We start from the raw sequence: 288,358 nt of genomic DNA, 5'->3' as shown, positions 1-288,358 counted from the left end.
CTTAAAGCTCCAGGTCTCAGACTCACTCAGATATGTGAAAACTTACATCATACAAGGAAAAGTTTCTATTCCTTATAGCTTCCAGGAAAAGCTATCAACAGAGCCCTACTGTAACCCAAAAGCCCAATACTGAAGGCCTGAAAAAAACACCAGTATCTTTTTACACTAATGAGACGTTTACGATTTGAGAGATTCAGGTCTTGGATCATGCATCTGAATTCCTTCTGCTGGCAACATTGTTCTCCCCAGCCCTCAATTTGTGAATGGGTCTCTCTTGCCTCCAGCCTGCTGCTATGCCATGCCATTCTAAATTTACATTGCTGCTTCCTAAAAAGGCTAAAATGCTAAAAAGTGCTCCACAGCAGTATGGATTCTGGGTAAAAGGAGATTGATGTTCCCTTGAACACCAAAACTCACTCCAGCTCAGGCACTAGTAGTATGCCCTTAGTACAGCCCTGAGCTTTTCCCAGGGCTGTCTCTGTTGTGTCTGTCTCCAGCTGAGCTACGTGTCTCTCTCCCTCATCTCAGGGCAGAGCACCCCCTGGCCAGGCAACAAAAGCAGCTCTCCTGTTCCTCCTAACACTCCATTCCTGGCTCCCTTGTCAGGTTAGCAGAGGTAGCCATGAGCTGGTAAAGGTTATGACCAATTTTCCACTGCTGTTGTAATTTGGCTCTTGTTTCTACAGCACCGCACAATTTTGGAGATGGGCTTTTGGAAGCCCAAAGGCTTTCTGACTGGAGTTGGAGCTGAGGGTTTGGGCATTCACAATTGACATGGGAAACAAGTTAATGCTCAAGCTCAGGCTCTGACTCAGGTTTAGCATACAGCGTGAACATGCCCACATATTAGACTTGTCCTGGGGCCAACACCTTACAGCAGCATCCTGAAGGCGAACATACACATCTCCTAAATTTGTGTAACTTGCTCAGCGAGGGGTTTCCAGTGCTTCCTGCACCCCAGTACAAGGTGTGTGAGATTTATGTCTGTGGCTGCTGCACACAGGCACAGCTTTCCAGGAAAGGTGTGTTTTCCAGCTCTTTTCTGTGCCAGTATTGCCGCCACCTGGAGATGAGAGGAATGAAGGGCTCCCAGCCATTTCCTTACCTTCATCCCTCTCCCTTTTCTCAGCCACAAAACATCCTCCTCTATTTCAGCTGGAGGGAGAGCTGGCAGCCTCCCAGCTTCTGTGGTTAGGATATCCCATGAGTGCAGCCTCTTGCGAGCCTTGCTCTGCAAAGGATGGGGCCCTTACACTCTTGGTAAAAACACAGCTCCTGGGCACTGGGGGAGGCTTTGGCAAAAGGAAGCAACCCTCACTCAGCATACTCACAGTCCTTCACCTTTTGGGAGGAGGCAATTTGCCCTGGGCTTTCCTGTCCTTGTTAATTTAGAATTCAAGCTGCAGATCTGCATGAACAAATACAGGCTTGTGTGTTCGGCAGAGTTGTGCACATAAAGGACAAGGGGTTTTGCCCATGTTTTTTATGGCAGTGCCTGTGTAAGGGAGATGGGAGGGAGCTTATACCGTGCATGTGCATGTGCACATTTTCATGTTGTCTGCACACGTGTGCATGCGTATGTGCATTTCCATATTGTGTCTAATAGTCTCTTTGTTTCTTCAGAGAAGAAGGAAAAGGAAATCCACATGTAATGAATCCATTTATTTTATGGAGCTCCCCTGGAGAGGGGCCGGGGAGCATGATTTATGCAAAAAAACAGGCAGCTGCTGTTGGGAGCAGGGCATCAATCTGGTTTTGATTTGAATTCATAAGTGGAGGTGGCCACACAAGCCAAGGCCTCATAAACTCCCCATAGAAGAGAGTGGCTCGTTGGTGTGAGGCTGTCAGAGCCTATTTGGCCATTAGTATCGAGCTGTTCTCCACTGCATCCGACTAATTCCCACCCTGTTGTTCTGCTTTCTTAGAATGTGTTTCCCTGTGTTGAGGCCTCCCATTAAAAGAGAGAGGCAGAGCTGTACTGGGGCACAGACTGAAATCTTTGTATTGAAGGGCAAAAAAGCCCTTTACAGAATATTTGCAGTTTATGTCACAATTCAGTGTACAATGTATGCTAATACAAAAAGTAACATGACTTCTATTCTACAGTCCAGTTCCTCAGTGCCATTTATAAAAACAGAGGGAGTGAGGTGGGATGGAAGGACTTCTGGGATGAGATCAATGGCCTGGAAACTACATATCATTCATCAGTCTTTTTTCCATCCCTGTCATTCTGCATAACTCAATGCATATTGTCAGGACTCTGAGTGTAAAGGGACAATGAGGAGATGCTTTAACAGGGCAGAAGTCTTCACAGATTCTGTTTTATTACATGATTCTTCATCAGAATAAGAGTCCATAGAGTTTAACCATCAGTAGTATAAGAGAGAATTGTCCATAGCGTACTCGCTCACACTGTGATTGTCCCATATGACAAGAAAGTTGCACTTGGCTTCCTGATCTCCCCCAGCTGTCTGTGCCTGGCACAGCAGATATGAAAAGAATCTAACTCAGAATCTAACTCAGGTCTGTATTCTTCACCATAATCTCATGCATGTCCAGCAGAGGTAGGCAGTTAAGTAGACAGACAGTTCCACTATATCAGTTCAGGAAACCAAGAATGAAAACTGGTCTTTCCTGAAAACTGTCCTCACATGCTACCAGCAATTAATTATTGGACCAAATAAATGATTTTTGTATTTCACTTATTCTGTGTAACTTGGGTCCCTATAAAGAACACAGATTTTCTTGTTCTCAACACTGAACGATATTTTTAGATCACTCAGATACATGTTGTCCCTACAGAGAACAGACAACACTTGTCTGTTGACATTGAACTTTAGAAGACTTATGCTTGGCAAAATTAAAGCCTAGTGATGGGACAGTAAGAAGAATTTGGAATAAGAGTTGTGGCTCACTTGCCACTTCCTAAAATGCCCAAACCACCTTGCAGAAGAAGGATTTGTTTTGAGAGCTACAAAAACGAAGGTGGCTAATTGCATGTTACACCTTTGTTGATCTTCCAGATAGTCTTTCCATGGCTTTAGCATGCACTGATGTGAAATGCTGACTTTAGGAAGCAGCCACAAGGAATGGTGCGGTTTTTTTGGAACCAGTGGGATCAGGGCCTTTCCCTGAACCATCAGTTTTTAGGCTGATGAGAAAGAGCTGCTTTTACAGACCATGCTGGAAAAAGCTCCTATAAAAGAGTCTGGTCTCCATTTCTGTGGAGAAATGGATCAGGTCACAGAACTTCCTCCAGCAGTAGCTTTCAAGCATAAAGGTGGATCCATTTCACAATTTTATTTTGGAAGAAACCTAATTGCTTACTAAGTCTCAGAACTACTACTCCTGTAGCAGAGACTAATAAAGATAAGCTGAAAGGCCTCAAATATGCAGTAAAGTGGCATTATCCACACTTGTCCCTTGATAATCTCCAATTCAATGATTTTACTGGTTGAGAGAAAAGACTGAGCACCAACAACCAAAACAATGTGAAGGACAGGTGAGTAGCTAGAAGTAAACAGATCACCTGATGTTCTTCTGTTTTGCATTTTCCTTACTTGTATACCAACAGAAGTGTCTTAGTAGCATTGCAAAGGATATTTATAATTAGGGAAATGTTTGAACTAATCTACCTTTCCACCTTCTGCCTGTTTTTACTTCCACTTATCAAGTGCATGTGTTTCAAGTCATCTTATGAATTGTACATTTTCTGAAGTCTCGACTAAATGATACTGTACCTATCCAAGTTTTTCAATGGTCCCTTCAGCTTGTGCAACTCTTATATTTAATCTGTTCATCTTCATACAGACTTCCAGGAGAGAGGCACATTTATGTCCCAATTATGGCTAAGTCCCTGACAAACCCAAAATACTAAGGCTTGTCCCACACTGCAAAGGTCATTCAGCCAAAGGGGGCTGCTGATGTAACTGTGCCAGCAAAAACTCTCATGTAGATGTCTTCAAACTGATGCAACCCTATACTGTCCTCATTCCTGTCACTGGATAAACATGGAAATGGCCGAAGGCTGGGAAAAGAAGGCAGTAAATAATGCCCAGTCAAGCTTCTAGACATGCAGACCATATTCCCCCTAGGTATCTCAGCCAATGTTGTTATACTCCTGATGATACAGTAATTAACTTATTACTCCTCCACTGAAAACACACTTTTTAAAGTACTTTCTTCTTCATGAATTCATGAAAAGTTTATTCTTGCTATTCTATTGGAGTTTGACTTCTAAAAATGTGTCCCTTAATTGCTCACAAGAAAAACATGTTGGAAAAATCACCTCATGAGTTTTCAAGGTCACACAGAAAGTATGTAGAAAAGCAGAGCATTGAGGCCATGTGGTCTGTGTCACCATGTAGTCACCTAAGAACATGGATCAGATGAGGTGTGAGAAGCAGTACAGCCTAGAAGTACCCTGAGAAATATTTGTGCCATCATCAGAATTTAACAACCCAAAAAACAGAACACAAAATAATCCTGGGAGAAAGGATGAGCTATCTCAACCAACAGACGCCAAGACATGCTCACACATGGTGCTGCAAGGCTTGCTGAATATTACACAGAATAGCACTACCCACATGGGAGTGTCATGCTAGGCTATGACACTTCATCCCCAAATGGACAGCTCTAAGGACAGGGAGAGCAAGTAGTTTCCTGCAGTATCCCTGAAGATCAATAGAAGCCTTCACACAACTGGAATGAGGACCACACACCAGGATTGAGACAGCAGCTGGGAGCAGAGAAGGTTCCAGACTGGCCTCTGGGCACCCACAAAGGGCATAGTAACTTCTGATGCTCCTTACACAACAGTTACAGGGCCATTGCTGCCTGTTTGGAAAGAGTCTTAGTATACAATGGGGAAAGTTGAAAAAAAGAAATCCTGAAGAGACTAGTCTAGCTCAGCTGGTTGAAAACAAAGACCCTCCTAGCAGCAAATAACTCAGCACAGCCCTGACTCCTTCATCTAGGAGGTGATTTTCATCCAAGAGCTCCTCACCAGGAATTACACCTTTTCAGCCAGCTCTCTGCAGTTCCTACTGATTTGGTCTAATGAAAGTCACTCCTAACCAATACCGGTTTAGTAAAGTTCCCACCAGATCAAAACTGACCTTAGTTGGCTCCTGTCACTTCCAAAGAGCTCCTGCTGATTTGGCTGACTGACTGAGCTCCAGGAAAACTCTGTGTAAGCCTTGCATTTGCAGAGGGTAAATTCTCCCTTTCTGGAACACAGAGGAGACAGGAACAAAGCCAACAGGAACAAACACAGTCAATTTGTCTGGATGAAAATGTTTGCAGCACCCCCTGCTCTAAGGCATCTGAGCCGGACCCCTAGACATCCTGGGCAGAGCAGCATCCCATGCCACAGAGACACAAACCTTCCCAGCCCCTGGCCACTTTCTTTCTAGCTTTATCTGATTGCCCGAGGCCTGGACACTGGCACAACCACATGCTGCAGCCACTTGCAGCAAGAACTATCATTACAAAAAGTTCTTTCATCTAGCAAGGGGCCAAAAGATTAGGCCCAAAACAGACACTCAAAAACACCCTGTACTTTGGAGATGAGCCCAACAGGACTTTCAGGCACTTTCCTCACCCCTCTCAAACTTTTGGCAGAACTGTGATTCAAAATTATTGCTTTAATTAGAGGCTTACAGCTACTCTAAGCATCTGACTTCCGTGCATGGCCCACCTGGCAAAGCAGGCACACCTCCCCCAAACCCATGTTGGGCCCATAACATTTGCAGGTTGTGTGGGCTGCTCTGTTTCAGGGCTGTGGAGCCTGTCGCATTCCTCTCCAGCTGCAGTGTCGGCAGCGTTACGCTGACAGGTTCAAGCCATGCAGAGATGGTTGTTTTTATAACCCACTCTCTTTTAACAAAACTTTCCCAAGCTTATTCGTCTACCTTATAGTTAAGATCACCTGCTGCTCAAGGAAATTCAGATTCTTAATGGAAAATTGAAAAAAAGACCTCAAAAAAACTGAAAAAACTGACACATAAAGGCATCCAAGGAAGGAGAAAGCACCTCAGCACTAACCAGTTAGTCCAAATACTGAGCTCTGCTAACATCTCTCATTCCTGACTGGCAACTCTCCTCCTCTCTCTGTTGTTCCCTGATGTCACCACAAAATCTCTGCTGACCTGCAACTCTCCCTACTGTTTCAGCTTTGAGCCTTGATCAGTAGCTGATCTACTCAAAAATTAATCACAGCTCAGCTCTGGGATCCCACAACCCATCTCTGCTGTATGCCTGGGTCTTTTCTCATGACATCTCAACTGCTCTCGTCCCTCATTCTTAGTACAGCTCCTTCCATGCACTTCAGTCCCAATTTACCACCTTCTTCAGCCCATAAACCAGACAGATATGGAACATGTGAGTTCCTCTGCTACATCAGTCCCAAGGTCTCCATAGTCCAGTATTTTTCCTCCTGAAACAGCTACCAGACCAGAGAGGGAAGGGTTTAAAATACACTTAGCCTGTCTACATCTGAGTTTGAAATCCACTTAGACTGTCTACCATCTGAATTTGAACTGACATTAGCTTAGAAGCCTGAAACATCATGTTTATTCTGGCTTTCAATTATGTTGTTAATAACTACAGTGATTCTCCACATACTTCCACTACTTGCCATTCACACACTGCCCAACCAAGTAAACAGTAATAATGTAAGTGCACCGAGTAGCGCTACTCAGGTCTTTTCCTAAACGAATTTAATTAAATTAGGGCAATTCAAGATGTCTGAATAAATCAGTTTTCTCTCAAACCATGCACTGGCATTCTATAGGGAACTTAATTTGCCATGGAGCCTCCTCTTCAGTATGTTTGGCTGGGTCTCTCTGAACTCTTCTCGAGTCTTGATCAACCTAAATTTGGCTAGTCCTCACATAGTAATATTTAAAGCTCACACAATACAAATGAAAAAAACATGCTATAAAAGGATTCAAAACAATACTATTTGTTTTTTGTTTTAAAATTTTGGTATTGAATTTCATGCTATTGAATCCACAGCTCTGGAGACCATAGTCCCCTTCTTAACTCAAAAGGTGCTGCCCAGGCAAGACAAGATTCTTCACAGTGTGCTGGAGAATCGACTTCTACACTCCCTAGTGAGTTTAGACTCTGAGTAACATTTAGTCCACAACTTTTTTGATTAAACAGTCAATGAGTGCAATGAAAGTCCAAGGCCTTTTAGAGAAAGAGATATTCTTGCTCACTAGAAACTGGACTACAAGAAACCCAACTTATTTGACACATTTACTGCCAAAGAGCTGTCAAATGGAAACAGCTTATTGTGAAATGTTTTTGTCATGAGAATGAATATTCAGTCAAGAACAAAACAAAACCTACCAACCTCTCTGACTTTAAAAACAAAAAGCGCTCTGGCCAAGAGTTTCAAAGCTGTTCATTAGCCTCCACTGGCCTGAGATCCAGGATCCAACAAAGTTTAAGAGCTGCTGCCCAGTAGGACAGAGAACAAGACCCCAGACAGGTGTGGACCAGGTGTGAAAAAGTAGAAGGTTAACACACCCCATCCATCACTGGACAGCACATCTGTAAAAATGGAAATAAATATTAAACTCAAGTCACTGTCTTGTCTGGAGATGAGCAGAATTCCCCCCAGTGGCAAGTACAGAATATCACATGGTAAAGACTGCAGTTGAGCTGATTTACTGCTAAACTGTGCTTGTATGTTTGTAGGAGGCTCTCATTCCCTTGCTGCTGAATTTCTTCTTCTTAATACAAGAGACAAAGAGACCTAGTGCTCTTCTGAATATCTCTCTGGTTCATTTTTCCAGTTGCAAAGCAAATGGTTTGAAGTTTGATTGTCTTGCCAGACTCATAAAAATAAACTATCAAGCGCTAGCCAAATTGTGAAGAACAGCATGTTTTATGAAAACCCAGTTAAACTATGGCCATCAGTGTCTCACTTTCATCTTTGCTGAGCACTGCCTCAACTTTCTTGCTGCGTGCCAAACTTGTATTCTTCGCTGATCTACTCAGTGAAATTACAGTTAATAGTTTTGTTTTGTTGTTAGGGGGAAAACACACACACACACACACACACACACAGATATAGACAAAAAAAATTCCTAGTTTATATACTAGATCTGCAGGGTACCAGGAACAAGTATCTTTGATGCCAGGAGGGGATTTTATTTCCATGTATTGGATGTCAAGATGGGAATTGTTTGTTATTATCACTCACACAAGCACAGAAAGTCTTTCCCAAAAACAAACTGACAGACATTAAATGAAAAGCACCACACTGCAATACACTTTAGTAATCCTCAGCAGTGGAACAGCTTTTTGAGCTGCACGACGACACATGCAGATCCCACAGTCCAATGTACCAGGAGATTTGGAAAGTGTCATAAAAGTACTCTTTTGGAAATTCTCTTTTCCCTTATCTGTCTCTAAACAGTTGAGGCATCCAGCCATCCACCCTAGAAGACAAAGGGAAATGCAACATCATATTGTGTTTTCACTTGATGGCAAGGAGGACATCACTACAGTTTTCCAGCAGCCTCCAGGTCTCTTCCAAGTTGATGATTAATAAAAGTAAAGATTTCATTAAAAATGCAATTCAACAGATTACAAAGCAGAAAGCACATATAGTTAGGGATGAAGTAAAATTGATTTTAATAGACCATTAATAATCACTTCAGCTTATATAACCTTTTTTTCCAACATACCAATCCAGGAAGTAAGCTTGATGATGACTGAAACAAAACAAAACAGAGATGTCCTACTGTCTTGCACTGTTATCACTCTTCTATTGTCTTCTATCATCTTCTCTTTAGAAGACTGTCTAATAAGACTGTCCCCTATTATTTACTACTCAGTGCAATTCTGATGTTTTTATTTGTTATTTGAGGTTTTTCGAGCTGAACAATACCAGAAAATTAAAAAAAAAACACAAAAAACAAAACAAAAAACACCCCCAAACAAATAAACAAAAAAACCACCCCAAAAACCTAGAAAGCAAATGTATTCTTTCCAGATTTACAAAATGCAAAGATAAATCAAGATTCAGATAACAGTTCTCTGTGGATTAGACAAATCTGCTGAGACTCAAAGTGGTAGCGCATATAGGTGTGTACAAGAAGTGCCATGTTTTAAAATTTCTATCCAGCTGCAAAACAGCAGCATTACAAAGAAATACCACTCTGAGAACTACATCAACAGCACAGTTGGCTAAGAGAGCACTCTTCTCAGAAATACTTGCAGGAGTTAGATGACTGAAAATCTCCAAAAGTAAAGGACTTTGAGGCGAATCCAGCTGATATATTTGTAATATGGTGCCAGCATAATTTCCCCGAATGGCTAAAGAAAAAGGAAAGCATGAAAAGGGTCAGTTGGGAATGTATGTGCATGTGGGGGAGGGGGACAAGGAAAAGGCAAAACTAGCTGGGAACAGGCTTCATTTAAATTGCATACAGACCTCACACAAAGCACACAGAATTGGTCAGTAGATTGAAGCCATCTGGCTGGAGGAGCCATAAGAGTAAAAGCCTGCTGGAGATCTCCCCATCATGTCCCATCATGGTCTAACATCAGAGCACAGCACGGGCTTCCTCCCCTCCAATCTCATGGAGTGAAATATGGGAAGATGAGCAAAAAGAGGATTGAAAAGTTCATCCCTATGACATAGCCCCTACTCTTTTCACAAAGTATGTTGTCCCAAGGCCTCTCCACTAAATCTTGTTGCTTTGGTGGCAACAAGAGAGAAACTGAGTCAAGCTCTATGTGCTGCAGCCAACAGCACGGACACCAACAGCTGTCTTCAGGCTTCCATGAATCCCCAGTGAAAGACCACCCCAGGGCTCTCCTAATGTGAATGAACCAGAGGACTCCAGTCTCCTGCTCACCCTGGCCATTTACAAGCATGTTTGTTGCAGAAGGCAGATGCAGCATTTGCTACAGTGCAGCCTGGGAACATCTGAAGAAGCAATATTTTTGTTAGAAAAACATACAAATGTATTTTAAAACTTATAAAACATATCTTGATTTATATCTCAGATAAAGCCTCTGATTTCATTTAATGCAAATTAAGACTGCTTGTGTTTCAGAACATTGGAATCTGAACACTCAAAAATGCAATGGTCTTTATACCAGCCAACCATTACAAATTTAATAGTTTTTTATTGCCTGTTTTTCTGAAGTCCCTCCTTTACCTGGGTTGGAAAATCAAGGCACTTAACATCTGGAAAAATTAAAGCTTTGGAAGTTTGCCGGTCTGATTGCCATGGTGTTGTTACAGAGTTTTTGTTCCTTATGATTCTTCCATGCAGCTCAAATATTAATTGCCAGAGATCAAATCCAGTGCAAGTGGTTTGGTTGTTTTCCGTCATTTTAACTTGCCCATATGGAACATTCCCAAATCATCAAAAGTCATCAGTATTTTTTAAGCACTGAGAAGCTCAGAACTTATCATTTCTACATCAGAAGTAATTTTGAGTGATCCTAAAGTCTTCTCCCTCTAATAAATGCCATCACTTAGGTATTTTAGCTGGTATCAGCAATGCCACAGATACTAGGTATAACAGTAGTAGTAAAAATGTATAAGGAGCTTGGTGGGGGGGGGTGAAACAGAACTGAAATGCTCTCACAAAAGGAAGTTGGATTAATTTTCCCACTGGATTTTTCTTGTTTACACTTAGCTTGAAATCTTGGAAGGAAACGTAATGAAATTATTCCTTGGTTATTTTACTTTGAAAAATAGTTATATCCACTGGGAAAATAAGAAAACCTTAAAAATATAAACAAGTTATATTCAAGTGAGTCACTTGTTCTTCTATCCCAGCACCATCTCTCTCTGCTCTCTTTGCAGCATTTCCTTCTTACCATCTCCAGCTGCCTTTACATCTCCCTTCACAATTCCAACTATTAATTTTTGTCCCCATGTCATTTTCCTCCACCCTCTAAAGTCAGTTTGAGAAGCTACCTGTCACTTCTTCAGGGACACAGGCATTTGGGGTACACTATTGTGGTGTGGAATGGGCCAGCCTTTCCTGCTGACAAGATCTGGCCACTCTTGACCAGACAGCTGATCCACGTGTGATGAACCCTGCAGGAGCCTCCATGCCCTAAAGGACTCATGACACTGGACAATCTTCAAGGACATTCCTATATCTCAGTGGCTGAGTAGGATGAACTGTATTGTGGCAGGATGATTGTTATTCTCTTCCCTTATTTAGACTTACGATAGGTTTTGTTACATTCATCTTTTATTATTACAATTTTGAATTATCCAGGCTTTTGTATACATAACTATAAAATATTATCGTAATATGTGCTTTCTAAGTATGAACAACACACCAGGATAAACCTGTGAATCTGTGTCCCTCTCATTTACAGCTGAGCATCCCCAGAACAGTTCTCAGGATCTGTAATAACATCTAATGTATGTACATATATAACAAGTAATTTTGAAGAGTTTACTAATTTTCCTCATTTAAAATCTTGGATGATCAGTTGTTGAATTTGAACACATTTCTTCAGCTTTTGATCACGCAATATCAAATTATAGACTTTAACATAAGTTCTGGATGTTTTGCAACCTACTTGTAACAAGATTCAGGTTTCCTAATTTTTCAAGAAGGGGGAAGGGCTGTTGGATGCAAAATGAGCGCTGACCTGCACTGACCCCTTCTGGAAAGCACCAAGAATGTACCATTGGAAACAAACCTGCACTGGACCTGGGGGTGCATGTGGGAACTACTTGACCTAATAGCTTTTTCCATCTTGACTCCTATGACTTTTAATCATTTTTGGTTGGAACAGCCTCAGCCTTCAGAAGCTATTTGCATGGGTAAGGCTCTGGAGCAAATATGTCATCCATTAACATCCAACAGACCAGAAAAGGCTCACAAGACCAGAAAAATTTCTTTGTAGATGGAAGCAGATACACTAATACAAGCAACAAGAAAAATAACAAAACATAGTCCATTTTCAGATAAGAACACAACACAACACAAATTAGTATGAAAAGAAAAATGGAGCCTTACAGAACATCGACAACGTGTAACCCCAAAGCTGTTCAAAGAAGAGAATACAATTTCTTTGAGAAGTGCCCCATAAAATCTCTGGAGGCTGTGAGCAGTTAGGGCATAAGTTTCTCAACTAAAATACGGTACTTCCTTGCTCCTGACCAAACCCACATTTGGGAGCAGAGGTTTAATTTTTATTCAAAAGGAAAAGGACTAATTCTTCAACTGCCAGTGACAACCTATTCTGCTCCTTGGAAACGTCCAGTTCTATCTAAACTGTATGACCCACAATAGTGCTGACAAATCACAGATGAACCAGTTTACAGAAAGAAAATCACTTTATTTTCCCTCATGTACAGGCACATCATATTCAGGGCTATATTTCTTCTTCCCTGAACACAAGGGCTTGATGAAATAAACACATTCAAAAATTATCTGCAAGAAATCAGAAATATGTCAAATTTCCAAATTTGGAAATAGACTGTGGGCTTCAACTCAAATTGGCACATGCATTGTTTTTCTCCTTGGGACTTGATGGCCTGCACTGCTAACAGTTGTAGAAATATTCACAAGAAAAAAAAATTCTCAGGAGAAAAGACAAATTGCTCAACCCAAGCATGCAGGTTTTTAAGAATGCAACAATCTTCCTTCTTTACATTAAGCTGTTTGTCACTTAAACTCCTTTAGAGACAGCATTTGTTTGAAGGTGAGGCAAGCAAGTTAGGTACTTACTGAATTTGATCTACCACCATGTCGCTGGTCTCTTTCTGTCTAACCAAAAGACACACTACTGCTTAAGTATCTACTTCAAAAGTACCATGACATAGAGAAGTTTTTGAACAGCCACTAATCTCCGGTCTACATAACTTTACCATGGTGAGCCAGTACCATGCTTATCAACTGTTGATTTCCATCCCACAAGTTAAGTTTTTACTATCACAAGAGGCAACAAAGCCAGCAGAAGAAACTGCATTTATTTTAAGCCACTGAATAAACCCTCCTGTTAGGTTGTTTCTTCCCCTAGGATAAAACTCACTTTATAAAGAAAAAAAAAAACAACAACCAACTCATAAAATTACTTCACTACACCACTGTGCCCAGCGATGTTCCTTCTCCTCATAAGGAAATAATCTCCTGACTGGATGGCAATAAATATTTTGTTTGGCTCTTACGTTTAAACTTTGGGACAAGTTGAAAATCACCCTGATTCTAGAAATCATTATATAGGATAAAGTGGCAAGAGAGGAAGAGTTTTCTTCCGGCAAGCATTCTTACTCAATTTGTTCTCTGAATAAATGGGATGGCCCTGCTTTCACTGCTTGGCATAAAGCACAAGAGTCTGGACAGAAGCCCTGCCTTCATTTCCACTTCTTTGGAAAGTCCGAGTTGAGAGCTTAGACCTGCAACAGAAAGAGATTTGCAAAGTAGACTGTAACACAAAGCCAGTGTAACACACAAGAGGAAGGAGATGGAAGGACCTCCTGTGACAGGAAGATCAAATTGTATTTTGCAATAAATATTACTTTTATGTTGCAGTTTTGCACCACATTGTAGATGCAAACTGAGAAAAACATACAGAACATCTTGGATGCGCACTCTTGACCACCGAAAAAACAGAATGGCATGAATGTCCATCAGTGTGCATGACTCACAAGTGGTTTTAATTTACTCTCTTAGTTTTCACTTTCTGGATTTTTTTAAAGAGTTGAAATGACAGAAAACAAACAAGCACTTGGAGAAACTCCATGAATGACCTTTGCTCTCAAGTACAGCTCAACTCAAGTACACTGTTTACAAAGATGCAGTATTACCATCTAAGACAAATTGTTTGTTGGATCTGAAATCCCAGTGGACTATGTGGGTCTGAGCAAGCACCTCTAGGCTACCTTGCACCAAATGCAGGTATAAGAAGTCAAGCAATGAGGTATCCTAAGAAAGATGATGGGGAAAAGTGATCTCTCAGCAGCCTGTCAAAGATAAATTATATTCAAACAAAAATGGAAAGTGTTTAAATTAGAATGACTGTTTCAAGAGTTACAGCCTGGCAACACACTGCTTCAAATAGTCACCTGCTGAAATGCACAAAATACTGCAGGAATGGGCAGGGGCCTCAGGATTCCTGGAACATACAGATATAATGGTGATTTGAAACAAACACCCTCCCCAAATCCTACAGCTGGCCTGAAACCCTCCTTGATGCAGGAGGCACTCCATAGCCCATCAAAACAGAGTAGCCATATAGTTGAAGAAAAACACCTCTCAGCCTTCCCTCACTGGAGAGCTAGGAGATTCAGGAGCTGTGGCAGGAGCTAAACATCCTCCTAAACATGAGCCAGTGTGTGCCCAGGTGGCCAAGGAGGTTGATGGCATCTTGGCCTCTATCAGCAAGAGCGGCCAGCAGGACCAGGGCAGTGATTTTCCCACTGTACTTAGCACTGGTGAAGCCACACCTTGAGAGCTGTGTCCAGTTCTGGGTCTCACATTGCAAGGATGACATTGAGTTACTGGAGAAGGTGCAGAGAAGGGACATGGAGCTAGTGAAGGGTCAGAAGCACAAGTCCTGTAAGGAATGGCTGACAGAGCTGACAGTGTTTTGGCTGGAGGAGGCTCAGGGGTGACCTTATCGCTCTCTACAACCCCCAGAAGGAGTCGTAGCCAAGCGGGGATCGGCCTCTTTCCCCCAGCAAGCACTGCCAGGACGAGGGCACAACCTCAGGCTACGCAGGGGAGGTTCAGGTTGGACAGCTGGAGGAATTCCTCCCCAGAAAGGGCGATTCGACATTGGAATGTGCTACCCGGGGGGGTGGTGGAGTCACCATCCCCGGAGGTGTTAAGGAAAGCCTGGAAGTGGCACTCCCATTGTCTAGTTCCCATGGTGGCGTTCAGTCATGGGCCGGACTCGATGACCTCAGAGATCTTTTCCAACCTAGCTGAATCTGCGATGCTGTGATCCCAAGCTGATGCGACCGCAAAATACCCAAGGCCCCAAACAACCAAACCAAACAAAGAAAAAATAAAAACCAGGAAAACTCAAGCCCAGTACCAACCACAACACACTTAAAAGAAACAAACGAAAACAATGAGAAGGACCACACCACAAAGAAGACACTGGGCAGGGCAAGCGCCACCTCCCCCCGGCCCGCCCGAGGCGAGCGACGCGCGCCCCGAAATGGCGGCGGCAGCGCCGCCCCCGCCAGCGGAAGCGCCGTGACGGCAGCGCCGCCCCGGCAAGATGGCGGCGCCCGGGCTGCTGCGCGGGGCGCTGCGGCGGATCTTCTCCGGGCTCCTGGGCAGCGGCCGGGCCGCGCCGCCCGCCCGAGCCCTCCGCCAGGGTGAGTCCGCAGGGGCTCTGCACGGCCCCGCGGCCCCTTGCCTCGCCGCTGTCCTTGAGAGATGATTGCGGTCGCTGTAATTTGCCCTCTTCTCCCGCCCCCTCCCAAATGCTGCTTCTTTCAGGCTGCATGGGTCTCATTGTGGCTTCCCGTCTCGTTTTTCTTTTGCAGTTGTGGAAGTGACTGAAGGCAACACGACCACAGTAAGTCCCTGCACCTCTTTTCCTTGGTAGCTACCTCTGCCGTGGCTCCTCTCTCTTTCAGCCGCGCGTGTGCCTGTGCCCTACCCCACAACAAGTAAAGGAAAAAAGGGGACGCTTTTCTGCTTGAAAGACCTCTCAGGGTGTGAAGGCAGAGCCAAGGTGGGGATTTGCTACGAGTGCAGGTAAGCAATGGAGGGTTTGGCTGCTGAAGGAGACAGGATTATCAGCCTGTTGTTGGTGACAGGTACCTCCAGTCAGAGCCACTCATGAGCACCAAACCCCTCGCTGCTAGCCTAGCTAAAGTTGGGATCCTTGACCAGAGGCATTTGGGATCTAAAGCGCTAGAGACCATTCTTCAGTTCATTTCTTAAACTGGTGCTATTTGGTATTGTCTTGAGTGTGGACAGACACTAGGGAGGATTGCCAGTGGCTTTGTCACTTCATCCTGTGCTGGCAGTGCAATGTAGCATTGAAGGATGTGTCTGTACTGCCTACATGCCACACACATCTCATGATCTGTGTTGTGTTTGACTGCAACGTGTGCCATACTGACTTCAGGTGATACAAAGCTTCCATCTCATAACACGTGTTAAAAAAAATTTAAGTGAAAGGGGTGTTTTCAAATTAAGATGTTAAATACTAAAGGAAAACTGCTCCTGAAAATGAAACAGACGTTCTGAACTGATAAAGAAGAGCATCTTCTTAGCTACAGTTTAAGGCAGGAATGAAAAGATTAAAACTGTAGAATTAGAACTTTGTGTAGTCAGCACCATCTAATCTGTTATACTTTTATCAAGAGAATTATAATTTTTTAGAAGCTCTGAAATTACTGAAGGGCAAAGGAGATTGCATTATTCTGCTCACATTGCATATGGCAGTAGCACTATATGTCTTGTCTGCAGAGAAATAACACAGATATTTATATATATATATATATATATATATATATATATATATATAAGATGAGAGTTGAGGAATTTGGGAATAGCTAGAAGACAGTGCACTTAAATGTTAATCTATATATACACAAATAATAAGAAGGGAATGGACTATTTTGCTTGCTAATGAAACAAAAAACTTCCTTCTTCATGCCTTTGAAGCTCTTAAGTATTTTTCTCAGAAATATATTTTGCTGTAAGTTTTTTGTATTTGTGTTAGCAGACATTGTCATGTCTGAAGCCTGCAGGGAGCAGATAACTTACTCTATTTGATATGACATATCTAAAATATATGGCAGTTAGCAAGATGTCGTAAGACTGTCAACAAAAAATAAGTTTAAGGGGTGACAGTATGTATGATGGAAAGTATCTATTTCTTGCCTTCAAGTGCCAAATTACTAATCTTTGCCCAGAAACTGAAGAGAAGAGCTTGCAAGTGTGACCTGAGGTTGTTTTAACCAAAACAAGAGGGGGGTATGCACAGCAACAAAGCACACTCAGTGGATTGCTGTAGCTTGCACTCAGTTTCAAAGGGGATGTAAATTATAGTCGCAAAAGTCCAAAACATTAACTCGGGCTTGAAGTAGAAAAAGTAAGCATTACATTACCAAGGTACTTTATGGAAATAATTCTTCCTGGAGATCTGGATATATTTGTGGTATAATATCCTAGCATGAGTCTGGAATCCATCAGTGCCCCTAGATGAGAAAAATGTTGTCAAAAAATGGTGTAAATTGACAAACTAAAGTGCTGATATGTTTCTCAGTCTATCCATTGGTCACTCCATTTTTCCTGCCAATTCTACATCAGTCTGCCTTGAATCCATATTTCCCTGTTCATCTTTCTGTGTCCTTGTTTTCAGTCAGTATTGAGGGAAGTATTTCATGTGAACCAGTAAATAAATCCCAGAGAAATACAGATTTCATCAGCATACTGAGAATGTAAAGCCCTTACACTCCCTCGTAGACATTAACAGAAATACAGCAACTGGGTGGATTAACAGTATAGAAGTCCTCAGCAGTTGGAAAAACATTGCCAAAACTTGCACACTGAAATTTACCTCAAGAAAAATTGATGTTGACATAGCATTCTGAATCTGTATTTTCGAGATGGAATTACAGCCATTATACAGTCTGAAGCCAGACTGGCAAGAATCAAGACTAGATACACCGGCTTCCCTGAAAATAACTTTACTGATTAATAGAAAATTAGGTACTGGCCTATATCTTATATTCATAGTAAAGTATTTGTTTTTGTAAAACTGGCTGTTTTACTTGTAGGGGAGGGAATCTTACTTAAAAATTGACAATTCTGTCTGAGGTACTGAGATGCTTAAACTACAAGTAACTTACTTGTTTCTATTTTATCATCAGAAAGGCAGAAATCTGGCATATGAAATAGTTATGTGAGTTCAGCTGGGTGCCAGTTTCCAGTGCACACTTACAGGAAAGGTCATGCTTTTCTCTTCCCAGGTTTTTAGGCACAGAACCTGATGTTTTCATAAAAGTAATCTTTCATTTCACCCAGGTTTTCTTTTCAAACTCTGGTGCTTGCACTCTTTGAAGCAGACAGTTGGTGTTCAGAATCTGCTTTTAATCTTAATTTGACAAGAGGAAACTCCAAAATATCCTGGAGAAAAAAATAGCTTAGTTTTACTGTCTCTTCTGTTCATTTGGGTGCAGCTTGAGATAGCTCTTGTTTCCATTAGTAAGTTCTCAAAAAAGAAAAAGAAGACAAGTGCACATGTAGATAGACTTCGTATTTCTAACACATCTACGATTAGGAAACAAATTTGTCAAGTTCTTCCTTTACACACCTCGTACATCTCTCTGCATGTTACTTGTGAGAAAATTATTATTATTAAATAAGTATTAATAATCACTTTATAGTGATATAGAAAAGATAATTTTATAATCTTGTGAAAAAATTGTTCAGAGAATTAAACTGGATGAAATATCAGTATTATAAATCTACACGCCCCACAGCCATTTCCTAACTATCCTTTCTTAAATTTAAATTTTGCTCAGAGTTTTCACTGCTGGTGATTTATAATCACCATATATATCTATATATATTTATAGCAAGCCCCTATATGTTTTCAGCTATAACATGCATCTGCTATTCTGTGACATTCTCATGTACCCAGAAAAAAAGTTATTTTAAAGCTTTTGGCTAAAAGGCCTCTCCACTTTCAAGGTATGGTGTTTTAAAAGAGTACTGCAATAAGAGGAATTCAGGTGACTATGAGATCTGCACTCTGACTGTCAACTAGTTTACATTTAGAAAAACATACACAAGAATTTGCCAAAGGATTTTCTATGCCCTTTGAATTTTTCCTTCTCCCTATAGTTTATGGCACTAGCATACCAAAGAGCTTGTTGTATCTCTACAAAAGTGAGTTGAATGATGCAGATACTGTCCCCCTTTACATCCTCACAGAACTGGTCAGTATACTGTGGACTTGATGAAAAGTATTCCTTGAGTCACAGGTGCAGGTAAAGCTGTAAGCTGTGCCTGATCATTACATGCTCTGAATTGTTTTCTAGATTGAAGGGAGAATTATAGAGGATGCTGAAGCACCACCTCCTCCAAACTCCTCTGGCCAGTGTCCCATCTGCCGCTGGAACCTGAAGCATAAGTACGATTATGTGGTAAGTTTAATGAGGGAGTTCCCCCAACTCTCATCACTAGACAGGTATTGCTCTCAGATCTACATACCCCACAAACTGCCCCTCTTGTATTTTCCTGGGTGTAGTAAAGATGCTTAACTCTAGCTCTACTTCTCTTGGGTGCAGCAAGAGCCTCCTATGCAGTAATTGTCTGCCTTGACAGATGGTGTACCTGGGAAAAAGAATGAGCTTGTATCAAATGGGAGATTTGGAATTACTCACATGGCCATCTGATCTGAAAAGGTCGTAATAGCATTTCCGTGCCCAGCTGCATTTCACCATTGCACTTCACAGAGAATCAAACTGGAATGTAGCATCTAGTCAGTGGATACAGGCCTAGCTCCAGAGAGGCCGGAAGGCTTGACTAGGTCAATTACATGACTTCAAGCATTACGATTCCTCATTTGTCATTGTTCACTCAGTCAGTAACTGCTTCATACAGCTTTTAAAACTTTTCGTGAGTATGAAGGAGCATGCATTTTTACTTACCTTGCAAGAGAAAAAACAGGTTTTATTCAAGCATTTTGTAGGAAATTATAATGAGAAGTTTACTAACTAATGAGGGGATAACTAACAGTAAACCTAGAATATGGGAAGGAAATCCTGTAGTGCTTTAAAACAAAAGTACAATAGTCACAAACACTTCAGAATAAGAAGCATGATATAGCAATAATGATAGAGAATGTAACTTTTCAAGAGGTCACTCAGAGTTTTCAAAAGGACTAAATTACCCCCTTGCATACTCAAAACCCACACTGGAATTAGAAAAGAAGAAAAGCAGACAGGAACATTTTACTGAGATAAGGCAACAGAAAACTCAGAATAGGCTAATGTCAATAGGATTAGAGAAGGGGATACAAATACATTGGAGAAAAAGAAATGTTTGTGAGAAAGTCCATTATTGAGAGGAGAAGGGGATTGAAAGCCGCTTTGGTTGCAAAATGACTGTGCTGTTTGTGTGTAGTCCTAGTGCACACATATTTTAGTATTTGTATATTGATGGCAATCTGCAAATGCAAAACAACAGGAAAAAACAAATTAAGAAATAACTTAAGCATTGAATTAGGTACAGACCAGCAGGCCTGTATTGCATGTTGCCTCAAGGTCTTGAAGGAATTAGCTAACAAATACATTACTTCACTCACAGGATTTTTTTAAAGCATAAAAAATAATCCTAGGGAATCACCATATGGTTTGAAAACTGCAAGTGACGTACCAAGTAGGTAAGAGAGGAAGGAGAACGATGCTGATGGTTACTGATTGGTAAATAAAATGTTGCAAATTCCAAATAAAAGGTGTCAGCTAGCAGTAAAAACAAATAACCTGTATTATAGGACTAATTAAGACTCATGAATTATGAATAATATGAATATGGCAATAGTACCAGACAAAATACTTGCAATTACTCGAGACAGGTGAAACAACAGATGTGAGGTGTAAATGAAATACGTTTAGTGGCTTTCAAAGCCTGTGTTGCAGAAATGGATGCATTTAGAATCTAATGTTGTCAGTGATTCTTACTCAGGCTGGGTGCAATATTAAACAGTGAAATAAGTTGGGGGAAGGGGAGTGTTTAGTGTTTCCTGGCTTGGTTTCTCAACAACATCAGAAACCTGGATATACAATGAGTTTGCAGATCATAATAAATTCGGTTAAATGACAAATACCATTAAGCTTTGTAAAGTACTACAAAACTGGGTCATGTCTGTTTTGTGTTGCCTGTGTTCAAATGCAGAGATTCCTTGCAATTCTTTTTCATGGTTGCTGAATTGTGTAGTGATCAAAAACAACTTTTTACTTACTCTGGAAGATACTTTAAGGTTCATATCATTTTATGTGACTTTTAAATGGAAGAAGTAAACAGCATCATTAAAGTCAGTAACTCTAGAGATTTACAGAAAGTATTCCATGAGTCACACATTAACAACCCTTGAGAAACTATAAACTGATGTTCAGGGATGAAATAAGTTATGGCAGTGGATTGCATCTTGGAAATTTATATGTAGACTTACATAGATTCAGTTCCTGCTGTCATGCGTGGTAAAAGACTCCAATGAATATCTGGAGAGATCATGCCGTCAGGAACCAAAAAAGTATTAGACAATATGATTCTCTAGAGTCTGAGTTCCAGGATTAGAAATTGGTCACAACAGACAGTGTGAAACATAGATTTTTACACGTGTTTGTAGGTGAACTAAGTTCTGAGTTTTCTTCCACACTTCACTTTGATTCTTAGATCCTGATTTCTACTGTGCATTAAGGAGGCAAGAGAAAACTAAATGTGAAGAGAGATTCTGTAGCCAGTCTTGAGAATCATTGCTAAGATGGTTTCTTAGAAGTTGTGGTGCTGAGACACAGTCTACGAATGTGTCCACCTCAGCTGTCACATGGATTTTGAATACATGAGCATCTAGTGTGTATATATCCAGTACTCTTTCTGGATAAAGAGCTAAAGAGAGCACTGTGAACTGGTATTTTGAAATTGCGAACGTTTCCTACCTCATACTTAGAAGCATCCTTCTGTGGGGCTAATTAGAACTAGGAGAAATCTTGAATTCTGGAGTAGATCATTTCTCTACTTGTCCTTTATGTTTTTGAATCCTTTTTACTAGTCACATATTTTCAGGATTTTCAAATGTTAAAATTTCCCTTTTCTGTACTAAAGTCAATAAAAAGGTGAATAAAAATCTTCCTTTTCTGCACTAAAGTACTCTCTGCTATTTTATTCTCTGTTGCAGCTGTCCTGAGCAGCAGAATCTTGAGATGCTTAAGTAGTGAAGTGCAGGCATTTAACTCTGTGAGCAATTAAACAGTGGGACATTTTTCTCAATGGTGGTTAATTGTCCTAATTGTCTGTAAATTGAGAGCAGCTATTTTTGTTAAAGATATAGCTTAGTTCACACAGCATAACCCAAAAGATGAGCTTGGTGAGAGATTAGAATAGATGGTGGTTCCTTTGAGATTGATAAACTGAGATCAGTCTGTTGCACAGAAAGGAAAGTGTGAGCTTTTTTGCTTGGGATGCTTGTAATTGGACTGAATGAGGCACTATGAAAAGGGAAGTGTTGAATTAGCGCCTGAGGGAGTTGCGTAATATGACCTCACAGGACTTTCCTTTTGTCATGTGCAACTAGCACAGTCTAAAGTAGTGGCATAATGAGTTACTCTGGCTGTCAGAGAACTGGGGGACCAGTGTCTCCAAAGTCATTAATCAATTGAACAGGCATTGTGATCACTAGCAGTCTGCCTCAGCTGTGGTGTAGAGGGCTGCAGTTGTCTTTCCCAGTTCTATCCTGATCCTCTGCTGTGGCTCAGGGTAACAGAACTTAATATGTAAATTCCCACAGTTTGTGGTCTGCATGTGTCTATCTGACCAGTGAAACTGAGATCTCAGCTGTTTTTTTTTTCATATCCATCAGAGATAAAAAAAATTCTTTTGGTCATTCTATGGATGCAACTGGATTGAAACCTGCAATTCTTTTACAAAATGCATGGATAATGGTGTACAGCTCTCAGGAGTAAGGGAGAAAGGAAAAACTAGACTCTTGTATAAGTGGAAATAATGACTGGCAGACTTGTCTGATACAGCCCAGTAGTAATTTGGCTGCACAGATAGAACTGTTCTTGCGGTAAATGAAAGTTTTAATGAATCACGTGTCAGTCAAGGATCCTGCTTTTCAGAGTTTCTGCAGACATTAAAATGCAGGTGCCTCTACATTTTGGTTACCATCTATTCACAAGAATATGCAGTATATAGTGCTCCATCTAGCAAGTTTGTCCAGCCCTTTTAGAAGTGGAGGCTAAACTTGTTTTTAATTTGCCCCCCTTATCCACTTCAAACATCATTAGTTTGAGAAGGCAGTAAATATGTCATCTTGCTTTGGCAACAGTTAGGAGAAACCAAACTACAGGCTTTGCCTATTAGCCCTAGATTAATTCAGTCCAAGTTGTTTTCATCAAATGCTGCAGATTACAGGGGTGGGAATCTGGGTCCAGCCTCATGGGAGCTGTCCAGTGATTAAAGCAAATCAGTGGTTACAGGCTTGGCTGTCCACTAGCACAAAATGTGAATTTCATTGAACATGACGGCACCATGAGAACTTGCCAGACATATTTTTTAATTTGACTGCTCTATGTACTTTTTCACTTCCCTCCACAGCTGCCCCATGAAGTTGGCTGTACCTGTCTGCTTTGTCCCAGTAGTAAGATACATCTGTGTGAATACTCTGGGAGAGGCACCTGGCCTGTTAACTGTGGGGAATCTTCAGAAATGGACAAACCTTTGGTCAAGTGTGCAGCATTTTAAGCCAAGCCGCATGACTGTGATTTGGAGCTGTAGCAGCTGGGACATGACTGATGATTTCAGTCAAGAAATGACTGCCACACCAGGGTGTTGATCAGTTGGTGATACTGTTGGTCAGAGATGATAACAGAGAACAGATTCTCTTGATTTTTTTTTCCCCAGAGGGAGAAAAAAAACTATTACCACCATTTGCTTCCCACCACCCCCTTTGCATGGAAACACTTGATAACGAGCCTGTGACTCCATGAGGTGGGGTGGTAATATGAGAAATCACTCGGACCACACACACACCCTTCACAAGAGTGTGTGGCCTACTTAGGCTTTCATGGCTGCAAAGACTGAAACTGCCTCAAATTTGCCATCAGCTCTCTTCTTCCTTTTCTCCACAGAGTTATGCAGCAGGCTAGTAGCAAAGTCTTTCAAGTTTTTATCTTTCTAGGCACTTGAAGCTGAACAGTCCTTTTTCACTTAGGGAAGTGTTAATGTTGTGTGCTAAATGGCATATTGAGCTGTTGGTGATTTGAAGTTGCAGACAACTAAAGAAGAGGAAAAAGGAGGATGGAGTTCTGCTCTGTTTCCCTAAATCCAATCTAGTGTATTTCAGGAGCGGTCAAAAGTCAATGCCTTTGGACATTTTGGTTGGCCTCCATCCAGTTTCTGCTAGTGCAGCTGGCACCATCTGGTGTCCTGGTTACTGTTGTCCTTGGCAGGTCCCTGTTTTAGCTGGGCTGAGGGATACTGCTTCCCCTCAACCATGACTGGCCTCCCAAGAGCCTGCTGCTAGTTGCTCAGCTAGGCTTTTCTTATTATTTGGATACAGCATTGTTCTGTAGGGTGCCTGATAAGTAATTTTGTATCAGTGAGATACTACAGTCAGTTCCTTAATGTCAGTGGGCCTACATGACATGCCATATTTTCAAAGGAGCTCGATCTGAAGATCAGTCTGAACATGTTCACTGTAGACAAGTGGATACAGAAAGAAAGCCAGATATGGGAAGAGGGAAACTGCATGTCATGGTGATATTAGTGAGGATGGTATTGATTGGGGGTGGGGGGTGGGAAGGACAAAAACAAACCAGAGAACCCCTAAACAAATAAAAACCCTCAACATTTTGTCTATAACGCTTGTAACCAGCATTTTGTCCCAGGTGACCGGAATCCATTTTTAAAAAGGGTAGAAAGGAGGAACTTGAGAACTACTGACTTACCAGCCTCACTTCTGTGCCTAGGAAGATCACAGAACATCTCCCTAGGAAGCTTTGCTAAGACGCATGGATGGCAGGAAGAAGATTTCATATAGCCAGCAAGGCTTCACCAAGGGCAAGTCCTGCCTGACCAACCCAGTGCCCTTTGGTGATGGAGTGACTCCATCAGTGAACAAGGGAAGGGCTTCAGATGTTATTTATCTGGATTTCTCTAAAACCTTTGACATGGGCCTCACAGTATCTTTCTTTCTTAATTGGGAGGAGATAGACTCAATGGCTGGACTGTTAGATGCATAAGGAGTTGGTTGGATAGTCACATCCAAAGAGTAGTGGTCAACTGCTCAGAGTCTGGTAGACATCAGTGACAAGTGGTGTACCTCAGACGTCCTTACTGGGACCAGTTCTATTTAGTACCTTCATTAATGACACGGACAAAGGGATTGAGTGCACCTTTGTCAGGTTTGCAGATGTCACAACTGAGAGGTGGGATGCCATCCAAAGGAACCTAGACAAGTTCAAGAAGTGCCTGTGGGATTTCATGCAGTTTAACAAGAACATATGCAAAGTGCTGCACCTGGGTCAATGCAGCCCCTGTTATCAAGGCAGGCTGGGAATGAACAGATGGAGAGCAGCCCTGGGAAGGACTTGAGGGTGCTGGTGGATGAGAGGTTGGACATGACCCAGCAGTGTACACTCACAGGCTAGAAACCCAATTCTCTCCTGAGCTGCATCAAACAAAGAGTGCCCACCAGGGCAAGGGAAGGGATGAACTCGATCTTTAAGGTCTCTTCCTACCCAAATAATTCTACGATTCTATGACAGCATCTGTCAGAATCCATAATTACCAGAAAGGCATTCTAAATTCCAGCAGCCTCCTTGACACCTGAGCTGGTCTTGTGCAGTGGGGGTGGGTGAATAATTTCTAGTTAGATTTCTGAATGCTCACTTTATATTACTCGGGATTATTAGCTTTTGCAAGGCCAGTAAATTAAGGTAAGAATGCTTCAGGGAGCTCTTTGTAGAACAGCAAGGGTGGGGGGTAGGAGTGGGTCTGTGAATCTGTGAGCTGGCAGTCAGGATCACCCAACATGAAAAGCAACAAGTGCTCTTTGTTCTTGCCAGTTGCCCTGGCCAAGGGGTGCAACTTTGAATGTCTCGTTTGAACTCAGTCTGTCAGGACGCTGGCTGGCTAGTCCCCTCCGCCTGCAGGCAGCCTCTGCATGGTTCTGCTGCCTCAGCTAGGAACATACTTAGAACAGCTGTGGAGAAGTAAACTCTCAACCAGCAACAAGTCTGTTGAAGGGGAAAAAACAAGTGGGAAGTCTCTGAAGGCCCTTTGGGCCAACTTATGCTGATGTCAGGATGTTAAGAATGCCTGCTTATATTGGCCTGAGGGGTATCTTTGCACTGGTGTTGTGTGTGGAAATGGAGAGCATGGATCTGAATCCTGGGCGGTTGTACTGTGTGCAGTTAATGGGACACTTGTGCAACAGCTGTTGCTGCTGTGTTTAAGAATTTGTCATTCCAGCCCTGTGATACTATCTTATCCTAGAGATCCCTTTAATTTTATCTTTATCAAAAGGACTGCTTTACATTTCTAGGGTTTTTAATTGTAAAATTCAACAGCAGTGTAGTCTAAATGGTTCTTGAATCACAGAAAAGCCCTCAGCATGCTTCAAGTGCTCCTTTTGTCCACCATAACTGTCACAGCCCCACGTAATGCACACACAGTCAAAGGACAGAGTGCAGCAATTTATCCTATTAGTCCTTATTCACCAGCACGTAAAGCTTCCTCATGCAACAACTTGGACCATTTCCCTGCATTCCACCCCTCCAGAGAGACCTGAGGGAAGGTCCACCATGGGAAACTAGATAAAAGTTTGAGGTGTAGATAGCAGAGAACAGTCCTGCTCTGAGGGAAAAAGGAGGGAGTCAGAGGTGATCTAACATATCTGTGAACTTTAGGACAGCAGCTGTGATGGCATTTCAAGTTGTGTAAACAATATCCATCTGTAGGTCTTGTGTAACTCTGAGTACCTAGGATACATTATCTTAGCAAGAATCTTGGAACAAGTAGTAAAACAGTGAAGGAGCAGGGATTGAAGCTGACATCATGTGTTTTCACTAGTGAAGTCTGGGGAAGACTCAAACCATCTGAGTGACCTTACTAAGCTAAACTGGCAGGCACTGATAGCAAGCAAAAGCCACTTGTTGCCAAGCTGCAGACAAAATGCGTTGTTTGTTTTACATTGTTTTTGGGTTCTGTACACAACACAAGGCTCAGCACAACACCTGCAATCACAGCAGTGAAGGTAGCTGGGGCACTGATGGTTTTGCCCTTCTTTCTTCCCTCAGGATGTCTTGCTGCTAAGTCAGTTTATCCGTTCAGATGGAGGGATGCTGCCACGAAGGGTCACAGGCCTCTGCTTGGAGGAGCACAAGAAGGTTGCTGTCTGTGTGCAGATGGCTCACCGTGCAGGTACGTAACTCTGCTAGAGATAACCCCTGACTGTAGGGTACCTACTGAACCCCTTGAGAGAGGTCTCCTGCCCAGTTGGTATAGATCAGTGAGATGTCATTGTCCAGTCACCCAGCAAACTTGTTATGGTCCAAGTGCTGGGACAGGGTGATGGAATATAGACTACTTGTTCTGCTTTCTCTGTATCCTGACTCCTGCCTTGACAGCAGACATTTATCACTGTAGATGAGACAAGTGTTGCAGTAACTAATGACTAAACACCTGCTTCTGAAATTACTTGATTAACCTAAGCTTGACCTACCCCATCAGTAACGTACAACTCTGCCATCTGCCATGCGATGACTTTTTTACTTTTCCCTGGGAGTAGGACCCAGGTTGACACAGTCAAGAGTATTGTGCTGATCTTTATGCCTGATACCTGAGTTGTATCCAAGTTAAATGGACTGAGAATTTTAATAGTCAGATTTTCCATCCTGGAGATGGAATCTGATTGGACACCAGTGCCCTGTGTCCTCTGTAAAAGCCTCTGTGATGAGCCCAAGCGTCTTTGGTGTACATTTCCTCCCTATACCCAGCACAACTTCCTAGCTTCTCTGGCTAGGGTGTAGGTTCAGCAGTGACTGAAAATCAAATACCCTTTCTAATGTACTTGAGTTTTTGTCGTGCTGTTGCCTGGCTTATGAGGTGTAATGTAACTTCTGAATGCGATAGAACCTCAAAATATTCTCACATCTTTTTCTGTTTCAGGTTTGTTGCCAAACCACAGGCCTCCACTTCCTGAAGGGCATGTTCTCAAGAAACCCAAGCTGAACAGGTGAATAGTCTTGTCTTTCTACATTTCTCTTATTCAGGAATAAATTAGAAAGGGAAAAGCATTTCCTTACAACTGGGTGAGAAACACCTCAGGCAGCAGGGTTCATAAAGAGTATTCAGCATTTTGGAGATCTGTCACAATATTCTCTTGGCAGTCTTTTAAGGACAAATCATACCTCATAAAAACCATTTATTCACACAAGATTAAAACTGCCACACATGTTAGAGTCTGCCGGCCCTTCCTCAGCTGTGCTTTGTGGAAAATAGCACGCTCCAGCACGGTGTAGATGAATGGAGGCAGAGATCTCTGAAGTTTGCTCTTGAGGAAAGAGGTTTATTGGGGGTGCAGAAGGTTCTGCCTCGTGCTCCCAGACTCAGCACGTGGCCGGGCCTGAGAGGGTGGGGGAGGGGAGAGACAAAAGGATGCTCTAGGAGAAGGGAAGCTCCAAGAGGACGGAGGAGGTTCCAAGAGGGGAGGAAGTTCCAAGAGACGGCGTGGCCCCTTGAAGCCTCCTTATAAAGGGGCTTCAAGGTGGGTTGGAACAAAGCATGGCCAATGGGGTTACAGACACTTGATGTTTTAGGGGAGGGATAGAGGTGTGGGGTGAACCATACATCTTTTGGGGGGTGAGATGGAACAGTCCATTTGACCCCAGGACCCATCCGAAGGCAGGGGTGTCATCTGGCCAGCTGGGAGAACTGTTCTCATCCTGGCTGTATCATTTATGAATAATCGTATTTGTCCATCCTTCCCAACAGTGCTTACCTCCTCATCACTAACAATAAGTAAGGCAGTCACAGGAGGATGCCACAGATTGAGTCGCAGCACCACAGAGTAGCTGAGGTTGGAAGAGGCCTCTGAAGATTGTCTAGTCCAAGCTCCCTGCTTAAGCCAAGCCACCTAGAGCAGCTTACTCAGAACTCTGCCCAGCCAAGTTTTGAGTACATCCTATGATAGACCTTCCCCAGACTCTTCTGAGGGCAGCTTTTTCCAGAGAACCAGCCTCATCCAAGACAGTGTTTCTTACATTCAGACAGAATTTCTTTCTTAATTTGTGCCCATTGCCTCTTGTCCTGTCACTGAGCACCAGTGACTGGGGAGAGCCTGCCCCTCTCTTCTTTACACCCTCCCTTCGGGTACTTAGGAACATTGGTATGACCTCACTGAACCTTCTTTTCTCCGGCTGAGCCGTTTTAGCCCCCAACAGCAGGAGAGTGCCCAGGCAGTGATACCAGCAATGAGGAGGGTGGACTGAGCAGCCAGCAGGGGTCCATCACAGGCCCATTACCTTCCGCCCCATCCCAGTTTCCTCCAGTCAGCAATTCACCCTCTCATTGCTCTTCCCCCTCCCCAACCTGAATGGCCCCTGGCCTTTGGTGGACAAAAGGAAAGCCTGCAGCCACCTCCAGCTCTGTGCTGGGCTCTTGGAGGTGCTAATCCCCTGTTTATAACCTCACACTTTGTTTCCATGGGGATGTCAGAGCAGTGTACCAGTCTCACATTAGCAAACCATGGGGTTACCAGAGGTCGTGGGGGGGTGTCGCTGGGAGAGCTTAGACTGCAAGGCTGAGGATAGCTGGAGACTCCTACATTTCAGGTCTGGCTCTATAGTGGAGTTTTGAGAGAGGCTCCTGGAAATGCTGGCAAGCAGCATAATGTTTGTATCAGTGAGGGTCAGATTAGAGGACTCGATGTTTGTTGTAGCCCTGTAGCCATCAGATACTTCTACTGTAATAACTTTTTCCTTGTGTCTTACAAGTCTTGAGGATTCTTTAGTACCTGTGTCTTATATGGCAGCTGTGGGGTGGAGCATATTATCTTGTTAGCATTCACATTGCAACCCTGAGTAGGTTGAGACTGGAAATGGTATATGCAGTATCTTGCTGGAATCTCAGCAGGACTCTAGATCTAATGCCCTGACTCTTACAAATTGTTCTATACACCTTTAATAAAAACAAATACCTCTGGATACATTCTACATGCAAATAGGTGTGCTACATCTCTAAATCAATTAAATTGGAGATTACTGCATTGCTAGCCCCTTCCTACACTACCCTTGTTTTTCTCTTCCCAAAGAGGGAGTGTAGCAGGCCCAGTGGAAGCAGTCTAGAAAAAGAGAGCAAAGCTGCTTGCTGACAATATGGAGTAGAATTGAAGTAGGCAGACTTTGGGGTCTGAGTGGAGACAAGAGAATACTATCAAGAAATGGGATTGAAAGTTTTAGTGGTGGGGCTGACACTATCCCAAGAGCTACTGTAAAGTGCAAGAGTACTTCAGGAGTGTTCTCCTGGTCCCTCATGATACTGTCTTATCAGCCTGTTGGAAGGGGAGAGCTCTGTGTGTTGGAGCCTTGCAAAATCTTGGCCATTCTGTAAGAATTTTGACCATGTGAACCCCCACCTGTACTTCCTTTGTTGCGCTCTGGAGCAGTAGCTGGCATGGCATAAGGCAGGAGTTACGAATTGCTTCCTTCCTTTAGCCTGAAGTGCACCCATATGCTGAATGACTGAAGTCATTTAGCTGGTACTTATTTTGGGAATTAAGCCAGAGCTCTTATCAGAAGTTTCCCACATAAATGAGTTGTCCAAGCTTACCTTGTCTTTGACTCTGTACTTGTTTCCAAAGCTTTCTGTAAGTCTGCAGTAACTTGGGAAGCACTCAGTCTGTGGTGCTGCCAAATGCAAGTGAACTGACAGGGGAGAAAAGGGGCTTGAACTTCGGAGTCAAACAAGCTGCCTTGTTCGATGCCATTAGAACATGTCTGCATCATCCTTTAAACATGTAATATCAGGGCTATTCACCTGACTTAGCTTGTTCCTTCATTGTATTTATGTCTACTGGATTTTTAAGTGCCAGTTCAAGAAGAGATCAACAAGATCTAAAGAGAGCCTATTATAGCAGGCAGTTCATTACACAGTTAAGTAATGTATTCTCCAAATCTTTGAGCTTCATCTCTTTTTAAGATCACTGTATTGGCTGTTCTGGCCATCTTTACCACTCTGCTTAGATGAGAGTAACAGTGCCTTTCTGCACTGCTGCTATGACCCTGGGAATGTCAAAAGGGAGAAACTGAGATGGCTCATAATATGTTTGCATCCCTTGTTAAAGCTTTTCTAAGACAGAAACACAGGTAATGTAAGCAATCTGTTGTCTGTCTCTTTACACTGAATGGAGAAAGTTTTCACTTTTGTAAAGGAGGGGCTTCTGAGAAGTCACTGTTTACTCCAGATGTTACCTCACACACTTCTGTGGGAATTTGTAGTGTCTGGGAACTGCCTGCCATCCTACACTGAGGTGAAGAATGTTTTGCTCATGGTAGAGCTCTTGGCATACTACACCATCAGCTGCTAGAATGACAGGACTAAAGCTTCAGATAGCCTTAGGGACTGATTCCACTCACACCACCTGAGACTGAAGAAGATTCATCACTTTAGTGTCAGTTGGGACTCAGAGCCCAGTGCCTCTGCCATGATGCAGACCTGAGCACTGTATTACTGCATGTAGACTCGGAGCAGCAACTCTGGCCTGGCTGAAGGCTGGCAGATTACTTCATTTGGATGAGCAATCCGTTTCATTTTTTTCCTGTCTTGCAAAGTTCTGGTCAGTGCTCCCTGTAGCCAGACTTCTTCCAAGGCTGTGTCAGTATTTTTGAAAGCAGCTTCATCTGTTGCCGAAAGAGGGATATATGAGCCTGATGAAAAACTGATGTGTCCCTTAGACAATGTACAGGCCAGCTACACAGGAGGAACTCTACAGCTCCTGGGAAATGTACTAAGAAAGTATATAAAGAGCTGAGGAGCTGCATTAATGTATACTTTTGAAAGCACTAAAAAAAAGCTGTTCCTCAGCTATATTTTTACTGCAGTTGTGGCTGTGTTGGCCAGAATGTTTGGCCCATGTCACTGTCGCCCTGATTAAAGTGAGCCTGCTGCAAATCCAAAGAGTCTGGCATGCACTAGCTAGCACCTAGCTGGGATTAAAAGGTATCATGCCACCATATGGAACTATCAGCAAACTGCCTTGTTTTAACAAGGGTCAGGCATGCTGAAATGCCATTGATTTAGTGTTGTGAAGTGTGGATTTATCATGTAAAACCCCTCTGCCTCTCAAGAAGGTGCTCTTCTGTTGCTTATTCAATGATGTTTTCCAAAAAGCAGAATTCCTGTTCTGTTTTCTGAACTGGTTGTACTATCTCAATTGTACAAACTTGGACATTCCCTTCTACATGCCCCAGATTTCTCTGCAAAGAGATAAGGATTTCCCTGCTTTGCACTGGGTCATTTGGCAGCTGGCCTTCCTCTACCCACTCCAACTCCTTATCCTGTTTCCACTACTGGAATTCAAGAAGAGCAGAATGCTTTGAGACTATCTGACAGGCAAATCCTGCCTTGTACTTGGTTATACAGCTGTCTAGCATAGTATGGAACATTCATCATGATGTAATGTAACACTAGTTACAGAGGAGGAGCAGGAGATTGGGAACTGCAGAAGAAGGCATAAGATGAAAGTGAAAAGCTAAGCTTTGTGGTCAGCTAAGCTGAGGGTGGTAGGAGATACATAAGAACACCTTGTGGTCAGAATTCAACTGGGGAGCATTCCAAATCTTCTTCTATCCCCGGCAGCTGGGACACTGTCCAGGTGAGACTTGCCATGATATTTCTCATTTCTTGGAATTTAGTGCCTTTTTGTTTTCTGCCTGATTTGTTTTTGACAGTGATAGCTCATGAATGTTACCACTCAACTGCTTTACTAGCTATGGTTCTTTTGAAGAAATGGCCATGGGAGTAACCCACATCATCCATGAACTCTTGAATGTTACCACTCAACTGCTTTACTAGCTATGGTTCTTTTGAAGAAATGGCCATGGGAGTAACCCACATCATCCATGAACTCTTGAGTCTCATGTCCTCACCTTCTCTTACGTATCATTTGTCTGCAAAAGTTGGAAATGGAAAACAAATTAAGATTATCCTGTCAATGCAGAATTACTCCCTACAGTTCATTTTCCTCATGTTTGGCCCAGTCTGGGGCTTTCACTCTTTCCAGGGGATCATTCCACAAGCAAATTTGTCATGCAGCCAAGAATTGTTCCCTCATCCTCAGCCTGTATTCTCCCTTTCAAAACTTCCTGCTGTTATTTCTGCATTTGTTCATGCTCCAGCCTGGCATGTTCCACTTACATGCTGCAGCAACAAAACATTTTCACTAGCTTTCGAGGCTGAGGGAACTTCTAAGCAATTTCACCAGCATTGTGTAGGGTGACAGACTGTTCCCATACTCCAGAGTCATGTGTGTGCAGGCCACCACAACCCAGAACCATTTGGGAAACAGTCAAGCTCAGCTGTAGGTCAAACGTCTTCCTTTAAGTAATAGAAACCTGAATAGCTCAGCAGTTTTCTTTTCAGCATGGAAGTTTTTGCATGGAAAATGTGGACTAATAGTCTATCCAGAACAATCCCTGAATTCAAGCCAGCATCTAGATGCTCTTTTAATATTAATATAGCACTCATGTTCTTCTGGCAGGTCCAAAGTATTGGTTAAAACACAGTGTGAAGTTGTTCCCTATCCAAAAGGACTAGGGAATGTCACAGGTTCTTGGACTGTCAGCAAGAGGTGCTGTAAGATTATGGAATACTTGATTTTGAGTTCTCAGCTGCCACTCCATTTCCAGCTTCCTACTGGAAGAGCATAATTTGGCACAGCTAGTATCCAAGTCAATCCCACCTCCATCACCTGAATTGGAGAAGCTGTTCTGTGTTAAGCAAGAGGGAGGCTCCCTACAAATTCGTCAAGAATTACAAAGTTCTCGGGCTCTGTGGACACCTCTAGTCCCTGGGAGCAGAATCCAGTTTCCCTACTATCAGCATCTCACTCCAGCAGCATGTGGTTCCTCTCATCTGCATGGGAACTGTGTTGTGCATGGCATGTGCATTCAAAAGCAAAGAGCCAGAGGGGTTGCAGGTGAGCAAAGCCAAGAGGTGTCATGGGAAGGGAGGTGGCAGGAAGAGGCAGTCTCGCCAGCATTTCATCAAGTGCTTCCTGCAATCGATAGCCCTCTGCCTTCTGCTCTTAATCCAAACAAAAGCCATATTGAAAAAATTCAGTGAGGGTTCAGAAGTTCAGACTTGAACTGTACCAACATGGCCTTTGCTTGGGCTGTGTATGTGGTTTTCCCATTTCCCTTATCCTGCACATGAAAGCCTTGTGCCTACTCCTAGGTCTAAAGTAGCAGCCTCCAAGTGGGAAGGCCTGCCCACTGAATAGAATCCATGAAAACAGACTTCCACATGCTACAGAGATTTTAGGCTATTAAAATGACTGCAGGTGAATTAACCACCATTGTTTCCATCCTGATTGTATCTTGCTGTTTTCCATTAGGGAAGTCCCACCAGGGTGTCTTATCACTTTTTTTTTTTTTTGCATAAGTTACTAATTTGTGCACTTGGAGTCTAGGAATTCTAGTTCTTGCACAGGACGCTACCATAGTCAAGGTGGCAAGCAGTGCCCTGAGGTGAGTCACAACTCCCAGGACTGGCAGTTATGTTCCCCTTTGCCTAGAGTGGGAGCTCTGCACACTGAAGTGACAGATTAGGACATTGTGGACCAGCCGTATTTGGCATCCACCTGAAGAGTCTGTCTTGACAACCTTCAGCTATTTGACAAAATTCAAACACTCTGCCAGTGTGTTTGTAGGTGAGGATAAAAACTCCCCAAGACAAACTTTATTGGATACATGAAAAGTAGGGGCACTTAGCGAGAAAAGGGTGTATCCTACCTTACATGGATGGCAGACTTTGCAGGAAAGTCCTGTATGCTCAGTTTTGAAGCTTTCCTCTGAGAGTCTTGTGGATTGTTTTTACTCAAAAAAAAAAAAAACCCAAAAAAACCACCCAAATCTGTGAAATCAGTAGGAAATGGAGTTAGTCAAAGAGGTGAAGGAACTTTCTAGACTGACTGCTCCCAGGCATCAGGCTTTTGCACTGCTGAATCAAGGTAAAAAAAAAAAAAAAAAAAAAAAAAAAAAAAAAAAAAAAAAAGGCAGCAAACAAAATAGGACAAGTTTGAGTTTTGGACAAAGCAAGTATTAAAAGCCCCAAAAGCAAATGTGCTCCAGGAAGGAAAAGCATCCAAATGTCTGTTTCAGCTAACAATGAAAAGCCCCAGCCTGCAGTCCCCAGAGGACGCCAGAAGCCTGGACCAGAGGGCTGGATTAGACCTGCTCAAAAGAGAAATAACAAAAGCTTTAAAATCAGGCCATTACTAAATCCTCCTTCCTATGCAGAACTGGGGTGTGCACTTCCAGCCCCCACACAGAAATAGAGGGATTTCTTAAAAAGCCACTGTCTGTCTAAACCTGCATACAGCATTGATGTGAATCTGACATTCACACATTCACTACTCTCCCAGTGTGATCATTTATTATCACAGGAGCACTTTCCCATAATCGTGTGGACATGTGACCAGAAGTGCACTTGGCACATTGATGCATTAAAACAATTTGGGATTTTTTCCCTCCTTTTCTGTTAGTCTTGCAATACCAAAATTTGTGCTACACCACCCCCCTTGCAGTAAGGGGAATATGAAAAGGAGGACCTAGCCCATGTGCTTATCTTCTATACAGCTTCTCCCAGAGGAGCTGCCTTGCCATGATCCTTTGCCAGATTCCAAACTGGGGACCTGCATTTGGTCTCTCTGAACTCCCCTTGCATGTGAAATTAGAGACAGGAAAGTCTCTCTTACTTCCTGTCCTGAGGCCGTTATTTAAGGGATTCCACTAATGCACTAGGATAGCATTATAGGTCAGAAGGTATGAGTTTAATGCATGTATAGGAAAACAAGTTGCTGGATCTTGCTATGTGTCATCGCCCAGATCCCTCCTGCTGGTGCTTCTAGATGTTTTAGCTGTCAAAAACTCCTCAAAGCAAAGTATTTTGAAAGTGGCTTGATTTCAGAGACAGAAAGCTCCACATGTGATTCATTTTTCAGTTTGTGCTGTTAGGGAGTACTGAGGAAGAAAAGTGCTAAATGGGCTGCTGTTCTGTAGTCTTTAGCTGCCTGGTATAGCAAGCTTTCTCTGTAGTTCTCATGAATGTGCCAAATGCCTTCAAACAAATGTCTCTGTCCAAAGTTCTTAATATCACAAATTTGCACAATGTAAATAAAAGGTAACAACGCTTTTTGTGGGGAGGATTAGTGATTGAGGTTACACTAAGATCTTGGGATTACTCAACAGATGCGTGCAAACATTGCTGGACAAAGTTTATCAGTCTGTTCCAAATTCTAATTTGTTGGAGCATTGTTTGTGCAGATTATGCTAAGGTTTTACTTTGGATCTTTATTGTGTGAAAAGACTCCTCTTTCTCTAAGTACCTCTATTCCCCTCTCTACTGGTAGCAACAGATTTAAAGCCTAACAAAACTCCAGGCCACCCAGCCACAGGGTAAGATTTCCAGTAACTGATTCTGGATCTGAAATCCCCTGTGTGTTTGTGAAGCCAAGTCTAAAACTTCAAATGGTAAAAAGCAGAGCATGTTTGCCAGACTTTGCGCTTCACAGAGATTTGTAGTTGTAATGGTAATTCCATTTTAATGCCTCTTACACTGTAGGTGCTGACTTCCTGCACTAGTAGACTCTAATAGTATTGTACAGAGAACACTAGAGCAAATATGGACATATAAAAATACAAGACTAGGCCAGAAACCCATTGCATGCAGAAGTAATAACTAATTATTCTCCCAAAGTAAATGTATTCGTATTTAGAAGCTTTCTCACAGAATTTAGCCTTTGTAATTAGTTTACCTTATTGAGACCAGCTGTTGAAATAAAACTTCCCCTAGAGGCTGGATGCATTCAGTCTTGGACTTAGCTGCAATGAAGGGATTTGGCACTCCAGTTTAGCTGCAGGTGGACAACTTGCCAGCAGCCTGGAAACTACACCTGATTTGTTTTGTGAAACTGGAAGTCAAGCAGGTGCCAGTGGGTTCAGTAGAGAGATGAGCTTAGAAATTCCAAAACAAACAAAAATTCCTTTCCAGTGGTCCCTTCTGAATTGAGGGAGCTCTGGTCATGGTTATTCATTTTATAAAGAGGCATGTTAGGGAGGCAAAGGCTATAGTGCTTTGCTTCTGCTTCAGCTGGAACATTTCTCAGTGATCAGTCTCAAAACTGAGATGTGTTTGTGTTGTTTTGACAGGTACCTGACCCGCTGGCCCGTCAGATCTGCAAAGCCCATTTGGAAGAGGGGCCCTAAGTGGTGCAAAAAGCCCTTTCCAGTCGGACACCCTTTGCTGAAGGATAATATCAAATATACACAAAAGCCTCTCTGCTTAAACCACTAGTGACCAGAACTAGCATAGTCAGTAAGCACATATTGTCCACTGTTCTGCTGGGTTTTTTTCAAGTTTGTCAACATCTCAAATTTTCTTATTCCAAAATTGTCTTTAGTACTCTATTGTGTGTGATCTTTTCCTCTAGGAGAATACAAGAGCCATCAAAACAAAGTTCAGTGTGCAGGATGATTTGATGAAAGCAAGGGTCAAAGACTTCTACCTCAAAGCCAGAAAGGATCTGTAGGCTTTTGTTTCTTTATGTTCCACAAATGGGTTTGTAAAAGGTTGTTTACTTCTCTTCCCAGGAGTGAGTGGTATTTCCCCATTAGCACATGTTTCAACTCAGATTTGCCTCATTTGGGCTTTTGTACCTGTGACACAGATGGAAGAAAAATGTCTCTGCAGCACTGTATTTTCTCAGCAGTAACAGAAATTGTTACTGTTACTGAAATTATTTTTTTTTATTATTATAATCTGTACTATCCATAATTTTCAGCAGAACACCTGTGGCAGCGGCAAACAGGTGTGTGTCTTACATGTCTCCTTAAGAATTCCTAGCTCGTGCTTCACTCCTGAATCTGACAAATACACAGTGTTGACATCCTTGATGACTGCCTGTTCTTTTTTCCCCTAGCAAATAAATTTTTCATAAATATTCTATGTCAGTGATATGATTGTTTCCTGGGATAGTTTGGAACTGATTATCCATCCTGTAACTAAAAGGTGACACCATTTCTCTCCCTGTGTAGTACACATACAAATCTCCCACCTACTAACTATTGCTAATTATGGGTCTGGTATGAAAGGCTCATTAAATTTATTATGGTCATTATTGTTTTGCTTCCATTTCTTTGGTATTTTTTGGGGGGCTACAAATCAATACATTTTTATGTACTACTACGCCAGGTAATCTTGTATTGCTTTTATCGGAGTCATCTGCTAATACGATCAGCATGGACAGGAACAAAAGGTAAGAATAAACCTGTATTATCCAGGAAATCAAATTAGATTTAAATGGTTCTTTTTAGCCTTATTTTGTGAAATAAAAGGCCTAGATTCAGCCTCTTAAGTTGGCCAAGACTTTTTGCTTTGGGAGCCAGAGCCAAGACTTCATTAACCATACTGAGATAAAATCTCTGGCTGACTGTATCTGTTTTATAAAGCTTTAAAAGCTACAGCCCTTCAGAAAGGAAAACATTTTTCTTTATTCTCATACATACAGAAGTTACTCTGTCTTCTAGCTCAGGTAGCTCTTCTCAGTGAGCTTTGCTAAAGGAAAAGCCACTGGATTAAACCATTGTCTTGAGATGAACTTAAAAAAACACATTTTTCAAGACCAGGTAATGCCTACAGCTATTTTTTTCCTACACTTTAGTGACATGAGCTGGAAAGACCCCTCTGATTTTGGTGAAATCTTAATATCTGAAAAGCAAAATACTCTCGTCAATATGCCTTTCTAGAGTTCAGGGTTTAATACAGATCCTTTACAGTATACATCAGCTTTCTGCCCTGACTCCCTCTGCTTTTGTCATTCATGGAAGACAGCAGGTATTCATTCACATTTCCAAATTAGTTCTTGTGTAAGCAAGGTGCTTTGATTTCTGACGTAGAGCTTGCCTGTCAGGGAAGAAAATGCCATTTGTTACTATCTAAAAGATCGGCAGTGACACATTACAGGGAGAGCTTGGTGCTAATAATGCCAGGGTTGTGTTCAATCCCCATATGGGCCACACTTAAGAGCTGGACTTGACGAGCCTTGTGGGTCCTTTCCAACTCAGAATGTTCTGTGATTCTCTGAATTCCATCTGGAGTTCAGGGAGGATTGCATACAATGAAGTCCTAGGAAAAGAATCAGGGCCGGCATCCAGGCACAAAAGAATCCTGCTCAAAGTGCAGAGGTTTCACATTTTTATTAGAACAAGGAGTAAACAAAATTTCATAAGTATAAAATGTAGATCTTCTCTAGTTCTTGAGTCCTTCTCCCAGACAGAGGAGTCACAGCATGAAGGGCAGATCGAGATTCTTCTCACCAGTGCCAAAATAGACGTAGCCAAATTGCTTGGTCATTGGGACATGATAGAATGTCAGTCCCAGCCACAGCAGGCTCCGCAGCACAACCACATTGCCTCCCTTCTCCAGCTGGATACTCCAGGAGCCTGTGTGAGAGATGTGCAAGTGAATAACTGGAAAAGGAAGAAAGAGGCAGGGCTCCTGCAGCAAGTTAACCTGAGAGAAAGGCTGCCATGGGTTCTCCCTGACCAGTTAACAGTACACAAGGCTGCACTGGGGTTTGTGACACCTGAAAGAAGTCTGGGAGAACAAACCTCGATGCCCTGTTTTCCTTTTGTCAGTTCAGCACTGCAGGCTGCCCTTGTTTCCAGATGTCTCTCTGGGTTCACATAGTAGCATATTCCCATGGCTGTGGTGGTAATGTCGTATGCGTCAAGCTCCAGACTGGTATAGCTGATCCCCAGGAGAGGCTGCAGCTATTCTTGGCTGTATCTGAGTGGGCAGCAGTTACTCCAACAAGCTCTGCCACCTACTTGGTGTAGCTAATAGCTATAGAGAGCCAAGATGAGCTATAGCAATCCTGCATAGGAATGAAATTGGTCCTTAAAATAAACTTCTAGCATTAGTAGTGGGAAGAGAAAGAAGGTGCTTTCCTCCTTCAGGGAAGACTGATTTCTCTGATGCAGCAACTGGAAAAAAATTAGAAAATGAAAAGTAGGGTATTTCCTATCTGAGGAATATATAGAAAAGGTTAATTCTCTTTAGTCTTTCTTGGCTCCATCACTGAAGAGGATATGCGTGGTAGGGGCAGAGGGATAAGTTTCCACATTAATTTTGTTTTGGCTCCACAGAAGAGGTTCAGAGCCAGTGTGAAAATGCAGTTTCTTCTGGATACAAGGAGCTTGGAGCCTCTGAGTATTTATTTTGCATCTGACATGACAGCTTGGGAATTGTGCCAGAGGGAGGGGGCTGAAGCATCAGCTTGGATTCAATGCTGGAGGGCACGGAGCTGCCAGGAGAAGAAAATACCAGCTTGAGCACCAAATCAGTAATACCTAGGGGCTACAATGTAGGGAAGAAAGGTCCTCCTGAAACTCCATCTTAAAAAAAAAAACAGGAGCAGGCCCAAAATTTAAAAATGTGGTTGAAACTGTCAGGCTACCATTGGCCTAGAGTCAAGCAGTCAGCCTATCTGTACCCAAAGCCAAAATCTGCCAATTCCAGAATAAGCAGAAAGCACATAAAGTGTTGGGCTATTTAGGCAGTATTCATCTTTGTAGATAATTTTAGGCTCATTAATTTTAGGCTCATCAATTTATGCCATGATTCATGCTTACTCATGTCACGGTTAGCCTGGGGAAGGACGTCGGTGATTGCTGTCAGCTGCGGGTCCTCCCGCTCCCACTCACTCATGACTCTTGGCCAATCTTAGTCACATCTGACAAAGGACTGAAGGGCTTTAACACCCCAGGTTCCTACAGCAGGTCTCCCTGGGATGTGGCCCCAAGGGCTGACTGCAGTTCCTGGAGCTTTGGCCAGCCAGCAGCTGCAAGGAAGCACAGGCTGTCAGGCTGCCTGGCAGCCATGATGCAGCAGCTAGCTGGGCAATCCACATTCATGCAGCCTGGGGCTCTTGTGTTCTCCCTTCACAGTAGACTTGTCTCACGTGCACTTCATGGCAAACTACAGTAGCTGAAGGAAGGAGGGAAGTTGAAAGGAAATGTTTATATGTTTATATGTTGGTTGCAGAATCAGAAAGAAACAATACAATTCAAAACCCTGTAAAATCAGGTGTTGAGATGTGCTGCTCACCTCTTATCTAACTCTTCATATTTCTGTACTTCTCAAAAGTTTCTTGGCCACCACTGTTTCCTTTGCCTCCTTCAGCAGCAAGTTTCACATGTTTGTTATACTATAATGTGCAAGTCTTGTGTCATCTCTGATATGCTATCTTTCAAAGTACCCTCTTCAGTCATGTGCAAATGTGGAACTCTGTGAACAGCAAGAATACCTATCTCCTTTCTGACAGACTGACTCGAGCTGCCGGACAGCAGTACAAAACAGACATTCACAGTCTTTTTTGGGAGATTTCTGCTTTGGAAAACTTACTTCTCTCCTCCACGTTTCCACTAAAGACAAACAACTGGGGTTGCAGTAAAGCAGAAGACTACTTAATATCGGACAGTCAATACAGGTGTGTGGCATCTTTTCACCTTCCTTGCACTGTGACATTCTTTACACAAGTCCTAGGTACAACATGAGCTAATATCCTCACAAGCAGTGGTTTCACATACAAGGCAACCCCAGTCTCCCATCCAGTCTCTCCAATACCACTCATACAGACACAAACTGGCCTGAATCTTTTTCATACCTGGAGTAAAAATGCCTATTATGGTTCAGCCACTGGGATTATGAACCCTGACTGAGGGGATCTGCTTGTTCTTAAGAAATTTCATCACTCAAATAGCATGGAAACCCAGATGAGAAACACTTTGCTAGAAGGCAGATCATGCAGTGACAGAAGCACTACTGCCATTTGCTGTCAAAGGAAAAGCTTTCAGTTTCTTGAACTTTGTCTCTAAAAGTTTTCAACATTTGCTAGTGACAGTAACATGACCCTGCATAGGAGTGTTGATTAACAAGTAGCAGGCAAATAAGTCTGAATGTAATAGTGACAAGTAACTCTCAATTTCTCTTTTGAATGACTGCTCCCAGCACATGGTTCTTCAACTTGAATTTGCATAAATTACCTACAAGTCTTTCCTCCAAATACTGATGGTACTTGCTGAAGTTTTACAGACTGGTTTGTGTGGCAGGGGATGGTGACATGCTGCAAACTTTTCGTAAAGTTTCTCTGACAAAAAGATGAGGAACTCTCATTGTTTTTGATTTAGGACCAGTCCTCTAAGAAACAAGTCTGTCAAGAATAGGACTATGCCTTGCCTTGCTAGGCAGTGAAAACCTTTAGGGATTATCTAATTTGTTAATGCCTCTCAACATACTGGAAGTATCTAACAACGTGGGTACATGTGATAGCTTGTTTATATATGTTTACCTACATAGATGAACCCTCTAACCCAAACTAATTACACAGAACAAAAAGAAATGCCTGGAGCATGACAACTGGGAAAGGTAAGAGGGAAAACAGGGTTTTCAATGCTCTTAGGAACTGCATCTGGATTTACACATCTTTTCATTGGATAAATTCACAGAGGAGGTAGAGTAAATCAACATAATTAAATCCCCATATCTGTGCTCTGGGGCAATAGAGTACATGGATCCATGATCTCCTCAGAACATTTACCCAATGACACACAGCTTATCAATCTCAGCAGAGTATTCATCAGCAGTTAACTCCGCTGATCAAAGGAACTTCCCATGCACCTTCACACCTGGCAGAAATGGACAGATACAATCGAAGATTGCTCCATTCACTTTCATGCTACATCTCTGAAGGCTGTAATGTGCAGTTTCTACATTTCCCTATCATCTGTCCATGCTGCCAATTCTCAAAGGGCTCAAATTTGTCATTTCATAAATGTGAGACGTTTGGGGAATATTAATTACTATTGTTATACTTTCTAGCTCTTCTCTGGCCCTTCATTCTGCATGTAATTCTACACAAATATGAACAGTAAAGTTCTGCTGATGCTGCATAAGCCTTCCTGTAAAATGAGGGCCTGAACAAAAACAAGCAGGTTACATAAGGGCAGTCCCATCTGGACTGGCACAACATAGGTTGAGAACAGGAAAAAATTACAAGAAGCGGTCTGTCATTTTCACTGGTATCCTGTATTCAGCCAGAATGATGATTTATCCTAGAGCTACTCTTTATTCTGCTGAGCCAAAGAGTAGAAGCAGTGCTACCTTCCACCTTCTACTAACTGGATCACTAGAGATATTTTTCTAACCTAATCATCAAAGGTGATTTCTTTCAATATACTTTTCCAGACTGGACTTTTCCAACACACAAAACCCATTCAGAAACTACATTTGATACACAGTGCTGGTGTATCTTCTAAGAAGAGATTACATTAAAGTTCTGGAACATCTCTGGGTTCTTTGGACTTTATTAAAGTGAAAAAATTAGAATCTGTTATTTCATTTTTTTTTCCCCCATACCTCACCATATCAGCTGTATTTGAGGAAATGCTGCATAAAACAAAATTTGAACTTGTGTGCAAATGGAGATAGTTGTTCTCTCAGAAAGATACAGGACATTTGTCTTCTATCACAGCTCAAACCTCACTATACTCAAACAATATGCTTTTTTTTGGGAGGGCCCAACTTTCTTGTAGGAGTTTGAAATATTGATGTCGTAAATCACTCGAGAAGTACTTTAAACAGTAACTAATGAACAGTATGCAATAATAGCTTAAAATAATAAGCCACCTTATTTTTCCTTAATATAAAGTCTTAGAAATGCATTTAATAATGCATTATAAAATGGAATGAGAACTATGAAAATTAAATGCTACTTTCATCCTTTTTTTTCTCTCTTTTGTTTTTTTAAACTTCTATGCTATTACAGATGCTTTTGGGGTAAAACCACCACATAGATAGCTTCAGGTCTGTATTACTATAAAAATGTAGAATTTGGGTCCAAATCCTTTCCATCACTGGCTGAGAATATTCCATGGCACTCCCTGTGTCAGACAATATGTCTTACTGAGAGACTGGGAAGCTCAAAGCCTCAGTTTGTAAGGTACACCAAGATTCCTAGATAAAAGTTGTCAAGAAAAAAAGATTTTAAAATATTATTATTTGCATTGGAACTAAAACTAAAACTAGGAGTCAGCAAGTTAAGGTTGGATTTCCTAGACTTAAATACTGATTTTAACTTGCATCTCCATGTGTGCTGTCTCTAAATCAGGCAGTGAAGTTAACTTCACACATCATGTAAAGCTCACTGAGTGCAGGGAACTGGTCATTGCTCTCACACAAGAAATTCCTACCAGTAACACTGTTCTGGTGAGGTTCCCAAAGTTCAAAACACATATCTTAAAAGAGCAAGTTAATATTTAAGCTGCACCCAGCAAACTTAAGAAAGCCAAGCAAGCTTTCTGTGCTGAAACTTTTGCCTGTTGCTGCTCCAGAAGGGAAGGGAGGGAGCTGCTGTGTGGGAGGAAAGAGCATGGGAAAAGTATATGCTGGATGAAGATCTGGAGCTTCCTATTCCCTCTTTGGATCAGGCTGCAGCCTCCACCCCTCCAAACACAGGCAGGAATTCTGAGGAGTTCCTTACATCTTTCCTAAACAAGAAAGTGCTTTGAAGATCCTGATGTTCACCCCATGTTAAACCACTGCCTTTTTTATGGCCCTTCAGCAGCTGCCAGAACACCAGGGCTGAATTTCAAAAGTCAACCTCCTTCTCAGCTTCTTCTTCCTTTCCAGTCGCCAATAGAAATCCCTGTCTCATCCCCCATGTCTGCCTCAGCTCTGGGATGAATCTTGTAATCCACAGAAGCAATAGGGTGCATGAGACATGAGCTTTAAAACAAGATCCTTCCAAGAGGGCTGTTTGCAGAAGAACTTTTCTGCTGTAACTGGTCCACTTGCAGTATGACCTCTTATAACACTGCTGCTTTGGAGGTGATTCAGCAATGCCTCATTTCAGTGCAAGCTTGAGAAAAAACAGCTTTAAGAGCTAGACAGCCTGATAGAGAGGCTCCACGTCACAAAAGCTCACAGAGGGTCATAAAAGTGACATTATCAATTCTTTTTCAAAGGAGGAAATGTCTCAAGGGAAAAGCAGCCAAACCATGGTTGCACTTACCATTAACACATTATGCTGCTGCAAGAGCAGGTTACAACATCTATTGCTGCAGTTAGTCCTGAGTGAGAGTCAAGTATGGAGTCATGGGACAAATATTAACACCCAGAGAGGGGCAACATAACCATTTTCCTCTGCAAAAGCAGCCACTGCTTGGCTGTGTGACCCCAAGCACTTAGAGCTGACAAAGCCTCACGACACCCGTGGGATTTCGCTGCCATTTCCCTCCAACAGAAAATCCTACACGAGGAAGAGCTTCCTACTTCTAATTTGTTGTCTGTAGGGAACAAAGACAAATTGCAAACCAGAGCAGCTGTGAGGAAAGGTCACCGTGCTTTGGTTGTCAATAAATTGTGCCACACAGGCATTTCACACACAGCCTACCAGCCATAAGAACACATCCAAACAGTCCTATTTGGGGGCCAAACTCCTTCGTGCCACTTACTGGCTGCAAACTAAATCTCTTCCATTTGCTTGACACACCACCTGCACCCCATATGTTAACACTGCTGTCAATATTTCCAATTCCCCATATAACTATTTAATAATAATTAAATAAAAACACAGACTGGTTGCAGGTTCAGTACTATTTTTAAAAGCCTCCAGAGCCAACAAAGCACAGCTTACAGTCAGATGCTGCCAAGTGGCTCTTGCATGGTCCTAATGTCTGCCATGTCCTTGACTCACAAATACCACCATGCCCAAAACCCAAAGTAAAATGGTCATACTTTAGAGGCTTTTTTTCTCCATTATCCTCTTCCCCTGTGGCTGTTCCTGCAGTAGAAATTATTTCAACAGGCCCAGGCCTTCTATTTACACATGAAGAACCTGTTTCCTGCTGACAAGGAAGACCCAGGGATTGCAGTGCTGTCCCAGATACACAGTATTCAGGTAACTCAAAGTAAAAATTAAATTCAGGCCATATTTAGACATCTGACAACAGTGCTGCTTAATCAGCAGCCTCTGCCCTCAAACCCTTATTCCAACCCTCATCATTTTTCCATCATAGAGACACAAAAGTGGTTATTTATTGCTTAGTGAGTCAGGTAGGGGAAATAATCTGACTGAAAATATATACTAGAGAGAAAGAACATTATTTTTCCAGCTGGAATCTGCACAGCCAGCAATGCCAACACAAAAGAAGGGACAATACACAGAAATAAATGAGCACCAGAGGATGGGAAGGACTGAAAAAACTAGCACTGAAGTAATACATATCAAATTAGAACCTCCTGTTAGTTTGCCCTTTAGTCCTAAATCCACCTGATAAAACAAAACAAAAAGATTCTAATTAAGAGAAAGATGCAGACTGCACAGAAAGCATTAGAGTAAGGACTTGGAATAGGGCCGTACACTAGAGGAAACAGCAAAACCATATGCAATCAAAACATATAAGGAGTAGGAAAAACTGATTAAAATCCATGCTATTTGTATTCTGAAGACTACAGTACAGATCACCGAATCTTGGGTTTTCTGTAGTAAATTTAGAAATCTCTCAGAGTGGCAAATCACCTCCTTCCAAAGCACAAGTTTATGCTGGGTCTCATCACACTCCATATTTCTTGTTCAGCTGGTTGCTGCAGAAACGTTTTTGGAGCGTGCCAGGAGTCACGTAGCATCTACCTGGGGAGCCCCTGCATTAATCTGTCACCTTCGTGGATTTCTCTAAGCCCATTGGTTGGTGGGAAGAAAAAGGAGTCTCTTGCCCCTCCCTGCTCTGAATGAAAGACGCTTCCTCTAAATCTTGCTACAGGATTTCAGGCTCAATTCAGCTTCTTTGGGGCTTTTGTCACCAAACAAATGTGATGTCTTTGAAAGAAAGATTAACAGTTTGATGAAAGGATGCAATGGGCAGGTTTGTTCTAGCCTGCTTCCCCTAGAGCTTTTGGTCACTGTCACTTTCTTACCCACTGGAGAATATCTGTCTGACTCTCAGAGGAGATTATGGCCACCTTGTAAGATTTTTCCTCTCCTGGTAACAAAGCACTGGCCACTTTGAGGAGGTGATAATGATTAACAGGGGCTGAATTAGGGGCAAATAACCTCACACTGATCTCTGAATTCTGAGAAAACATGAAGGAGTCGATGCTGGGATTCAAAACCCACCAAATACTTAGAGCATATCCAGTTCGCTCTCCTGCAGGAGGGGCAAGTCCACAAGCCCTGTCAGTACCCCAGTTATAGTTCTTACCTCATCATCAAATTAGCAAGGCTAGTTCAAAGAGCTTGGGATGAGGAACAGATGGCACAGATTATAAACTGTTGATGTTTTTGTACTAAACTAGATATGAATTCTGGACCAAATTACCCAAAGAGTTTACCAGTTTCTGAAAATAATGTCACACTGAGCATTTCCACATAGCACAGTGCAGTGCTAATTCTGAACACTAAAAGCTAAGAATCTTTTAATGACTGTGATAGCCTACTATTTCTGCTCAGCATAACTGCTGTACAAATATACCCGAAGATGAAATATCCCTTGTCCTTTTCCCTTTACACACTGCCACACATCCCTTCAGCATGTGTATTTTCAATCCATATGATATTTGTGTACAGTGAAACAAGATGATGATAACTGGCTTCTTCCTTTCAAAAGCCCTGTGGCCAAATGGGCAGCCAACAGCAAAGCAAAGCTATACACAGGGCTGGCACCAGTGCCAATGACTGCATAGGCAGGAGCTGCCACTCCTTGGAGCCCCTTCAGAAACAGATCACTCCTAGCAAAAGCTGACCTCGTTCTGACTTCAGTAAAACACAAACTGTCCTAGGATTTCCCCCACAAGTAATTTTTCATCATTCCCTAGAGAAAATGTTAGGCCAAGGCAGACTGATGTGGTGATAAACTTGAAGCTTCCGGTTCTATAAGGCTTTACCAGCATTTCCCATCATTTTAGCAAGAAGTTCATCTCCTTTTTATGTCCAAGGAACCAGAAGCTTAAATGGAGACAGAGTGGGTCATGATTTCTTTCACTGAGGAGGAAAAAAACCTTCAAATAAAACCCTTTTCAACCCTGGTAAGTTGCTATGAAGATTGTTTCTGTCCTCATTCTTTCCCTACAGCAGTCTGGAGGGTGAAGGACTCTACCACAGCTCTCAGTTGATGGGCAGCCCTATTCCAGTATAAACTCATCCGAGGTCTGACTAAAAAAAACCCTGAGGTGATACAGACCCAGGACCCAAAAGCTGTGAATACGCTGCTTTATTACCCACAGACAAAAAGCCCAAGGAAAACAGGCTCCTTTCCAGTAATCCAAGCAGACCATGATAAGCCAGTCAGAAGCTCTAATACTAGCTGGCCCAGGAGTTCTCCTGCCGTGCTGCCACAAGAGAGGTTCCAGTCTGATCTTGAACTCCTGAGCTGGCAGCACCCCGGCTTGTAGAAGGAACAGCATCTTATCTTGCTCCTAGGCAACTTTCTTGGGTCACTGCAGGAATGACCCTAACAGCCTCTACACATCACTGGTAAAAATTAAGAGTGACCCTACTTTTAAAGTATGTAGGGGACATGCTTATATATTGTCTACATCCATCTGCATGCATGTGATCTCTACGGATGCTGAGAAAGCCTTTGAAAAGCTCAGTGACCATTCCAGAAATTGGCTAAGCTTGAAAGGGAGAGAATATATTCTCTATACCTACAGTTCAGGAGGCTAGTATGCCACACACAGTCTGGAAACTCAGGACATACCTTTTCCTTGATTTGATGCTTCTCCTGGTGATTTTTTTCTCATTTTACTTTTTCACGGTTTCCTTTTCTGTGCTCAGCACTGACAATGCTGGCACCATAGTGCACCCTGCTGGAAGGCAACAGCTAGAGTAATCCTGGAATTATTCCTAGGGATGGCCAACTTCAGTTTGAACAGAGAAATTCAGGTACCAGTGCTTTTACTAACAATCCACTGAGCCAGCTACTGAGTTCGGTTTTCAGATCAGAAATCCTACTGTTCTGATGCACACTCATCTGGCTTTCTCGTTTTCCAACGCTGTATTTTAAAGCTTGTTTATCAAAACTACTTATATTAATGTCAGGTAACTCCATGGTATTCTGTAGCTCAGTTTCACAGATTCACCAAGTCTAAGGATCACATCTCCTAACAAGGAATGAGGATAGCTGTGAGCCATGATAGGCATTTCAGTCTACATTTTCGTTACTTTTTATCCTTGCAAACATCAAGTACTGCCTTCTCATTTATTATGGGTCTTTTAGTTTGGATTTCAGTGAGACAGCTTGAAAAGCCATGTCCCTGTGTGGCTCTTGGCAGGCTAAGGAGTAAAGTGCTCTTGCTCTCGGCTTTCACAGAGCTAGGGAGGTGCTGCTTATTGTTAAGCAATGAAAGGGGAGGGCTCAGGTCACATCTGTGAAATGTTAGTGGAGAAGGGAGGCTGGGTGAAACTAGGTGGCCAGCACAGCACTTCCCTGGATTTTGCAAGGCCACTAGGGAGATAGGCAGCCATTTGTCTTAGAGCCCTGATAAAGGGCCCTTGGTTCTGGTGGCTGGCTGGGGGCTGTAAATACCTCTGCAGACACACACTTGTCAAATGGCTGGAGACAGAGGCTGATAGGGGATTAATCGCCTTGAAGGGAGGAGGGAGGGGGATCGAAAGCAAGTTAATTAGCTGTGTTAATGTATGGAGATAAAGCAAGGTCGTGCCTCCTGGCCTTATTCCTTCCTGTACCCTGACTTTTGGGACAGCCATGATGGGGCTCCCAAAATGGCCCTTGAGAGCAGCCACGGAAACTATCATCCACTTAGAAATGCAGCCCCTCCATCTTCAAGAACCCATTAGGCACCAGCTTTCACTAACTGATAAAGACTGTGCTAATGAACCTCAGATGACAGGTTAGTGTTCTAACCGAGGCTACTGTTCAGCAAGCTTACAGAAAAGCTTGTGCTCAAAGTTTTCAGCCAAGGAAATGGCCACAAATCCCTTTGTCTGTAATGTATAAGGAGTGCTCCAAAACCACTGCACTTTTGGGTGAAGAAAAAGCTACAATCCAAATGACTGTCACTTTCTCCATAGTCAAATGGTAAAGGAGCTGGAATGATCTTCTGTCTAGGCATTTCTTCTACCCTTACTTTTATCTTGAAATGGAAAGTAGACAAGACTCACTGATTCACCCTGCCACTATATACCCATTTGGACTGATGCTATAAAATCTCTCCCAGCAATAAAGGTCCACAATAGCAGTAAGTCACAAATGTTCTCAGCCTTCTTTTGAGTCTTCACTTATCATAGTTCAGAAAGCAATGCCAGCTGAAATGAGCTGACTTACTGTTGGAACTCATTGTCACCTTTTTGTTACTGTCACTGACAATGAAGAAGTCCAAGCTGAACATCACCCTCCATGGCTGCCATCAAGTTTATGGCCAGGCATACCAGGAATCTGGACTCCAGCATACCACTGCCCATTAAACTGAAGTCACTTATGTGTATCTGGAACTATCAACTTGTCTTTGCATTTGACTGAAACACAATTCCCAGGAAGACATCCAGCATGATGTTATGATGCCAAGAGACATAGGCTCATCCATTACCCTTGCTAACTGGTAATCTTTTCACTCTTTGAAATTGTATCTCATTGTTAATTTTAGTTCTGGCTATAATTTTTAGCTGCTGATTCCTGTTATGCCTTTCTCTGCTATAATAAATAGATCTTCAGTACCTAATACTTAAACTCCACTGAGTATTTACACAGTGTAATACAGCCATTCTCACAGGCTTTTCCTGTGATAAACAGATAAACAGATTGAACTGTTTATGTCTCTCACCAGCCCTTGAATCAGTTTGTGACTCTTTTCTGCAACTCTCCAGTTTTTCAATGTGCAGTAATCAAGTTATGATTCCACTAACAGTATATGCAAAAGTAAAGTCACCCCCATGTTCCTAGTTGCTACACCCTCGTTTATGGATCTGCAGATCAAGTTACCCTTTTAAGTCCCAGAATCAGCCTGGGAGCTGATGTTCAGTGAGTTGTGCCTGGATTTCCTTTCAGAGCCACAGTTTCTAGAATACAATTCCCAAAGTCTGACTTACAGTCATTATTTCCTCACGTGACTTTGCAGGTATGTACACCAAAATGTACTGTATATAAGTAAGCCCAGTTTTCTTGATGTCTGTATCCATCCTGCCCTTACCATTATTTATCTCTCCACCAACCTCTTTATTTTTAGATCATTTATAAATAAGTTGAAGAATATCAATATTGGCACTGGTCCTTTTCTGACCTCTCCCAGAAATACACCCATTCACTGAATTCTGAATTACAACTGCTAAGAAAGATTAAATTTAGGGGAATAATTTTGCAATGCCAGGATTTATTAAAGATTATTATGCCACAAGTCTCCTGAGATAATAATTTCAGAAATAATTTATCTGACTCTGCCATTTTAATGTTTTTGATTCATGGTAAATGTTGTTTAACTCTACCCTCTCTTAGCGAACAGTCTAAAAACTGTCTGAAACAGTATTTTATTGCCTTTGCTTGATGCAAGTCCATATTCTTTCCAAAAAGAAACCAGAAAAAAAATTGAGCTCTTCTGCCCTTCCACATGCTTATCAGCAATTTACCATCACCATTTAGTGACAGTTTCCAGTACCTTTATCATGCTTTCTTTTCTTCTTGTCATTCTCTACCCATTATAAATTCCAATTTATATCAATCATTAATCATACCAAATCTTCTGCATTTCCTTTTATATGTCCTTTTTAAAATTCTAATTTCTACTCTTAATCTACAAGTGAACTGTGGTAGGTTTTCAACCAAAGGCAGCTATTTACTGACTGGGGGTCATGACTTTTGAAGAAAGTCTTCTCATATAAATACTACTTCCAGTCATATCTTTTCCTTTCTGGACATACCTCCCCCTCTACATCAGTTTTTAGCAGTGCTCTGTTGGTATGCCTTATCTCCATATCAAAGTGATCTGATTCAGTAATCTGCAACAAACTGTCAGAGTCAAGTTATTGTTTTTCTGAATTGCAGTTTGAAAGTGCCAAAGAAATGAATTCTCCATCCCTTGTCTCGCTTCCTTCCAAACTTCCAGTCTACACTCCTACCTTAGGCTTTCACTCATGTCCTTTCTTTTTCCTGGCAGAATGGGGCATAGTCTGATCTGATACCAGGGTCACAGTGAAATCAACCTTCCACCTCTATTTTCACTTCCCCCATTATTACCAGTGCCTGAAATGTGTCTATTATTTCATATCTTCACAACATTAAGTCATCAAGTGAAAATGCTGTAGGCATGCTAGGAATTATTGATATTTGCTTTGCTATTCCGTTATCTACAAGCAGATGCATAACTACCACAGCCCTAGCTCCTGAAATACTATGTCCAGGGTTCCAAACTCCCTGCAGCAGAAAGGACAACACTGGCAATGTGCCAGCAGCTGAAAGGCCACATCTAATTCTGCATAAAGTTGAGCAGATTGTCTGCTTAGACTAGAGCAAACAAGCTTATCTTTAATGCAGACATATGGCCAGCAAAACCTACAGATCCCAGCGTGCAATGTTCTGGCCAGCTGGCCATTTGGATCTGGATGAAGCATTACATGTCTGATATTGTGGTGTCAGAAGATCTGTATCACAACCCCTCCATATTCATGCTGTCGAGACAAGGTACTCATTTCTCACTTTTCTCTACAATAATTTTTAAAAATGCATTTAAAAAAAAAAAAAAAAGCTAAGTCAGTCACTTGTCTGTGGGAGCTGAGACACCAGAATGATTAAAGAAGGAACAGCAACATATTCTGAACTTTTAAATTGCACGGATAACCTGATAGACACACAGACAGAATCTGGAACCTGCAAACACCACAGATATCACTAGTAAAGATAAGAATGGCAGACAGTTTTGCTACAAAACTCCAGGATTTCCAATTTTGCACTAAACTCTGCTTTTACCATTGTTGCCTTTATTCAACCCCATTTTAACTTCCTTTCTTCCCACCTCTCAGCTGTCATATAAAATGTTCTCTCTGCCACCAACTTTCCATTCTGTAAGACACCTCTGCTCTCCTATAATGACACACCATATATCTTATGACAGTTACCCCCTTGACAGCCATCACAGATGCTAAGTATCCAATGAATAGAGAAAACTATTCTAACAGAGTTGTTACTTTTAGACAGGTTAAAACCAGCCCTTAATCTCTCAGTTCTGTTCTTTAGGTCGTTTAAGATGATAGGGGAATTTAGCCAATGCAAGCTGGGAGCTTCACTCCACTATCACTTACCCCTAGGTCACTTCTTATGTATTTATTGAGAAAAGAGACTATTCTAGCTTCAGTCACAATTCTAGATGCAATAATTTTGAGAATTCTACTTCTGCCCTGACAATAACTGTTCAAGACAGTATCTAACCACAGAAGGCAAGAAAAACTTTGGGTCAAAATGAGGGCATTTGCCAGAGCTATGAACATGTCAGTAAAAAGAAAAAGCTCGGTCAACTTCTTCTGCCCTATCAGGACCAACATGCATTGTCAGAGCTCAAGGAAAGTAATCTGAGAACCAGAGTTTGAGTATCTCACAACCAGGAGTGACTCTGGCAAAGCCATGCTGATAAAATCAGCAGAAAGCCTGTGTCCTGTTTTCTTCCCCACATTTTCACAAGCAACCAGTACTTTTAGACAAACTGAAGGCTTGTTAAAGGAGGCTGGGTTGATCTTCCTTTAATGTCATAGCGCCTATCTGCATGTGATAGAATGCAATTAGAGAGGCTACATGCCTTGCTGATCCTGTAACCAATTCCTGTCTTACTTCCCTCACCTCCTTCACCTCATCCCCGAATTCAGGACAGAGCAGGCAGAACTGCACAAGACCATGAAGAATCTTCTCTCGCCTTAAGAAGCACTCAGCTGCATTTTAGCTCAGGTAGTCTTTCAGAGGCAACTGTTTTAAGGGTACTGAAATCTACACTAACAGCAACATCCATCTGGGAAGGGGGTAAAGGTTCATGCTTACACAGACATCGATATGCCACAGGAATACAATCACAACAATGGCACAGCTGAGCCCGACTTTCTATCTGATACCAGGTAAAATGCAGCTACAAGTCGAATTTTACCTGAAGACTTTAACAAAGCCATCATCTTCATGTCTAACACATGGTCTGTCTCCCTACAATGAGGGAGGGAGGATAAAAGAGGGGGGAACAGCGGGAAGGCAACAGTAGCAAAACCCAAACTACCATAAAAAACTGCAGCTAAAATTTTCTTAGGAGATATCTGGGATCTAATCTCTCTTGCAATTCTGCTTTGAGTCAAAAGAGCCACCTCAATGAGCCCCAGTGTATGTAAAAATGTGCAGTCTGTCCAGACTACACCTCTGGAAAATGACTGCAAAAGGACACTCCCAGTAAGCTGAAGAGTGGTTTAGATTTTAGCAGTTTATGCTCTGTCAAAAATGTTCAGAATTCAGGCAGAAGCTCACATTCCCAGTTATTTTTTTGCCAAAGGGGTGACTGGGAAGAGGGGGTAAGCAGAGAGAGGAAGTGAGGGAGAGAGAATCTTGAAAAGCCATTTACAACACTGGCAATTCACTCTCCATCCACTCAATTCCATCTGACATAGGTCACCTAGTATCCTATCCTACTACTCCTGGACAGGAATAAAATAAAAAAATCTAAGTTTGAATTGTTTCCCTAGAATCTCCCTAGACAGAGGACATGATAACACTTGGTCCAATCCAAAAAATTGCAGCAAATCAGCAAAACCAGATAGAAATGAGTAACAAGCTGCTCCCATCTCTTTAGAGAAATGTTTTGCCAGAGGGATCCCCGGAAGAGACTTTAAATATCTTTGCAGCTGTCCAGCAGAACCCTAGAGATGTAAATTGAAGATACAATCCAGTATGCCTGTATTTTTTTCTCATTTCACGATGTATAATCCTGTCACAGTACAGACTATTCCAAGGCAGTTTATCCAAGGAACATTTGAATTCAGCCTCTTAGCGATATCAGCTTGGTGTTAATGAGAGCCCATTTAGATAAAGAAGAGAAATACTGGGTGGAACAAGAGGTGTGAAATACTTCAAACCACATAAATTCTCTCTATCACTGGTGGAGTTATCTCTCCCCATAGGGTCACCAGTTGTCACAAGCTTTACAGAAGTCAGGAGGGAATATGGCACTGAGGCAGAGTGTGGCCAGACCTGTTGAGAGCATATGACAAACCTGGTGCACTTACATATTTCCATTTTAAAGATTTAGAATTGCTTAAAACAGGAAGTAACTACAATATTTAGTAAAGGATAAAGTTCCTTTACAGATTCACAGAAGCTTCTCACACCACCTCTACAGTAACCCACACCAGTCCTCTTAGTGTTTCCAAGGCTACTCAAACTTCCCTATTGCCTTCCCTCTCATTGCATCTCTTGATTTTGCTACCTTTACCTCGTGGGATATCATGCTCCAGAGAGTCTAGAAAGTCAGTGGATGGGTCCAGGTCAGCCTTTTCCAGCAGGGTTTTATTCTTCAGGTTAGCAGGCTCAGTGAAATGGAAATAAGATCTTAACTTTTTTGCCTCCACCAAAGACAGACCTGCGAACAGCCATTGGTGAACATTAATACATACGTGGAAGAACTAGGGTAACATTCATTATACTGTCAAGTGCCTCTAATGCCCACAGCCCAGAACAAAATCACAATCTTTCTCCAACAGACTCACAGAAGGCTTGTCAGAAACAGGTGTCAGCACTCCCTGATGCTGGGCGTTGCAGACCATACTGACAGCAGCCCCAGATAATCAGTGGGTACTGACATGAGGACAACTGTCTGTGCCCATTTGGTCATATCCTATATATAAATGGACAATTCACTACTTCTGCAATAACTAAACACTACCATAAACTACAGTTTATACAGACAAAATACTCAGTTTAATGACTCAGAACTATTACTGACTCTTTCCCCACCTTCCAGAGTTGAATCATACACCTGAACGTTAGTGGCACTGGATTCTCTCCTCCCTGTTCATCTTATCCAAGGGGAAAAACAAACCCAACTGAAATCAAAACATCAATTAGAGAAAGTCATCTTAATTTACAGCCTTTATGATCAAAGTACTGTTGATCCTGATAAAGACAATCAGAATTTACCTTCAAAGTATCTGTTTTCATGCACAGACCCAAGAGGAGTCTTCACAAATGCCCCCCGGGGGACGATACCAACTGCTCTGTCTATCTGTTCTATTGTAGCTATGAGGCGGTCCTCCTCCTTGATCACAGGCTTTAAAGAAAAATAGGGAAATTTTAAAGGCAGGGCTTTCCTTGTTTTCATTTCTGAAAATAAACTTGAGGTGACACAATGGACTTACTGTCTTGGAGTCCAATGGCACTAAGAGGATCTCAAAAGACATTTCATAAGATAGGACATAAAACATGGTTAGGAGCAGACAGTTTAGACTCACCAGAGATCTAACTATCCATCCCTTCATCTGTTCTTTCCTCCCCCCTCTATTCACCTACTTATGACTTACTTATTCATTTATAAAGAATGTTGCCTGCAGTTACTATTAAAGCTTCAGAAACCGTGAAGGATCTATACCAGTTATGCATAATAAAGCATAAGGGATATTTACTATTTCTGAGGTCTATTGAACTCCTGAAAAAACTGAAGTAAGAGATCAATCAAAAAGCTGTTGCTACATAATGACAGCGAGGGATTACAGAGTTACAGAATATTCTCAATTGGAAAGGACCCATGAGTATCATCAAATTCAACTCTTAAGTTAACAGCCCATACAGCGATTAAAACTGCAACCTTGGTGTTATAAGCCTTATGCTCTAACCAAGAGGAAATTGTGTGTCCTTTGCCTGACCACATGCTCATGCTGTTCATTACAATTGAGGAGAAGCCACCACCTGTGCAGTGTGAGTGGAACAAATGTAGCGAACTGAGTTCGAAAACGTTTTGCTGGATTTACCTCCTTACCACTTTGAACAAGTCTCGCAGCAGCTTCTGCGTTTATCTCAGCCAAGCTGTACTCAAAAGAAGGATCCCCCTGAAAGTGGCCCTTCAGCTGCTCAGCCAGCGCAAGCATCTCCTCGGTGGCTGGCGTCAGGAGGCTCCAGTCCAAGCAGTTAAAGCTGCCAACGACAAGCACGACTCAGGGCCGAGCCCGGTAAAGAACGGGGCTCGAAGCAACTTCGCCAGGCCCCTGAGGGCGCTCCCTCAGACTCCCTCCCCAGGTGCGGCCAGCGCCCCGCGACTCGCAGGGCCCCAGCGCGGCCCGGCCGGTCCCTGCCCCGGGGCGGCCCCCGCACCTGTACAGGCGACTGCGGGGCGCGGCGCGGTCGGGGCCCAGCCCCTCGGCGATGTAGTAGGCGCCGCGCAAGCCCTGGATGCAGCCCCAGAACCAGACCCGCTCGAAGCGGTAGTCGCGCTGCACCAGCGGCAGCGAGGCGCCCAGCGCCGCCCGCCGCTCCGGGCTGAGCCCCGCGCCGCCGCCGGCCACCAGCGCCAGGGCCGCGGGCAGCGACTGCGCCTCCATCGCGCTGCCGGGCGTTGCCGGGAGACCGCGGCCCGGCCGCTCACCCCGCTTCCGCCGCAGCGGGCCGAGGGGCGCGCTCGGCCCGCCTCGTCCCGGCGCGGAGACGCTGGCGAGCCCCAGCGCGGTAGGGGTGCTGTTCTGGGTGTCTGCCCGCGCTGCGCTTCTCAGGTGTGAGAGGCCTACGTCCAAACGCAGGCGGGCATGCAATTGCATCGCGTCTTCATCGGGATACCACAAAGGGCTCCGTTTGCTTTATTTGTTACATGGGCAACAGGGAAAAAAGCTCTTCTGAAGCTCACTGCTTACAATGTCACTCTTGCAGATCCTGAGGAGGGACATAAAATTGATGAGGGCTGAAGCACCTCCCCGATGAAAGCAGGCTGAGGAAGTTAGGACTCTTCAGCTTTCAGGAGAAGGTTTTGTGGAGATTTCATAGCAACCTTCCACTAACCTTCTACTAACAGGGAAGCCAGAGAGGGACTCTTCATCTGGAGCCATAGTGATAGGATAAGGAGTGTCAGGTACAAACTGAAAGAGAGGAAATTTAGGTTAGATATTAGGAAGAAATTCTTTACTGTGAGCGTAGTGAGACACTGGAACAGGTTTCCCAGGGAGGCTGTGGATTCCCCACTCCTGACAGTGTTCAAAGCCAGGTTGGGCAAGGCCTTGAGCGACCCTGGTCTAGTGGGAGGCGTCCCTGCCCATAGCAGAGGGTGTTGGGGCTACATGATCTTTAAGGTCTGTTCCAATCCCTTAACATTCCATGATTCTGTGATCTTATCTAGCTCATGTACCTCTATAAATAAATGGCTTATTTATAAATTACAGCATTTGCATTGCTCTTTGGCAGCTTGTTTTGCTGAATCACAGACATCCAGGAAACGGCTCCTGCCCTAAAAATCTTGCAGTCTGGCTTAACACAAAATACAACAAATAAGTAATGAGATTGTGCAGCTGTTTGGACAAACAAAATTTCTGTTTGACGTCTTCAGGAAATTTGAGCTTTTATATGTGTGTTATATAAATAAATATGTGCATGCACTTACATTTAAATCCATTGTAAAGTCATAAATTCTTTCTTTTTCATCTGTTTCCTGTTCACTTCTAAGGAAAACACTGATCCTGGGACTGCTGCCTGTAACAGTTGTCACCTGATTTTTTGTCAAGTGAGATGTTTAATGGGCTGTACAGCACAAAAGCTGACCCATTAGCTTTACTTACCCTGTACAAAAGGCAACTCAGATTCCTGAAGATTAACCACCTTCTCTTTGATGGGAATCAGGCAGAACACACTGAAGTGACCGCAGACTTTTGTCCATGCTGCCACCTACCTCTGCCTGATTTGCTCAATGCAATAGGAATTTTCAGGCTTTGTAGACTCATTTAATCACTGATTTCTCTAGAAGTGTGTGTTAGTATTTTATGATAGGGCTGTGATTGTCCAGTGAGCAGTGGAACTGCAAGCCAGACTCATTTCACATGAGTCAGAGAGGCAACCCGAAATCATAATGAATTTCTGCCACTGTCAACCACAGCTGGATTCAAACCAGATGCTAACAGCTGAGAGGCTCTTTAGCCTGTTATGGATCTTCCAAGCCACCTAGTCTCTAGTCTTTGCCTGCCCTGACTGAAGTTTATCAAAAATAATATCTATAGCTTAAGGAAATGCTTCCTGGTTCAGTAAAGTCTGGTGGGTAACTCTGCTCCCCTTTGTCTTGACCCCAATTATTAAACACTGATAAGAACTGGGAAGTAAGTGGTTGCATTATTTAACAAATGAAAGGTCAAAAGTGCTGCTATTCAGTAAGGTCAAAGGTTACCATCACTGTTATTAAACAGTTCGAAAGCAGTTTCTCCCATTCCTTGCCATCCCAGGCTGAAACAAGGAGCTGCTCAGCAGTGGGCAGACAGGAGGGAAGAGAGGCACCAGGCATTATTCAGCTGTCATCTGGCTAGGTGGCATTTCTGAGACACCTGTTTCAGCAAGGGAAGGTCCACAGTCCAGCAGCTGCCATCAGAGGACTGAGTTCTCCTGCCTTTGCACAGAACATGCACATACCTGTGTGCCAAAAGGTTTCCACTTCTACCAGCTCCACCCTTTAGAGCTGGCATCCTTTTGGGGGAGAAAAGAGTCTCAGATTCCCTTCCACTCATCACAGGCAAGGTAGCAAAGCTTGCTGAGCATCTTGAAATACATGTGAGTTGTTGCTGTGTGCACAGTGTCTCCTGGATGCTTGCACACCTTTCACAAAACATTTGAAAACCTTTTTAGTGATGTAGTGAAGTGAACTCATCTTCATACATGTTCTTTAGTATACCTCATCTCCAAAGAAAGAAAAATAGCTATGTCATTTCCATTTCTGCTGGTACAAATTGATAAGGCTGTCCTCAAAATCCGCTTGCAGAACAACTATTGCACTGTCCTGGGCATCCATTGGGCTGACACTGATCACAAGGTATAGTGCCATCCATCACCTGTTTTTTTTGTGTGGTGGGGACAAATCTGCATTTGGTTCCCATGCAGCAAAAAATGGATAATGGTTATTCCTCCCAAGTGTGTTGAATATAAAATCTAACCTTCCTTCAAATCATCTCAAAATTTCAGATTGTCTCTGACTTCATAAACATTGCAGTTTTGAATAATTTTCCTGCTTTTAAGTCCTTACTGCTAAGGATAGTAAAAGATAGTAAGCAAGAGAGGAAAGTACAGGGTTTTTCTCAATAAGGAAGGAAAGATAGATGGTTGCTTGTCAGAAGGGGAGGAGACTGTGGATGACAAACAGCTGAACAAACTTCAAGAACTGCAAAGTGAAGCCTTGAGCTATGCTGAGGATAAAAAGTAAGGAACTAGAGCCAAGTGATGTTTTAACAGCAACAGAAGGGATCTGGAGTGTCCCTCCCTGATATAATACAGACACTTTCCTCTGTCTTGGAGATTGTACTAAACATGGAAAAATGCTGGGAGTACCTTGACTGCACATTGTTCAAAGGAAAAGGATGTGGGTCTTTTGTCTCATCTAGGACCAATACTGTTTTCTCCATTAGTGGGACCTGAGCTAGCTGTGTGTAGTCATGGGGAGACACAGAGAGGAAGGGGTGAAAGCGCAGTGTGTGCCATGAGCTGGACTCCTCCACTTCTGGAATGTCTGCAGTAGCACTCTTGGTAACAGCAAGAAATTTGGCTAGTAGGTCAGGATGGGAGCAGCTGTGCTGAGATACTGAAGAAATCTACAGGAGGACTGTCACAAGCCTTCCCTGGAGATTCTCTTTGGCATAATCCTGGGCAGGCAATATACCCAAAAAAAGTGGTCATCCTGCCTTACTCAGGAAAAGACAAGCACGAGAGCCAAAGAGCTTTGTCATTTCGTGACATCAAATCTTCTATGTCTTTAAGGTTTGTTTCATGCTTTTCATCACTCCCCTAATAGCCTCTATCATACTGACTGCTCTTGGCACAGGGGACAGGTAGAGTTTACTGGGGTAAGAAATACCAATGTGCTGATTACATCATCCTGCCCGGGCATCACTTGAGTTGCTGTGATACTTCTAGCTGACAGCTGAGCACACATGTCTCTCTTGGTTGTTTTTCAGGTACCCAGAGGGGTGAGATGTAGCACTGTGACTTTGCACATACCATGCTGCCAGTTGGACTGCTGATAGCCTGAGCAGGAAAGTGCTGTTGAGGAATCCTGGGAAAGACAGAATAGCACAAGGAGAAATTGCTGTGTCAATGTAGTTCTGACTGTGGTTAGGCTTCAGGAGAATTTAATGCATTGTTATAGCTGTTATCCACATTGTTGTGGGTATTATCCAGCCCATCATTTTTGTGTCTTGGCACTAGGATTTAATATATTTACAAATAGCTAACACAAGATTTTTCAGACATCCTACAAGGTCAGGCAGTGCATAGAAGACTGCTAAATTGTTTTGGTGATTCCCTGGATGTAACCTGCTGATGACATTCCCTGGTCTTTATAAATTTGATTTTTAGGACTGACACTCAACTCTACAAGCTGCAGTTGCTACAGCAAAATGCTAAGAGCATGCCTTATAATGCATGCCTTATAATAAACCTGACTGATTTAGGCTTTTCAGGGCTGTGACCAAAACTACACATCACAGAGTGGAACGAATCAGCTGCCAGTGGTAATCACAGTCTTGGTGTAATGAGGTTTAATCAACTTGTCCTTGGAAGAGAGATCAACAAGTTCTGAAGCTTTCAAGTGGCTCCAGGCAGAATCTCTCTAGTGTTTAAGCAAAAAAGCAATGAAGACTGGGGTGATGCTTGACGCATGTGGCAAGCTGCTGATGGGATGGATGTTTCTGGCCTAGCACCTGAGAGCCCAGAGCAGAAGCAAAGAAGTGCATGCAGGGGAGCTCTGAAATCAGAAGGATTGATAAGGCAGAGCTCATTAACTAAAGATAAGGTTTCCAGACAATATTCTTCTTGTAGTAGTCTTGGTTTTTATCCAGGCAGAGCTTATTCCTGTTGGAGACCTCTGCATGTCTCTCTTTGCCAGATAGTCAGAGATCACTAGCCTTTTCTCAGTGTCACTTTCTATACTGATTGCCATTTTCAATAGGGTTTTTGGTTTTTTTTCCCTCAGAAAATACCTCCCAATATGAAATTTCTACTCAGTCTAAGGCACCTACTTATGTATTTTTACCTTTAAAAATGTATAGGAGCCCAAGACCAGCTCAGGTGGGTTGTGCAGCTTCAGATAACTGTGTCCTCCAAGCATCAAACAACCAGAGAGATGTTTGCATCCCCATTTCTGGAGCACTGACTATTGCCAGAAAAGCTTAGCCATATCCTCAGCAAGCCTTTTGCCTTTGTGTGGATTCATTCTTTCACCTGCTGCTTAATTACTTTGTTTTAAAAACCTAGCTGCATTGTGCTGACATTTATATGTGGTTTCTATTCTCAGTAATAGAGATGAGCCAGGTAAATTATGTCAAAAAAGGGGAGGAAAAGAGGGTTCTTTGCACAGCATCTGCTGCAGAGGCTGTTCCTCCACATGCAGTGTGTGGCCCTCACCCAGGCAGCCTTGTAACTGCTAACAAAGGAGGGGTTTCCTCATTTTTACTGCAAGACTGAAACATATGTTCTGTCTAATTCAGGAGAAAATGTTACTCTGAAATTTCCAGCTTTTCTTTCCTGCCTCAACTCAGCTCTGGGCAGAGATTGAGGAAATCTGAGATGACCCAGGAGAGAGAGCAGCAGAGACCTCTGCCTAAACTGTTTGAATAGATACCCTTTCCAAATGCTGGCACCTGGGAATCCTTTAATGACTTGGATGGTGCTTTGGGTAGACTGAATATCTCCTTTCAGAAACAGAGGCTTATTATTATTATTTATTTATCTGCCTTAAATCCTGCAAGCAGTTGGAAAGTAACCCTTTCTTGTGTTACATTCCTACCAGTGTGCTGAATATCATGAGGCCAAAGTTTATTCTCATTTACTCTGATGTAACTGCAAGTATAAATCTGTATTAAGGCAGATACTTTACATCAAATTTTCAAAGGGCAGAATATGTCTTTATTCACTTAGTAATCTTAAACACACATCTCCCATTCATAAGGGAATTATATGTGAAAAATTCCAAATGTTAAATGGATATGTGCCTCAAACATAGCTATTATTGAAAAGCTAAGTAATAATTTGCAACTGAGAGGATAGGGTTGTCATTGAAAGAAGTAGTAGAACACCATGTAAAAAGTATTTTGTCCTCTGCATCAGGAAATTGTTATAACAACTGAATTTTATTGACATTTCTTTATTTACAGAGCTCTGGTAGGAGTAATTTTTCCTCCTTGTCTGCATAGAGGCATCTATTTGATCTAAAGAGAGAATGCAATCTTTGGTGTTACGGATATGCATGAAGACACTTCTTAATAATCTGTTCCAGAGCCCTAATCCCCTAAAATTTATTTCCTACCTCTCTTCTTCTTGTCTAGAGTTGTTTGTCATTGTCTGCATCAGTCCCCAAATCTGATCTACTCTATAAAATCATCATTTGTACGCCTGAGCCACATTCTCTTCAGACTCCTGCCTTTCTTGGCTTCATCTGTTTTCCAGATCTTTAAACAATTCATAGCAAAAACCATGAAGTGAACAAGTAAATGCTGCAGCTTTGGAGGTTTTCCTTTACCTGAGCCCAGCTTACAACTGCAAGGGTGAAGGTTGCTCTGGTTTGTTTGGCACCTTGCAGAATGAATCCTGCTCCCAGTCTGGCCTTTAGTTTTTATGGGATTACAAGTAGTGTCACAATAATAAATACCAGCTTGCTTTCCTGCAGAAACTGTTACATTTGCCATTGCTTCTACCAGCCTCTACCTCAGAATTTCCTGCAGCAGAATGACCTTGTCCAGCAAGGTCTGGAGGTCATTGCAGATCTGAGCTAAGGAAGTTTCCCCATGACAATAAGAGAAACCACATGCTCAAGTCCCCCCTGTGAGTTTGTCAGTGCAGCAGCACAGCAGTATGCCCATAAAAGATGGTGTGGGTCTCTCGCAGCTATTTATTTGGGCTTCATAGCCAGCCACAGGGTGATTTCCTGCTTAAAACAACTTGTGAGGTGTAGAGGTGCATCTGAACTGTGAGGCCTGGGGCTGTTTTCCAGCTTGGAGGCCCAGATGTGCACTGCTGCTTGTTTGTCAGGATGCAGCTGGGGTGTGTACTTGTCTGCCCTCTCTTCTCTCCCTACCATGCTTCCAGCTTTCCATTGGGAAAAAAACGGATTGAGAGCAGGAGGGTGGGTGGTGTGGTGGACTCCTGGTTTAGTCTGCCTCAGAATTTCATACAGTTCACCTCAAACTAATAACATTGCAAAGCTTGACCTGGCACAGTAGAATCACTGTGGGACAGGCTGTTTCCAGCTTCTGAGCACCTAAGACCTGCAGACTGGGACTGTGGTAGTGCTTTTGAACCAAATTTCCTTTCCCAGACAACCACCATGAGATGTCCTCAGGCATTCTTTGTTTTACAGTTACCATTACCAGTAGGGATGAGCTAAGGTATAATTTTTTTGGGAGAGGGCTGTTAGGGTCAATACTGACAAATCTGCCTAGTTCTAGGACTTCAGTGGGTCTCTGTGTGCAAATGCTTAATCAATTTTAAAATACAAAACTACCTGAAGTTTCCTTTTCATTTAACCACAGCTTTATTTTTGCCCCTATTTACCCAGAATCACATCCTTTCAGCTTGAGATCATCTGTCTTAAAAATTATGGGCTGTTAGGGTGTGTTTTTAGTTTCCCCACATTATGGTTTCTCCCTCTCCCCCTCTCTATGCTATTTGGTCCGTCCCTCCTTCTCCTCCTCCCCCTTTTGCCTGTCAATCTTCCCTTTCCCCACCCCAGTTATATAACTTGCTGCTGAGTCATTCCCCTGACTCCACCCTGGGGCTTGTCTGTCACCCTGAGGCCTCTCCCTTCCATCCATAACCATCTGGGGCCTTGGGTGATAGGCTGATCCCCAGGGACCCCTCCTTCCCCCTCTCCCTATTAGATATCTCCCTTGATTGTCATACCCTTTACCACTCCCTGGTTATTCCCCATTGGTTCATTGATGTTCCCTCCCCATGTTACCACCCACTGTTATAATCCCCTGCCAACTGTACCCTCTTGCCTTTTGGGGCATACCCTATTCGAGCTAAGGTGGTGCCCGTGGACCACCAATAAACTTGGAGCTGTGCTACCCTTGAAAGGACGACTCCTGAGTCTTTGTCATCGGCACACAGGGTCCCCTAGAAGTTTAGTGCAGCAGGACTCACAGGTAATACCCCTCGCCCGCGGTGGCCAAAGGGGGTGGCCTTTGTTGACAAGCATGCCTAGCACTGAGCTAGCTGCCGACCAAAGGAGGCACCGCATCAACTTGGCGCCCAACGTGGGCCCTGGAATTGCTGCCAGACCCCTCGCACAAAACCAGCGGGGCTGCCGCCCCTGGATTTACAAAACTCCACACGACAGCCTGCAAGAGGTCCATGGCCCTGAGTTACCCCCAGTCACAGCAGGCCTTGTTTTAGAGGTTGCTCTCCTGGGGGATGGGAGAGGCAGCTTCCTTGGAAGTCTCTCCCCAACGAAGACCCCACTTCAGATTTTATTTGCCCCCTGGACTTGGTAAGTAGGGAAAATTCCCTACATCTTTTCTTTCTTCCCCCCCTTCCTTTTTCTTCTCTCTCTTTGGGTGCGGGACAAGGGGATCCTTTCCTCTTTTATTCCCTGGGTGGGGGAAAGATTTTGGGGTTGTCCAGTTGGGGCTGTTTCAATTTCTTTTTACCTTTTTTCTGAAGTGGGAATTTTATTTGCTCTGCATTTTTTGAAACATCATAATGGTCAACAAGTTGTCTGCAGAGCAGAAGGGGGTCTTCCTCCAAGTTGTGGGTATCCTATTGGGGGGTGGGGTGTCTGTTAAGAAAGGTCAAGTTAAAGATCTAGTGAGGTGGCTCTTTCTTCATTTCCCTGAGGTGACTACCCCTGAAAAGGTGACTGATAACCAATTTTGGGATCAAGTTGGACAAAAATTAACAATTCTAGGCAAAACAGGGAGTAGTCAGATTTCTAAATTAACATTTTGGGGTTTGCAAATTCAAACAATTTTAAAAGCAAAACAGGGAATGGAGATAGAGCCATCATCCGACAGATCTTCCCCAGTTATGTTCTCCCCTAGCCCTCTTCCCTCCCTGGTTTCCCCTAGACCTGGAATTCTGAGGGGAGCAATCCACGATCCAGCGCGGGGCTGCTACTGACTCCCCGGCTCTCCTCAGAATACTGGGTCCCCCCGCCTGAGGAGTCTCGGATGTCTGACTCCCCAGGAATTTTCCAGTCCCCATCTTTCCCCAAAATGTACAGTTCTATCCAAAAAATCCCCAAAGTTTGTTAGATTTAACATCCCCGATTCCCCATCTCCCCAAGATGGCCCCCAGAGAAGCCAAGATGGCAGATACCGCATGGCTTTTCCCGCCACTTGTTCTCCTCCTCAAGATAGCACTGGCACCGAGGGGAGAAAATGGTGGGCGCCACGTGGATTTTCCCGCCTCTTGGTCTTCTTCTTCCCAAAATCCCTTTCGTTCCCCTTCCAACCCCTTCCGGTCCTTTGACCCCTCCCCCGGTTCCCGCTCCTCCCTTTCCTTGGCCCCTCCTCTTCCCTGCAATCCCGCCTCCAGCTCCGACTCCAGTTCCCACGGATTTGACCCCTCCCACCAATGTTACGCCTCTAACCCTGGTTCCTCCCTTGGCCACTCCCCCCAGGCAGAAGTCCCTCCTCCCACGGGCTCCACCCTGTCCCTTGGCCCCTCCCACCTGGAACCACCTTCCGGTTCCCACAGTCCTCCTTCCGGTTCCCACGATTGTAGGACCAGGGAGGTGGGGCCTGGGAGCAGAAGCAGCTCTCACTTACCATCAGGATCCCTCCCTGAAAACAGCAGTCCCACACAGACACTCCTGGCTGCGCCAGTCACCTACATCCCAATGGCCAAGGGTGGCACGCGCGCCCAGTGAACCCCACTGCTATTTCAAGTTACCAAAGAGTTATGCAGGGCGCAGTGGGAGTTCACTCGGGAGAGCGAGTGCTTCCGGGGGATGCGGATGGCCACTTTGTCAACAGACCTTACCCCTGCAGATGTCCGCCAGCTCTTCTCCTGCCTCTTGACTCCTACGGAGTTCTTGAGGTGGGAGACAGAGTGGTGGAAGGAGGTCTGGGCCTCCCTTTACCAACTTTGGGAGGACCTGGCCACTGCTCATGATGCAGGGGGAAGGATGCTCTCCCTTGACCACCTCTGCGGTCAAGTGGAGTGGGCCGACGGAGGGCGACAGGCCTCAGAAATCCCCCGGAATGCGTTGCGAGAATCCGTGTGGGCAGCAGAAAGGGCGTTCTTAAATCTTAAACCGAAGGGTCAGGTCTTGAATTACCTCAAGATCATGCAGGCCCCCAATGAGACCTTTTTAGATTATGTCGAGAGGCTCCGCAGGTCGGTGGAGCTCCAGATAAAAGATGAAACTGCGAGGCAGGAGGTGCTGCGGGAGATAGCGGCAGTCAACGCAAATGCCCAGTGCAAAGCAACCATCCTGAGTCTCCCTCTGGAGCCAAAGCCAACCCTACATGACATTCTAGAAGTGTGTGAGATAAAGGTCGACTTCTTGACGACGGAAGAACCACCTAATGGGGGACCTGCACCGGCCACACCACCGCCAGCCAGACCGAGACCAGCCCGACATGCCTATGCCGCCAACATCGGACCGCCGATGCCGCATCAACGCCCTCGACCCATAGAGCACAGCCAGAGACCAGGAGACCATTGCTTCCTGTGTGGGACTCCAGGACATTGGTTTGGGGACTGCACCCTAAAAAAGGGATTTCCATCAAATTAAGAAACAACAGGGCGGGACCCAGGGACCGCCAAAAAACTGACTTTTGAGCACAGCTCCCTCCTGCGCTCGGACATAAATTTGGTGGGCTCTGTGTTTTCGCAGGGAGGGGGATTCCAGCAGATGCCCACACCAACCTCAACAGCCACCAAAATGGACTCGACAATTCCTGGACTGGACATTATTCCAACGGATAGTACACGTGCACTCTACGAGCAGCAACACCGCAGGCCCATTTTAACAACAATGTCGTGTTTTTCCCCTTTCAGGCTCCAGCTGACAAAACTGCTGCACCTCCATGACTCAGACCGCCACCTAGTCTTGGTGGCGCCAGAGGGTTCAGGTACCTGGGACCAGCTGAGATGGAAGTACATCGTTGTTGGCGACACAAAATACACACCCCAGGAGATCACGGTACTGCCCGGGTTAGTGACATCAGACCCAGGGCGCTTCATGCTTCCCCTGCATTGTGTTCGCCTGCCACTGTTTCTCCCCAAGGGTCAAATAGTGGTCCAAGCCATCCCAGTCCCCGAACCACCTTGGGACCGGGAGCAGGCTGAAATTTAAGAAAAAACTTATTCCATCTGTCTATTGGGCACAGGCCCTTGGGGAGAACAAGCCAAAAATAACTTGTGGCCTTAATTTCTGGGGCAAGCGAAAGACAATGCAGGGGCTCCTGGACACTGGGGCAGATGTGACGATGATTCCCGCTTGGGAGTGGCCATCACATTGGGAATTGCAAAACGTGGCTGGACGCGTGCAAGGTGTAGGGGGTATTCAATTGGCACGACAAGCTAAGAGCATTGTACAAATTGAGGGGCCGGATGGGTAATTGGCTTCCAAACGCCTGTTCGTTTTGGATTTTATGGAACCCCTCTGGGGAAGAGACCTGATGGCCCAGTGGGGGGCAAAAATTGACATCCCTAAGCCCCCCCAGCTTTTTCGGGCAGCAGCCACTAAGGAGCGCCACCCAAAAACTGAATTGGCTAAGAGATGAACCAGTTTGGGTGGAACAGTGGCCACTCAACAAACAAAAACTAGCAGCACTCGAGGAACTCGTGAAGGAGCAACTTCAGAAAGGTAACATCGTGGAGACCACCTCTCCGTGGAACTCCCCTGTCTTTGTTATTATAAAGCCTAACAAGGACAAATGGTGGCTCCTTCACGACCTCCGTGAAATAAACAAAGTCATTGAAGATATGGGGTCTCTCCAACCAGGGATGCTGTCCCCATCAATGCTCCCCCGAAATTGGAATTTGGCCATAATAGACATAAAAGACTGTTTCTTTCAAATTCCCCTACATCCTGACGACGCCCCACGGTTCGCCTTCTCGGCTCCTACCATCAACCAAGAAGCCTCAAGGAGAAGATACCACTGGAAAGTTCTTCCTCAGGGCATGAAGAACAGCCCAGTCATCTGCCAGTGGTACATCTCCTCCTTGCTGTCCCCGTCCGTGTAGCTGTAGGAGATGCCATCATCCTGGACTACATGGACGACATACTGGTGTGCGCCCCCATGGACGATCTGCATACCTATGCACTTGGCCTAACAATGGATTCATTGATTGCTGCAGGGTTCAAGCTCCAGACCAAGAAGATTCAGAGGATGCCACCTTGGAGGTACCTGGGGCTGCAGATGAAAGCGAGGACCATTGCTCCTCAAAAACTGGAAATTCGCAATTCTGTCCAGACCCTAGCGGACCTTCAACAACTGTGTGGGTCGTTAAATTGGGTAAGACTGTGGCTGGGTATCTCCACCGAAGACCTGGCCCCCCTTTTCAATTTATTGGAAGGGGGAGAGGGGCCTAGTTCCCCACGGACCCTTACCCCAGAGGCGCAGAAGACGTTAGAAAAGGTACAAATATAAATGTCTGCCAGGCAGGCCCACCGCTACCAACTGGGTCCGCCCTTCCAGTTCATCATCCTGGGAAAATTGCCACACCTCCATGGGATGATATTTCAGTGTCACAGTAAGATCAGGGAGGAGGACCATGGCTCGAGGGACCCTCTCTTGATCATAGAGTGGGTTTTCCTCAGTCATCTTCGGTCCAAGAGAATGACCTCGCCACAGGAGCTGATGGCTGACCTCATCCGGAAAGCGTGGCTGCGCATCAGGGAGTTGGCAGGGTGCGACTTCGACATCATTCACGTCCCAATCCAATCATCCATGGGCCAATTTACAAAAGCAATGTTGGAGCACTTACTCCGTGAAAATGAGTCCCTGCAGTTTGTGTTGGACAGCTACACTGGTCAAATTTCAATTCATTGGCCGGCCCACAAAATTTTTAATTTGGATGTCCAATTTTCACTATCACTCAAAAGGGTCCAGAGTAGGCAACCTCTAAAGGCCCTGACAGTTTTCACTGATGCGTCCAGAGCATCCCACAAGTCTGTAATGACTTGGAAGGATCCTCAGACTCAGCAGTGAGAGGCAGATATTGCCAAGGTGGAAGGATCACCTCAAGTAGCTGAGTTGGCCGCTGTCGTCAAGGCTTTTGAGAGGTTCCAGGAACCCTTCAATTTGGTTACAGATTCGGCATATGTAGCTGCTGTAGTGTCCAGGGCTGAAAACGCAATCTTGCAGGAAGTGCCTAACACTGCCCCATATGAGTTGCTCTCACAACTAGTAGATCTTGTCTCCCACTGAGAACAACAATTTTATGTGATGCATGTCAGGTCGCACACTGACATGCTGGGGTTCATTGCCAAGGGCAATCGAAGAGCTGATGCCCTGGCGGCCCCGGTACACATGGTGCCACTCCCTGACCGGTTCCAACGAGCCAAGGTCAGTCATCAGAAGTTCCACCAGAATGCGCCTAGTCTGGTCTGGCAATTCCAACTGACCCGCGACCAGGCCAAGGCCATTGTGGCAACATACACCCAGTGCCAGAACCACAAGATACCCACACTCAGTGCTGGGGTGAATCCCAGAGGGCTGCACAGCTGCGAGGTGTGGCAAATGTGTGTCACCAAGATCCCTGAGTTTGGCAGGCTTAGGGACGTCCATGTATCAGTGGATACCTTTTCTGGCGCCGTCTATGCCTCTGCCCATGCAGGGGAGAAGGCAAAGGATGTCATCAACCACCTCATCGATGCCTTCTCCATGTTGGGAGTCCCTAAGGTTTTAAAAACAGACAATGCCCCTGCGTACGGATCCAAGCTTCCTGCAGCAATGGGGAGTGGAGCACACCACCGGCATTCCCCACTTCCCCACAGGTCAAGCCGTAGTTGAGAGGACCCACCAGAGCCTGAAGAAGATCATCAAACACCAATGAGCAGCTATGAAGGCAGAGTCCCCTCATGTCCAGCTGGCACAGGCATTGTTCACACACAATTTCCTAAATTGTGCGTTTGAGAACCTGAATCCTCCCCTTACGCGGCACTTTAAGACCAACCCTCAGTTGGAGCTGAAAGAGAAGCCACCGGTCCTTATAAAAGACCCTGAAACCTGGCAACTGCAAGGACCATTTGAGCTCATCACTAGGGGGCGAGGGTATGCATGTGTTGCTACCCCCTCAGGGCTGAGATGGGTGCCTGCAAAGTGGGTACGCCCATACATTACCAAGCCAGTTCAGGCCGCACTTATCAGACAAGTCGAGGACGTCTGCTGGAGGAGAAGGCAATGGACCAATTCAATCTAAGTTACCCCTTATTAACCCTCTTTTTATATTTACTTCACAGCCTCAGCCCGAGACCACCAGAAACAGCATGGACCCCAACCACCTGCTCGTTCTACTCTGCTTCACCATCCCCAGCTCTGCATGGATCGTTCCCCAGCCAACAAAGAACGTCTGGAAGACGCTGGCACAAGCCCTTGGGCAGGACAACATCTGTTTGTCCACCTCTTCCGCTGCCGACCCATTCCTGTTCTGCCTTGTAGGGATCCAATATAAATTAGATGATTTCCCCTTCACCTTCCCTAACCCCACCGCTTCTCCCAGCAAGAAAGCCTGCTCCTTCACCATCCACCAGCTGGACACGTGGAGATGGGTCAAACTGCTCCCCCTGATGGAAGATAGTCCCCAGGAATTGGACCTACTTGGATACTCTCCCTCTTGTACCTGTATTCATTTTGATGTTACCCCAGATCCCCAGGACCGGCCTAAAATTGAAGTCAGACAATCTAATCAAGCCTACACCACAAAGGAATGGTGCCAACGAGTAATCAAAATCCCTATGTTTTCCACCCCCAACAACCGTCCCCATTCCCTCCCAAAAGGCACATTCTTAATTTGTGGCACCCGGGCCTGGGCTGGCATCCCCCCTCACCTTATCGGAGGCCCTTGTATCTTCAGCCAGTTGAGCCTGTTTATCCCCAACCAGACAAAAATTTCTCATTGGAAACAGATTAATGGAACCTTCCAATTGGCTCGGCTAAAACGGGATACCGAACTCAGTAATCTGGATAAAAATTGTGACTCTGAAAGTTTTCATTGGTCCAAGCCAAAAGGCATGGACACAATTGTGTTTTTACCATGGGTGGCCATTGCCCATGCCTTCAGGGAATTGGCCGGCCTGGAGTGCTGGGTGGTGAAACAGGCCAATGTTACCTCAACTGCGCTTGCTGGTCTCCTATTAGATGAGGAGGTAACAAGGCAGGCAACCCTCCAAAATCAGGCAGCCATTGACTTCCTCCTCCTGCTCCACGACCATTCCTGTGAAGAATTTGAGGGCTTGTGCTGTATGAACTTAACATCCAAGGGTGGTGATGTCCGGAAAGCAATCAATAAATTGCAAGATATGATTAAAGACATCAAAAAGGAGACTGGGGATTGGTTGAGTGTCCTGGTTTGTAAGATAAGCTTGTATTCTATTTGCCATCTGTTGGAGGTTGGGTAGGTTTATTATCTCTTCCAAGAATGATGGTTTGCTCCGAAGAGGTAATGGTTTGTTAATGGGCCATTGACTGACTCACTGCAGGCCTGGTAACGTTACACCATCCCATTGTGAGATGCTCTACCCAGAGGGGGAAGCCAAGCACTCTTTTATGGTATAAAGTGGTACCTTTTGGGAGACAGAGCAGCTCTCTCTCTTTGTGGGATTCCCAGAGAAGCAGCTCCTTCGGCGGGATTCCCAGAGAAGCAGCTCCTTTGGCGGGATTCCCAGAGAAGTGGCCCCTTCGCTGGATTTACAGAGGAAGACCGGCCCAACTGCCACCAGATCTTCAGAGAAAATTATACCCTTCTAAAGATCACCACTTCAGCTGCAATTCATCAGCCACTGCAAGAGGAGCAGCTGTCCTTTCAACTGGACTGCTACCAACACCCCGACTCCTCAGGGTGTCAGGTTGTGGACTTTATCACTAGTTCTGTTTGTACCAATTGCATTTGCCTTTTTAAATTGTTATTTAGTTTCTCCTAGTAAAGAATTGTTACTCCCATTCCCATATCTTTTCCTGAGAGCCTTTTAATTTAAAAATCCTGGTAATTTGGAGGGAGGGGGTTTACCTTCTCCATTGCACAGGAGGCTTTTGCCCTCCTTCATAGACTCCTGTCTTGTCAAACCAAGACATTGAGCGACCTGGTGGGGTATTGGGGCATCTCAGGCTGGGCCACTTCTATCATTTGTTTGGGTCTAATGGTTGTGTTTGTTCTTATTTTAGCCCTTGTTATATTTGGAATTCTGAGACGGGTGGTGTCCAGCCTCATCACCAAAGCCCTAACAGTCCACACAGCAAACCTGGCTGCCCTCCTCCCTGCCCAGGAGCCTGATGTGGATGAAAAAGATCAACCGGTCCCAGAACTCGAGGAGGGACCCTGGGTGGAGACGGCTCCCACCTGCCAGCCGTGGTTTGCTGACACCTACCCGAATTCAGAATTCCTGCCCCAACCCGAGTTTAATTCATTTTAAGGAACTTTGAAGGACCTTTTAAAGGACTTTTCATCAGTTTTTCGTTTTGTTTAAAACAAAAAAGGGGGAGTTGTTGGGGTGTGTTTTTAGTTTCCCCACATTATGGTTTCTCCCTCTCCCCCTCTCTATGCTATTTAGTCCGTCCCTCCTTCTCCTCCTCCCCCTTTTGCCTGTCAATCTTCCCTTTCCCCATCCCAGTTATATAACTTGCTGCTGAGTCATTCCCCTGACTCCACCCTGGGGCTTGTCTGTCACCCTGAGGCCTCTCCCTCCCATCCAGAACCTTCCAGCTGGGGCCTTGGGTGATAGGCTGATCCCCAGGGACCCCTCCTTCCCCCTCTCCCTATTAGATATCTCCCACACAGGGTCCCCTAGAAGTTTAGTGCAGCAGGACTCACAAGTCATACCCCTCGCCCGCGATGGCCAAAGGGGGTGGCCTTCATTGACAAGCGTGCCTAGCTCTGAGGAGGCACCGTGTCAATGGGCCACAGCTGTATGGAGTTGGCTGAGGAAAGGTGAATGCTGCAGCCATTTTCTAAACATTATCTACTTGATGTAAAGAAAAATAGGAACTCAGGTATGCTGTTCGACATGTGCATTGCTGAGTGGTTGGAAGAATAGTGCTGTGAAAAAAACCTGAAATCAGGAATAGGTTATAATACCAGCCAGAGGCTATTGGTTGAAGCCTAGATCCAGCAGAAGTCAGTGTCAAAACCTTCACTGATTTTGCTGGATCAGGATCTCATCTGGAAAGTGCAAATGCAAAGTCAATGGAACTGCAGTTGCAGAAAGAGCAGTAATGCAGCTGTGGTCAGTGTTTCATATAGAGAAGCAAAATTACAAACCTACAGTATGAACTTGATGAAAAATTTAAAAGTGATTTTGAGGTGTCTACTTGTTCTGAAGAGAAGCTGTAAGATAATACCATGGGAGATGATTAGAGCATGGCCTGGGCTCTGGCCATGAGGAGATCCTCTCTCCCAAAGAAAACTCACAGCTGTCTCACATTACTGACTAAAGCAGACTCCTAAGGGGAGAGATTCCTCACAAATTACTTGTGAGAGCACAGCAGCATGGTTCAAACTCCCAGAGGACTTCTGGTTACAATTATATAACAATACTAAAGTCCATTGAACTTATTGCTTAAGCCAGAAGTAACCTTGGCTGATGATGAGCTCCCTTGTATGTTGTACAAATTCTACCTGGTAAATATTCACAGGCTTTGCACCCACCAGAGCAGTCCCCTTCTCCCTCAGTAGTAGGAACTTCAGATAGTTATTCCAACCCTATAGGAAGTGGTTTGGGAGAAGGCAGAATGAAAGAAATCTCTTTTTGTTTAGATTTAACAACACCTCCTTGGATACTCTAAACAATCATGAATAGTAAGTGGCATTATTACTCTTTCCCTCCACTGTTTTTAAGTAGAAAATTTAATGCTAGTACAACCTGAAGGTAGAAAGGGAAGCTTTTGCTTGTTTGTTTAGTAAGTGCTTTTTAAAGTTCCTTTTAAAATCATATTTTATAAGGTTTTTTTTTCTTTGCAAGGTTATGGCTAGAAAAGACCTGGAGTGGATGCAAAATTATCTCTCAGGTACTGTGCTCAGAAACAGATGTGAATTATGCTCTATGGGGTAACTCATTGACGTCTTTTATTATTACAGTTGTTGGATCAAAAACATAGCGGAGGTAGTGGAGACAGCAGGCCTTTTGAACAGCCTAGGAACAGGCAAACAGCAAATGGGAATTTCACTGAATGGATTTTGTACAGCAAAAGCTTGGTACACAGTGCCCTCTTTGTTCCACAGAGAAGAGTGCATCCTTCTGAACCTTGTAGCAAGAAATAAGCAAAATTCTAGCTAAGAAGTATTTTGAAGGGAAACCAGCTGTTCAACTTGGCCTCCTCCTTAATCTTTGTGTGTTTGGAAATGCTGTGCAAATCAGGGCTCCTCCAGGCCAAAGTGGAGACTGCAACAAATATCTGAGTGTGGATATTTGTGTCCCTGCAAGGACATATATCAAACATGGACACACAAACCTTTGCCAGCAGAAGAGGGGCTTTGACCCTCTGTAGGAGCACCAGAACTGTTTACTTCAAATGCTCTTTCTGTTGAAAGGCTCTTTGGGTTTGGAGCATTTGAGGGACCCAAATGCAAGGATCCAGTGAGATCCTCACTTGTTATATTCTCTGCCTCTGTTAGAGTTCAACCAGGCTTGTCACAGGCTGGAAATCTCTCTCCTCTCCTAATTTTGGTAGCAACAAGAGGATGGGTCTTTTCAGAGAGCCCTCCTCACTGAAAAAAACCACAAAATGCAGACATAGCAGAAGCTAAGAGCTTTCACACTCCAGGAAAACACAAAATTTCTGAGTTAGAAACAAATCTGCATGGGAAGAATCTGAAAGTAGCCTGTTGCCCAGTGATGTGGAAATGCGTGTGGTGGACAGACTGCACTCGGCATCTGAGGATGCAGCAGCTGCTGTGCCTGGAGCACACACAGGTGCTGCTGAGGCCTCAGCTGCTCACAGTTCCAGGAACTGGAGGAAGAGGCAGCCAGAAGGAGCAAAGAAAACACAGACTGAATAATCAGGAAAAGAAGATAAACTGTGCTGAGTGGCAGCTGGTCTTTAGAAAACAGGCTGTGTAAATACCCCAAGGGCCTTGTGCATCATCCTTGGGAAGCTAGTCCCCAGAGGGGGACTCAGCTGGGTCACCATGCCACACCACTCCACAGTGGAGGTATGTTTACTTCTGCACAGTCTTCAGTGTTTCCTGTGAGAACATTCCCCTGCTCATAATCAGTATCTGCTGACCTTTCAACGAGTGTTTCCCTTCTCTGTCTATACACATATGTTTGTGCCAGAAAAAGCCTCCAAATAAATTATTTACTGCTCATCTTCTGAAGGCAAACATGCAATCCAGGCCCGATTTTTACAGTGTTGAAGGGAGAGACCAGCGACCAAATAATAGGATTGTGCATTTTGTCTCCAATGCATAGGTGGCATACAGTGTACTTTCTCTACCTGTGCATAATGGAAGCAGTTTATAGGGAAAACTTGCATGGAATAATTTTCTGCATTGTATATACTGACAGTTTTCCTGATACTTTTGCAGTGGTAGGGATGGGTGACTTTTAGAAGAAGAATGCAGCTTGCCAGCAGTGTTTCAGTGCCTGCTGTTAATGTTGCCTCTGGCTGTAATTGTGCAAACCATCTTTCAATGAATATTTGACAAAAGGTATCACCAGTTTGTGCTTCTATTAACCCATAGCTCCATTTTGTATCTGCTATATCCCTTTCTTTTTCTGTTCATCCTTTGCTGTGTTTCTCTCTTCTCTCTCTGTCCTTCCTGTGGTTCTCCAGAAACGTGCTTTGTAATGTTTGTTCCCTGCAATTCATTTGTACTGGTGAGTTTGCCAGGCCTGGAGGCACACAGAAGTTTTGGCACTGACTTTGATCTGATCTTCAGTGATCTTGGTGAAAGAACTGACCCCAGCCTGGAGATGTGGGTTTCCTTATAGGACTCTGCAAAGGCCCCACAGAGCAGGGTTACCAAAGGAGAGGGTCAGCTGAAATGATTTGCTATGAAACATTGTCTTTGTCTAAGCTGAGGTTTGGAGCAGAAGAGCAGTGCTGACAAAGCAGCACTTAGGTGCCCTCTGGCCCTGCTTGGGGCTGCAGCTGTTGTAGCAGTGAGACATTCAGTCCTGCACCATCCAAAGCCTTGGTCTCCCTTCTGTTGTGCCTAGGCTGTGGTTTCCACCCACCTCTTCCATGCTTTTGGTACTTGCTGTCACCCAACACCTGGTTCAGCAAAGGAGCTATTTGGCAGAAAGCTTTTTGTAACCGACTTATTCAAGGAAATTAATAAACAAGAAACTCTGCCTAGTGCAGTCCACACTAATGGCCTGTCAAGCATATGGCAGTGCTATAGATACACTGTGCTTGATGCCTCACAAAGACAACATCCCCCACTCTAAGAAATTGGCAGCTTGATTTAGAAGCGAAAAATGGAAGGAAGAAGAGATGTGCTCCAGGGCAGAGACCTGTCCTCTCCCCAGCACTACCTGGACTGTTTATTTCATGCAGGGCAAAGGAGCTGGGGATTAGCTGTTGTCTTTACTCTGCAGGCAGGCAGCAGGTAGTAGTAACAAACTAGGGAATGGAAAAGGAGTGTAAAGAATTAATTCATAAAAGCTGAAAGGAGTTAAATGCACGATGACTCCTGGAATTTACTTGTGAACTTACTGTTCCACTCCTTAATCCTCTAAGATCCATACAGCGTCAGTTAAGGATCTGCGTCATCCATTTGTTTATTGGCTATCCATGGTGCCCACAGACTCCAAATGAGAGCAGATAATTATTTGCATTTATTGCCGGACTAGGGAACTTGTGCTGTGTTTCAGAATCTAATTGTTCTAGGAATACAAACAAACAGAGAACACAGAAGCAGAGAAAAAAAAGCAAAATTTCTTTCAATCTAAGAAAATTTTTTAAAAAGACCTGCAGAGAAGAAAGCATTATCACTTCCTTTTCATGTATGGGAACTAGAGGATTAAGAGATCAATTAACTTGCTCAAAGTCATGGAGAAGGGTGGGTAAGGAAATGAACCCAATCCATCACTAGCCTTTGCTTGCAATCCCATCTCTTCTTTAAATAAGGACTCTGCTCCATCTGTGCAGGCAATGTGGTCATATAGCTACCAGGCAATAGTCTGAATGGGAGTGTAAAACTCCCAATTTAGGATTAGGTTAAATTGTAGTTTTTGTAAGGGGTAAGAACTAATGCTACTAATGACTGGCTACTCAATTCCATAGATCTATGAGAAGGACTCAGATTATACTCACTCACACCTGTGACTTGCCTAAATCTGACGATTTACAGAATGTGCAATCACCTAAATACCAACAGCAGTGTTTTAGGACAGAAAAGTTGGGGAACTAAAGACTTGGAACAAAAATCTGGCTTGAGCTACCTGTTTTTTAATGAAGACTGTCTTGAACATCCTCACGAAGAAAGTCTGTCTGGAAGTTGCTGAGGGATGGAAAAGATAGCTTGTTTTTCCAGAAGCTGAAGTGGTTGCAGCCACTTGTTGTGTTGCAGGTGGGCAGTGGGCATGCAGCTGGTGGCTCCTGTGAGTCCATCAATTTGCCCCTGTCATCACAGCTGCTGGAGATCCATTCCTGTATCCTGCCCTCTGTAAACAGCAGCTCATAACCACAAAGCATCAGGCGTCTCTGGTGCAGCATCAGCTCAGGGAGCCTGAGAGCTGCTTGCTGAAAGCTGCTTTCTGTTTGCTTGCAGACGTGTCAATATTTACTGAGTGAGGCTCCACTTCTGCCCAGCTGGAGCATGACAGTTTTGCCACTCTTGCACTCAGTGGCCCTGTCTTCCAGCATTAACATCAGGAGGTGATGAGTGACCAGGCTGGCCTGATAAATGGGAAGAGATCTGCAAACAGAGAACAGCAAACACTTCCTGGGGGGCTCAGGACACCTGCTGAGAAATATGTTCCTTTTTTCAAGGATCAGGTGTCTTCTGATGGTGTATCAGGAGAGACATAGGAAAGGTGCTGAGGAAGGCCCAGCTGTGAGCAGGGGTACACAGTGAGCTGTTAAGGTGCTCTCATGGAGAAGGCACAGTGCCACCTCAGAGCTGTAGCTGTGTCACTGGGATTTCAACAGAGCCCTGTGAGTGCAATACTGAGGGGAAAATGACAGTCCAAGAGGTGCACCAGCAAGGTTGACCCCCTCTCCTGTTTCTGATGGGAATAGGGAAGGTAGGACACACTTGTGGGGAAGATGCTGTCAGGGGCTGGAAGGTGCTGGGCTCTGCTGCACAGTTACAGCTGCAGTTCCTTAGTTATCAGATGTGTTTGAGTGAGCCATTATCTGCAAATAAAAATCAAGAGGCCAGTGTTTAGTGTTCAAGCTTAATTCTCTGGGATTTCACAGCTGTTTGCGGATATTTTAGTGGTAGACACATTACAATTAATGGTTTGAATTTGGCTGGAGCTTACTGGCATGGTCTGCTCTGCATTAGGTGGACAATAGCTCCCAGTGGTGGGGACTGGCAGAAGGGAGGGATTACTAAGCAGTAGAAAAGGCTTAGAGACATTGAGGGGGAATATTCTGAAAAGGATAAGCTGCTCAGTTTGGGATTCTTCAAGGTTAGGTTTTTTTCACCCTTCTCCATCAGGACCATAGGGAAAGAAATTTAAATGACTGAAAACTGTGCCTTTTTGTACAGTTTAAGTGACAGGATGGCACAATAGGTTATCCAGATTTGGCTGATACACCTTCAAAAATCCCTCAGAGATGTCAGTGTTAGTGGCAGCATTTCCCTGAGGATTTAGGAAATGAGAGGGTCAGCAAGGGGGATATGAGGACAGGGAGTCAAAACATTATATAGAATCATAGAATAATTTATGTTGGAAAAGACCTCTAAGATTACTGAGACCAACTGTTAACCCAGCACTGCCAAGTTCACCACTGAATGGAAACAGCAGAGTGCAGAATAAGGGAGGCAGCGATAGATCAAGTATTGAAAGAAAAGCTATAAACAATGAGAGTAAGACAGGGAAAAATGATACAAAAATGGGGAATAATAGTTTATGCATTAAGTGAGAAATAGGAGTTGTGGCAGCAGAACTTTGTATACAGGCAAGCAGTGTAGTAGCCTTTTCCAGCTTTTCTAATACCACGCTTTACATCATGGCTGGTTTAATGTGGTGTGGGACTAGTGACCCAGAGGTTCAGATTTCCTTTGCCATTATGGATTTGACATTTCACCTCAGTGGGGCACAGCATCCCACAGTGATTTTGAGGGATCACTTAAATTAATTTTCATAAAAAGGATATTAAACAAGCTGCCACACCAGAAAAGGGTACCAGCAGAGCTACACTCAGTACTGTCATTCAAGGAGCAGTGCAAGCCTGCAAGGATCCCAGCCCTGCTACCTTGATCTAGCAGAGCCTGGGGCAGCCAGCAGCTGCACTGGGCTGCCTCCCAGGAGAAGGGTGGACAAGATCAGCCAATATCTGTTCCCCTTTAATCTCTTGTTCCTTTATGTTTTGGTTTTGTTCTTTTGTGCATAATAAGTTGCATGCTCTGGCACATCCCCAGCCACTGTCCTGGATGGTGGCTCCTCAGGCAGGCAGCACTGCCTGAACTTGGAGGCTGGGATGTGGTAGGGGCTGGTGCAAGCTACAGACTCCAGCGTGTTTCTGATGGCCCAGCTTCTCCTGCCCCACTGCACTTGTCAGGATTCCCAGGGCTCACCAGACCCCATCTGGAAGAGGCTGAACCATGAAAGTTGGTTCCCTTCATGTCACTGCTTCCAGTTGTTTTGATTCCAAGAGGTGCAAGTCAGGACTGTGTGCAGGGCTTCCCTTCATGCACATCCAGTTACACAGTGTCTGCACAGAGAGTGCCTGCACCTGCAAGGTCCACTCGCCTGGAGTCACTGATGCTTTTCACCTCATGCGGATGCCACTGAACACACTCAGTTGCTTTAGGAGAAATGGAAAGGGGAACAATGTCCTAACAGTACATTTTCATCTTCTACAAATGCCTTGTGCTTTCTCAGCTTCCACCATGGCTTCAGGAAGTTTACTAGGACCCTGGTAAGGGAGCTAAAGATGTTTTTTTGATGAGAAAGAGTGGTCACAGATACTCTGGCATATTTCTTCATTTAACCCCCTCCTGAAACAACTTGCAAAGCAGCATCCAGGGCAGCAGCCTAGAGGGTGATGGCTCCTTGTGAAACAAAGGGTTTAGACAGACTTTAGGAGGGGAGGCTCTTTTCCCTCCAAGCAGTGTATGAAATTCCAGATAATTTCCTTCTGCCTTGGTGTTTGGTGGTGTGCCCACAACTCCTCCATTTTGGGAAGGACATAAGGATAATATTAAACGCCTTCCACTTCTGAGCCTTTTGAAACATGAGGGATCCTTACAAATGTTTGTCATCCAGGAAGGCACCAGCAAGAGGAATATACAGAGCACTGAATTTAGCTGAAGTAGTGAGGCACCAGCTTCTGCATGACTGTACACTGCAGTCAGAAGTAGTAGTGATGGCAGTATCGCATATGGAAGAGCAGATCAGATGGTAAAGGGATGTCAGGAATACAAAGTGGGGCAGATATTGGAGGGTAGTGAACCTAGAGCAGCTCCAAAGGATTGTAAAATGACCCTTCTCCCTGTCCTGCTCTGAGACAAAGCTGGCTGGATCTATAGTCCTAAAACTCAGAGCAAGGGACGATGAATAAAGCATGAGGCCCTAAGCAGAAGGAGCTGCTGGCATCCAAGTTTTCCAAATCAACATCACTCAGCCCAGCATGTCTGCTTGGGTGGATGTATTCTCCTCTTGAAATTAGAAGGGGGAAGGAAGCAAGAAAAGACCTGGAAAGCTAAGCTGCTTGCCCTGTTGTGCTGGTTTTGGCAGGAATAGAGTTAATTTTCTTCATAGTAACTAGTATGGGGTTGTGTTTTGGATTTGTGATGGAAACGTTGTTGATAACACTGGGATATTTTCTGTATTGCTGAGGGCTTGTCCTTCCTGATTCTCAGCCCCCTACCAGCAGCAGTGAGGCTGGGGGTGTACACGAAGCTGGACAGGGACCCAGCCAGGACAGCTGACTAAAGGGACATTCCACACCATACAGCATCATGCTCAGTGTATAAAGCTGAGGGAAGAAGGAGGAAGTGGGGACATTTGGAGTTGCTGTGTTTTACTTTCCCAAGGCACCATTATGCACGATGGAGCCCTGCTTTCCTGGGGATAGCTGAGCACCTGCTTGCTCATGGGAAACAGTGAATTAATTACTTGTTTTGCTTTGCTTGTGGGTGTGGCTATTTATTTCCCTATTAAACTGTCTTTATCTTAACCCACAAGGTTTCTCACTCACATGGAGCTGAACTACGACACCTGCTCACATGTCCAAAAGGCAGGAGTCACAGTGGCTGTGACCTGTTGATGATGCATCAGTAGATATTTGGGCACCTTTTCCTGTCCCCATCTCTGCTCAGGGGGGAGGATGCTGGACTTCCTCACACCTTCTCCCTTGGGGTCTGTGCGGCAAGGAGGTTATGATGGCTGGGGAGCACATATAGCTATGGAAGCTATTGCTGTTCCACAGGTGGTATTCAAAGGCTCAACCCTTTGTTTTTTTCTTTCAAGGTTATGAGAGCTTCATTTTCTAGAAGCCAGTGAAAACAGGATATAATGACATCAAGTGAACCTCTCTGCTCCTTCCAGGAAAACAGCCTATGGACAAGGAGCCTACAAAGCCAGGAAGGAACTGCCAGGAATAACAAAAGCGTCTCTTAGCAGTGACTTCCCCTCCAGAAAGGGAAACCTCTGCCATGTCTTCCATAACAGAACAGCTTGTATCTCCTACTCCATGTCACTATACAGATCAGGTACTTGGGTGCCAGACACCCTTTGTATGTTGCTTTGCAAGAGTAGAATGTGAGAGTAGGAGAAACAAACACAGAGCAGTGAGCACTTCAGTACTGTTGTTCCTTCTCACTTCTCATTTGCCACTGAGCGATAGCCAGTTTGGGAACCTGCAGAGGATGCTGATAAAGAACAGGTGGGGCTTTAACTTACCAGAAAGGCCATGGGTTAGTTCTCTCTATTGGGAAATAATTTTGCCTTTTTCCCCTAACAATTGCTTCTAACTTTGCAGGTTAGGGACATGTAATATGGATTTATTTGCTCTGGGTCCTGGCTCCTGTGCCATGGAGGCATGAAAGCCTTTTGGGCACAGAGCTGCCCACACCAGCTATCCAAAGGACATAAAGAGAAATTTGTCCTCTTCCCTGATAATCAGTAGTTCCCAGAACAAGTGAACCTTCACTTGCTTTGCTTTTGCTTAAACAGAAGGCTCAAATCAGTATTAGAGTCAAAACAAAAGCTGTTTGTTCTTTGATTATTAATCTTTAACAGAAACCTGTAAACAGTGTGGGGATAATGCTGTACTAGAGATGGTGCATTAGTGCCTTCAGGATCTGAGATACAAGCTGATGTATTTTAGTGTTGATTTCTCAATCTCAGGGAAAGGATATTGCTTCAGACTGTAGGAAAGGTGTCTGGTTAGCTGTGTTGGCAAATAATCTCTGTGAGAGAAGACAATAGATTTTCCCTCTATTTTTCTTTTTTTTTTAAGACCTGGGATCATTGATATAGTTCTGGCCCATAATGGTACTATTAGAAGAATTAGGATTTCCTTCCTTAAATATGGGATCTAAGAAGGGAAGGAGGCATTGCTGTATTTGATTGCTTTTTGTTTGGAGGCAATTTAGTTACTTAAGCTTGCTTTGCTTCCCAAATTTTCAGGCACTGTCACACACAGGGCATGCCTACTCCAGCATCAGTGTTTAATTGCAGCATAGCAACTGCATATAAACTCTAACAGGAATGAAGTAACAGCAAGACAGACATCCAGGGAGCCTGTCAAGTCCAGTCAGGGGCTTGAGCAAGCTTGTTACACCACACTGCTGCAGCTTGATTGCTGTTGACATCCTGACTACTTGGAGTTAGATGAGTCTGCCAGTGCACCATTCTCTTCTCCAACTGCATTTTAAAAGGAACATCTTGTGGATCCCTCCACAAAGTCCTGGTATAATGTGACATTCTGCACACTGGACAGGTTTTCCAGAGCTCTCCAGTGGCTGTAGATCACCCTCTACACTTTTAAGATAATGAATACCAAATCAATGAAGGGAACTTGGCTCCCCCCCTTGCCAGAAAAATAATTCTCCAGAATCAGAGCAAATGGTGATGTGTCCTGTGGACTGCTTTTAACCAAAGGCTCTAACACAGGCATTGGAAAGTGGAAAAAGTAGCCTTTGTGTGAAATCAGTGTTGCTCTAGAACCACCCCCCTGAAATATGTCACAGGCTGGCTTTACCCACTAGTCACCTCCTGACACTATGAGCTTTTCTTCTTGACCAAGAATTTCTGTTCCTGGCCCATACTGTGCTTATTCTAACAGAGGCTTGATCTTTCATTAGAGAAGCAGAATATGAATGCCTCCCATTCATAGCCTGGTATCTCACATAGCACAGTGCAAGAGGAAAACGACACATTTTTTCCTTGCTTTGTTTCCACCAATTACTTAGTTATCTCTTCCTTTATTATGCTGAATAATTTCTCATTACTCTTCAAATACCTGAAGGCCAGGATTCTGCTCCTAATCAAACTAGACTTAGGCAAACTAGATTTTGCTTTTGAAATGTTTTTCTGTGTAGTATCTCCTGCTTCCTAATCATCTTTGTTGCTGTTCTTCGATCTGCTTCTCATTTGTAATGATTTTTCTGGTAAATGGGATTCCTCAAAATGCTGTATTCCAAGGAGTGCAATATTCCAGACATAGGAGGCCTGCATGTCCCATTGTGTGTGTGATGTTGCCCTCAGGTGGTTACTCCAGAGAGAAAATGCAGCCTAAAGAAAAACCTTTGCTATTTCAGGGCAGATTTATAACAGCACAGGATCTGTGGAAAGGGTAGCTCCATGCTCTGAAGTGGTGCATTTGTAACAGAAACCAGGACTACACTGGCTTTTTCTGCTCCTCATCCAGGTATCTGCATTTTAAGAGTATTTCCTAATGTGGATGTTGCTGTGCTTAAAGAGCATCAGGAAGAAGCTCAGCTTTGGTGAGCTACAAAGAGCTGAAATGGAATCCTAAGACAAGAGGCACCAGAATTGAGAGACTTTCACCATCAACAGCTTTATTAATACTAATTTTATCACTACAGCTTCTTGTCTTGGTGAGACTATTCAGTAATTATTTTTGTCTCAAAATTCTGTGCATCATAAAATCAGATTTCCTTTCTTTATTACACCAGATATTGTGTAATTCCTAGATTCATATAAAGTCATGGAAGGTGCCAGAAGGTGACAAGAGATGTTGCTAAAGGTCTAATTAGAAGTTAATCATGCTGTCTCTTCCCTGACTCAGTTCTTCACAAAGCTAAACCATAATTCTCACTCATTCCCTTCTTCCATCACAGCCTCCACTGTCTCATTGATTATTGATGCTATTTTTTTTTTTCCAACCTTTTCTATTCCCCTCTGCCCCTTTGTTAGGGAAGTGATCATGCCTATCACTGATTTCAACATAGAGATACACAGCTGATTTGTTTAGAGATCCTTATGGTAGTATATGACACATCTAGTAGATGACAATCTGTTCAGGTTTTATTTTGCTCTGCACTGAGCATCGTCTCTCCACACTGCACTATTCTCCAAAGAGGTGCCCAGAGCTTTTCCTTCACATCAGCTTTAACCCCAGTGTTTTTCATTTTCATTTTCATTTTCATTTTCATTTTCATTTTCATTTTTCATTTTTCAAGTATTAGGTAACTGAAATACATTTTTCCAGCTTCCCTTAACTTATACTGGCACACAGAGAGCTCCATCTGCCATCACTTTGTCCCAGTTATCTAACTTTTGGTTCATTCCCACTGAATGCAAATGACAAAACTCTCAGTTTAAAAGGAGTGGAATTTACTAGGGTCTATGGAAGGTTTTACCAATCGTTCTTATCTTACATAGATTTGGTCACCTCAATGAACACTTCAGACTTTGGATATGGTACAAAAGTAAGCTCTAATCTCCCTAATGGCACTAAGATTTTGCCATTGAAGTCAAAGGAACTGGACCACTCTTGACTACTGTGTCTCAGCCTTGATCATGGCAGTTGCCTTGCAAATCCCATCATCTCTAAGTGCTAAGAAATGGATGCTTTCATCTGTACTTTCTTTCACAACCTCACTTTAGTTCCCTGCTTCCCACAGAACCAATGCTTGTACAGTGACCTGATGTCTATAGGTGTGACCTAGTAATATCTTGATCTGTTTGCCAATTTCAACAACTTCAGCAAGCAGAGATTTCAAAAGTAGTTCTGAAAGGTGTTTCTACATGTTTCATGAAAACTGATGGTTTTGGGAGGTGCAGGGAGAATTGTATAAACACACCTAGAGAGAGCAAAGTCTTAGAACAATTCTGTTAAAAAGTTTTTGTTTTTGTACTTGCAAAATACAAAGTCTTTGTGTTTGCAAATAGTAGCTGCATTTTGCAAATACATGTAGAAAATGAGGCTTCATTAGTTCCTCTCCTTGTGGAACTGATTATTAATCTTTGGCAAGGATTCATCCTGCAAGCTGTTGTTGCCAAGTTTTCTTAAGAGCCACTTGCAAAGGGCTTTATCCTTGTACCTTTTTGGAAGGGCCAGTCAGTTATTTATGCTGGGATAAATAACTTAGCTAAGTCTTTGACTTAGCTAAGTCTTTGCAAGAATGCTGAAAAGATGAAGGGGAAAAAACTATGCTTACAGACTTGTTGATAGTGTCTTGTTTACCATATTCAGACATATATGTTAAAAAACAATTCCTAACTATTTTTCCTAGCTGTATTTTGGGTCCTCATATAGGCCTCAGGGTCCATAATCCTATTTTCTTTAGGCGAGATGTCTGCAGTGCTGTTATTACATTATACTCAAATATGCCTGGTTTTCCAGAATAGCTGTTTTTAATGAAAATGGAAAATCATATCCTTATGTTAGAAGTTCAGCTGATTCATTTTCTTATTGCCTCTGGACCTGAAGAGTTTCTTCAGATTACTGTTGTTGTTTTTGTTACACAATGTAGGCATAACAACTAATAATGGACAGCAGGGCTACCACAGAGAGAATAAATAATTACTCAGAAAGGACACCACAGAAGCATTTCCAGATAGCTAGTGCAGTTCCCAAAAGGGGAGGAAATAATGCACAGAATTGGAGCAGAAAAGTCTCCAAAATTTCCATTGAAATGAACAGATCGTAAGACCGACTTCTCAAAACACATCTCTTGTGCATTTCCTCAGGCTTGCAAAGGGAGCTCACGCTCCAGCATCCCCTTGGCTGCCTCCCAAATCAATTGTGGGAGCTCTGTGGGTGCCTTATGCTCAGCTGATATCTCTGCAAAACCGTGCTTAAATCTGGGCTTTTCCTTTTCTCTCCAAAGCCCTTCTTTGTTCTGGGGAGCTGCCTATGCGGAGCTGTGGCACAGCAACAAGACAGAGAATCTGTCTCTCCCCTGTAATGCACCTGTCCCTCACATCCCACAGATCCCACTGATGCTCGCCAAAACCACACCTGGAGTTTGCCAAGATCAAGATGGAGAAATGGAACTTGGGATCTGCCAGTGATAACAGTTACTATCAAAGAATCCTCAGCAGCAGTAATTCCCTTTGAGAAGGATGGCAGTCATTCTCTGCTACTTCTTTTTGACTAAGCCAAATATGATAACTGCTTTTTTAGACTTTATTTTGTAAATTATATAAATTATTTAGTATAGACCCCCCTATACATACTGATTTATCAACAACCCTTTGTTGAAGACACAGCCTTTGTTTCTGTCACTACAATAATGAAAAAAAATCACCCAGGATATTCTTTTCCATGAAAAAAACTTATAGCTATACTGTTGTATAGATTTTAGGATTAGGGATTAGTCCTTCCCTCAAGTGCATTTGACCAGTTGCATTTTGTGTTCTGAAGGATTTTTGCTTTCTTTGCAAGATGGTACTTTTAAATAGCTTGGAGCAATGGTTGCAGGGGATACATAGTGCCCTGCTAAGACAGTTAAACAATGAAAATTGCAAAACTGACCACAGTTTAAATTTGTTTCTCTACTGATTGGATGGAGTTTCCTTCTCTATAAGCAATTCCTTGTGTCCAGGCTGCTGTGCACCTGGGTTAGCTAGTGGACAAGCTCACAAGGCTCCACCACACTTCCCAAAATGCCAGCAATGGGTCCCGTTATGCTCCAGGATTAGCACTCTTTGTGTGCAGAATAGCAGGACCCGTGTGCTGGAGCACAGAAAGGACCTGCACACCCGGCTTGCAGTGCATGACTGCATGCACAGGCTGGGACCATCACGTTTTGCACACTCAGGCTCTGAGCCCAAGCTCCCGGTGCCTGCTGCCTGCCTCCCATCACCAATACCCCTGAGATTATCCCTGGGGTATCTCTGACCTAAATACACTGGTTTGGACTTGAAAGTTGCCTTTGTTTTTAACGATGCCACGTCTCTAAATCCAGCACACGTAACAAACCGCCTGTTTCCAAACAGCTGTTGTGTAACTCAGTTCCCCACCCCCAGAGATGTTGCCTGCCATTCATTTAATGGGCTCAGTTTCACTGCGAAGGGCCTGGGGGAACCTCTTAGCTCCCTAATTAGCAACAGAAGGGGCCAGTCCTGGAGGTAGCAGTGAAACATTTGTGAGGTCTCGTGACAATAAGGGAGGCAGAGAAGGGGCCTTTTCCAGCTGGGAAAACATAACTTTTATTCAACTTGCAGCAAAGAACAGAGGATGGAAGAGAAACTTGGAGGAAGGTACCTGTAGAAATTATGAGGCTTTCTGGGCATTAGAGAGATTATCCGAGTTGTCCATTGCTTCTGCAGCCTGAGTTTTATGTAAAACACGGTGTAAAAGCACAGAGACTTCATGGGCTAGAGGCCGGTGGAGACAGGAGCGAGGCATTGCTACGATCGGCTCTCAGATGTTTGAGCTGGCTCTTGTTAATAAGATTCAGGAATTATCAGCTTGGAAGTGCTTAGGAGCTCAGTGTTTCCTCTGAGGATGTGATCACTGAGGCTGAGGACAGAGCCTGCCATTCAGCACTGGAGTAGGCTTTGGTGCAAAACAAGTCTCCCACGAACCAGCTGAATGTCCTGTGACCTTAAAAGGAGGGGGAACACTTTTCTCCTCCATTGATGGTATGGTGTTGTGCCTGGGGCTATTCCTTAATCCCCAGGACACAGCAACATGTGGTAAACTCTGTTTTTTCCCATGCAGTTCCATTTCTGGGCAGGGCTTTTTTCATACAATACCAATTGAGAAGAGTTCTCTGAGAGTATGGACAGTCCCAGCTTGGACCCATTGGACCTTGGGGACCATTCCCCTTCAGATGTTATGCAGAGAAATGCATCATTTGCTGTCTTTGGACTGTGAGAACAAATATCCAGTGAAGCAAAGGAAAGCCTTGTCAGCTTTAAGGACCTTTCTTAAAAACAAAGAAAGAAGGTGAAGTTCAAAGACAAAGTGAAATTGTGAGGCAAGCAGGGTTGCAGAAGCTTGGAGGAACAGAGGGGAGATCTTAACTTTTCACACGTCACTGTGCTCTGCAATGTCACTTGCCAACAGCTCACTGGTAGTGGCCACTCACTGAGCACCATCTGCTCTCTACTTATATTCTTAAGAATGTGGACCTTTATGCATAAAAAATAAAATTATGCAGCAAAGCATTTGAGCTGTAAGATGAAGATCAGCACATTACAGCCAGGGCTATAACACTCAGTGAGGACATTGCAATGACTTCAAAGGTCAAAATAATTATTTCTGAGTTGCAACAGCATCTCAGGTTATAAAAGATCTGTGCTTGAAGCTTTTGTGGTCCACTTTTACCCGTGTTTTTGAGCTCATTTCATAACCAGAAACCACCAGCTTGCCTTCTTTTGTCTCAGGTTTTCGTATTAATAGTATTTATGGAGCTTTATGGATTAAGATTATATGCAACTGGAAATGAGGAAGAAGAAAAGTAACAAAAAAAAAAAAAAAAAAAAGGAATTACGCATACTGCAAGCTCCTTTCTCCCACTAGTGAGCACCCAGCATTTTGCAGAACTCCTGCTTGGCTTTTGAGTGCTTTTTCCAGCAGCAGTGAATGGTCCTGGGAGAGCTGGCAGGTTATGTTGTGCTTGGCTCCTCCTTCTCATATCCAGCTGCTAAACCAGCTGCAAAAATACTTCATGCAGTTCCATGTGTGCATTTTTTGTCGTTGCTGCAGGGGTGATCCTGCAGATCAGTGACAAGAGCGAGACAAATCGTAGGAAACAAGCTCTCTGTTAGTATGTAATTTGTGCAGTGGAAACATGTTAAACCCCGTTATAAAATTCTACCAGTTGGAAAGAGACTACAGGATGGCAACAAAGTTTAGATGGAGATGCAATTGTGAGATACAGTATATCAAATATTATTCTCTCTCCTGATTATTTTGTTCTTTTTGTTGTTGTGGTCTTCCAGTGCCAGAAAAGCAGCTACACCAGCAAAAATACTGCAGTGTGACAGAGGCAGAAAACTTTCCAATAGTGCTCCAATGAGGCTTTTTATAAATACATTTGCTAAGGCATATTTCGCTAAGGGGTCCTACTCCAGTACAGGGAGATGCCCTGAGACATTTCTGCAGATCCTTTCATGTGGGATTCCCCTTTCCACTTACAGCACATGCATCAAATTCAGCGGAAGGCAGCCTTGCTGACTCCAGCAAGTAGTTTCTGCCTGGATATGTGCATTTTGGCCACTAGAGGTTGTAAGAGAGAGGGAAAAAAAAAATACTGTTTTCCACCAGACAATCTGCTGCAGCATCACACAGCAAGATTTTTTTCTGGGACCCTTTGATCTTGTCCATCAGAGCTCCCACAAAATTCCTGCACATTCCTTGCATGTATGTAGATGGGATCCTGACACCTCAGCTATGTCAGATTTATCAGTGGCAGTTTGTTGCCTTGTAGCCCGAGGGCTTGAATGGCCTTAGTGTGATCCCTTAAATCTGAAGTAAAAGGTCTTCTGATTCTTGAAATCTTTCAGAGAGAGAGCAGCAGCCTGTGTCTTTTCTCTGCAGCATGAACTAGCTCTTTTCGTTCTTTTCACACATTCCTTGTATCGATAATTTCACTCTAAGATGTTTAAGCCAGACCTTCTTCCCCCAGCGTTTATGCTTTTTCCTAGTGCTGAGTAAGAATTAGAATTTTGCTGTGGTCTCCTGGAAACATCATAGCCTGTTGTACCTTGGCAGGTTCTTCAGCTACCTGCCACATGGGCTGTAATTCTTTCCTCTAGTTGCTAATAATTCTCTAGACTTCTAACTATAATACCTGTGCAGTCAGGGATACCATCTTGCAAGAAGGCTCAAGAGAGCTGAATTTTCTTTGGGAAATAAAGTGTTAAAGCTAAGTAATCTGAAGAGTAGCCATGATCAAAATTAGCTATAGTGTAGCAGTAAATTGAACTTCAACCAGTTGAACTTCGAGGAGATGAACTTCAACCATCATGCTGATAGATCTTTTTGATGGCCCAGTGGCTGCATATGAATTCACAGCAGTGCATGACCTAATCATCACAGAGCTCACTGGTGATGGGACTCCACTTCAAGCATTGCACACTGATAGGAATCATGTCCCTGCAATAAAAGGTAGTTATTTCTGGAGTGAAGTTCAGCGAAGACATTGCAACAATTCCATTTCCCTGGCTACAGTTTATCTCAGAATATTGGGGACAGGTTAATCAGCACAATATTTTAAACCTTCAAAAATTACTTCACAATCTTAAACTACTTATTTTTTCCCAGATATTGTATGTCAGTATTCTTAGCTTTGTCATCATGTAGTTGAAAATGAATAGTATCTTCAATCCTAACTCTTTATCATGCACAACCACCAGTAGACTGAGCTTATTTACTAGCACTGGAAAAACCCAAGAGTCTCAATTCCAGGATTTATGGATGGTAAATAGCAGCAAGCCACAGTGATGATAAATGTATTGAATTGTACCTTACAATGCACATCTTCATGTACAGCAGTGGCCTTGGTTGTGTAATTTTGTCAGTCCTCAAGTTTGAAAGACAACCACTTGTGTCATGGACCTCAAGGTCCCGAATTCAATTTCAAAAAAGAATGACTATATTCACATGCCTTAAAATATCCTTATTTACACACTTTAAAAAATTCCAAAACCGTGTAAGAAATCCCTTTTTCTTTTTCCACCTTAAAACTCACTGACTGCAAAGCAGAACCTCATACTTAGGAATTAGGCAGCACAGATCCCCCTATTACTTAGAGTTCATGGATAGAAATCTTTTCCATCTGAAGCAGTCTCATAATTTAATTTTTATGACTAAGGCTTACTATTGCCCTATCTTCTCCATAGATGGAGACAGCAAAGTGTCCTAAGAGAACCACCAAAATTACTGAAGTTAATGTTTCAAGTTTCCTTATTTTGGATGCAAATGTATCACACACATGAAATGGGTCCTTCTAGCCTGGTCCCTTTCCCGGTCAGTGGCCAGAAGGGGCAGCTCAAGAATAATTTGAGAAGAGCCACACCCGTCGTGCAATTTTCTGGGTATCCCCGGTGTCCAAGAGTGGAAAGCACAGGGCCCTTCCAAGCCAGCAAGGATTTCTTGGTGGATTTCCTTCTGGCACCTGCTGTGTAACATCCCCTGCTTCCCTGGCAGCTTCCACCCCTCAGCGCTGCCTATGGGGCCGCATAGGGCCAGAACACCTCCTCAGGTCCTTGGTTTGGGGTCAAACCCCAGCCTCCCCAGCTGGTGTGGGCTGGGGGAATGGAACAAAGCAGTGAGGTGTAGTTGCCATAGGAGCCCAAGCACAGGTGCCAAGCTGGAAGCACAGCCCTTGATTGCAGCAGCAATTGGTCAGGAGTGAGGGCAAAACCAAGCCCTGTGGCAGAGGTGAGTAAGGAACTTTGGGCACACCTGTGCTGGCCCCACAGGGCAAGGCAGGGAAATGTGGTAGCATTACAGAATCATCCATGTGGGTTCTAAACATGTCCAAAGAGGGAGACCCCCTTGAATGATTGTCGCTGTCGAGGTGGGACGGGAATGAGAAGACTCTGACCAGAAGGCTGCTGAGAGTAAAACTCTGGTTTATTCAAAATACACTGCTCTTTTATACAGAGCTTTGTGAGGACCAACTCTATTGGTCCTGAAGTGAAAACAACCTACAGCATTGGTGCAAAGTGCTTGATGCACAGTGATAGAACTGAACTATAAACAATGTGAAAAACAAGAGAGATAAAGAATTATTTACATTCTTCTCCAGCTCTTTCCCAGGGTTCTGCCTGGATAGAAACTCACGTTTCTCTCTTTGTCTGAATCTGAGTCCCACAGATGATGTCCCTTGGCAGTCTGTTCCAATGCTCTGCCACCCCTCACAGCCTCACTCTGTTGTGGAGTTGCCCGCATGGGATGCCTGGCCAGCCCTCTGGGGAGGCTCCTCTGTGCCTGGCTGGCTTTGTTGTAGCCATGGACTCCTGGCCAGAGTCTAGCAGCTGAGCAGGAATGGCTGGGACTCTGAAGAGCATCACCTGTGGTCTTGCAATACATGGCACCACCACATAATAATCACACACTGCTCCAAGTTTTACAGCCAAAAAGAACTGTAGTGGTTTGGCCTTGGCTGGGTGTCAGGTGTTAAAATCACGTACAAGTGTGTGTGTATGTAGGAGGGAGGAATGTATTGTGGGGCAAAATTATCTGTACATAATTCCTTCTCAAAGAAAGAGTAGCTTGTCCCTCCACTGTACCAGAACTTCTTTTACCTCTCAGATGCTGCATATTCCTTTTAAGTAATACCCTTCCTGTAGCATTGCCTCTTCTTACATCCTGAAACACTGAATTTTGTCTTTTGGTGCTACTCAAAGCTCAGTCCAATCTGTCATATATCAGAAAGAGAGACATGTCAGGGAATTGATGATTTTTGGAAATCACATTTTTACAACCCTTATAAGCTTGGTGCAATTCTCCTCGCCTGCAGCACGTGGTACCTGTCCCCTTGTAATCATTCATGACCTTATGACTTAGCCAAAAAATTGCTTTGAGGAGAAGGGAGAGGAAAGAAATATCAGAAATATCTCTATTCAGTTACTGTGACTGTCCTTCTGGTAAGGAGGCTGCAAATTGGGAGGTTGTGTTTCTTACCTGGTTACAGCCTGGAGAGGGGAGAGAAGGTTTTAATATCAACAGTCTGTCTTTCTCACATTGATTTGAGAACTTCGTAATCAGTTAGGAAATACTTCAGTGACACAGCATGTCACAGACACTGAAGATGAAAAATGTACCCAAAAATCCCCAGTGAAAGACCTTGCAGAAAAAGCCAGCTCTATCTCAAAGCAATAAACCATTTTTCTTACTTTTTTTTTTTTTATTTCAGTCTAATTGCCATGTCTTTGGGTTTCTGATACTTTCTGTTTTATAAGATACTGAGAAAATTTCTGTGTCAGAAGACCAGTCCTAGATTTATCATATCACAATGCCAGCTGTAGTAAAAATCTGTAAAACTAGAAGTAAAAATAAAACCTACTCATCGGATAAAGCAAAAGTTTGATTTACAATTTACTTCTATGGAAGGCCTCACTCCTATATATGCAATCAATTATTCAAATAACTTGTTGACAATTGATATAATTATTTCTGATTATTCTTGATTAAAGTCCTTGAATTATGTGATTACATCTTGATGTATGCCTCATAAATGCAGAAGGTATAGCCTAGATGAGGAGGAAATATAATTTTATTTTTCAATATATTTATTTTTACTACATAAAAGGACTCAGAAAGTTTAATTTTTATGACCCTAAACAGAGGCTCACTGAACTCATCTTTATTGTATTTCTTTTTGTAAGTTAAGTAGTAGAACTTCAGTTATGGAAACAAACTCACTGTATTCCTTAATATTTAGGAAGGCTAAAAAGCACAGTAGAGTTGTGTGATGGACATTCAAGTAATGTGAGCGTGTATGTTTTCTTTCTACAAAATCAAGTCTGTAGTGCTAAGATAAATGAGTTGTTCCTAGGAAAATATAACCATTGGAAAAGCAGCAGTTAATTCAAAGTTAATTTGTTAATTAATGATTGAAATTAAAAATTCATGTTTCCTTCTACCATAAGTTCAACTATGTTCTTATGATTGTTTAGAATTTTACAATTACTGGTGCTTAGAAGTTTTTATTATGTATCAGATAAGCATCTGAATGTGAGGCATTAATTCAGCTGGGCATGCAGCTGGAGGAGATTGCTGGCTCAAAACATCTCAGGTGGGTGGGTGTGAGGGAAAGGGGCAGGTGGGGTCTTGCTCTGGTGGCTGCCAATCCCTGGCACACTCCAGCAATGCTCCACACCTGCCTCTGGAGCTCCCACCTAGCCCCAGAATGGCCAGATGACAGCAAGTCCCACCTGAGGGAATGGCCCAGGAAAGCCAAAGGACACTTAAACTGAAGCATGAGGTAAGCACCAGTCTTGGTCCTTCCTCCTCTTGGAACTTCTCTGAGCTGAGCACTGCTGGAACTAGGAGAGGTAGCTATATTTTCTCTTTCTTCTTTCAATTCCTTCTTCTTAGACTTTTCAATAATTTAAAATCAGACAGGCTTATACTTTACTAAGTTGGACAGACTAAGTTAATGTTTGTGAAATGTTTTATGTAGATTGCTGCTTTAAACCTTTTGCTGAAGTTCTCTGATTTTCTGAAGTTAACAGTAAAGTTTTTTGCTATTTTGATCTCTTGAGATCTTGCCAGTATTTCTCCTCTGCATATAACTCAGAGTACGTAAAAAAAATGTAAATCCTTTTAAGAGCCTCATTGAGCAAGTTTTTGGGGGCCTTACAACAACCTTGCAGGGTACTAAGCAAAGTGGATGCTGAGGAAGCTCTATCTAGTGAGCCAGCATTAACCTGATCTCATTGCTTCCATGTGTCTTCACAGCTGAGCAGATTGATTACACTGAAATATCTCCTTTTAAAATTATTCTGTTTATTCCAGTCCTTTGCTGATGCATTCTACTCACTGATTTTAAAGTCCTTAAGGAGCTCGATCCTTCATGGTCACCAGCTGTGTAGTAAAGATGAGGGAATTATATCTCACAGTAGCAGACCCTTGTGTCTTTGTATGGTCCTGAACAACTGCTGGGTCACAGGAGTTACCACCAGGTTTTGATAATGGCAAGTGCAGCTTCTTGTGCTTGTGCACAACACTTCAGTGTGACTCAGTAGCAGGCAGGAGCATGGACTGAGCCAAGGACTGCTGATGTAACCTCTGTAGCTTGAATCACAGCAGCATTTTGCTCCATCTGCATGATATGGTTTCTAATCTTAGGAGTAAAGCTAGCCTTGCAGAAGTCCTGAAGACAAAGAGCTGGATCAGCAGGGAATTGGTAAAATGGAGGGAAGGGTAGATGATGATGAACTGAGTATCAGTGCTAGCAGTTGCAACAGTTCTGAGGGACTGCTGTATCTGCCTGTGATTAAACCTTTTATGTCTCAATGGCATCTGAATTCAGATGCATTTCAGAATATCAAGAGAGACAACAGTTATTATCAGCCTGTTGTACACCATGCAGGGGCTGACATGAAGATTATTCTGGCCTCAAACAGCACAAGGACATGAGCAATTCTGAAACAGAGCTAAAAGAATTAAGGTGAAAGTCGCATAAAACTTTCCTATCTCTTTCTGTCTTTGTTCCTCTATATTTGCACCCAGCTGAAATGTCACATCTTGATGCTAGACTAAGCAAAACAATGGGAGCAAGAAACAGCTAGGGATATGCCCATGCAAAGATATTTCCCCTCTGAACTTGCAGAGCAGAGGGGAAGGCAAGTGGCACCAGGGTAATGTTTCCTTGTAACATAATGCCATCTTCTGGGCCCTGCTCTGGCAGAGGAAGCAGTGCAAATGAACTTGGGATGCAAGTCCAACAGAACTAGAAAACACCTGCTGCCTCTCAGCCATGTCAGCACAGACTGAATGAGGTTACATTTGCCTTTTGTTGCCATGTATGGTTTAATAGAAGCACGTTTTAGAGATTTTTCATTCCTTATTACCATGGGGTATGACAGTGTATATATATGCTGTGCTACATTCAGACTGGCTATTACTGCTGTAAGCTTTTCCCTCTGGGGTGAAAACCAAAGATATGGTATCATTAAAGAGCAATTGAGATTTTCTAGTTTCACTGCTGTGTCACTTTTAAGTCCAGGGTACATTAAACAGTGCATTTGTCACTCCTATGTCATTCCTGCAGTGGATAGACAGTGGAAGGATAGACTTGTCCATGAAACTGATGTTCTGACTAGCAAGTAGGATTTCCTACTCACCACAGTTCTCAAAGGTATGATCCTGGAAACATGTTTGTTTGTGATACGTATTTGCTGGTTGAGTTGAGATCACTTATATGATTAGAAGTGTAAGGTGCTAGTGCTAGATTTCTCTGGGTTTAAATCGTATCCTAACACAAAACTGCCATGTAACATGAGGAATGGAAACTTTCCCAAGCTGTTCCTATGAGAATCTTTTTGGAAGAAATTCCCCTGAGTGCAGATGTTGTTATAATTTTTTTTTTTTTTTTTTTTTTGACTGAGGAGGCATGGCTTAACCTGTTGCCTCAGCTGCCTGAGTCTGTTAGGGAGGAGTAGCATAGTCATTACTGCACACCAACAAACATCTCAAATTGGGTGCTCTTCCTCCTCAGAGGCTTGATCTAGAAAGGATGTTCAGATCACACCATGTGCACACAGCTTCCCATGGAATAGTGCTCCTGCTGCTTCTGTTAACAACTGCAGGGAGGTTAATGCTGCCTCTCCCCTCACACTGGACTCCATGACCCTGATGTTCAGGGCATAAGCAGCTGAGATCTGGCTCTTCTTCTTGCCCTTGCCACAAGGATTTAAATCACAGCTCCTACCTCTCAGCTGTAGCAGGACTTTTGAGCTGATATGTGATAAATCAGCTTTCTGTTCATTATTTGCCAAGAAGGTAAGGGAGGCAATCCCCAGTAGCACACAGACCTGGCTTGCAATGAAAGCAGTAAGGTGCAGTGTTTATCCACCTGCAGCAGAAGCTTCCTGTGGCCATGGGATGTGTGGTAAGGGATTATGAGCTGCATGTCACATATGCTTTAAGGGCTCTCACTCCAGAGGTTCCAGCCATAGTGATTATATTGGATCTGAAATGGCATACAACATGCTTCTGTAGTACAACTGTGCCTGGCTGGAAATTCTCTATGACAACTTTTGGGGGGTTTTAATGTGATGCATTTTCTACCTTAGTAAAGGCCATACCTGAGACCTGTCACTAAGACATAGTTTACAAAAAATACCAACCTTTGATTGTGATTCAGGTCTGATATGCAAATTGCTCAGATACAGGGCTGGTAGCCTTCCTTAGCTGCAGCATCTATGACTTTTGGCATTTATTTCCTGCAGTTAACTGTTAAACAGCAGCTGTCCTACTTTATGAATGCTAAAAAAAAAGTACAACAGCTCAGTATTTCTCTTTCCTAACAGGCCCATTTTAGAGGCCCTCACTTGGCAGCTTCTGTAATTCATGCCAAATTGAACTAATTTCCATGACTATTAAGGGTCATTTGCAGAGAGTTACACATAACACAGCACAGGTTTGCAGTGAACACTCTGAGAGCTAATTTTTCTGCTGGCTATGGTCTGTATCACAGCAGCACTGTGACCATCTGTGTGAACAGAAGCACTGCATAAAAGCAGAAAAGGTTAAGTGAAAAGATCTACTGCCAAGGGAAGACTCTTAAATCTCATGAACAGCTTTCTTCTTTTTAATGCATTAACTCCAACGCAAAACTGCATAATGGTAGGAGCCTTTGTTTTGCCCTTTGTAGGACATGCATACACTGCAGCTAGAAAAGCCATTTCAGATGCTTGAGGAGGATGAAATATGAGTTGGCTCAGTCAGTTGGAGTGATCTTGCTCTGAAATTTAAAAATGGCACGATCTGAAGTTAGTTCAGCAAATACCTTAACACTTAGCTATATTCAAGGCCTATACATGAAAGGAAAACATTCAGGGCTTCTGGACTCCCTTCTTTGGATAGCAAAAAGGGCATCTAGCTTCATGGAGATTCTTGCATAGAGCAGAACTGTCCCCAGAGAGCTGAAGTGAATGTACAGAAAGGTTGCATTTAGTTAATAGCAATGTGTGAGGATTCAGCATTTTTGCAGCCTCATTCTTTGGTTTAAGGCATGCTCTGTGAAGGCTTGAACTTCACCTAGAGGCAAGGCACTCTGTGTATTTAAATGATAAGCAAAACAAGTAAACACAGAAATAAGAAGGTGATTAGCATCATTAAAAAGATTTGCAAACTCAGTTTGAACTTTCTGCAATTACTTAATGAAACAAATTCACTCCAGTGTCTGTTAAATCTTTCAGATTGTCTCAATCAAGACTGAGGGGTGTGAATAAGCAGGGATTAGTTTGGTCACTGTGGTGGTAAAAGAAGGGGTAGTGAGTGCTGACCTGGCACATGTGAATTAAAGGGACTTCTAATCCTAGAAAGGAGAAGAATGCCCTTGATAACCTATTAAATCACCTTCCAGGCTTACTATGATGTTATCCTCTGTGGCTTCAGGTCTGCACAGGCCATAGGTTTTTAAGAGCAAAGGACATATGGTGTCAACTTGGCCAACAAAGGATTTTTTCCCTTCAGTGTTTCTCATGTGCTTTATTCATGTTTGCTAAATTCCTCCAGAGCCTCCTGCTTATTGTAACAGACCTCACCAATGCCAGCTTTTCATTGCACTCTTTTCAATAGACTAGTTTGTTGCCCAGAGCAATAGCCTGGGCAAGTCTGGGGACTGAAAAGATCTAAAATTAAAACCCTGCAGAGAAACTCTTTGTTCATTCCTAGAGAAATGAAATACTAATATATCTTCGCCAGAAACAAAGGAACCAATCCCACAAAGAAATAACAGTGTTCTGTTGCGTTTCTTTGTTACAGTGATGTGTGCCCAGGCCAGGGGACTGCACAGGCTGCTCTTCTGCACAGCAAATAACTGTGCTGGGAGAATTGTTCATTTCCCACACAGCCCTTCTGCCAGGAAGGCCGTTTTTCAGCATCTTGGCAGAAGGGTGGCACCTGCCTACTTTTTCATTTGGCTTGAGAACCACTTCTCAGAATACCTGCATTTTTTGATAGGAAATACCTGAGAAGCTGCTAGATTCACCTGCCCCTTTTTCAGCACCCGCACGTGGTGGGACACCAGCATGGGCTGTGACTTTTTGTGTGTAGGCCCTCCTCTAAAGATTTATTTGATTTTTAAATGGGTTTGAAATCAAATGAAATGTAACACCCTTTCATGGAGACACACAAAGGCTCAGGAGAGTGATGCTACTGACTTCCAGACTTTTTTAGTTTGTAGGTGCATCCTGCCTGGTACCCTTATGTGGCAACTGCAACCAGAAAATATCTTGAATCAGAGCATGCCTTTGTTTCTTTATTGCTACTTCTCCTTGTCTCAGGAGCTAAGAGTTTTAAAATGTTGAGGAACATGGTTCATTTTGATGCTGGCCCTAGCCTCCAAGGCAGGCCAGTGGAGGTGTGCTGGGATGTGAGCTGAAAAGTACCACACAATGTTGACAAAGATGTTTTTCTTTGCTTAAGCTTGGACCTTGTGTAAAGCAAAGCAATATTAAAATATGTGGGGCTGGCTTAATTGTGAGGTAATCCTTCTCAAATTGGCAGGTTTCTTTTTTGTCAAATTCCCCATAATTTTCCATTGGTGTTTCAGGCAGGGGAAGCATTGGAGCAAGACAATATGTGTTGGAAACTGAAAGTGTTTTAGCAGATCTTGTGGGATTTGAATTGAAGCTCTGGTGACAAGTGATGTAGTTCTCTGCTATGGAATCAAGAAAAAGACCTGTAAGGAACTTCATGGTACATTAGGTCATTTATACTTCATAGCTTTATTGGCTTTGCACTTTCATCAGCTGCTCATCACCCATGATGCTGTAAGTACAAAGTAATTCTGGTTACCTGTAGGTTTGCTCATCTGGGAACACCAGCAAATTTGAGGAAAAGAACTTTACCACCTGTGTAGAAGCCTAGGACACCTGGCAGAAAATTGGTATCCCCTGCTATGGAAGTTGAGGAGAGGTTGAAATGAGATGAAACACTTTATCTAGTTCCAGGGCAAAGAAAAGTGTGTAAGAATATCTTTGTGCTGTCTGGGAGTATCTGAATACTTCAGCATGCCAGAGGAAGCTGTTAGTATCAGCCATGACATCTTGGAAATTCTTTACACACAGTGTTGCTACAAAAAAAAGTTGGTTATTTTTCTGATTATACCATTTATAATTCCCCTTTCACAGTGTACAATCATTTCTTTTTGTTATTTCAGAGAAGAAACAGTTTCTTGAAGTATTCTTGAGAGAAACTAAATAAGCAGTAAAAACCTGCTCTCTGTTTCCCTCTATCTAATTACAGTCAGAGCTTTAATGACTGGTACTCTCTGATGTCTCTAAGAATTTTTACTCTAAGAATTTTTTGTCTGGGATCTGATCTCATGCTTTTTATGACCTACCATAGCCCAGATAAATAAATTAAAGATGTGCAGTGAATTTATTCAGACTTTTGTCACTGAGTACTCAATTGATGGCAGACCAACATACAAATTCCTAATGTAAGTTGCTGTTCCTTTGCGCTGTGGCAGAACTGATCTTTGGTAATCTCTGAAGTGTTATTCTTAAGAGCAAAGAATTCCTAATCCAGCAGGATGATAGTCTCACTGGGGCTTGCAGTTACTGTGCACATTGTTTAGGTCATTGGGCAACTGGGACTTGAGTTTGATCAACAGGTACCAAAGATCTTTGGCTTGACCTCAGAGTAGGGCTAAAATGTTAAAAGGGTTTATTTTGCTACAAATTTCTAGCTATTAAAGCAGATGGGCCTAATTATGGGCACATTGCCTGTGAAGTCAGGAAGCCTGCATGCAGTTTTGAGGAAAAATATCACTACTTGAGATAAAGAGAGGGAAATTAAGTTAATGTGGAGTCCATAAATTATTTCAAATTGTTACCAGACAACTTTGCTGAGGGAGAATAAGGTTCTGCCTCTGAAAAGGCCATTACTAACTGCATTTTCTGGCTCTGCCTGTAGAGGAATGTGTCTGATGGTGCTCTGAGCATTTAAAACTGGGCTAATGGCCACTGGCCAGGCTGCAATCACATCCCTTGGGGTCCTTTGCCACCATACCTGGGGACTCTTGAGCACCCATCCAAAAGTGAACTGTGATACCTGACTCTGGCAAGTGAAACCTTTCTGGTCCTTGCAGAGAATTTCCTTCATTGCTTATAGACTTGTATGGGTCCTGTGGGAATGCTGACTTATGTCAGGATGAATCTGTGCACTTCCTTTGTCAAGTACTGGTTTTGTTACAGAATCTGCTTAATTCTAAAGGAGATTCCTGTGTACAGCAGGTGCAAAGAATCAGGTGGGCGGAAGACCAAGAGGGATCACTTGGGTAGTAGCTTAAATTAATGCTTCTCACTTCCAGATTGGAGCTCCTGATTCTCTCATTAATTTCTTTGCTGTAAATGTAACTCATGTTCAATTCCTGTACGCATTCCAGAAGCTCTAATGATAGTAAACCCCTCTCCTACGTCATTAACCTAATGAAAGGCAAAACAGTCTAACAAAACTCAGTGGAATTGCAAATAAGCAGTTCTGTAGGATATATGAATTAAACTTGTGACAACTGACTTTTCTGTTTCCTCCTTATAGAAATGGCAATGGAACAAGTTCCAATTCATTTGAACTTCTAGTCCTAGCATTTATTATTAATGTCCTGTGTCTGGCCACAGTGTGCCAAAGGCAGTAATGCGAATTCCTGACAGTACAGACTTTAAGTAACAAAGATCATAATCTTACCATTTTGTTCCTTTTTCTTTTATTTTTAGACAATTCTAATGTATTTTTACCTGAAGTCCACAGGAAAAACAGATAATTTGAAAACATTTTCCTCTAAAGCATACTATTTAGCAGCTGTTCTGAACTTTTCATTTGCCTGCTTAAAGGTAGATAAGCCAAAATCTTTAAAGGGTTCCATGCTTATCAAAATTTTAAGTCTACTTTATCTTTTGTTGAATTGCATGTAAGGTTATACTCAAAAAGTAGTTTATGTTGTTCCCTGTTTCTTACTTGGCTCATTCCATGAAATATTTTAGTTAAGGAGCTTTCAGCCTTGGAGAAGGCTTAGGGTTCCAAGCATGTTGGGACTGAAACCTCATGGCAGAGTGAATACCTAGAAGTGCTTTTTGACTTTTTCCTCAGATTTTGTTATTTTTTCCACTTTCCTATTTGTTATCCTGCCATTCCCCTTGCACCTATGGTGCAGTGTAGAATTCAGCTTATTTTCTTGGATTACTCACTCACTAGAGTGTAATGTTTCTTGCCTTGTAACCTGCAGGATTTTTACTTGTGTGAGTGACTTTTATCAAGTCACCAGAAGGAAGGCTGCATCTCAAGTAGCTCCCTCCATCATACATATACCATAACCATTGTGCAGGCTTTAATTCTGACAGGGTATTGTAACAGAAAGAAATGTGAGGCCTTGATATAAATTTCACCCTTCAGTGTGAACACTGACTTTTGCTGTACATTTAGGTCAGAGTATGGATCAGTGATGAGGTACAGACTTTGACTCCTGCACCATTTGCTTGCAAGCACTGATGTACAGAGCTAAAGAGGTCAGGAAGCTGCACTCTATCTATTTTGGGTGTCCCATGATATGGGTGAATCCACTGTACTGAGTTAGAACAACGTTTTTCTCCAAGTCAGCTGATTGAAAACATGGTATTTTTGAAAGATTATTCTGCTGAGAGTTTGGTACTTAAATCTGAGGACCAGGCTTGGGATGCTATTTTCATAGCATATGAAAAAAGCCTATATTGCCTGTTTTTTTTTTTTTTAATTAAGCTGCTGACACAGCCTTACTCATCTGTTTTCTCTGCTTGTAGATGAGATTTTTTTTTTTTTTTTTAATTGAAGGGGTTCAGGAGAGTATTCTTGGTTTGAAAATCACTGTATGTAGATGTTGCTGCTTTGGTTACCTGTAAAGTATTTGCTGTGGTTCTAATACAACAAGGGTCCATTTTGAAAGGGCCATCCCTGAGGTTTTCAGTATCGCAACTCTCTAAATTCTGTATAAATATGAGCAGAAATAAATGTGCTGATCCTTTGGTTTTAAATAAGCCTTTAAAACAGAGCTCACTGAGATGGTTCTGCTATAGAAGACATGACCTTTCTGGGAGCCTGGGGATGTGTTGGCATGCTATTGGCAGGCTGAACATAGTCTTTGGGAATATTATGTTACACCAGCAGTAAAATCTACCTAAGGCTTACTGCCATATTGATTCCTTAGTGGCTATATCCATAAAAAGGATACATGGTAGGGACTGGAACATGACTCTTTGGTACTGAGCCATGATTTGTGCTTTCATCTTTTGTGTTCTCTAGCATCATGAATGAATTTTAAACTACAGGCTGTGCAAGGCTTGAAGAATGACATCCCTTCTCTGTCTCAGAATAGGACTTGGTTCAGAGGAAAAAATTGAGACATGGGAGCTTGAAAAGTGGGTTATTGCTGTTCAACGATTTTTCTGCCCTCTGATTTCAGACTTCCTGTGCATCATTTTGATGACACTATTTCACCATTGGTTGTGGAGCAGCAGGAATGAAGTGATTTGGAAGATTTCTTGCGGTGAGCCGAACCCCTGTTCTGAATATTTTTCTTCTGTCTATAATACATAGTAAGTGAGTAATCCAAAACCTGGGTTACATTCAGCAGAATTCTCCAAGTGGGCTGGAGTTTTGTGCTGGGACAACAAGTATAGGCTGTTAAGGAGTTATTTAACCAGGGACAGTCTGTCTCAGCACACCACTAGTGTGTTATGCACTTCAGCTACATTAAAGAGCGTGCTTGTGCTGGCCAGGGTTGGGTTCATTTTCTTCCCAGGAGCTATGGTTTGGCTTGTGCTGAACACAGGGCTGATAACATAGAGATGTTTCTGTTATTGTTGAGCAGGGCTTGCATAGAGCTGAGGCCTTTTCTGCTTTCTGTGCTGCCATGGCTGACAAGGAATTTGGGTGTGCATGGGATGTTGGGAGGAGACACAGCTGGGACTGGTGACCCCAGCTGACCAAAGGAATATTCCAGCCCATATGACATCCTCCTCAGGATATAAAGTGGGGGGAAGGAGGAGGAAAGCAGGGAGACATTTGCAGTAAAGGCATTTGTCTTCCCAAGTCACTGTTATCTGTGATGGGCCCCTGCTCTTCTGGGGATGACTGAATACCTGCCTGCCCATAGGAACTGGTGAATTAATTCCCTGTTTTGCTTTGCCTGTGTGTCTTTTGCTTTCCCTTTTAAACTCTAGCTCAACCCACAAATTCTCCAGTGTTTACCCTTCCCATACTTTCTATGACCCTGCTGGTGGGGGAGTGAGTGAGCGGCTGGGTGGGGCCTGGCTCCTGGCTGGGGTTAAACCATGGCAGTACTGTTAAGAAACCTATATGTGAAAGAAAATGGCTTTTCTACTTCTTGTTACTTGGCACCAAAAGGGTTAGCAAGAGCATAGCACAGCTGATTTGGGGATGCTCCTACTGGGGTGCAGGTGCTGTCACTTGCTGCACTCTTTCAGTGCAGCATTGCATGTGACACTCCATGAGAAATGAGTATTGGTAAACAAAAAAAAAAAACAAAAACAAGGGGTAGGGGAGAGCTTTTTTTTGTAAGAAACTGTAAAGTTCTTGGAGATGTCAACATATTTGGGATCAATGCCCTACTTTAATTAATAAAATGTATGTGCTGCCTTGGAGGTGGATATCAAGTCTGAAAAGGGTGTATCCTATGAAAAACATTATAGTATTGTAAGGAAGCATTGTCTGCTTTACTTGAAAGGTGGCCTTTCTAGTGCATGTGATTCTGAATGGAGAGGGGATCCACCCATTTCACCATGATCATCTCATTCCACAGGAGCACAAATCCTTTGTGATCAATGGCAGGGAATAGGATAAAATCCCTTCTTTCTCTATGAATCAATCCAGTGGCAATGGGCTGCACTGTAGCTGTGATGTTGCAGCTGATTTCTTTTCAGCAATTGGGATGCAAATTTTTTTGTCTTCTTATGGAATGCATCTGAACATTTCCAAGCATATTTCCAGAGAAAATGCATATTTGGAAAGGAAATCTAACATGAAAATACATGTCAGCAGCTGAATTTAAATTTTGTGTATTTTGCAGACTAATTGTAGTGATGCAGTGCCCAGTAAGCAATTATAGTTGCTAATTGTCTGTAAACAGGACTAATATTTTGTTCTTGCTTCATATGATTGTTGTGAAGCTGTATATGTGAAAAGAATATTGAGTTCCTAAATGCATATTTTTGTTAAGTGTATACTTCATTTTTCATGAAAATGGGCTCTAAAATAAAAGTAGAATAATTGTCTTGCAAAAAGCATGCAAAATGTGAAAGTGAGGTGCTCTGCTATTGTCAAAAAAAAAAATACCCAAAATCAGGGTAGTTTGGGAATTAACGTAAAGCTTCTCTTCATGGGAATTGATTTCTCTCCTTGTTCTGCCCTCATCACTCCTGCTGTACCTGAAACCTGTTCAGGTGTTGTATTTGAAACTCTGTGGGTCACAGGGCAGCAGCTATTGCTTACACCACTTGGACCTGTGCAGTCAAAAGCTGCCTTCCTGGTGCAACATAAAACAGCTCTTAAAAAAGCACAAGCTACTGAGGCTGGTGTTTATCTTGAGAAATTCAGCTTCCTTCCATCCCCTCTCAGTCTTCACCTTTTTGTTTGAATATTATCTGCTGCTGAGTGTTCTCCTTTCCAAACTACTTGGAACATGAGTCTCCATAGAGCAAATTATTTAGAATTTGGTAAATTCTAAATCTGGTAGCAGCTTTTCAAATACAAATCAGAGGGTAATATATGTTCATTTAGTTAGGATTCCTGTAGTTTTAATAGAATGTGACAGCAGTCCTGGCAACAGAAAATCACAATGAGTCTGTGAGTCTCCCGAGAAATGAGAAATCTGGGGTTAATGCCTGCTTTCCCAGATTCCAACTAGAAATTTAATGCAAATCTACTAGGAAAGAGGATCCTGTGGCCTGGAAAGAAGTCCCAGTGTCTGGCACCAGTGCCAGTGCTGCTCAGGCTCTGCAGAGCCCTGCATGGAGGCACCAGGCGGTCTGTCAGTGTTATCTGGTCTGCCTTTGGGGTGGGTATGTACAGTGGACTGGGAGCTGGAGAGTAGGGGCTAATATCTGGGATTTTGTGCTCATAGAAACAAACAGACCAGAGAGAAACAGAAAATCATTATGTATTGAAACAAGATTCTTTATTTCAGTGCAGTACAAAGAAATGGGAGTTACTTTGCTTTGAATGAAAGTACTGAACCTAAAAACTGGAGCAGATAAAATATGTTTGTGTAGTACTAGGAATCCTTGGATATCAAAGCAATGAAAAATGATCTCTGATGCTGCAGCATTAAAATAAATATTTACATATCTTTAAATTAATGAATTACTACCTTGATTTGGATCATTGACAACTTAGTTTCCATCAGTTTATTACCACTCACAATGCTGTTTTTAGCCATCAGTCTTTTAGTGATTTCCTTGCACTAAAAAAAATTTCCTTGTGTTGGTACTATTTGTGTTGGTACAGAAGCAACACTCTGTACCAAGCCAGCTCTCCAAAACATCAGCAAAATCAGTCTCTTTTCTTTTTTCTCCCAAACAAATGAGTTTGATCAATTTTGTGAATTGCATTGAACTTTGGTTATGAATAGTAATACAGTAAACAGTGGGCCCAGTTCACAATCAAGTAACGAACTCATGGTATTAAAGTCATGAGTACAAACTTTAAGTATTGTTTAAAGGAAAAAAAAGATTGCTACATTGTCATCCTGCAGCACCAAAGACAGTGGCTGCTCGGGATTGGATTTTTTCAATTACAGCTTGCATCAGGACAGGTCGTCTGTTTTCCTAGTAAATGCAGATTTACATTTTCAAAGGTACAAAGCATACCAACACAGTGGCTCCCAGCAGACTCAATGGCCCAATTTACAGATTCAGGGATAATGTTTTTATTTTTTTAATAAATAAACATTAAGTACACAGGTATTGCTGTGAACCAAGCCCATTGTCTAAAGGAAGCACATTTCTTGCCAAATTAGGTCTTTACATAAGAACATGTTTTTATAATGGATCTGAATAGCTGCTGTGCAAGTTATTAAAAGCATGTGTCTTGCAGCTTGCACTTTTTACCAACACAAAAAGATGAAAAAACATGCAGTAAAATGTAGCATTGTTTAGAAAATAATGTGTAAAAAAAACCATTCAGTATCTTATATTAAAGCATTTACACTGCATAGGCATTCATATAAGGATATAGTATAATAAAACTTATCAAATATACAAGCATGCAGCAGTTGCCTTATATTCACAGTTCTGGAAATTACCACACATTGATTTCTTCAAATATAAATTGGATTATCCAAAATAGATTTTGCAGCCACTCTCCTTTGCAGTGGCAAACTATATTCTCATGTGCATTGCAGATACTGACCTATATAACAGGCCTAAGCTATGCCGCTGTATTGTACACATCTGTGATAAATACTGTGTTTTGGAATAGGAAGGATAATGAGAAGTGATTCATACTTCTCATAGCAGAACTTGGAGACTACACAGTGCTTGAACTGAACAAAATACATTACGCATATTAATTGTATTCTCCTTAGAGAGTAATACTGTAACCTTGCCATGTATCTAGCTACTGCATAAGCTGGCCATGCAGTTTTCAAAATAAGTTTAGACAGATTTTTATATTTGATATTTATTCTATCAGAAGAGGTATAGTAGGACACATAGAGTACATACCCTTTTTGCTCTGCAAACTCTACACAGGACTCCTGATACTTTTAGATTGTGTTGGGAAATACAATGCAGTGCCAAAGTCACACTCAGATATTTAAAATACATTTGCAGAGAGATGATCTTTCTTCATTTTCTCTTTTGAAGGTGGTGGTGTTATATATGATGGTGAGCTTGGACCATCTTAACTGTCACAAGGTGACAAGTACCTAGGTTAGAGCCCCTCTGTGGCCAAATGCCATCTGCAGGATAAAGTCGAGGTCATGTGGCTTGAAGTTGTTTTTAGTTTTGACTCGCTTGTTATTGCCTAGCTTGGCAGGTTAACCTGGAGTGTGACTTCAGGCCAACAGCAAATAGAATACCTGGAGACAAGGCTTGTGTTAGTTGTGAAAGGTTTGCAAAACTGAGCTCTAGATCCTGATACAGGTTTTGGGTGTGCCAAGGTGAAATTGGACTGAGGAGTATGACTTTAAACCCTTTCCCTGTCCAGGTATTTTTCCAGTAGTGCCTGCATGCTGCTTTTGCCCTGACTTCCCTTGTCTTCATACATAGTAATTTGTGTGTCTTTAAACAGTGTGTGCATGCACTTCCTTCTTCTGAGCACTTCAGGTAAAGCTAGTGGAAGTAACCTTGTAGGATGTTACAGCACCAACAATGCAAGTTGCAGGGATTTATCCTTGTTTACAAAGCAGCAGCAAGGGATTCAGAAACAGCATTCAGGAAATAGTTTGAAAACAAAAAAGAGGCAGAGATGGTGGAAACACTTGCTAATTTGCAAAGTGGAATATGGAAAGGGAAGAAAGGTGGGGCAGTGATTGCTGTTCTATCTATTAAGAAAAAAAAAAAAAGAAAGGTATAATCCTCTCTGGAATATTTCATTCAGAGATAAACACTGCCTTTTTTTTAAGTGAGCTTTGGCCCACATGCAGTGAGGAAATGATAAGATGAGTAGATGGCTTTGGTGTGTGCTATCAGAAATGGTGACACTGATGTCCCTCTTTGCTGCAGCCAGGAGTCCACTTCAGTAACTCATTATTTTGAGTCTCTTTGTGTTCATATTTTCATTTTCTAGTAAAGGATATGTGGCCCTTTCCAGAAAGCTGTACTATTTCCTGTCAGCCTTATTTAAGAGTAGGACAGCAGTGGGACAAGTGGAACACTAGAGATGTTTCAAGCTCTTCTAGCAAAGATACTAATTTTTCCTTTGAGGATATGTTTCTGATTGTATGTGTGTGAGGAGCCTCAAGTCTGTATTTGGAATATGATAAAATGATATTTGGAATCTGAGCTGGATGGGGCATCTGAATGCTTTTGTTTTATCAACTAGCATTTGGAAAATGGGCTTGCAGCCTTTTTTGGTTGGCTTACTTGCTGCCACAGATGTTGCTTTTCTGTCTTTCTCCAGATGTATTCAATAAGATCTCTGTGGTGACATGTGAAGACACAACTGCTGTGAGAAGTGACTAGTTTTCAATTATTATTTGGCAGTAAAATCTGTATAAATATACACAGAATCCCATTTTTTAGCCTACCTTTTAAGCTGTATACATTGAGAAATGTATATAAGACTTTGAATGCTGAAACCTTTGTACAGCACATCAAAGCAGTTCTCTGATTCTTCACTGCATCTCTGCATACTGAGAGCAGCAGTTCAGATGCTCTCTGAAATGTCCATAGAAGTAAGAGTTTTGGTTTATAAATTCCAGTCCCATTAATTTGAGGTACCACATGAGCCTTTCATTTGCCTTCCCAATTGTCATTTGTTGGCAAAAATGAGAATGCCTTGTGGTTTTGATCCTGATTTCTTATATATTTTAGTATTTTTACCGGGTTCTTTGGATTCTTCGCTGAACCTGCCCTTCATTTTTCCTTTTCCCAGGGAAAATTCTTACAGCTTAGTTTAGAAATGTCTTTGAAGAATATGGAGATTATTAAAAGCAGATGTCACAACTGTCTTGAGCATAGTGAGGAGGAAAAGGAGCTCTCCTGAGAAGTCGGACAGTTTGCCACAAAGAAATTGGTACAAAATCTGTGAGCACCAAGTTCCCACAGAGATGCACCATCTTGTGAGAATTAATAGAATTCAGATGAGTAAGATCTTTGCTTCTTTTAGAAACCTTATCAGCTCTATTTCTAGTAGCAACATGGTCTGTTGCCTCAGAAGAGGGAATGTTACCTGCTTCTTCCAACTCTCTTACATAGTGAAGAAATTAGTTCAATTCATAAAGACAATGGCCATTTGACCTCTCACCATTTCATGCTGAAGTTAGCCACACATTTCCATCATTGCAAATCTGGCTGTGTGGTAAAGAATGGTTTATTCTAGAATAAAGCAAGCTCACTAGAAGAGGTATTTATATCATCAGGACTTCTACCTCATTTAAAGCTTGCCAAGCATTCTCCTCACCCCTGTCCTCCATCTCTTTTTCCAGATTTTGCATATGTGTCTTTCACGGTCAATAACTATGTGAGGCATCTGGAATTATGTTCTTGTCCTCTATTATACCTTTAGTATCTTATTAGATAAGGGATCTCTCAAAGGGCAAGAACACGTCGAGCAGCCAGCAGTTTTCAAAAACAGCAGGTGACTAAAAATACTTCATTTTCTTTGCTACTCAGGCAATGACAAATAGAAGCATGGACTGGGCTGCTGAAGAAGTAGGAGACAATAAGAGAACAGGTTAGATGAGAAGTCCTCTGACCTTGAGAAAGAAACAGCTATAATTTCCAAAGTCATCTTGCTTTTTTGTCAATTTTCAAGTAAAACACTGAATACACGTACAGTGTCACTTGAAGAAATACAAATAAGGAATACTTGCAGAGTAATTTAAGATATTATTGTGAATTAATTGAACATTGAGCAAATCTACTAGCAAATATTTTTTATCAGGTCAGTCAACAAAAAGTTGGTCTACATAATTCCATTTGAAGAGCTTCTCCTTTTACTTTTAACATGCTGTTTTGCTTAGACACTACATATAACAGTGCATGCCTTCAATCTTTAATAGAAAGATTCTTTCCCCATTAAAACCCCCATTATGTCCCTCAAAGTTAGATTGGAAAATAATTCTAGCTTCTATGTGACTTATAAACTTTATACAGTTAGCTCTTCTGGGAGGATTCCTTTTCCTCATTTGAGTGTGTCAAGCTGGATTGCCTGATACTTGTGCTTAGTTTTCACCAGTTTATAAGTAGTTCAGAATGGTATCTGTCTGATAACTATCTGTACATTGAGAGAACAAACAAATCACAAGCAAATGCTGTGTGTGATGGGAAATTTGCAGGCATCTTGCTATGTTGTCAATTTTTGCTTATATTACACTAGAAACTTCTAATGTCCAAGGAGTCCCATTTCAAATAGTGCTTTACTACTTGGTACCTGTTAAACAGAAATCAATGGACTTTTATTCATGCTAATTTCTTTCTGTTAAGCATAAGTTCGTAGTTGTTAAAGGTTCCTTCTTCATTCTAAAAACAATCATGGGAGTTCACTCATAAAGATGAGCAAGGAGGATGTATAGGAAACACAGGATTTTGCAGAGAGAGGAACAAAATAAAAATGTAGTCCAGAGCTTTTATGTCAACATCCAGTCCATTAACTCAAGCTGATCCAAGTTTGCCTCTGGCTCTTTTTGCCCCTTCCTCTCTATCCTTACATTTTATGCTGTTACAAGAGGGATGGATTTTACTGTGTGAGATTCAATGTCCACCATTTGTTCATGCAACACCATTGTGATACATGTAGTTCATACTGTTCATGTTTGTGGCCATGCAACATATAATAACCTAAAATAATCCTCTGGAATGCTGCAGTTGCCAGCCATTTTATTATATTTCATTATGTTCTGTAGCCTGAATTGGCCATCAACCTTCTTTCTGTTATTAAAAGGAGAATGATCATGGTTATTTTATAGGGTTAAAAAGTTATTGAGTCTTCCTATAAAATCGCAGTGTAGAATTTGTTGTGAACAAAATAGAGCTGATTACATTACTATAGCAGAATAATTTGCAGCCAGAATTGAAGTATGTTCTTAAAATCTATTTTTAACAATATTTTCAGAAATAGGCTGCAGTAGCTTGATTTTTGTCCTACATGTTTTTGAACTGTAGAGAAAACCTGACATTAGCATGTTAATGCAGTTGTATCACATGGATATGTAATATGAATGTGTTTTCATGAAAACCCATTTTAAGTTACTGTGTTGAACCACTCAATACAGCTGGATTATTTTCAGATTCTCTGTAAATTCCTGATCACAAGGTATTCCAAACAAACAATTCTCACAGACTTTTGGAAGCCCATGCAGGATTAATCTAAACAAGAGGTACAATAGAAAGCTCCACTTTATTATAGGACTGGAGTTTATCCATTGACTTCAGCACTCTTCAGAGTGTAAAGCACATGAGTTCTTCTTTTCCTGTCTAAACTATTTTGAATGAGGTCTCTTTTACATGCTAGTTTGGCAAGCTTCTAAGGCATTTGTGCAAAGTGATGATCCAAGAGCAACCTGATTCAATACTGAGAAAATCATAAATAACATCCAGCAGTAATTAAAGTGAAAAACTACAGCTAAGAAAATCGATCTCCTACAGTATCAGTTGAGCTGCTATACCTTGCAGTGTTAGAAGTGGAGCAGTGTTAGAAATTGTACCTTCAACTCGGGAGGCATCATTGTGAATTTTAAACACTGAATGACTGAAAACCCATGAATATATGATATAGATAGAGAAAGGGTAAGAGTGGAAGAAAAACACAGCACCAGAAATTACCATCTGGAAACATACTAAACATTTAGTCAGTATATTTGTATTAAAGTGAAGAGTTAATTTTGAAGACTGGAAAGATTTGAAGATACTTAGTGCTCTCTATAAAGCCATTCTCAGGAGTCAAGTGTATAATCATCTGAGACGGGAATATTTACAACTTCAGACTGAAGAACTGGAAGAGCCCGCTGATGTCTTTACCATCTTGATGAGAGTGCGTACACTCCTTCCAGTAAGTACATGCTAAAGTCACAAAAAAACCCAATAAATTGTCTGGATTTTTTCTTAGATCAGGGTTAACTGGCAGATAACAGTTTTTATTTGCACAAATCTCAAAAATGTAGTAGAATTTAGGTAGCTGGTATTATAGCAAATAATATGTAGGTCTTAAAATAGAATTTGGAGGCTTTTCTACTTGTTTCTCAAACTCTCTTCTGAGCCACCAGCACAGCCTGGATTTATTGGAAGGAATACGTGGCCCCACATTGGGTAAATCCTAAATCTGTTCCTGTTAGGGAACAGCCATTGTGCTGTAGCACATAATCCATACCTTTCTGGTCTTCAAAAAAGAGGTGAGAGTAGCTGTGGATACTAGTTCATGCTTCAGGCAGAAAAAGTAGCTGGCCTGAAACAACTTGAGACTTAACAGGCAAGATTTGTAAAGTAGCCACTGCATGATATTTGGACTTCAACCTGTGCTACAGGAATTTCTGTGATTATGGTTTTGATAGGAGCCAGATTTTGGGGGAATTCAGATTTTATACCTTGGCAGGACATTTGATAATGAAGCCAGGAGTAAATTGTGAAATTTAGTTCTTGAACTGGGATTGGATAAAAATGTGTTTGTGGTTTGGACCAACATCTTGCAGTCAGTTTTTGTCTTTTTGTGACTCTAGTTTTAGGTACTAAACTGTAAACATCACAATGTCTTCTTACTTAGGAAGTTTGCTCTATGCCTCTGTACTAGATACAAGATTTTTAGCAGGACTTAATCTGAGGAACAGTTAAACAAAAACTTGTATGAATAAGGCACTAGTAAATGTTTGCAGCAAATAACAAGTATAGTCTATATGCTTTAAGAATAAAAACGTTCTGTTTAGGAAATCGCCTTTAATATGACAGAGTTACCAATGCCAGTTAGAAGGACCTAGAGAAAGTGCATCTTTTGGGTTATGCCTGTGAGGTCTGTGAGAAACCCCTGAATGCAAATCCCTGTTAAATTAGGAAATAGCCTGTGCAGTAGTGATACTCAGGAGACTGGAAGCAAGAGGAAACTAGTTTAGATTCTGATCCCTGCTAAACTAGTGTGAAATCAGCTATGGATTTGCTTCTGATCTATTACAGTGGTAGAAGGACCTGAAGCCAAAATTGAGGCTGTTTTAGCAAATCTAGTTAAACAGCAACAGCACTGGCCTAGGCCAAATAATTGGCGTTAATCCCCTTAGACAGTTTCAAAAAATAATCTGGCATTTTAAATTTCCCATTTGCTGAAGTTCAAGGACGCATTTTGTCTTTTGGCTAATGTAATAGGTCAAGGCCTTATGTACTACTTTGGAGCTGACGCCATTCTAAATAGTTATTACAGCATTGATCTGTACTTTATACCAAATGAAATTTGAGTCTGCCATTCCATTTATAGGATGGCTGGGCAGTATTTCGCATTGAAAGTTGTTCAAAACCACCCAAGTTCTTCCATTCATAAAACCAAAACATACTGCTACTTTTAAAAAATACATTAAAGTATCTGCTCTTTGAGGGGGGATAATTGAAGCACCAAGAATCTGTTTATCTAGCCAATAAGTAAATATTTGCAAACTAACAGATCTTGTTAGTATTCATGATCTGCATTTTCCTAGATTCTGTCCAATATAACTATTTTACCATTCATTTGTTATACTAAATCAGTCAGTGGTCAGTCTCATTTAATCACTAAATCCTGCTTTGTAAACAACTTAGCTTTATCATCTGACAAACTTGTGTTCCACTCAGATCCTCCATTTTTTATATATGATGTCTTTTAAAAAACGTAACACATTTGCAGTATCCATAATGCAAGAGGGAAAAAAAAAACCCTGCATTGACTGATTACTGTATATTATTGCCATTAGGTGCTACAATTAACAACTCCAGGCAGTTGTTTGTTGTTTTTTTTGTTTGTTTGTTTGTTTGCATAAATTATTTTGTGTTTTATGTAAGGTCATGTGGTATTAAGTTTATCTCAAACTTTAAGATCACTTATCCATAGGGACCTCAGAAACTGTAAAACCATCTCAACCAGCTTTTAAAAATGTGATGGGCTTTTTGTTTGTTCATTTTGTGGGTTTTTGGCTCACAAGACTAAAGTTATTGGTGGTATAACGCAGCTGAAATTTTCACCAATAATTAATCTGGACTAATATTCATTTCTTTAACAAAACAAAAAAATTCAAGCAAGTAAGCTAAGTGCTGGGAATCTCTCTCCCATACATGCTATGCTATACATACTGAAATACAGAAGAAAATCCAGAAATTTCTCCTCACAAAGATCTTTTTTTATAGCAACACAGGAAAACTTTTGCTTTTAAAATACTTGTTTCTTAACAGTATGTCAGAGTATATGCTTTTCTATGTGTGTGTGAGACTAATAAATGGCATGTGTTTATCTGAATATTAAAAAATGTTATTGACTATTGGAGCTGTGCAAAATATTTTCTGTAGAAGATGAAAATCTTAAAAGTTTTTCTGATTAATCATAATAATTTTCAGTAAGATGATGTAAATATTTGCAATTGCAAAATAAATGAAAATTCTTTGTCAAAAGTGTGCCTTCTGGGGTCATAATTAGTCTTGTGTGGTATCTCTAAGCTGAAAATTTGAAGTTGTGAATATGCTAATTTGTTAAAATTTCCTAAACTGTGCTCACTGTGAAATAAGTTCGAATGTTTTTACCCTATAAGTAAAAGGTACCTTTTGAAAGTCAAGGTGGATTTTTAACTTCTTTTTAAGATTAAATTAATACATTGGAATGTAGTTGGGTTTCTTTCTCTTTTTTGCCCTCTGCTTTTGAAGTGTGCCTTCAGAAGATGAGAAGAAAAGTCATCATTTTGGAGAAGGTTCTGTGAATATTTAATGAAATGCAAAATGCAGTTTGCTTTCATGGCTGTGTTTCTTCGAAGGAAGCAGAGGCATAGTAATGAAACATTTTTATTATGAAACTATGCTATTACATCTCTGTCTGGAGAAAAATCAGTCATCGAACATTTGTGTGTATTTCTTCAAAGAGTAAATTTGTACTTCTATAGAACAGTTGCTTCTTGGTGCAACTAAGTTGTGATTGTAGAGGCACACTTTTGACACCAACTAAAACTATGGTCTAAATGAAAGCATCACTTTCTGTCCATGAAGGTGTATGTACCTATATGGATGACATTTTAACAAAAAAATGTCACTTCACAATTTTTATTTCTTTTTAAAGTAGAAGTTAGGAAAGCAAATTCTTCAGGTGTAAAAATCAACAACATTACTGTATGATCATTTAACAACAATTATTGCACGATTTTGCATAACCCTTGGCCTTTCTAAAAAGCAGTATTTGATTTTGAGATGTGCATTGGTTAAGAATGAGTCATCACATATATCTGCTGACTCTCATATTTAACTTGGGTGAGAAATTTTTTTTAGATTACAAAAACATAAAAAAATCAGTTCTAGGTTTTAGCTATTAACCCAGAGATTTTCACTGTTAGATAAAATGCATGTAACTAGAAATAACTATTCTGTTGAAAGGAGTCCACAGTACTTCGATAAAAAATCTGAGACACTTTAGGAAATACCACAAACTTGATGAGGCCAACTCCAACCCCTCAATTTCTCATACTGTTAGGAGATGAAAGAACTACCAGTCCTGTAATAACTCCAATGTATTTTAAGGCTACTTAGAAGACATGGAATAGTGATACTCAAAGTAAATACTCAAAACCAGTAAGTATTTTTATGACAGGGTAGTTATTCAATGGGAATTATATATGTGGGTGAAACTTTGCTTATTTGTTTACATTTTCTCCTACAGTAAACCTACCATCTATCTGTATGTCAATAAGTGATCTTAGAATGTCATTTCATAGCTTGAATCTTCATTTTGCCTCAAGGTTTGCTCTAGCTAGGTTGGCAATTGGGGAAAATTCTAAAACAGAAACACTGACACATGCTGATAAATTCAAAAGTGGAACATTAAAATTTACATGGAAGTGGAAATGACATTCAGTGTCAGAAGTAACAAATTTGAAAGTCTTAAATAATTCATATAGAGAATATAGGTTAGACAGATTTAATGTAAGTGTGCTTTTTCCTAAAAACACCCCCCCAAACCAAACTTTTTTTTTTTTTTGCTTTTTCTTTAAGTCTTTTGTCTGTAAATATGAAAGAACGCTACACCCCAACATAACTCTTCATTGCCATACTAAATGGTAAAATAGTCTTTCTAATTCACATTGCTCATGGAAGTCTTATTTGAAGTTCCTTTATTGAGTTTGTGGTTAAAGCAGTTTGGGATTTTTGTTGGTTGTAAACTTTTGGCATAATGTGAATACCAGTCCCTTTCAAAAACAGCCTTGAGTTGCTTAATGATGCTTGTGCTGTTCCCCGCGTCTGCTTGGTTGATAACAAGGCCAGCTCCAGCATTCTGCGTAAAAGCATTTCCTACCCAATCAAAATTACCTGCAAGCAAAGGCAGGAATAAACAGTGAGTTTCTAACATTAACAAAAGAACCAATAGAAAACCAGTCTCCCTAAAGGCAATCCAGATGAAACACTACTATTTTCCCCAGTGCAGAGATGGAAATAAGTTGGTTTTTTTAAATACCAGCAGGAAAAAAAGCTCCAATACATACCATGTGTAGTGAAGATTGTTTCTGGAAGTTTTAACATCTCTAAGTCTTCAGAAGTGAAAACAGGTTATTCTATTTCTTCAAAACTAATTTGTTTTTCCGTTTACATCTATTACATTATTACTCAATTTACTTTCCTCACTGGCCTTTTCAGTGCTATGAATATTCTTTTTTTGTTTTGCTGTACAAACAATTCAGAGTTCCAAACCAGTAGATATTTTACAACTTAACTGCTGACAGATAATATTTGAGGAAAGAAAAATAGATTTTACTGGTTTATGCCAGTTATTACAATCTTTGTGGAAATCTATGGTCAAGCACTTTGAATTCTGGGGATAGCAGGACAAAAAGGTTAACTGGACTAATGGAAAACAGGTAAATTAAGTGCTTCAGCTACCTCTTTTTTAATTCCATTAAAACTGTAAGTATTTTAAATTATACACTTAAAACACATGCAGTATTTTGGACAAACAAGGCTGTTACTTCAGCAGGAAATGTTAAGAATTCTAAAGTTACCAATGATGGTAAATTGAAACCTCACCACATGGGACAATTTTTCCTATGCTTTCAAGTAAAAGTAAAAAAACTAAAAACTTTTGTAGGGTGTCACACAGTAATTTTACTTAAATACACTTTTAGCCCAAAATACCAGTTAGATATGTACCTAATCTTAGGAGGGTGTCTGAAATGTCATTATGGTAAATAGAGTAAGGTTTTGGATGATGAGGATGAACAGCATCTGTGTAGTATTTGCCAGGACTGACTACAGCTTTAGTAATAACATAGGGAAAGGAGAACACTCCATCCTCATGGGATTGCAAAACAAGAGAATATGCTAATAATTATACCTGCTTCATAAATTGTGTTCTATTTGTGCTTTCAGTCTGTGTTAGGATACTGAAAGCAGAATCTTGGTCTTGAGAAACTGATTCAGAAGGGAAGAAAAGGTTTTGAATGAGAAGAGTCTCAAAGTTCAGTCATCATCCAGGTTCCCAAAGAAATGAACTATTATCTTCACTTAAAGAACATACCAGCTGTAGATTGCTCATCTACAAAAGGTTATTTCAGGCTTCTGGATACAAACTAGAATGTCTTGAGATGCAGTAACTTACCAATATACGCAGCTCCGTCAGTCACCATGTATTTGTTACGATTCAATTTGGGAAGGGAAGTGTTCTTCTGTTCTTTAAGAAAGCAGGCACTCTCTTCCTCCAAGTCAAAGAATTTCTGCCATAAAATAGAAGGAAGCACAGGTTAATGAGAATTGCTCTGTAAGAGACAGAAAAAATACAGTCTGTTCTCTAATCTTTATTGGAAATTAGTTGGTACTACAGAACAGCTTATTGCCAAGCATTAACTTCAATAAAATGCTGCACATTGTATTTCTAATTAAATTTGCATAGTTTGCGATATTCCTGCTTTGGCATTCTGAACTATACAAAATATACGGCTACTGCATGCTAAAAGCAATACAGTGCCAGGTAGTAAAGGCTGTAAAATGAACAAGAAAAGCCCCATGTTTCTGTTCTCCATGGTAAGAGCCAGAAACTTTCCTTTAACTCATTTCCTCATTTTTCAAGGAACACTGGGGTTTGAAGTCTTGCTTCAGCATTGGGATTGGCAGACACAGCAACAGCTGAATTAATACCTCTACAATCACACATTGCATAGTTTCCAACAGGAAACTTGCCATTTCAGAAACTTAGAAGCTTCTCAAGATTAAATTTAGTATAAAGAGATCAAATTTTCCAGGCAACAAGAGGAAAATGTTTTACCCTGGAAAGTGAAGTATGAGCAAGATTTGTTTATTTATTTATTTATTTATAATTTTAAAGCTATATGCACCCCTCGTCTGATCAGTAACAAACAAAAATGAGCAAGAATACACCTGCATAACTCAAAAATAGATTAATATGGGCACTCAAGAATAACTTGGCTGTATACAGATGTTCCTTGCCACTCCTTTGTGTTTCCCAGTTGTCTACAGGCAATTTTGTTCTAGGTCATAATTTCTGTGGGCTCTTTCAAAGCACACACCTTTCTCTGTTCAGTACTGCACCCAACAGAGCTGGCTCCTTCCTGCTGCTCCTTTGAGAGTTTAGAGCAGGCATTCACACACACAGGATGGATTTTCAGGGCCAAGAACACAAAACTTAAGGAATGCAGGAATTAAGGTTCCAAGAAGCACAATGGTGAGCTCTTCACCTTGATTCTGCCCTTTCTGATTCAAGATTTAATTTCATGACCATGTGTGCATAGGACAGAACTCCCCACTTCAGCAGGAGTTTGATATTCAGGCTACTCCTTGTCCTTTGGCTGTGTGCTTATAGCATTTAGTTAGTCCTCCAACAAAGCTTTCTAGGTGCAAGTTCCTCCAGTGATCATTTTCTTCACAGTACTTGTGTTGAGTTTGCATTCTCAAAACAGTTTCAGTTGAAGCCAGTAATTATTAATGCTTCTGTGAATGGGACTCTGAGTTGCTGAAAATGCCAGGTGTAACAGGGTTGCATTGCCCTAACTCTATAGTTGCAGTAAGGCAATCCAAAACTTGCATTAGCTTGGTCAGAGACCTGGAGCAACCAGGAGGAGATTCCCATCCAACAGAGAAATTAGATCTGCATCTCCTTCTCCAAGATGACCATTGGCAAACCAGTGCACCCTGCAGCTACAGCCAGCCATTGGCACTCACTGGAAATTTTCAAGCCAAACTGGTCTTTCCAATAGGGATAAGGGGAAAAAACAAACAAACAAAACAAAAACAAAAACAAAAACAACCAACATAATCAAGGCAAGGCATATCACAAGGATCAAAAGTTAAATGGAAAATAAGACTTTACTGAGTATGCTTTGTAGGATATATTATCCCCAAAAGAACAGAACAACATGGGGATAGGAGGTCATGTAGTGCAGGCGTGTATGGCATTTTGGTCAGAACCAGATGGAGGTATTACAGCAGCCTAGCAATTTTAAGTGTCATTTCAATCAGAATTTGTAACACGTTTCTCTTAAAATTTCAGTGGTTTTGCACATAAACACACACAATACATGTCTGCAAGACAGTATTTTTTGTACTGAGGTTAGTTTATGTTTTCTCATAGCCAAAGCAAAACCAAGAGGGAAAAGGAGTGCTTTCAATAGTTCAAAAGGTAATTTAGTTTTTTGCTTTTTTAACCTGTTCTTTCACCTCCATACACACACATAGTTTTGTTTCACTTTGATCCTGGCTATAACAGATTAATACAGAAGAAATGCAGCTTTAAAAAAAAGTTGCTCATCTGCCATGCTTTTTCAATTAAAAAGAGTATTGAGATGGAGCCTATGGCACAGTTTTCAGCCAAAATCAAATTGACACCAGCAAACTCTGACCCTTGGGCTGTTTCTCATACCAAGGCTTATTTAGGGTAGTGGTTCACCCAGACTGGGATACGTGATGCACAGCACAGAGGTAACTGACTTAGTGTTGTCCCTTTACAATTCTCTACAGCTGATTTTTTTACTGAAAATTGTTTTTGTATTTTCTATCTGCAGATACTCTAGCTGGACTATTTACCTAGAAGAGATGTTTAGGAGTAGGTTTTTTTCCTTTTATCATTTAGTTCTTGACAAGATAAATTCTGTACAAAAGATTTTACCTGCTGTAAATAGAAGGCAATTGAATAAGTATTAGGTACCACTTGCAAAAAATGTCGACTACATAAATAGAATTTTGATGATAAATATGGAACAAGCTAGAAGTTACTTAAAATTGAGGTGGTTTACACAGAGTCAGCTATGTGTGGGGTTTTTTAACTTAAATCCACAATTTATGCTGCCTTTTTACTGAGGTAACTTATAATAACATACCTTATAACAAAATGCCCTATTTCTAGATATGCATAATACCACTTATTGTGTGTATAAGAAACAGTACTCCTTTTTAAGAATTGTTGTCAATTTTCAAAAAGTCAGAAGGATTTATGGGATTATCAATTTAGGAAATAAAAATAATTCATCAGATTATTTAGAACTGTACCTGAAAAAAACAAAACCAAACCAAATAAACACCCCTCCCCCCCATCCCCATCAAGATTCAAGGTGACTGATTTCCAGTGTGCCTCAACTTCCTAAAAGTGAAGTGTGTCACACTGGAAGTAGCACTTACCATACATTCTGTTCTCTAATACATTTGTGTGTTATTTTTCACTTTCCTATACTGCATGTCTAATGTGGCCCCAGAGTGGCATTTCTGGTCTTCACAATTTTGCGTTTGTAGTCTGAATTTAACGCAAAATCTTCATTATTTTTTCTTGTATTTTTCACTTGACTGAAGAAAAAGTAGGTGTTACACATCTTAACAGTAAGGTTACAAGAATGTAGACTAAATAATATTTTTGTCCTGTCAGGTTGATTCTTACCTCACAGTATAAACACGACCAGTGGCTACAGTTCACTCTGTTGGTTTTGCTGTGGAAGACCACATCTGGTGTTTTGCACAGGCTGTCCATCCCACTGGCTGCCTTTTGGCACCAATATATTTTTCTATCTTAACTTCAAATTCTGTTGCTACTAGAAGTAAATTATGTTCAATATTTTACATTTTCTGATATTTAATTGAATTTAAAGACTTTGATAATGACAGAAAAAATTCTCAGTTGTTCTATTTTCTTTATTTTTTGGGGGGGCAGTGGGGAATATCTTGTATTTTAAAGCAATATGGATTATACTTACAACTTTCAAACTACAGCTTGGGACTTCAGTGCAAATAGCTTTCAGAGATGAAACAAAGTTAAAAGTAAGGGGATCTGTGTCTCTTGAGAAACTTATAAGAAGCCGTACTTTAATACTTCGTAATACTAATGCTTCTCTTATCTTCCCATCTAAATATGGCCAGTACCTGTGGAGAAATAAGATAATATTTGCAGAAAACTTTAAAAATTTGGGAGAGGCGGTGCCGTGCCCGAGAGGCGCAGCAGAGGGCGCTGCTGGCCAGCCCAGCCACGGCCGCACGGGTGGCACAGGTCAGGGAGCTGGGACACCGCGTCCTCCCCGCCTGGCATCCCTTCTTTAGCCCCTACGCACTGGGACCCCGCAGCCTGGGGACTGGAATGCTTCTTTCATTTCTCCTTGGGAAACAGAGCTGCTGTGCAGGGTGCCTGCATCCTTCAGGAGCAGCAGATGAGAGGGGTTGCTTACAGAGGATGCTGTGTGATGAGGATTGCAGAAATTCTGGCAGAAAGGGAATGGTGGCTTCCATGGTGCTAGTCTCACAATTGACAGTTAGCTTTGTATTCCTGACATTTGGTGGGAGCAGGTCAGGGCAGGGAGAATTAAACAAGAAAACATACATGTTTTCTACATTCCAGCAGCATCAAAACATCTGGACTAATGAAATCTGAACTCTACCATGCCAGAAAATAACTTAGAAGCATGTACTGGGAGCTGGCAAAGTAAATTCCTCAAACACAAAGCCATGGTGAAGGAAAAGCAGTGAAGAATTCACCCAGGTGGCTTCCCTCCATCTCCCTAATCCAGTAGATTTCTGAATTCTTCCACCATGAGAATAAAGTAAGGAGAAGTATAGGAGGTAACATACTGCAGTGGTTCTACATGCTAAGCTGCTTTCCAACATAAAGGAGGGATATATATCATGAAACTGAGGTTCCTACAGCAGTGCCCATGATTCTTTTCCTTTGATGGAGGCTGTACATAATGAGTTTATTGGAAAAACTCTCACTCACAGACTTAAAAGAATTTATGATTGATATCAGTGATATGATAATTATTTTTTGAAAAATTTGAACAGAAGAGCTCTAAGTAGAAAAGACTACATGCTTAATTTGGCTTAACTGTGTTCAAATAAAATACATAGATGGAACAGCATGCTTTGCTAGATTCTAAATTAATTGTGAACATTATCAAGAGTAAGAGGGCCCAGTGTATACTTGGCTCCTGAGCTGTATGGTTTTGATGCACTCTGGCTCCAGTGTTGGGCCCATAAGTGCTTTTTAATGGTCCATACAAACGGGCTGTTCAAAAATTATGTGGTTTTGTCTGATTTTAGCACCTCTCAGTTAACTGAATTGTGATATTATTCAAATGTGATCTATTCTGAACTGGGAATTTTCATTTATATGTGTATGCCAGTAAGATAATGATATTTCCTACACTATAGACAAGTCATAACACATTAATTCTCTCTTAACACACCCACACACTCTGTCATGTTGAATATCTGCATGATACTCATAAAATGCCAGTAGTTGCGGTCTCACAATAGTCAATTTAATAGTGTAAAAAACAGGACTCATATATAAGCAGACTGTTATATTCCTGAGTCCCAGTCACATGCAGATGGTCAGACTAGACAATTTCTGATCTCTTTCAGCAGGCAGATCCAAAGCTTAGGACCCAGAACTGGATGTCCTCTTAGGTCCCAATTCTGCTCCCATTTAAGTCAATGGCAGGACTCTCACTGATTTCAATAAGAGCAGAATTGGGCCCCAAGAAATCAGTGCACAGTAGTAAGTAACCTCCTGTGGGTTCATTTTCTCCAGCACACCCTACTGGCATTATGGTAAGCAGCTGGGCTTGGACCTGGACACTCACCGTTTAGCATTGGTGTCGATCACAATGGGCAAGTAGTCCATGACAGCAATGTACACAAACTGTTTGGCATCATCAATAACACTGTAGATAGCTTCAATATCCAGGACTCTGTCCTTGGGGCAGAAGAGTTTAGGTGAGTTCTGTGAAAGGAAGAGTTCAAATATGGCATTAAAAACCATTTATTTTCTCCTACCCTCAGTTATCTTGAGATGAGAAGCAGTATCCATTATTTTAGCAGAGATTATTAACTAATACTTTCAGCTGTCCTGCTAGAATACTCAAAGCTAGAAAGGCAAGTTACTGGCTTATTTAACCCTCAAAAACTCACCATTTAGGTGTAACTGTGGGTAAAATGCAAAAGACACAGACTTAAAAACATCCACTGTCATGAAAGAAGCTGTAACTGAAATTACATTTCAGAGAATTTTGTTCCAAAGAGCCCCAGGACTGCTTTCCATTGCATGGAGTGTTCGTATGTTCTTGCCACATGAGTCTGATCCTTCACTTGTGAGCAGGAATTGTTTTATGTCAGTTGCAGGGAGATGCTGCAGTTTTGCAAGAAACTTATCTTTAAAATAAAGCTTCAGGTATGAATTTCCCAGTACAGAGCTGGTACCAGCCCAGATTGCAGCTTTTCTGCCTTCTGTCTGGGGCTGTCAAAGGCCAGGTGAAGCCAGTGGAAATTGCTCATCTGTGGCAGATGTGCCCAGAACTTTCTACTCTGCTGCACAAGCAGGGAGAGAAAAGTGAACCCCCCTTTCAAGTTGCTTGCTGGCAACAACTTCATTCCTGGGACAGAGGTTGTCGAAGGCACTTTAACCCAGCTGGAAGAGGTGTTTTCCTGCCACTGTAACACCTTCTCACCTTCATTACCTGCTTGGGTTGCAGCTGACATCCAGTTTGGCATCTTTAGGGAAAGATCCCAGGGGTTTTATTAGTCTTCCTTAATTTCAGTATACTGCCTGTCACAGTGGTTTCTTATTACTAACTGGTGTTCTTAAGGATTTATTTCAACTAAGTACAGAAAATACTAGAAAATTAACCACAGCAAGATTTCAATACCAATATTCTAGATGCATTCCTGAACCCTAAAAAACCAAAACCTCTTACATTTTATCCAGGCTGGAAGATGAGTTTGTTGCTAAGTAACACTAAGCTATAATTCCCAAGTATAATAAAAAAAATTCAATAACTGTGTATTTTGCTTGTTTTATATAGCACAAACATTGAAATAAGTTTTAAAAAAATTAATTTCAACTCAAGAAAAAAGTGTAAAAGGATTTAAATACGGTTAAAATATTAAGTATAACTTATTTCTATTATCTGAAACTTTTTGGAGGTTATTGCTCTGAGATGTTATTCTTAACGCTTGTATTATTTTCTTGAACTTCAAAGTTACAGAACAGCTGAAGAAAGAAATTGTCATGCACTTGTCTTCTTCGGATGTGTTCCATACAAATATCTGAAAGTGAACAACTTCCTGAAGATAATGAGGAGAAAAATCTCAGTAAAAACTCTCACTGTGCACTGTGCTTTGGCATTCCACCAGTTACTCTGTGGCACAGCTGATGCCTGCCCTGCAGCCACAGACTGGCTTAGGACTTGTCTCCATGTTGTGTAGCACTTGCTATTCTGATCAAGCACCCACTTAGTCCTCCTCTTCACCTACCAGAACAGGCCTTTATTCTGGCTGGGAACAGCAGCTTTCCATGTCCCTGCTCGGGGCTGTGCTATCCCAAACCCACAGTGAGGTAGCAGCCTGTCTCTGCCTCAGGCAGGACTGCCAGGGCAGCACGGGAACTGCCTGGCTCCTGGGAACTTCCTTCTGATCATTAGCTCAGGAACACACAGCAGCATTAACACTCTGGCCAAGTCAGTCCCAAGCAACTCCAGGACTTGCACTTCAGAGGGGCCTGCTGGCAAACACCAAGAATTTTCTAGTGGGTGAGAAATTTATTGAAGAGCCTGTTTTTCAGAAGGAAGAACGAGCCCCAGTGGTTACAAGAGGATACAAATTCAGGTAGCTCTTGGAGTTGGACTTCAGTGATCCAAGCTTCTGACTATCACTGAGTTCTTCCTTTTGTTTTCTGAAGTGAAATACCAAGAGAAGAGGCTTCCTTGCCCACAGGAAAGGAAAAAAATCACAGACAGGCAGGAAACACTCTGCAAACTGAAAAACAAGTTAGATTCCTTCCCAGATTCCTTAAACTGGGCTTAACCAGCTTTCTATTCTGTGTTCCCCTCCAGGATCAATTTTCAGCAGGATTTCTCCACTTCTTACAGATTTCTTGTAAAGGAGTAGGATTTCATTTCACAGTGCTTTAGCAAACTGTCTCTCATTTAAACTAGTCCTTAAGATTCTCCAGAATCAATGGAGGTGTCCATTATATCAAACCATGATTTATTCTGGCCGTCTTAGGCACTTCCACACTTTCACTCCAAAATAGTTCTCTGTCTGTCCACTGATTGTAGTAGTAGGAGAAATCCTGGACAGCAGAACACTGTCTGGTGCCCAGCAGGTAAAGGGGAACCCTGCCCTGTGTGACCACTCATCTGCACTGTCTGATGCCAGTGTCTGTACAACTTAACAGTGGGCTATGTGTGTTATGTTGTTTTAGACATAACATGGCTATAAAGCAATGGTGGTTTTGCCCTGTTTTATAGAGAATGGAAAATTACTCTCAGCAACTTTATTTATATTCCTGATTTTGAAGGGGTGGTTTACACTCACGTAATTACACCCAAAATGAATGACATTCCACATCTTCCATCATCTCTATCTCACTGGGTACATTTCCAGTTTTGCTACATCACTGATGAGATGGAGGCCTCAGTTTCTTTCCATTAAAAATACATGCACAGACAGTGCATGGGGATCACTGCTTTGATTTTAGAAGTCTTGAAATGTCATTTAAAAATAAAGCTGAAGTAGATGATCTTGTACAGAAGTAGGAATGCTTTGCAATAGGGTGAATCCTTATAAATTACATTGATAAAAATGCAAGCTCTGCTTATTATGTATAATTTTCTATGTCTGATTAATGGTTAATTTACACCCAAGTCATTCACATTCTACCTATTAGTATAAATAAATGAATTTAATTTGAAGAGTCTCTATATTGTTTTCTGGACATGACTGGAAAAGTGTTGAACAGTGCAGAGAAAGGGAAACTGAATACTGCTCAAATGAAATCCTGCAGCATCTAAAGCCCTGGCAAACTGCATGTTATAGAAAACAGAATTTTTTTAAAAAATAGGATTTTTCAAATTTCCAGGTCTTTCAAAGATCTTGCAGGTTAAGTACATTTCTTCCCTTCACCCCCCACTCCTGAAACTCATTTCAGAACTTACCGACACAAAAGCTTCTGATTTTGTCTCATTCAGCTGCAGCGTCAGTTTATTTTGAGTATCGTATACTCCATAGAGTCTCTTAGACCAACTCGGAGGAATTTTATTCTTATACCTTAGTGAGCTATAGAGGGCAAATATCCTTTGTAAATCCAGGACCAGGCAGCTACAGTTGTATACGATGACACCAAGTTCCTTCATCTGTGAAATTAAAAGTTGGATCATTAGTGATATTTTCGCTAATGGATCTGTGGAAGTATGCAGCAAGAACACAAAAACCTCAGTTGGGTAACCCAGTTTTCTTCACATGTTAAAAGGGAGATAATGATACTTTTCTCTCACAGAAAGTACTCTGTAAGCATCAACATAATTTATATTCACACATATAAATTATGAGGAAAAATACTCCAAGTAAATACAGACAACGGAATACAATTAAATTCTTTAACCTTCAACAGGCACAATCCCACTTCTCATTTAGGTAAAGGCACATCTCCTGATCATTGCAAATATTTTTTTGGCAGATATTTCATTAATTGTACACCCCTAGTACCTAAGTTGTTGACAATTTCATGCTGGCTTTTGTAATCAAAGTGTAACCACATGCTCACTCTCTTCCAGGACGGGTGTGGGCCTGGATGCTATTGAACTCTCATTACCTGTATTTAATAATAGTTCAGCCATCTTCTTAAACAAAGCAAGAAGAAAATCTGCATGTATCTGTTGGAAAAATATATGTAGGATAAATATTTAAAGGATCCATGCTGGCTTTCAGCAGGCAAACTCTCTTGGTAGCATGCCTGCAAAATCTGCCTAGCATCATGAAAATAACAGCATGCTTAGCCTTTCACTCCAATATATTCCTTCCCACTGATGTTATTCCCTTAGATGAGATCTCCACAGTTACACGGACTAGTTTCTGGTAAAAGAGTATCTTTCTGTAAAGCCTGAGAAACTCTGAACCCCACAATGATGATATCTCAGAGCTTGTTCAAGTGCAATTCCCTGACTGCAGATGAGAACCACTCTGCAGGAGTGGGCAGAGGGAAAGCGAGGGATAGAATTGGAACCTTGACTCCTTCTGTAGTGGGTGAGCACAATACTCCAGTGAGAAGGAAATTCTATGGGTGACACATTCTTTATGTCCCCAACCTGGAAATACCACATCCCTAAGAATACACAAGGCTGAGCTATCTCATTCCTAAATATTTGCCAAACAGTTGTAACCACAGGAACAAGACCTAATATTATTGCTATCTAAATCAGAATATTTCTGCAAGCTTCTTTAATCTGTTAGTCTGCACAACCTGAAATTTGCAGAGAGTTGGAAAAACAGACATACTGCACTGCAGCCTTTCATTTCTGGATAAGTCAGTAAATTAATTTTGATGCTAAATATAAATATGACCAACATCCTAGCTGAAGAATCTATTTGGAATAACATCTTTAATTTTTCCCCTGGATGCTGGAATCTTTGAGGATGCTTCTTTATTCATCTCTAGGCTGTCCCCATAGTCTGGGCACTATTTGTCTCAAAATATTTTTAACTATACATTAGCACTGTTTTCACTGGGTGCTGCCAGTACAGCTCTCTTAATTGCCAGGCATGCCATTGCAGTGGACTTGCTAATAGTACTCTGTTACATCTATCTGCATAATGTGGTTTAATCAGCTTTTCATGGCTGTTAGTTGATTCTGACATAATTATGTGGTTACAGTTTTCCTTTCATTTATCAGTCCCATTATTAGCATTCCACTTTATCCATTCTATTAAAAGTAGAGATGAAAGGGTCCTCACTGCACACCAGAAGCTGCCAGGATTGCATCTGCATGAGCAACTCTCCTTGCAACAGGAGTGCCTGCAGCGCGTCTGTCCCATCCCCGTGAATTAAGAGATCACCCTTCTGCCTAAGTGGTTCCTCATGTAGAGCTAGGGAGGAAGGCAGGGGCACTGATGGGTTTTGTCAAACACCACTTGCACAGATGACCACCCAGCCGGAGTGCCAAACGAAGCACCAGGTCCGCCTTAGTGGCAGCGTCTCCCTGCAAACAGGGGCGCACGGGGGGCGCAGGAGCCGGCCCGGCCCGCAGGGAACAGGCTCCAGCCACGGGCTGCACTGAAGCCACCCAGACATGTGCTTACACCGCAGCAATGAACGCTGCCTTCCCAAGCTGTTGCGTCTTGCAGTCGTTGGCTTCTCAAAGCACTGATCGAAGTTTTTGTTGCTTCTGAAGCTTTTCCTCACGGGCACTCCCTAATACATGATAGAGGCAGGGCTCCTCTCCCTCGCTAGGAAAACATGGATATCCTCTGCTGCCTGTTTTCATTAAGTTTTATAAACTTAAGTTCAAATTTAACTCAACCTGAACAGTAGATTCAAAGCTATAGGAAGAGGGCAGACAGCAACTCTGATGCTTGTTGCGCAAACCGAATTTTCTTAAGAAACCAGTTTAGATGTCAACCTGTCACTTTGTGACCCTCTCAGCCTAGGTGTGATACATCCCCTTGAAACACAAGCAACACATGTACGTAGTAAAACCCCACCTGTCTCTTTTCTTGTGTGACAGCCCCAGTCGGTTTGGAGACAAAAAAACCTGTTTCAGAAGCATCTTCTACACTGAGCGTAGTTTAACTATGAGGTGAGGAGAAACTGCTCTTCTTCCTATTAATCATGAAGCCTTATAATCCTGGACACATAAGGGACAGCAGGAATCTGGTAGTGACAGATTTAGTATGAAGTGGCATGACATCTAGATAAAAGACTTTCTCTTCTGTTTGAGAGCTGCTGTAATTACAGACTTTTTTATTTAGTAGTCTTAGAGGAGAAGCAGAAAAATATATTTATATTGTAAGAATCAAAATCTGAGTGTTGCTCTCTGACTTGTCATTATGGAAACCTTCAGCTAAGCATCATTTAAGGTATCTGTTAAGATAAAACCCTTCAGGGCAGGAGCTCTTAAGGCAAGGGAAGTATTTCTTCATCCTGCATTTTAAGAGCAATTAATACAGTAATGAAAATGTCACTAAAAATTAAAGTGAAGACGATCTCAAAAAATTAAAAGCTTAATGGAACTAAGGAAGATAAATGTGAAATGAAAATATGAAGTCACAAACTGATTACCTCAGAAGCTTAATGAAACTAAAGAAGATAAATGTGAAATGAAAATATGGAGTCACAAACTGATTACCTCAAAATGGAACAAAAGTTTTTGGAAGGTAAAGTTGTACAGTTGCTTGGGAATGACATTTCCAGGGCATGTCCCAGGGACTGGGGAAAGGAATGGTTATCTGCACAGAGAATCTTGTGTCCTCTCTTGTGCAGGTTTCTTCTCCTCTGTGTTAAGAGCTACTATGCATGCCCCAATCAAAGAATGAAAAATATGGGAGCTGGTTTTTCTTGTTTTTTCCCATGCCATTTACATTTGTGCAGAGCAACTGTCAAAGACTACTGTTTGACTTCCTTGCCAATAAGGTCTTTCTTAAAGTACCAGAAGAGTGAATAATTATGCTTGGCTTAAGAAATGTAGTTTCCTCCCACTGTACTATTATAACTACAGAACTCAGTTAAGCTATGAAAAGTAATAAATATGGCCTAGATAGAAAAATAGTAATTTTTATGACAAGAGGATAAATTCCTTGCTGAATTGGACAAAAAGCAGAATTTCACAAACAGGAGTTTTTACTTATTCTTTTTCCATGTGCATTCATAGGCATCCTATGCAAAAGAAAGAAAAAACATGGGAAAAGAACCTGAACAATCCAGGCTGTGAACACAGAGCACTGAGAAACAGAGTTAGCAGGACTTTTCGGGTATGTTTGAGTCATGGGCCAGAGAAGGCATTTGATGTGTCCTTACCCTGCACTGTGCAGACGAGACAGCTCATTTTATACTTAACCTTGAGCTTCCCTCTGAGAGACAACCCCACTGTGTAGACAAGTTACTACTTGACCTACATAAGAGTAACACAATCTGGTTCACAGCTTGCAATATCTGAGTTGTGCCAAATGTAGCAGGAAGCTTTAGAAAACCCCTTGTTTAAAGAAAAAGTTTTCAGTAGTTGTTCACACCCAACCTGATCCTATAAGCAACAGGCAGCTCTTCTCAGGCATGAATTGCCACTTGCCCAAAAGCTCTGGCCACAGGCAGATGCCAGGAGCCCACTGCCTGTGCTACAGAAACTCTGGATTAACTACAGGTAGCCTATTGCATACAAAATTTACTAAAGCAGACTTTTGGCATACAGGATAGTGTATGCATTTGTCATTTGCCTGTGTTTGAAAATTTATTTAATTATGCATTTGAGCCTCTGATTTTTTTAATGACAAGTTTCTAAATGAATGACTGAGCAAAGCCAAAATCACAACAGAGTAAATTAATGGAGTAACAAAAAGCACTCCATACTGATAAATCAATTACTAAAGCCTAAGACTTCAATACCTTCTAAATAAAAGTAATATACAACGTATTCATTATCAGCTTAAGACAAATCACAGATATTTACACCGGTACACCAATCTATTAATAAAATACGCTCTAATTATCCAGTTACCCAGAACTCCAAACGTACTTTCTTTTTCATAATCAGGCTTACCTGATCCTTACTGCAGACCTCCCTTATGTTTTCATGTGGTACCCTTTAATACTGAGTGAATATTCCCCAATCATCCACAGCACCACTGAAGGCTGCCTCTGTGCAGCTATTCTTTACCTCTCTTTACCAACATATACCAACAGATCTGCTGAGCAGATATGCATGCCCGTCCCATGCCAGGCACAAGTGATAGCCAAGGGGTGGCCTGTGGCAGCAGTGCAGGAGGAGAAGGGCATTCTGATGGGAGTGACTATCAACAGAGACAGAGTCAGAGATCTGAGGAAGGTAAAAAGTGTTTCTCTGTGCAGAGCTGTTCACTGTGACTGATGTAGCACACTTCGCTGGAAGAGGCTGACAGGAGTAGTGCTCAGCACAAATGCACTCAGTGTAATGACCCCATTCAGGCAGATCTCGTTTCGATGTAAGCCCAAAGTGCAACCTGATGCTGAACAGGCTGAAAAGGAACTGTAGCACTGCCTGGCCCCTCTCTCACAAAAACTCTGCAGGTATTACAGTCCACCACAACAGCAAAAGGATGTGCTAACAGTTCACTAGAAACTGCAAACTACCCATACATTCCTGGGACAAAAATCCTCCTATGCTTGGCTAGTGATACAGTACAGAGACTTCACATTTTGTTATGTTGAAATCAAAAGTAATTCAGTGAAATCTAAATCCAGCACAGTCCTGCATCTGCTCCAAGTTTCACTTTTTCTTTTCCCTTGCTAAGAAAATGGGACCTACATTGATATTGGGAAATACTAAAAATGAAACATTAATACAAATGGGAAAGCACTTTTTTCTCAGGCAATTAATAAAACTCTGTCTAGCTTACACAATCGGAAAGTGAATAAATCTAAATTAACAGCATCTTTGGATGTCAAAAATCATCTAGGGCACAATAAATGTTTTTACTTGAATTCCCTCTTATTTTGACAGCCACAAATTGCTTTTGAATATTACTTACAGAATTCAAACAGATTAAATTTTGAGATTAAATATTTCATTGTTTAATTGTGCAACTTCCTGCTTTCTATAGACAATTTTTTTGATCAATGGTATTTTTAAAATCCTACATTCAGCTCTCAACCATTCTCAAATTAATCACCTTGTGACTCTTGCACTTGGATCTCTCTTGTGCCTGGCCTATATCTTACAGTTTTGTAGGTTTTACACTTCTGTCATCTAAGGCTAAAAGCTAATTTTCTCTCACGTAGGTTTTAAGTAATTTGAAAATAATTGCCAGGTGGAATTTCTAATTAACTAGAAAAAAAGCCCTTCCATTGACAAAAAAAATGAAATTTCAACCTGAGCCAGGAACTCAATCTCATCACTGAAAATTGAAAACTGTCAAGCCACTGTGCTGGAAATAAATTATAGCATGTGACCAAGAAAAGGTGATGCATTTGATAGAGAGTGCACCTAGCATTGGCACTGAATGTCACTATAAAACCATGACAAGTTTTCACTAAAGGAAAGGAAGTGGTGACTGTGCCACTGAAGCTGATAAATTTGAATTGTCAGCCACCAGCAGTCCACTGGTCTTTAATTGTCACCTTTAGAAAGTACATTTGATAGATTTCGAGGTGTAGATCATGCAGAATATAAGTCCCAAGAAGTTACAGCTTCATATGTTATTTTTACTAATATTACCTATTGACAAAAAGCTGCTATGATAAGGCAGAGAAGATCTCTGATGGGCTGCTAATTTTTATATTCCCTTCTTTTTTTTCAGTGGTCCATAGGCAAAGAACACAAAACTGCATTGTGATGCTCTGCTAATTTCCACTTCACTTCAGCCACACCATTATTTTTCATTGCACCCTGATCTTAAGAAAACCATGCTGAGAAAAAAAAGATAGGCTTAGAATTTCATTTCTGCTGAAAAATACTGCTACTGAGACACAAAGAAAGTTAGGCACCCAGGCAGAAGCGGGGCTTGTTTTAAAATGGTGTGGTTTAAAAAGAATTTTGTGATGAAGAGGTAGTAATATATCTTCAAAGCGGAAAACCAGAAATCCCCCGTGTCCTCATCACATTAGAAAGAAGTCCCATTATGATTTGTCTTTTTCAGCCATCTGTTCTATTGATATGAAAAATAAAAATAAATGCAAAATAAATTTATTTAGCAAAAAAAATATAAAATATAAAAAAATATATTTATTTTAGCAAAAATAAATTTATTTGTAGAAAAAATTCAAATAGAGTTTGTTTAAACCATGGACAACTCTGTGATGATATTTACATAGACCCTACCAGAGAATCTTGAGTGCAAGTTTGGGCTTTTTACTGCTGTTGTTTAAGCTCACTAACAAACCAAGCCTGAACATGACTAATTGTCAGAGCAAGCCAGAAGGCATAACTGAATCAGTTAAAAATTCATTGCCATATAATCTATTAGCATAATTAATATCACTTGGCATAATCACAGCCTAATTTATAATTTTCAAATGAATTTTCAGTTTATAGTTTCATTACCCCTTCAAAGCAGGCACAAGTGTCTTCTTTAGGGGAAATGGAAGCTTGCAACTGCAAGAAAGTATTTTTCCCGGATCATGTTTGATTTATTTCTTGTTTTACTGCAGGAAATCTAATTAAAGTGAATTCTAATTTGATTTGATTTTGAAACAATTTTGTTCCTTTTGTCAGGAAAAGGAATAAATATGAAAATATTTCGTTTTCATAGAAAAGTGCATTTTCTAATAGAAAAGTGCATTTTCAAAGAAAAGTGCAGGCTGGAAGGAAAAGGATCATGTTTTGTTGGCCTCCCATCTCACTGCTGGCAAGCTGCATCACATTTCAGTCTTGGTGTCATTCACACAACATTAAAAAATTCCCTTCTCCAGTGGAACCATAAAAAATTAACAGGCAAAGTGCAAGACCCTGCTAACTTCTGAAAAGGGCTGGACTCTCCTTCACCATGTACGTGTGTGTACATCCCTGAAGTCTCTTTCCCTCTCCCCTGCACCAGAGCCTGTCCTTGTTGCAGAAGACAGATAAATATGATTATCCATAAATAACACAGCCAGGATGAGAACATTTCTCTCAGCTAGCCGCATGACACCCCTGCCTACAGATGGGTCCTGGGGTCAAATGGACTGTTCCATCTCACCCCCAAAAGATGTACGGTTCACCCCACACCTCTGTCCCTCCCCTAAAACATCAAGTGCCTGTAACCCCATTGGCCCGAGCCTTGTTCCAACCCACCTTGAAGCCCTCTGAAAAGGGGGCTCTGAGGGGCCACACGGTCTCTTGGAACCTCCTCCCCTCTCTTGGAGCTTCCCCTCTCCTGGAGCATCCTTTTGTCTCTCCCCTCCCCCACCCTCTCAGGCCCGGCCACGTGCTGCGTCTGGGAGCACGAGGCAGGACCTTTCTGCGTCCCCAATAAACCTCATTCCCCAAGAGCAGCCTTGAGAGATCTCTGTCTACATTCACCCAAACCGTCCTGGAGAGGCAGCAATTTTCTACATGTCCTGTCAGCCCTTATCTTGCAGTCTCTTCACACAGCAGGAAATCACAGCATGAGCCCTTAGCATTTGTTCTCATCCTATGCAATGCTGCAAAGGGCAGCCTGCACACGTCTTCTGCTGTGCAAAAGAGAGAGGAGAGTGCAAAGGGCTGATCTCTGAGTAAGGGCAGTATTTATGTCTAAACATTTCTCTCAAAGCACACAGTTTCTTTGGGGCTTTCAGATCCATGGCCTTTAGGGAAATGCAACAGCATGTAGTTGACTAATTGGATGCATTATTTATAACATTACTGACACACACAGCGGGTTTTCCTTTTGCAAACTGAATAGAGATTGGTAGCAGGCATGCTGGGGACACAATCTGGGACAATGACATTGCATATGAATTATTGCTATAACTGTTGAGCTTTGCCAGACTACCTGATCAGAATTAGAAACCTATTTTCTTTGTGTAAGCAGAGGGCCAGAGGTACCTTGAGGTAAGCTAGAAATCCAAGCAGTTTAGATACATATGGCAATTTAGCCAAATGGTACACAGGCAGCCCCAGAACAATGGCTAATCAATATGAAAATCTATTTTAGAAATCCACTCTGCTCTCTGTCCTTTTCTCTTGAGAAACCATCTTAGATATTTGTGAGGTTTCTGACTGTTTCAACATGAAAGCAATTTCTCTTGTATAGATATGATCCCAATATAGGCCCTTAGGAAGAAAACTTGTAATTAAATTACTACATCATATTTCTGCCTCCTGACTCTAACAGTACAATTGGGAGCACAGAACCACAGACTGTGTAAGGCTGGAAGGACCCACTGGAGGTCATCTAGTCTAGCCTGCCTCCTACCAGGGTCATCCTAGAGCACATTGCACAGGATGGCACACAGACAGTTCTTGAATGCGTACAGTGATGGAGGGACTGCAGTCTCTCTGAACAATCTGTTCCACTGCACAGACACCCACACAGTAAAGTTCTTCCTCATATCCAGGTGGAGCTTCCTGTGCATCGGTTTCTAGCCATTGTCTTTTGTCCTATTGCTTGGCACCACCACACAGAACCTAGCTCCATCATCAACACCCTCCCTTGAGATACTTAGAGATATTGATGAAATCCCCTCTCAATCATCCCTTCACTAGGCTACACAGGGTGAGTTTCCTCAGCTATTTCTTGTGAGGTGCTCTAGCATTACATTTGAAAGAAATATCTAGTAATTCATCTCACTGATTAGAAAAAGTTGCCTGTCCAGTATCACGATTCCTATGACTTCCACAGTTCTCTGAAGACACACTTAACAATTCTGTTTGCAGGGGCTGCCAGCCCAATACACCTCTCTCATGAAGGGATTAATAATTTTCCACTGAGCAGTTCCAGGGAAACGTCAATGACTTCACTGTTTTGATGACTGCTGTTTACTTAAAAAAGTTAAGAAAAGTGACTGCATGATGACTTTTAAACCATGCCTTGATGTTTATGATGACAGTATCAAAATCTGAAAAGGTTAGTGATGACATTAATGCTGCACATTCATATGGAAGGAATGCTTTGTCAGAATTTATTTTGTTCTGCTTGATGACTTATGGATATAGAAAGATGAGATTTTATTCTGAACTGCAGAATCATTTGTCTTTTATAAAATAACTGAAGTGATTGTCCTTCCTTACCCTGACTCAGGGAGATTTATACCATGGTATTTCAGCCTGATTTACTGTGTGTCCTTTTCACAGGACAATACCAAATCCAGTTTTCCATTAAAGGATTCAAACCTTCAAGCAGAAGGTGACTGGGGTCCATCTGGAAACCTTTTGGAGTTGAGGCAGTTCTGAATGAAGACATTTTTCCAAGGGGGAACTGTCATCTGTGCAATATCAAAGTGTGTGTGCGTGGGTGGATTCACATATTGGGAATACACTTTCATGATTATTTTAATGTTGTAATTTTAATTGTTTAGTTGAACAAGATTGATCTGATGGGGTATGCTAATAACTAAATCCCTCTGAGAGGAATCTGCCTCCATTTGTTAACATTGCTGACCAAGATTAGTTGCCAGCAAATACTTGTGGAAGATGACAGAATAGACTGTGGTGCATTCATTCCCCCATCAGAGATTCAGCTGGGGTTTAATGAACATGTTTTCTTTCAGCATAACATAAATAAAATTTTTGGGAAAGTAGTGGATTTATTGGGTTTTTTATATCCATGTAAGTTTACTAGTTATTTCAGACTACCTCTGGGTAGATTGCAGCAAACAGACTTTACATATCTGTGCCTAGAAACAATTTTCATCTCTGCAACCAGGGTCTTTTTTTATTATTTTTTTAAAGGAAAGAAAAACTACCAGGTGAGCTATTCGTGATGCAGTTGCTGGGAGATCCTCCCAAACAGTTTTTATAAATGTCAACAACTTAACTTTTAGGCTACTGAGTCTAATCCCTAGGCCATGGACTCGTGCAAGCACACCTCACCAGTGCTGTCTATTCACCAGTATTTGCTTCAAGACAGCAGAAGAGGTTTTAAAATCTGTCTCCTTTTTTGCATGCACTTTTGTGGATAACTTTCTATCCCATGTGCAGTGGTGTACAGTTTGTGTTCTGGCAGCAAATTCCTGCATGATTCCAGTTCCCTAAACACTTTTAGAGCCCTTCCAAAATTATCAAGTCTGATAACACTAGTAAACTGATAGTATTTGTCAAGTATCTGAGGGACCAATAATAAGCTAGAACCAATCACACTCTCTTTGCAACATCTATGACTCTTAATTAAGACATACTAATGGTATGGCAAGTATTAAAAGGCAAGCAAATGATTATGAGATTAGTATTATTGGAGAAAGAACCTTCTATTTTCCTTTGGGTTTTAGAGATCCAACTACCTCCATATGGCATGCTGCTTTGGAAAGAAGTCAGTCTAACAATTCAAAATGGCTTATTATTCAAAATAGGCTTATTATTTATTGATTTACAATCTATTCCTGATTACTCCAACAGCAGGTAAACCTGTTCACAGGACTTCCACAACAACTAAAAAAAAAAAAAAAGATGAGAAGAAAATACAATCATAGAATGGTTTGCATTGAAAATGTCCATAAAGATCATCTAGTTCAAACCCCTCTGCTAAAAGGCAGGGATGCCATTCACTAAACCAGATTGCTCAGGGCCCCATCCAACCTGTTCTTGAAAATTTCCACGGATGAAGTATTCAGAATTTCTCTGGGCCAACCTGTTCCAGTGCCTTGCTACCCTCACAGTGTAGCATTTCTTCCTAAAATCCAATCTAGATCTACTCAGATTAAGCCTGGCATTCAGTAATATTCAGGTACCCAGCTACCTGACTATGCCATGCTGCTTTGGAAAGAAGTCAGTTTATCTCTTCAAGCCAAATATTCCATCATTTTGCTCTGAAGGTTTATTACTTACTGATTTACAATTTCTTATTGATTATTTCAAAAGTAGACAAATCTGTCTCACAGGACTTTTAGAGCAACTGAAAAATCAACAACAAAAAAAAAAAAAATCAAAAAAAGAAGATCTGTAATTTCAGAGGCCAGAAACAGAGTGATGAGCATATTTATACAGTCAACAGAAATGCAACAAGCTATTGATGTATTTTGCCCTCTCCTACACTAAATACAGACACATAATGAAGATGATGCACTGGTGCATATGAGAATGGAGCACAACAGTGGGAGAAGTATGACAAACAGGAATAACTTCCAAGTTCCTCAGAGCTGGGAATCAGCACTGCACCCAGAGAAACTAGCCAAGCTGAGAGGACTTACTGGCTCCAACTGCAAGGTGAAGATATAGATCTTATGCTGTTTTCAGTCAGTAAATCACAAAACCAGAAGCCCACAGCAGTAAGGAGGAACCAATGGCACTACCAGGCAGCACTGAAGCACATACAAGGCACAAGTGGAGCAGACACATTACCTTGTTCCTGTCTAGTTTTAACCAGCCCTCTGTGAGTAGTGCATAGCAATGGTGAGCGAGAGACAAACAGTCCTTTTGCTTCACTGATACTTATTTGTAGATACTGGATGCATAGGTAACAAATTTCAAGCAGAGTAAGCATAATGGGCAACACTGACTGTCTTGATTTACTGGATGTAACCAAAAAAAAGACTGTCTCAGTTAAAGAATCAAACGAAGCATTGTATTTCCAAAAATGCAAACTTTACACCATGATAAATGCATGCTGTGAGATATGCACATTTATAAGAGTACCTTCTCCCGGTCCCCTAACTTTTGGGGAAAAAAAAAGAAAAAAAGGAAAGAAAATAGAAAAGCTGCAATTTTGGAGATATGTATCAGCCACTAAAGTGCTCTAGATTTGGTCAAAGATAAAAACTCTAGCTAAAAGCTCTTAGTGAAAATAATAAAAGTATTTTCAACTTGTCCTTTGAAGGACAAGCTGTAATAGCATCATGGCAGAGTTCTGACAAGACAACTAGATTTCTATGCAGTAGGAAATAGAAAAAAGTAATAAACAGTTTAAGTAATAAATGACTAAAAGGGTAACTGTCAATACAGCTCTGTAATATCTTCTTATACCTGCTTTCTTCACATATTGCCTCATTTACCCATGTCTGAAGATCTGGGTTGCACTTTTCTGTTACATTTAAAATATTAGCTAGCTCAGGAATTGATTGCATAGACAGAAAACCCATGAAGATTTTTTCTTAAGGATTGGATCACATGGATAACAGCATATAAAACTTTTTAGAATGAGATACTCTCTGTCTTATGTAAGAGAGATGTATTAACCCAGAAATACAAATTTGGATAGAATACATCAGTATTATCTTGCCTGTGCTTTCAGTCTAGTATTTACCCATCTGAGCTTGATTGAACCTCAGCGGACGACAAAGCTGAAGGAGCCTTATTTCATGTTATAGGACACTTGAGACTGTGTTCAGTTTTCTAATAGCAATATGATACTGAATAGCATTGGGATATTAAGAAAATTAAACAAATTATTAGAAGAAGATGGGAAAAACTGACAAAGCGCACATTAGGGACAAATCTGTAATTCATACTAGCACAACAAGGCAACAGATAGGAACTCTCAATATTAACTTTTGTTTGACTGAAAAGATGGAATTCTACTGTCAGACAAAATATCTTATCTCAAAAGGACCAGATGCACCATTACATAACTTCAAGAGACTTAAATAAAAGTTCAGGGAAACAACTGACTGATTATAGACTGCTTTTGCTCTATGAGTTCTGTAAAGATCATCAATAGAAATTGAAAATGTGCAGATCTTGTCTCAGTGATCAGTTTTGAGAGGTGGCTCTGCTACAGTAAGATTTTTGGGAAGCTGGAAACCACTAGGATGATCATAATGTACTTTCGAGATATATAGAAATCCAGCATTTATTACATATGGGTTTTGTTGGAGGACAATGTTTTTCCCACAAATAAATGGAAAATACAGTGTTCAATGCTATAATTTGAGGAAATCATCATTCCCTTTTCCCTGGGAGAGATACATAAAAAGAAACACAGGTTGCATTTGCTCCTGGCAGCATTGCAGAGATTCTTGAATTTTGGGAAAAATTCTGTTAGAATCCATATCCCTAGAAATGAAGACCAAGAGAAGGGATAATTCTGAGGCAAGTTTTGTCCCTCGTAAGCATGACCTTTGAGCTACATCTCCTCCTTATGAGTAGTGTCAATATAATTGGGAAGAAAGTTTTGAGTAAATAACTGTGTGGATTGCTTCCAATTGATTTTACCCACCACAATCAATGAAAAGGTTGCTCCTCTAGTATTCCCAGAAACATAAATTGCCCCAAACCTGCCCCTTCAGATGCAGCTCTTAATACCTGAAATACCATCATTTAGCAACTTTCGTCATTTCAGAGCAGGATGGGAAGGAGTTTGGGCTTTATCAGTCTTTTTGTCACAAAAGATTAGAGGAGAAGATGGTACCAATGAATTCAGACTGCTGCTTTTGTCTCCTTTTTTCTGTTTTGGGAAGGACAGCCTGAACAACTCAACTGAAACCTGCATTATTTCTCAAACCACTTCTGTCCTGTCTGGTGATAATAGGCAAGACAAACAGACACATTCCAAGCACTCTTGGAGACATCCTGCTGCAAGCCTTCCTAGAGCTTATTTCAAAAAACAGACTTATACAAAAACAAATCAAATATTGACTCATCAGTTTTTACTTAAAATGTACACACAGAAAATGTCTGTCTTTTGACCAACTGAAATTTTGGCGGTTTCCTCCCTCCCTTTTTTCCCCTGTCTTTTTGTTTGTTTTCCTAGTGAGTGTAGGCTTACTGATTTCACAAATTTCAGAATCCAATTTACTTTTGCTGTAAGTAAGCCCTGGATTAGTGATATTTATTGTAAAAGACAAAACCTGGTTTATCTACTGTATCTACAGATGCTTAATAGATCTTTTTTTGAATAATTTTCATAGCTCTCCATCTCAGCTAATTTGACTGTTGATTCAACTGAATTATTAACAGAATAAATGAACCGGGCAACTCGTTCCTCATCCTTCAAATGTAACTGAAAAAATCATAATTGCTATAACTTTCATGTGCTGTAGGACTCAATAATAATGAGACGAGTGTGTTTTAAATACTAATAACCTACTAATAACCATAAGGAAAAAACAGTTTTCACAGAGAGTTTCTCATTCATACACTGTCACATCTCACCTTCTACAGTACTTTTTTGCCCTCTTGGGTATTTATTTAACATCTTAGGTGCATCAAATAAAAACCTAACTTCTCAGATTAAACAGTCTCTGTTTCCAACCTGACAAAAATTATTGGGACAGTCTATCTAATTTTCCAGTTGCCTTAAATGATGTAGATAAAATTAGCAGTTTGTAAGTTATAGCAATAAGAGAGTAAGAGGAGGATGGAGAGTAAACTGATTGACAAGAAAATCCTAATGGATTTTTGAGATTAAGAAAAATAAAAATCAAATGCCTTCTGAAGTCTTACTTTATATTGGTGAAACAAATCACACAAAAATCCAACAGAGACATGAAATTAATGGGAGAATGAGAAAAATATTACTTGGTTATTTTTTTGTGCTTAAATAAGTATGTTTCCCAGCCTGGTTGGCTTTTTTATCCTTTAAAAGGATAAAAAAAATCCTGTGATTTATCCTGTGATTTTTACAGCCTGGCTGTTGAACCAACATGATGGGAGCTTTTGCAAGTACTTGATTATATTTCACACTTTCCATCCATATCTTCTGTTCCTGCAGGGAAGGGGCTGCTGGCCCCAGATGCTGAGCAGAAAGTTGGGTCCATCCCTGATGCATGGCTGCTCACCTGTCTCAGGCATCACCAACCAGTGGTTTTGGTGCATCCCCTGGCTTTCATCTTACCCGCAGCTCTCTAATCTCCATGATCTCTCTCATTTTAAGAACTTTTCCTCCAATCAGGAACTTCACCTTTTTCCATTCAGGTCCCCCTCCTTAGTTTCAAGACCACTTCCTCCTGGAACCCCATACAAGCCACTTCCCTTGAGTCCAGATGTTTATAGTCAAGACTCCATGATCCCAGGGAGCAAACAGCAAGCTTCTACTTGAGACCTTGAAGATTTGAATTTGATCACACATACACTCAACTACCTGATACTAGTAGTATTCATGACTTAATTATATTTTTTTTTTTTTGCCAACAAGACTAGCTAATATGAGCCTGATTTCACTTTCAGTGAAGACAACTGGATTAATTTTACTTGTTTCAGGAATTTTCAGTAATAGTATTTTGCAAGAGCTGATTATGTGTTGCACATAAATGCATTTTTCTGAAGTGGTTCAACTAATCCATTACAGTTATTTGCCCACTGGATTCAATTATTTCATGTGTGAATCAAACTTTTCCAAAAATGTTGCTAGTATAAAAAGCTCCAGAAATGTTCATATGTATTACAAATCTCATGCTCCTGAACAGAATTAAAGAGATAAATGCAATTTCAAGCTTTGCTGGAATTATTGGAGGGAATCATGGAACAAAAGAAATATATGATACGTTTTGTTAGCTTATGGACTATAATCATTTTTATATAACCAATTTCTTTTATTAAGTAATAATAAGCTACTGGGTCAAGGAACTAGAAACTAGAACACAGCACCATGGCCATCTTGATTGCTATTAGTTCAAGCCACAGGAAAAAATTAATCAGTATACATACACAATTTTAGGCATGTTTGAGTCATTCATTTTTTAGTTATTTCTCAGTATCTATAAATTGACCAGCAAGAAGCTAAATTATTTCACTGGTAAAATCTTACAGAGATTACTATATCTAAGAAAGTGGCAAAACTCTGGTTGTTCATAATCCTTAGTTTTCAATGTGTTATGTAATTAGGTAATATTTGGATATTTTGATACCAATAGAAGATGATGCAAAAAATCTTGACCTGTACAAAGAAAAATTCAAAATATTCTACTATGAACAAAAAAACCATATTATTTTTGTAAAATCCTGCATTCAGGAACTCTAAACAGTACTTAACATTTCCTTGTGGGGTTTGATTTCAGACTGATGCAGATAAGCAGACAGCTGTCATAGATGATTTCAGCCAAAATTACTACAGTTTTGACAAACTTTCAATTTAACTGAAACACAGTTTGACTTGAAAAGTAATAATGTGCTCTTAGACTTGCTCATAATTTCAAAGCCAAGACTCTGGCAAGTACTAAAACTTTGCCAGCAAAGGCACAGGATATCTGCAACTTTAAAGGCAATTCTTAAGTAATATGTGCAGCATATGAAAATCTCTCCTTGATGCAAAAAATTTACTTTTAAGAAAATACTCTTATTGTTTCTTTTCAGTGCTGGCAAGTCAAGAAAATGGCAAAACTAAATAAGCTTCATATGTGATTGATTTGTAGTATCCAGTTTATAAACACAAAACATTCCCCACAAATATTGCAAACCCAAAGCACTTAAGTCCTGATGAAGTTTCCCAAGAAGCTGTTAAAAGTTAAATTATTGTTTCAGCTTTAGATTTAGCCTCCTAAGAGACAAATGATGTTAAACAGACTTGGTTGGTGGGTTTTTTTTTTTTTTGGTATCAGGCAAATGGACAATAGGGAAGAGGGAGAAGGAGAGGGAGCTGTTCCCTCATTTACAGCTGTACTGAGACTCTGATAATGAGAAGCCATGGGAGATATATTTCCCCAGCGAGGGCTCAGCTCACTGTGGGTTTTAAGATTAGGTCCCACACATGTGCAAAGCATTTTGCTTGAGGAAACGACTCAGAATAAAATGACAGAGTTTTGTGCTTATTTTGCTTCTTATGTGAAAGGGAAAGTTCAAGACAGATTATTATTATTATTTTAGGACAGCATATCAGATTTCTTTGACAGTTGCCCTAATTTAGTAACCTGCAACTCTGGGGTAATTTCCTCTGGCTCTTCTGAAACCCCAGCATACATTTCTCAACTAACTGAAAGCAAATCCTCTTTTACCGTAATGCAGAGAGATTTCTTTTTGCATAGTACAAACATTCTTTGGAACTTCATTTACAACTACATATAAAAATATACTGTTATATGGCAATAAGATTAAAACAAGTCCAAATGCATGCAGAGAAGAGTGATAAAATTAACATCAAGAAATCACTTTTGAAACACTGGCCTACAAGTAACTGGCATCAAAGTTTAACACAAGTATGTTACAAGATTAAAGATTTACTTCAGCATGAGAAGAACAAACCTATACGGAATTGTATAATATGTGATGAAGATAAATACATAAGAAATATATAAATAATATAATAATCTGTATGGTAAATGTGCTTATTTCCCCCACATTTATTATTTTCACTGGTACTCAAACCCCCAGATAGAAGAGGCTTCAAAGACAAACTATTTATAAGCCAAATAAATCCTATGAAGAGCTATTTTGTTATGACAGAAAAGTTTAGCTCATGAGGCACAGATCATGTAAAAACATTTTCTGAGCTGTGCAAAAGCCCAAACTGTATTTTCTTGCATTGACTGAAAATAAAACATCTTCTTTTCCAAGACTTTCCCTAACAACATTGTTTTTTCTACCACTATTCCAGATTCCTTTGTAAACATACCTTTTAAGTAAATTAATATCATAAGAAGAGCAAAAATGCATTTATTCACTTTCTTTACTAAATTGGCTAATTTGCTTTTAGTCAGACTTCCAGTCTTAGCTGAAAACAAATATTAAAAAGTTCAGCAGAACCAAGACACACATTCTTCTTTGCAAAATCATGTTCAAAATTATTCCTGTGTTTCTGAGATTCTGCTCATATTTAGAAAGCAAGCTTTTTTATAGCAACTAAAAACTATCTAGGACTGCTGCTTTTCCCTCTCTCTTAATGCTTTTCAGTTATGAGATCTCAAAGTACAGGTTTCACTCCACAAGTGTGGTTGAGAGCAGCCTCACACAGTCAGTGGTATATAGCAAAAATGAACACGACAGCTACTAATGATCCTGAGTGTTGCAGAAATTTAAAAAGGACACATACCTACAAAAAGGCAAATAAGCTGTGTTACTGACCAATTCCTCAAAATGGTCACAGACTGCACAGAGTTCTTAGCACTGGCTGTTGCTTCAACTGTCATGTTTATGAGGAAGAAAAATGTGGAATTCTCTCTAATACATTCAGCCTTCAAAAGCATTATGCTATTTGACACTCTGTACCCATAAATCTGATCTTTCCCAAAGGTAGTGGGTATTCCAGTATATTACCCACTATCCATTTGGAAGTCTTACCAAATCTGGGGTTTGCTTTTTTGAATGGGAGATTAGGGAGACTACATCTTGCCCATGATATTACTATAGAGTTTCCATAGTGGTTTGTTTATCAATGGGTCTGCTCCCTTTTTTTTTTCATACATAAACTGGAACATACAATGACCATCACCAAAATCAATAAAAACAATCAAATATTTAAAATTTACGCATAACCATGGATGACAGCTGTTATAACAAAAGGAAGCAAAATTTATAGTAGTACATTCTTGCCAACAGAGAAGAGTCATCAAAACTGTGGCAGTACAGTTTTTGATGCTTTTTGCCAGTAAACTAAAAGAAAATAGAGCTGTCCAAGTGTCCTCAAAATGTTACCTTTTTTTTCTCATTACACACTCAAAAGGTATAGGATTAGTTTTTCAAATAAATTACCTGTCCCAACGATCTCCAGTCTAGGCTGGCACTTCCAATGTATACGTGCTGTTTATCAACAATCCAGAATGATGACTGAAGCCGACCTTCATTATATGCTGACATGTTCATATACAACACTTCAGCACCTAAAGATTTAAGGATAAAATAATAAATGGAATTACTTAATATGAGATAATTTACATTATTAGAAGAGGAAATTACTTTGCATTTCACGAAGTTTCCAAAATTAGTGATGGGCATAATTAAACATACCATTAAGGTTTAAAAGTAATGATAAACATTGTTACGGTCCCAATATTTAAGATTTTAATTAACATTCATTTCAGTTATATGGAGAAATATTTATGTAATGCATGTTCTAGGTATAGGGAACATTCCCATATGTTATAATGTTTACATAATTTCCTTCCACTTTAGAATCAAATAATTGATTTTTTTTCTTCCGGTATTGTATGTTCCTAAAAATAGTCCATTTCGATATTTCTATTCTGTAGAACAAACCACATGTTGCAATAATGACCTTTAAAATATGAATGCAATTAAAACCAAAAAAGTAGACTCTGCTCTGCTCCTCCTGCCCTGTGCAATGGTTTGAGCAGGTAGTTGCCATGGTTGTGGCACATAACACACCCCAAAAAAAGGAACATGAGTGGAGAATTAAGGAAGTAAGCAAAGGCCTAAATAAATTATGTTGAAACCACTCTTAATGCTGCTAATCTGTGACATTCAACCTACCACTCTGAATGACACAGTTTTATTAATGACTATAGGTCTGAAACTGAAATCAAAGGAGCTCCTTGCTGGCTCCATCGCATGACTAGGAATGTCTGAATTGGCTCCATCTGTATGTTTGCAGAACTAAATCCAGAATGTATTTAATATTAGGTAAATTTATGGGATTTCTCACACCATTACTGTTCTTTCAGTGCTCCAGTGTTTACAAAATTAGGTGATTAATCTGAATTAATCATTGCTGAAGGCATTTTACAGTAACCCACTCATCTTCACATTTCAGTCATGACTAATCAGGGAAGAGAACTGACAGCAAACAGGAGCCTGGGGGACAGTGATGGTACCAGCCATCTCCTATTAAACATTCATGGGGCCTCCAGTACCATGAATTCCAGTAATGGTTTAATATTACTCACACCTTTAAAAAAATTCCAGGATAGATAGAGAACTAAAATGTATTTCTTTTCATCAAATTTCCTATTTTTGATCTCCTAAGAAACATTTCAGTTGCAATTTTAGGTAAGAGTTACCCTTGCTAAGTATTTCTTTATTATTATGAAAACAGCAACTTTCCTTGAAAAATTTTTTCTAAAAGTTCAGACATCAAGAAAAGAAGAAAAACCAGGTAAAGGTGCCCCTTACCGTGATACACCAAATGAGCAAAATAACATTTTGAGCACATTACAGAGTTTGGTTCATTGGTCAATTGCATCTGGTGCAACCATCTACCTTTCCAATTTTTTGTATGTTTCACTCACCCATATTCATCTATGCTCAGAAACAAAGATTTTTCCAATTTCCTTGGAATGTATTGCTGCTACTTTCAATTCATGCATTAATGAGCAGAACTGTGCTAATTATTGAGAAAAAGTGCAAAATGGAAAAGAAATCAGAAAACACTATAGCAGCTGTTAATAGTTTAAATTGTCTCCTGGTGGATAAACAAAACAAAAGCAACTGCTAATAGCTAAGGGTGACCATTCTGTAAGGCACTAAATTTCCAGCTAGTGATCTGAAAATGGTGTTTAAAATCAAGTTTAACAAAGCAGTTTTCCTTGATGACATTTTCTTTCTGTACATCCAATTTGCAGCATTGAAGAGCAGTATGAATTTAACACCCACAACATACCTACACCAAACAGGTTCTAAATGAAATTATAGGATTTTTGCATAGTAAAGATAAAACAATAGGAAGCAACAAAGAGCTTCCTTCTCATAACTGACAGCCTAAAAACCCCACAATTTAAAAACATTACTGAAATATTCAATGACAAACAAAAATGTTGACTGCCAAAGCTATAACAGGAGACTCTTTAACCAGTAATATTAATATTGAAAATAGCAGTCATCATCAGTAACTTGACACAAAATTCAAAAGTTGTAAAACACCCGAATTTGTTGGCATGGGTTGTTCAGACATAGGCATAAGCAGTGGGATGGGACTATTATTCTAAAATATAATCTAGGCTTCAATTACCAAAATAGTGAATATAGCAGTACAGAAGATACTGCTATCACATATACCAGTAAGATGAAAACCTGGAACCCAATTTCCTTTCCTTTTGGAAACAGCCAACTAGTAAATGAAGAGGTGAGGAAGCAGTATTTCCCAGTTAATTTAAAAAAAAGTCATTTTTTGCCAACAGCAGCTGTTGTGCAGCCTATTAATGAGCCTTTACCTTTTGAAGAAAGGAAATGTGTATCAGCATTGATAATTGCCTCTATTCCACAAGCCCTTGAGATACTTAAAACAGGCTTATCAAGCCTTCAACACAATCCACTATCCCTAGCATGGTTCAGGTCCCATGAGGAAATTAAATTGGACTGATCAATATTTGAAGCCATAACAGAACTCTCTGTCATGCTGCAGTCTGAATTATATGAAGCTGTGAGTCTACTGAGTTCAACCAGAAGAGCACATTTGTAGGTTTGATTGCTAAAATACATGCCAAATAAATCTAACTATTTTGTTTCACTGGAGATTAAAATTTAGGATGAGTACTTGGAGAAAGCCAGTGCTGTCACTTAAAACTCAAGTGGATTTGTCTGTCCCTTAAAATTGTGCATTCTAAGGGCTGGGACAGATTACTTATTTTCTGCAGAAAAAAACCAAAACAAAACAAAAAAGAAAAAACCCAGAAAAAAAAAAAAGAGATACTGTAGTACTGTAGGGATCAAAGCATGTTGTTAGTAACAGACATTTATGAGAATATTTTTCTTCTGGGTGGGGAATTTTTTCACGCTGTATAAGGTAGATGACTGATGCAGTCTGGGATGCATGTAGGTGACCCCACCATTGAGAGCCTGGACCTTCTGCATGTGATGTGGACACAGCCCCTGGGAAGTGCCAGACAGCAACTTAGCCTCTAGCTTTGTCTCATAACAGAGGAAGAACACAGAAGGTGTCAGTAGTATTGCAAGAACAACTGACTTTTCATCCATTAAAAAAAAAAATCCAACTCCCAAAGTAATCCAAAAAAAAGGGATGGTCAAGCAAATGTCATTTACAATTTCTAGCCTGTTTGGTCTAGCTGCCTGCTCTCAGATACTTCACTAACAATGTCTGAAAGATACAGGGCAAGCTTGACTTCAAGAATAGGAATTTGAAGGGAATTGGGATTATTCAACCTGGAGACAACACTTTATGGTGACCTAACTGTGGCCTTCCAATGCCTGAAGGGAGCCTACAAGAAGGACGGAGATGGACTTTTTGCAAGAGCAGGCTGGAAAGAGGGAAGGAGAAAGGGGAATGAATTCAAACTGAAAGAGAGTAAGTTTAAATGTGGTATTAGGAGGAAGCTCCTTACTGTGAGGGTGGTGAGGCAGTGGAACAAGCTGCCCAGAGAAGTTGTGGATGTGCTGTCCCTAGAAGTATTCAAGCCCAGATTGGATGGGCCTCTAAGCAACCTGGTCTACTGAAAGCTCTCCCTGCCCATGGCAGGGGGGCTAGAACTAGCTGATCTTTAAGGTCCCTTCCTACCCAATCCATTTAATTATTCTATAAACAAAAGCTAGGATATTTTTTACTTATTTGAAGCAAAGCACTAAACTCTAAGCAGTACCTTTTGATCAAGAGCTCATCACATGCACGCTGTCAAGAAAACCTGTGTCAGACACATTCCTGGCACAGCTGTGTTGTGGCTGTGGATTTTACTGCTGCTCAAGCAAGGTCACCAGACAGCTACACAAAGTGGGAGATTCTTCTTAGTAGGAGAGACTGCAGGAGGCCAGAACTCACAGGGCTGCCACTTAGCCTCCACATCAAGTTTATACAACAGTCTAGATAAGGTGCACCTTCTTTGGAAGTCTTCAGTTTCTTGAGGCTTTGGATCCAACATCTGTGAGCAGCTTAGGATATTGTCCTTGTACTGAGGCAACATCATTATGCCAAATCCTCTTACTGGTGGATGCAGTAAATAATTTTTGTAAGGAAGACCTAGAAAGAGCAACTATTTAGGCTGCTATTACCACAGCTGCCTTAAAAGCAAACATGCAAATTCTATTTGCCACAGTTTTCAGCAGTACCACTTACAGGCTAAACTCACTCTGGAGTTAGCAAACATAACGCCCAAGAAACAGAAGTTGCATTTGCTTGTACCATGCCTAAAATTGGTCTTCTGTCTTCACAACTTTCTTACTTTAACTATAGTGTTTCTAAAATCAGAGAGAAATAAACACAAGGCGGACAACTTTAGGACTAAAAGGAGAGCCAGAGTTATCTGGGAAGTCTGTATAGATACAAATGTCTCTTTCTCTAAATTTTGCAATATATGCTTTAACTTAATTTATTTGCTTTTGATAATAACCTTTAGCACAAAGCACACCCATGAATAAACATAATTTTTATTCTATTGAGACAAAAAATCAGAGTTTTCAATACAATTGGTCACAGGTGGTGGAGTAGCTGTCTCATTTGGGGTAGACACAAGTGACCCAGGTGGAGGATCACCTTCCCATGAATTTTCAAGCTTCTTCTCAACTGACTGCAAGAAGTATGGACTTCTTCCAGAAGCCCCATTACTGTGACCTGCCACCACTCAGAAGAGGACAAGTACAAAAGCAGAAGAATGCACATCTTGAAAACAAAGTTATTTTTACTAAGTCTGTGAACGATTAAAAGACAAACTAGACTATTTACTATTTCTGTGCTCTTTATGGAATATTGGATTTGAAATGCAATTTAAAAGTTTGCCTGGCTCAGAAAGATTAATGATTCAAATTTATTTTAAAGAGAGAACACTCAAGGACTTCTAGGGAAATCTCTGGTGTTAATACCTTAACTTTGAATCAGCTGTTTTGTTTACATTGCCCTCTGCTTCTCTCTCTCTAACACACATCCCCCTGTCCTTTTTAAAAACTACCAGGACTGAATCCTGTCACTCTAGGATTATGTGCTATTCATCATTCTAAAGCCACAGTAATTTAAAAAAGAAGCAGCCTAGAATCAAAACCTTTCTGTTTTTTCTCTAGCAGCTCTATATTCAACTGTCACACATGCAAAAAATGAAATCATAATTACTCAAAGAAATCACATTCTAACACAAGTCCAAGTAATCTCCAGAAAGCTTTTGCAATAATATTTACATTCATGTCATCTTGGCCCATCTTAGACTCAAACCTACCTGCATGAGAAACACTTACTCCCAATGTGCAATGAGCCATAAGCTGTGTGCACATGTAGCTCCTCAAAACTGCCTTTAGGAAAACTGGGCTGTTTCTGATGTAGGTATTTTCACAAAAAAATTACTGTAATGCTTACTGTCTTGTTTCACAGCATCTGAGGTCACTGGCACAAAGATAATTTTGGGGAAATCAAAGCCCAGGAGAGGAATCTGACCAAAGCTCCACGAGCCCTTCTGCTCTCTCTATGGAAAGACACAGGTGCCTGCAGCACTCACTGGAATTGCAATGGATGGGCTCACATGCTTGGGGCTGTAGCGTGGGTGGTTCAGGGACAACACACAGTCACTGCCTCCTCTGTGGTGCTGCTGCTCATCTCCACTGGCACATTCCCCTGCCAGCTCACGTGTCCCTGTCTGGCTGGAGCTCAGAAGAAAGGCTGCTACAAGAGAGCTCTCCTAAGCAGACAGGCTGCAGTCAAGGATCTCCCTGTGGAGCTGAGGACGTGAGAAGGGAGGTCTCCATCATGCTGTCTGACTTCCCAGCCCCCTCTCCAGGCCCTGTGCCAGCTTCTTCCTGGCTCCCTTCCCTCTCCAGCAGACTGCAACATGCTGATGGGCTCTGCCCTGGATGATCAGGGGAGCAAATACTCTCTACGCTCACCGTTGTTTTTTTGCTTTGTTTTTCACTAAGTCAGTGGGTTGAAATAATTTCTGTGAGGTGGTACAGCTCCAGGAAACTGATCTAGCCACACAGCTGTGGAAGTTGAGAATAGAAAATGTGACAAACGGGCATTACAAAACCCAGCTCTGTAACTGAAAACAAAGTATTACAGAAATACAACTGGCATGTTTCAAAAAGGGAAAAAACCTATTCCCCCCCAAAATAGTAGCACAGACAGATCTCACGTTCAGTAACTCTTCTCCATCCCTCCACTGCCTCCTCAGCTGTGCCGAAGTAGCTTTTTCAAGGAATCAGTTGGATTAGAAAATGGGTCCAGTTTAAACATAAATAAAAACAAGGAAGTTATTTCAAATGTAGAACAGTTCACTAGTCCAGCTCACCACATGGCAGTAAACAATTTTTTCAAGCACAGCTGAAGGCACAGAGCATGTGTGGGAATGAGCAGCTGTGGCCGAGCACAAGATGCAGGAATTGCTTATGGCAGTGCTGCCATTTAAAGGTACACCCACATAGTCTCAGCCCCCATTCCTCTCAAAATCAGCCCTCAGTAATTTCAGGTGGCAAGCTCCAGAATTTCTTTGCCTTTTATCTTGCATAATCATTTGTCTTGTGCAAAGCAGATGAGAAGGCAACTCTAGCATTTTCTTGGGTTGGAATTCCCCACATGCTTACACAGGGGTCCACAGTGACACAGCAAATCAAGAAAAGACCCATCAGGGACCCTAATGTGTGCTGAGTTTGCCGACTGTATACAGGATAGGAGATTTTTGAGAACAAAGGAAAGGTCAGAATTAATTTCCTGCAATTGCTGATTTAACTTCAATGGCATCTTGGGAGCTAGTTTTTTCCCAAAGTACATTTATCTAAATATACCCTTACAGTGGCTTTGAAGACGTCAAATGCTGGCCTTTGTTGCTAGCCCAAGTAATCAAAACACTGATTTCTCAGCTAAGTACAGTATAACTCACTACACAGAACTAGACAGGAAAGGACAAGCTCAACTCTACACTTTCCAAGCTAGATGTAGCCTCTGAAACCAGGGATTTCTGTACTGTATTTGCTAAAAATCTTTTACTATTTGGGCCAAAGTTTAGGGCTACAATTTTAGTCTGTCTTTAGAAAAATTAAATTGAGTCTGTGCACAAGAATTTAGTGTCATTTTAAAAGCTCCAACAGCTTTTCATTTCCTTCTAGTAATTTTATCAAAAGTAGCAAACATTTCTGCCTCTTTTAACAAGGGTTGCTGCTTGATACAGTTAAGCTGAGAAAAACCTCATTTTTTACTGCCTTAACTCTGGTATCAGTATTTTAAAATCAATTTTTTACTTCTTTTTGAGATATTTGAATTATTTCATATCAAGTCATAGAAATTTTTGAATAAAATTTTGAATAATGAGAGCATTGATGATCAGTTCAATTCTTTCCCCTTAGAAGAACTCAGCATTCCTTTAAATAGCATTTTCTTATTACAAATCTTTTCTGAGAGTCTGATGATTCAGTAGAGTCTGTAAGAGAACTCATATACAACAAAGTTTGCTAGAATATTAAAAAAAAATGTTCCACATCTTTTTTTGCCCTTCATTATTGGAAAGTAGACTGCTCATTTACTAGACAAAGCTATAAAAGTGATTGCTTTGGAGATTGGGAAAAGTAATTTTCTTACTCAGTTGATTCAGGCAACAAAGCATATTACCACTTAAAGGAAGACTACAATCCAGTCAGTAAAAGCATTACTAACGCTGGATTATGGCTTTCTTTCTTTGCCTAAGTATAATTGCACATATTTTTACAATAAAAGAAAGCCATTTTAAATATAATAGAGAGATTAGTAAACTTGCACACTGCTTATCCCACTTCCTTGTGAAAACTCTTCTTTTCTTTGATTAGCATTATGAACCACTATATTTATTTATATACTTCTTGGATGAAACATCCAAGAATTCAGTGACATTTTTTCATCCTAACGCATGAGGAATTAGGATCACAACCTTTTATGAATGAACAAGGCTAAATTTCTACCAAGAAAAATGCAGTGACTATTTATCCCTATCTCTCTTTTTAATTTAGCAACATTATTTCATTCTGATATTTATATATTCTAAAATCATCAGTATTGGCAACAGTCTCTTCTAAATATGCTGACTAGCAGTAACAACACTTGTGCATTATTCTCAAAATGTGCTCCTCAGACATCTGGAGTTCTGCTTTGGGTTCTGTCAGCTTCCTTGTCCTGAAGGAGGAACACATCTCAGTTCTGGAAGGTGAGCTACTGCAGGGCAGGCGAAGAGTTGAGGGCAGAGTTTCCCTCCTTGGGTGGCTACTGCTTTTAATTTTTATAATACCTTCATAACAGAATCTATTTTTTCCCCCTGAAATTTCATTAGATGAGTCTCTGAGTAGCCTCTGAGATAACAGAGTATTATCTGCAGACTACCAAAAGCCAAGATCATCAGCTGACCTGGCTGTGGCCATACAAGAAAAGCAGAGGCACAGCCAGAAGTAACCTGGGTCTGCCAGTGGCACAGACATTTCCTTTCACTACTTCTTCCTTGTCTCTAAGCAATTTTATGTACCTCCTTCCTTTGATTCTATCTTGTTATCTTGCTGAGTCAGCCTTTGACTTTTCCACATTTTTTCAGGTCATTCCTATTTCAATGGCAATTATTTTTCTCTCCATGTTGTTACAAGTCCACCAATAACATGCTTCACCTTTTGACACCATTCTATTCTGATCTTTTCCTAAATTAATTACTCAGTTTTCAGTTTCTGATCTTCAGTTTTATCCGATTCATTCCTCCCTCATATTTTATTTTCCCCACTACTTTCCCCCAACATCATTCATCCTCCCTCTCCTTCACTCTCTTCCATTTCACTCTTGCCCTTGCCTACTCTTACATTTATCTTATATATCTTATTTTTTATTTATTTTTATTTTATTATTATTATTATTTCTCTTATTATCTTATCTTATATATTCAGTCCCCCTCCCTCCAGTTACTTGAGGAACATATTTTATTTTATAACTACATAAGCAGTATGGTATATTCTTCAAGCCTTTACAAATAAATTTGTGGAAAGGAAAAAATACATTTTCTTAAGAGTTCTAAGGCTAACCAGAGCTTTGGGGTACCCAGAGTGGTCCTAATTTTACTTTATTTACATGTGCTAGGACTTCTACAGTTATTAACTCATTATATACACCCTCAAAATTAACATAGATTTCTGATGGTTGTTGCAATTTAGGACTCTGAGAATTTCTTCTTGATTTCTTAGTCCAAATATCAACTGAAACTGAGCTTTTTATTACCATGAATCTAAGGTTCTTGAAAGAACAAGACACTCCTACACCCTCTTCTTTTATTAAAGTAAGCATGTACAGTAGACACTGCAGCTCTGCTGTAGCAGACTGAAGAGTCTCACACTTAATTTACTATTATTCTAACAGGTCTGTCAGATGCATTTTTGAGGGTTTCATTATTCCGGTATGGTTACCCAGATACTTCATTCATTTAAATGGAGGAATTTTAAAGAGAAAAACAGATGTTCCCTGATGTCCAAATCAGAAAAATCCAGACAGTGGACTGAGAAAAAACAAAAGGTGTATCAATTAAAAAAATGCATTGATTTGAGGAAATACCTAGGGAATACAGATCAATAGCTTTTCAGTTAGCAGATTTTTAACATGGATTGACTTTCTTCCAAACATCCTACTTCTACTTGAAATGTACAAAAGCAAAACAAAAGTCACAACTCCACAACTTATTATCTGGGTGAAGAACACGCACAATATACAGTCAATAAAAGTAACTACACACTGAAATCACAGAGGATTTTAGCACCACAGAGGTACTAGACCACAAATATTGTTTCATTCCTCTAGTAAATATCATAACTGCCTGTGAAGGACAGGAATATAGGCATATTTCTCCCCTGTGACATTTTGAACTGGTGGATAACAGGTCTGCAGGACTTCTTTTTCTACTCCAGACCACAAAGGACAACAGAATTAGCTTGAAGACAATAAGAGACAGAGATGAACCAGCTCAGTTGGGATGGCAGTAGTGGACAGGACAGAGGCTGTTAACTGGACTGTTTGCAGTTGACTACTGGGATCTCTATAAATGCAAGACCAGAAGGCAGCACAGACACTTCAAGTTCTAATATCAAATAATGGACTTGGTTAAAATCCTTCTCAGTCTTATGGCTGAGAATAGCTGCTCTGCGGTCCTTTGCTTAGGAACTGTTATTTTTGAAAGTTTCTCATTGCAATTATCACAATGTTCTTTTGTAGTGATTTTGAAGCTTATTATGTAGTCCTGTAACTGCTGGCACTTTTGTCCATCATTTTAATGCTAACAAGACTACTGAGATTAAAAGCTTCAAGAGCGGGGACCTGCTTTACTTTGAGTCACTGAAATGACTGTCAATTTCTATACTACGTACTTACACACAGTAGAAAGTTAATATTTTGTCCAAAGGATAGAAAAGGGGCTGAAATCACTCTATTCTCAAGGATAAACATTAGAGACAATTGCTCTGTAAGGACATGCAGAAAGAGATGGAAAAGATGGAGAGTAACAAAGAGATATCACTTTGAGAACTTTGTGTCCGGTTGAATCACTTCAGAAGGATCTTAATGTAATTTCCTTTCCAACCACTACGCTGTGTAAAAAATCATAACATACCAAAGTGCTTCAGAAACGAAGGTTAATTTGAAAATTGCTATAGGAGATTATCACAAAGATCAGTATCATAGTGGCAAATCCTTGTTACAAGGATCATGCTTGGTAACTAATGTTGTATAAACCAGCAAGATTTGGTTGCATAGGTTTACTTTATTCTACAGTTGTGCTGTACACAATAACCCAAGCTGAGTAACCTTTCCAAAGTGTTCGCCAAATGAAAACCAAGTCGTGTTGGTCAGAGTGCCAGTTGGGTTTGGGCATTTGTTAATGCTTCTTATATAACTTTGAGCGCACAGTATTTAATCAGGTTTGAAGCAGAAATTGAGATAGCAATGAAGGAGCTAAAAAAAACATAATACAAGTGTCTGTGTCATGTCACTTCAGGTGATGGTCTTCTCAGAGCTGTCCAGGTTTGAAGTTACACTTCAGTTTACAGATACAGAAGTTGAACAAGGTAAGAGACAAAACACTCAGCCCTGCTGAGAAGGCTGGAGCCTGCTTGCAAACCAGTAGCAATCAAAAATATACCAAATCATACCAGCAGCACCGCTTTGACTGACCAAGGTACAATTCTAAGAAAACTGTCAGGCTTCCAGTGAATATTAAGTATGTGAAAATCACATGAATGGACAAACCAAAATTGACAGAAATTAAATTGTTTTCCTTGAACCCCTTTTAGGACCATTAGCCTTCATGTCTTTGCAGGATGAGATAACATTAGTGTTTTTGCATACAAGCGAAAGCATGGGATGCCAAAATTTCTGCAAAGGGAACACAGCTACCTAATGAATGATTTCTGAGCTCAGATGGCCCTGGCAGCTCTTACCAACTCTTTCAGTAGCTGTAGGTAGGAACTTGCACACTATCCATATGTTTTAAAAATGTCACAACTAATTTCTGCTAATGCCATCCGTTACTGGTTCCTCTGTGCTAAAGTGTCAGCAATTCCAAGCAGCTAATGCCATACGGGATGAATCCATTCCAGCATGTAAACCACCAAGCAAGATTTGAAGATGATCCCTGTGGCACAAGCTGCTATGTTGGACCTTACTAGATCCTACCTGACAAGAGCACTTTGTTCACAAAATAGCTGGATTACAAATGTTCATAGTTGTGCTAGAGCTTATTAAATACGAAAGTGCCCACTGCTGCCAAATCCATGAATACACACACCTTAGTACCAGAGCGCAGTATTTGCAAACTGAAATTATGTACTAAAATACTGACCAATCTGCCATGCAAGACCTTTCCCATTACATATTTCAAATCAGAAGAATTATGGTATTTTTTCTACTGAACACCTAACATCTTAAATATGCCTCATAGTGCATTTCTTGCTAAAAAATATACCTCACAGTACATCTGTCCATGATTAAAGAAGAAAACTAATTAAATGAATGTGTAATTATTTACCTATGCACCTTTAAAATGGTGACTACAGATAGTGGAAAGCACAACTGGTATTTTATAATGCCAAAGAACATGTTACCAATGAGAGGGTACTGTCTTTGGGTACACAGCCATTTCTCTCAGCAAAGGTATACATTTCTAAGTCTACAGAGAAGCTGCTGAACTTGGAATCAGAATTTATTGCTTACATATCTGGCTCTAAAAGACAGTATTTTTGGCTTAAGTGAACCTTTTTCCCCTTCCTCTTTGCAAAACAAGCCAGTACAACCCAAGGCCCTGGACGCCTTCAGAATGTAAAGTATTGTGAACTGTGTTTTGTTTTGTTTTGTTTTGTTTTTTCCCTCTATTGGCTGTGTGTGGATGTGACAGCCTCATACTCTTAAATCTCTCCTGCTAGAGAATTCTGTAAGTCAGTCTATGCCTGAATATTTTTAAAGTTAGTGTGCTTCAGGCTCAAAGGAGAAAGTAAGCTGTTCATATTATGAACTATTATGGTGTCTAAAATGAGGATATTTCTGTATCTATAAGAAGTTTAATTCCCAGATTAGGCATCTAGTTTCCTGTAGAATTTTTTATAAAAACCAGATTATCACTAGTTTATTGCATTTTTTGTGCTAAAAGACATCCAAACTAGGCAGCAGGCAATGCTGTTGGAAAACATGTTGTTTATGCCAGTTCCTCATTTGGGATTGCACAGAAGAATGGATTCTCCAATGAGGTTTCAAAATTCTGTCCTACAATCAGAACCTTAAATCAATTCTGTTACTATTAAGGGTAAGACATTTCTTTCAAAATATATCTGGAGACCATAGAAGGAGCAGAAGCAGAGTAGGGACTGGAAGCTAGGTTTCTTCTACCCCAAAAGAATGTGTGACTACTACAGCCATCTTTAAATCCAAACAGATTAAAAGATTTTCTGCAAACTGTTAGAACTCAAATAGGAAGGACCAAAGGAGCACCACTACAAAACACCTTCTGCTCTTCCTAAATCTTTGTGATTACAAGCTCAGTTTTGAGACGTTGAAGGTGTTCAATACTAGTTTAAGTGATTTGCTTTCTCTCAGGTGCCTGGAAAGGTAGACAGATATAAGGTAAAAACTGGCAGTTTAGAAATTTTCACACAGAGCAAGAATTTCAATATCATCTTCTGCAACTCAGGCATATGTTCTGTGTTGAAGACATTTAGTTATTGACACAGAAGTAAAAAAAAAAAGTCCCCACCTGCACTTTTCAGTCATGTTTCATAAGGTTGGATGTGGCTTATTTCACATTGCAGGACTCAGCTCCCCAAGTGAAACAAATAAGAAATGCTACATATGAGTTCTCATGGGATTTAGGCATAAAACCAGTGCTGAACATTCCCTCGTGATCAAGATGTTTGTGGATGTGTGCATCATTGTGCAACATAAACTGAGGTAAGACAGTTTAAGTGCCTAAACAGAAGAATGTTTCTCGAAAAACAAACCTACTTTCTGCATGTTAGGTATGAATGCTTGAATCTCTGATGCAGAACTAGTACCTGCTACTTTCCTTTAAGATGGGATGCAGCTAGCTTTGGAAATTGAGCTTGGTAATTCTCACTACATAGAACTCTGTCAAAGTTACTATGCATACTAAGAGGCAAAGAACCTTATGAGATCTTCCATCTGATAACTGGCTTTAAGATTGCTTATCACAAGCTTAAAGTTTTTGAGAAAATATCAGGAAACATTCTCCCACAGCAACTAATAAAAGATAAATCAAATCATGCGTCTACTCATTTGTGGTACCCAAGTTGTTTAAATTAATAATAAAAACTGAAAAAGGCATGATTCATAATAAATCAAAATATAAAAATTAATTTTAAAATCAGATGTCAAAGGTGTTGTCAGGGGAATTTTTATTAGCTGCCTTTTGTACACTCTCGTATTTTCAAGTGTGACTTAGAGTTTTAGAAAAATATCAATATTTATGATTTGAAAGGAATGGAAGAGATTTCTTGCCCTCTGTTCATATGCATCTTTATTTAACTCTATGAAACTCATATCCAAATTACTTGCTTTCTTCAGGAAGTCTCACCCCTCAAAAAAATCCTGCTTACTTCTTCATGAAAAATCATAGGGGAAAAAATATTCTGGTTTTGGTATTGCTGCAGGAACTTCCTCCATCTTAACATCCTTCCATTACACACATTCTTGGAGAATGCAGCCTAGGAAATGCAGGAAGAAAGCAATGGAGCTACAGATCCATTTAAAGCCTTATGTAAAACCATCCCCTGAACATCAGCTGTCAGGAGCCCTCTTCATGCTCCAATAGAACATGCATCAGATAACATTATTCTTATGCGACATTGTACAAAAACTGGCCATCTGGACAGGCAGAAATCTCCGGATCCACCTTCAGGATTCCACCTTCCCATTATATGAACAGAATGTACTTTCTTCTTACTCTTTGCAGAGTATTTACATTGATTCCCTACATTATCTTCACATGAAGAGGAAATGAAAGACTTAATGAGAATCAGAAAATCACAGGTTAAAATAGCCCTCAGAAGATCATCTGACCCAGTTTTTTGTGGAGAAAGGAAGCCTATATGAGATTATTCAGCACCCTGTCCAGTAACATCTTGCAAACATCCAGGGATGGAGACTCCACCATGACCCTAAGGAAGGTTCTTCCAGGGAACGATTGTTCTTACTGAAAAAATATTCCATCTTATCTTGAAATAAATGTTCTTAAGCACGTAAGTTTATGTTCTCCTTCCAAATCATTACAGAATTATTAAACCCAGCTTTGAAATCAATCTAGACCTTTCCCATGCACCAGAGCTATGAGGCCATTCCTCACAGAGGCTTGTCTACTTTATTCTTAAAATTGCCAGTGATAGCTCTTGTGTAATCTCTTTACAGACCACTGCCCCATATTTTGAACATTTTTTTTAATAATACTGAAGCCAAGTATTCTGGGCTTAATATAATGATTTACCCTAGCAACGACTCCCAAAAAACTTCAGTCACCCAAACCCTAAACAGTTTTAGGCCCAAAAAAACTTATCAGGAAATGCTCCCCCTTAGTCTTATAGCTTTATTTTTTCCAGAAAAAAATGTCAGTTTCTTCTGAATGATCAATTTCACATTCCTAGGGCTTGCAGTATACAAAGGTTTTAGTACAAAAAAGCACCAAACTCAGTTTATTTAATAAGAAAAAATTGTTCTGACATTCCCAGATGATGTCCATCTTTTCTGTGACATAACAAATGTCTTTCAGTTCTTCTACAGTATGTTAAAATTTATATCTTCCCTTCCCTACAAGAAGACAGGGAAAGAGAAACATGATTGTGGTCAACCATAAAAGCTCATGCCCCACAAGCATTCCAGCTCTAAATTAGTATTTGTAACCTAAAGGGCATAACTGAGTGCATAAAAAAATCCAGAGCTTTACTAGCTACTCATTTAATTGTCATCCTGAAACAATATAATTTTTTGGTTTCTTTGTTTTGGTTGTATCTGGTTAGGAAAGACTGTAATCCTGGGCAAATGTGAATGAAATGCTCAGTGAATAACAGCTGCACATGTGATCTAGTGATTGGATCCTGCCCTATGGCAATGACTTTCTATTATTCACTGTTTTTCTTGCTAATACACAAAAGTGGTTAGTTGACTTAGATGATATTTTTTCCTAAGATCACTGTGACATGAACAGACTCCTCTTATTTGCCTCAGCCACCACTGACAAAAGAAAAAATAATCCTTGCAAATATATGAAAAATGCTTCATGAAAAGGAGTACTGGAGAAAAAAAATAAATAGAAAAGAAAGGAAGCAATGGAAACTGAAGAAGGAAAATCCATTGGTATGTCTTGAAAAGCATGAACACTGTCAACTAAAATAAGATAGTAATTAGTACGGGATTTAGATTCTGTAACTCGTGAGAAATAATACAACCACCTGCTAATTGGAGACAGTGCTATTCAAATGTTACTGATGAACAAAAACTGGTACATAATTATGTGAAAGGAAGCGGGGGGGTTACAAGAAACATTTCAGTCTAGTAGACTGAGCCACAGCTGAGGAAAGCTAAAACAATAACCATGAAAACAAGCATTAATAAGCTACTGTCACAGTACAAAGAGGATAAAGAACATGTTTGTTTACACAATGAGCCAAATTTTGTCTAAAGACAGACTTATCTTTCACAAGACAGTCATATACAGATATGCACAGTATGGATATACATATGTCCTATAAAAATATAATATTTTTAGTCTGTTTAGTCTGTTTAGTAATAATTTTGACAATGTGAGCTGGGAAAAGTTACATGTGATTATTTTTTTAATTACTAGTATGCTTTTTAAAATTTTAATTGTGACTGGTACCTGTGTAGCCATTAATAATCACTGGTTGTCCCCAAGAGATAGAAAAAGCAAGAAACCTCATGTAACAGGGATGTTGTAAAAAGAAATTCATTAATACTGTATTTGCAGAGCACTCAGATACCACAGTGAGAAACAGCACAGAAAGGCCTATGAGGAAATTAATCATTCTGCATTCAGTACAGGATCTGGCAGATGTGCAATGAAGAAAGCCTAGAGACATACATTAAATATGAAGATAAGAAAAGATTCTAGCCATTACCAGCAGAAATAATATCCCCTGAATGAATATCAACTGCCTTAGGCATGAAATGTTTGATGTATCCTCATTCAATATAAGGGGAAACCCTCTGATTAATACGGTAATATTACAACAACTACCAGCCAGGTATTCTGTGCAAAATACAGATAGTATAATTAAAGTTTACTGTGGGATTAGTATTTCCTCATTTTTGCATGCTTAGTTTTGCAACTAAATAACACTCCCACCGTCCAGCAACTATTGGTAAATGTACATTATCTCAGCAGCCAGAGAATCCTGTCACCACAGCTGACAGAGTGTGGTATGTGTTAGCACAATAAATCAATCCATGTTCCACACTTCAGCCTCTGGACTCCTGTAATCAAGCTCCCCTTCTTTACAGCTACCTCAAGTAAGTAAGGATAGCATAGAAAGGCTAAAAACAGGTTACTGGAGTGATGATAAACCTGCAGGTTCACAGCTAGCTCAGATGTCTGCACTGGCATTGCAACTGTGAATTACTAACTTTATTTTATTCCACATCAGTTCAGTTCTGCTCCCCAGTCTACGTAAGATATGTTTTATCTTACCCCATCAGCTCACATTTGAAGTCAGATTTCAACCTTCTCCTCTATTAATCAATAAGGACAACTGCAGCAGAGGAAGGATGTGTGGAGAGGACTCTAGGTAGGATGCATTGTTGTGATGGAAAAGATCTATAAAAACAGCTTTCTACAGTTCTTCAGAAATGGGGAGAAGAGGCAAGGGGACTCAATGCATGCCTGTTTAGAAAAAGGAAAGATGTACTGCAATAATCTGTCTGGCAGAAATAGTCTCAATATCTGTGTTAAGATGCAGCAGTATAGGAGCCTACCATGGTTCCTTGTACAAAAAAGCCAAAACTGCATGAAAACATGGATAACCAAGTACTGATCTTCAAGGAATCCCATGTGTTTAAATTGATTCTACTTTTTTGAGGCTACTTAAAGCAGACAGGGCATACTGCCTGAAGATTCCCTTATGGTTCCTGGGCAATACATTAACAGGTACACTCATGGCCAACAGGCAAATTATCCCTTGTCCTGAACTTAGAAATCAGTCTGCACCACATGAGGGCACAGCCCAGGGGTTCTGATAACTTGGTCTGCTGAAAAGAAAGGCAAGACTCTTCCTCTCTCTTCATACAATAGCAATTCTCTCTCATATTCAGCAGCACAGCTTGGAGACAGTCTGACTCGTGCATACAATCTGCCTTGGAAAGAAGAGCCAAACCTATGCTCACCTAGCAAGGTGAAGGCAGACTCAGAAAGCCATGAAATTCCCAGAGTCCCACTGGCTGTGTATGTGCTTTCGGTCCATACTACTATGGCTTGGGTGCCAAGCGGGTTTGCTGCTTAGGATCAATCAGAGTCTCAGAGTCGTTTATCAGGTGACGAACCTCAGAGTAGTGCTTGGTCTCTCTGCTGCCTAATTCAGACTGACACCACAAGTGGGGATTTTGGTCTGCTCAGACAAATATATTCTGGTTCTCCATACTGAGAAGCTTCATAACTTGGCTGAACTACTGATTTGTTTAATGCTTTCTTCACCAAGAGAGGAATGCATCTGTTAAAAAGGGTGCATGGCATATTTTAAAGACAAATCTGACCAGTTGCAGGAAAAAAATAATTAGTTGTCTTCATGGATATAAGTCCAAGTGATAATGCACAGTTCCCTTTCAATGATCAGTTATGACAGATTTCAGAGGATGTAGATGGCCAGCCCCTCACAAGCAAAAAGATTAATAATTTTAGTAGATAGGTTTTCCAGGATAGCATAAGAAAGATTAATGGTATCTGGGTTCTTTTAAACTAGCCTCATGCTTGGCTTCTAGTTGACACAAACAGGACATACCATAAACTGCTCATACAAGGTCTACTCATTTCAACATAAAATTAAGACAACTGAATCTGACTGAATTTAAAACTAATTTATTTCTTTTCAGGAATGCAAAACCAAAGAAAGATTTATCTAACTTCCATGGAGATAAAAACCAAACAACAAACCTAAATGAGTGAAAGAATTGCAACAGACCTGGCAATCATCTTGCCATAATCAAGACATTCTAATAAAAATATCAGTGCAGAAATTAGCAGACCAAAACATGGAGTGAGAAAAAAAAACCATAGTGAGAAAATTGTTGTAATATTGATGTTTGAGAAAGGCTGATAGTACACAATGATATATACAATTTCAGGGCACCTGATGTCAACGATGATGACAACAAAACTCAAGAACTACTAACAACTTTCTCCAATTTTTTTTTTGTAGCTTAGAGCACAAATATATTGATCATTTCATTTAAATACTGTAAGATTTCCTGTCTCAGAAATCTAGAAAAGGCATAAGGGAAACGGAAGATAGTAAAATGTAAAAGCCTGTGTTCTGTTTTTTTTTTTTTTAAGCTCACAGGTTAGATTAATTCCCACGTAAATAAAAGGAAGTGTTAAACATTTCTCCTCCTTTTCTAGCTAAAAATTTCCCCTCATCTTTTCTTGAAAGAGGATAATTTTTGGTATTGGGTATTTTTAACAAAAGATACTTAAAATATCAGTTGCCAGTACATTGATATGAATGCACAGGCCTACCTTTCCTATTCTCTGACTCATAGGAATTTGGGATATTAGAATCACAGGGAAAAGAAACAACTTTTCAAAAGTTAATTTCACTGACATTGATGTTGAAATACCTATTATTTTTGAGCACATCAGAAAAAGACACTCCACATATATCTACAAAGTATTTTACATATTCTTACTAGATATAAAAGGATCAATATGTCTTTTGGTTATGTAGCAGAAATCATCAAATCCCTGGAATAGGTAGTGTCATGAAATTATGAGAATCTATAGTTATTATTTTTTTCATTAAATTTAAGTTTATTAAATTTAAATAACATGTCAAACTTGATTAAAAGCCAATCTCCCTCAGGGATAAGGACTTCCATTAGTAACATTCTTTTACTTGTGCAGTGAGGAGATTAGAAGGAATTGAAACAAATATAGATTGATGTTTCTGGGAAGAGGGTGCTTATTCTTCACCATGGTGTTTATATTCTTCACCATGAACAGTCATGCTGTTTTTAGGGTGCTTCAATACATAACAACTCCTTTGCCTAATTAAATTTTTTAGAGTTTCCTTTGTGATCCATAAAGGTATCTTTGTCAAAAATGATCACCATCAAAACATGTAAGGTCTTTTTGATCTTTGAAAAGCGTACCTTACCCTTAAAATCATGCTTTTATCAGATATAGATAACTAAGAGGAGAAATGTGTATGAGATTGCTGGAAATCCTAAGAGAGATTAATTTCTTCCAGCAATTCTTACATTCTCTTTACTATTTTTCCACACAGTTTTACATAAAACAAGTCCATTCATGTAGTGCCAATGTGCAATCCCTCTTTGGATAGGGACTTTTGAGCCTCAGAATAGCAATTAGGAAAGCGGAGACCAAAGAAATACACATATCACAAAGAACCTTGTCAGCTGGTTAAATCTGACCAATGGTCTATTTTCCTGTGCTTCAGGATCATCAGTACCATACACATGTTGTTTTATTAATTTACTTTGCTGTTGCTCAAAAAAGGAAAAGTATCTTGTCCCACAAGGTATTAGCCCAGACTCTCAGGTTATATTGCCTACTATTAAATGGCTACAGGCAATTTAAACACCTCTCTAATGCAATTTTTATTCACTTGTGAACTGCAAACATTAGCTACAGTAACGGTTTCAGATTTCTGACACCTGCGAACCAGAGAAAGCTGACAGATTATAGGGTAATAGTGCAACAGCAGCAGTGTGCATTTTATGCACCATCCAAGCCTGCATTTTAAATAATAGGAGCATCACACAGTAGCCAATGGCAGAATGACTTAAAGACCTTGGTCTTACCCTTTGCTTTCAAGTCGTTTAATACCTTTGATTCCACGGGCAGTTTATCGCTCACTAGCTTTATCTCAATATTTCGGGATGCCAGTTCAAGCAGTTTTTCAAAAAGACGCTGACCCTGGGGAGGACATTAAAGGAAAGCAGAAGCTTTTAGACACAGAATTGATTAAACTGTATATCAACAAATTAAAAAAGCAAAACAAAATCTTTATAAACAACATCTGAGTAACTATGTTCCTAGATATTATTAAACCTACCCAAAAGGTATGCAACTCAAATTAGTTTTCTTGGAGAAATACTGCTCTGAAGGCCAAAAATGTTTCTTATTTTTCCCAGATTGTGCAATATTGACAAGGTGGCAGGTGTCAGGTAGAAAATTAAGTGTTCAGGGGTTTTATGCTAAATAAGCATATTTTGACATTAACTTTCTTCTAAATAATCACAGTCTGTTGACATAGTATTAAAAGCTCAAGGAAAACAGTTTATTACATTTTTTCTATATTGAGTGATACTTGTGCAAGTGGTTCTCATCACAGTACAACATATTCCCAAGTAGCTGAATGCTCATCCTCAGAAGAGTTATACCAAGAATGAAAATAATGATCTATAGGCATTTTATGTGCACTTAATTTTTATGCTGCTTCAAAATTTTACTATTTAAACCCTATTTCTAACACGGAACAAGAAAAGGAAAGTGAGCTGGATACATGTCAAAACATAAATTTTATATGAAAAATAGAATTCTAATTCACTATGTTTTTCCATATCCAAGAAACAAACAAGAAGTAAAACTTCTGATTGCATTGTAAATGATAAAATTTTAGGTTCAGTATCTGAAATAAAATTTTTAAAAAATTAGTAACATCCAACTAGACCATGTGAATAATATACTCTCCAGTGTAACACTCCTGTGTTGTTACCACAATTACAACCAGAGCTCACTTCCTTGGTGCTGTTCTAACCTGGTACTGCAAACACCATGTTCAATTAGCAGTCCAATACAGAAAGACTTTGGGCTTATGACACCTACATACACAGTTCACTTTAGATTCAATTTAATGTTTGCCCCAGGGTAAACTCTAAACAAAAAAGCAATAGCTACACATCAACTTTCAAACAAACAGGTAGAAGATAAAGCTCTTCATAGAAACATGTTATATAATTCTCTGTACAAACCAAGAATCTTAAAATAATCCTTCAATTCAACAAAATTGACTAAACCAAGGACAGTTTGGGTTGCTATAATGCAGCATGGACCAACAAAATCTCAGACAAAAGCCCTCCCCACACACTGAAAACCCATTAGCATCAGTGAGGGGAAGGCTTAGAAATTTGCCCTATAATTGCCTAGACAGATTGATACTTTGAGCCTTGCTGGGCTTTTAGCATTACACAGTGCTTCCCCTGTCTAAAGTACAGACCTATTTTCGATTTTCATATATTATTTTGAATATATGTGGCAAAACAAAAATACCACCACCCTGAAATATAGCTTCCTCAAAAATATCAGTCAGCCAGAGGCTGCAATGGAAACAGAACTACTGCTTGTTTTACTTTTGCAATGTATGCCACATTGCTCACTCAACTCCCTAGTACAGCCCCCTGCTCATCCCAAAGGCTCAAAAGAACTTTGCAGTGAACACAATGTTGCCATAATTAAAGCATTAAAGACTAGCTAACAGAACAGAAAAACAAAAACTTTCCTTGCAACAAATTCTAAATGCTTCTTTTACTCAGATTCAGCATTTCTCAAGGTGACTAGGTGGTTCCGTATGTAAGAAATACCATCCATGATTTTAACTCACACACCCGAGTCCCAAGTTGCTGTGTAAGTCAAGGAGTGGCTTTCCCTTACATACCTCCTAAAAAAATCCTGAATTCTTACACCAGAGATTGTGTTGGGTCTTTTTAAGAAGAAGAGCAGATATTACAGAGAATGTAAGAATTAACGAGACAGGAGTGTGGAGGAGATGGATGCTGCATATAGAGTTATGCAGCTGCTCCAGCCTGATTCTGGGGGAGCAGAGGTGCAGTGACCGGTGTTGCTGGGTACCCTCCAAGAGGGTTTTCATACAAGTTCTACTGTCTGGCACTGCTACACTCTAACCAAATCTGGGAGCAGCCATCACTGTCCTGCTGTCTGCTGAATTTCCAATCCTTGCTTTGACCTATCCCCCAGCTACCCCAAAGCATCAGGCTCCTGCCATCTCAGAGCTCAGACAGCCTTTTATGTGCTTCATATGGGTCCCCCAACTGGAAACACCTTTGCAAAAGTCAGCACAGAAATTCAAGGATTAAAAGGTTTGCATTATGCATATTAACTAATACCATGTAAGTAGAAAAAGCTATTCAGGTTCTCTGTGTTGATTCCATTTACTACATAGACAGATAAACACTGTTTTTGTTTAGGTTACCTGTAAAAATTGATTTTGACTAAAAGAACAGCAGAAAATTCTGGCATACAGAAATAAACATGGAAAATGCATTCATAAATTCATTGAAAAATTATTATCATTATCAATACAAATTAATGGGTTAACTGTTCTGACAAAGAAATGCTTAGAAAGTTAATGTCTAAAACTGATAAAATTAATTGCTTCAGGGGATGGCTCCTAATTGCATTTCCTATAACTACAATAGGTAATTATTTTTGGATATTATTGTCACTTCTACCTGCAGGAAATTATAGTCATGTATTATTTATAAAAGCTTTGATAAACAAGCCTGGACTTTCTGTATTAATTACAGTTTGGTCAAAAAAGAACCTGGCAGCACCTCCTGAGTTTTCCCTGATGCAACCAACACAGCTGTCTCCTACAGACCATGCTGCCTGCTGAACAGCCCATCCTATGTGTTCATAGATTGCCTGGAGTGTAGCCCTGCATTCCAATGAAACCATCTCCTCTGAAAATGCATCTGTTTTCCTATCAGGGACACCACAAGCTATTCAATTATGGCATTTTTTTTTCCAATTATGTTTATGAATGGTAAAATCCCAGACTGATTCAACATTTAAAACATTTCTAAATAGTGATGGTTAAAACTAGGAGTGATCTCACCACAAATATTTGTGTTTAAACAGGTACATAAAAACAACACTGGTTACAAAACTGGAAAGAATTCCCTTTGTCTCACCTGTCACTGCATCATCCCTCAGCAGGCATTCATACCCCCAAGGCTTAAGCTCTACTAAGCAAACTATGAAAAATTCACAACTAGCTTTTAAAAGCAAGTACATACGACAGTAAATAGGGTTACTAGAAATTCTTCCCACACTGCTGAAGAACCTAGACTTCTTCTCCATTAATATTAATTGGAAACTCAGTTTCTACACTTTCTGACGTTTACTTGCAATTTTACTGGTTTGTTCTATGAAAAAGAAAAAAGATGGGACAGAAGGTCTGAAATGTTTTGTTACTGCTGTCAGAACATTTGAAATGCTTCTATTGAATACAAACCCTTATGCTGTCATTCAGACCACATTCTCTTTGTGAGACAATACCAGGCTGCTGCACCACTACGTGACAGTGATCAGAAGCATTTCTATAAACCTAGCTTTTGAGGACTGAGAAATAGGAGCAGCCAAGTGCTATGAAACTGCTACCTGATAGCAAAATCTGCCTTTTAACAAATAATACCACCAGAAATCTGCTTATCCTGATAAAATATTCTTTTGCACTTTTTGCTGGGCTGTTTTAAAAACACCAAAAGTGACAAAATATAATGTAGTAAGTATTTATGACAAGAAAAAATTTTTTGCATGGTGGCTTTAAACCAATATAAATCTCAAACATCAGTCCCAAATGTATCTGCCACAGAAAACTGGTGAATTAAAATAACCCCAAAGTTATCACTAACAAAAGGTCCCGAAATTTCCCCCAATTTATTGGCAGACTCTAGGCAGGCTGATTGAAGCCTCGCTGATTTTTCTTGTCTACTCTTGTCTCTGTCAGCATAGGCTCCTCATTAGAAATAATATGGGGAGATACAAACATGAAAATGCTGTATTTACTGAAGTACTCTCAAATTGCATTATTGTATTCTCCAGTAACAGATTCCTACAGTTTAGAAAATGTTTCTCTTTTTAATCCCACAAAAAAAAAGTCTGGTTATCTCATAGACTTTTCTTCTGATTCTATACAGATATATTTCTACTATTTTTTCTCAAGTTTTCCCAAAAATCAAGCCTCTGGGCATATTTCTAAAACATCACTAAAAACCATATCATGCTGGCAGAAACCAATAAAGCAAATAAATCAAGAAATCCTAACTTTTACAACTGCTATTTAATACAGAACAAAGAAACCTTAATGCTTCCCTCTATTCTTCTCACTAAACAGCTAATGCAAAGGAAAGGAATATGCTTTCATTTTAAAAACCCTCCTTTCACTGAATTTATTTTCCATGCCTCAGCCAGTACCACGGAAACACCACCACCTGAAGAGATGTTTATGTAAAGATAAGCTTATAGATCTCTATAGCTGATCCTATCCAATTTCCACTGGGAGTTGCTAGATTTGGAAATATCCTCTTCATATTTATTTGCATTTTAAAATAATTTTCAAGGAAGGGAACTTAAGCTCTTGAACTAACATTTGTTCTACCAAACAAATCACTTAAGCTCCTTGGGAAATGCATGTGTGAGTGACTCATGACTTCTCATCAGAGATTCATTACAAAGCTGGACAGCTGCCTTATATGAGACAGAGTATCGGATGGATGGGGGACTTCTCCCACCAAGCCATATGGGAGATGCACAGTAGGTTGGTGAATAAAATCAGAAGTATCCATTTTTTATGTTATACTTGTAAAAATCAGATGCAGATCTGCCGTTGATCATCTTATGTTTATCCAAATATCCATCCAGGGACAACATACACATGGCAATACCAATAAGCCATGATGGCATTGACTCTGATCTGTGAGAAACAAACTGAAGTTTGTGAAGGACTTGCTGGAAATCTAAAAGGTCATTCTAAATTAAAGTTTCAAAACATAAGACAACCCAGAGGAAATGAACTGTGAAAACTGTGAACTGGCATGATCATGTATTCACCTCTGTCTTTTCACTGAAAACAAATCAAAAGTCATCCTCAAACAAAACAAAAAAAAAAAAAAAAAAAAATTCATTTTCCTCTACTATCTCTAAACATAGATTACCACAGGAAAAGTCACATACATTCTACAAAAACTTCAGTGCTGCTACAGGACAACTACCCTGCTATTTGAAAACACACATATGACAGTACAAACTTGCCAAAATATGTGGATTTCTTCTGAATGAGAAAAGCAGCACAGAGAGAACTCACTATTTTGCCAAGCAAATATTTGTTTATTTGACTGTTTTATCTGTTGAAGAACAGAAACACTGTCTCATCATGTGTCTGTCTTTAGAGAATCCAATTTAGCAAAACTCATCATATCAGATGACTGAGCGCAGCTGGCAATGAATGTTTATTTAGATTTATAACAACAAAATACAGACAAGCAAGATTCAAGGGCACCAGGTAATGTACACACAAACAAAAATACAGAAAAATACAGCAGGAAGTCCTGCATTTTTATATATGCAAATGTATATCTAGCTATCTATGTCTAATGTACATTTGGACAATGTGTGTGTGTGTGTACAAAGTTGTGGAATTTCCTGCTGTAGTTTTCTTCAATATGTATATTGCCCACATGTGTGTGTATACGTACGCATGCATCTATGCATATGACTACACAGAAGTATACACAGAATGTAATTAAACCTTGTAATGAATAGAGAAAAAGACATCTAGCCAACTCTGCTTTTCTTCTAAAACCTATGTCTGTTCAAGTGCTCTTCTGGAGAACCTTGCCCTACAATATGACTTGTATATTCATAAAATGGAAATTGCTAATTATATAGCAGGATGTGGGTCCATATGGAAAATGGTTATGTCCTTAATTTCTCAAAAACAAGACTCATTCAAGGAACAACTAGAACTCATCCACTAAGCACTCTACTACCTGGGAGTTTTGCATCTCATCCCCTTACCTTTCATAATGCTTCTGCTATGCTGGGCAAATTTCCCCAAACTCAAATTGTAAAGACTTGAGGGCATTTAACTTATTCTTCAAACAATTACTAGATTATAGTTATTGAAGCTTCTAAGAAATTCCACTTCACTGAGTGGTGAAAGCAGATGTAACAATACAAGTTTTCTCCCTTCCCTTTCACAGAGTGAGCTTTGTGTACATTCTCTGGGGTAGCAACTTGCTAAGAAACACTGCCTCTTGGCAATTTTTTAGCAATCAGACTGGCCAATAACAATATAGTGTTTTAGCATGAATAGACAAGCTTGACAGAAAGATCTATCAGCTGTTCTGCCCACGCTGCTGTACAAATGAGAAAATGATTGGAATATTAATTGCCTTTAAACAGAAGTAATTACTCATTTTTGTAAGACTATTAGCAGGCAGAAAAAGCTAGCTAGAATAGAGTATTATGAAATACGTTTTATTTTTCTGGCTTTAACTGTGCATTTGAGGACAAAAGACCAAATCCACTTCTTAGATATCTCTTCTTCCTTTCCCTGCTGAATGGTATCTTACAGTTTTTACTTTGCAATGTGAATGTGGAAAAGGAAATGGATTTTATGCTTAACTACTGGAATCCCAATTTAAATTTTGCTATTTTATATCCTCTGTTTGGGATTTGTTAGGCTCTGCCAGTTTTGAAGCAAATGACATGATGAATTTTTTCAGCCAAAATATTTTTGAAAGATTCATGTACATATCAATTCATGCACATCCTATAAACATCTAAGGCACTATCTCCTTGAATTCATCTGCATGAATGACAGTACATGGGTTTGAAGCTACTTAGGCAATAAATTTAAATAAAGCTTAGTTGCACAATTACATTGTGAAAAAGTCAATATTTTGATATTCCACATAAATTTATTCACAAACCACATTCCAATATTTAGAAGCATTCTAAAATGTAGGATTTGCATCACATTTTCTATTCATCTGCTCACCTTATATTTTCAGTATTTTAAATGGACATGCAGCAAATATTTTCTGAAGAAAAGTTAATGTATGCTGCTCAACTAGGCCGCAATCTATTTCAAAAGAAGCAGAATATAGTTGGTTAGAATACCAGGATTTGCCTATCATCTACCAAAAGGCATTTTTTACTGCACTGCATCAACAGAATAGAAAAGAAAGCCAAGAGTTTATGCCATGGTGAAACAGAGTCGATTCCTTACAGATACCTGGCTGTCATTTTAACACCATTTCATGTCTGCTGAGTGGCTACTTTCAGCAAACAATCTATCTAGTGGAAAAGAGAAGATACTCTCAGCCTATCCTTTCTTCCATATCATAGTTTCATAAGTGATGCTAAATGGAAACCTTTCCTAACCATATTTCTAAGAGGACTGCTCTCAAGAATGAAGTTTATTGGCACAGCATCACTGTCATGCATGTCTGCCTTATTCACTATGATTTATGGTTTTTCATGCTGTTTTTAATTGCAGAAATCTTGAACACTGCTTCCTCCCAAGACTAATTTGGAAAAGCTATGAATCATCTGATATGATATTGTTCTCTGTAAGTGTAATTTTATCTATCTATTTGGATAGAGAATTAATTCACATGCTTGCCTTTTATTTAATCAGTAGCATCAAATAGAAAATTATTGTATAGATTTATGAATATTACCAAAGAGGTGGATATGCTAATATAGATACAATTTGACAGCTTTCTTAAGGTTACACAATGTCTTTCCTAAAATGGAAGTGTTAGAAGTACATGTTGGATGTTATCTAGTCCAAGCACATCACTGCTCTTAGAAACTTTTGTATTGGGAGGAAAATCTCCATAAGAAAATGATTTTTAGACTACCCAAACAAATAGTTCTGCTGCAGGGAAGGGTTTTAGTTCTGTAAAATTAAGTTTGGCAATAAGAACAGACTGTTAAGGTCCGACTCTTTTGTTAGGCTAGAACATACCTGGCATGCTGATGGATGACTGTGATTGAGGTCCCACTGGGAAGATACTATGTCAACAGACTTTTCAGCCATATTAAGCAAATTCATCCAGCCTTGGAAAAGAGACAAATGGGATGGTGCACTGTCTGAATAGTTGATCCCTTCAGGGATATTTTCCACAAGAGCAACCCTGAGAATAGATAAGGAAAAAATAACCACTTAACAAAAGCACTTTTTTTATTAGAAGGCTCCAAATTGTAAAGAACTTCAGATTTTGGGCCTGGAGTTCAACATCTGCTCCCAGAGGCTCTCAGCCGTTTGCCATCCTATAACTCTCTCTGAAGCATCTGACTGTCATGCTCCACACTTCCCAGAACAATGAAGTGCAGAAGTGACCTATTGCTAAAGCAGCAAAGCCAATCAAGCTTTCAAAGCTCTGAAAAATTAGCTTGCACAGAGGAAAGGTTATTTCCTACAACACAGTAAGTGGGAACCAGTCCTTAAGGTGAGCATGGGAAGAATGAAACAATCTCCTCTTGCTTTGCCACTCTCATCTCTGAATATATTTTCTTCTCTCTAAAGAATGTGGCAAGATGTACACTCCTGGCATTCTCTTAGGTCTGCTTTTACAGCTAACATTTGATTACACTGAAGATTCTAAATATGAATTCTCCCTCTCCAACTGCTCTAAGCTACCCATTTTTTTTTTTGCTTTTGTTTACCTGTGTAAGGCTCTAACTGGGACCCAGTGGTTATAAAAAGAATTACAACCTTTTAGTTTCTTGCTCTTTTTGGAAAGCTCTTTGATCTTACTGTCTACAGTATTCAAAACATTTTGAAATTAGAGTACACAAATTCATATGGATACAAGCACACCCAGGAAGCTGAACAAGCATTGTAGCAAACTGTCATCTTAAAACATGCTCCTCTGCTTCAGAGAAATTATGTGTTTCATTCAGCACCTCACTGCTAGATTTCCTTAAATTGCAGCAGGTAAAGCTTCTTTCTACGCTTAGTAGAGGAATTTTAAAATGAAATAAAGTCAAAAAAGTTCTTCAATTCTGTCTTTAGGTAAAGAGAATAAATTTTCATATAAATGCCTCCAACATCTGCCACTTCTACTGTGAATGATACAAACCAGATGTAGGAAAGCTGTAACAGGAACTTGGAGAACACTCCTCTATTATATACAAGTAAATCAAGCATTTCCACACTGGTTTTATACTTGTCAATAGTGTTAATTATCTACTCTAGTAATATGAATATAATTTGTAAATGTTAAGTCAATCATTATTACAAAATTCCAGGGTAAAAGAGATTTGTACGCCTTTTGACTCTTAGAAAAACAGATTAGTGCAGTATATACTATTAATTCAGTTCATCCTAGAGGGCTCACATGGAAACTTTTAGAGCTATTTCAGAATATCAAGCTTGATATTGTAAAGTGAACCCATTAAAAGACTGAAGATTGGTACTCTTAAACAATGTTAAGACAACCCAGCAAGAATTGTGACACAGTAAACCATGGTCATTATCACATTCAATCTCCTGGCCGGGCAAAAAAATCCCACCACCCAAACCAGAGCAGGCACAGCTCCTCCTGTATGTTCTCTTATTCCCCCAAATCTGTCAAACAACGTAGGTATAAGCTGCAATTACCAATGACACTCTCCACAATTTACTTTGAACATACTATTCTATTTATAAACATTTAACTTAGCTACATTGCAGAAATGAAGTTGGAAATCAGCATATAAGCTTGTAAAATGTTAAAAACACAACTAGATTTTTATATGTCTTTAAAGTATATTTTATTCTAAAACATTCTACCTACCTTGTTTACAAAATTTGTGAAATAACTTAGAGTTCTAAAAATCAAGTGCTCTTTTTAAAGCATTTAAAAATAAACTGTTTTACTCTAACACTCAGAGGTTTAAGCTTACTTTTCCAAATAATCCTGCTACAGAACTTCATAAAACTTTGGTTAGATCCCTTGAAAGCCTGGCTTGTTCTTTTTCAATAGTTAGACTTACAAATCATATTGCATTGGCTCTTAGCATGCCCATGTTTCCAGAACTTTTTTATGGAGAGTTGTAGGACAGCCACCTTCAAAGAGGAAGAAATTGAAGCTGAGAAGATAAAGTGGTCTCTACAAGGACATTAAATCCCCCTCATAATCTAGTTGCAAAGATCAGAAATGAATGCATCTCTTTCTGAAATCTTCCATCCCCAACTCAATCACATCTAGATACAGTAAAGAGTTATTCTGAATATGCTTCAAATACATTCTTAATACCAAATAATTTTTCAAAAACAAAATTATGTCAAATGTGGTTCTGATTTAGCTAGAATTTAAAAGTGCACATCACTCTCTTGAACAAGCAGTGACCAAAATTTCCCAATGTTATAATATTGTCTGACATACAGAGTGTTTTCTAGTGGAACCCATGCAAATCAATTACACAGGAGCCTACAAAATAACTGATAGGATTAAATCTGTCACAGTCACTTCCAGTGGCTGTTAGTAGTGTTTCCTATAAACTGTACTGAACTTGTGTCTCACTGGAAAACATTAGCTTAACTTCCACTTCTCCTGTCTCTTTCTCTGGCAAGTTGAGAGCCACCAAAAACCTAACTTTGCCACAGAAGGCCTAAGACGACCGGATGAGGGCCAATCCAGCAGGTTGATCAGGACACTATCCAGTCAGGGTTTTGCATATTTCCAATATCTCCAAACCTAAAACTCATCATATTTGAGATGATGGACCTGACCCAGCCAAACACATACACGTTTATTTCTGACTTCACACTATTTAGGTGTGCATTAAGCTATAATGCAGGAAGAGTTGTGGGTCATTGCTGTTCACATACATTTTGTTACAGATACATCAAGATATACACAAAAGTTGGGTTCTTCCTCATTTGTCATAGGTTAAAATTGTTTACTTTTTAAAAGAAAGTAGCAAGGAATATTTACTGGGCAATAAGGAATTCAGCTCCTCCTAAAAGGGCCCTTGCCAAGGATAAGGTGCCTCTTGGCAAGGAAATTTGTCCTGACTATTGTTCTTCACTGGGAGAACATCTCCCAACTTCTATATCTGTGTCGCATTCACCGGGCTGTGGGACCAGCACTAAAGAGCACACATGACTGCACAGCTCCTGCCATTGTATAATTTGGGTTTGGTTGTCCAGTAGAAGCCAAATGCATTCCAGTTAACAAAACTGTTATTGAGAACAGACACTATCTGGTAATATTTTTCCTACTCTTCCATTTTACCAAATAGCAAGTATAGGGAAGTGGTCACAGCAGCAAGCCTGAGTCCAAGAAGGGCTTGGACAATGCTCTCAGGAACACAATGTGATTCTTGGGCTGTCCTATGCAGGGCCAGGATCTGGACTCAATTATCCAGATGGGGCCCTTCCAACTCATCATATTCTATGATTCTACTTTGTGTTCTTTAGCAAAAATGAAAGAAAAAAAAAAAAAGAAAAAAGAAGACATTTCATCTAGTTAGGGCACTAGTTAAAATGTTGTTTTCAGCGTGTAGATTTCTCTTTAATGATGAATTGATTCAGCCATAAAATTCTGATGTTAAAACCCAACACCAAGCTCAGAAGTAACACAAAAAGCCAACCATCAAGTTTTTAAACTAAGTGATTTTGCCTTTGAAATATTCCCTTTTCATTTGTCACAATACCAAAGTTCCAATGCTTAGTCAAGATGAGATTCATTAAAACTTCTGTGCAAAAATTTGAGTTTGCAAGCCCCAATTCCATCAAGAAAAGCTAAATTTAGCTTTCATTTTTGTTCCAATATGACCCACAAAGAGGTTCTTCAAATATGGCATTACAAAAACTTCCAAGAGAGAAGATCACTTACAGACCTTGAGGAAAGTTAGACATAATAACATAATTTATTCTGTGAAAAAGGCATATTAATGAAGCAAAACACAAATGTACCATGGTGATTAAAACAGATTTTTCCTATTCTCAAAATCATTAGCAGGTAACCTTACAACTGTTGAATGAAGATGTCCTTCTCTCTGGTTCCCTGGTGCTCTATTTCATTGGAGAATGCCAACATAGGCTTGCCTCTTCAGTCTTACAGTTGAATATCGTTAAAACTACCTCACACAGACTGAGAAAGTAATGTTACACAATTTCTGTGAAGTTAGACAGAGAGACAAGGGTCAGAGTGAGATCAAAACTCCTCTAAGCTTAAAGAAATGTGGCAATAGAACAGTATTTAACGCCTACTATAGAATAGACCATGACCTCAATAATGACTCTTCTGAGCTCAGCTATGACTTGCATTTAGCAATTCCAAATGAATTCTATACACGGTTAAGGTTTCTTGTTCATCTCTGACAGTTCTTTGGTCAGAAAGCATGAAGATTTGTTTCTGATGTCACACCAATTTGTTCCTCAGAAGGAAACAGTGGTTCTTAATTTAGCACATGGGTTAATTAAAGTAGAGAGGGCTAGGACAGTGAAAATAGATAGATGCTATATGTCTGCCTCTTGAAAAAATCTGGGGCTATCGGCAGAAATGTATAACTCTGTTGAAAAATTTAGCTCTGACAATTCTACTGTTATAAAAGGAATATTTTTTGATGGTTCATACCATATTAAAACAATAAACTCTAGAACATTATTTACTCTGGTTTGTCTCAATCCATAGTCAACCACTAAAGAAAACCCAGGTCATATGCACTTAAGCATCTCTAGTACATCTGAATTTACTCACCATTAAAGGGAAGAAACTTAGTAAGAAAATACTGCAACAATTTGTATGAGACAATAAAGAAACAAAAGATGAAAAAAGGCTTTGACATAAGGCTGCTCTATTTAAGACAAGGGAGAGAAAAATAAAGGAAGATAATTGAGAAAGGGATGTGAGTTCTGGCCCAACACTATGGTCCTATTTAAAGATACCCTCTTGTGACCCCTTTTTCTTTCTTTCTTAACCCAGAAGCCCTGGAATCACCATCCCCTGGCCTGAAGGACCACATCTACTCACAGAGCTCCAGTTCAGCTTATAACACCAGAATCTTAATGTTTATTCCAAACCTACCATCTTTCTCAGTGCTTTCAATTAAATCTTTCACCATGTCTCTTTTAAACCCTCCACATCCTTCTTCATCACATCCCTTCTACCACTCTTCCCCATCATATCTAATCATTAGCCGTCATCCTGTCCAAGAGTACCTTCTCTTCAGTTCTTAACTGAACCACAGCTCCAGCTCTTGATTCTGAAAGAGATTATGAAATCCTCTTCTAGACAGGATACAGTTCTAATTTCAGGATACAGTTACAATTTCAAAAACATGCAAAACAAACACTGTTTTTTAGGTTCACAGAGAAAATATCCTAAAAAACTAGGGAAAGTATAGCACAACTGTATTTGGATATTCTTCTTAAAGACAGTGCAATAAGTCTGCTTTGAGATCAGAACTGAAGCATAAAGGTATCTAGTATATTTGGATAATTACATGGTATATCCAGTAAAGAAAAATCAAACTGTCCATTGCATGTAATTTATTGGTTTTTTATTTATTACATCTAATACTTTCAGGATGAGAAGTTATAAAATGTGCTATCACATACTTACACTATGAATTTCAATTTTAAATATGTTTGACCCATTATAAAGAAATTTGACAGAACACCAGAGCTAAAAGTGAACTGCAAAGCAGCTGAGATTGAATTTACAAAGGACTGCAAGTGCAAGCCCAGTACTCAAAAGCACCTGGACCATTAGCATCTGAGAACATATCACAAGTTCTCTAATAGTCTCAACTGGTGAGGCACGTGTGTTTGTGCATGTTGGTATGTGTACAAGTGCCTAAGTACATGCACACTATGAAAGCTCTTTGATGGCATTTACTTGTCTGCTTTTTGAACTTTAGTCATGGAGACCTTGATGTCCAGAGACAAAATCTTGGTATGATGAATGTTTGGTTCAAGACTATTCTTTGAATTAGATCCGTGGTGAATGACGATAAATTCAGATTTATCATATTAAATATATTCTACAGACATGCAAGGTACAAAGGTTCATTTTAACATTTCCAAGTATGTGGTAGAGCAGACTAGAGTGATGTTTAAAATGAAAGGCTATGCTGTCTTAAGCCAAAGAGGACACACTGGTCCTGGGTTTCTGCTCTCCATCACAGGAATGAGTCAGTGACTCCTCACTCACACTGCTCACATGGGCTAGCATAGCACCAGGGCACCCTGACATAAGAAAGGATCCCAGCACTTTACATCACAAAAGTGACTGGACTCAGGAGACACAGGCCTCTTCAGCCAAGTGAGTGACTTGATACTTTTAAATATGCAGCTGCAGAAAGTGGCTGTGGCACAAGAGTAGGAATAAAAATCCTTCCAACTTCAAGTATTCCCTGAAGTCTAGCCTTAAGAACACCAGTTAATTCCTGTAATTAGAACTTATACCTTTCCCCTTCTACAGCTGCCTCTTCTTTGCACTTAGTTGGTTTTCATTTTTTCTTACTGGTCCACATAAGCAATTTAAGTATGATAGCTATATTTCAAAACATATTTTAACTCCTCACCACTTAGGCCTTTTTACATTGTAATCAACTTGAAGATCACTTTGTTACTGCTCTTCCCACATAATTGTTTTTGTGCCCACTCATCATGATGTCTGGAAGACAAACACAGCATGCAGACACACACAGCACATCAATTAATCTTGGCAGATTTTATGTCCCACATTCTCGGTTGGTACAATATAGAAAATAAGATCTTCAGTCAGCACTTATGTCAGTGGAACAATATTGGTTTTTACCACTTAAAGATTAGACTCAATTCTGTAACTCTGTAGAACAAATAACTAGAAGCATTCTCAGAATACCTCTTCTCTTTGGATGGTCCCATGGATTTTTTGGTACAAAAAGGATGATACCCTTCCTCTGATACCATCATCTTCAGAACAGTACATCAATAATAAAGTTCTTCTGTGATGAATAACACAGTATCTGTGTTGTAACACAGCATAAGCACAGAAGTTTTAAAAGAAGGATCCACTATACAAATTCACCAGTCATCCAAGGTTTAAACCTGTGAATGATTTCTAATTAAACACATTTTAGGTGATAAAATAAAGTTTTCACAGTTGCATTTCAGATGCAGCTTCCAGTTCCCAAAGGCAAAACTGCATGCAAAAGAGGGAAAGAATTGACCAGATGTTTCACAATGTCACTCCACCCTACTGGGGACAGTATTTCCCTGGAGTCAAAGCAAAACCAAACCTTAGCTGGAAATTCAATCTAGCCTGCCAAGATCATTTTAATACTGGAAACAAGATTGCAGTCATATAAAGTATCAAATGAAAAAGGAGCTCAAGAAAGAATGAATAGCAAACATTAAAGATATTAATTTCTTTTACTGACATGACTGATACTTGTCTCAGTTCAAAAAAACTTATATGAATAAAGTACAATGAGCACAGAGCCTTAAGTAACCTTAGGACTTTTCATATGGTTTGTGCAGACTTAGGATTTCTTGTGAATTATGCAGAACAGTCCACTCAACACTGATCCTTTTCCTACACATTCACATACCCATGTACATACCAAAATAATCCTTACCAACTGCCCTTTGCTCTCTAAATGTTGACACAAGGATGTTGAAATACGATTGTTGTTTCCATTGTATAAAACTATTTAGCATCATTAGAACTCAATAAAAAAACCCTCACAGAAGAAGGAAAAAAGATTAGAATCTAATTGAAAGGGATCAACAAAATACATATAAAGACCCTTTTGAAATAAAATACTGTGTGGTTTTGCTTCAGGTTTCTAGCTCTGTTATGCCTCAACCATAGCACTAGCATTCCTGCCTAAGAATACCTAAATAAATTAGATAATTCAAAATTATTTCAAAAGCAAATCACTTGTTAAAGTCTACATATACAAGCAAAATAAATCTGAGAACTAGTAATCACTAATAAGTATCAATGGCTGAGACTGAAATCTCTAACTGGTAGAATTATCATCACAAGAATGCAGAAAACCAAAGAAGTCTTTAGTAAACTGAATTGACTTTTAATTTATTGAGAAGACAGGATGTGGAGTTTAGTCTTCTAAACTTCAGTCTGGCATTTCTCAACAATTCAGAATAAAAGAAGTTTTTTCACAGGTCCTGACATACAAATCTCAGAAAAAATTATCATCTTTTTTATACCTTCTGTAACCATAGATATATATACAGATCAAACAGAAAGACCTAGTACACCAGAACATATAAATATTTTGTGTAATAATTATAAATATTGCATTGTTTATGACTTGGATAGAATTTTTTGATACCAGCTAAGGGAAATTACATTATGAAGCTGAGAAGCCAAGCCATTAAACCAGAAACATGCATAGCTACATTTCATAAAGACAAGTGTAAAAATATAGTAAAACTAAAACCTATATAATTGAGATCTAGTGTTGATCTTAATTTCAATTCTGTATACAAATTCATGAAGAATAAATTTAATACCTGAAATTAACAACAGATTAACCACAGACTTAGTTAAGGCTGATTTGACTGGAAAATCACTACGCTATTCCAATGCTATGCTTTATTGTCCCAGCTTTCCCATCTTCATCTATGAGAATCAATGCCTTATTCCATGAGGGAAGAATTACTTGTTATAGAGACAACTATTGCTGCAATAGTGACAACTATATTTGAATTTCCAAAACACAGAATGGATTTCCATTTTAAGAAACATTCAGTTCTGTATCAAATCATTTAACTTCAGGTGAAATATTGCAGGAACTGATGAGCACTTGATCATTACTATCTAAATCCAGCCTGTGTTGGCAGTTCTTGAAGCCCCACTGTGCTGTTTAATCAGTAATCAGAGCTGAAGCATACCACAACTTTCATACTTTGCCTAAAAGTTCAGCACAAAGGTAAGTACATTTACTAAACATCATAATCAAAAGTGGAATGTTTGATAAGGCCACAAGAAATGTCATAAAGACATTATTTGAACCAAACTGGCACAGCCACCATCACACTTTCCCCATGTTCTGATGGAAGCTGACCTTTCAAAATTCATCAAATCAATAGAAAAAGCAGCATACAGCACATTTCTAGATTCATGCAATTCTTTGGTTGCTGTCATAGCTTTGATTTGCCCTCTTTTAAAATGGAAAAATGCCTATATATTAATCAGAAAAATAATTCTTAAAGTTCAAGTAAATCTAATTTCACAATCTCCTGATTGAATTACTTGAAACTTTTTTTCAAATGAAAGACCAAGGCATTTTTATGTCAAGGAAAGCAACAGGATCTCTAGACATTAATCATCATTCATTTCAGAGCACACTGTAGGTGAATTTTACATACAAGAAGGCACAATACAGAGGTCAAACACTGCAGTGTTCTGCTCATGGCTCTCTTTATACACAACAGATATAAGCCTTGGGGATATGTGTGAAATCCATTTAATGGACACAAAGAACAGAAGCTGCCATCTGTTCCTCATGTATATTTGGGCTTTCTGTAAGACACTTCCATTAGGCTATTGTTAGGCTATGATGAATCATGACAAGAAGCTCTAAAATTTGTCTGTGATACACTCCTATCCTCATCACATCTAAAATGTGCTACAAAACTCTTCAGCAACTTATCACGTGCCAGAATAACTTCCTTTTAGACTGTGATTTCACAATAGTGTTTAAAAACAACAGAGAGGAAAACAGCTTTTGATCTTATTTAAAGAATTCATTGCCAATGAAGGCTGTTTTATCAACATTTGCATATGACTGAAATTGATTTGGGGTCACAACAGCACTTCAGGAGCTCAGATCTGCTCCGTCAAATTTCAAGTAGCTTAAGCAGCTTCTCTATGACTATTTCATTCTTTAGCTCCCCTATCAATTCCCTCATTTTTGTATCCAGATGCTTATTTACTCCAGCTCCTTATGGAGCACTTGCTGAGAGGGAACAAAGGCAATTTCTCTCATGGTTATCCTTCATTGTGATGATGTTTCATACAATGAAATTTAAACTTTGTTGGTAAGTGCTCAAAATGCATCCCTTTGAATGAACTGTTCATTCTTGTGAGATTTTCTTTCTTCTTGCTCTTGAGAAAAGAAATGCTGGGAGGAAGCCGGAATGGAATCAGTAAAATCCTTTTGTGGGGATCATTGAGTTTTCTAAAGACAATAGGCCTACTCTTGTATTTTTTTTTCCTGGCCATTCTCTGCATCAAAAAAACTTGCTCCAACCATGTGCCATCTTTTTTTTTTCCACCATCTTTTGCTCTAGATGTGCTCTGTTTTGAATTCTACCATTTCCATGGCTCCTTCTCCCACTGGCTCCCTCTTCTATGTATTAAAGCCTAGATGACCTCTGTTGTTTTGCTCCATCTAGTTGGTCTTCCTCTTAATAGATTTCTTCCAAATTATTTAAGTGGCAGAAAACATAATACTGTTACTAAAACTCCAGGACAGATCTGTGCATTCTGTTGTGTTTCTCCACTATATCTGATTTGTCCTGGTAGACAGAAAGCTCTTATTAGTGGCACTTCTTGTTATTCAAGCAGTACTGACAAAGTAGGATTAATTTTTGGCAAATTCCTAGGAATTACTACATTAGAAAGAAGCAGCATGGGCCTCTGAAAAACTCTGCTGATAATAAACATTACCCAGGGACATATTTTTAAGTACTACTACCTAAATTGTCATCATTCAATTCTTTACATAAGATGCCTCATGCAAGTCTAATCTGGCTTACTGTTTCAGGTGACAGTTTTTTGTGTATGGCTTTTTCTTTGTCTTGTTTTGGATTTTTTTTTTTAAAGAGTGTTTACAGATAACTTGGCAGCTTCCTAATTACAAGAAGCACAGTAGTAACAACTAAGACTTCAAATTACTATTTCTAATGATAACACTTTGGAAGTTTCCTGCAACTTTCCTTTAGCTGCAGCAAATACAAAATCAGATACATCACTTTAAAAATGGAACCTGTGGACAGTGTGTAGGACCTTAGGTAGGCATTCCAAACTCAAATGGAGAAGGTTTCCTGGTTGATCAAGTCTCTCCCTCCTTGCTACTTCAGGCAATGTTTCATATGTTTATATTCTTAAATTATCACAGAATCCCAGAATATTCTAAATTGTTAGGGACCCACAAGGACCACCAAGTCCAACTCTTTAAGTGAATGGCCTCTACAGGGATTGAATCCATGACCTTGGCATCCAGATGAGGAAAATATAATAGGACAAGCAAGAGTTTTTACAACCACTTGTCATACTGGAGTATTTTTATCTTGCTGCTTTCCTAGGCAGAAACCTGCCTCATTTTATATCCTTTTACCTGCTCTAGCTTTTATCCTCAATAACTGAGATCCCACCCTGTAATTTCTCTCTCCTGTGCTCTTTTCATGGATGACAATAATTTCCCTTTTTAGCTTTCACCCCACACAGCCAAGTGCTTTTAGCTTTTTGTTGCTGTTGAGGCAGGAATGGGAATGATGAGACTCCATGTTCAGAAGGCAAAGAATGAGCTTTATTAACAAGTAGCATTCCTCTTTTATAAACAGGATCACTAAGGTAAGATATGATTGCTCTTAAAGTGAAAAACTTTCACACCATTGGTGCACTATGAATAGCACACAGTGGTAGAACATATCTATAAACAATATGAACAGAAGGAGAGATAATAATTGTTTGAATTCTTTCTCCTAACTTTCCCAGGCTAGGCCTGGAAGAATTCTCTCTCTTTCCTCTTGGACTGAACTGAGAATATCCACAAACTTCTAGAACCTTTTCCTACTAAGCATGGGTTCAACTTTCTTGATTACTGATGGTCACTTACACACAACAGTCCAGATTAAAACTATCAGGATTCGTTTGTTTGTTGTTTTTTTTTTAAGCAGAAGATGTGTTAACTTACAAACCCTACCTGGGGAAGCACAAAATTTCAAGTAACCTATTCCAAGGAGACCAGACTTTCATCACAACAGATGAAATAATTTTTTCTTGATTTAATAATAAATTATAATGAGCAAATTATAATCAGTAAATTAAAGTAATACAGATGGGATGTAGAAAATTCACTTGCAACAGCAAATGAGCTGTATGAAGATGATTAATTATATTATTACAAAACAAAACCAACTGTAAGACAAGAAAGATAGATATATAAAACCAAAAATAAAACTTATTTAAAAAGAACCTAAATAGGAACACTGAGTAGTAAAACAGAAATATTCCCTAACATACTCTAGTCTAGCATTTGTGTTTATTAATTAATTTGGACATTCACAACTAGAAATCTCTACATAAAAAAGAGGTTCAAAATCAGAGAAACACAAAATGTCCTATTATGTTGCCTAATACAAAGTGATTAGATATGAAACCATCTTACCTTGATTGAAAAATAGAAAAAACCTCCACATTTATTGGTTACTCATTACTCAGGCTAATCCTTTTCCTATAAAAAACCCTCAGTATTATTTATTTTTGCCATTTCTGGTATTTTGTGGACCTAAAGTTTCTCAGTTAAGACAACTAAAGGCAAGTTCATCAGGACTGCCTGCAGTACCCATACAGTCTAAACTACCACTCATTCTCCTATTCTGTCTCTAATACTTCTCATAAACTGTGTGCTGTAGCATCTTTTAGTAAACAGTTTATCCAGGCTTACTCAAATAATAGATTGACAAATCTATATTGCTGAAATTTTACTTCCCCGCTGTAAGATAGAAACATCAGATGAAAACTCAGCATTTGGAGATAGGAATTGCCTAGCTCCATGCCAATCTTCTCAGGAGCTACATTCACTGTAGCATAATTCCTCTGGTGGATGCTTTAGAGATATAATGAAAGGTTACTACATCCAACACTCTCACAAGTTCAAGACTAAGTTCTATCAGGTATAGATAGGGTCATTCCTGGTTTTGTGCAGTATCTAACATATCCTAGACAAGAATACATTGTACACCATATTAGGACTATGTCAAAATAGAAAGGTAGATGAAAGGACAGATAAAAACAACAGGTTACAGTTAGACTAGTTTATTGTTCCTAGGCCTTACTGGTAAAAAAACCCTGGAGCCTCAACAAATAACCTACAATTTAGAGTAGATGCCTACCACCTTATCACACAATCTTTTGAATCTACTTACCCAGTCTACTACTATGAAAAAGCTGTTTTGGAAAGAGGATATTGTTCTGAAGACTTCACATCTCTGTTCCCAAATCCAGAGAAAACTCAGGGCTGAGAAGGAGCAGGGAAGTTTGTTTCTGTGAGCTGGTACTTCAGTTATAACTGATTATAAACGTTTTAATAATATCTTTCCTGCAGGAAGAGTCTGTATGACTTTATGTTTCTGTCCCATGGTCTCAGTGACTACCAGTAAATAACACAAATTACCGATAATCTGCACAGCACCTTCAAAACAAAACCCTCCTTACTGATGCTACAAAGATAGAAATAGAGACAAAACCACAGAAAACAAGAGACTCTAAAAAACTTTATAGTAATGGTGATGGGAGAAAGAAAAATGTTGACCCAATATCACCTCTTTGTCTCTCCTATTTGTCCACTGGCAAACAAAAACTTCTCACAAAAGTGATAGGTTTCCTTAATCCCTCCCAGGTAGGAGGGATTGGCTTGTACCTACAAGCCAACTGTTTCTGGAAACTGCTCACAAATCCCTCATGTGTCTCTCACCTGAGGAGGCAGATGGTGCATTGTGATGAAGCAAAACAAATTAAAATCTAGGCTCCCTAAAGTGAATAACAAAATGTCTAACACTTCATTTGGAACAGAACTTAGCTCCAATTTACTAATTTTAAATAATTTCCAGGAAATATACATAAAGAATTCTGTAGTAGTTCACCTTTCAAATCCATTAACTGTCTGTTTGATCTCATTAATAATCAACTTAAGTTAATTCCAGCCCAGCAATTTCATGTGCCTCATGATTTTATGCATACAAAAAAGAATAAATAATTAGTATGTAGAAGGATTACAAATGTTCAGTTTGCAAGGAATTAAAGTTGCAATTGAATGCTTTTGACAATCTAGTTTAAATGGTTATTGATAATCAAAAGCATTGCAGAAAAAAAAAGTCATTTGAGGCTGTGTAATATCTGCTGTAAGGGACAGGATCCACTTAGGAGCAGCCTCATCAGTGGGCCCACACACACGACACACAAAATTTAATAAATCACACACTTTTCTCTGCTCATTCTATGGGTCCTGTAAATTCTGCATTATTTCCTACCCACAGTTTCCACAGACAGCAGAAAACACACTACAATACCTGGCTATATACCTGGCTATACCCCTGATATGGTGATTAAGACACCTGTCCAAAAGGGGAGATGCAAAGAAAAGCTTACAGCTCATCTCTTCTGCTTTCCATCTACTGCTCACTCTCTAAAGGCACACACACCCTCATCTGGTAAGGTTATGAGCTCAGTGGTATGAGCTCTGCTTGGTTTTATCTGAGCATATCTCCCAGTAATCACCCAGAGGAATATTTTAATTGTGAAACCCAATTTTGCTGAAGGACAAGATGGAGAACCCTGCTAAAAAGGCAGCAGTGCTAGAAATGCAGAGTACAAGAAACCTTGCCTGGTTGGGGTACATTTTTCAATAGAGTAATTTTTTTATTAGATTAAAAAAAAACCCAAAAAACCAATATAGATTGTTGCAGAGGATAGATAGATATGATTGTTCTCTCAGCTAGCCAGATGTCACTTCTGCCCCTGGATGAATCCTGGAGTGAAATGGACTGTTCCATCCCACCCCCCAAAAGATTGTGGTTCATCCCGCACCTCTGTACCTGCCCCTAAAACATCAGAGTCTGTAACCCCATTGGCCCATGCCTTGTCCCAGCCCACCTGGGAGCCCCTGATAAGGGAGCTCCAAGGGGCCATGCGGCCTCTTGGACTTCCTCCCCGTCTTGGAACCTCTCCCCCCTCTTGGAACCTCTCCTCCTCTCTTGGACTTCCTCCCCCCCGGGGCTTCCCCTCTCCTAAACCCTCCGTTTCTCTCTCCCCTCCCCCGTCCTCTTAAACCTGGCCACGTGCTACGCCTGAGAGCACGAGGCTCAGTCCTTCCTACACCCCCAATAAACCTCTTTCCCCAAGAGCAAGCTGCAGAGATCTCTGCCTCCCTCCACCCACACCATGCTGGAGCGTGACCCCTTCCCACAATAGATTATGCTCTGTACTTCAGCTCCTAATTTCTACAAAATTTGGATTTCAGTACACAAGGTGTCTGGTTTGGCTAAGATGGACCCAACACTAGCCAAGGCAATTGTGGTAACACCTCCAGGATAACAGTTAAGAAGTGAGGCAAAAACTATTGTGCAAGAGCAATGACAGCTGGAGAGAGGAGTGAAAGTATGTGAGAAAAACAGCCTTGCAGACACCACTGTCAGTGGAGATGAAGTGGGAGGAGGTGCTCCAAGTGCCACAGGTGAGATTCCCATGCAGGCCATGATGAAGCAGCTGTCCCCCTGCAGCCCACCCTAGGAGGTGGAGAGGTGTCAGAATCCAGGGTTTCCCTCTGGCTTCCCTGGAAGGTCTGGGACCCTGGCAGGGGGTCAGGAATCCCCCGGTACAGAGTCCCCAGAGACACTGTCTCTGATCTCTGTCCATGGAAAAGAGTTTTCAATCTTACAGGATGAATTACAAGCTCTGAGTGTTTGATATAAGTAATAATTAAGTGTGGCACCGGTGCAAAAGTAACATTTTAGGATTCTAGATAAGGGGTCCAAAGGGGACAAGATGGAGGAAATTGGATGTATCTTGTCCTTTTTCTCCTTCTTCATGCCCTCCATGTTTCACTGTAGTGTTGGCATTTTTCTATTGATTTAGGCTGGGGATACACTGTTCAACGTAGGTGACAGATATTGGCACATTATTGTAAATATAGCACAGGTAGTTTCTGGTATTTAATGTTTGTAACATCCCACTGAGGGCAGAGACCCACACACTGCCCTGCAGGACAGACCTGCAGCAGGGCAGCAGAACATGTTAGAGATAAGCAAGAATAAACAACCTTGAAACCAGCACAGACGAATTATCGCTTCTTCTTTGGCAACGGGGCACAGAGACTTTCTACAATCTTGGAATCATCAATACCTCAGATTCCGACAGAGGGGGACAGCTTAGGTGCAGGAGAACCTTAGGAAAAAGCAGGTGGATGTGCCTGAAGGAGGCTGTTACCCTGTGGAGCAGGCTCCTTGCATGACCTGTGGACCTGAGGAAAGAGGAACTCCATGCTGGAGCAGATTTGCTGGCAGGACTTACGACCCCAAGGGACCCACACTAGAGCAGGGGAAGAGTGTGAGGAGTCCTCCCCTTGAGGAAGAATGAATGGCAAAGATAACGTGGGATCAGCTGGCCACAGCGCTTTCCCATTCTACAGCAGCACTGGGAAGAAGGAGGTAGAGAACCTGGGAGTGAAGGTGAGCCTGAGAAGAAGGGAGGCATGGGGGAAAGGTGTTTTTAAAATTTGGGTTTATTTCTCATTATCTTATTTTGATTTGATTCGTGATAAATTAAACTGATTCCCCCAAGTAGGGTCAGTTTTGCCCATGCCAGTAACCAGACAGTGATCTCTCCCTGCCCTTATCTTACCTATGAGTGTTACATTCTCTCTGCCCCACCCAGCTGAGGAGCCAAGCAATAAAGTAGCCTCAGTGGGCACCTGGAATCTAGCCAAGGCCAACCCACCTCAGCATATTGTCTGGTCTCATTCTGGCATTATTAAATGGTGAAAAACATCTTGGCCACAGGAGTAAAAACTTCAAAAAACGATACTGAAAAGAATATATTCTAATTTAGCTGAAAGAGTTGTTCAGGACAGGACTTACTCTTGTGCCTGGGGAAATTTATAACAATATTCCACTGACTTGTTTTAAAGTATCATGACCAAATCTTAGGTAATTAGGGTTTTCCTTGTTCTGAGTACTGCAGAGATGAGCAATAAATAATTCACAATACTCCTTTATCTGGACAGTTTCTATCCTATTTTCCCCCTCCTATCAGTTGTATTCTGACTCAATTAATCACAATTTTTATGATGAATGCTTGTCAATACTTTATTTACCTTACAAAACATTAATAAAAGAATCCTTTGAATATAAAGTTACATCTCTTTGCCAAATAATGGTTTTGCCTTTTCTCCCCAAGTATGTTGCAACATAACTTCCTTTCCTAATTTTCCTTAATCCTCCAGGTCTTGGCTGACAGAACCTCAAATACACTTTAAGTCACCAACTCAGTTTCAGAAGTTTATGTTGGCAAATTCTCACTGCTTTATTTGATTATCCAGGTTTTGAAAGTTCATTCTACAAATCCATCCTGGGCAAAAAATGCACTTGGAAAATAACACAATCATTAATGTCACTTAGAGAACAGATATAAGCAATTTAAATTGTTCTTATTTTATACTCTTTATATTTTTTTTCTTCTATCTAGCTTCAAATTATTATTAGATTAATAAAATCACTGTTTTATTTGCCACTAGCTCAAATACAATCAGAAAAATACAATTTTTACCACAAGCCTATTTATAACAGAAAGGATTTTTTTTGACACCTTACAAAAAATAGCTATCAGTCTACAAATTGCATGTCTGGAAAATAACTAAATCTTTGAGAAACTACTTTGATCCCTGGAAGAAAAAAGTTAAAGTAAATATGAAACTCAAAAGAAGGTCACCATGTAAGTATGTCTATTCGATAAGATAAATAAAACTAAAAAAATTATAAATTCTAATTAAGGTTACTAAAACAAACAGCTGGGCAAGCAGGACAGATCTGAATCAAACACTCTCAACACCCTTTCACTCCTCCAAAAATCCCACATGCAGAATGCATAAGAAGCCAGAGGTGCATTCCCAATTGCCATGGTACATTCAAAGCTTTCAAGTTTAGGACCAACCTTTTAGTTGGTGACACTTGGAAATGGATTTGGCTTACTCCTGTTACTCTCCACTCCACAGTGTCAATGAAAGCAGAGAAATATGAGATGCAGACTCAAGACAGTAGCACTGTGAACAATATGACACAGTGGGGTACATTTTGTCTAAAAATACTTTAAAAAATGCAGTAGTCTTTCAGTAGCAAACAGACTCCAGTAAAAAAAAAAAATATAGATAGTCAATTAGCATGAAATAGTAGCATGAAAGTGGTGTTGGGTCTTTTAGCTGTGCATAGCTGAGCACAGCTTGGCATGGACACTGAACATCCCTAAAGTTGCTCAGATTCCAATAAATAAACCTCTAATGATACTCCAAAGCAGGAACAACACACCTGTGCTGTGTCAAAGATAAAACTTAAGAGTGTAGCATAATACTACAAGACCTGGGAACAGCAGAATAAAACAGTGAAAAGACAGTTTAAAAATAACTTTGCTATATAAAAGAAATCTCAATAATTCTAGTCTTTGTTTCAAACAAAATGTAGCATGCTTAGCAAGATATTCTGTAGGCCTCATGATGGAGGCTAAAGAAGGATTTTATATATTTTAATCAAATTAATTCCAAATATTGTAGGTTGTGATTGGATTTAAAAAAATATGACATTTAATCTAGAAAAAATTAAGTAACAGAACCCAAGTGCAGTGCTTGTGGCAAATTATAATTAAATGAAAAAAATTATAAAGAGTTTTAGTTTGGTTTTTAAAATGTAATTTGTTTTTACATTTTAATGTATTATTCCCCTGCTCCTGATATGGAATAGTAGTTTTCAGTATCAACTAAAGCTTATAATACTATTCTACATTTATGAACTCTATATATCTTCTAGATGTCCTTCTAGATGGTTCTTCCTTAGCTCCTTCATTATTGCCGAATTTTAATTCTGTATTTAATAATAGCATTGCAATTGTAATTTGGAGAGCTTTGATGAAAGAAGTAATATGTTAGCTAATTAAAATAACAACATATTTTGCACAATATAGAGGGAAGTTTTAGCCAAGTTTTCAGCCCAAGAGAGTCTGAACTGGAATATATGCAAATCACATTGCTAAGTGTAAATCCATCTTTGTTAAAATATGGGAAAATGAAAAATTTACTCATTATTATATTTTGTCATTTCAGCTACTAAAACCAAGAAGCAACAGCCACATAACTTATAATTACATTGTTGTTATGAAGTATATCAGTGAGCCATAACAGAATGATCTCATGAAAAAGAAATTACTTCAGCTTCAAAGCATATGAAAGCCAAAAATATGCATTGATGTTTTCTCCTCGGCACATAGACTGTCCCATGAGGGTGGGACTGTATGAAAATCAAACAAGTTTGCAAGCTTTCTAGTACACATCAGATAGCTAAAAGACAACAAGCAGTTAAAATGAGGATTAGAAAAATAGTTGTCGTAAAAAACCAGACAAACAAGCCTCTATCAACAACAAAATAAACTATGAAGCCTTCCTGACATAATAGTCAATGCTGAATATCTCCCCAACATGTGCCATCCCTCAAAAAACAACCAGCTCTGTACAGATTAAAATGGCGACCTTTTATCAGTTTAATAGTTTAATTCTGTGTTGGTGACACATCAAGACTGTACTGAACTGTACTTGGTTGACTGACTGACCTAGGGTTTTTCGGTGCCTTCGCTTCCAAGCATTCAGTGAAGATTTAATTTAAAAAAAATTGCTGTAGGTAGAAGACATCAAAAGACATTTTTCTATCAAAAACTATCAAGACCCAAATCCAGAAACCGCATACACAATGCACCTTCTTGTACAAACCCCAAAAACTGAATGGCTGAATTATTAACTACCTGGAATTTGGACTTTACTGTAGAACAAGAAGCAACAAAATCATGAATGAACACACATGAATAAAAGAAAATTACTGCAATTTTTCAGGAAGATATTGCTAAGCATTAGCAGAGGCTTTTTGCTGCTAGTTAGTAGTCATACACAAAATAGCCGCATCTATAGTGAAAATCACTTTTCCCACTTTTGTCTTCAAATGCAGAGTAAAGTTTCAGCAGCTTGAAAATGCTTTCTATTTTATTATCTCAAATTGGTTCTTTTTCACTGCAAATGGGATATGTTTTTAAAAACCCATTGAATAATTAATGAAATAGGAAAATTTGAGTTATTATTGAACTACTTTAGTGCCATGCCAAAATACAGACTTCCAAGTAGTGCTGAATTTACTACAAATGCTTTGCATATTAAATAAATCCTAAATTAAACTGAATTTTAGTCTTAATGTGAAGAATGCTGTTATTAAAAATATTAATTTCACTCATATTAATTTAAAAAAACACACAAAAACCTGCAAAGTATTTGAAATAAGGTAAATTTGGGGATGCAGGGAGAAGAAGTAAATTTAAGAGATTAACTCTTCAAACAATGAAAACACTTGGTAATATAGGTGTCTTGGACTAATTTGGAAGTAGTTTGTGATGTAGACTCTCTCTTCAAATGAGAAACCAAGCAGAAACTCTTTACTCCAGTACAGACTTGCAGCAGTATTTTCAACTTACAACCCAGGAGTTACTGCATTCAAACATGGTAATTCCAAATTCAGATAATTAGCAGTACTCCAGTGGAGAGACTCAAGAGACAAAAAATAAGCACCCAAAGGGTGGAGCTGGAGGCAAGGTGCCCCAGCTCATTGCTGGTGTGAGCAGTGGACACAGCACATTTTCCTACATTCACACTCCTTTCCTACCATGGGATCTGACAGAGGGGAGCTGTGAGAAGTACTCTAGGAAAGAGGTAGCTACAGTTTCCCAAAGAAGAAAATTGCCTGGCAGTAAAATTTAAAGGCTCAACAGGGACATAAACAACCATGACTGCCTCATTATTAGCAATGTGATAAAGGATTCAGTTACTCCGTCTCTGTGCTCTGCTCTCATTGATTACTATCCTAACTACTTTCATCTAATACCAGTATGGGCCCAACATCACACCAAGCCAGAGTGAGGTGAGCAGTTCTTTGCTTTTAGAACACTTAACTTGAGCTGCTTACCCAACAGAAAAGAGCCTTCTCGGATTTTTAATGAATTATAATAGTAAAAAAATCCCTGCTGAGAATTTGTTCCTCAGAAAATAAGCAAAGGTCCTTTCTTTATCTTCTTCTCTTTCTGATACAGAGTTAGGTATTTTTTATTTAGCTACATTTCATGTAATCAGGTATTCTGCACAATTTCCAGGCTGGCCACCGTGCATGCAATGTGATGACCTTTTAATATTAGCTTTCTAAAACATAGGCACTAAACTGTAGAATGATATTTACAACACACCTCATTGTAAAAAAGAAAGATGAATAGGGGAGCTCAATGCTTTGCTACTGCTTTTGACCTTGAACAAAGCCTAACACAGAATATTTCCTGAGGACTGAGGAACAATAACCAAAGGTTAGTTGTTTCTCCACTCTAACTCCAGCTATTTTTTATTCCTAATTTGTCACTTATGTGTAGGAAGAGTATCTCACATTAGAGTCATTATTAATAAAAGGCCAATCAGCATTCTTGCCTCGCTAGATGGCAAGACACATTGGGAGTCCATTAAGCTTGAATATGTCAAACAAATGTCCCTCTTCATTGTCACATTATTAGCAACAGTATGAGTTCAAAGGATGAAATTACCTGAAACCTGGAAGATGGGAAAAAAAGGTACATGCCATCATCATGATGGATTGCTCGATCTGGAGAGCAAAGGAGAGGAAAAGAGAAGATGCAACAAAAACAAAGATTGTTATGAGGAAAATTTACTTCCTGTATGAAGTGAATTAGTTCCAAATAAAAGGCTGCATTTAGAAAATGGATGTTTACTCTGATTTTTGTTACTGTTTAAACACTGCACCTATGTGCCTCCCAAAGAAACTAAAAGCACACCATTTTGTTGTTTGTAGCTAAGTCTTTAAATTTCATTAAATGCTTTTATTATCTTTAGTATTTTTTAAAATAAACTCATCTTGGTTATAACAGTAAAATCATAATTTATGAGTTAAGGCTCTAGACATAGTAGTTCCAGTTTACTTCCAGATGAAAGATATCATAGAAACAACTAAAATCTAAGTTTCTTGTAAAGAATCTACAACTAACTCATTCTTAGAATTGGTGCACATAATAGCACTAGGTCAATATAAGTAGGGAAAACTTAAAGAGTTTTTGTTTTTATTATTGACAATGAAGATAATGCATACAACTTGAATACCCTAAGACAGCTAATTAAACTTCAATCAGACCCACTGATAATTCCTCTATCTTGCAATATGGTTTCTCAGATAAACTTAAGGATAAACAAACAACAGATTATTCAGCTGGTAGATCTTTGATTACCAAAGTATTACAAAAAAATAAGCAAGCCTGTGGTTGCTGAGATCAAAAAAGGCTAACCTACTCTTTTGTAATTTGTGCACACCTTCAGGGTACATTTATACCAACACCACTGGGCTTCTCAAACAGTGTTAAACATCCCACATTTAACATTTTTCAGTTTAATCCCCCTATGGGAGGGTATAATTTTTTTCTACTTTCTTCATATTTTGCTCATATCAATGGGACTTCCACACTGTGCGTGGAACATTGCAGACAGCTCTATGTGACCCAGATTTTTCTAAGTTACCTGTGAGAATCTTGTATGCCCCTTTCCTGACTACTCAGATTAAAATTAGACAATACTGATGTATACATATTAATCCCATATTTGTGTACTGTTGAGATCACTACAGAAACTTCACTACAAAGAGCTCCTGTTTCTTGATATTGCTAATCAAGAAATGCTCATTAAACACTTAGTATGCACCTCAGTAGTGTTATAAGAAAGTATGCAGAAAAGACATTATTTTGGCTTATTATTTACACTTGTGTAAAGCATTCTGAAGGTGGTAGCAACAATCTTCAGAAAAGTAAGTTGCTGAACTGCAAAGCAGCCCTTTCCAAATCCTACCTGTCCTTGTTATGTATTGTCTGATGTAAAACTGAGAGCTAAGATGAAATTCAGCAACATAAATACAGCAACACAGATACAGCACATCAATGCAGATGACTGCACTTCAGAGAAAATTCATCATGCACATTATGCCTGAACAGCTCATTCAGGGCAAAGGAGGACTAGCAGAAGAGGAAATTATTGTATTGTTTCAATATAAAGTACATTACCACAGTGAGAAAAAGCAGAAATATCATCAGCTCCTCCCTTTTTTTAAACCGTGGTTAAGGGAAGAAAATAACAACCATTGAAACAGTCTTGATAGTCAACTGTTACACAGCTGTTGATTGTTTCAGATGAGACATGAAGGAAAAATAATTTTAAAATTTTCTGATCTGTCATTGCCTTTTCTAAAATCTGCACAAAGCACTCACCACTCCTTTTGCAACAGAAGACATAATTATTTTAGTTAAAGTATCTTGCTTTTAAAGAAAAAATAACATCCTTGGCTCCAGTACTTTACTGACTGAGTCATGGGCACCACTGTCTGCATTTGACTTGGTCACTGCTCTACAGAGCATCAGTGGGTACAAATAACTAAAATATATGCTAAAACACAGCAGATCCTTCTATCCTGGGCTCTTCTACAGAGCCCAGGGAGGTGACCTCAAGTGCCATTTGTGAGCCTAGGAAGCAGTCCTTCAGAGTAGTGCACCAACAGAGCAGAACATCACTTCTTAGCCCATTATTTTCTCTTTAAAAATAGAACTAGAAAAAAAAAGGACATCAAGCAAACTCTTTGCAAAGTCCTCAGGTGACTGAAGATGCAAAATACTAGTGAACTTACTAATGGTAAAAGCTTCCCTCCCATTGCTTAAACTTAGCATTCCAGCTGTATCAACTACACTAAATCCTTATGCAGCAGTGAAACATTTTGAAAAGAATTTCTTGGCATCTTGCCCTTCAGCACAATAAAATTTGCATTTTTACAGCATTTCTGCCTGTCAGCACTACAACATTTTAATGGGTTTTGCAGCTGTGGGGAGAATTGAGAGCTGGTCAGCAGATTCTTATGGCAGACTGCTGAGAGACAAATGCCTGAGGGTGCTGAGGCAGGAGAAACCAGCTGACCTGACCAATCTTCACACTCCACAGAAAATTCAAACAGCACCTTTCACTTCCAATGAGTGTACCAAAACAAAGGCCCTTCCTGATCCATGGGTTATGTGTAGCAAGGAACATTAAAATCCTTACTTTTTTTTCTTGCTCTTAACAAAATAAGCAGCTTTCTATAGGAACTCATCAAAGAACAAAAACAGCCAATTGCAACTTCAACTCCCATAAACTACATCTAATATATGGGGTTTAAGTCACAGATCCCAGTAACTACTGCAAGCAAGTGCAAAATCAGAGACCCACAGGTTCCAAGTTTCTCCTGGGGATGGGGACAGCAGTGTGGCTGATTTAAAGGTGCTTCTTCAAAGGACGTTACTTAAATGTTTGAGTGAGGGGCAGAGTGAGAGGGGGCAGCAATGCCAGGCACTAATCAGCACATGGAATCTCTCTGGAAGAGCTTCACACCGAGCCACAAGAGCTGCCATTCCACAGGGGAGTTACCCAGCATCTGGATGCCCAGTTTCAAAGTGTGAATTAAGTTCAGGAATCCAAGTCTAAGTAGGGGGTTAATCACACTTCCCTCTGCTTAAAGCAGAATAGCACATCTTCACAGTGTCTCTTAGTTAAACACTAATCCTACACATTTCACCCCAAAAAACATTCCTTGGCCAGCCCAAGAAGTGTCTGCCTTGTTTCAGTCAGAACACCTTATAAAAGCCTACTAATTGCTGTCACAAAATAGAATTCTTCTCAGGTGTAAAAAGAGCTGATATATTTTGATTTCAAGTCTAATAAAACTGGCATTACATAAGCATATTCACTGGATTAACTATCCTATGACACAGTCTTCTAATAATTACACTAAACCTAATTAGCCAAATTCTTGTCTTAACATAACACTTAAAACTGTGAATTCATTTAAGATTTGCAGCACTGTGGCCAACACAGATGTATCCTCCAGACACTCTCAGTCTCCAAATATAGACTCAAGATAGCTCATCTAGGCAGGGAACACGCATGTGTGTGGGAAGGAGTCTGAAAACGTTCCAAGGAGTGGAGTTTATGCCACTTTCTAAGGCACTGGGGGATAGGGAAAGACCACAAAGAGGCCTGTAATGAAAAGCCCAAGGGAAGAGCAAGCACCATCAGAATCTCACAAAGCCAAACCCAAATAACAAGGTAAAGAAGGAGAAAAGGAAAACAAGTTACAGATGTCTTCAAGGGGAAGGAAAATGAATTTTAAAATGCTCAAGAAATGAGAAAGCAACAAGGAAACATCATTATCGCATGACAAGATTTAATCAGTGTGTAAGCCATGAAAAATGAAGTACACACAAGCAGTAAGATGAACTACTTCAAGTCAGAGTTTGTAGATAAAGTATTAACAATTTAACACACCACCATTCATTATTCAAAACATCCACACACATGTGAAAATTCTTGAAATCCATCCTGCCTCTCAGGTTTGATGTTAATGAGAGGAATGCCTGCATTAAGGCTTGCCAGTATCCTACCTATGCGACAGCCACAGTGCCTCTGTCATTTTCAAAACATCAAGGTGCTACATCACTCAGTGCTTAAAAAAAAATTAAAACCTCACCCTTTTAAAAAGCAGATCTGCAGCTCACATTGTCACACTGTAGACAGCAAGGTGCTACATTGAAGGACAAACTACAAAAACATGAGGATCCTGAAGATCTGAGGTGAATTGAACTGAAAAAAGATAAGGTACATTTGGAAAACTTGTACTAAAAAAAAAAAAGAAACATTGACCCAATTCTGTTGAATTTAGAATAAGAACTCTATCTGTCATGTCTGTTTATTATCTAGAATGCCATATATACCATTAACCAAGAGGCACTACATCATTTAGTTTTCTCTGTTCACTACCATACTGCAATTGAAGATGTCCAGGATATGCTTATCAAAAACCCACACAACTGCATTGTCTACATCTTTCAAAAGTTCATGTTTAATCTTTAGACACAAAAGGACAAGGACACCATCAGAACAATAACTTTTTTAAAGCCCCAGTTTTCAGTACCAAACACAATATTTTACCCTTCTTCTCATCTTCTTCCCATCTTCTCCTTAGCTTGAGAAAAAGACTGGCCAATTTTCATTTTATTTAATCTCTTTTTGGCCATTAGATTTCTGACCCTTTATCAGTAATATGGAAAGGCTGGCCTAGTTTTTATTCCTGTTCTTCTAAATATCTGCAGTTTGATGCCACAGTTCTAACATATCCTCAGTTCACACACAAAAAAACCCTTGTACTACCAAGTTTGTTTTCTAACATTTTATTTGTTCGTACATTCTTAATTCTAAACTGATGTTTTCAAGATTCATTATCTATAAATGTTATAGAAAAAGTCTTCCAAATACAGTAACATACAGCAGTTTGCCCCTGACTCCAGGCAATGCAGCTAAATGGCAGCTGGGGAAGCCCTGCCCCCAGTCCCCAGCACACAGCTTCCTTCCTGACAGAGATGAGGACAGCAACGCTGCCCTCCTCAGATGAAGCCATTCTTGCCCCTGACATGGCTAAGGAAACCTAGCTGCACACTTCAGGGAACACCCTGCATATCCATCAGTCAGTAATCAGGAGCTGAGACTTCCCAGCACAACATTAAGTGCTCACTTGGTACCTGTTTAGTCCCTGAAAAAAATCTCAGACTCTTTCCTCTGTTTGTACCATGTTTAAGTTTTGAGTAAATACCATTACCATGACTTTCAAATTATGTAAAACTCAACAGCTGAGGTATTTAGTCAGCCCTGTACAAAGCCATATAGCAGCCACACAAGCCCCTCATCAGCTGTTATGCCTATTTAGCTCTTTTAAGCAGCAGCCCATTCACTGTTCACCCATCTGTAAAACACTAAAATATCCTAACATAACAACTTTAAAAAGCCTCTCAGAAGAACAACAAATATTGTATAAATAGTCCCTCTCATACACATTAATTACTTAACCAGATGTTTTTATTTTATTTCTACATTTAGTTTATGACTATGTTCACATTAAACCTTTTTATAAGGCTTGAATATGCCAAATTATTACAGGCAAAACTAGGCCTTTTTTTTTTTTAAAAATAACAGCATTTATGTTGTCAGTATATGGACACTTGGTAATTTTAAACAGCAACATTAATTTGGACTGAAAAATCACATACCAATACATAAGAAGTGGGAATTTGATTGTTACTCTTTTTCTTTTGGCCCATGCATCTTTCTAAAAGGCCCTGATTATCTTGTTATAACTTGGAATGGATAAATGTGTTAGCTTATGGTTGTAGAAACCAATCAAGAATCAAAATATTATTTTTCTTATAAATAAGCATGATTTTATGGTGTTAATAATTGAATGAGAATTTTTAAAGTAAGAACTCTCTTATTCAAAATAGAAATTAAATTATATTCTATGATGTTGGCATTTACACAATCCAACAATACCCTAAACTTAATTAATGTCCTTCTTGCACAGCAAGAACAAACAAAACTGCTTTGCAAAACAACAAAGTAAAATTGAAGGTAAAAACTTTAGTCAGCAACTATTTGAAATCAGCACTGCAAATTCAGCAGATATAGTCAAGGTAGGAACAGTAATAAAAATCCACAGATGAAAAAAATTAAGTACCTCAAGTATCCATTCCCAAAGGACACTGCAGTGCTCAAATTACAGAGGCAAAAATCTATGGAAATGTTCCAGGACACCTTAGGAGTACTAAGATAGGTTTAACTACTGTCAGATGGCTTTATGTGGTATCTATTTGTATTCCTCTTTTGTGTTGTTTGTTTAATTTTTATTTTGGTTGTGGGGATTGTTTGTTTTTGGTTTTTTTTTAATAGTAATTAGGTTAGGTCCATCTAGAATTGCATCTGATTAAAAATGCATCTTTAAAACTTGTTGCATCTTTAAAACTTGTTAAAACTGGGGGGAGAAAAGAAAAATGGATGGGTACATTTCTGGCCAAGATGAACAAAGTCAGGAACCTCTTCCCCTAACAGACACAAGCTATCTACATTGATAAAGCAGTGTTTTAAGAACACTAAAGGAAAAAAACAAACAAACAAAACCAAAACCAAACATCTCTTTAAGTCTTAATAGAAAGCATTAACTAACTTATTGGTATTTACCCTATGGAATACATTTTAATAGAAAAATCCAGACTCTCAAAAAAGGCATGAAGACATAGCGCCTCCCCCCCCTCCCCTCCCCCCCCTTCAAATATCAGAAGCACATTTTTCTCTGGAAATTCTACCATGTGTACATGGCCAGACCAGAACCTCTGACACAGAATCAGTTGGCCACCCATTTTAGGTATTTTCGTGACTCTTCTCAAGATCAAATTGAAAAATTCACTGTTTTCTCCTCTCTAGTCAGTCCTGAAGAAGTCTTCTCACATGAAAACAGATGTGCCACTAGGGAAAATAATAGATTGTTGTCATACAGCGGTTACATATCTACTGCTTTCCCACACCATTCCCCAAAGCTGCTGTAGTGATGGATTGCCTCCAGTTTTGGCAGCCTGTCTTGGCCCAAAACCGGAAGGTGTATGGGGATATCTTTGAGGTGGCTCACGTGCATTTATGAAACACAGCGGATGGGGCAGCCCTTGCATTCTGTCGCTGTCCCACTGGCACTGGCTGTGTCATTGAGGAGACACTTCCACTAGTCCAGCACTTCAGTCTCCACTGGACCAAATACATCACCTCAAGTACCCTCTAACGCATTTATTGAACCATGCTCTCCACCAGCATCTGCAATGAACTGTAAAACATGCACTGCCAACCTGATACAAGTGACCCAAAACTGGCTGATCAAAGGACTAGGGTTTCTGACAGTGTTTGAACAAAATCCAAATTATGGCTTCCTGCTTGATACTGGTGACACATTCATCTTGTCTTAACTGTCATGATCAGTAATGAAGCTTATGCATATTCATATTTTGCTAAAATACTGGTAAAAGTGCATTTTTCTCCAATACTCAGCCAGTGGAGGAGTTCTAAAAATTATTCTTATTCAAGCCCAACTAACTTGAGGAGCTATTTCATAAATTACAAGAAAGAAAATTTTTAAAAATCACTTTATTTCCCCAAGAGGTTCTTTAAAGAAACATTTTGATAAATCAGTGAAAATCAATTAACTCTATACCTTCCAAACTGACAGAAGATATCAGAGACCATTTGTGATCATATATATGAGTTTCACATACTTATTCCAAGACTTACAATCAGATCTAGTGTGAAAAGTCAAAACCAGCACTTCCAATGTACTATCAAATATCCATCAAAAGTTTAGTCTGAGGTAAGATGAATCCTCCCCCTCATGTCAGAAGGCATGCAATTCACGGTTGGTTCTCAGAAGAGCCATTTCAACACTTAGTATGTAAAGAAATCAGTTTTAAACCTACCACACTGTGCTGCTGTCAGTCATAAGAACTCTCAGTGGTATAATAATTTTGAAATAATCTTATCTGGAAAGGACTGGTCATTAAATAGAGAATAAATGACAGATCTGCATCTGGCACATGCCAAAGCTGGTTTTGTGTGTTACTATTTTTTTTTTCAGTCTGGTTGACAGGAAGCAAATTAATTATGGGGGGAAAAAAAAACCCCAAAACATAAAATGAAAAAAAAAAAAAAAACTAATGCTAATGAAACATTTCTCCAGTGTATTTTTTACCCTTGGTCAAGACAATTGGATGTGGGTAAGTTGAATAAAGGAAGCAAACTCATACTTTCTTGTTTAACACAGGTGATGGTCATCTTGACCAACATGCAAGAGCAATCTGTATCTGAAGTGTTACTCACAATGATGCTTTGACCAACTAGAGAGATGTGGACATATGGACACCCTATCAGAGACAACTGAGAGATGACTCTGGCTTCACCCAGATTTCACCCACGTATTCAGAGGAAAATAAACCAGGAAGAAAATCTTCAGAATAACAAAGAAAAACCCCAAACATCTCACCAAAAGATGTCTTCCTGTACATGTAAAGAGCATCTGGAAAAACCAGCCCTAACAAATCCCAACCACCAGCTCTCCCTGATGCCTCCCAGCAGGGCATTAACGCCAGGAGCCGCTGCCCTCGGGGTGCAACCTCAGGGCCACCAGAGCAAGGTGAGCTGCACGTGGCTGAACAGGCGAGTCAGCTCAAGCCCACCAGACCCTCCAGCCTTGCAAAAGGCTTTGGGCTTCAGCAGGCACCAAACTCCTAAGCGCAAAACTGACCGGATGCTCAGAAAGGCAGGCTCAGCCACCTACTCAGCAGGTCACAGAAATCATCCAGCACCATGCACTTGCACTCCTGAGGAGTATCAAATCGTGTTAGCCCAGAGGATACTCACAGCGCTATCCTAGGATTAGCTGCAAAATACATCTAATGTAATTTGACAGGATAATAAGTATCTTTTTCATATACTGCTCTGAGGGTGGAGAAGCAATTAAAAATAAATGGTATCACTGGAACAGGTGCTTGCTAGGATCTGATGCAAAGTCAGCTCTGGATGAACGAACAAGTCACCCTGAAATGGAGCATGAATGCAGACAGACTCTACTATAATTTTTAGCTACTTTTAATGCCTTTCCCACAAGCAAAAGGAAGAACAATTTATCAGGGAGCTTTATTCAGCTGGGTGGCTATTCTCACCAGGCAGAATTAAAACCTCTCTGAAATCTCATAAATCAATTTTCAAGATCCTAAGAATGACCAGTAATTTTAAATTTAATAACTCTGTTTAGTATAACCTTACAATCTGGTATAGAAAATTACCTCAGAAATCTTTTGAGTTCTGCTCAGATGAAGAAATTTCAGTCTTCTGAAGATGTTAAGGTGAAAAGAGAAAAATAACAAATTGAGTTGAGAAGGGAGAAAGAGAGGGGAAAAAAAGAGAAAACAAAAAGATTTAATCACAGAGAAGCTCCAGCAAACTACAGAGCAGATAGGATACTCTAATACATGAATTGCTCTTTTATCCACCTGCATTATCTAGGAACCTTAAAGTAATTGGCATTTGATTTCTATTAGCTTGGAACATTTTCTCTGATATCAATTCACAAATTGTAAGTCATAAAAGCAGAAATAAACACGTACTTTAAAAGGTAACTTCCAAGAACACAAAACATGTCAATCTCTATTTTTCATCCTAAACAACATGTATCATGGCAGGAAAAGTTGCCTTACGGAGACTCTAAAGCCTTCTGTCCTAAACTCCACAGAAAATAATTAGATTTAACAGAACAAAGAGTAGGAAAAATAATAGGTTTGTATATTTAAATAAATGAGTGGAAGCCCAGACCTATTTGATATGATGTAACTAACAATGAACTATTTACTGGGAGTAAGGCAGAAAGAAAAAGATCTAAACAGATTATGAGTTTTGTCACTCATTTTTTATTTGTGAAGACACTCTCTATAGCTGAAAATAAATGCAAAACAAAAAACATTATCCTTTGCTTTTTGTATTTTGTGTCAATACACAGGAAAAAAATTGTACTCTGTACAGGTATTGAGTAAGTGTACCAGTACAGTTACTGTACTGTTAATACATTACCCTTTCCATTTAAATGCATTTCAAAAAATGAAAAATAAAAGGTAGGACATGTAGAACATCTTGTGCAAGTTGAATTAGTGAATTAGCCCCTCCCTGGCTTCAGATGTTGAATGTACTTTGCAGGAGATACATCAGGCCTCTGCAGTGCTAAGCCAAGAAACTTCAATTGAAGGAGTATTCCTTCTTTGGATGCAAAAATAAAAATTACTACAAACAGAGATCATCTGAAAAAATAGGAGGTTTTATAGTTCATTCTCTATATCACCAGAAATCAAGAAGAAAACAGTCACCCTAGAATAGTTAAAGTTGGAAAAAGATCCTAAAATCACTAAGTCCTACCACTAATCCAGCATCACCCTGTTCTTCACTAAACCATGTCCCTGAGTCCCATATCTATATATATTTTTAGATACCTCTGGGGTGATGATTCTACTACTTTCCCAAGCAACTTGTTTCAATACTTCATAACCCTTTCAGTGAAGAAATAATTTTTAGTATCCCAACTCAACCTCCCCTGATACAACCTGAAGCCATTTCCTTTACCACTTGCCATGTGGGAGAAGAGACTGACCCTGACCTGGCTATAGCCTGTTTCAGGTGGCTGAAGAGAGCAATAAGGTCAGCCCTGAGACTCCTGTTCTCCAGACTAAGCAACCCCAGCTCCCTCAGCCATTCCTCACAAGACTTGTGCTCCAGACCTTCACCAGCTCTGTTGCCCTTTTTGGACAGGTTCCAGCACCTCAATGTCCTTTTTGCAGTGAGGGGCCCAGAACTGAGCATTGGATTCAAGGTGAGGCCTCACCTGTGCCGAGTAATGGGACAATCCCTGTCCAGTCCTGCTGGCCACACCACTGCTGGTACGGGCCAGGATGCCATCGGCCTTCTTGGCCCCTGGGCAGACACTGGCTGATGCTCAGTCGCTGTCAGTCAGCACTCCCAGGTCCTTTTCTGCTGGGCAGCTTCCCAGCCACTCTGCCCCAGCCTGTAGTGCTGCAAGGGCTTGTTGTGACCCAAGGGCAGGACCCAGCACTTTGCCTTAGTGAACTTCATACCTTTGGCCTTGGCCCATTAATAATACAGCCTCTCCAGATTCCTCTGCAGAGCCTTCCTACCCTCCAGAAGATCAATACTCCTGCTCAAATTGGTGCTGTCTGCAAACTGACTGAGGGTAGACTTGATGCTTTAGTCCATCATGTTGACAGAAAGCATTTTTATGCCAAGTGAAGTAGTTTTGTAAATAGAAATCTTCAGTTGCTCTTTAACAGGCTTTTCAAAATCTGAGCATCTTGTTCTGTTTAGACATTTAACTATTATGCTTGTCATCATTTGTTTATTAAATAGAAACAAGTCAATATAAACCCTGCTATATTCAGAACCCACGCAGCACAGAGAAAATCTCCTCCACAATAAACTAGGGGCAAAGCACTTCCAAGGTAAATGAATGTAAGCATGTGCTGCAGTATGCTTACTTAATAGTGCAGCAAAACCCTACCTAGTGAATTAGCAGAGTAGTTGAAAGATTTATAAAGCAATAGAAAAAAATCAATTGTGGGTCCTCTTTCACAACCAGAGAATAATCATCTACTGAAATTGAAAGCAATGCATGCAACACACAGTAATTGTTCAATATAAGTAATTATTGTATACAACTAGATTTAATCTCTTAAATTCAGTGTTCAGCAACAGCAAGGTATATTCTAAAGCTTTGTCAGCAGGAAGATTCAGCTCCTCTCCAGGATACCAATCCTTATCCCAAACAATCCAAAAAATGTCTAAAGAAATCACAAACACTGCTCAGATATCATTGCCTACTTATTATAGGCAGCACAGGTTAAAGCGTCCCTACAATCAAGAAGTGAACTAAATAAGCTTTACTACTCCTGTCATAAACAGCAGCAAATTCTTCCAACACAAATCCAAACAGAAAAGAAAGAGTCTCTCCATTATATATGATTCTGAGGAGAAGAGAAATTATCAAAACAGCATCACTGGAACAGAATGCAAGACAGAATCTGCCTTGAAAACACACACAAAGAGAAAGCAAGAAAATCTTTCCAATTATCATCAGAGAAAGGGCAGTATTAAAAAAAATATCACAGCAGTTTTAGTTTTAGCTCGGTAAGTATGGAAAGTAGCTACCATTGCTTCCCTTTCCACCTTGTTTTGTAGTCCCTCTCAAGAGACATGGCCAAACCCATAGCCAGAGTTAGGAGCTATGCCAAACTGCTACCACTGCTTCAATGGATACTGGAAAAGCCAGTGAGACAAGGATAACTAAGGGCATGTGCAAAATCTGTAGTATCCCTAGCGTGGCTATCAGCACCAACAAGCAAAAGAAGAGGCTCAAGTTGAGCCTTGAACAGCTCAAGTTACCATTAGTAAATCAAAACAACCTTGGTTCAAATAGTTTGGATAGCAGAGACAATCTCTTGATAGTTGTAATTTCTTGTTTCCTAAATTGTCATTTTTAGAGTTTATCAGCCAATTCCAGCAAAGTCAAGTAAGTCTTAACTGACAGAGAGTTACATCAGAGGCTAGCCAAGATCTATTCACAATAGATCAGCTATTACAATGTACTATTTTCAAATTAAAATAATCTAATCTTATAGATTCAGTGTCTAATGGACCCACAGCAAGACAGGCAAAATTCCCAGACTGCTAAGCATATCCTCTTAACCAGTCTCATCCATCAGGGCTGCCAAACAACATTACTGTGGATGTCTCAAGAGAATAATTTCCATCACGTACCAAAGCACCAACTGGAAAGCCTCAACTTTTCACAGTCACTGCTACTTTTTTCCTTTAAATTCAATCTGTTGACATTCCTTTTAATAGGATGGGTAGCATCAATCCCTCCAATAATCAGAGAAGATATGTAAAAAAGTCTGATTTCCCATTCCCTGACTTATTTTTGTTACAAAGTCCCCAAGGGAAATAAATACATCAATAAAGAGTAAGGTCATTTTGGGAACATATGCAGTAAGTATTCCACAAATAATAAGAGCTAAAGGAATGATTTACAGAAGAGGAGCCTCATGATGAATTACAAGCAGATCAGAAAAGCTGCATTTGTGTTCCTGAACAATCCAATCACAACAACAAAGAGAGATGTAAGCTGTACTGGAAAACACCACTTAAAAAAGCTCTAGATTCTAAAAACTCTTATTCTTATGTTCGATTTCTCTCTCTTAAGAATTCTATTTTTTCACACACGTTCCAAAACTTTCTAGCCAGAGAATTTTTCTATTTCAGGTGGTTTTTTCCTTTAAAATAAGAAACACAGAAATGAAATTTTCCAAAGAAAACAGCTATTAAAAACCATCAGCAAAGTTCTTCTCAAATCCACAGCATCCTTTCCCATCAACATTCTTCACAAATTCAATCAGTTAAAAGCAAAAAGAGAATTATAGGTTCATACATATAAACTTATATTTGACAAACATTTCATTAGAAAAACATTTAAAAATCATCTATTACCATTCTGTCTCAGCACATCTTGCCAATGTAAGCACCTCTTCCTGAATGTCGGGGAGAGTATTCACACAGAAGAAATGTAAGAATTCAGCAACTCTTGTCTTATTTATCCCAAGTACTAAATATATGCCATTGGTAGCAATTGATTTGTGACACTTCAGCTAACTCTGTGATGTATTTAACACATAAAGGACCCCAATTTCATCATGAAGAGAGAGACTCAATGTTAGCAGGTAGCAGCTGCCAGCACTTGGATACTGTTATTAGAACTGGTTTAGGCAGTTTATATGCACAGCATTTATTTGCCTCCTGGTTCAGGCATTATTAGCTAGATCACACACTTGAATCACTCTGTGAAAGGCACTTTAAAACAGAGCTGGGGTCTAGGTTCACTTTTATCCCTGTAAACACAGAGCAGTTTAATTGACTCTTATGTTTAAGTCAAGGTGCTGAATTTAGTCTCAGGTTCCTCTAACACAATCCAGGAGGGGACAAGACTGACACATGTGAACCAAGAGAACACTGAGCAAAGGTAAGCATTCTTTGGAAAGACAGAGTTCTGTAACCCATACAGAGACAGAAGAAATCAATCTCTCACATGAAAAAAAAATTAATATCCCCATTTTGGTCAGTACTGTGTATCACTTCTACTCTGATTTTTTTCTTCTTTGAAGAATAAAAGGTGAAGAACGTGAAGCCCTTCCTTGGTTAGGCCTACACAGCTACCCAGAACAGAATGGGAACCATTAGTTGATACAACTAAGAGGAAACATGGTGCAGTAGTTTCTGACTGTGGTGAAATCGTGTGCAGCACACTGAAGCCAGTGAGCAGAAAGACTTTCCCCTCATCTGACCTAGTTCTGTCAAAGATTCACACATGGAGACAGTGGGTGTAGAGGTGACACATGCAGTATCTTCAAAAATTTTGGAAGGCAACACCTCACAGTGAAAGACACTTAAGACTTCGATGGTGAAAGGAAAGCTAGCTGAACTCTAGAAAATTCAGAGAAGATATCAGAAGCCTGCCCAGACCTGTAGGAGTACAATGAAGTGAACAAAACGAAATGTAAAAACAGTTATGGCAAAAAGTGCCAGATGGACAGTTGGTTTCAGGATAAAGCTACCTGATGCTGCAAGTATATTCCATTTGGAAGGAGATACAGATTTAACAAATCCTCTTGGTTTGTTTGTTTTTTTTGTTTGTTTGGTTGGGTTTTTTTGTTTCTTAAGCAGCATGCAAACAATCTTAAAAAAAAAAACCATTATAACTGGAAAAGCCACAAAATTTTCTGGATTCTGAATTAGTGCTGTCTGCAATATAACAGGTACAGCATAAAAATGTACTGTCCGAAAAGAGTCTTCACACAAAATGAACAAAGAACAACAGAAATAAGGATCAAAGGCTCAAAGAAACATTATTTTTTCATTAAATTATTCTAAAATGCAAATGTCAATTAGCTTCTACCCACTGTATACCCAGCCACTGGCAGGTAGGTTCTGCAAAACAGTGGAACAAGCTGTCCAGAAAGGCTGTGGAGTCCATCCTTGGAGCTACACAGAGCATGACTGTGCACATGCCTGAGCAACCTGCTGGAGCTGACTGTTCTGAGTGGGGTCATGGACTGGAGGATGCCCAGAGGTCCCTCCCACTCCAGCAATTCCATTATAAGATTAGAAAGGACTTCTGTGAAGTTATTTAACAACAATGGGTTTTTTCACACAGTGGATCAGAGAGGGTGCTCTGTATAAAATCAAAAGTCTTGATAAAAACTCAACCAGAATACAACTAGGAATGAAGCCTACAAATTATTTTTACGTCACCTTGGTGAACAGAAGAGGCCCTGGGACAATATGACCCAGGAAAAGCACTGGTCATCACTAATGAACTAATTAATGGAGGAAGATGACAGTGAGGAACAACAAAATGAGATTCACAGCCTGGAAATGAAAGGCCCAAAAAACTAATCACCTACTTAAAACTAACAGAACCAAAAGTTAAAACACACATACAACCATGGCAGGTGTCTGAGGCAAATGTTAATGCAACACTGTCAACACTCATCTTTCTGATCATATCACTAATTTCCTTTACAGTTCACAGGTAAGTCACTGCGTCTATAACAGGAATGCATCAAACAGGAAATAGAAAAGCTCCCCCTACACAGAAGGGACAGCAATCTTAGGTCAAAATGCATTAGTGACCTTTCTGAGGCAAGGAAAGAAGGGAAGGGAGAAAAGGAAGGGAGAAAAGGAAAGAACGGAGGGAGGGAGGGTCTTGATGAGAAATAGACATGAAAGAATTGGAAGCAATGTGATCCCCTGTGATCAGTACTCAATTACTGAAACTTAATGGGCTTTGGCTGAGGCTTACAAAATCATTCATCTAACACAAGGGTCTTGCTCAAAACGCACCATCCAAAATAACTTCAAAAAATGTGCTTTACTTAGTTAAACTAACCTCCAAAACCAGAAATTCAAAATAAGAAACCATTTCTTCCTGTGTTAGCTGCTCTTCCCAATGACACCACAGGACCATGGCAATTACTTCATGCCCTTATATAATATACATATTTCCTTTCCACCCCAAAAGAGAAGTTTTGTTTGTTACCTCTTACCGACAGTTATTTTGACAGTTCTTTTCTGAGAGTCCATCCTCATCTTCTCCCATAATATCCACTGCCGAAAATATCAGTGCAACCAGAATTGCAAAGCAGCATACCAGTGCAAAGATCACAATGCATTTTTGCTGGGACTGAAAGAGATTAAGATTAAAAAAATTTTAATGGCATGAACACATTCTCGTCAGTGACTTGAGACTCTGAAACTTTTACATAAAATCTAAATTTCTTTGAAGACATAACTGCAATAGCTGTCAACATGAAACACACCTCAAGATGTAAACACTCTCAAAACTGTCTTTCATGTATCACCTTGAGATATATTTTAAATCTCTGAGACACTGTTTAATGATTCATCTCACAAATAATATTCATAATTTAAACTGCTTTCTGTTTGTACCCCAAGGAAAGCATTATGCATTAAAATAATGACTCCTACATTAACTACGTATTTTCTGATTGTGGCTCACAGGTAAAGTACACACTTTGAAACCAAGTTTTGTTGTATTTGGTTGAAACAAAACATGTCATTGCAAGAAGACTTAAGAACAAAGTCTTTTTTTTCTACTGCTAGAAAAAGTACCTGCCATTGTCACTATGACTGTCATAGCCACTCAGACACTTTGGGAAGTCCTTGCCCCACAGTATCTATAATATAATGAACACAGATTAACAGATGATAAATGGGATTCAAGGAAACAATGGGAAACTGTTGCTCAGTACGACAGGTAATGCCTTCCACATCTCAGATTAAATATTAAAACATGGCATAGCACTACTTTATGAAATCTTGCAGTAATCAATCAGATGCACCTGGTAGTGCCCTAGATAAATGTGAAACCTCCTGAAGACAGTTGCTTGACATGTAATTTACATACCTGCATAAATGTACAGTACATTCTATTCTGAAACCAAATGTTCAAGTACTGTGCATTTTCCTACTGAAGTAAATTTAAACAAGACCACATCCATACATAAAAACGTCAATGTCTAACTCCTGTTGCGATAGTAATTTTCTTAATTTTCATTATTGCTTTATAATTACTTTGTCACATGGAGGAAAAGGCCTCATAAAGGAATGGGAAAGTGGGAAAGCATAAAAAATGTAAGGGAAAGGAAACAACATCATGCTTGCAGCTGATAGCAAATTTCACAGTATTTCCACTGTTCCTGATATTTTGTTTAAGAGGCAGTAAGTTTCAGAGTAATAAGAACATTTTCCCATACACCTAAAGAAAAGGTCTAACATTTTTTTTAATTAAAAAAAATTCCAATACTTTCCAACTAGTGCACTTCTCAGGAGAAACATTCCCATGTTTCTTTCAGAATAAATCAGATATAAAAATTTTATTTCAGTCTGTGAAAATACAAAACACAGCAAACAATTTCTTCAGACAAACAGGAAAAACTCATCTGAAATTTAGTGACAAATGTAGCCTTTAACAGTAACACCAAATCTATGGTTCAGGTTATAAGCCTATTTTAAATATAATGCATATTAGACAATTTTATACATTTCCAATATATGTTTAAATCAGTATTTCTATTATATTAACTAAAAAATTACCAGAATGCATCATAAGAAAATGTTCTTCAGCCATAACAAAGCCAACCCATGAAAGAAATAAATTTGGAAAGGTTTATTGTTGTTATTCTTCCTGCTGATAGGTAGACTAATGACAACATTTGAAAAGAATTGTAAGCTACTGCACCTGGGTGTCCAGAACTAAGGCTGCACAGTGGAACTTAGGAGAAAATTATTAAACATTCTCATTGCCTCACACTACTAGCAACAAAAACTAAGAAGTGCTGAAGAAAAATAGGTATTCAGGTCTGGGACACTGCTGTATGACATTTCTTCATCAGGACACTTCAGACTGCTGTTAGGATGACCACTGTCTCATGCAGTACTGCATTGTTTTTGAAGTACTGCAAATGTATTTGCAGAAACTCTTTGATGCTGAATGTATCACCATGGCAGCAAGGCAGCAAAGCTACTCCCATAACCAGCAAACCAAAAAAGAGTCTGAGCTCATTTTCTAGTCCCTAGTAGCAGGGGATGTGACCCAGCAGGGCTCACAAACACAGGGCTCTTTTCCCTCCCAAATCAGGCTAACTGTTGCCATTCTACACACTGGGACTAATTTTAAGTTACTCTGGATAAATTTGAAGCACAAACATCCTAGCTATCACACCGTGTGAAAGACTTCATGCTATTGCTCCATGGAGTAACTCTCATCTTATTACGCTGCCATGCAAGCTGCACAACAGCTATAGAGAGTAGTGGGATCACTGGGCCAGCAGGGATTGCATCAGCCTTTGAGGCTGGGGCAGTACTCACAGAGACAGCAGGAGATATTTCACTGAAGGGTGGTGTGTTGGAAGCCACAACATGCCTCTAGAAACCTCTCAACCTGCTTAAAGTTTGAAGGCCAAATCAATATAAAATCTACAGAGTACCACAAGGAGGAGTGGGTGTGGGAGGAAAAAAGGCAGCTGCAACAGATGCTTAAATACCAGGAAATCTTATGGCAGCAATTTCTGAAAGCACTATGGAAAGGGGAAGTCAAAATAATTCTAAATGGATCCTCCTAGACTAACATTAATTTCCATTCTGCATAATTTTGGGGAACATATTCAAGGTTTCTTGATTTCTCTGCTGTAGTTGAAAATTGTATGAAGTTTAAATCCCTGTTCTTTCATGGATTCAGCTTGTCAAGCTCTGCAGTTTGTGAGTACTGTTCACTGTAGGCAGCACAAACTAGGTACCATTAGTAAGACCACTGCTATTCTACCAGCATGAAAATAAAAACAGAACCACACAAACCTATTTTACTGCTCTTATTTCACAGATCCTTTATATTATATTATATTATTATATTATTATATTATGCAGTTGTCTTTGACAAGTATAATGGATGAATTCTCTCCCTTTTTCTAAAGTTCCAGCTTAACAGTATGATTACAAATAGCATAGGGAACCTTTTAAATCAACAGTCAAAAACTCCCCTGTGACTACAGTAGTTTTTCTTTGAACAAAGGATAGCACAAAATAGCAAATAAAATGTAGCAAAAATTCCAAGTTTGTGATTCTACCACTACATTTTCAGACACAGGTCTGAAGGGTCAAGTAAAGACCATTAAAAAAAATTTTAAAAGAGTAAGGAGAATTTTAAAAGGTTTCACAGTTCATGTTGAACTTACTCCTGCTGAGTGGTGGGTTTTTCATTGCTTTTAAATCTATATATTACATTATAAGTTAATGTTTGGAGATTATTTACATTAAAATTCATATTTATACTAGAAAAGAAAGAATAAAAAACAGATACTTACATCAAAAAAGTCTTCTAAGCCTATCTTTTTACAACAGCAATAAATCTTTATTTTCACACACTTAGCCATAATGCCAACCATTTTCAAATAACCTCTTCCTAATTGCAACAGACTAGGAATAGACCATATCCATGTTCTATTATAACCATCCATGCATGCCTCTGTGTGCATCTATGTGCAAGTAATAGCAGGCATTGTGAAAGAATCCAAAATCAAGGAGCTCGCACCACTCATAGACTAGCAGGGACCTGCTAGGCTGCTCTCCAGACCCGTGTCTGTGGCCTTGGGCAGACTGCTTGTTTGATGCTGTCTTGTTGCACATCCCTCTGGCAGCTGAGGTCCCTTTGAGTTTATCAGACCCATCCTTCTGTTTCCTCCATTAAGTGCCTCAGCATTCAAGCCTTCAGTCTTCAAACCTTAATTACAGAATACAGGGATCTCTAAAACTTATGTATTCCATCTGTCCATATACCTAGTTAATTTGCAGAAATATTAATCCCAACAGATATTTGTTTAGCCTGTCCTCAAAAATCTAGAGTTGAAAGAGATCCTGTAGTCTTTTCAGGCAACCCCATCCCATATCTAAGCACCTGACTGATGCTTAACTTAAGTCTCTTATGCTGCAACAATTCTTTTTTCCTTGCTGTACTAATGGAAAACTGTGAACATAGAATTTCATTCTCTCTTTTACATATTTAAAGGCTGCTATAGGTGCTAAGAGGCTTGGGGCCAGACCCTCTACAAGTCTGACTGTACTGATGGGCAAGCCCAGAGATTCTGTCGCATGAGAGAAAGATTTGTTCAGGGCTTAAGGAAGATTGGGAAAGAAACTCCTGCAGGAACAAAGACTATCAAAAATACTGTGAGTAAAATGCGGTTTTTTCACCTGGCTCAACTAGCTTAAACAATACCTAAGTTAAAACAAATCCACCAAAACACTGCATTACTAAAATAAAGCATGGGAATTTTTTCATGCTGTTATACCTCTAGGGAGAGAGTGAGAAGAAAAGCCAAAAGCTGCACAATGGTTATCCAGTACAGTACTATTCAGACTAAAGTTTAATCTGGGAAGGACTTGCTTGTTAATTATTAAGAAAAAGGATAGCCTATGTCAATTAAGCTTATCAGAGCCTGTGATACCCACGCAGAATTGAGAATAAGAGCAAGAAAAAGGCCTCCATCTTTACTGCACTCACATTGCTCAAAGCCTGCTAAGATCACTTCACTGGCTCCTGAAGCTTTCAGTTTTTTCTCAAATAACAGTCATTTCTTTGAGACTGAGATTTTAATCAGGAATTTATTCTTCCTCCAATGCAGTACAAGAATGTCTTCTCCCAAAAAAGGAGCCATGAAATTGCAATGCTGCATCTGCTGATAAAACTGACTGCATAACAAAACATGTCAGGCTTTGAACTTGTGCTTCATTTTTTTATAACAATTTACAGACTGAATAAGGCAATACTTATATACCACACTAATACAGGCTCTAAGAGGCAGGCTTTCACATCTTTGGTCATTTGATTAGTCTGCTCTTTCCTGCAACACATCTGAACACAAATGTGACAACAAAAGCACTCCCCTGCAACACATCTGTAACTGCTCAACAGCCCTCAAAGAGCTGTTTATGAATCAGGTTCCATGGGGCGCTGCAATACACCTGCCAAAGATAGCAAGAAACTGGACTTCGAGAATTAGCAATCATTCCAGATTACCCTTGGTCATCTGTGTTTATTAGAGAAAAATATTACTATAATCTGGAATCTGCATACAGTAATAATCTTCATTGCAGCCTTGAATCTCCCAGCTAGTATGATTAATGCCAATCAACACTTAAAATCCTCTTTAAAAGGAACAGATTGCTAACGTAAGTTAAATATTTTTAAATTGGTTGGACCTAGTTAGTTTCATCCTTGGACATTTAAAGGCAGTGGCTGAAACTAACGGAGAACCTTTAGGACTCGCCTCTAAAAACTCATAGGCCTGTGTGCAGCAAAAGTGCTGCCAATATTCAAGAAAAAATGATGCTCAGACAGTAGAGGTTGGGAAACAATAAGCTAGTTATTTTAGCTTCAGTGTCTAGAAAATATGTAGGTATCTAGAAGGTAAGAAGCTTTGTCATGTAAAAGTCATGTTGATCAGATCCAATTTCTATCTTTCCTAGTCACAAGCCCTATTGTCCTGCCAGAGAAGCTGAAAATAATGTATACTCTCACCTTTATTAAAAACTTTCTTACAAACCACAGCAGCTTGTCCAGATTATCACAGGAGAGGCATAAAGCTGGTTGAAAAGTCACGCTCATTGAAAAAATGGGAGGAAATTTTAGAATGGATTCTGCATTTAGAATGGATTCAGAGGATTCTGCTTTGTATCTGGTTTTGCTCATGTCTCCATTAACAATCTACATTCGGGAATAGAAATTAAAAGTGCTTATTAAATTTTCAATCAAAGCCAAAGCAGTACAAATTGAAGACCAGGTTAAATTTTAAAAATGTTCTTGACTCTTTAGAGAGTATGTCAACAAAAATAAGATAAATTTCAATAAAGGAAAAGAGCTACAAACATTTAGGACCAAACTGTTGCACATATACAGAAACTGAGAAACCACTAGGAAAAAGAGTAACCAAAACTATTAACATGCTGGAACAGATGTTTTAGGAAGACAGACCAAAAAAGGGTAGCAGTCCATAGTTTGGAGAGAAGAAGAAATAAGACCAAGGGATACAATATCTACACACTAACATCAGGTATAGTGAAGGCAGAATTATCCACCAAGTACTACAATTCCAGAAATAGTAAATGTTTATTGAAACTTCAGGAGTTAGGTTTCAAAAAGATAAAGTACTTTTTAATGATATTAAGCATCTAGAATTAGTTGCCACACGGGGCCATGAAAGCAAACAGTAGCAGGAGGTTTAAAAAGAGATTAGACAAAAATAATTTCAAAAATACACCCTCATCAGAATATAGAGAAAACAGGCTGGGATGTGCCCTCTGCTAGAGATGATGGGAAAGATGCCAGTGCCCACTGGTAGACTAGACACACTGTGAGTCCGAGCTGCAGAATGTATTTTCTACGTTCTTAAATAGTTCCATTTCTTCTGCAGAAGGAATCAAGAGTTATAGCAGAGAACAACCTGATCATGTCACATCATGTTACATTGTGTTGACTTAGATTTCTACATCCTGCTATAATGCCTGAACTGCATGCAAGGAAAAAATAATCCTTAGCCTCTACTTCAAGTTGGCATATTTTGTTTACCTTTCAAGATCAAATGCAGACAGTTTAAAGCAGAATTAACAGTAAATACTTAGTCCCATAGTTACCCACTGAAACAACTAATTCTCCAAGCAACACATCCTTTCATGTGTTTTCCAAACAAACAAGAAGACACACTGTCCAGCAATCTCCCTGTCTATCCAGTTTCTTTTGAATCTGTATTTGATTTATATAGAAAGATTAATATAATATAATTATCTCCAAAATTCTAGAAGATCCATATGCAGGCAGACTTGGCTGAGAAAGACACAAATAAGTGCCTCTACCAAGGTAAAGACAGTCCAAAGCTTTGCCTTCCCTCACACCCAATGAAGCAGCTGCCTTGGCTTCACTGCTCTCTGAACAAACCTTTGAACCAACAGCTCAGGAACCTAACACACGGACAGGCCCATGGCTATAAATAGAAAACCAGTAAACTACTTTGGAAGAAATCCAAGGCTTTGGAGGTTACTTACCTGGACCTCCTCCACACAGGGTTCTGTACTGCAGAAAGATATTAACATTCAGAACTTGACATCTGTAAGAAAAAAGGTTTCCAACACATAACCAACTAACCTATGATGCAATTTGTTGACCAAAACTGGAATAAGAGAAGGGGTGGAAAGCCTTTAAGTATTCATGTGCCATTTTTCCAAAATTGGGCCCTGACTTCTCATCATGATATATCAACTCAGCCTTCAGCATAATGTAAGGAGCATTATAATTTGGCAACATCAAGAAAAGGCCATTGTCTACCCTAAAAATAACACTCTACTCAAATCTAGTGTCTCCTGCAAAGAGAAACAGAAAGAAATAACGTATTGAACAATCTGAACCTGGCCTGAACAGCCAATTCAGAAGAATATTAAAACTTCATTAGTATGAAAAAACAGTGCAAGTAAGATTTCTATATTCCAATATCTCTTTGTGCATCTTTAAATCTGTTCATCTTTAAATCTAAGTAAGGACTCCTATTACAGCTAGGATTACAGCTACTACTTCACCAGGACAAAACCAAACAAAAAAAGCACGAAAAAATTGTGTTCTACATGAAGTACTTTAATATATTACATCTTTTATGTACAATTTCATTTCACAAGTATAATTAAAAACTGAACTCTTCAGAAATCAGGTGAAACTCTGTAACTAATAACTGAGCAAAGAAACATTTGGTCTATTATTTCCCATCAAGAGCTGAATCCCATAAGGCAGTATTTTGAGACAGAATGAAATTAATAGCTACATGAAGATGCAAACCATTAATATATTGCAGAACAGTCCATTTAAAGTCAATTAAAATCATCAGAGGACAACAGGCTGGGGGAATATAGCAAATGATAAAAAGACTGGCCTAGAGTCTAGAGGTCCACTTTCTAGGAGAAAATGTTTTTTCAAATTTTACACCTTTATGCATCTTTCTGGAGACTACAGCATGCAAAATGAGCAGTTAGAAAGCCCTACTCTGAATTGTAGGCCTACTTCTCTCATCACCTAGTTTAATTTTGATGTTAAGAGTCTTAAGTCCTAAAGAAAAACTAGATAGAAATACCAGAATCTCTAAAAATCAGAATCTTCCATGGGCACAAAACAAGGAGTAGCAGTAACTTGCCATATTGCATCTGTCTCTAGACAACAATTCTCTTTTTTTTCAAAAGCAACAGGCGAAAAAAATTCATCTACAGAAAGATCCTCTTTTCCATACTTTCCTTGCATTCATCAAAATCACATTTTTCTATTAACTCTGGCTCAGGAATTTCTAAAATCTCTTCTAGAATGAATTGCTTATTGTACATATTCAACTTTTAATCTAAAGATTAATTATATTCCTATAAAAAGTTAAATGGAACATTTTAAGTTAAAAAGAAGGGGAAAATTGTAATTTTTTTTTCTTAGTTGCTGGTTAAACATGCTCAAAACTTTTCCTCTTAGATATTTCAGACTAATTTTAAATGTCTCACCAGGAAAGGGAGGACATCCCACATCTGAAGTACTTGAAGTCATGCTTTTATTTCAGCTTTTATTTTCATCTGGTCATTTTTGAATACAAAAGTGAGCTAGAACACAGAAGTGTCCATTGGCTACAATTATTCCAAAGTGATTTCATCCCAATTCCACTGGATCAGTCTAATACATGTTGTTCTGGCAGCATAATTCTGCACCAAACTAGGCAGGAGTGCAGTAACTAAGACAGCTTTGGCTTTTCAGGTAAGGCTCCTAAAGGAGCAATATATAACAGCTATAAATTTTCTAAATTTTAATGGTAATTCTGCCATGCTATTAAGGCACATTCCAGCCTAGAGACAATCTGTTTATATGGTAACATCCAGATATCCAGTATATTTTAACAGGCTGAATACAGGACAGGAAGCCTTTGGGAACAGAGGACAAGACAGGATGTGCTCTGGCAAACTATGATATTTACCATTGCAACATCAAAGTGTTTCATGCTCCCTGACAAAGGAGATCCAGAAAATGTTGGGCAGCTATTTTCTGAGCATAGGATAAATAATTTTTTATGTGCTAAGAACCTTTTTAAAAGAAAATACACAAAACCTAACAATATCAGTGGAAGCATGTCTGTGACAGATCATTCCATATCACTGAGACATCCAAAAAGCATCCAAACATCTGTATATTTTTACATCTTACCCACATGTGTGCCATGTTTCCTGAAATCAGCGACCATTTGTAATTTAGATTTTTGTTCCAGAACAGTTACTAATTTGTGTGTCTGTCTGTGTATATACATATATTCTTAAATATATATATTTATACACACAAACGGACATGTAATAATGACCATTAACATCCAACATAAATCTCTTTCTAAACCACAAAGAGAAATAGAAGTAGGCAGTGCGAAGTAGCAGCATAAAGGCAGACCAGACTCTATACAGATGAATATGCTGATTTACACTAATTTACATTACAATTACATTACATTACAATACTCTAATTTACAAATGGCAATGCCTCTGTTAGGTTCAAAATTAACTATAATTTACTTTTGTATGATTAGTAATTGTAGAAAAAATTCTAGTAATGTACTCAGTTAAGTAATGCAAGATGCTGACAGCACAGCTTCAACTACAAGTCACTTTCTATCAAGAAAGTGTTTTATATAATACTGCTACTAATAAAGCTTTAAGAGAAACTAAGTGAGATTTTAAAGCAATGAAAAAAGTTTAGTCACAGTGTTTGCATACGTCCTTTTTGGCACATTAAATGATCATATGTACAGTCTGCTCAAGCTTCATACCCACAGGTTTGTTTTGCTAAAATACTTTCAAAATGAGACAAGACAAAAAAAAAAGACTAAAAATAAAAAGTTGTGGCTACTGGCACATAGACTCTCTCAGGAAGGCTGTTAGACACAAATTTGAGCTCAAGCGCAGTTCTGCAGAATTACAAATTCATTACTCTACCTGAAGCATATGTCTTCTTATCCAAATTAACAAGGCAAAATACAGTACATTAAAGCTTTTCAATGAAATTCTAGCATTTAATCCCACAATTGAGACAGGCTAATAATGTATCTACCATCAATTACAGCATTATCACATTAAGTTCCTATAAAGCAATAATTCTGCAGTCAAAGGCAGGTGGTGCAATTGAACCTGGACGTACTAATGAATTTTGTTACATAAATTACAAATTACTGGTTCCGCTTTCATAAACAGAAAATTGAGAATATTTCAAATTAATATTTTTTAAAGTTTGCTTTCACTCATTCTGACAAGATACACTTAAAGGAAAAGTTCTATTAACTGTTATAAATTAACACAAGTTCGGGAAAAGAAATTATCTCATATGGGAAGCATTTAATTTTAGCTCAATCTGAATTTTTAACTACACTGCATGTATATGTTGAACTAATAGATTTGCCATCTGGCCAAGAAGTTAATTCCATTGTCAGACAGAGCACAACCAATGTGAAATTCACAATAGGAATTATATTCTACTTTAAAGAGAGAAAAAGGAAAACCTCACCTTCAAATATCATGACATCTGACTTCAAAATGTCTGGAAGAACTTCTCTTTTGTAATACATAATGTTTAAGTCAACCTATGAATTTAGAAGTTATTCAGAAGGAAAACCATGAGTGCACATTAATATACATATTTACATGCACAGCCATGACCACAAAATTCTCAATTCAATAGGAAAACAATATTAGAGATTAAATATGATATCCAACATACAGGACTGGTTAAAAATAAATTAATTAAAATATCTATCCAGGGATATGGCTGTTTCCATGAAAACCATAAAACATTCTGGCCTAGCTGAATGTGTGTCTAGTTTTATTATTGTTTGAAAGTAGGCAATCACTGCAAATGTTTTTAATGACTGCCAATCTGGATTTTTAATCATTCTGTATAATAAAACATGGAATGAAGGTACAGTGAAATTCCATCTTCTTATTCTCAGTTCTGTAGCAGAGAATCTCAGAAAAGTAAAACTAGTGAGAGAAATGAAGATGAGCCTTGACTATAAAACAGCCCCACTGCAATTTGACATGGTGGTGGTACAAATACCTCAGTGAAGTTTCAACGCTCCTGAAAGCAGAGGAGGTATATTGCACCTCACTAACACAGATCATGATGGACCAGAGAGAGTTCCAGGAAAGAGTAACTGCATGCTAAAGAGTGCCACTAACCATTATCACCTTTCATTCTACTCTGAAATACAGTATTTTCTGGTGCGGGTATTTCTTCCCCTCCCTTTCTTTTTTGACAACAAACTTTCTTCAGGTGAAAAGAAACTAAATTTTCTGGAAAAAGGCCTCTTATGGCAGGTTATCAACGGATGAAAATAATTATGGGCACAGTTTTTTCTTACAATACCTTAAAAGCTCTTTCTAAACGGAAAAATAAAGGGCATCTTAAGTTTTCAATACAGCATCAGGCCTTAACACAGCAAAGCATCCAGAGAAAGGTAAAGAGATTTATTTGTGAAATTTCAGTCTCAGGGTGATAGACTCATTCCCAACCTTGAAGTAGTAGCAACAATTTATTAGAAGCATCCGTTGAAGAAAGCAGTCATTTTGTTAAGTTCTATAAAATTTACACAGATATCTGCATTTATTTTTCCACACTATCAGAAATGTTCATAAAATAATGTTCAAAGAGGTCTCAAAATATGGAAGTTTCCTAATTTCTCATAAAGCAGCAAACTGCTAACTAATTTCAAGCATTTTGGAAGTAATTGGAGATACACAGATCTTACACTGTCATATTAATTTGCATTTTAAGTTATTTCCTGAAAGCAATAGCTGTGCTATTGCAACATGCACATTGTACTTACAAAAAAAACTTAGTCATAATATTTTTTGCATTTGTTGCTTAAGGCCTAAATATATTCCATATGAATAAAAATCAATATAGTGTTTACTGTGTATTCTGCAAAAAAAAAAAAAAATCCATGAGGTTTAAGTAAAATTTGTTCCATATTTGTTTTCTGAATATGTAATATTTTAACAAGTATAATTTTAAGCAATGTACATAGATACTCCACTTCTCAAAAACAGCAAACTCAGTATAAACTGATAACATTTCCAGATTATATATTACCATGTGTCTCTGTACACACTTGAGGCAACAGTCATTCCCACAATTCTTCACATGCAGATTCCCTCCATACAGGAAATGTAACTCTAATTGCTTTTCTTAGTTTACTAGCTATTTATAAAAAAAATAAAAAAATCTCCAGTAGATATGTGCTCCTTCCACAGCACATTCAAAACAAACTATTCTTATTTTTTTCTGAGATAATATACAACATTTGAACAAGACAAAACAGACTTACTGCAGAAGCTGTAGGAAAGGCCACGCACATGCTCATATTACCAGTTGATTGGTACTCCATGTTCACATCTATGTGGAGATTACTTTTTAATTACAGGACTTTATTCCCATATTAATCTATTAAGAGATTTCCACAAAAAGAGCTACACAGAAAGCCTTGCCCCATACACTAAACAAAAGTTTCATTTTGTTGACCGACATGTACTGAATGAACTATGGGTAGCCATGCAAATCAATAGATATCTTTGCTGGCATTTGTAAGAGATATGTACATGTACACATATATGTCCTACAGAGCTCATTTCTGAGCAAATGTCATTGTATATGAAAACCATGTAATAGCTCCCAAACTTTCTTGGCCGCTGAAACCTTGTCAGACATCAAGAGCTACAATAGAAACCCACAACTATTTTTTAATCAAAAATTGTAATTGCAATGAAAGTCAAATGAGCAGTAATATGTAATACAGTACAGGGGGTCAGATACAGATCACTTACCATAAATTTTGTATGTCACCAGTGCTGTCCAGACTACATCCTGACAGATTTCACGGAGACAGCTTAATGATCTGGGCTCAAAATTCCCTTTTCTTGTAGTAGAGAGATATGGGGAAGATGCACAGACCTCACTACAACCTAACTCTCCAAACACACAGCAGAGATGCTTGGAATATGTATTCTAAATATACAGTGAAGGACAAAATTTTGTAGCAGCTTTGACCTAATGACATGCATGTGCATGCATTACAGACAGAAATGTCCACAAACGCACTAAAATATTCTGTCACTAAAAATGGCACGTGCTTTTCAGTAAGCTCACCATACTTGTTACATTCAGAAAGGAGTCCCTGGGGAGGGGGTTGCTCTGAAAGGTTGTCTTTACCTACCAAATAGCCACCATGCTTGCTAGCACACCCCCAAGGCAGATTTAAGTCACAGTATGAGCCATGATCTATGACATTTCTCACATTCTCCATTTTTATACTGATGGCAAGCTTCCCACCTGCTCCTGCCTTTCTTGGCTACCCACCTTTCTTTTGTATTGAATTTGCTGTTGGCTTTGAAAAAGCCTCTGTGTATAATAACAATTTTGCCAGTCTTTAACAGGAACAAGGCTTAGCTCAACCTTCAGAAAGAACAGAGTTGGATATTGTAGAAGCCATAAATACACTATAAAAATGTGATAAATTTCCTTCAAATAATAAAACTGTAGCTTTTCTTTTTCAGGGGCATTAAAATGCAGACTACGATCACATAAAAGTCACTCATTCAAAACAACTTTTTCAGGGGTAATATGCAATTCATTGTTTAAATTCTTTGCCTTTTCTCCTGTCTATTCTATCTGTCTATAAAAACTCCAGTTTTCCCTATGGGCCTAAATGTACAATTAGATACATGCCAAGCTAAAATTCATCCATGTCACTGAGGCCAAATTCAGATTTTGCCAAGGACACAAAACTGTGGCTATTATCTACCACATTAGTTTTGCCAAATTCATATCGTACACACTCATAGCTCAAGCACTTCTGTTTAACATGGCTCTCTGCTAGGCAAACCTCTTGATCCCATTTTGAAATTACACTAAATATATAAAGAAACACTATTAGGTATGGTGTAAATTCATCAACTTGATTCATACTTTGAATACAGAAGACTTGATCAAAATTCAATTGTTGCTTCAAAGCATCTGGCATTTCATGGAATATTTAGATATTATCCTATTACATGTTTACCCTATGACATATTACCAAGAACAGATTGCAATTTTATTTTCCTTTGGTACTAAGACTTTTTAACATATTTATAGTTTTCTTTGTCCCTTTCTTCTCTGTACTCTTTAGGGAACCTTGCACAACATGGAAAAATTCTAGATTTTGTTTTTCATATGACAACTTTGTTCCTCTTGGGGAAACACCAAATGGCAAAACAATTCCCTTTGTCTGCTAGGACTGCAAGGCTCAATTTCTTTCTAAACATTAGCTTTGCACTCAGCTGCTGAGCTGTTTACTAAGTGAACAACCTGAACAATAGTGTTGCTGTAACTTCCTGTTTGCAACTGTGTACGGCTAGCATATAGGTACTGCTACAATAATCTTACAAAGTTCATGGAATTTCTTTAAAATTTGTGCTAATATAAACATAAACAGAATTCAGCCTTGTTCTTCTTAATTTCTTCATGGCTGCAAGTTCTATACAGTTATTTAGTAAAGATGAAAAGATTTAAATACATGTTAATTCTGATCTGCTTCTTGCATGGCTTTCAGCTCAATTCTTACATTAAAAAAAAGAACAATTGGTAAACTGGAAGCTAACTAAGCTATCTCACCTACATATTAATAATAAAATGAAGTAGTTTGCAAAAGGTTATTATAAGGCTTAGCAGTCTTGCCTGAGAAGCATATAAACTATTAAACATGAGGAGAAAAATAATTAGTTTCCATCAAAGCCACAATAATTCAAACTAAAGGAAATTACCTAGAAATTTATAAATTCAATAAATATGTTTATGCTTATCCAGAGATCCCTTCAAGGACATTGAATCTATTTGCTGTATCTGCAGAAATTAATAGATTCCCCTTCTGATGTTTTGTAGCTGCAAATTGCTTTGTAGATGGCAAGATGGGCAATTTATCTCTTTGCTATGTAAGAATGGGCTCAGAGACTGTAAATGATTACTTGACTAAAAGCATCTCAAGTTTTTTGGCTTGATGCAAGAATTTTCCAGTACTCTGTTCTCGGTTAGACTCTGAAGAATCACAAGCTGAAAGAAAGAACCCGGGTAACCTTCTTAACTGAAATGAAGATCTACACGTTTGAGAGAGAAAATAAACTGTCTGAAGGTTAAAAAAAAAAACTTTAACAAAATTTTAAAAATATATAAAAACAAGAAACAATTTGAAAAAAATTGCAGTCATCTTCTTTAGTTAATCACAGGACTGAACACAGCATGAGGTCCAACAGTTGTTTAAAAATTTAACTTATTATTTGGATGGCATCCTTTCTGAAATGCAAGCTCTGTCTCCTCTCCAGCCTCCATGCTGAGCTGTCATAAAGCTCACAGGGTTACTTCAAGGAGGGTACCTAATATATAGACAAACCAAGCCACTCTGCTGTGGTAAGACAGGGGAAGTAAATAGCTCTGCCCCATCACTATTCAAAGAGCTGGAACATTTATAGGGCAACACCAAAAAGCCATCAAAGAGAATTAATGTTCACTAGGATGATGGCATTCCAAAGGCAGTTTAGGATAATGAAGTCATTTAAGGCCATCTTTAGGAACAGTAATCTTGGCTTGTTGTACAAGGCAATTAAAACTGAGATGGGAGGTAGTGGGCTGTCTGTTACAGGCAGTGCTGCTAAGAAAAAAAATTGAAAAATCTTTATTATTTATTTCTCCAAGGTACACACACAGCCAAAAAAATCAAGAATGTGGTTCCCTTATGTAATATTACAGCTTCCCAACCATCCTGTTCAGCCTCTCTGACAGAACAATGCTCTGTGGATTAGAATGAGGCAGATCTATGGAATGTGGAGAAAAGAAAAGGAAGACAAAACTTGGAGCTCACTAACTACAGTGATAAGACAAGTAATTTAAATAACTACTTTTAGAAAAGTGAAAATATGACCACTATAAAAATACTACTGGTATTTGTTGCTGAATTTCCCTGAAAATAATGTATTGACTTGAAGTCAAATCTAGCAAAAGACCTAAAGCCACATGCTTGTATCCCCAAGGATGGCCAGGATGAGGGCTTCAGCACTATCACAGGAACTACTGTAACTGTGCTCACTCTCCATGGCCTTGATGTTGGAGCATAGAGCATAATGAAGGAAAAAAAAATCCAAATATCATGGTGCATCTGATATTCAAAAAATTCTTCCATAAAGAAGCTATGCTCAAATTTCTTTTATCTGTTTTCCCCTGTCTGGCATCCAAGGAATAAACTCCAATCTTTTCATTTAAGCATCACAGTATATTTTGCTATTGCTTCTGCAATGTTATTATCTTTTTGCTATTACTCACTGATTCTGCCTCAATTCCAGCAAGTTCCCTGTCTCATCTCTGAAAAGATATCTTTGCACAGGAGAATAAAGATGCGTTGAGGCTTTTGTAGCATGCCTCAACACCTTCACTCAAATAGCCTGGAAGGCTTCAGTATGTTCTGCAAAAATCTTTTGACTGCTGTCAAAAGTGTCAGAAAACAACATCAAAGTCCCCTAAGAATATAGGACAGAGCCAAAACAGGAGGAGTAGCATAAGCAATTTCCATCTACCATTTTAGATTGTCATTTTCAATAAACACCTGGAAACTTCCAATAGTTTCAGCGTGTCCCAGTCCATGACCACAGCTCTTATAGCTCTTATTATTATTTATTCCATCTATAATAACATGTAAAAACCTATGCAGCAGTGACTTCTAACTCCAAAATACCAGTCCAGTATTGAAACACTCTATGCTACTTATAGTGCAGAAAAATGCACACAACATTTCTAATTTTATTTGCCTCAAAATTATTTTTAAACTATAACCATCTATGAGCAAGATGACAGATTTAGCATGTAAACTTATGGAAACATCAACTTAGTGTTTGAAGGTAAAAAAGGCAAGCTGGATTTACTAGAAATTCAGGAAGCAGAACACCAAAAAAAATTTCTTCACATTGTGAATTTTAATACATTTGTGGACCCACACTCCGAGAGTCACAAAGTTCTGGTTCACTCATTTCAAAAATCCCAGAACTGGAAGAGGTAAATAGGTAAAAAGGACAATCAAAGCATAGACTGTTTCTATATAAAGAAAGCATAAACAAAATTGTAATCTTCAGCTTGGAAAAATACATGACTAACAGAGGAATGTGACAGAACTAAAAATTCATAAGCAGCATGGAAATGATGACTATGTAACAGTTATTCACCGTCTCTTCCAATAAAAACATTAGCGGGCATTAAATTAATTCTGTTGGCAAACAAAAAAGGGTACTCAAGGCACTGTTACGCTGTTGAATCCCATGCCATGAGACACATAGGTGATAGAAGCTTACACAGATTTGAAAGTGGGTATCTTTGGGTTTTCTTCATGGAGAAAAGCCCTGGGAGCTCGTAAAGAGAAATGCCAACTCCACGAACTGGAAATCACATGATTGGGTCTACATTCTCCCCAGTTTGGCAGGGTTCTGTCAGACAGGATACAAGGCTGGTCAGATGTTTAGCCTGAACAATACAGCTACTCTTGAGGTCCTTGGTACTCCTTTCCTGGAGAACAACTCTGGCTAAACATTCCAAGACTTTTTTTCTATCTGGCTAAACATTCCAAGACTGGCTAACATTCCAAGATTCAGGACAATACAGTTATAAGACACACTGCCTGCTCAGTATTAGTAACACAGTCACTTATGGCAAAAAATACAAACACTGAATTTTCTACAATTTGCATTCAAAAGCTTTAAGGAATGTAACAGAACATCGCAGGTCCCAGCCAAACCCCACAGCTCCTCCTGGCAGCCCACGTTCCAGGAGCCCATGTCGGCTCCCACAGATGTCAGTCCCTGCCCCAGCAGGGCTGGGCTCCAGCTCCCCACAGCCCTGCCCTGCCCGGGGCACTGCTGAGCCAGGGCCACCAGCAGCACAACGTGGAGCACCAGGCTGCCCCCCAGGTGCCTTCCTCCCTGGCTGGGCTGGTGGGACGGGGCTGACAGACCCCCAGAAAGAGGAGCCCCTCTCCTGCTGGACTCTGCTTCCCAGGGGTGCCCCTGGCATATGTGGCACCCTGGCCAGTGGTGCCTGCTGCACAAAGCAGCCTACACCTCTCCCAGCAAGGCAATGTAGGCATTGATCCCTCAAAATCAGAGGGATCACCAGGTGCACCAGAGGACATCCTCTTGCAGGCAGAAGGGAGAGGTCACTGCACTGCACACAGGCTGTCATGGGTGACAGTGAGGTCTCAGCTGCTCCTGCTTTAGGGACCCAGAGTTCTCACTGCTGATTGATGACATATAAGTTGTCCTAACATTTCAAGTGAAGAATGACTATACAATCTAATTCTGTAATCATTTGCCTTAAACACATCAATGAAGTCACACTCTTTCTATGCCCTAAGATTGCTATAAATGGCAAAAAATGTTTAGTTGAACTCTCTTGCATTTACTACCATTTCAGAGTGTTCATTAGGTATCAGTGTTTTGAGCTTTTTGTGGGCCTGAAGTCTCAATGTCCATGAGGCTTTAATGGAAATATCTTCTCCTAGCCTCCAGCACATCTATTCTGAAGAATATTTTTAAGATTACTTTCTTCCTGCACATCATTGTACAGTGAACATTAATTTCACTTGTCACCTTTATCCAGTCACCATTACAAAGGAGATGTAATACTTGCAAAAAAAATTAAAACTTAGGGCTGATCAGTGAATTCTATTTGTGGCATAGGAAGAGAAGGAAGACAGAGAAACTTCTTTATATAAATCTGTCAAATTTAAGACTATTTGTATTTAATTTATGGCAAGTGTTGTATGGGTTTATTAAAGTTTATGACTTCAATAAAAACAACAGCAATTACTACATACATACAACACCATCATGAATTCAACAAACTGGCTCAAATATTAAAAAATAAAGCTAGAATTAACACTGTCTGATGTAATGCAAACAACATTTGATAACATCTATAAAAGAAATGGTATCAATCTAAATCCAGCTACTAATGTATTAGTCCTAGCCTTCAGAGACAGACACTTTTTCTTTATTATTGGACGAGACCTTGGAACTCCCCAGTGCCACACACTGCCACGTGTTCTGTGCCAAAAGCCTCCAGACAGTAAATACATTAGATTCATGAAGACAGCAGACTGATTTTCTCCTTGCTTTCTATTTTAAGAATTAAGTTTATCAATAAAAAGTAGTGCTTGTCCACCATAAGAAAAGCTCTTATGTCTACGAATTTATGTGATTTCATATATAAACCTTCTATATAAACACAAGCAGCAATGCAAGTGAGTCTCAGTAACTGCATACACAAAAGTACTGTGTACTTTGGCTATATGGACTGCTCTTCTTTCCCAAATAATAACAAAAGATTAATTGTTTTGGCAATACCCCACAGCTACCTGACAACTCTCTATTATCTCTATTTTGCCTATAACACAAATTTTACTAATTCAGTTTTTGCTCATTTTGAATAGGCTCTGATTATAACAAAAGGAAGAGATACTCAACTCTACCAGGAAAAAAAAAAAAGTTAAAAGGCTAAGTTTCAAGCTCCTTAAGTTGGCATAATTATGAAAGGCTTGTAAATGTTTCAGCAAATAGGACAAAACATACACTCAATGTCAGTGGCAAACCAAGTTTCACTGAATTTAATGGAACTGGCAAAAAATTCACTATGTCAATATCATTAAAGTGAATGAAAAAGAACTGCTAGTCCCACTGGAAACTTGACAAGGCTGTAATTGATCCAAGTTCCTGCTAAACAGAATTAGCAACTAATAAACTGCCTAAGGAAGAAAGCTGTCATCACCATCATATGGCTCCGTAAAATGTGTCTGCTGGTGGTTGACCAACACAGAGAGAAATAAATACAGGCAATCTATTGTAAATGCAGGCAAACCCAATGGGAAGAAATTACAATGTCTAACTCAATTCAGAAGGCTGAATGATTTCTTTATTAAAACTATGCTAAAATACATTAATATACTATATAAAAGGAGGATACTAAAACTACATACTTTTCTCTCTTTCTCTTTCTCTTTCTCTCTCTCTCTCTCTCTAATCCCCAGGTGGATTAGATTGGCCATCAGGCTCAAACAATCCTCACCAGAATCCAATCAAGCACACACTCCAAGTAAACAATTCTCCAAACACATTCCACCTAGGCAATTTCTGGCGATTTCTTAAGCCAATCTCAACAAAGTAAAGAAGATATGCTACATTTTTTCAGCACTCCTATGCTCTAAAGCTAGTCTCTTTCTTCCTTTTTCAGGTATGAGGGGTCTTTACATTAGGCAAACCACTCAGTGGTAAAAATACACAATCTACATCAATTCTGTGAATAATTCAGAGTTTACCTTACCTGACCACAATTTTAGAATTGCAGAACCAGTAAAAAATTAAGCAATTTAAACAGGGGAAAAGTAACAAATGTAAATTTAAAAATCAGTTGCACACAAACAAAAGGGTTTATTAGATTGGAAAAATGCAAAATTTTAGTGTCATGAAGCAGGATCTCCATTCTAATTTATAAATGCCTTCTCACATATCCATAACAGAGCCATATTTTTTATACCTTCAAATGCAAACTCACTCTGTAGTTCTTTTCTGGTTTACTGGTTTCTAAAACTTAAGAAAAATACATAGGCATGAAGACAGCAAAGCACAGTGCTCTTTGCTTTCTAAAATATTGATTCTTCAGGTAGGAATTATATATCCTAATCCAGATGATGAGTGAGATGTGTTCCATTTTCTCCTGTACTGTCCTTACTTCTCTTCATTTAAAGGATAGCAGCATGTATGAGACCAATGCTGATAGCACAGTTAGAGTTATATAAATGAACCATGAATTTCTTAAAGTAACATTAAAAGCAGCAATGAATCTTGGACTTAGATGATTAAAAGGTTCATTAGTTTAGAGCACCAGTAATTTAAGCATCTTTGTTTTACAGTCTGCAGAAGGAAAACCAGTGGAATTTCCATCTGCTTCTCAGACTGCTAGCATAGTCTGACACAAAAAGCTATAAGAAATTATTCTGTAAGTGAAAACAGCATTCAGAGAACAAAAGTACCTCAAGTGACTTTCATTACCAGAGAGTGAATTCCAGTGTTTTATTTTGTGCTTTCACAGTCTTAACATACTGTCATTTTCATTTCTGCTTAGCAATACTCTCACCTTTACAAGCCTAATCAGAGATTCCTTGCCAAATCAAAATCTGCAAAACTCTCCATCACAGCAGTCAATGTCTTTCACACCAAAAGTCCAAACCTCACGGTTAGTTTTCAAGCAAGCAGCTCCTGGAACTGGTTCATTACAAGCGATGGCATTGGCTGGAGGAAAAGTATGAGGTTTCATGGCTTGGGGGATGGCAGCAACATGAGCCTGGATTGGATCATTTCAGCTGCTTTGAGTAGAGGTGGTCTTGACAAATTCCTGGATAACGTCATGTGTAACTACAGAGAACAACAGTGATTATGAAATATTGTAGCTACTTAAGCCAGATGCTTTATTTTGGATTATGTAAATGGTCCTTCTGTATTTCCATTATCAGTCATAGTAGAGCAAAGATTTCTGAAATTGAAAGATCTCATGGATATGTTAAATTCATATTGCCTTGCTATTTTTGTTGAAACATTTGTGAATTCACATTGACCACTGAAGAACAACCATATGATGCTGTCCGTGATCTTCCATTATTTTCAGGCTACTAGCTAAATGAACCAGAAGGCCTGTAAACCACTTGGAAATCAAATACACAGTCCTGTGTTGAAAAGACTGCCTATCTTGGGTGATTTTTCTAGGAACACTAGGTGATTTGCAGCTATCACAATTTATCTAATAGATGTATCTCAAAAAAAGTCATCATCAAGACAAACTGAATGAACTGTATGTGCTAAGATCGGCATTCTTAAACGGAAACATAAGAAGAAGAGGTCTAGTATTTTAGTATTTTAAATTCCTCTATTTCCCACTTCCATGCAAATATCATTCCAGGACTTCTGTTGAAGGCTCAGCAGAACTCAAAACTCTTTAAAAATCCTTTTGTCTCAGCACTGAGCAAGGAAAACTCTGTTCTGATCACGAGATCATCTGTCATCAGAGTTAACTGCAACACAGTAGAATTGAATTTGTGATCGTGATGCTAGCTTACAGACTACATATGGGTTTTCTAAAGCTTGAGCTCATCCATTCTTTAGCTGCCTGTTTTTTGTGCTAGAAGGAAAATACAGGCCATTTTTTCACGACAACGCTTGCATGTTTTGGTGGCAAAGACCTGAATGTAAAAAGACCCTACTTCCTCCTTCCTGTCTCTACTCCCCCAAGAAAAGTTGTAGCACACTGAAAAAACAGCATGTGGAAGTTTGGACTGCCACTGTCTAAGGAGCACATATTTCGTGGGCAGGCAGACTATTTCATTTGCCAGAGCTGTCAAGCCAGCCCTTTCTACAAAGTAGCTTAAGACAAAAGAAAAGAAAAATTACAGCAAAATGTTTTAAAAGCTACATGCAGAGGGCTGAAGCAGAGACATAGTAATTAAGTGGTTTCCTGGGTAACAATGGGGCAAACTGATCAAATCTTCCTGCTTAAAATTAGATTTTTAAAATCTACATTTAGACATTTAAGAGTTGTACAACTTCCAGGTGTTCTGAGTTGCAGCTGTTTTGATTAACTGCACCTCTAGCAAAGTAAGTAAGTCCAGTTTTGGAAATATAAGCCAGTATGATTCTTCCTCTTCTCTAGTTGTGACTTCAGTATAAAGTACAAAAAGGGCTTGATTTGCCAAAATGTCAGCACCCATAAACTGTCAGACTGAAGGCAAAATGACCTTTCAAAAATCTGAACAATCTAAGACTCTCAATTTAAGCATTAAGACTAGAGGTCTGCCCATCTAAATACAGGTATCAATCCAGTCCACTGTGAGAAAGTACATGACATGACAGGACAGCTTAAAATCCAATTGTCTGATTTAGCGGTGAAATTTGTGGCACAAATCCAAAAATGAAGCTTAGAAAATTTCCTTACCATCCCCCTCATTAGGAATCTGCATTTCTTGAAAGGGACAACAGGGAAATAATACAGGTGAAGTGGTTAATGCTATACATAAATCCACTGAAATATTCCTCTCTCTATGAGGGAGTTCCTGCCTTGTAAGCCTCCTATGAGTGCTCCACATGATTTATCAGTCCTTTTGCCTTCTGGCAGTAAGTATTAGCAAGCATGATATCTCTGTAATGAACTGTGCAGCAAGGATTTGAAGAATTATTTAGAATTTTTATTTACATGAAAATGAAATGCACACCCTGGCAGATGGGAGATTGTGAAAGGTGGTTTGGACTATCTAAATGATTTTTATTTCAGGAATAGATAAGCTCTTGTGCAGTTTTCTAAACCAAGGAATCAGACATCTGGAGATCTCATTGTCGTAGCTTAAAACCTTATTTTTATACTAGTTTTTCGCATCTTTCTGTGTGTGGGAGTCTGTGAGCATAGGAAAGAAAATATTAGCTGGCTAATCAGTAACTTGACATTACAAACAAAACCAGTTACACATGGTTTTCTCTGGTTTGTACAATAGCAGCCAGATTCTGGTGTAACTTAATGAAACAATTGGCCTCCTGCTAGGTATGCATTTGTGCAGGTGGTTTACAGTGTTATAATAGAAGTGATGTGTGCATGTAGTTCAGTAACTAGGATTCAGAAAAACCTGTGTAAAAATGGAAATAAGCTGTTCATTCCCTTTATTTCTCTATGAGAGAAAATACACACACTAAACATGAAAAGAAAGTGACAGGTGGCAAAGAAGCATTTGAATTATGTTCCAACTCTTTAAAGAATTGAGCCATGGGAATTCTCATTTTTAAAAATAATTTGAAATGTTCAGAATGTTGTTTTCTGTGGTGTTTCCTGCAAGGTTTGTGGTTTTTTTCACTAATTTAAGCATGAACAAACAACACTGAATTTTAATTAACTATCAGGTACATCAGTTTCTATTCCAAACCTCCTCCGAGAAATAACTATTTTAGATTTAATTTAGAAGGGTGTTTATAACAAAAAATAATATGCTTCTCACTGCAGCCTAGTGAGTGCCAGGCCCTAAACATAGTAAAGATCTTAAGCTAAGCATGGTCTTCTGCTATATCTGTTTCCTTAGACTACAATGTCCATTCAGAAATTGTGCTTTTGATTAAAAAAACATAAATTTGCATTTACACAACATAGTGTGAGATCAGAGACTCGGGAGAAAATATACATGTCACTACTGAAAACAGAAGAGATTCTGCAAGTTTGCCATATTCAGCTGTGAGTCTCACTTTGACCATTAAAACCAACAGCACTGACTTTTTTAAGGTGAGATGATTATATAGGTTTAGGTTTTGAAAACCTTCTTAATACCTGAAAAAAATCAGCTTCATGGTCTTGGTCAGGATTCCTCCTTGAAATTAATGCTGACTCAATGTAACATCTCTCAATGAACCTTCCCCAAAGGTTAACTGCTGTGCCAATTACTTTTCACCATATACTTTCCACAGCACTTCTTCAATCAGGTCTAGAACCACAGCAAACTCTTAGTGAAGAGCCATGGGCCCAGGCAGGGTCAGGGCAGAGAGTGGAAGCCCTAGCCTCTGATATTAAGCTCCTAGCTGAAGGTCAATGCATCCCCAGGAGACTCCAGCTCCTCACCTCAAGGATTTCTTTGGGCAGCACTAAGAGCACAACCCACATGTATTTTTGACCAAGAATTTCCAGGTGTATCTATGCTGTCCATTCTTAAAAACAAATGTTACCACACACACTGCCTACAGCTTTGTTTGGAGATAGCTAAAACAAAATCTACTGAAGCATCTTTCTTCCCACAGAAAATGAAGAAGTAGTGGGGAGGAGGAGGGGAACTGAACATTCTTTTTTTTGTCGCCTTAGGATGCGATTAATCCGAGAAAACTCTCAACATTGCATACCCAGCAGTAAGCGCTTGTGAGATTTAGCCCTAAGCAACTGACTGTTTTCATTTCTTATGTCTGAGTCACTACTGAGTTACTTTCTAAGTAGGAGAGTATTTAGCAACAGGTGAATTAATATCATCACCTCTTCTGGATACCTTTAAACAAACATGGGTGTCATCCACAACAGTGACAACTATGCACATAATTAAAACTGTATTAAACAGACAGGAAAACCTAAACTTTGGCGAATTTCCATGATTCTCATACTTCTGGAAGAGCAAATAACTTTTAAGCTATGAAACAAATGTTTACAAGAGTGGCTTATCTTAGGGCTGTATTAAAATTCCAGTGTAATATGTTCACATAACAAAAATTCTGATCAAAAAGTATTTTTCTGAAGACAAAGATTATTAGAAAAAAATGCTGTTACAGATGGGAAACAAACTTCTTAGAAAACCTTTATACCACTGATAAATTAGTATTATGTACTATCATTCCAGGAAAGTAATTTTCTCCCTATAATTATCTATTGCTATAAAGTATTTTCTCAAGCAGCATCTTGCAGGTATCTTTTACATGCATGAATTTAATTTACATGCATGAATTTAATTATATTGTTCATGAAAAATCCTCCTACTCTCTCATCACTGACTGGAAGCATATGTTTTATGTGCTTCCCTATCCCCACTGACACAGATCAGAGAGAATATTTCACTGGAGAATTAAAATGATCCACAGCAAATGCACGACTTCCATGAACCTGGACTAGAAAATCTATAAGGCTGAAACAACTGGTAAAACTATAAAGGTCACTCTACATGAATATAAATTTAAAGTATTTTAGCCTTTTTTCACCTTTTAGATTTTCCCACAAATATTTTTACATTTCTTTTTATTAAAAAGAGACTCTAATCAAGAGTGAAGCCAACTCCATTAGTAAATTTATAAAAGAGGTGTAGTATTTGGGGGACTTGTGATATGCTGACAACACAAAATCTACTACAAAAATTAATGTCTCACAAAGTCATATGAAATTTTAAAATATTGTATAATAAACTACTTTCTATAACAGCTTACAAATTGCATGTTTGATGCAATTCCTATGTTATGATGCACTACATCAAAAATGTTTTATTCAGTTAGCTTGCATTTTCCATTACTTCAAGGAGTTCTGAAACTGATGCAGTAGAAAGATTCATGTTTATGCTGGTACACTTCTAAATCTGTTAATGTTTTTCAAGCAAGTAACTGTAAAGGAATGTGTCTTACTAGGCTGTGGAATTAATCCCTATCCAATGTATAATACCTAAATACACATTTGGTGAAAGTTACAAATATTAAACTTGTGAAGGTGTTTGGTTTATATTTTCTTCAAAAGGAAAGAACAAGCAACACATTTGTTCTACAGCACACAACAAATGCTGTTATTGCAGGCACCAAAGGAATAAACTGCTGCCACCCCAAAGCATGTGTTCTCAATCCGTACTATACAAAACTGTGTCCACAATAACAGTTTCCTAGTAATTTTTGGTTTGTTTTAACACACTTAAACCCAAAATTATGACTGCCTCCTTTCTTGGAACCTAGCAACATGGCAATTACCTGTCAATCTCAAACCCACCAAATCCACCAGGATCACTATGACAGAAAACTCTTTTGGGACTCAGTCTTCTAAGCTCTTCTTCAACTTCCTTGAAGACCAAACTAAGCAATTGGCTTTGGATGATTAATACATGAATGACCTTGCAAACAAAAGGCACAGCTGGAGACAAGGGAACTCCACAAGCTGATTACAGGATCACACCAGCACTGATGGGCAGAGGAAATGCAGTCCATGAGCAGCCCCAGTGCGCAAACAGGTAACAGCTAGCTACAAGCATCATTTTATGACAATCTCTGAAGCAAACAAATACTAGTAGAGACCTCAATATATTCTGCCTAAAACATCCCTAGTGTGCTGTATTCATCCTTCACACAGGACTCACTTTTTCATGCTTTGCATGCACAAGGAAACAATTTCTCTTCTACTTGTGCCATAGCAGAGGAATTATTAGATGCAAGTGTTGATTTTGATATTGATCCTCTGTAATAGTGGAATGAGGAACAGGACAAAAAACAAGTTTTTTAACATGCCTAATACTTTCAACAATCCTTCAAAGAGATAAATAAGAAAATTAACATTAGTGCATACAACAAGTTTAGTCAGAAGAGAATCTATCAAGCACTCTCTAAAATTAGTCCCTTCTATTTCTTCAATGAAAAGAAAAAAATACATGAGGGACATTTCTTTTTCTGACATAAATTTTATAGGCCAGCTTTAGTTGGTGGAAGATTATTTTTATGCAAATGATTTAGAGGTTTGCAGTAGCTCCTAGTTACCCAAGACCAAACGGCCCAGACAGCGTGTTTGTCCGAAATCAAGTATACATTTTTTTCAAAAATTAATCTGTAGAATTACTGCTAGTAAAATCTTTACCGCATTAGGCAGATTTTTTCTTTCTGGAAAGGAAAAACAACAAAAACTGCTAAAAGTAGGTATTTACACAAAAAGAAGCTAAAACAGAGGTGTAGTCTTATAACATTCTCTTTCTTGCCATTCCTTCCAAATGACTGTATAGTCTTAGTCATCACCCGACCAAATAAATCCCCATTATATGGCTAAGACAGAGTTCTCCCTGTTACTGGACATGTGTATGTCCAGTCACAGAAGAACATCTCAGCAGCCCCAAAAGCACCTAGTCTGGTACTCTGACACCCATGCACCACCTCCTATCCTGTGACAGGGAAAATTATCACATAAAAATCCTGTCATGAAAGCCACATCACATAAGGGGCAAAAAGACTGCAACACAAGATCTCAAATTCTCTGAGCTATTCAAAAGGTTAGCACTATAAAGTTAAAGCCATGGCTATTAAAAAAAGGACCTTATTACGGTAATGAAGCCGGAAGTGTTGAGAGTTTCACCACCAGATTTATCTACATCTTTGACTGAATAAGGATCAACACCAGAGATTACCAACCTTCTGCTGTGCATTCCAAAACTCTTTATGAATCCAAAACTTCCAGTCAGATACATAAGGTGTATATTGGTGAGAAGAGTGAAGTGGTGCCCCAACACAGGGCCAGGGGAGTAGACAGCTCTCACCTCCAAGTTGAAACTTCATTAACGAAAGATATAATAGGGCTGACAATGGGCTGTGTATACCCAGGTCACTCCACACTGAAAAACATTTCAATGAAATATTCATAACAACAGATTTACAGCAGACTAAAAACTCTAATGCAAAGTCTTGAGAATTTCTTTAGGAATGGCAGCTTCTCATCAGCACTCTGTGTAGGGAAGCAAACCAGGAAATCTACCCAAACTGCACCATGTCTCCCACCACTACATATTACCCATCACTATATATTACCCATCCTCAGCTCTGCTTAGAGCACATTCCTTATACAAGTGCTGGAAATCCTTCAGGGCACAACTCCATAACTTGCTCTTCTTGCATTTCCACAGTGTCAGGTGGGTATAAAGCTGTCAGTACCTTTTTATCTTCTCTAGACTCCTTTTACATAAAATGTCCATGGAAAGTCCCAACATTAATTGTTTTCAGTATTCTCAGTATAGTCATGAAGTACAAGAGCAATTATGTGAGGCAAAATATCATGTTGCTGTGAGATCCTAAGATATATGGGAAACACAACTTTGTCCTGATATTTCAAAACACTGCAAACACCATGATGCAAACATTAAGCAGATGTAGCAAAATATGTATTATCCAGCCACCTTCTCAGTAAAGCTGTATTCCTCTGGAAGCTGCTCCCATCAATTATTTCACCTAGAGACCAGACTGACCTTTTTCCCTGCCTTCATTTTCATCAACTTGATTTCTGATGGCATGACAGGATCAAAGCCAAAAGGACAGACTAATGCTAAAAGCATCCATTTTTAATAGCTTCTTCATATGTCACATGGCTGAAGGAAGAAAACCCTGTCTTGAACACAGATGCAGCAGGCATGCCAATACATTATGTAAAAAACAGCAAATAATTTATAACTTCCTGAGAGCAATTAATTTTATGTTATACTACCAATGTAATGGCACAGTTTAAAAGATGGATTTCAGAGAGAAAAACCTGATCTGCATATTAGATGGACTGTAGAATCAAAAGGAAAATGGCTTAAAAACATAATCCTCCATCATGTAAAAAAACTACTGTTCTTGCATAAACCTTGCCTGCTGATATATTTTATTCACTGAAAGTATTCAGGATCCATAAACATGGATGCTAAGATTTTAAAATACAAATTTATTTCATTACAAGTAAATGTGAATACATAGATAGATATATATGTGTGTGTGTGTGTATATATATATGTATATATATATATGGAGATATTTCAAAATTAGATTTCAATGAAAGCTCAATGTGGTTTATTTTTATCCTTCACAAACAATATTTATGGAGCATGCAAGAGTGCCAGACTTACTGGCATGGTAAACAACCTGACATGCAGTTTTTTAACCTAAGCCAAACTGTGTCAAAAGTTACTTGGGACATTTAAGTTAATACCAAACACATGCACAAAACTATACTGCAGCAGATTCCTTCTGACTACTGTCACCATGAATGAACAAACTTATTTTTTACCAGAAAACTAATAGAATAACAAAGCAAAATGTACTAAAAGAACAGAACCTGAGAGTATTATTAAGTCTTGAATCAAGTTCATAGCAGATGCAAAGCAACACTTCCTTTCCATAAACATATTTTATATTACATATAAAATCCACATCTTAAATATTTATAATATACCTCTTTATATAAGGATTACATTTTCAGGCAGATTATCAGACTTCAATTTAGTTACTGAAATAAAAAAAAAAATGCTTAGCCTAAATTCATCTGGATGAATAATACATCCACTTGTTGTATAAATTCAGCACCAGGAAAGACAGGAAGACACTGTAAATAACTTTGCCATACCAAACATATCCCTTGCACTAATTATACTTTATTACAATCTAGCACTGTAATAGTCATGTCTACAACTTCTTAGTTTTTCTGATAAAGCCTGTACATTATTTATAATTTTACTTCTGTTCTTTAAACTTACTAGAAAAAACACTTTGAATAAGTAAACTTGATATCTAATGCATTTGACAGCTTGCAGTTTGGGCTTCCTTAAGACCATTTACTATTTACATTCCACAAGACATCACATAATCTAAAAATTTTAAGTGAAAGGCTGTTCCGTCTGGACTAGTAATATAATTTATTAGATTGCTGACTACTATTTAGGATACACTTTTGGGGGATGCATGTGGTGCATGTTTCTTTTCTGTTTTACTTTTTTTTTTCCCCTTCAGTAACTTATGCAAGATCCTTCTTCAGGCCATCCAAATGGAAAGAAATAGATCCCTTGTGAACTCACTGCTTTAGTTACTGAACTAATCCATGTCAAGCAAGACACAATGTAAGTTTACTTCGGCTAAAACTTTATCAACAGCAAGTATGTGGCAGAACATGAACGTTATTTTTCTAGAAGGAAATGTTTCTATTAACTTGCTGTCACAGAAGCATAATCTGCATTTGGCTTATGTAGGAACTAGAGAATCACAAAAGTGGAAATATATATAACATAATTTGTTATTAATTATGTTCTGTGATCACAATAGGCAAATGCAGCCTGATCTCCTACCTGCATAATTTTCCTGTAAAATTTAGATGCAGGATAAAACTAACTATGGGCACAGTATTCTCTGACAAGAAACAAAAGTATATTCAAGTCTCTTCAGTACAACAGTACTGTTTAATGGTTACCCAACATAGGGGATTTTTGTCCAAAAAAAAGCAATAACAATATTAATAATGATAACAACAACCACCACATGTAGATTCAAACTAAACATTGTTCCAAGATCCTTACAGCCTGGTTGCCATTCAATTATTGATTTTGCAATCTATTCTGCATACTGACAAAGAAAACCATAAATTTTTAACACATCAAAGTGCAGTGTCTAACAAGAAACATATAGGCTATGATAACATGATTGACTTAATTACTTTTATTTCAGTTAATCCACTTAGAAAAGGAAAAGTTCAGAAAGAATTTAGTGATAGTTTCAGGGGTTTTTAATTTTTGTACTGCTGAGGAAGAACAAAATGCACAACAAAGATAGAAAATATAAATCAAATTTTGTTTCACATTTGCTGTACACTTTTCAAACTCTCATGGTTATTCTGTTAAAAATCTCCTCTTCCATTTGAATCACAAAGAGAATAATGCCCTACTGATCAAGCTAGACTGTCAAGTTAATGCATTTCAGTGCTCTTCAGACTTATTTAGTAATTTGCTTTCCTTTCACTCTGACATACTGTAATGTCCTAATCGATAAATTCCTGGACTTAGTATGCCCTTAAAATGAACAGCTGAGTTTCCATACAGGAGATTGGGTTTGATGTTTATTGCAATCAACACCCACTCCCAACCCCCAGAAAAACCCCAACAAAACAGTCTTGACAATGAGTCTTGGGATTAAGCACTCCCAAGATACGTTTCCTCCCTCAAATTATTTAATACATAGAAAAATGCTAATATGCATATTTTTAATCTATACTCAGGCATTTTTAAACCATTGATAGCATTGGTATCAATTTACACTATATTTAGATTCCCACATTTATGTGCTTTATATTCTAATTCTATTGTTTTAATGTTTAGATCAGAATATTAAAATAGGTACAAATAATAAAATCATTATTCTAAAAACTTTTCCCTGGTTATTTTTCCCACCAAATAAATGCACCAGAGAAACAATGTAATTAACAGGTTTTCATGGATTGAAAACCCGGAAAAATAAAAACTTCATAGCTCCCTAAAAGTCAAAGGCATGTACTGAGCACATCTGCTTCTTTCTAAAAAACAAAACCCAAAAACCCATATAAACATACAGCCTGCATGAGTGATTGGCATAGGTTTATTTATATTTTCATGCATAAAGTCTGTGTCAGAGATTATTAATCCAAAATCATTTTTAAACCCCATACAGCTGTCCTCCTGAAATAAACCAACAGACAATTTACATCAAATACTCATCAGCAATCCTTCCCAGTTTTAAAGATTTTATATAAGCTGCACAACATTTTCAGTGCCAGATATATTTGTCACCAACTTGCATTGCTGTTCTCTTGTAGAAAAAAATCATAATTCCTTTGCATCTTACATACTGGGTTTTTTTGTTTTAAATACTGACCTTTACTAATTTCAATTTTTAAACATCTTTTACAGAGTAATAACCTTGATCTGGTGAAGAAGTAAAGAGCTTCTTACCATCCTGATCCAGTATTTTTCACGTCTCTCGATGTTCAGCAGCAAGGAGCTGTTGCTGTTGCACTGCTTACTAGAGACACTGGAGGCTTTGGAAGCAGAGAATGTTTTATGTGGTTAAAATGTATCACCACTGATTATATTTCAGTCCCTCAATTCCTAGCCTTGAATCTCTGGAAATCAGCCAATCCAAGTGATAAAGAGGTTTTCAACAAGAAGTTGCAGAATTTCCACAGTGAATGCTTCATGGAAATGTTTTGCTTCTTGATACTTGTTTTTTTATATCCACTAAATGTTAAAATAAATCCTGGCTCCCTTTTCCCTCCTTCTCTTTTTTCTTTTCTCTAAAATGAGATTCATATATTGTTCACAAGGGACTTTGGCATTTGCTATAGCTAGGCACAGTGCAGAAGGGCATCATGCCAGATTACGCATACATCTCAGCCAAGATACCTGAATTTTGACTTGCAACACACCCTGTTATTCCAAACATGGATCTTCCTAAGCCAAAGCTCCCAGCTGCCAAAATGCACAGTGTTTTTGTGAGGCAGCCAAATGCCCCTTTAGATTAGCTAAGAGCATCTTTTATTTGCAATGTGGTTGGTCGTTATTGGCTTTTCTTTTCTTTTTTTTTTTTTTTTTTAACACTTTTTTCCCTAGGGCAGACAAAGTGGTAAGTTCCAAAGGGATGAAATGATCAACTGGCACTTCTACTGCCACTCCTCTCAAGAACAAATTTCACACAGCAAATTTCCCAGCATATTTCCATGCAATGCTATAACTATGTTTAATTACTCAGTTAACATTATAACCATCTTAATGTTCTCAGTGGTAGCTCAGGATGCTTCTGTTTTGTATGATAAAATAAAACAACAAAAAAAAAAGTCCAAACAAAACAAAACCAAAGCAAACAAGCAAAAATACCCCATGAAAACTCACAAATGCAAAAGCTAACTAAACAGGCAGTCCTGACTCCATGGTGTTATGAAATAACACCTCACAGTAAGAGGTGACAAAGAGGGAGGCAAAAGGAACTAAGTCAGATTACTGTCTAGTTTAACAGGTACTTAGAATAATTTCCATGCTTTTTGGGCCTCCCAATAAAGGGGTTTTAAAGAAAAGATTATCAAAAGGCTATGGAGACTACATTGGAGATGTTCTCAAGAAGATAGTATATTAATGTACTAAGAGAGTGTAAGACTGAGACTGAAATTTTAATGAATAATGGAAGACTATGGAGTGATGCTTCTGCAACAACTGAGAGTTTATAAAAGTCTAGAAAAGTGAAGACCATGTTCTGTGCAAGGAAGGAAAATAAATTCAGAAGATATGTCTGTGGGTTTTTTCAACTCTGTTTGCAAAAGGAAACAATAATGATTTTCACTGAATCTGAATGGGTATGAAAGTGCAGGACTGACCTGAAGAACACAAGGAAAAGGATGCTGGACTAATTGGCAAGCTTGTTTAATAGGTGAAGAAAGGCTGGATGGAACATTTGAATGTTTGTTGAAACAGCAATGAACTTTAAGAAATTACATTAAAAATAAGATATAATAACCAATAACATTGACAATGCAATTTCTGAACTTAGAGAAAAATGAAGTAATAAATTACATGGGTTTTGAACACCATGGCAATATTAGGTTGTTTTCTAGAGTGACAAGGAAGCAGCAGGAGGGAAGTCTGTAGGAGGCCTGTTTTAGCCATTGAACTGTTGACATCTAGCTGAACAGCCACAAGAAGTTCTCTTAATTCCAGAACCTTCTTCTTCAGCCAGAGCTAAAAAATTCAATTGCAAGGCATCATGGCAAAGATGAATTTGATATGTGTTTACAGATGAGCATGTCTGATGTAAATAAAAGGACCACAGTTCAATACATAAGAAATATAGCAAGATGGAGTGGAAAGTGGCCCTGAAAGGCTGATTAAGAAGATAGAAGGGTAAAGAAATAAGCAAACCACGTTCTATGAAACCAAGATAGGAAGAAAAATGGACAGCAGTATAAATGATCGCTTACAGAACAAAGAAAATCAGTAGACAGCCCTAGTTTCATTGTTTGACCAGAAAGCTGTCTCCAGATACCTTGTCTTGAGCAACATCAGCAGCATGGAAGGAGCAGAAGATGCACAGATTGGTGCCCAGCACCACACCAGCACTCAGGCAGTGTCCATAAATAACTCACAGTTGTACAAGTCACACTGCTAATGGGATTTCCATCAGAGAGGTTCTACATTTAATATCACTGAGACCCAGCAGAGAATTCTGTGAAACAATTCAATTGCAATCAATCTGGCTACATAGGTCTTGCTCTTTTTAGAAGTAAAAACTTTTCCATCAGAAAGTTTTCAGTCATCTTACTAGTCTACACAAATTTTTCCTGTAATCCTTGAAACCCTTATGCTCACAAAGATATATGCTGGGATAGTGATCAGATGCCAAATATGGAGACACACAGCCAATTTGTGCTCCTGCATGTTTCTACACAAAATGTGTATGGGACAAGGTAGTATGGCCCTATGCATAGATGCAACAATTTTCAACTCTGCCTTTCAGTCAATGAAGCCAGAATACTTCCATTTTTTACTGAAAAGTAATTCAATTATTTAATGCATACAAATTTCAGAATGAAATCTGTCACGGTCTTCTCACAATTAAAACATGCACCTCCCAAATTCAAGCACAAATATCGCCTCCTAAATTCAACTAAAAGACATTTCTATATTAAAAAATGCTATCATGCACCTATACAGGCAGAAAAAAAAAAATCAAGTTGACTAACTTACTTCAGCATTAGCACACCTGCTTCAAAACAAAGCCACCTTTTCCATTTACTTTTAACTCCTTCTAATACGGAAAAAGAAGTGACCACCAAGGGAGTTATGTACTCATATAATTGCAAAAGTTTAAATGTGAACCTCAACTTCTACATCTATAAACCTTAAAGATGATTTTTTTTCTCCCTTCAATTCTTGAAGGATCCAAAAGCAATGGGAGCCTACATTTTTCAGACAGATCCAGAATTTCTCCTTTTCATGAGGAAACCAATTTCTTCCCAAATTTGAGTTAAAACATGTAATTTAATCCTTGCTGACTGGTTACAACCCTATTGCCAGACTTCACCCTTCCTGGCATATTAACTGCCAACATGAGCTCCATGCTTCAGAAGCTATATCAAAAATAAAAATAAAGCTCTCAAAGGCATCTGATAACATTCTTTAAGTCCCTGTAGAAATGTAGTTAGCAGGCTACATAATTTAAACACTTATTTAGACAACATAAAGATGCCCGTGAATGATTTAAATAATCAAGGAATGCACAACGAAGCTGAAAACACTTAAGTTGGATTAAAAGTAATCTAAATAGTATGAAAATAGGTTAGATATGGCAATACAAGTTATTTCACAAGTGTTCTTTGCAACATGTAACCATTCAGACTAGGGCACTCAAACTGCAACAACTGAATGATTGTACTAACTGGTACCAAACATAAGGCAATTGATCAAAGAACTGAATTTTTGCTCTGATACAATTTCTTTTATTTTGGCATTTGATTGTTGTCCAGAGAGAAGAGTTTAAAAAAAAAAATCAATTTTTCATTAAATGAAAAATCCTAATAAATTTAAATGCAGAATTGTTGAGTCGTTTTGGATTTGCTTAAGATGCCACAAAGCCTCAAGGACACACAATTATGGCTCTCTTGGGGCATTCTGTAAGTCTGTCCAAATTGTCCCTAGAGTTATGAAGCATCTTCTCTCCCCAAAAGTTGTAAAAATTAATGTATGGATCTATGAACAATTTGTTGCAAATAGGTAAAAATAAAGCACAGTTTGATAAGTAGCAAGACAAAACCATGCAATATTATTTGGCATCACAGAATGAAGACAAACAAGATTATATATGTCTGAAGGAATTCTAAAAGTCAGAAAACCAAAACAGATACAAAACTTCAAAGGCACCTAGACAAAACATGAAATTTATCAATAAAAGCCTTAGATTTTTTTTTTTTTTTGCTGTGAAGAAATACATCCAAAGTGCACACTGAGTGTAAACTGGTAAAATGCTGTCATTCTGAGGGCAAAAAAAGTCAACTCCACACAAAAATTCTCCATTCCTTCAAAAATCTAACTAGAATAGGAACTCCAAAACAAAATGACACAACTATAAATGCCAGTATCTGCTCTTCATTGTTCATCAGTTTCATTAGCAACATGGAAAAGCAACAGGCTTTGCAGGAAAAAAAAATAAGTAGTAGGAAAGAAAGAGATAGAAAGCAGAAAGACAGAAGAAGAGAGCTGGCAGAAGTGGGATAGGGTGCAGAGAGGGGCAGAACTTCACAGTATCTCAGTCTGGTCCATCTTCAAGACTTACTAGATCTACAAATAAATAGCTAGCACAAAAAACAACCAACAATACTAAAAATCAAAGACTGATATTCCCACCATCTTCCACAAACAAAGCAGTATTTCACCTTGCAAGAAGCTTTACCAAAAATCTTAGACATAACCCACATCATGAAATCAGTCACTCACAATTCATATATGAATATCAGTGCAACTTTCCAGTGGTAAAATCCTGTTCTTCAGGAGGACTTATAAAAGCACACCCTCAAATACTTCAAATAATGTTCTGAAGCAGAAAGAAGATTAAGAATTCTACTGGCCTTGTAGGAAAGAAAACTTTTATGTAAAATTCTGCTTGTAGAGTTTTGGACCTCACACAGTAGGAATGTAATTTCAAATCAGCAGAAATACATTCAGAGCTTATGAAATCTACAGACTAGAAGAGGCTCCTTACCAATTAAAACTCTGCTCAAGCAGTAACCAAAGATTAAAATGTGGCCCTGGATGTTTAACATTACCAGCCCTAAATTGATATGCCAGCTCACAGATCATAAGTGGAGCAGGTGGCAGCTACTTAAATGGGCAGTATCAGTACACAGAGGATAATGGGCTGTCATTGCCATCAAGCACAAACACTGCTTAAATGTTTCAAATAAATATTTTCCCTTTATTTTTGAGAAACTGAAGGTGTGAATTAAAGGTAAGAACAGTTGCAAAATAAATTTCATTGCATTAAACAAAAAAGAAAAAAAAAGGCAGAGAAATAGAAAGCCTCCTTATCTATCAGATGCAGCTGAAAAAACGTATGAGTGCTGCCTCCCAGAGTCCAGCTGCCTGGAACAAGTCTTTCTGTTTTAAAAGTGATTCAGTGGCCAAGAAAATCTCCAAGGACCAAGAAACAATAACTAAATTCTCTTTCAGCCACTGTTCTGAGGGGGTCACACCACCCCAGCTCAAGTTACACATAGATTCGGGCCTATGTATTGCTTAAACAGCAGAGACAGCTATCACCTTCAAAACAGAGCTGAATTAATCTCTCTCTCTCTCTCATATGCACATGAATCCCTGCCCTCAAAATCTCATAAAGGAAAATAGGAAAATAGACCCTCTCTCTGCACAAGTCCTGAGAATGCTGCACAGAGACTTGGTCTCCCACCACTTCTCCACCTGGAGCAGCCAGATGGGCTATAAGAGCCACTTCTCTCCAGGGAGTGGCTGGGGGAGACACGTCACAGAGCAAGATGCAGAGCTGCTCTGAGAGGGTGGGCAGCTTCCACTTCCTGTCATCAGTGTCAACAGAGGCCATGCCACCCTTTCTCTGCAGGCTGCAGCCAAACTACTCAGAGCAGCACAGCATTTCTTGATCTAACCACTGAAATTAGCACACACTGTAATTCATATTTTAAAGCCAAAAGCAGATGTTGAAGGAGCCCCTTTAAAAAAGTTTAGGCTATTTTGAGCACTAATAAGAGAACACTATTTTGCAAGTTTGTAGCAATCCTCCCATCACAAAGCAGCTCAAAAAAAAAAAAAAAAAAAAAAGGCAAGTATAAAGAGCATGATCCTATTATTTTAGGCAAAAGGAAACAAACAAAAGCCTTTTTTAATCATTAGTGAAGATCGGACACAGCCTTTAAATACTGAGAGTACAACCAGCGTAACTCAGATGTGGCTGCCAGGACAGCGTTTCTCTTTACAACCTTTGCAAGGCCGCAGGAATTGCCCGAATTCCAGGTGGGAAGCGCGGGAGCGGACGCGCTCGCCTCCGCGCGCGGCAGCCAGGGGGCGGTGCAGCCCGCGGGCGCGCAGCCGGCGGCGGCACCTGCGGCGCGCACCCGCACTCGCCCGGCAGCCCGAGCAGGAGCGGCCGCAACGCAGGCTGCTGCTGAATAAAGCTGCGTTTTTATGGAAAGAGCCTACGTAATGCAGACGCTAAAAATAGCCAATTAGTATTTGGCCTCCCGTGTAACAACATTAGCTGTGTTTATAGAATTACTTTTGGTTTCCATGTGAAATTACACTTAATATGATTTTACTGGATCATAAAAGACATTTTATTCTGCTTCAATACTCTGCCTAATGCCAGTCTCAAACTTTGGTAGAAGAGGGGCGAAATGGCAGAAAGAGAAAAGGTGCCACTAAGATGAAAACGGTCAAATAAAGAAGTGGAGAAAATGGAGCAGCCCCCCAGGAGATTTTCAGAGCTTTTTGTGACCTCAGGGTTACTACTGATAAAGGTAACCTATATCTGTTGGACTTCCTTGACTATGTTACCTCTCCAAAACTGTCCTGAGAAAGCAAATTCCTGAAACACATGCTAGAGGTGGATGGCTCTGGAAAACTCCAGATGAAATGGGAGGCACAGCAGAGTACTACTGCAAAGTCATGTGGACAGGAAAATGCTCAGAAAGGCACTGGATGTCTAAGGCTCATATTCCTGTGTGACACGATACCTGTGAGACGTGGCAAATCCCAAGCAACAGGACCAAACTATTCCGGTGTAAAAAGCTCAGTGACGGATAAAACCTACTTTGAAAAGCAACACGTGAGTCTGCACAAGTAGTTCTCAGGGAAAGGACCAATCCTAAGAAAAAAAAGAAAAGTATTTGAACAGCACCACCACTTGCTCAGGTACCAGACACTATGATGCTCATGACTCTTCATTTGGAAGTGGGTTTAAATCAGCAAGAAATCAAGCAGGCAAATGACTGCTACCGATTTGTGAAAACCTGAGAAGTGTAGGTGTACACAATATGCATCTCCAGCACAGGCTGAGCAACAAATGGACCTGCACAGTGCTGAAAGACATATGCAAGCTCAATATCCCCCTTACCTGATAACATTTTCCAAAAAGACTCAGCAAGTGGTCAGGCAGCCAAACAGAAACAATCTCTGTTAATGACAGATCATTTGAAAAACTGATAGCAGTGCATGACAATCTGGCCCCCCTGTGCTAAGAATACAAGAAAGAAGATAGAGAAGAGCTGATTTTATTGACAAGGTCTTTGAAAAGATTCTAAAACTCTGCATAAGCTTCTGAATGAAATTCTTTAACCAAAATGTTATCCAGGTTGCAAAAAGCAGGAATTTTATTTAAGGGATGGACTGCTGGCTTAAAAGACAGAGGAACAGTGAGTTATGGCTTTACCCTAAACTAAGTAAGGCCAAATACAGTTGAGATCAGCAGACCAAATCTTTCACTCATTTGACCATGCTTAAAAACTTCTCCATTTCACATAGGATCACAAGATGGATTATTCCATGTCCTGAGAGGTAAGAGGCTCTGACCTATGAAAAAGTGAAGCCAAGAGTCTTACAATAAACTCTGTAAATATATGTTTTTAAAACAAAAGAAGTTGCTGAGAAATAATAGGTTATCTCACTCTGGAGACTAATGCACAGAGCAGCCAGTCCAATGGCCAAGAGCTTCGAAATACAGACACACAAATCAGAGTGACAATCTGCTTATACACAGATACTCTTGACTTAACAGTCACAAGAGACAGGTGCCTGGGGAGCAACACTCCTCCAGCCACAGGTCTGCAAACGGTTTATGTTATCCCCCTACAAACTATTGTGGGGGGATGACCCTGATCAGAAGATCAACACCCATACCACTGCTCACTCACTTTCCCCCCTCAGCAGCACACAGGAGACAGAACAAAGAACAAAGCAAGGAGTCTTGTGGATCAAATAAAAACAGCTTAACGGGTGAAGGAAAGAGGGGACACACAACCCTCAAAGCAGCAAGTGACTCAAAGTCACTCACTTCCTCCCACAAGTGTGGATAACCTTCAAGAAACAACCACCATGGAAAATACTCACACACCCCCATACTCTCCTTTTTCTACCCTCAGTTTCTATTGCCAAGTAAGCAGTCATAGCTGTATCCCATCCCAACCTCTTCCAAACCTACCTCCCTACTGAATTTGAGGGGAGACAGAGAAACAAAGACCTCTGTGCTGTGCAAGCATTCTTCAGCAATAGCCAATTAGTGCATTATCAACACTGTTTTAGCCATGTATCCAAAACACAGTACCACACAGCACTGTAAAAAAATTAATTACATCCCAGCTGGACACAGTATAACTATTTTGCAAGAAAATTGACTGTTAAGACAGGCAACCATAGAAAGAGAGCAATCTGGATAATATGGAGTTAGACAGGTCTTAACACAAGAGAGAATGTTGCAACCTGCCTGAAGCCACCATAGAGTGAATTGGTGTTCAATTCAAAAGATTCTATGGAGAAATAAATTATTAAATCAGATGTAACTTCATATATGAACATTCTCAGACTTGCTCTTTGTTGCCAAAGCATTGCTTACTTCGCAAATGAAATGTTTCCAGTGGTTCTCTGGAGTCAGCTGGTAGGATGACATAAGAGCTTCAGTTAGCAAAGAAAAGTGAGAAAGAAAAGTGAGCAAAAACCCAAAGCCAAAATCAAGGCTGCTTGACTTCTCTGGACACATCTTCCAGATGAAAAGTGATCACTGCTTGTAAGACCATGTTTTTCAGGCTAGCAGGAAGTGACTGGACAGTGGAAAAGTGGTTGAGTAGCAAAGTAAAAAAAAAATTTGCAATGCAGCATGAGACAAAAAAAGAATATACAAAACCAAGAATATACTGTGCTGGTGCATACTGTCATAACACTGTACTGGCAGAGGAATAAAGGAATAATATGTATTTATAGTAATTTAAATTAATCCCAAATTTTTAGCACTATAGCTAAAATTTAATGTCAGGTGATGAGTAACTTAATGAACTTATTACTGGTCAAGCTGAACCGAAGGCACAGCTTAAGTTCATTAATAGCTTAATCATCTAATGATTTTAAGGCATCCAGAGGTAATTAAGGCCTAGGTATTCTTCCTGGCCCAATTTTTTGCTGCCACAGTGCATATACAGTCACAGTAGTTTTGGCTGTGTTTCACTTGTTGCTATGTTCCAATTGTTTACAGAACTGAAAAATATGGGGTTGGTGATATCAAGAGTGACCAAGAGCTCCAGGAAAACAAAAATAACCTTTGAAAAACTAAGAACTGAGAAGTATACAGAGAGAATGCCACACATTGCAAGAGCAATGCCACCACTACTTCCAAAGTATTGGAAGATTCTGCCCTGATGACGTAAACAAACTATGACTACTAAATTTAACAGCATACTAAAGTAGCGTCCAGTAATATGCTCTCCATATTACATTTATTTAATGTTGTCTTTTCAGCCTCTACTGGATAAGCTTCAATGGGAACAGACCCAAATACCTCACACAAGGGACTGAGGAATCCAAAAGTCAGACATCTGAATAATAAAAACGTGACTGGAAACATCCACATTGTACCTGGTTGCTGCACACATTGCTTTACAGCAGAGAGAAGCCTCTCTCTAAAGGGATCTTCTTGATACAGGATTTCAAAGATCCAATACTCAGAATTAATTTTAAAATCAATTAATACCCTCTATGTGATATATATAATACTTCCTATCTTGGTAAGTCTTTTTTGGGCATGAGAGAGAGGGAAATGTAATAATTGTCATTATTTACAAGAATTACATGTAATTTTTATGTAGCCAACAAAATAAAGCTTCCAGTATATAGAAATTTCCTTGAGACAGGTACCAGCCTTTGAATCTGCTATAAAGAATTTGACCACTAATTGGAGGAAAAGCCACAGCATGTCCACATAATTTACAGGAACTATTAAAAACCATAAATCTAATCTAGTCTAAGTTACAAATTTCTTCCCACAGATCTAAATATTTGAATTTTTTCTTTGCTATGTCTTTACAATTAAACAAACTACATTTGGATTATATTCTGATCTCTTATAATCTGAAGGGAGTCATTGATACCAGTTTTACATTCTGTCTCTTTCCCTCAAACAAGGTAGCTCATTACTTCATTAAAACCAGTCTCTCAGAAAATAAAGTTATACTTGGATATACTCCCGTTGGAAATTTCTTCTGCCCACTTTTCAGTAGGGTGCTTTCAAGACTTTATTGAGCCCCCTGAACACAGAAGAGTCTCCAGCTAACTCGGTCCTGATTTAAGAAGAAAACAGATTATATTTCTGTGGCAAAAACCAAAACCATATCCCCCCCCAATCCAAGGACCAGAGCTTTAATCCCATGAACTGAAATTTAGATATGTTCTGCAAATACATTCATAAATTAAGATTGTGTCATACAGTGAGCATGGAACCTGTCCAATTTTGTTGCTATGACCTGTGAAGCCAGTCTAAGTCTCTGAATGTGTTCAAAAGATTATCTCAGAGCCAAGTCCCTCCATTTTCACTGCTACTAGAACTGCAAAATTGATGATAGATGTCTACATATCTTCAAATTTGTAGAGTTAAATGCAAGTTTACCACTCAGTTTGAACCAAAGCAACTTTTGCAGTTGAATAAAAAACAGAAAAAATTTCATAGAATAGGCAGATGCTTCAATGGTAACCTTCGCATTTTCCAACCACTGAATACATACTAAATATTATATTAAGTGGCTATTACAGTCTCCCAAGCTAAGGGGCTTTTCTTAATGTGAAGATAAAGTGAATCATCTTAAATTGTTCAGATTCTCCTTCTTTCCAAAATAAAGACATGGTTTTTATACTTTTCTGTCTTTTTTGTAACATTATCCTTTGGACATCTACCACAATATGGACAAATCTGTAAAAATGTCAAACTCTGTGTTACTGCACAAATATCTTTACAGCATTAAAAAAGTGAAAATGTAGCCTTAAAAAACAGGGAAGAATAAAGAAGCCTGTAACCTGAAGTAGTCTGACAGCATTATCAAATGAGACAAAAATAGTTGTTTTTAACTGGTGTATGTCCCTGCACAGAGGTGTAAAGTAAATCACTAGTCTTCAATGAAAAAATCCCAACAACAAAAGTGAAAAACCACCCTTCCACCCTTTCTGGAATAGAAGTTTGATAAGAATGAACATAAAACAGGTGTTGTCTGATACACTTTGTAAGCAAAATATATTTGTTGCAGTCTGTAGCCCAAGACAATCATTCTTTGAATTACTGTACTCATGCATTTTAACCTAGGCTCTACCATTTTTTACTTAGACAAAACTTGCAATTGCTGATTGATAACAAAACATTTTTACCAAGCTGCTTTTTCAAATTCCATTTTACTAAAAAATGACTGAATGATTCAGTTTTCTGAAAAATTGAATAAATGGAATTATCTCTCTGAAGAATAGGTGTGCAGCCACCACAAAGGTTCTTTGAAAACTGCCTGATTTATAATGTCCCTCACCTACTGCACCATGACCCCCTACTCTGTAGGATTCCAAACCTATAGAAATGGAAACACTGGGATTCCAGATGGCAAACAGTGCAGAATGTGAACAGACTATAAATCACCTGAAGAGCTCAAGGTAGGTGTTTGGCAGGCAGGACAGGTAATCTTGTTGTCTTTTTAAATTTTATTTTTAAAATCACAAACTGCATTTGCTTGCTTTAGCATACAGACTCACAGAAGTGTAAAAGTTCTTAAAACTACGTTCACCATTTTTTAAAATTAAATAAAGGTAACATTCATTTTTTTAAAAAAAGGTAATCTAATTATGTCAGGTTTCTGGTTTACAGCCTCACATAAAACATGGTTTTCTGTTATTATTAAAGTGTTTCTGTGGCTTTCTGTTATTATTAAAGTGTTTTAATAGAGGGGGAAAGGTATACTTTAAGAACAGGGTTACTCATTTATGTTCAAATAGCAAGAAAACAAACCAGCAAACAAAAGCAAAAAGCACACCAACCCCTAATTGTAATACAACACACTTACAAAGAGGACTCTATTTCAAACTATGACGAATTAAAGACCAAATCAGTGTCTGTGTTGAATATAATCTTAGAAATGAAACACAGCCTAAAGCCCTCGAGACAAAGGCTCCACAGTAATCAGCACTACATAAGCCATCAACATTTCTTCCCACAGAGTTTAAAATTGAGAATTTTAAGGCCTTGATCTCAAGTTCATTGGAATTAGTAGAGTTTTCAATGGCTTTGGATTATGTCCTAGAGAAATAAGCAGGCAAAAGCAGACTGGAATATAAGACAAGGTAACAGAAAAACACATTAACAGTAAGAATGAGCTTACTTTATTTCCTGAGAAACAATTTGCACACCTGCTTTATTTCAAAATCCTAATACAATTATACTGCAGGCTACATTTGCGTGCAAGAGGCAGCAGTTTCTTTGAAGATCTTCAGCTCATTTCAAGATAAAGCAATAAAACCAAACATTAAAAGTAATAATAAATGTATTATAACCTACAGGGACTTGGTAATTTTGTAAGCAAAGAACAAAATATCACCATTTTTATATGAACTGTAATGAAAAAGATTAGATACATTAATCATAACTCTGGCAAATAATGCAAGAATACCAAGATCTAAATATTTTTTTACAAGAAACCACTATTTTACATCTTTAACCTGATGATTAAGTCTTTACACTGATGGTAAAATATAATTTTATCCATCATTCAGTATTACACTTAGTTATAGCTAACACATTCCAGAGGCATAAGCATGGACTATGTGACTCCCAGTCTTCTTTTCAGTCTTGTTTTTTATGAGTTACTTAAAAGAGGGACATATTTCTTGGGCATGCTTCCAGTGATCCAATTATAAAACATACATGATTGTAAAAGTTGACAGAAAATATATACATTATTTTATTATGCAATTTTTCTTCTTTTCCATTTCCCAGCAAAGAAACCTCTATATTGTCAGAAAATACACCTGTTACATGTATTTTTGTTAAGTGATCTTTTATCAATGCAACAGCTTCATAGTTAATAGGTTTCTGTGCCACACTGTTTGCATATGCAGCTTACAATTTAATGACAAAATGTATTTTATAAAATTACAGAGAAATGAAACTAAATATTTTAATAACTATCTCTGAAAGACCACCTGTTGGTTTAAATTGCTCCAATGACTTGAGAAAAATGAAATGAGCTGGTAATTTGTTTCCATTTTACAGATGTGTTCAAGAATAAACATGGTTTGGTGCTTAATCTCTCAGTCTCCTGTAAGATCCTCACAGGGAATCTGATTAAATATGGGCTGGATGACCAAACAAGGATGAGGACTGAAAAGTGGCGAAGGGTCAGGCCCAGAGAGTGGTGGTGGATAACAGGGCAGAGTATGCCTCAGCAAGTCTGCAGATGATACAGAACTGGGAAGAGTGGCTGATATGCCTGAGGATTGTGCTGCCATCCAGTGGAACACTGACAGCCTGGAGGAAACTCGAGAAGTTCAACAAAAGGAACTGCAAATTCCTGTGCCTGAAGAGGGACAGCCTCAGCAGTTCCTGCGTCACTATCTGCTGGGGGCAGTCAGCTGGAAAGCCGCCTTGCAGAAGAGGCCCTGGGGATGCTGATGGACACCAAGATGCCCTTGTGGCAAACAGGACCAGCAATACCCTTGGCTACATCAGAAGGAGCATTGCTGGCAGGTCAAGAGAGGGGATCTTTCCCCCTTTACTCCGTGCTGGTGAGGCCACAGCTGCAGTGCTGTGTCTGACCCTGGGCTCCCCAGTACACCAGAAATATGGGGCTACTGGAGAGAGTCAAGCAAAAGGCCATGAAGAAGATAGTTAAGGGACTTTATCAGTATGTAAAAATGTCTGAAGAGAAGCAGATGTAAAGACAATGGACACAGACTTAGCAGTGGTGTCCAGTGATATCTTGCACTGTTTATCCAAGTGTCTGAAGTAAAGCTCTCCTAGCTATGTGAAGCTATGCCCACACGGAATATGCAAATACTAATAAATGCTATAATAGTTATTGGAGCGTGTGTGTCCTGTATGCCTATGTTTTAATAAGTGCACTCCTCAAAGGAGACAGATAAGAAGCACTTTATGTGGGAAATGAAGTAACTGGTAAGTAGTATTATGAACTTGTACTAGCAATGCAAGTTTAATCAAAAAATTCTAATTACACATGCCTCAAAGTTTCACTCTTCTGGAAAGAAAACAACAGCTAAATCAGTATGCTAGAAGACAAGAAATCTGAACTTGCATAATGTCACATTAAGGCTCTTTGAAGGAGCTGTTGTTAAGAATTTTTCATATTAATATTGCCTTTCAAGACTGAGACCTAGACTGTCCTTTACCCTGAAGCCAAATAAAAGCCCTTGCTCAGATAAATAAGCCTAAGAAGGAGTGTGGGTCTCAGATTCAGTCAAAGAAAGAAACTGAGAGTTTGTAGCCAGGCAGAGGCCTGGGAAAGAATGTAAATAATTCTTCATCTCTCTTGTTTTTCACATTGTTTATAGTTAAGTTCTATCACTGTGCGTCAAGCACTCTGAACCAATGGTGTGGGTTGTTTTCACTTCAGAACCAATGGATTTAATCCTTGTGAAGCTCTGTATAAAAGAGCGGTATATTTTGAATAAATTGGAGTTTTACTATCAGCAGCCTTCTGGTCAGTCTCATCATTCCCATCCTGCCTCAACAGCGACAGAGAGACCTAGCAAAATGCTAAAATGTACTATGATAGCATTTACGTTTCCACCTGTCAGAACACAATTATATACTTCAAATTGCTCTTAGCCCCAGGTTCCACAATGCAGTGAGGACACATCTTGTAAATTCAAAAAGTCTCAAATACATCAGAACCCTGCCTCAAAAGTCAGTAGGCAGATCTACAAAAATAACCTAGTCCTGTCATTTTGGGAAATATTTTACAGTTTATGCTTTGGATTAGGGTAAGTCAAATTTCACTTTACAAAAGCCAGCTGCTTAATGGCTAATGTTGATATTGACACGGAACAAACAAATAATTGAAGTAATTTGTCCCAAAATCACTGTGTATTGCAACAGCCTGCCATAGCCATCCATCCAGGTTCCTACTCTGAAAAAAAAGAGACCAAAAAGCATACTCTATGTGAGGCCAGGATGAATTCAAACACATCTCTAAAGATGCCAAATTACTTTGCATTTCAACCAACCATCAAAAGGGAGGTTTATGACTGGTTCATCTCCTATTCTCACATTCCTGTTCCCCTCTTTTTATCGAATTTGCTCACTCTTCAGCAACATGAATGCTAGATCTTTTCATCTATATGAAAGAAAGTAAGCAATTCCATTTGCCAAGAAAACTAATTAAACTTTCGATAAAAGTCAGCAAGTTGATCATCTTAGCCTCTGGTCACAAGATCACCAGCAGCAACACAAGGAATCTGGCTAACCCCATTTCACTATCAACCTGCAGAGGAGACATGCTTAAAACTGCATCTAAAATTTCCAGTGTGCCATCTATTCTGGTGAGCTGATGATTATACACATGGCTTACAACTTGTCTACATGTATCTTTTAGCATTTTTATTGGATACATCCCCAGAACCCTTATAGAAAGCCAAGTAATGCTATTAGTCCATTATAGAGAGAGAAACAAGTTGCAGTAAGAGTATGGTACCTTGTCCAAGATGACAAGAAAACCACAAAACCTGTTTCCACTTTCTCTTTAAAAGGAGTAGTCTTGAGATACTGTCCTGAGCTTTTATTCCCTGTCTATGCACAAAACATTTCTTTACACCAGGTCAACTTCAAGAGACTGAATCTAGAAATTGAATATAAAAGCATAATGAAGTGAAAATTGAGTAATACTTTCTCTGCTCATTTCCATCGCTCTTTCAAAGACTAGCCATTTTCCTAGAAAATTCAGGGAAGCTAAGCAAAGCTGACTCTGCAACAGAAGAAACTTCTAGCATATGAGGAAACTGGGTCAACATTTTGATTCTCAAAGAAGTACTCCTACTGTTAGATATTCTTTTATCTACTACAAATAGAATTAGTCACAAATATGTTCTGAAATATCTCAAGCAAAGTTACAGTCAGCCTAACTGCAGACAGCTTGCCCTAGGAGTAATCCCAGAAAGATAACAGCCAGGTGCACTTAAGAGCAGATGCAGAGGAGAAATTACACCCACTTCTTTATTAGAGTTGGAAATGGCAAATATTTCCCACAGTCAAAGTGAGGTCAAGCTCAGGAACTGGCCAGACTAAGAGGCCAGAGGCAACAAGTGAGGAAGATGACGTGGACACCACCTGGATTTACCAAGAGCAAATTGTATCCAACTAACCTGAATGCCTTCTGTGTGATATGACTGTGAATTCCGTGGACAAGAGGAAAGCAATCATATTGCATAGCTGGACATTGACAAGGCTTCTGGCAGTCTCCCATATAAACCTATAAGTATAAAAGGTTGCAGCAGTGTAACAACACCATAGACTCTAAAAGTCATGCCAACTTAAATCAGTTAACAAACACTTTAAAAAAGCTCAGGAACAGGTTTTCCAAGTGGTACATATCTTCTCTTGAGGTCTGCAAGAATAAGATATCTGCCACTGCCTCTAGAATATGAAAGAAAATAAACTAGTCCTATGTTTAAGATCTCAAAAGACAAGAAAAAAGGAAAAGACTAGTTTAAAATCCACACCTATATTCCCTCAAACCTTATCACGTAGGGGAAAACACAACTTCCTAAGAGTGTTGAATAGCTTTTTGCAAACAGGTTGGACGTCCCCTCCCTCTAAAATTAGTCCATTAGGATGCACACATAGTCAGGAATTCAGGATTGTGAGAAAATATAAGATTTGGTATTATTTCAAGTTCCAAACAATCCAATGATTTTTATCCACAACCAACAATTTTATTGAAAATGTGAACTTAGTGAAAGTAATATAAAAATTGAAACTCTTGCTACTGCCATACCTGGCATTGATACTGCACTTGGAAGCAACTCCAAGTCCTTAAAACACATTTCCCCATCAGACTTGATGTTCTTATCTTTACTCTTTATATCTTCTTGTCCAACAACATATAGGACAGGAAAGAAGAAAACAAAAGCTTCCTGATTATCTAAAATATCAACATCAACTCCTGTTTCCCTTATCAAATGAAAGTGCTCATTAAACACAATAGAAAGGGAGGCATGTCAACTCTCAGACAATGTTGTCACTCAAATGACAAATGGAGACTAGTCATAACATGTAATGGGTTATTGACCTGACAAAAATCATTACTGAAGTGACTGCATTGTTCTTTACACGCTTCAAGTAGAAGAACAACCTTACAGATTATATAGTAGGCAATAACAATGAAAAACTATTACCTAATTTCTGTAATCTTAGCTTTAGAGTCCTCAGGAAGGAATTCCGCTTTTAATGTAGTTTTTCTTTGCAAAGTGGTATGAAAACTGCTTGAATCTTTACGTAAATAAACAGCAACCTGCCTGAGATGAAGACCACAGCAAGAAACCAAAAACCCTGTATCTCAGAATAAGTATGTTTAAGCAAATCAAGTGAGACATTATGTTTTACCTCTGTTTTCAGGTGACATCCATATAAACAAACATTGGAATGAGGTTCTTTGGGGTTGGGAAAAAACCTCACCTCAGAAATGTTTGTGCAAATGTACATTTGCAAAGACTTATGTCTAAAGCGTTCATATGGCTGTCTAGAAAACTACTCATGTGCCCTCTCTGCAAACAGAAAATATAAAAAATAGAGAGCAAGGTGAAGACACTATTATTTGTGTCCAGTCATACACAGCAAAATACAAATAAATAATTTAAACCAATAGAAAATCCTAAAGAACTTGTCAGATGAATTACGACTTTGATAAAATTAATTCACAATTAGAATATCCGCAGCTTGTAAAAAGTAAAAGTGACCCCTATTCACTCTAAATACTTAATATTCCCTTTTATGGTGGTTTCTGTAGCTTCCACATCCCTCACTTAAAGGTATGCAACAGAAGTTAGTTCAATGAGCCAATGACTCCACACGTCTCAGGAAAATACTAGTGTCCATGATACCAATTAAAGTGAAAAAAGAAAACCAATCTCTGCATCAACATCCATGTATGTTTTTAGAGCCCACTGTTCCAAGGCGTCAACCACAAAGGTGCTTTTGGTGTTCTTGTCTTGTTGAAATATTTGGCCAGTTTGTATGTGGAGATTCGTGATGGAGCTTCATTTCAGGCAGAGTCTTCAGGGGAAATCAGTGAGTCTGCCATTGTGAGTGCAGCAAAAGAAGAAACAAAACCAAACAGCAAGAAGAAAAGAAACAAGCCTACAGAACTCTATTTCTAATTGCTTGCACAAAAGTACTAAGCTAATACAGAATCCAGAACACAACCCTACTACATAGAAAGATCTGAAGAAACCAGATTTTGGCCTTTTCATCTTGTACAGCAGGTCTTTTCCTCTGATTTGGTTACCCAAGTTACAAGTTTTCAAAGGCTGAGTTGAACAATCATGTTTTCCACTCCAGAACACTGAAAGAGCTTCCATCTTTCTGTGTATCCCTACAAGCGAGTTCTCTGCTCTTTCAGCAATCTTCCAGCCTACGGTTTTCCTCACTTTCTTCAAGCTTCATGGTTCCTCTCCCTCTCTGCTTGTCCTACCTCCACCTTAAAAGCTTCTCTGGGCCTCATGGCTCAGTCGCTTTCAAAAATCACTCATCTCTCCCTTCACAGCAGAGCAGCCCAGACAATATAACAAGAGAGCCTTTCCTCTGCTGCCAAGCTGCTTTATTTTTTTTTTTTTTCCCTTTTAAAGGAAGAAAGCAAGGCAATGAATAGTAAATATGCAATAAATACAACTAAACAAAGCTGTTCCAATATCATACAGTTACAGGCATACATATATATAGACACTGAAGGTAATTAAGTAGAACTAGAACAAGCTACTGTAAAACCAAAGTAACTCACAGAAAAGAGGCCACTACCAGCAGTTTTACTGTTTTCAGACTACACTGCCATTATCATATCTCGAATTAGATATGCAATTATTATCTAGAATGGTGTTTTAGGGAGGTGTTTCCTTCATGGTGGTAACCAACTGGTAACTGGTTCCTCATCAAGCTGTTCTACTCAAGTCAGGAATTCTACACTATGAGCCTGAATAAATTAGCCAGATATGTTATCAAAAATTAATAATGGCTAGAAATAAACTGAGAACATCTGATGCCACACAGAATCATTAAGTAGATAAACAAAGCAACAAGTATACTGAAAGGTTCTTATAAAATATTTTTAATCTTGCAAATACTGGAGAAACACACATTTTAAAAACCCAAAATGCAAACAGCTGTTAGGGAAGGACTTTTAGTAAAAAAGAAATCATAGAAAGCATCAGCTCAAATACAACAACCAGATTTAGTCCAAACAGGAAGAGATCTCACAGTCTTTCAAAAAAACCACACCCCTCATTCTAGAAAATAGCAGGCTCCTGCACGGTGTAGATGAATGGAGGCAGAGATCTCTGAAGTTTGCTCTTGGGGAAAGAGGTTTATTGGGGGTGCAGAAGGTTCTGCCTCCTGCTCCCAGACACAGCACGTGGCCGGGCTTGAGAGGGTGGGGAAGGGGAGAGACAAAAGGATGCTCCAGGAGAGGGGAAGCTCCAAGAGGAGGGAGGAGGTTCCAAGAGGGGAGGAAGTTCCAAGAGACTGCATGGCTCCTCGAAGCCTCCTTATCAGGGGGCTTCAAGGTGGGTTGGAACAAAGCATGGCCAATGGGGTTACAGACACTTGATGTTTTAGGGGAGGGATAGAGGTGCGGGGTGAACCATACATCTTTTGGGGGTGAGATGGAACAGTCCACTTGACCCCAGGACCCATCCGCAGGCAGGGGCCACGTCCGGCCAGCTGGGAGAACTGTTCTCATCCTAGCTGCATTATCTATGGATAATCATATTTATCTATCTTCCACAACACCTCACCCCCTTATTTAAGCAATGTATTAAAAAAACCCGAAACAACAAAAATACAACATACAGTGGTAACCTGAGAGCTAAAACAAACAAAAATTTCAAGTACTTCATGTATGTCTTAGGTACTGTGGCCTGTAAATCAGAAGGTTTTACTACACAGTGGTACTTCTATAATAAACAGGTATTTCTACATCTGCCACAAATTTCTTACTTGATCACAGAAAATCCTATTTACTACCTGCATAAACTAACTTGAAAAGATGCACTCTTAATTTTCTCTTCCTGAAATACAGAAATAAATGTGCAATCATTTGAAAAACAGATTCCATAAGAAAAATAAACAGTTTTTTTCATTTCTTTCAAGACACAACATTACAATGGCTTGTATTTCTCAGCACAGAAAAAAAATTTCAGAGCCCTCATTTACTTAGAAGACATTCTGAAAGAACATTGTGTTGGCTGACATGACAAAGTCACACTGGTGGTGAAAAGTTTTATTGCTCTTCATCTAATCATTGCCTTTTTTATTACCAGATCCATAGACCACACTTGCAAGGCTGTCAGCCAGCTCACACTCACAACTCAGAAACTTCCATCTTCCTTGCAACTCCAGAGTTTTCAGAAGTGCATATTTGGAATTCATGAGTTTAATCACTAAAGAACTTGAGAAAGTGTTGCCCTGCCAGAACAAAAATTATGTATAAACCTTGCAAGAGAAGTGCATTCTTGAAAATCCTACATATATTTTGCTCACCATATTTTCACTGGGTGTTTCACACAAGGTACATTGCAGAACATGGCATGTGATACCAAAACAAGGCTGCAGATTTGTTAGAGGAGCTTGAGATGACCGAGCAAAGGCGTGGGGACAAGGGAATAAAGAAAACAGATTTTTAAAAAAGCATCATGAAAGAATTGATGAGATGATAAAATTGGAAAATAATTAAAAACCAAGAGCCTTGGGTAGGTAAACCCAATCTTGAAGTAGTAAAAATGAAAACAGTTGTGCAACATATTGTCTTGTAAAAAATGGATATGGGCAAAATTATTTAATGACAAACAGAATTTCTGGAACAGCCCTAGCACAGACTAAAGGAACAAAGTGCATGTTGTTGTAGGCTCCTAGACAGGTAATAATTAGCATTGACTCTATGATTGCAGAAGGCTGATTAACTGCTTTGTTATATAATTTTAGACTATATTATACTATACATTAAGAAACTCAGTAACTCTTATACTCTGATACAGCTTTGATCTAATTGGTCAATATATGTAAACACCATTCAGTGTCTAATTACGAAATCACCCTTTGGTAAACAAATCTCCATAACACATTCTACATATGCACAACAGCAGGTGCAACAAGTGAAGATAAGAATTGTTTCTCATTCTTTTTTCTGATCTTCTCACAGCCTTCCCCAGGAAAGTGCCTGGGAAAGTCTGTGCCTGCTCTCTGTGGCCAGAGAGCTGCTACCACAAGTGCACAAACTGAAAAAAAAGTATTTTTAAAAATTTAAATTTCCAGCAGACTAAGGTCTCAGCTGTCATATGGTAGCAGAAACAAATTGATTTAGGCTGATATGCATTAAGTCCATACACACAGAGCCAGAGTATCTACAGTGTGGCACATTCCAGCTTTCCACAGCAGAAGTTTGATGCAGCCAAGCCATGGCAAAAAGGCTCAGAGAGAACAATATCGCAGAAAATTGGATAAAGTAACAGAAGGGGTTAGCTGCCTGCCACAAGCCCAATGAGGAATTGAAAGAAAAGTCTGCAGGGACAGCATCTCACACTGGCAAAGGAAATTGCATTGTTCAAAAGGGTAACATTTTCCAAAATACTTAAGGTTTTGTTTCATGCTAACAAAGGAATTGTTATTCAAACAATAAATCGTTTACACTGTCAAAGCCTGAAAACAGCATTTGGCTTATTTATGTATTTTGATGCTCACAACATCCCAAATAAGCACCAATCAGTCTTCAGCATCATAGATTTGGTTCACATTCTACAAATAAGTTACTCAAAAATAGTTTAAAATTGCAAATAATTTCAAAATTGCTTGGGTTTCATTCATCAGTGACCTTTTTGACTGCTTGTTTTAAGTCATTTATTTTCAAGTCACCTTTTCAAGTCATCCATTGTACTAACCAGGGGAGTTATGTAGTCTTTATTGATGTAACAGGGGTTACTCAAAAGATGCATCTTCTCAAGGATCTAAAATGCACAGTTCCAACAGAGAAGCAAAATTGAATATACTTCATCCCATATGGTTTTAAGCAGCACAGGACTACATGCATGAATCTGAGCAACTCTTTACCTAGTCAATAGCAAAAGTCAGATGTCATACAACATAATGGTTTGCCATGAAAAGATAGAGAATTTGTACAGTTTAGCAAACACTTTAAACCATGACTGAAGCCACATCTAAATGATGCAAAGAGTATCACTATCCTACCTGAATTTAGCACTATGTATCCTGTTGAAAACTCAGGGAAACTACTTTTCCACAAGGCACCCAACATCACAAAAGCAATTAAAAAGCTGCCTTCAGTATTAGAGCTTAAACACACAGCTGCAGGCCTAAGACAATTCTTTAATAAGCAGGAACAAGTTATGGAATGTACTGGTTCAGGGGAAGAAAGAAAGCAATGTGCTCTCTGCCAACCCATTGGCTTGAAACCTTTGAAACACTTTGTTCCATAAGGTAATAGCAAATGGACAGGACAGGGTTACAAACGCACATCAACTTCTGTTCCAGAAGACTGAAATCCCCACTGTACTGCAAAGGCTGTTAGAGCTGTTCCAGCCCTAGCGCAAACTGACAGAGCATTAGATCTAACTTATTCCATTTCACTCATCTTCCCAACCATTTCTATGTTGGCTGCTTTATCACTGCCCAGGAAGAGACTAGACAGGCCAACTTATGTCAGCAGCTGCCAGAAAGTCACGAGAATTCCTCTAAGACCCTTAACCACTTGTGTTTCTTTTTAACATTCTAGAAGTACAAGCCTTTCTAGATGTTTATGGATCCTCTCCAACAAACAACTATGGGGAAATAGCAGAACCTGACATGAGTCCCCATCTTTACTGTAGCCACTCCAGTGGACATTCTTCTATTTGCTTATCTAATGAATTTTTCCCAAGAGGCAACAGGGTGTTTTGGTGTTTTCATTATCTTTCTTTCCCCCCAATTATTATCATTAAAGCCGATGCACGCTTCCACTTAAATTAGCACAAAACATGAAAACAGATTATACCTAGTATCATTAATCTGAAATTATATTTCAGTTTAAGTTTGATTTGCTTTTTAGCATGGTCAGCACTAGTTTTCACTTACACTTTCTAAAGAAGTATTCTACTGGGGAACAAGAAATAATTTCACAGGTAGCTTTGTTTTGCTGAGTTTTCTTAAGATATCCATTCATTACTCTTGGCACATAATTGCGGTTTCAAATTCACCCTGCACACATCTGATTTCCTTGTATATTCTCCCTTCTGAAACACCTTAAGGTGGGCTTAAATGGTGAACAACTGGATCGATATAATTTTTTCATATTCACATTGACATTATAGTTTCTTGTATCCCTTTTGTTCTTCTGACAGCCCTGTGCTAATTGCAGTGTTCTCAAATAATTTATATAGCAACCAGCCTGATGATCCAGAAACTTAAAGCTCAAGAAAAGGTGAGGATTCCAAGACAGATTTTTCCTCCAGCTGCTTAGCATGAGATACTGAACTTGGTTTTTAGCTTCAAATCCATGATAGCCAAGCTGATGTACAGTCTGTACAGTCTTTACAGTCTTGCTTTCAAGGAGTTCATATACAACTTGATCCATAGTAATGAAGCCAATGGATCATGGTTTTGGAACAAGATCAAACAAAAGTGCACATGCTGCATTTAGGAAATAGTGTCACCTTAAACATTATCTCAGAAGCAAATAGCCTCAGCTGAGGTAACACCTGAAGTTTGTTCAATCCACAAAGCATATTCCCTTAACAAAAACAACCAAAAAAAAAAGTCAGGAAAAGATGGAAAGCAGCAGAATTTCTGTAATATGAAATTTATGTAATATGAAAAGGAGAGTAAGGCATGTTTATTGGGGCTGGAAATGCTTAAGACCTTATTAAGTTTTATATATTCCTGTATTTCAAAACAAATATGAATATGCTTATTATGGCAGGCTTTTTACAGCATAAAATGGCTTTTAGAAAACTAAATTAGAGTACAACCCCAAGTACATATGCCTTTTGTGCAGTAACAACAGGATCACGAATTTTAAGCTGGTCTCTATCACTATCTCATCACTGCTCCATATTTGATTCTGCTCCAAACAGTTAAAAATGCCTTGGGGAAATCCAGCCTATTTAATGTATCAGAATTCCAGGAAGTATCTAAATCACTATTTATTTTATTAGCAGCAATTCTCAAATACATGAGCTTTTTTACTCCATTAAACATTTAATTACAACTGTAAATAAAGATACACGAATACTGACAAAAATAAAAATAGAATGACTGGTATTTATGAGCCACAACAACTTTATCAGTCACAAAACAAGCTGCTGATTATGTTGATATCGTGCAGCCAAAAATGAAACTTACTAACTCTCTCAAAATCTTGGTTTTAAGATGAGAAATTAATAATATTCACTTTATTCACCTACAAATACTGCACACAGAGGATTTTACATGTTGTGCAAAAGTGGAGAAAAATAGGGAAATTTCTCTTCATCTTCAGAGAGTAAGCCAAAGTAGTATTTCTAAAAATAACACTCTGATATTTCTTGTCCAGGGCTAGATGTTACCTACACAGTCAAATTCATAGTGCATTGATCAAAACAAAAGAAGATAAATCCCTATAAAAATACTCAAATCCTATGTTATATTTGTTTATAAAAGAATTCTGAGGAGAAAATCCTATTAAGAAAAAAAAAATTCTGAGTTTCTCCAAACTCCCTGCAGATATTTCTTTAGCTAAGTGGCCACTCTGACCAAAAGCAACTGCAAGAAGCCCAGTGTTTCTCACTTGAAGGGACAGTGAGTTAACCACCTTCCCTTGAAACACAAATAACCAGGGAACCTGCAAGAGCCTCTTTTCTCAATGAATGGATCAACTGCATCCCTACCAGATAAGGGAGCACCCAGGTAAACACTCAGCTCATCTCTGCCACATTGGCATGCACATCTCAAGCATGCAGCAGCACAGAACCTGGATTTATCTGTTCAGGGAATATGGATCCCACACACTTACTGCCTAACAGAGACAGATCCTCAGGTAATCTACTTTTGTTCCCAGAAACTGTGAAGGGCACGTTGAAAACAACTTGACTGTCCACTCAGACTACACAATCTTACCGACATTAGAGGAGTGTCACTGCATTGGAAAATGAATGTTACATTTTTTTTGCTCTACCAGATGTCATCTAGGAGTGCAAAATCTTTAAAAATTGCATCCAAATTTAATTTTAAGAAACCTCTTTTCAGACTCTGAAATACAACAGATGAGCTATTTGGTATATATGCATATATGGACCTTGTTCGACATTAGAAGGGTGCCTATTTTTTTTCTCTCAGTAATGAAACTATAAAAAGGCATGGAAATCAGAACTGAAATAATGTTACAAAAAAAGCAAAGCAAGAGGTGGGCTGTTAGAAACCCATCTCTTGCACTTCAAGAAAACATTCCATCAGGGAGACAGATCTAGAGTTTACTGCCAGCACAGGACTTTATTTTTCAGGAACAAAAAAGTATATGATTTCCCATTGTGAATGGCAATAAAGCAGAGTTTATTAATTACTAGCATGAGCTTGCCAGTTTTTTCCATCCTTTTTATAGGCTGGTGAAGTTATTTTACCTTCAGTATTTTAGCATTCCTGGTTATGGAATGGAAGAAGGCCTAAGCTAAACACACAACCAGTCATAGCAGCTAGCTTCTTCGGGCATCATGTAGAGACAGTGAACTGATAGCATTTGTGAGGAGATAGTAATGAAACATAATTTTCCGAGTGTTTTAAATCCTCCTACTACCCTTAAGTGTGTTACAGTCAATGGTCAACTACAAGACCAAATCACTGAAGACTGTAGAGTATTTGGTTGTTTAACAGACAAGGAGATTAAGCTGCAAGTTTTCTGCGGCTCCTTTTTCAAAATGCTTAAACAAGGATGGTAAATGCTGTTAAAATAAAGGATGAAGTAGCAAAAAACTAATTTGGATTTTCCTTAATGCTGGTAGCCTTAGGACAAGCAAAGTAACGGAAAGCACTTTTCCTGTACCTACACTGAAGTTAACATCTGGAAGAAATGTAGACTATGATGTATGTCCTTTTTTCAGAAACCAGAAATCTTCATTTCTAAGAAGTCTTAATGGGCTGAAGTAAATTATGAATTAATTTCATATGAATATATAAATTAATTTTAGAGCAATTTTGAAACTTCAAGTTATTTTGTATTCCTGTGCAACAGTATAAAGTCAGACACTAAAAATTAAGCTTGTTACAGTGACTATGCCTCTCAAATATTTTAAATTTAGCTTTAGAGATTTGGGCTTTGAAAGTGACTGATGTTAAAATCATCAGAACTGATGTGTTAGATTAATGCAATGTTGAACAATTTTCTCATACACCAGAGAAAGAAGAGTTGCTCCTAGGATTAGTACATTTGTTTTACCTGGCTAGGTTTTGGGGCACGAGGGGCCACTGCAGAGGTGACCTCTGTGAGACCAGAAGCTGCCCTATGCTGGACACTGCCAGTTCCAGCTGGCTTCATGACAAACCTGCTCTTTGCCAAAGAGCCTGGGCCCATCAATAGGACTGGTTTGTTCTTCTGTTGATAACACATACAAGTAAAAAAAAAAAAAAAAACTGCTGCCCAGGATCTATGGGAGCTGAGCAAGAAAAATGTGAGAGAAACAGCCTTGCAGACACCAAGGTCAGTGAAGGAGAACAGCAAGGAAGCATTCCAAGCGCTGGAGCTGAGATTCTGCTGCTGCCCACAAAAGGAGTAGGTTGTCTCCCCACAGCCCATGGAGGAACCCAGCAGAGCAGTTAGAGCAGCTATCCACACTGCAGCCCATGCCAGAGCAGCTGGGTCTGCTCTGGAGGAAGCTGTAGCCTGCAGAGAGCCCACAAAGGAGCAGGAAGCACAGCCCATGGGGGGCCCATGCTGGAACAGTCCATTCCTGAGTGCACCCCATAGAGAGGATCCATGCTAATAAAGTTTTTCAAGAGCTACAGCTGGTGTGGAGGACCCACACTGGAATAGTTTGAGAGGGACTATATCCTGTGGCAGGGATCCCACACCATAGCAGGGTGAAGAATAAGGAATGACAAAGTGTTATGAACTCATTGCTGTCCCCATTTCCCAATACCCCGTGCCACTTGCGGGATTGAGAGGAAGGAGGCTGAAGATTCAGGAACAAAGGACTGAAGCTGAGCCTAGAAAAATAGGGGGAGAGGAGAAAGTGATTTTAGTCTTGTCCTTGTTTCTCACTATCCTGTCCTATATTTAATTGGAAACAGATGAAAATGATTTTCGCAAAGTTGAGTCTGTTTTGTCTGTGACAGTAATTGGTCATTTTTCCATCTTTATCTCAAGCTAAAAGATTTTTTATCTCATGTTCTCCCCCTGTCCTGTTGAGGAGGGGGAGAGAGAGAGAGTGGCTTGGTGGGCATCTGGCAGAAAACCATGGTAAACCCACTACAACTAAAAAGAGAAAAAAACTATTAGGTAACATATTTTCACAGCTTTGCAATATGAAATTACTTTTGTGTGTGTTAAGTACAGTAGTAAATTACTCAGGATTTGAAATTCCCCATACCACTTTCAAAAGAAAACATTTGATATTTTTTTGCTCTAAAATGTTATTCAGTATTTTCCCAACACTGTTCAATTGTTTTGGTCCCCTTTTTCCACTTTTCTGAACATTTATTTTCTCTAATTATGTTTGTCTACAAAACATTACTGGAGAAAGACACCTGCAAGGAAATTGGCATTTCGACATAAAAATTCCCCTCCACACACAGTTTGTCAGCAGTGAAGCAAACTGCATGCTACTACTTCAGCAAGAATCACAACTCATGCTAAGTACCACTGCTCCAGGCAGGCAATCCATATACTAGTCTCCTGCTGAGAAAAAGCCCAAACCCCTCTAATTTAATTGAGTTTGTTCTTTTGGTTTTAATGACAAAACATTATCTATTATCTAGATATTCCAAATATCTAGCTCCAGGACCAGATAGATATTTGGAATTATAATCTGCAGCCACACCATCAAAAAGCTTCAAATATTGGGAACTAACTCAACTAACTCTCTAGAACCCTCTGAATTGTCCTTACCTATGTACCTTCCTACATGGCACAAGCCACTCACTTTGGTACCTAACATTATTACAGATGACAAATTCTTTCTACCTGCCTAGAGCAAAAGACTCTGACAACTGCACCAAGCACAGCATCACTGGTCAGGGAAGGTAGAGCATTGTCCTGCTCTTCTGTGGTGTGACCTTGAGTGCTGTGCTCAGCTCTGGGTGCCACAATATAAGGAAGATATAAAGCTCTTAAAGTGAGTCCAAAGGAGGGCAATGAACATGGCAAAAGGCCATAAAAGCCATAAAAGAAGTGGCTGAGGTCACTTGGATTGCTAAACCTGGAGAAGACTGAGGGGAGATGCCACAGCCATCTACAATTTCCTTATGAAAGGGGAGGAGCAAGCTCTTTTCTCTCCTGACCAGTGACAGGACCTGACAGAATGTCCTGAAGTTGTGTCAGGGGAGGCTTAGGTTGGATATTAGATAAAGGTTCTTCACCCAGAGGGTGGTTGGGCACTGGAACAGGCTCCCCAGGGAAATGGTCACAGCATCAGCCTGAGAGAGTTCAAGAAGCATTTGGACAACACTCTCAGGTACTAGGTGTTATCCTTGGAGTGTCCTATGCTGGGCTAGGAGTTGGACTTGTAGATGATTCCTATGAGCACCTTCCAAATCGGGATAATATATTCTATGATTGATGATGATTCTATGAACTGTTTTAACTCAAAAGAAGACATGTGTTTGCATTTATTTCAAGACTGGGGCTGTTTTGAGGATATGGGAATGATTTTGAATTCTGGTTTATATCCTTACATTATTCTTCCTTAAATGGAAGCCATTGCCACTGTCCAGCAACTAATTTGGCTTGACTGGGTTCTACTCCTGTTACATGCTTTATATCAAGCTATGTCCACCTTCTTTGTTTAGGTGTTGTAAGCTATAGCTATGCACAAGGTGTCTTTCTGCATCCTTCTGAAGATTAAAAATCTGTCTTCTGACTTTTAACATTAGTGTTAATTGTAATGCAAGAGTAGAAACACACTTGGAAACTGTCCAACAACGCTTTTGTTAAGAATTTCCAATATCATTAAAATAAGAGAAAAACAAAAGCTGCCTTAAAGACTTACCAGTTTTTCAATAATAGAAATGAACTGGCAAAATGGGATTTGGAATTTCAACTTTTATAAAGGTATTATCACAAGCAAATTAAAGCTGTATTTTATTTATGTTTTGCTCATGCAGCTCATAGAAATATTCTGGCCACGCTTGTCAGGCACTTTTGTAAACTGTCTTAAGTCTAACAGCTGAATATTATATATCTGCCTCTGCTGCCAAGTGACACTGCTATCCTTGTACCTCATGGCCCCTTTTCTCCCTGGGTAGCAATGCTGCCAAAGGCATAGCAGCATGCTGAGCAACAACATCAACTGGTCAGGTAACAGCAAGAGCACTCAGAATCTGCAAATCCCAACACTGCCCTTGCTGATCAGATCTTCAGTAGAAAAAACTCAAAAAATAATTCAATCATTGTCAACAACTTCTCCTAAGTATGATTCTTCTAAATAACAGACTGAGGATTGCAAGGAAATAATACCATCCTGGTGTCAGGTCTCCCCAAAGCCTAGTTTTGAACCAGTTTCTTTAAAGATAATTTTAAAAATATTTTAATATAATTAAGTAAATAATTAAATTTGGATGTTATTACAGAAAGACTGCCACTACATCCTTGAGACATACCTTGAGAATACCTGTGTTCATCAAAAACAAATATATGCTTGAAGCATACCTCTTGTAGCTTACAAAGAAATCCATTTGGTTTTGAAGCTTTTATTATTTAAAATTAAGTTCTCTAGAATTCTTTGCTGAGGTATGAGGAAAGCAGCTATTGAATAACTGTCATTACTGTGGGATGCAGAGACATGATGGAGAGCTGCTGTAAATTAAACCAGACCCAGGAACTCCTATCAGCTAAAGCTTACAAGGTTAGCTACTTTTTCCCAATCCCTACCTCCTTGTTTTCCTCTTAATGAATTCCCATTTAATTTAAAAAAGGCAACATCAGACAAAGAGGAAAGGAAGGAAAGGAAGGAAAGGAAGGAAAGGAAGGAAAGGAAGGAAAGGAAGGAAAGGAAGGAAAGGAAGGAAAGGAAGGAAAGGAAGGAAAGGAAGGAAAGGAAGGAAAGGAAGGAAAGGAAGGAAAGGAAGGAAAGGAAGGAAAGGAAGGAAAGGAAGGAAAGGAAGGAAAGGAAGGAAAGGAAGGAAAGGAAGGAAAGGAAGGAAAGGAAGGAAAGGAAGGAAAGGAAGGAAAGGAAGGAAAGGAAGGAAAGGAAGGAAAGGAAGGAAAGGAAGGAAAGGAAGGAAAGGAAGGAAGGAAAAGAAAGAAAAAAAACACTATGCAAAGAAGAATTTAAGAATATTTCACTCATCCATTTTCTCTCCAACACTTCCAATACCAGGCAAACAATTTCACACGGAGGCACAAGGAGCTAGCTGAAGCAAGTATATAGCATCTGAATAATTTCAGCTCTGCAAGGATTTCAGGCAAGCATTTGCAACATCACTGTGGCCTAGTGTTGGAGTTCCTTTTATCTCTTGTAAATTCCTCCATTAACAGTATGGCTCTTCAGCACACTGGGTACAGCATACATGTACCCTGAGCCTTCACTTCAGCAAAAACTCTTCACTGGGCCTTCAAACATGTTGCAGCAAATTCATTTAATCTTAAATACAGCATCTGAGTTCACAAAAGAACAGAGGTGGGTTGTGTTCAAATCTTGTATAGTACAAGCTGTGTAGCTGCCACTTGGAAAAAGAAAACCCTACAAAAACAGCTAGCCAATGAGCCACACTATATTAAGATCCATTTGAAGAACAATTAATTAGCAAGACACCAGCAGGATGTTATAGATTTTTACTTCCTCTGTGGTCAGTCAATAATTAAATATTGATCAGTTTTAAAGAAATTTGATCATATTTGTGCATCTGAACTTGTTCTGTGCTTTTTGAACCTCTTTACCATCCTCTTGAACCTCTTTACCACAGTCCTCAAATTGACATTTGTATACAAAAAAACCAAAAACAAACCAAAAACCACAATGCCAAAACCCACAACTTTGCTACAGTTTTGAGATCTAGGAACAAAGATCTATATGTTTCTATTTTTGAGAATCTTTTTACATAAACAATTTGATACAAAGTGGCTTCAGAAGATGCTTTTTAACACATCAAACTGTATGTGGATTAGTAAGTGTTGCACATGATTAAGTTAGGCTATTCACTTCAATAAAAAGTCAACATAAAGTACAAATTGTGGCCTACAAGGCCTTACTGTAAGTAATGAACAAAATATGGTGGCCCAATTTTTCCCTGTTACAACTGAAATCAATTTAAGAAATCATTTCAATGAAGCAAAACTTAATCCCCTCCACAATGCTGAAAGAGTACATATGAAACTTCAAAATCTGTTCATGTGTACCTTGACTTGCACTCACTATATATATGCCCCTCTTCTGCCTAACCTGTCATTGTACAGCATCAAGTCTGTGATTATATACCTTTAAATTCAGTGCCTCCATAAATGCTTATTCCTTGGATTTTGATTTTCTTTGTAGGTTTCAGGTAACATGATTATCTCAGGGGAAGCTGTAATGAAATGTTATGCAAACTTTGTGAGGTGGATGGAGGATATGAATATCTTCATTACTGGCCAGAAGCGATCATATGTCAATGACTATCCCATTCAAAATTATGCATCTCAAAGTAATTGGTTTGACCCTTGGAGTGGAAGAGTAGAGTGCAGGAAATAACTTCTTTAGCAAGAGAACACTCAAAACCCTCAAACATTCATCTGACAACAAAAAATAACATCTTTCCTCTATAAGTAAAATAGAATTTATAAATAAATAGACATTTTATTTATATTCATGCAATAGCCTGCCTGTTACAACATGTATGAGCAATGCAGTTGTCTTAAATCATAAAACAAAGTATTTCATGTATCTGCTGTTAGCGTATCAGTGTACTTTGGGGTAGTCACAATAAATGTTAATTAAATAAATATTTTATTGAAATCAAGGGATATCAATGGTCCAATTTTTTGTCTTTGCATTGTTCAAATAGGCTGTGGGAGTAAAAAAAATTGGATCAAATGAGAGGGAAACCCCCAGAAGAACATGCATTACAGATTACAGAGAAAGCTTTTCACACAAATGATGCAGGGATATTGAAGACTACTATTGTGACAAAACACTGACTTAATAACTGACTTAATAAAAATAACAATAACCCCCAGGAACAACAACTACCAAAAAAAAAAAAAAAAAAAAAACAAACAGCAACAAAACCACACACAAAATAAAGGTTTTGCACTTTCAGTCTTTAAACAAGTTAATGCCTATTTTCTTTCTTCCTGCTAATGTTGTGATAAGGTTTAATATACAGGTATCTGACCATTCAGCTACCAGATATCAAACTGCTGACAGATTAATCCCCCCTGTAATCAATAATTATTTATTTGATCACAGATATCAACATGTAGCAAAATCTGTTACAAAAGACACAGCTCAGATTTCTGTGCTTTCGATGTTTTAGTTGTACTGAGATAAGGCACTGACCTTTATTCTTGATTGACAATGGGAGAATACTCCACTTACAAGCTTACTACTGTGAAGCCTTGTTGTCAGTGTGAAGAATCAAAAAATTGTGTTAAAAGGCAGACAGAATTCAATACCTTCCTCAACATTTGGAATGTGACCTTTCCAAAAGATCATCAGTTCTTGTCATTTCCCCGGAAGTACAAACAACTCAAGATTTCACTAAGAGGGATAAAATACTCTCTGCAAGTTAGGGGGAAGGGAGGGTTATTAGTCTATGAACTACTGGGTAAAGGACCTTATTTCAGGTTTCATCTTCAAAGGGCTCTACTATGCCATCTAGGATTTTCAGGTAATAAAGACAATTTACCCTTCTTATCAGACCATTTCCATTCAAAGAGACTTGAGGTGGCTGTACTACAAGAAATATTTTCCTGTGCCTCTTGAAGTCAATGTGACTGTGATTGCAAATTACTCACTAATGTAAAGAATAGCAGACTGTTGCATTATGCAAGCCCATCCACATTCTTTTGCATCCCTGTAAATGCAGCTACTTTCCTGTCTTGATTGTACTGTACACTCTAACAAAGGGTTTCACCTGATAAGCTATTCAGGAAACTTACATAGCATGCAGGTCATCTCAATCCATTTCCTTGCTGCTACAAGTAACATGAAGAATGCTTTCAAACATCATCTGAGACAGGAACATTTTGAAGTACCTTAAATTCTCATAAAATATTCACTAGAGCTATTCACAGTATCAGTCCTATTGTGGCCTCAAACCCAGTTAAGTCATGTACTACTGCTGCAGCAAGAAATGTCTTGAAGGAAATCTTTACCCCACATAGGTAGAGTATGTTCAAAGTCCCATGCATGGAGAAGAAAAAGATGGGGGAGAGGGAGAATGAAAATTGCATCTAAAATTAAAAACAAAACAAACAAACAAAAAAAACCAACCACCAGCTATTTGCTTTTAGCTATTCTAGAACTACATTATAATCACCATGAGATAAATGTTCTAACCTCCATCTGCACCATCCCAATCTTTCTCCTCCCACATCAGTGCTGAATTTGCTGGAAGAGAAGAAGGAATCAGCAAAAACATTTCCAGTTAGAAGAAGACTTGCATGTAGTCTGGAACAGTACTGACATCCCATTTACCTAAGATCTGACCACTATGGGACCTCTAAATAGCTCCTTTCTCTATCATTTGGGAAATACCAAGCCCAACTACTGGAGCAACACTTTTCTTCTGGAGTCCCAGATGGCAGACAGCCTAATAGAGTATCTAGACAGAGGTTTAGAAATTAAAAATAAATAAATAAAAAGTGGGGGGAGGGAAAAAGAAGCTGGCTTACGTGCTCCAGTTTGTCTTTCCTCCTCAGCCAGACACTGGCACTGTAGTCCTGCTGCTTGACAGTGCTGTAGAAGTTCGCACCTACTCTGGTGAGGCTTGGGGAAGGCTCCCTGGGTCTGCTCTTCAGCCTCATCTGCTCGAAGCCCTCATGGGGGGATGAGGAGAGCCAGTCATGCCTGACTTCCATCTTGACATGACAAGGCAAAGTCCAAGGGAAAAAAAATCAAAAGAATCAAGAAATTAAGAGGTACTAAACGAAGATGGTCCAAAAGGGAATAGGATGGGGGGAGAAGAAAGAGAAGGAAAAAAACCCCAAAACCTTGAAACCAGAAAATGGTAAAGAGAAGGGGAAGACAAGCAGAAATAAGGTAAGAGTGAAGGGAGAAAGAAAGGCTGCAGGTATGAGAGAGGAGGGGGCTGGGAGAGATGAAGGGGCACTCGGGAAAGAAGACGCTCCAAGATGCAGCTGCTTGTTGCCCTGGCCGCCAGGAAGCTGCAGTCTAGGACCGAGGCAAGGGGAAGCAGCCGCCTGCGGCTCTGCCCGGGACGGCGGCGAGGGGCGGCGCGGCCCCGGCAGCCGGGCCGGGCGGGGCCGCCGCCTCCAGCCCGCCTGCAGGTTGGCGCAGTGGAGGGGCCGCCGCCGCCCGGGGATCAGCCCGGCTCCTCCCCCGCCTCCCCTCCCCGCAGCCAGCTCCGGGGGAGCGGCCAGCGGCACGGAGAGCCCGTTCCTTTCCACAGGAGCTGCCGCCGCCCTCCTGGGATCCCCGGGCCTCTGGGGAACTTGTCTCGTCCGCTCTCCCCTCGTCCCGCTGGCACCGACCCGCCCGCAGCCCGCCGAGGGCTGGGCGGCCGCTTGCCACTCCCTCTCCTGCAAGCCTTTGTCCGATCTCGCCACGGCGGAGGCTCCCGGGACCGCCGCCGCTGCCCTGCCCAGCCCATCCCGGGGTGGGCTGTGCCCCTCAGCCCGCCCGGCCCCGCCGCGGCCGCCGGGGGATGCGGGGCTGCGGCCGCCGCGCCGCTCTCCCGCAGCAGCTCGCTGTCACCGCGTCCCCTCCCTCCCTGGGCAGGGGCTCCCGGTTTTCTCAGGCGTAACCAGACCGAGCTGTCGGTCCTTTCGCCGGGGCAGCCAGCAGCGCACCTCCCCTGACCGGGAGGCGAAAGCCCCGGCTGGGCTCCGGTCCAGGTCCGAGTCCCGCCTGGAAGACCCCGCCGCCGCAGCGGCTCAGCCAGCACCAGCCCTCAGAAACCGACTCTCTCCTGTCGTCCCCATGGACAGAGTCGCTGGGATGCCCACATTCGTAGATCCCTGGCATCTAGGATTTCTTTCATAAAAAGACCCTCTAGGGTGGTTTCTATAGTCCGCTATCACCTCTTTTAGTGGAAGTTGATGTGTGTTGCTATTTAGCTCAAACGTGTTTCAGCAGAAAAAAGGACTTTCCTTTTTCACTCTACGAAAAGCCACCTTGCTAATTGCCCACACACTCTGTAAAGCTATATTAGGCATAGACAAGAAAACTTTCTCACGCTGTGCATCAAGAAATATTTACTGGAGCTCAGAACAACATTTCAGTTTCCTGGTCAATATCTCTCATCAGGCAAGTGTTTGCATGTATTCCAGTCCTTTGGAAATAGGTGTCTCTATGAGTATGTCTGATTGATACATCAGCATCTGCAGATTTTTTTTTTTTTCCCTGCTACACAACTACACTGATGTCGCTATTCTGATAAAGGGATGGTCTACACTTGAATGCAGTTAACTGAAAATAGCCTTTGAATGGTAAAGAAGTTCAACCAGACAAATTTCTGCAAAAATTACAGAAGAGCCCTTGGCTAATCACTTGATCTACAGTGAGCTCTACTTCCATCTGGTGAAAAGACAAATTTAAAATATCCTTATGATTGGATTTAAGGTGTATTACTGCAAAATAACAGCCAGAAACCAGACAGATAATTAATTTTTTTCCTGTCAAAATTCTAAAGATAAAGGCAAAAGTCACGTTCACAACCCATAACTGAGGATTATTTATAATAGCTAATACTAGTATATTTGTGAAATACTGGGAAAATAAACAGAACAGTAGCAGAGGTTTGATAGGAACATAAATTACAGCATCTTCCTCTAAAACTAGACAGATAATTTCAAAATTCTTGCCTAAATACTATTACAAAAACGAGTGTAACAAAATTCCAACAATCAGAACCTTCAATATTATATACTTTTAACTCACCGGTATAAAGGACATGCAGTTTTCTAATAACTTTCTAGTTTCTTCAGTTAGAAAAGTAGGTATTTCCAGGATTGTCCATACAGCCTCAAAAAACCTGAGATCTATGTGATCCTGCTGCATGCAGACACAGTGGAAGGCACTGAGATTTAATCTATGGCACATCCCAGCTGCAGCAGTTTTAAGCTTGCACGAATAATTTGATTAGAGTTTGCTGAACTGAACTTTAGCTGCAAATGCCCATTTAGGAATTCTATATGCTCAAAGATGCACCAACGCCCAAAGGACTGGAATAAATGCAAACATTCAGTCAGAAGAAAGGAAAAGAAGGGAAAACAAGAGCCACTGAAGAGTTTCGTCAAATATATACTATCCCAAAAGGTGTACATACACACACACACACACATACAAGTATATATGTATAGCATTCTTAGAAAACCTGCTATAAATCAGGAGAGCCTGCTTTATGCTGCTTTTGCATAAGAATTTTCACATTGTTTCTCTAGCAGTACATGAAGCACTTCAACCTTTGATTTATCCTTCTGATCTGTCTTGGTTTTGCTCCTTGCAAATATTCATAAAGAGAAGTTGCTAGTGTCACTCTGCAGTTGCCACCTGCTTTGCTCCCCATCCCTTAATACTGTAACAGAATCAATATGCCACTGTACTTGAGTGCAAGACATTGTCTCATTCCCCCATACGTTCTGGATTAAGATTTGTTTAAAACATATGTTAGCTATTTGGTAGGGCTAATTCATCCTACCTTCCCTAGCTACACTACCAGCAGACCTTCTTAACTGCCAGAGGAACTTCTTTCTGCCTATCCAGGACAGCCAGATAATGGAGTCCTAAAGTTGCTTTTAATCTCCAGGCTATAAAGAGAGAGTTTGCGCCTCTTTCCAAACCCCCTCGTTGACATGTAGGTGTGCTGCTTCCTACTACTACTACTGCCAACGTTATTATTATCCCAGTCCTACTCTCACTAGGAATCAGAGAAAAAAGGCAAAAAAAGAAGCCTGCAAAAAGTCTGTTAAAATCATGTGAACAAGCTACGCCTGCTAAGCCTTTCTCACTTGCTGACCCCAAGCAGAAAAGATTTCTAGTGGGAAAACATAATCTAATGACTATAAATTTTTGTGTTTTCATAAAAATTTTACTCAGGCAAAGTAATAAGCTAAGAATGCAATGTTAATGCCTAGTGAATACATGTTATTAGTCTAATTTGAAAAGAGTAAAGAGCTGTTTTCCAGATTTTGTGTTCCAGTTTATTTCCAGGTTAGATCTATGCAAACTCCCCCTAGTTTTGTTCAAACAACACAAGCATATCAACCAACTTAATTCAAAGCTAATTCAACTCATTAAAATTCAATCAGTTCTGCAGTAGATAAGCAATTCCAATTGGCTGTATGAGCTGGATTAAACTGCTGTCTTTCTCTTCCATGCAATTTTCAGAATTACCCAAACACCTGCTCCTGTCAAGGCCCTTTGCTTCCATACCCAGAAGACTAGAGCAGCAAGGATAACTGAAATTACAAACATCACACTTACATAATTAGCAATAGATGCAAGTCATGTATATCATGATATAATTTTAACTTACCATGGTTCAGGCTACAATTTTCTTCAATTCACTGCCCATCTTATCAAGACTCAGAGGAACTCCTTTAAAGCAATCTACAAAATTTTCCATTTTCTATACAAGCAGGATGAATGCTGTAGGGGGCAGAGTTAACTCAGGCCAATACAAAGAAAAATAGAATATAAGTGGAAACGTGTAGTTAGGGCTTCAACAGATATACTTTTTTAAAAAGGTAGCTTCTATTTCTTCCAAAAATCTTATCTAGATAAGTTTTAATGGACCTCCTCCCTGTGCTCCAGCTTTCTAAACACATTCTTTTTTAATGAAGGGGTTCTAGCACGTCAACACATCTACAAGAACCTTAGACATTTTATCAGCAAATGGCATATACCTAAAGTTATAAAAACTCCTATTGCAAAACTTTTAATTTGGCTGCATAGCAATCCTTGCATGTGTGCACCTGTAACAGATTCAAAGCCTCCTTACAAAGTACTAATTTCTAATGCACAGCTGGGCTGCACACAAGCACTGACCCACTTTTTAGAATGTACCACACCTGACCAAAACAGCAGGCAGCTGTTTTGCCTTGAAGGCTTCAGCTGCTGTCCAGTTAGACGGCTGAGACTGACACCAGCTCCAGCAGCAGTGCTGGGCCTGGCAGCCGGGTGGGAAGAGAACTGTCACCTGCTTACCCAGTTCAGCTGAACTTGCTTTCTCATCTAGGACTTGACAAAAACACTCAAATGGGCAGATCTTTTTAACCTCTCAATAACACTGGCCTGTTCCAGATTAAAGTAATCATCTTTCAAGCAATTTTTAGAATTACCAAAACATCAGCTCCTTCCTTGCCCCCCCCCCCCTAATTCTATCAGCCTACAAAGGAAAAACCCATTGCAGCAGGCTGTTTCCCCTGTGTTGATATGCTGGCCATGTCTCCAAGCCTATCTGCTACTACATCCTGGAAGAAGCTGCCAATCATTGAAAGATGGATTTGCAATAGGGAAGGACCAGAGAGGAAAAAAAAGAAATAAAAAGATTTTTTTTCCCTATAGTGCAATGTCCTACAGTGTCAAGCACAAGGTCAGAGTAGTAAAACTGTGCAGTAGGAAAAATGTAAGAAAAAAGCTAGACTGGTACATGGAGATTTATAAATAATTTGTGCATTGTTGCTTTGTCAAATCCTATGCTGCACAATAGGAAACCTTTATATCTTTATCTTCAATTTTTGGACAAGAATTGCAATCACAAGTATGAAATGGGAAGGTCAAATCTAAAGTTAAAGGGAAATTCTGGAGTTGGAGGTGCTTCAGATTTCAGGTTATGAACATATCAGACACCTACCTCAGAAATAACATGGAAACATCATCTAATACTGAAAATTCCCCTGTTTTAGTCCTCCCTTTCTGAATTCAACTATTAACCAAACTCATCTGTGTCTCTTGCATAAAATTTTAACCTCAAATTCTTTCTTCTTTTCATGATCTCTGATTCAAAATAAACAAAAATCAGCAACAAATAAAAAAATCCAAAACCACAAACAAACACAACAAAACCCCACAAACAAACAAACACATAACAAACCCTAACAAAGAACAACCATGTGTTAGGAACATCATTAGTCTTGAGACATCTTTCTTTGGTTGAAATAAGGCATGTCCCAGAGCATAGTCCAGGACTGACAGAGAAATAGTATCATTACATAAACTTCGTTTCCTTTAGAAACCAAATAAAAATACCTGAGACATCAACTAATCCATCTTCCATTTTAAATAAAATGTTATTCTGTAAGAATAGTCAAAATATCAACTTCACCTAGAAGTCCAGGCCTAGAATGTTTCTCCTGTGACCTCCTTTCCATCTCCATATAACCTAAGAGGGTGCTAAACTGGCCCCTTGGATCTGTCATGGGCTGCAGGGATACCAGCATGGACTGGGACGCTCTCACTTTCACTAAGGATTGTGAGATATTATATGATATCTTCCATCTCAAACCAAATTCTGCTTTTGCTCTTTCCACTCTCCTTCATCCCTTCCCCCACACCCATCCATACATCGCCAAAGAACATTTTCAGTTCTGGTCCAGACAAGATTTCATCTTCCACCTTAAAATAATGTTCATTAGTGGCACATACTAATTGGGCCAAATTCTGTCCTCTATGTCCCTACTGGAGTCATGAAACAAAAATAATGAACCTGTGACCAAGGGGCAAAATTTGGCCTACATTTCTTTAAAATAAATCTGCAGCAATAATAGGTGTTCATTTACTGTGAGAATGAGAATGAGCCTTTATATTTGTGTGAAGGGTCCTGGCTTTTTTTTGGCTGTTTACTGGGCAGGTTAACATCTATCTCAGCTTGGGTTTTTCATGCTGAATTGATCTGGTTGGTGCAGCTAAGTTCAATAAGCAGACTTCTGCCAAGATCGGAGCTCTCCAGGAGTCTTGCTCTGGAGTTGTTAAAATTGTTCCAGAGAAGTGGCAGTTAGCAGACAAAAAGCACTGTAAGAGACAATGTTTTTAACAGTTGTTCAGGGATAGAGGAATGCTTTTTCACTTCTGTTTTCAACACATACATAAATTTTTGTTGATAACAAGGAGTATATTCTCTACATCTGCACAATTTGAGGTGTAGGGAGGAACATCATTAAGGTTGGAAAAGATCTGTAAAATAATTGAATCAAACCTTTAATACTTTGTTCACCATTTAACTATATCCCCAAGTGTCACAACCACACACCTTTTGAATACTTCCAGGTATGGTGATTCTGCCACTTCCCTGAGCAGTCTGTTCCAAAGCCTGAATGCTACTACATGAACAAACAAACAAAAAAAGTAGAGAAAATAAAGCAACTTCAATTAGGGAGTGGGGGAAGTAAAATAAAGAGAAGGAAACATTAGTGAATAATCTTTTGAGGATGGCTTGGTAGGGCAGTGTAAGGAAAGAATAGGCTCTAACATTAGGACTCTGAAACCTCCCATAAGTATATTCTCACAAGGATTAATATGGTGCAAAGAAAGAAATGTATTTCAAAAATAACAAAATAGCACAGAGACTTTTTTCTTTTTTTAATAGCAGAGTAGCTCTGTACAGTATGTTTGCACTTACTCAGCAAAATTTTCAGCACAAAAAGTATTAAAACAGGAACTACCCAAAGACATATAAGACATTTTTTACTTACAAAATATTTTTCTACCATAAAAGAGTATACTTTCAAATAATCCTAACTTTTTTTAACATAGAAATTTAATTTTCAATATATTCTGCCTAATTTTTGAAGATATTACTCTGAATTTAAGAAAATTATCTAAATTATAACTGTCTTTCAGAAATTAGCTCCAAACTTTATGAATAATGTCAAACTGCAAGCTACAGTATCAGAAGCTTTAACCCAATGTGTTTTCTAACTGCAATAAAACTTAGAAGAAAAAGTGATGAATTTATATTTGTACCATCCTGTCCACTGTAGATACAGTTGATTTAAAATATTTTTCACTGAAGTGTTTATAAGTGTTTGGATGGT

At 39.6% G+C, this 288,358-nt stretch overlaps 4 protein-coding genes and 1 long non-coding RNA gene across 13 annotated transcripts; 3 read left to right on the top strand and 2 right to left on the bottom strand.

Annotated features, from left to right (window-relative positions):
- The first annotated feature begins 15,220 nt into the window (after positions 1 to 15,220).
- On the top strand, positions 15,221 to 38,100 carry MRPS18A (mitochondrial ribosomal protein S18A). The gene is made up of 6 exons (XM_021550484.3): positions 15,221 to 15,331; positions 15,503 to 15,534; positions 19,019 to 19,123; positions 27,005 to 27,128; positions 27,876 to 27,942; positions 37,136 to 38,100. Exons 1-6 carry the CDS (start codon positions 15,232 to 15,234, stop codon positions 37,278 to 37,280), a joined length of 573 nt encoding a protein of 190 aa, XP_021406159.1. The 5' UTR covers positions 15,221 to 15,231; the 3' UTR covers positions 37,281 to 38,100.
- Positions 38,101 to 39,156: 1,056 nt separating this feature from the next.
- Positions 39,157 to 57,598, bottom strand: RSPH9 (radial spoke head component 9). The gene is made up of 5 exons (XM_021550483.3): positions 57,320 to 57,598; positions 56,980 to 57,142; positions 56,153 to 56,282; positions 55,449 to 55,595; positions 39,157 to 39,427 (listed from the first exon to the last, which is right to left on the bottom strand). Exons 1-5 carry the CDS (start codon positions 57,544 to 57,546, stop codon positions 39,267 to 39,269), a joined length of 828 nt encoding a protein of 275 aa, XP_021406158.3. The 5' UTR covers positions 57,547 to 57,598; the 3' UTR covers positions 39,157 to 39,266.
- Positions 57,599 to 57,645: 47 nt separating this feature from the next.
- LOC110481681 (uncharacterized) lies at positions 57,646 to 73,299 on the top strand. Of its 6 annotated transcripts, XM_085575557.1 has the most exons (4): positions 57,646 to 65,666; positions 68,183 to 68,338; positions 69,488 to 69,645; positions 71,595 to 73,299. In XM_085575557.1, exons 1-4 carry the CDS (start codon positions 65,116 to 65,118, stop codon positions 71,804 to 71,806), a joined length of 1,077 nt encoding a protein of 358 aa, XP_085431683.1. In that variant the 5' UTR covers positions 57,646 to 65,115; the 3' UTR covers positions 71,807 to 73,299. The 6 variants fall into 6 exon arrangements, with proteins under 6 accessions (XP_085431683.1, XP_021406104.3, XP_085431679.1 ...); XM_021550429.3 differs by lacking the exons at positions 68,183 to 68,338; positions 69,488 to 69,645 and having other exon boundaries at positions 65,526 to 65,666; XM_085575553.1 differs by lacking the exons at positions 57,646 to 65,666; positions 68,183 to 68,338 and having other exon boundaries at positions 69,403 to 69,645.
- Positions 73,300 to 83,518: 10,219 nt separating this feature from the next.
- On the top strand, positions 83,519 to 128,858 carry LOC146767971 (uncharacterized). 2 transcript variants are annotated; one of them, XR_014953837.1, is made up of 3 exons: positions 83,519 to 95,827; positions 105,014 to 105,097; positions 126,896 to 128,858. It is a non-coding gene; the product is annotated as an uncharacterized LOC146767971 (long non-coding RNA). The 2 variants fall into 2 exon arrangements; XR_014953836.1 differs by having other exon boundaries at positions 83,519 to 95,897.
- On the bottom strand, positions 107,725 to 285,314 carry PLD5 (phospholipase D family member 5). 3 transcript variants are annotated; one of them, XM_021550467.3, is made up of 11 exons: positions 284,860 to 285,314; positions 281,036 to 281,221; positions 214,332 to 214,468; positions 176,687 to 176,855; positions 168,708 to 168,822; positions 148,052 to 148,179; positions 128,852 to 129,049; positions 125,501 to 125,640; positions 123,623 to 123,788; positions 120,028 to 120,142; positions 107,725 to 118,745 (listed from the first exon to the last, which is right to left on the bottom strand). In XM_021550467.3, exons 1-11 carry the CDS (start codon positions 284,860 to 284,862, stop codon positions 118,510 to 118,512), a joined length of 1,593 nt encoding a protein of 530 aa, XP_021406142.2. In that variant the 5' UTR covers positions 284,863 to 285,314; the 3' UTR covers positions 107,725 to 118,509. The 3 variants fall into 3 exon arrangements, with proteins under 3 accessions (XP_021406142.2, XP_021406144.1, XP_021406143.1); XM_021550469.3 differs by lacking the exon at positions 284,860 to 285,314 and having other exon boundaries at positions 214,325 to 214,468; positions 281,036 to 281,995; XM_021550468.3 differs by lacking the exons at positions 281,036 to 281,221; positions 284,860 to 285,314 and adding an exon at positions 246,702 to 248,974.
- Between the last annotated feature and the right edge of the window lie 3,044 nt (positions 285,315 to 288,358).

This window comes from Lonchura striata, chromosome 3 (genome assembly GCF_050655825.1).
Source record: "Lonchura striata isolate lonStrDom1 chromosome 3, ASM5065582v1, whole genome shotgun sequence".
NCBI lineage: Eukaryota > Metazoa > Chordata > Aves > Passeriformes > Estrildidae > Lonchura > Lonchura striata.
The sequence above is the reverse complement of the archived record's forward strand: the minus strand, read 5'-3'. Positions and strand labels throughout refer to the sequence as shown.

What these genes read in the sequence shown, in the direction of transcription:
- MRPS18A (XM_021550484.3), top strand. Translation starts at nt 15,232, where the DNA reads ATGGCGGCGCCCGGGCTGCTGCGCGGGGCGCTGCGGCGGATCTTCTCC. An exon ending in CTGAAGGCAACACGACCACA is followed by an intron (nt 15,535 to 19,018) that starts GTAAGTCCCTGC and finishes ATTGTTTTCTAG; the next exon opens with ATTGAAGGGAGAATTATAGA. An exon ending in AGCATAAGTACGATTATGTG is followed by an intron (nt 19,124 to 27,004) that starts GTAAGTTTAATG and finishes TTCTTCCCTCAG; the next exon opens with GATGTCTTGCTGCTAAGTCA.
- RSPH9 (XM_021550483.3), bottom strand. Translation starts at nt 57,546, where the DNA reads ATGGAGGCGCAGTCGCTGCCCGCGGCCCTGGCGCTGGTGGCCGGCGGC. An exon ending in TGAAAACAGATACTTTGAAG is followed by an intron (nt 55,596 to 56,152) that starts GTAAATTCTGAT and finishes GGCTGTTCGCAG; the next exon opens with GTCTGTCTTTGGTGGAGGCA. An exon ending in GGAGCATGATATCCCACGAG is followed by an intron (nt 39,428 to 55,448) that starts GTAAAGGTAGCA and finishes TCTCTCACACAG; the next exon opens with GCTCCTGGAGTATCCAGCTG.
- LOC110481681 (XM_085575553.1), top strand. Translation starts at nt 69,403, where the DNA reads ATGGACGACATACTGGTGTGCGCCCCCATGGACGATCTGCATACCTAT. An exon ending in TGTGTGGGTCGTTAAATTGG is followed by an intron (nt 69,646 to 71,594) that starts GTAAGACTGTGG and finishes TTTACTTCACAG; the next exon opens with CCTCAGCCCGAGACCACCAG.
- PLD5 (XM_021550467.3), bottom strand. An exon ending in AACTGTCAAAATAACTGTCG is followed by an intron (nt 176,856 to 214,331) that starts GTAAGAGGTAAC and finishes ATCTATTCTCAG; the next exon opens with GGTTGCTCTTGTGGAAAATA. An exon ending in AATCAGAAGCTTTTGTGTCG is followed by an intron (nt 125,641 to 128,851) that starts GTAAGTTCTGAA and finishes TTCCTTTCACAG; the next exon opens with AACTCACCTAAACTCTTCTG.